We start from the raw sequence: 229961 nt of genomic DNA on the forward strand, positions 1-229961 counted from the left end.
TGACAGGGCCCAGCTGAGTTTTGAAGCAAATTCATTCCTGGGAGACATGGCCCTCTTCTGGTGGTTGCCACTGGAGACACCATCATCCCATGTTAAAGTCCCCAGGTTCAAACCAGCTTCACCTCTGGTGCCAGCATCCTGGAGCATCAGGTCATGACTTAAGCACTGTGGCCCCTCCACCCACGTGGGAGATCTGGAATGAGCTCCAGGCTCTTGAGGTCAACCTGCGCTGGTCTTGGCTTGCAGGCATTTGAAAGTGAATTAGCAGATTGCGTGTTCTCTTTCTCTCCCTCTCTGTCTCTCTCTCTCTCTTTGTATTTTCTGTCTTTGTCTTCCCCACTCTCTCCTCTTTCTCTCTCTCCCTTTCTCCCATTATACCTTTTCCTCTCTTTTTGTGCCTCTCTCTGTCTCTCTCTGCCCTCCTTTCTCTCTCTCTCTCCCTTTCTCCCATTGTCCCTATCCCTCTCTGTCACTCTACCTTCTAAAAAAGGAAAAACAAATGAAAAAACAAATAAATTCTGTTAGAGAAAGGAAAAAAAGTAAGCTTGTAGCAAACATTCCACAGAGCTCAAAAATGATTCTTTTTATTGTTGCCTCATTTGGGATTTAGAAATAGAAGGGGGTCATCTTCAAAAAGGCAAAAAACAAAACAAAACAAGCCAAAAAACCCTACCAAAAACCAAACAACAACAACAAAAAAAATCCAAAACAAAAAGTAAAACTTCTCCAAAGTGACCTCTTCTTCCAATTCTATATGCCTGCTCCCCAACATACCCTCAGTGCTGCTGATGCTGCTTAACAGATCCCACCCCTTCACCACTAAGCCCCCCAACCCGCCCATGGGAACAGTGTCAGTAGCGGAACAGTGTCGTAAGCAGAATTAACATGCTGTGCCCACTGGACTTGCAGCATTTCACTCCAGCCCTGATCTCGGCTCCCCCATGGGCCTGTTTGCTGCTATGTGCGAAGACAAGTCTTTTCCCATCTATGGGTTTTTTGTTCTGTCTGTGTAGCCTGCCTTTCCTACCCAATCGCTGCATCCCTCAGCCCTTCATTTCCTTCTGGTCTCAACTCAGTTGTCACTCCCTTAAAGGAGCCTCTCCCACCCCTTTATCTGGAACTGCTTTCTCACCCTGCTGACCCCTTCCCTCCCTTATTGCTCCATTTCAAATATTTTAAATTGAGAAATATGATGGTAATTCAAGAAAGTTCACAGAAAATGGAATGAAAGGTGTTTATTTTAGTGCCTAAGATTTTGGAATCTGGGCGTACACAAGATCTTCAAAAAGATCACAAAAAGTACATATTATGAAAAAATGTGTGGGCTTCAAAATCTTGTATAACAAAAGAAACTTTTCATTCCATTTTCAAAGAGCTTTTGGAGGCATCCTTGTATCTCCCACACAGATTTTTAAAAAATATTTATTTTTAATTTGTATTGGAAAGTCAGATATACAGAGAGGAGAGACAGAGAGGAACATCTTCCACCTGCTGATTCACTCCCCAAGTGGTTGCAATGACCGGAGCTAGGCTGATCCGAAGCCCGGAACCAGGAACTTCCTCTGGATCTCCCACACGGGTGCAGGGTCCCAAGATTTTGGGTCACTCTCAACTGCCTTCCCAGGCCACAAGCGGGGAGCTGGATAGAAAGCAGAGCTGCTGGGATTAGAATCAGTGCCCCTATGAGATCCTCGCATGTGCAAGGTAAGGAACTTGGCTAGGCTACTGAGCTGGGCCTTCCACATAGATTTTTTTTTTTAATAAGTAAACATTACAATTTAAAAGCAGGGGCTGGGTCTGGCACCATAGCTTAGTGGCTGTAGTCCTTACCTTGCATGTGCCAGGATTCCATTTGGGTGCCTGTTCATATCCTGGCCCTTCCACTTTCCATCCAGCTCCCTGCTTGTGGCCTGGGAAAGCCGTGAAGGATGGCCCAAAACTTTGGGACCCTGCACCCACTTAGGAGACCTGAAGGAAGCTCCTGGATCCTGGCTTCGGATTGGCTCAACTCAGGCTGTTGTGGCCACTTGGGTAGTGAATCAGTGGACAGAACATGTTCCTCACCGTCTGTATCTCTAACTATATATTGGTTTGGTTTAAAAACAAAAAAAAATGAAAAACCAAGGGTCTGGCGTGATAGCCTAGTGGCTGAAGTTCTTGCCTTGCATGCGCCGGGATCTCATATGGGCTCCACTTTGTATCTTGGCTGCTCCGCTTCTTTTCCAGCTCCCTGCTGGTGGTCTGGGAAACCAGCTGAGGACGGCCCAAAGCCTTTCACCAGTGTGGGAGACCCAGAAGAGGCTCCTGGCTCCTGGCTTCGGATTGGCTCAGCTCTGACATTGGGACCACTTGGGGAGTGAACCAGCAGACAGATGATCCTTCTGTATCTTCTCTATATATCTGCCTTTCCAGTGAAAATAAATAAATCTTAAAAAAAAAAAAAAGCACAAATGTCACTGTATTAAAAAGGACAATTTTGTCACCGTCAGATTCCCAGGAGGAGGGTGGGACCAGCAGCTCTGGAGCTTGCTGCAGGGTACCCTCGGGGCCATGGCATGGACCAGGCACGACAGCCAGTAGGAAGATGAGCATAGGGATTGGACTGCCCACATCCTAGGTCCATGGGGCTTACTGGCTCCTCCCAGGTGTGTCTCAGGTAGAGTCCTACCATGTTTTGGAATGGACGTCAGCTCCAGGAAGCAGGCCTGGGAGAGTACAGAAGGCTGGCAGTTCCCAAAGCTCTATCTGTAGCTTGAGTGAGCTCCTTCCACCCCAACTCATCCATCCGATTGCCTAATGAAACCTCCACCGGGATGTGTTACACAGGTCCCAAGCCAAGTTTCAAATCCCTCTCACACTCTCCTCCTCTCCCATGGCCTCTGCCTCCAGATCTGCTCCTCTCTGAGCTGCCTCTTTCTCCAAAACAACTCCTTTCTTCCTGTTTCTCTTGGAATCATACTTAGCTCATCATTAACCTCTCTCTTATGCATTTGGCGTCTAATCTACCAGTGAATCCCCTTGGCGCTGACATTACGCCAGAATCTGACTTCCTTTCACCATTTTTGTCTCTCTACTCAGCCTAGCCCGTCAATAACATCTTCTTGGATTATTTCAGTAGGATTTTACATGTGCTTTCTCTGACAGCGTGAGATTGTGCCAATGTTGTTTACTACCTCACTCCCAAAGCCTGACACCCCGCTTGGCACATAGCAGGCACTTGCTACAGATTGACTGAGCCAATGAAGCCATTGCACTAGGCACTTTTCGAAATACATTGCAAATCACTTATTTACTTTTGACATAACTATTTTTCCCCTCCTAGTACATTCACTTTTACTATGAAAAAAATCCACAACACAGCTCCCATTCTGAGACATGGGAGGGAAGAATCTGTCAACATCTAAATGTCCTTTTCTGCTCTGGGGCCAGATCAGAAGCCACAGAGTAGTGATGGGTGGGAGCTATGGCTTTACTCTTGTCAGTCTTTCAGAATGGCCAGTGTTAATCACATTTCATTTGTTTTATAACTGGGTGATAGTCCATTGTCCACAATTGCCACATTTTTCTTTGTCCACTTATCTGATGATGGACACCTTGGTTGATTTCATATCTTGGCTATTCGTGATGAGTGTTGCTGTCAACACGGTGGGGCAGATAGCCCTTTGATGAAATGAGTTCATGTCTTTTGGGTATATGCCCAGTAGTGGGATTGTTGCATCATATGAAAAGTCTATTTCTAGTTTTTTTTTTTTTTTATTGCACAAGGTACTTTGTGAACATTTGCATTCATGTCCATCCAGTTCAGAAAAATTTCTCCAATTATTTTCTTTTTTATCTCTGTTATTTTTTTAGGATACCTGTTACTCAGGAACAAATTGAAATTGTCTTCTATTTTTTATTGTATTATTGACAGGCAGAGAAACAGATAGATCTTCCATCAGCTGGTCACTCCCCAAATGCCCAGACCAGCTGGGTCTGGGCCAGGTTAAAGCCAAGAGCTAGGAAATAAATTGGCTACTAGAGTAGTAGGGATGCAAGAACTTCAGCTAACCCCAACTGACTCTCAGGTTGTACATTAGCAGAAGGGATTGCAAGTGGAGCCAGGACTCAGTCTCAGCTACTCCGGAAAGGGGGGCAGGCTTTCCACAACTTCACCAAGCACCCACCCCTTTACTCGACTTCGTTTGTCCATCATTGTCTTTTCCATCTACTTTTGAAGGATTTCCTCAATTCAATCTTACAATCATTCTTTAAGTTTTTCATTTTCTACTATTGAGTTTTTAAAATTATAAATCAATAATTTATAACTGTATGGAGTACCAAGTGATGTTATAATTTATCAAAGCAACATGGAACAATTTGCTATTATAATACTTCATTTTTTTTTTAAGATTTATTCATTTTATTACAGTCAGAAATACACAGAGGAGGAGAGACAGAGAGGAAGATCTTCCGTCCAATGATTCACTCCCCAAGTGAGCCGCAACGGGCCAGTGCGCGTCGACCCAAAGCCGGTAACCTGGAACCTCTTCCGGGTCTCCCACGCGGGTGCAGTGTCCCAAAGCATTGGGCCATCCTCGACTGCTTTCCCAGGCCACAAGCAGGGAGCTGGATGGGAAACGGAGCTGCCGGGATTAGAACCGGCGCCCATATGGGATCCTGAGGCGTTCAAGGTGAGGACTTTAGCCGCTAGGCCACGCCGCCGGGCCCAATACTTCATATTTTTTATGGAAAGGACACTTGAAATTTGCTTTTAGCAGCTGTGACATGTCTGGTTTTCTGTTACTAATACATTCACCACATTGAAACAGAATGAGAAGACAGTTTCCTGCTGTGAGACTTTGAGCTCTTCGACTCTCACCTCCCTGTTCCCCTCAACCTCCGTAACCACCATCCCACGCTCCACCTCCAGGAGTTCTGTTTTAGAGTCTACATATAAGCAGGCATCTGTGGTCTTTGTCTTTCTGGGCCTGATTTTCTTTGCTTAGCATAACTGTCTCCAGCTCCATTCGTGTTGTCACAAATGAGAGCATTTCCCTACTTTGGGAAGTCTGGGTAGTTCTGCATTGCTGTGGTTGGCGTCACTCCATTGATTCCACGTGTCCGGCTGTTACTCAGGTTGGGCCATGGCTTGTCTAATGTGAAAGGTGCTGCAATGAGGAGGCAGTGCAGGTAGACGCACTGATTCCCAATCTTTTGGATACAAACCCAGAGGCGGGGTGGCTGAGCTGTGTGAATCTCCATATTGCTCTCCATGATGGCTGCATGAATTTACATGGCCACCTACGGTGTACAAGGGTTCCCCCTTTGTTCTTGCCACCATTCTTCGTCTTGGGCCCTTTTAATTTTAAAAACCATTCTGATAGGTGCGAGGTGATATCACCTGGTGTTTTAAATTTGCATTTTCCTGCGTTTCTAGCTTCCAGAAACTTTTCTGTGTTCACTTGTGTGTGTGCGTGTTTCCTTAACAACTGTGCTTGCTTAATTAGGTCTTTGCTTTTCCGAGATATTAAAGGAAATTGTTTTGCTTTAAAGGAGTCTTCTCAATTCTTAGTCTGTTTTAACGTGATCCTGGTCACTTCTGCTGCCTGTCTGGGCCCTTGGATGTCTCTCAGTTCTTGACGTCTGCTAAGCACTTGGCATGGGTTTGATAAAGCTGATGGAAGCTCTCTCTGTAGGAGTGGACTACTTGACTTTGACTTTCACTTTACATGTCTAGATGGGTCTCTGTTGTTCAGAAGCCTCCAAGGTCAGTACGTTTGGTTTTTCCTCTTGGGCTGAAAGATTTCTCAAGCTCCTTTCTGGGTGGTAAGGATCTGGCTCTTGATATTCCAGGAGCTGGATGGGAAAAATGCTAGCGTTGGGGGGAAGGGGGAGTTGGAGATAGTGTGTGGAGCAGGGATAACGGCAGCAAGAAGTGTGTCCCAAGCTCTTGCTCGCACAGTCCTCCTGTCCTCAGCACAGACCTGCCTAGAGTCCTCTGCGCAGAGGTCCTTTCAGAGAAGATGGCGGAGGACAGGTGCCTCGTGTAGCAAGAAGGGTATGTGTAGCACAGCCTGCTTCTCACATGGTTTCCACTGTCCTTAACTCTAGTTCCTCCCCTTCACCCACAGTCTTCCAGAGCTAACAAGTGCCTCAACCTGTGTCTCAAGGATCCAGATTCATCTTACTGGATATCTCTCTGATTCACATTTTCTAGATTTTACTTTTGTTCCCCTGATCTTACAGGATTTTGTCTTAGAAAAATCCTGTTACTGTGACTTTAGTGTTATGTCCACAGGGTTCAAGTTGCACAGATGTGTCTCATCTATCCTACTATCCTAGGCCTTCCTACTTCATCTTTTTGACACAACTGTCAGAATTTGACACTATTTTATGTATTTGGTTATTTACTTTTTGTTTTAAAAGATTTATTTTATTTTTATTACAAAGTCAGATATACTGAGAGGAGGAGAGACAGAGAGGAAGTGGAGCTGCTGGAATTAGAACCAGGGATCAAGGCAAGGACCTTAGCCACTAGGCCATGCTGCCGAGCCCAGGTTATTTACTTTTAAGTTTTCCCCATTAAGATGACAACTCTTTGAGGACAAGGATTTAATCTGTTATGTAGATTACTTCATTGTTGATATATTGTAGGTGCACAAAAACTATGGTTGAATAGTGAAAGTCCAAGCAAGAAGTTTATGGAAAATGTATATTATGAAAACCTTCTGCATGGATTTCATCTTTAATTTTTCATGAATTTTTTTTATAATCTTACATAGCTGATTAGGGTACAAAGGGTCAAGGGCTACAGGAAAGTGGGTAAGACTATTGTTTCCATATTATTATTATTATTTTCTGTATCTGGGGTAAGGGGAGAGATAAAGGGAGAAGCCCCACTCGGCCTCCCACCCATCCCAGGTCCTTTTTGTGGGGCATGCACTGAGGGTCTAGTTTTGATAGTTCAACAGTTCTGAATTGCTGCCAATCTCGCCGTTCCAAGCACAATGAAATCTCTTTGGAATACACTGGCTGACATAGTCTCTTCATGGTTGGGGTTCTGAGATCAGCAGTTCAGTTGGAAGGAAGGATCTCCAAAGAAACTTCATCTGAGGTGATCCCAGACCTGATTCTTGTGTGTGCTTGCCAGTACAGGGTCCAGCACCATCCGTCGCCCCAATCAGCTTATGCACGTGCTGGTCATTGCGATTGCTGGGTCAGTTCTGTTTCCAACCCTGTCTTCCAAGTGAACTGATGGGTGATGTAGTCCAGCCGGATCTTGCCCACTTCATACTCGGCCCTCATGCAAACCAGTGGGATCTGCAGCCTAGTGGGGTGACTCCCCATAACCCCCACCAGGCCTGCCCCCTATCCTGATTCCCATGCTGCCACTATGTACCACAGGCTTGTTCAGTCTGTCCCACATCCCATTTAGCTCTCATACTTGTCAATGGGCATTGAAGCCTAGTTCAATTCAACCAGCCCTACTATTCAGCCCACACACTGGTGGGTGCCTTTCTGCCTAGCCACCCCTGCCCCTGTCCTGGTTTTCATGCTGTCCAGTGGGAGTGGTAACCCAAGAGGGAGGTACCCACTATTCCCCTATGAGGCCACTCCCACTCCCGGATTATGTACTCTCCAGGTGGTTCTGGAGTTTAACTTGACAGATTTAACTCCCAGTGTCAGCCTCTGCCAGCTGATGCTATGGCAAAGCCCAACCAACCCTCACCCACTCTAATTTTTGCTTGCACCAGTCAGAACAGTCAGCCCAGCCTGGCTTTTCTCTGATCTAGCTCACATGAGGCACATAGGTATTGTAGCCCTGCCTAGTCTGGTCTGCCCCCATCCTATCTCAGGCTCTCCAGTGGGAGTGGTTGTCCAGCAGGTAAGCCCACATTCCCCCTGCAGGCTTTGCTCCCTCCCTCCCTGGTTCTCACGTGTGCTGTTTGGGCACTGCGGCCACATCTGGCTCACCTCACCTTGGCATTCCGTAATGTGTACTGGTATGTGTCGCGACCATACCTGGCCCGACCCACACTCTATTCTGGTGCTCGGATTTGCCAGCGGGTCATGTGAACTGATTCAGCCTGTTCTGCCCCCGACCTATGCCAAATGTGTGCCAGTGGGTATCTTTCTCTGGCCTGGTCTGGGTTACTCCCTATCGTGGTTCTTGTGCTCACCTGCAGCGACTATGTCCAGACAGAGGAGTTGCCCAAGCTCCTCCATCAGAACATCTCCCTATGCCAGATCTTGTGCATACTGGTGGGTCCATGGGCCAGCCCTCCTTCTGACTTTCAATCCATTCCAGTTCTTACTGTTGAATGTTTCAGCCCAGCCAATCATGAACTTTTTGAAGTGTCTTCATGTATATGTGTATAAATAGTACATAACAGAATGAAAAATTATGCAATTATTTCAGATGTTGTTTCTAGTGAAATCTTTTTATTGGGGAGGCAAATTTACACACAGAAGGAGAGACAGAGAAATATTTTCCATTCACTGGTTCATTCCCAAGTGGCCACAACAGCTGGTGCTGAGCCAGTCTGAAGCCAGGAGTCAGGAGCTTCTTCTAGATCTCCCACGTGGGTGCAGGTCCTAAGGACTTGGGCCATTCTTGACTGCTTTCATGGACCTCAAACTGAGAGCTAGATTGAAAGTGGAGTAGCCCGCACCCATATGATATGCTGGTGCTTGCCGATGGAGGATTAGCTAATTGAGCCATATACTGGATTTTTAATAATGTGGGCAAGCATAATGATACAATGTTGAAGTCAGGATCCAGGAGTTTTTTCTGGGTCTCCCATACGGGTGCAGTGGCCCAAGAACTTGAGCATGCTCAGTTACTTTCCCAGGCCATAAGCAGGGAACTGATTTGAAGTAGATCAACCAGGACATGTACCAGCCCCCATATGGGATGCTGACACCACAGGCAGAGAATTAGGCTGCAATACAGCTATACTCCACTGTGTCCTTCCCCAAAACCATACTTTATAAACCCAAGATATAGAGTCCAATTTTCTTAGATGGATAGATACAAAACATGGTTCAATATAGTGAACTTTAATAGTGATCCCCTTAGTCACATGAAGCTATAGCTAATATTTTTCCTTTAAAATATTTTTCTTTTGTAAAAAGGTTTATTTTAGTTGCAATATTTTTCTATATTGAAACTAATTCCAACTGAAATATTTGTGTAGCTTTCTGATCAAATAACAGAAATAATATTTACAAAGAATTTGGGGCTAGCAGAGTGGTACAACATACAAACTCAGCAACTCTGTTGGGCACCAGTTCAGGCCCCAGTTACTCCACTTTCAAACCAGTCACCTGCTTAATGACCTGGGAGAGCAGTGGAGGATGGCTCAAGTCCTTGGGCCCCTGCCCTCAAGTGGGAAGCTCAGTAGAAGCTCTTGGCTCCCAGCTTCAGATTGGCCCAGCTCTGGGCATTTTGGCTATTTGGGGAGTAAACGAGCAAATGTTTTCTGCCATGAGCAGACTCCTTGTGAGCAAATATTCAAGTATACTCAAGCAGCCTACCATGAGTAGTGTGAACGCTGCGAAGAATTAGGTATTAATTCACCTCCTTACTTGTTTATTCACTTATTTATTTGAAACTCAGAGACATAAAAAGAAAGACAGATGCAGAGATCTTCCATCCACTGGTTCACTTACCAAACACAAAAGCCAGGTCTGGACCAGGCTGAAGGGAACAGCTGGGACCTCCGTTCGGGTGGCAGGGTCATGAGTGCTTGAGCCATCACCTGCTATTCCCAGGTTATATACGCATGTTCAGGAAGCTGGGGCGAAGAACAGAGCTGGGAATCAAACCCACGTACTCTGATATGGGAAATAAGTAATACAGGGAGCATCCTCACCTCTGCGCCAAAAAGACTTTAATCACTGATAAAATTCCAATTACCTGAAGATGATTTCTCAGAAATGAGGGATAAAGATGAGACAAATCCTTCTGTAATACAGCTAGATTAAATTAAAAATTCTTCATGTTTTGCTTCCCAAATATGAGTGTTTAAGTCAGCTCCAAAAATAAAACAAATGGCAACAACTAGAAACAAATATTGCCAGGACTGCCATAACAAAGCCAAAGAAAGGGGGAAATGGCTTACCTGGCAAACATTTATTTTCCTGCAGTTCTGGAGGCCAGAAGTTCAAGAGCAAGAGCATCAAACATCAGCGAAGGTGGTGCCTCACAGGCTGCTCTTCTTGAGTAATTTGGCCATTTTCGTCCTCTGTCCTCACACGGTTTATGCCCTACACATGTGTGGCCAGGTTCTCTCCCCTTATCTGGATACCTGTCTTATTGGATCAAGGCTCACCCAACCAATCTACAGATATTCCTCCTCATCCATGGTTTCATTTCCCCAAGTTTGGTTGCCTATGGGCAACCAAAGTCTGAAAATATCTGATGGAAAGTTACTCAAATATAAATTCGTATGGCTTTCTAAATTGCACACCATTCTGCCTTGTGTGATAAAATCTCACACCAACCAGTTTTGTCCCTCCTGACATGTAAATTATCATTTTATGCAGTGTGTACATGTTATCTACAGTACCCTCCACCCAGTAAATCATTTAGTAGCCATCTCACTTAACAGATCAATGGTTGCATTATTTTTTCACAAGATTTTAAAAATTGTTTTATTTTTATTTGAAAGGTAGAGTTACAGAGAGGAGAGACAGAGAGCTAAAGCTCTTCCACCTGCTGATTCACTCCCCACATGGCTACAGTGGCCAAAGCTGAGTTGATCTGAACTCAGGAGCTTCTTCTGGGTCTCACATGTGGGTGAAAGGGTCCAGCCTTGCCTGTTGCAGACATTTGGGTAGTGAAGCAGCAGATAAAGTGCTCTCTCTCCCTCTGGGTCCCCAGGGCTCCGTAGATAGGGCCGCAGGACACAGAATGGTGGCTGTCTATATTCACTTTCCATGGCTATAAGAATGAAGGAAACCACAGGGGGCTGGGCTGGCTCTTGTGTAACAAAGCTTTCAGGAGAACAAATCAAGAACCCACAACAAACTGATCCATTCCTTCTGGGTACAATGCCCCCAGTGGCCTCATTTTAGGTTCTACCTCTTTTTATAAAAAAAGATTTATTATTGGGCCCGGCGGCGTGGCCTAGTGACTAAAGTCCTCTCCTTGAATGCCCCGGGATCCCATATGGGCGCCGGTTCTAATCCCAGCAGCTCCGCTTCCCATCCAGCTCCCTGCTTGTGGCCTGGGAAAGCAGTCGAGGACGGACCAAAGCTTTGGGATCCTGCCCCAGCATGGAGACCCGGAAGAGGTTCCAGGTTCCCAGCTTCGGATCGGCGCACACCGGCCCGTTGCGGCTCACTTGGGGAGTGAATCATCGGACGGAAGATCTTCCTCTCTGTCTCTCCTCCTCTCTGTATATCTGGCTTTCTAATAATAATAAATCTTAAAAAAAAAGATTCATTTATTTTTTATTGTAAAGGCAGAGTTATAGAAAGGAGCAGAGACAGAAAGGTCTTCCATTCACTGGTTCACTCCCCAAGTGGCTGCATCAGCCAGAACTGAACCAATCCAAAGCCAAGAGCCAGGAGCTTCTTTCAGGTCTTCCACATAGGTGCAGGGTCTTAAGGCCCTGCGCAATCCTCTATGACATTCTTAGGCTACAAGCAGGGAACTGGATGGGAAGTGGAATAGCCGGGATCCAAAACAGTGCCCATATGGGATCCTGACAAATGCAAGGTGAAAATTTAGCCACTAAACCATGACTTTGGGCCCTAGGTTCTGGCTCTTGAAAGTCTCACTTCTTTGCTATGGCTGCACTAGGGATCAAGTTTTCAACACAAGAATAATCAGAGGACAAACTGGCTCTGCACCATAGCAATGGCCCCAGTCATAGCCCTCCTGCCTCATCTTAGCACCCTTGTCCAAGGCATGCAACATATCTTGGCAGAGTAACGAGAAGGGGTTCCATTGCTATGAGGGTGAGGACAGAAATAAGAGTGCATCTTCATTGTTTTAAAGATGTATTTGCAGGGCCTGGTGCGATAACTCAATTGGCAAATCCTTACCTTGCAAGCTCCAGGATCCCATATGGACACAATTTGTATCCTGGTTGCTCTACTTCCCATCTACCTCCCTGCTTGTTCCTTGGGTAAGCCATAGAGGATGGCCCAGGGTCTTGGGACCCTTCACCTGTGAGAGAGACCCAGAAGAATCTCCTGGCTTTGGATTGGCTCAGCTGGCTGTTTGTGGCCAGCGATGGAAGATCTTTCCATCTCTCCTTCTCTATGTAAATCTGTTTTCCAACAAAAACAAATTAATATTTAAAAAAATAAGTATTTATACATTTGAAATACAAAGGAAAGAGAGCTGACACGAGATCTCCCATTTGTTGGTTCACTCTAAATGTCTCCATTAGCCAAGGCTCGGCCAAGCTGAAAGCAGGAGCTCTGAACTCCATCCAGGTCTCCCATAGTCATTTTCTGTTGTCTTCCCAAGCACTTCAGCAGGAAGCTGGTTTGGAAGTGGAATAGTCAAGACTTGAACCTGTGCTCTGTTAGAGGATGCCAGTGCCGCAAGCATTGGTTGAACTCACTGTGCCACAAAACTAGCCCCAAGAGTGTACTTTCTTGTTTTACCTTTTTGCCTTTGTTGTTTTTCAAAGCATGCATTTTTCTATTTTAAAAGATGGACACAGTTTTATTTAATTTTAAAATGCAACCTCCAGAAAGGCTCTTCCGTCCTACAGCCATAGTCCCGATCCAGCACTTTCTTGCAGTTCAGGTAGGGTGTTCCTGCAAATGTCCCATACAAACGCACAGGTTCCTAGATGTTGGTGATCCCAGGGTCCGTACAGCACATTGCCCTCAGTATGAACTCTGTGTGAGTTTTCTCAGTGACTTTGAGGACTCTTATGTCTGGGAGCTTTGAGGTTTCTGCCCTTGTGTTCAGCCCCCGGCTTTCTGAAGCTTTCTCAATTTGACAGGTAACCTCAAGTGCGTTCCCAGGGTTGTCCTCTGAAAAGTGCTTCGTGTTGGCTTCTGACTCTTCCACTGTTCCTCCCTGGCCCGTGTTTGTGCTGCTAGGTTCGTCCTTCTCAGCAGTTGGAGCCGTGGTATGCAGGGAGTGGCATCAGCAGTTTGATGGGTACCACTTGTCTATTCTGAAGCAGGATGATTTTGAGAAAGAAACAGAGCGAGCGAGAGAGAACACAGGCCAAGGTTGTCTGATGGCTGCAAGGTTATTTTCTGACTTTTTCCTGACCTCTTTTTCCTCTTCCTTCATTCCCACCCACACCCATACAATCATGTGTATTCAGGATGGGAAACTGGGACCATTTTTGTCTGAAAGTCACAGGAAAAGGCTGCTGCTCCTTAAGCTGTCTGATAGAAAACTTGAACTCACTGCATACCCAAAAAAGGATCTTGAACAACAACAGCAGCAACAGGCAGCTCACAGCAGCAGCAGACAGTTTAATCTCTGGGTGTTCTGCGGAAGACCAGTTATCCTCGGGGCCAGAGGACCTCCTTAGTTTCAGCTTTGCATGGCTGCTGGCTACACAGCGGACCAAACACCAGGGCAGGGGGCGGACCTTGTGGGGGTTATTGTGGGTCGCTCCGATTAGGCTGCAGCCCATGTTGGTTTGTATGAGGACTTTGTATGTGCTGGGCAGAACCAGGCTGGACTGTGGCACCCATTGTTTCCAGTGGAAGACAGGGTTGGTAACAGAACCAACCCAGCAATTGCAACCAACAGCTGATCTGGGCAATGGACTGTGCCGGGCCCTGTGCTTGCTAGTACATACAAGAATCTGGTCTGGGAACACCTCAGACAAAGTTTCTTTGGGGATCCCACCAATCGAGCTTCCGGACTCAGAACCCTAACCATGAAAAGACAAAGGACAGAACAAGTCGATCAAGCACCTCAGCCATATGCCGGCAGTGAAGAACTGGGCAAACGGAGACTCTAAGATGGACTATGTCAATCAGTGGATTCTTCAACGATCTCATCATGCTTAGAGTGATGAGAGTGGCACCAATTCATAACTGGTGAACTATTAAAACCACTTGAGCAAGACCCTCGGAGCATGCCCCCATCTGGGACCTGGGGTGGGTGGGAGACCGGATGGGGCTTCTCCCTTAAAATCCTCTTTTACATCAGATACATTAAGGAAACAATACGGAGCTAATTGTCTTGCCCATCTTCCTGTAGCGCTTGAACTTTTTTACCCTAATTATGTCAAGATTGTCAAAAAATAAATTAAAAAAGAATTTATTTGTTTGTATTGGAAAGGCAGATATACAGAGAGGAAGAGAGACAGAGAGGAAGGTCTTCCATCCAATGATTCACTCCCCAAGTGAGCTCAACGGCCGGTGCTGTGCCAATCCGAAGCCAGGAGCCTCTTCCAGGTCTCCCAAGCAGGTGCAGGGTCCCAAGGCTTTGGACCATCCTCGACTGTTTTCCCAGGCCACAAGCAGGGAGCTGGATGGGAGGTGGAGCTGCCGGGATTAGAACCAGCACCCATATGGGAACCCGGTGCATTCAAGGCGAGGACTTTAGCCGCTAGGTCACCACGCTGGGCCCCCAACCACTTCTTTGGAAAGAAAACATAATTCCAGATGACAGCTTTCCTTCTACCTTAGTGTTTGTTTAATTCTTGCAGAGAATAAAACCCAAATCCTAACTATCCTCTAAAAAGATGTTGCAACAGAAATGTTTGCTTAGCTGCAAGTCAAGTTCTGAATTTCTCTGTCTCTCTTTTTTCTTCCCTTCTTGGGCTAGTTCAGGGACACGCAAAGTGCCTAGGGAAGATTTCAGTCTGGGAACATTAACTTCTCGTTCCATTTGACTTTTGGTCTTTAAAATACAGGTCAAACCAATGAATTTAATGAAGGCCGGTGGACACAATGGCTTGGCCTTGCATTTTGACCCACATAATGGGGAGGCAGTGCAGGTCACAAGGCTTTAGCAGCACTTTAAGTGGTTAGTACACAAATGTGACAGAACTCTTAGAAGTCCCAAGACTTTGGGAGACCTATTGACAAGCAGTTAAAAGTATTTGAAATAGCTGCATGAATGATCTTTGATAAGGGTAGCACCATTGTCTGCCATTGTCTCTTTTTCTTCATAGGAAAACTCCCCCAAAAGAACAAGAGTCAATGAATGTGAAATGTAGTGTCAGTTTTACTGGACTCCGACGCCTTTTGGCACGGCGACTTTTTGTGGTGAGTTCATGCTACTTAAAAGTATTCTTTCCCCCCGGAGATTCAACCCTGGCAAATGGTGACTTTTCAAGCCTGCTACCCACCCGTCCCTTCCAACTGCTTTCACACCATGAATAGCTCTTTAAGTTAAAAGAAGTGAAGATTAATTTCAGTATTTTTGCCTCTTCTCGACACTTGGGCATTTTGAGAGCAATGCCTGAGGGCTCAACCCTAGGCCTGGGGCCGGGGTTGTGTGTGTGTGTGTGTGTGTGTGTGTGTGTGTGTGAGAGAGAGGGGGCTGTGTGTTGGAAGTGAGGGCAAGCAGAAGCTGATGGAGCTGTGTCCTTCTGTGGTTTAAAGATGGTCCAGGCAGCTCCATGCCAAAGCCTGCTGAGTCACCTTTGGGAAGATTCAAATGAAATCTAAGGGTCAAGTTTGAAAATTGACTGCAAGTACTCGAACGTTATTGCAAGCCCATCCTTCCCTGTGATGGAAAGTCTTGTCTCCAAGGGCCAGCAGGTCCTGTCTTTCTCGATTGTGTGCTTATTTGTTAGCAATGCCCATTTTGCCAAGCTGTGTGTGAAACATCCACTTCCAGGAATGCAGCCATGGTTTGCGAACACTGCTGTTCATGGGTAAGTCGCACAGACACCAGAGTGGCACCATGGGTCTGTGAAGGCCCCATCCATGAGAGCCGTATGTTGGCTTCACAGGGTCTCAGTGTTCTGAGATTGGCTAACTATGCTTTGGGGCAGGGGGCTGGTTTCTCAGTAAATCTCTGTTGGTATTTTTTCCTTTTTTTTTTTTTTTTTTTATTTTCCCCTTTTGTCTGGTTTTCTTTGCGTATGTGTGTTTGCAATTTCTCCCTATTCCCCAGCCAGTAACTTTCTGTCTCCCATCCCTGACGTCCCTCCTTACATCTGCATTTAAGCTGTCCTTTGCTTCTGCGGCTGCGTCCTCTGGGGAACTGACAGCCTCAGCCTGCATGCGCTTTCATCCCTTTGTGTTTGCACGATGACATAACCTGTGCAAAGTGGCCCGGCTCCCCAATTCTTGTATGTAAAATTTGCAACATTTTTTGAGACGGGTCAGTGCCCATTTTGGGGATCCTTTTCTTTATCTGAGTACCGTGCTAAAACTTTTTGCAGATGTGGGCTATTCAGAGGCAGGCTGCGGCTGCATGCAGAGATGGGGAAAAGAAGAAAAGGCCTTCCTATTTTGCGATTGCCATAGTAACTCAACCATTGCCAGTGTGTTCGGCGGTCCGCACGGCCACAGCCTGGGAGTTGACTTCCTGTGCGACCCAGCCCTCTACTGGAGATGGTGACTCAGGGTGACATGGGGCTACACAGAGGACAGTGTGCTTGTTAGGCCTGAAATTAAGCATTTCACTTTAAAATAATACCCATTTGTATCCATTTTGTTTGACATAACAACAGCTGCTGTCCCCAGAATGACAGACTTGCCTTTTTAACCAAAGCTTCATATGACATTTATGAATGAGGCTGGCTCCATTCATTTGCAGTTTGAATTCACAGTAGTTATTTTTACTGGGTTTCCCCCCCCAACACCCCTTCCCCAGCATATGGGTGAAATTCAACATTATTCAAGTAATTATATACACAGTTCATGAGGAGGAACAAGCCTGCTTTGTTTGGATCATCTCTTTTAAACTAGTTAGTGGTCTACGGTTTCTTTCTTTTTTTTCTTAGAGGCAAAAATATAGACGATGAATTGATGGCAACTTTAAAGATGCCGATTGCCTCCAAAGTAGGGAAGAGTAAAGAAAGAAGAGGCACTGTTGTTATGAGATTTTGTTGGTTCAGTTTCAGATAAACAGCCAGAAACATCAATCCAAGTTGCTTGGTGGGAAAGGCACATGGAAACCCTGGGCAGAAGCCTCCTGCCAAAGTCGCTACGGCAACCCTGTCTTCCTCCTTTTCCCATCAAGTGCAAGGAACTGTGGGGAATTACCAGGTGAAGATGCCTGGCCTGGCACACAAGACCAAATGGAATCATTTCAGAATATTCTTCAGTTTCACAACATTTCAGGGACCACACCAGCCCCAAACACCCTGCAAGAATGATGCACAAAATTGAGGACCAATGAACAGGCTTCTCCTTCCTCCTGCTACGCTTCCTTCTCTCCTCCCTTTCTTCCTCTTTTTTCCTGATCATCATCATCATTAGAGCTTCTAAACACTGGCAGAGATATCACTTCCTCTTTTTAAAAGATTTATATTTATTTTATTTATTTATTTATAGAGATTTATTTTTATTGGAAAGGCAGATATACAGAGAGGAGCAGAGACAGAGAGGAAGATCTTCCATCCCATGGTTCATGTCCCAAGCGACCACAACGGCTGGAGCTGAGTCAATCCGAAGCCAGGAGCCAGGAAAGTCTTCCAGGTCTCCCATGTTGGTGCAGGGCCTAAAGCTTTGGGCCATCCTCCACTGCTTTCCCAGGACACAAGCAGGGAGCCGGATGGAAAATGGGGCTGCTGGGATTAGAACTGGCACCCATATGGGATCCTGGTGTTCAAGGTGAGGACATTAATCGGTATGCTATCGTGCTGGGCCCAAGATTTATTTATTTATTTTGTTGGCAACGCCCACATCACCATGTACCCCGAGCTGAGTGGAGGGACTAGGGTTAAAAAGAAGACAACACGCACGGGTCATTCTTGTAAAGAGAATGCCATTTATTTGAACTTCAGCCTGTGTTTTTATACTCTGCCTAGTTCCTCCCACTATTTTTCCAATGCTCAAGCAACTCCTAAGATCCCCCAGGGGCATCTTGATAAACAGGAAGCAGGGAAGCAGGAACTTGCAGTCAAGCCAGGGGCTAAATGTATCAGGCCAAGATTGAGCATCCTATTACCCCTTAAGAAACAAGCTAAGTTGTGAAGTTAACCCTTGGGAGACCGGGCCCTGCATTATTTATAGTGGAAAGGCAGATTTACAGGAAGAAAAAGAGACTTCCATTCACTGATTCATTCCTCTGCCATGGTCACAATGGCTAGAACTGATCCGAAGCCAGGAGCCAGGAGCTTATTGCAGATCACCCATGCAAGTACAGGGTCCCAAGGCTTTGGGGCCATCCTTTACTGCTTTCCCAGCTCATAGACAGGGAGTTGTTTGGGAAGTGGAACAGCCAGACATGAAACAGTGCCCATATGGGATGCCAGTGCTTGCAGGTAGAGGATTGCCCTGTTGAATCAGTGCCAGCCACAGAAGATACCACTTCTATACTCATCCCATCATTAACCCAAAGCTTCCATCCCAGTTTAAGTACTGAGAAGTTAATAAGCAACAAACCTACTTGTGCTTAATACTTCATTCATAAATACACTTCAGCTAAAAATAACTTGATCCCTGGAATTCCATATCACTTTAACACACTCCCCTAATCTGACAGTAAAAGGAGATCAAAAGGATGATTTTCCTAATGTGGACATTCCATTTCTTCCTTACTTATTCCCTGGCTCCCTCCCTCCCTTCCTTCTTCTCTCTCTCTCTCTTTTTTAAGATTTATTATTTTTATTGGAAAGGCGGATATATATAGAGGAGGAGAGACAGAGAGGAAGATCTTCCATCTGATGATTCACTCCCCAAGTGACTGCAACAGCCGGTGCTGTGCCGATCCGAAGCCAGGAATCTGGAACCTCCTCCAGGTCTCCCACAAGGGTGCAGGAACCCAAGGCTTTGGGCCGTCCTCAACTGCTTTCCTAGGCCACAAGTAGGGAGCTGGATGGGAAGTGGAGCTGCCGGGATTAGAACCGGCGCCCATATGGGATCCCGGGGCGTTCAGGGCGAGGACTTTAGCTGCTAGGCCTCCGGGCCCCTCTCTCTCTCTTTTTTTAAGGATCTGTTTATTTTTATTGGAAAGGCAGATTTACAGAGAGAAGGAGATATAAGAGAGAAAGATCTTCTGTCTGCTAGTTCACTCCCCAAGTAGCCACAACGGCGAGAGCCGAGCTGATCCAAAGCCAGGAGCCAGGAGCCTCTTCTGGGTCTCCCACACTGGTGAAAGGCTTTGGGCCATCCTCAACTGATTTCCCAGACCACTAGCAGGGAGCTGGAAAGGAAGTGGAGCAGTCAGGATCCTGGTGCATGCAAGGCAAGGACTTCAGCCACTAGGCTATCGCGTTGAGCCCCTGGAAATTTCATTTCTCACAACATGTAGAAGCACATTGTAGCAGATTACACTTATCTTGAACCACAAAGTGTGGACCAGTTATTCTACCTTCTTTCTGGAGCCCCAATTGGTAGAAAGGGAGATTGCTGCACTATCAGCAGGTTTTGTCTGCCCATCCTCCACCAAACACACATACACATCCTTCATTTTTCTTTTCTTTTTTTTATTGAAAGATTTATTTATTTTTATTTGAAGAGCAGAGCTACAGAGAAAGGACACACACACACAGAAAGAGAAAGATCTTTCATCGCTGAGTTACTTCTCAAATAGCAGCAATGGTCAGAGCTGGTCTTGTCTAAAACCAGGAGCCAGGAACTTCCTTCAGGTCTCCCAGGTGGGTTTAGGACCCCAAGGACTTAGGCATCCTCTGCCGCTTTCCCGGGCGCATTAGCAGGGGACTAGATTGGAAGTGGAGCAACAAGGACTCAAACTTTCTCCTATGTGGAATGCTGGCACTGCAGGCAGAGGCCTGACTTGCTACACCATGGTGCAGGCCCCAGCACCTCTCATTTTCCTACTCATGGCCCCACCCAAGGGTTCTCGTGTTCATGAATTCAGCAAAAGCAAAATTATTCCCAACTTACGAGGGTGCTGTTTTGTGACTGCTTTTGTTAGCTCAAGTTCACTAACAAAGTTCCGGTTCAGCTGTCTGAGGCCCACTTTGCAAGCCTCTGGCAGAGATGGTCCCTTTGGCACACTCTTCACGCCACATCATCCAAAGCCTTCTCTCGCAGCTCACAAGAAGAAATCAACTGCTCTGAGTCTACCCTTCAGTTGATATACCCATTCCAGCTGACAACAAGAATGGGATGTTATGAATTTGATGTCACTCCATGAGTGCCCTTCTCTGTGGCTCAGAATGAGTCGGGGCTGTGGGATGTAGGGCTGGATAGGAACTAAGGAACATGTGACATCCTTGCACAACACCGTTTGTCACACTGTAGATGCTGTAATTCAATCCGTGGCTTAGGTCATTGCGTGTGCAACCTCTGTGTCCGGTCTAGGATGCAGCTCTCTGTGGGAGGGTTGCCCGTCCTCCTCTCTGCTGTGTCTCCCGGGTTGAACAAAATGCCAACAAGAAAATCGTCACTGGATTCAGTTGTTGGATGAAGGAGTGGATGCATGAGCACCAAGCAGTTTTAAACCCTCTGCGATCCTTGCAGCTGGCATCCGGCCACTTCCTATCCCTGCCGAGGCTCTGCTCACAACAGATGCTCACCTACATATTTTTTATGCTAATCAAACTGCCTGCTAAAACAGACAGGCGGAATCAAGCATCTCTCCAGTTTCTGGGCATGGGCAGTGCCATCACTAAGGGCAGGGATTTCCAGGATGGGTCTGGCACAAAGGGGCAGCTTTGCCCTCAGCTTTGCATGGTCTTGGGCATCAAGATCAGCATTAGAGTTCAACTGTGCAAAGACTTTCTCCACGAAGCCTGAGTTGATAATTCTGTGGTGCTCATGCCACTTAACCAGAGCAAAATCAAGACACCGGTCTCTTATTGTAGCTCCCGTCTTCCCATATTTTTTTTCCTTACAAGAGATTAAGGCCTAAAGTATTGTCAATAACATTCCAGTGATCACTACTATAGATGCAGTTCATTTTATGCTCTGCCTTCTTTATACAAAAATACTGGGCAGGTATTTGGCATAGTCATGTGGAGGATGGTTAAGATGTCTGCACCCCCACTGGAGTGTCTGGGTTGCACCTCCACCTCTGGCTCCTGACTCCAGTCCTCTTCAGATGCAGATTCTGAGAGGCAGCCGGTGCTGTCACCCGTGTGGGAAACCTGCGTTGGATTCCCAGCTCATGATTTTGTCCCAGGCCAGCTCTAGCCACGGTAGGCATTTAAGGAATAGGCCACCATATGGGAGATCTCTCCCTCTCTGTCTTTCTGTGTCTCTGATTGTCTCAAAAGAGCATATTTTAAAAAGTTGTGGCAACAAGGGTCATGTAGTAGCGGCAATTTCTACAAGAAAGTTTTTGGTTTTCTCTTCCACTACTTTAACAATGCATGGTAATTCTGTAGCATGTGGTTTAACTTCATGTTGATGAAAAGTTTCTGTGTTTTCTCCCTGTTGTAGATTGTGTTTTCTGGCTCTGTATTTAGGGGAATGTGTAATAGAAGTGCAATGGAGCCTGACATGTCCAGATGTGGAGACATAGTACAGTATGTCTCTGCATCCAGACCAAAGATGGACTCCCAGTGAAACTGTTGAAAGGATCCTGAGAGTAGGGTGCTGGACTCTGCGACGCTGTCCATGCCTACAGCGTCGGGAAACACTTCTACAGCGGCATGATGAACTTAATTCTGTTCATGACGGACTACCCATTGTAATACTAGATGGGAAATCAGCAGTGAGGGAGAAGGGACTTGGAGAGCAGGATGAGAAACCCCAGAGCTCATGGAACCGTATCAGAAAACAATAATAAAAAATCAATTAATTATCGAGCCTGGTGAAGTAGCCTAGCGGCTAAAGTCCTCGTCTTGTACACACTGGGATTCCATATGGGCACCATTTCTAATCCCGGCAGCTCCACTTCCCATCCAGCTCCCTGCTTGTGGCCTGGGAAAGCAGTCAAGGACAGCTCAAAGCCTTGGAACCCTGTACCTATGTGGGAAATCTGGAAGAGGATCTGGGCTCCTGGCTGTAGATTGGTGCAGCTCTGGCTGTTGCGGCCACTTGGAGAGTGAGTCATTGGATGGAAAATTTTCCTCTCTGTCTCTCCTCCTCTCTGTATATCTGACTTCCCAATAAAAGGAAATTAAATCTTTAAAAAATAATTTTGAAAATTAATCATCAAAAAAAGTTGTGGCAAAATACACATAAAGCAAAATGTATCATCGTAACCATTTTATGAGTAGGTCTCGGCGCTCTAAGGCGCACTCATCATGCTGTGCCGCATTGCCACTGTCCATTTCCAAAACACGGCTTGTTGTGTGAAATTGCAACTCTATGCAAATGAGACCATTCCTGCTTAATTCTCCCTCAGCCGCTGACACGACACCGTTGCACTTCCCGTTTCTGTGGACGTGAGTACTTCAGGTACTGCAGATAAGAGCTGTCACCAGGGCTCGCTTATTTCATGGAGCATAGTACCCTCAAGGTCTATTCCTGCTGCAGCGTGCATCATAAATTCATTTCCATTTAAGGCTCAATAATATCTCATTGTATGCAGAGACCAAACGTTGTGGATTTACTCACCCATTGATGGACACTTGCGCCTACTGCAGATGAGTTTCCTATGAGCATGACTATATACCTACTTGCTTTTCTTCTTCTTTTTTTTCTTTTGATTTGAGACACACACACACACACACACACACATACACACACACACACAGCTCTCCACCACTAGTGTACTCCTCAGATGTCCACAGGTGTCTAGGACTGGGCCAAGTAGAAGCCAGGAACTCCTTTCAGGTCTTCCGCATGGATGTCAGATACCCTTAAACCATCACCACTGCTTCCTAGGGCCTGACATATCTGCAAAGAAGGAGCTTGGATTTAACCCAAATACTCCAATGCAAAACGCAATCATCCCAACCAGCGTCGTACCCACGAGGACAGATGCCTGTCCTCAAAGGACATGGCTATGGCTGTCGGTAGTCCCTACCTAACGCCCCCACGGGCTCTGTCTCAGTTCCCTTGACTTGGGTTGCACCGGGCCTTTCCGGTTGTCAGGGTTCATAGCACTGTCACCTGCAGTAGAAGGAGGAGCTGAAGGGGTCCGTGCAGTGCCCTGAGAACTCACCTCTAGCTCTCTAGCTAGGCTTGGTGTTGGCTCCTCTCCTGTCCTGGCCATGGTGTCGCGGTGATGCCTTGTGCTCCCTCTCCACCAGCAGGGGGTTTTCCGGGCAGGAGGTGTGCACATGCAAAACCAGCGAGCTCTGAAACAGCAAAACAAAACAAAAATAAAACAAAAAACCATGAAGACTAAAACTAAGGCTTTAGGTTTTTATCTTTACCATCGCGTGAGGCAATGGAACTGAGTCAGTGCCCAACTGCAACTCTTCACTCCTCCCTCCTGCCTTTTTTTTTTTTTTTTTTTTTTTTTGCTTCTGCAAAAGCCACAAAAGGGTTAAACACTTTGCCACGAGGTGGGATAAACTTCTCCGATCTGTGGCCTGCTTAATCATCCTGACACCCGCACTGTGTGGGACACCCCGGCAGCTTTGTCGCCTATAATGGTGCATCTTCATTATTGTTCTAAGATTCCTTAAAAAAAAAAAAAACACCCTAATCTTTCTCTGGTGCCAGTGAGGGCTACAATGGGGAGATGTTTTATTTCTCTCCCCTCTGTCCTTGCTGTAACCCTTTATTGTTGCCGGAGCCACGCCGGGGCGATGGCGCTGGGGCAGGGCAGCCTCTGTACTGTACCGCCCCGAGCTGCTTGTCGAAATCTGTATTATTCCACTGTTCTGAAGATTTACATTTTTAATGGCTCATTTATGTAATCCCATAAATAAAGTAGCGAAAAAAGCATCCCACACAAATGAGTGAATCTGAGTTTGAAAAAGGCCCCTGGAGCAGGTCACCCAGGGTCCCAGCTGCCTGGCCTTGATTGGGGTGGCCAGTGTAAGCCAGGGTGGCAGTAGGCTTAAGACCACCCAGTCAGCGCCCAAATGGGGCATTGCCACGGAATAGCAGGATGGTTGCTGGAGTTCAATCTGCCCTATTTATCAGAGAACACAGTTCTCCTGCAAAACTCATTTGAGTCGGAGACTCATTTACCTTCTGGGTTTGACAGCTGCACCACCTCTCTCGGCAGAGAAGTTTCTCCGATTAGCTTTTTCCCTTCTAGCAGCTGAGGTTGTGTGTTTCTCGCCCCCTCCCCACCCTTCCTTTCTTCTTCTTCTTCTTCCTACTAACCAATATATTCCAGGGGCTGCTAAAGTCTCTGTAAAGCGCCTGTGAATTCGAGCACCTGCCTCAAGAATGTATTTGACACACTGAACAGGGGTGTGGTTTGAACAATTCGCTGGGAGGCTCCCCTCCACTGCTTTGACTCTTCCTCTTCCCTACCCACCCCCATCCCCTGGGGATGAAAAGCTTTAGTGAACCTCAGCTCCTTTGGAGAAGTTTGGCTAATTAAGTACAGATAAAAAAAAAAATGGCCAAAACACAACAGAGGCCGCAGGGGTCCAACACACTCTTCCTGGTCTCTGTCCAGCTCAGATACAAAACCAGTGATTGCTGCTCTTCCCCAACCCCCCCTTTTTTTTTTCAAGATTTATTTTTATTTGAAAGGCAGGGTTACAGAAAGGAGAGAGAAAGAGAGAGAGAGAGAAAGAGAGAGAGAGAGAGAGAGAGAGAGAGAGAGAGAAGGAGAGTCTTTTATCCACTGGTTTACTTCCCATATGGCCACAAAGGCCAGAGCCAGACCTGTCTGAAGCCAGAAGCCTAGAGCTTTTTCTGGGTCTCTCATGTGGGTATAAGGGCCCAGCACTTAGCACCTTCTCTGCTGCCTTCCCAGGCCATCATCAGCAAGGAGTTGGATGGAAAGTAGAGCAGCTGCGACTCAAATAGGCACCCATATGGAATGTCGGCACTGCAGGCAGAAGCTTAGTCTGCTATGCCATGGCACTGGCCCCTCGCCGCCACTTTTTGGCAGACTACTTGGTTCTGGGATGCTTGTTTAACGGGCATTGTTTCATGCAGGTATTTGGGATTGTTTTTGCTCTAGCTTCTTACGGAAAAGTGTTGGGCAGGATGAGGACCCTCTGTATCTGTCTCTCACTTCTCTGCATCTTTCCAGGGGCCTCCATGAGGACTTGTCAATTCAAAATGTACAGTTGATACTCTGCTAGCAGCCTGGGGCCAAAGCCATGGAAAAGTGGAGGAATTGCTATGTTCTCTAAATGCACAGAAATATTGTAATAGATCCAAGTATAGCCAAATTAAGTTCATTGAAGTGGTGGTCCCAAAGCAAGAAAGCATTCAGCTATCAGAAGATGGGTTGTCGGGCCTGGTGCTATGGCTCAATGGCTGAATCCTCTCCTTGCAAGCACAGGGATCCCATATGGGCACTGATTCATTTCTCAGCTGCTCCCTTTCCCATCCAGTTCCCTGCTTGGGGTCTCAGAAAGCAATGGAAGATGATCCAAGGCCTTGGTCCCTGCGCTCACATGGGAGACATGGACACTGGGGAGTGAATCAGTGGATGGAAAATCTGTCTTCCCTTCTCTGTGAAAATCTGCCTTTCCAATAAAAATAAATAAATCTTTAAATAATGATAATAATAATAATATGGGTTGTCTACTTTCCCCAAGATGAATGGAGGCGGAGTAGTAGGTGTGTTCATATGGGAGTAACAGTGTATGGAAAATGACCTTGCTGGGATGCCTACATAAGCCCCACTCTCCAGAATGAGGATCTGATAAAATCAATGGAAAATTTCACCTGCTCGCCTCCACTGCCCACCACCCTCAATGCTGCCTCCCATAGGACAGGTGACAAAAGACGGTCATATTGACCAACTGAGCAAGGAGTGAGCCTATTTGAGCCTCATCGTGGTCCTCTGTGAGGTCTGGGAGTGTGGTTGTAAATATGACCGTGGCATGTGAGCACACCTCTCCTTGAGGGAGGAGTGACACGATGTAAGTTAGCACCCAACGGCGAGGAACTCCGTGTTACACTAAGCTGCCCGAGGTGGCAGCGCCTCTGAAGTAACAGCGTGCATTTAGTCATTACAGATCCCTGCCAGAAAAAGGACCAAACCCTGAGACCTGAGCCCTTCCAGGACCAACAGCTCTTAACACAGTGCGTCTCCAAACAGCGCATTCATAGGGTTTTATACGGGTAGTTTATAAAAGCTTGTTGTGGCTGGGCAGCCTGTGTCTGACTCTTCTCCGGTCTAATAGTCAAGATAACCAGATTCAGGCTTTGAAGCCACCTGTGAGATAACCAGACTCAGACCTTGGTTCCTGGGAACTAACAACTCTCTGTGCTGAAGGTCACATAAAGACCTCGGCCTGCAAGCTCACACAGTCTCACACAGCTTCATAGCCAAGCAAGCAAAGCAGACATTACAAAAGCGGAACGTATTGCAATTAGCAATGAGCCATATTGACTCCATTTTGATTTCAACTCTACAGGTTTCCTGCCTTCTCACACAGTCTGAGTATACCAAGCAGTTCTTTGGCACACACAGAATGGGCTTCCTGGATTTAGTTCAGTCCTGACCCTCTCCATGGGGAGACATCAGTAGATCCAATGCAGCCTCAGGTTCCCTAAGCCACGAAAGAGGCCCCCTTCACCTTGCACAGAGCACAAAATCAGGAGGACTTAGCTGTGGCCAAATGTCACTAGCATTGCATTTAGCTGCCAAGGCTGTCACATGGCGTTTTGGGCCGAAATGACAGGGTGAGCCCCTGGCCAGACCACCAGAATTGGGGCTTTGGCACTCAGTGTATCATACAAAATCAATAGCAATAATCCCACCTTACCTCAGTTCTCCACTTGTTTCCAAGCCAACATCACCATGAGTGTAACATCCTCAAAGGGTTTGATAATCACTTAACACTGTGACTTTCAAACTTTTGCACTCCACCTCTACTAACAAATGCATTACGTCTACATCCAGGATACACACACAAACCAACCAAACAGTGCCATAAAGCAATAATTAGCCCAAGTTTTTTTAAAAGACTTATTAATTCTACTTGAAAATCAAAGTTACAGAGGGGGGATGGGAAACAGAAAGAGAGAGAGCTCAGTTTTCCAGTCCACTGGTTCACTCCTCAAATGGCCACGATAATCAGAGCTGAGCTGAGTTGGAGTCAGGAGCCAGGAGCTGCTCCTGGGCGTTCCACATGAGTGCAGAGACACAAGGGTATGGGACATTTTCCACTGCTTTCCCACTTTATAAGCAGGGAGCTGAATGGGAAGCAGAGCAGTCCTATGGGATGCCAGCACCTGAGATGGAAATTAGCTGGCTAGGCCACCATGCTTCCCCTCATGCCCAACTTTATTTTCCATTCAATTACACATATTCTCTTTCAACTTTTCTCAGCTTCACTTCTGTTGCACTAAATGGATTCCTGACTCACTAGGTTAAGTCTCTTGCTGTAACAGGCCTGGCTGTCTCTGAAGACCCTGTGCACAGTTTCTGCTGTGTGGGCACATTTTTTTTCCCATTCCCCACATATCACATGCTCCTTACCAACCCGCTGGACTTCTCTCTCTGTCTTCCTTTAGCTCCTGATCTCCTTCGACCTGCTCGTCGGCAGTCTTTGTCCTCTGCCTCTGCTCTTTGTCAATGTCATTTCCAAGTCTCTTCTCATCTGTTGGAGGTGATGACCCCTGGATGCTTGCCTTCCTTCAACAAGCAGTCCTGTGTCATGCTGGGTGACTCCCCACACGCACAGAGCTGCTCCACCCAACACGCTCCTCTCTCAGTTCCCTGGTGTCTCCATCGCATGCTCAGTCGTGAGAACTGCTTCTTCCACCTGCTTCCTCTCTAGCAAACCACCTGCTCCAATTTTTTTCCATTCCAGCAGGATCTCCAATGCACTGACTCTAACACTCACAGGTAGACTCCATGGTATAGAGTTTTGTGTCCCAACCCTTCTATTAGCATCACTCTGTGCACAGAAGCAAATTGTGTTTGGATCTGGAGTTTGGCCTCTGGACTTAGGGTACCCGAATGGGGACTTCAAGAAGGCAGTTCTCAGTTTACCTTCACTCCCACAAATGGCACTGTCTGGCCTTCTCACTTTTTGTGTTAATTGAACGAGCTTTCTACTCTCCTGGGTGACTATACCATGTGTTCTCTTCTTCAGTCTCGGCTCTCCAGTCTGGCACGCACACCAGCCCTGATACTGATCGAGCTGTCTATGTCCAAGCAGGTGATGGAAGTTGCACCTTCTCACACCTAAATCTTTCAGCTCACTGTCACCTGCAGTGTGCTGCCTTTCTCTACTCCTGAAGGAGACTCCTTGGCCTGCAATCCCACTCTTTTGTCTCCGAATCCATCTCTTTCCCACCTTTTTTGGAGACTTGGCACTGAAACTCTTCTTTTTCCTCACACACTGCCAAGTTCCTGTCCTTTGCTGGGACTGCTGTCTTTTAATCTGTATCTATGCTGTACTAGCTCCTAAGTTTAAAACTGCAAAGGGAGTTCCAGGCTCCATCCTGCCTCAGCTATCACTCAGTGTTGTGGCTTTCTCTGACAGCCAAGCTCAAGCTTCCTGTGCTCGTGGTCCTTACACCTTTCGCTCCTGTTTGCCCTTGAAGCAGCTCCAGTGCCACTTTCATCTGACTCCTGTCTCTGCTGACCTTGCCCCCATTGGGATTTCCCATAACCTCCACTGTGGCCACAACAACAGCCTACACTCTGCCTTTTGCGGGACCAGTGTGATACTTATTAGGTACCCAGCGAACCCTGGCTTAAGAAATGAATGCATCATAGGTTGTGGTTAAGAACTTGTTTTTTTTTTTTTTTTTTTTTTTTTTTTAACATACTGGTTACGCAAAACCATGTCAATTCCATAATGTTACAAATTGCTGTTAATGTTATATTGGGACTCTTAATTGACTGGGATGATATTCTACCAGCTCTAACTTTGGACCAGAAATGGTCTCCCCAAGAAACTGTTCAACCCATCTGGACAATAAGTAGCTGGACTCTATGCTTGGTATATGTTTGCAAGGAAAGAATCTTGATTGAATTTGAACTGTAATACTGCATCAAGGTGGAGGAATCCACCAGGGGGGAAGGGCGTGGGGAGGGGTGGGGGGATTCCCAGAGCCTATGAAACTGTCACATAATGCATAATAATTAATAAAAAATAAATTAAAAAAAGAAAGAAATGAATGCATGAGTGAATGCAAACCCATCTTGTTCATATTCTGAATTCACTAAGGCATTTGTGGTTGCATTACAAAACTAGATGAAGGCTGATGCTTATACCAGTCTGGTGAATTTTCCTGTAGCAATTCACTCATGAGTTTGTTTAAAGACAAAATCACAACAGATTTAGTTGAAAGCTCTTAATTGTCTTCCTTTGCAGTTTGAGACTGTGCAATGCTCCTTTCCACAAATATGAGTAGTGCAAGTATTCCAATCAGCAGAGGTGGTTAGCTCTACAGACAGAAAAGAGCTAAAGAAAGCAGAAACAGAAAACAAAAAAGGGAGGACTTATTTCAAATGGCAAGAGCCCATTACTCCAACCAACTGCTGCCTTCCACAGTGCACATTAGCAAGAAGGTGGAATCAGAAACTAGACAGATACTGAACCAAGATACTCTGAAGTAGTGAGGTGGATCGGAAGTTGAACAGACAGGACACAAATCGGTTCCTGTACATGATATTGATGCCACAGGTGGAGGATTAGCATAGCATACCACTGTGCTGGGCCCAAAGATGCATTATTGAGGACAGCATTGTGGCAGAGTGGGTTAAGCCATCAGCTATGTCATCAGCATCCCATACCAAAGTTCTGCCTGCTCCGCTTGCTGTTTACATCTGGGAAAGCAGTGGAGGACAGCCCAAGTAATTGGGTCCCTGGAATCCACATGATAGACCCAGATGGAGTAGAGACTCCTGGCTTCCACTGGAGCCAAACTGCTGTCGGGGCCTGCTGGACAGAAGACCCCCAAGAGACCTCAGTCTGACCAGCCTTGTCATTGTGGTTATTTGGGGAATGAACCAGTAGATGGAAGAACTGTCTTTTTGTATCTTTCTTCTCTCTCTGTCACTCTGTCTTTCAAATAAATAAATATATCTTTATTAAATCATTGTTCTCTGTGTTTGGCCTGCTTTATGAATTAATTGCCCAGCCCGTAGATTTTGATAATGTAGCAATCACTTGTGAATTCGCTATCTAGCAATGAAATGATCATGTGCTACTTTGCAGATGGTTCCAGCTGTGGTTTATGAAAGGAGAGAAAAAAGGAAGAAACTGATATTATATTTGGACTTATTTGTACTTTCTTACAGATTGTTTATTTGAAAGGCAGGATGACGAGGGGTGGTTCCTCCATTCACAGGTTCCTTCCACAGTTGGCCGCAGCAGCCAGGCTAAGCTGGCAGGAGTCCTGAACTCTAGCCAGGTGTCCCAGACAGGTGGCAGGTGGAGTAGCTGTGTCTCATATGGGATGCCAGCGTTGCAGGTGGAAGCTTTACCTACTTCACCACAGTGCCAGCCAGTTTCTTGAGGCTTTTGAAGAAAACAGGCCAACTATTTTGTAGAATGTTCTTCACTGTGCATTTTCTTTTTTTTTAATTACAACTTTTTTTTTTGAGATTTATTTATTTTTATTGGAAAGGCAGATATACATAGAGGAGGAGAGACAGAGAGGAAGCTCTTCCGTCTAATGGTTCACTCCCTAAGTGACCACAACAGCTGGAGCTAAGCCAATCTGAAGCCAGGAGCCAGGAGCCTCTTTCGCGTCTCCCATGCGGGTGTAGGGTCCCAAGGCTTTGGGCTGTCCTCGACTGCTTTCCCAGGCCACAAGCAGGGAGCTGAATGGGAAGTGGGGTTGCTGGGATTAGAACCGGTGCCCATATGGGATCCTGGCGTGTGCAAGCTGAGGACTTTAACCACTACCGTATCGCGCCTGGCCCATGACTTTTCTCTGTAATTAGATTCTGGTATTAAGTTTGTGGTAAAATTTCACACAAGGTTATGTTGTCAACATGTACCCTCAGGAGGCGTGTGCCATTCTTCACATCCAGGATTAGTAATGTTAAGTTTCACCCTTGTTAAGACCTCAGGGCCAGATTTCTCTGTTGTCATTAGTTAAATAGCAGTTCATAGTACTTCATGCTGTTGGTTAAGTAGCAAAATTAGCTATTTCCCCCATTGTAATCAATAAATATCCTATGAGGAGATAGTTTGAAACCATGCAAATATCTTTTTCATCATGTTATTTCTGCCCGTGAGTTTTAACGTCTTTGATGTCTCTTAACTGAAACAATTATTTCTGCTAACTAGTGATTTTTGCTGCTTCCTTGACATCCTGATATTTCCAAAATGATATAAAAATTTTACACATTTTAAAGACCAAATACATTCAGTTATATTTAGTTATCTTGAATCTTTCTTTCAAGAGAAAAAAAAAAAAAAAAAACAGAAAGAGTGCTCTCCAACCTGCTGACTCATGGCAGGTTAAAGCTGGGGACTGGCTGCAATGCAGCTATTAAGCCCTTAGCACTGCCTCCCAAAGTCTGCCTTAACAGGAAGCTGGAGTCAGTCCTGGCATTTCAGTGTGGGATCTGGAATGGCCAATCAGCCTGTTAACCACCAACCAATCCAGCAATAAAATTCTGGCACTCACTTTCTGAACTTGCCTCATCCCCAACCCCAGTGAGCAAGCTGATTCTCACCCAATATCCCAGTTGCTTGAGGTTATTGAACTGGGTAGGGTCCCACAGGAATAATCAATGCAGAGGGGCAAAGCTGACTGGAGAGTGACCCAAGCTTCTCTATAGTTTAAATACTAAGTTCAGCCAGAGAATGAACTTGATAGAGCCAAGGAGTTTGTGAAGGGGATATAATTCAGAGTATAGAGTTTCTCTCAACTAAATAACTTACTTCCTTTGTAAATTGCGAAGTCACTGATTTAAAGTTTATTAGTCAGTTATTAGATAGATCTCATCAATATTTTAAGAGATGTTTTCATTTTAATTTTGCCCTGTTCTTTTCTTCTTTCTTTCCCAGAACCAAGCATTTATTGACATCATTGGGAAATTATAAACAAGGGATAGAGTTGACATTTTCTGACACCACAGTGTTTTAGAAATGCAGTTGTACTTGGGACACATTTTTGTTCACCTTGCAATTTCTCACTTGTTAAACAAATACCTTTTGAAAAGTTTTTACTCAGAAGTGACTGGTCTCTCCTATTTTAGCCTCCTAAAAGCATTATTTCGCTTGACCATGTAGTGAAGTTATTTGACTGATCACTGTAAAACAGGATTTAAGAGGAAAATAAATGAAACGGTGAGAGTAATTTTGGGATCATTTCAAAGCTCCAAACACACCAGGGTTGGGGGCCATGACACAATTCTTCTTTGTTGCCTTTTAAACACAGGAAGAGTGGATGGATTTCCTTTGAAAACAAAAAGGAGTTCCTTCTAAATCAGTATCTGTGGTCAAAGTAAACATCGGCTGAAGATTATGGTCCAGAAACTACTTTACAATGACTTTGAAGGCATTCACCAAACAAGGGGCTTGGATGCAAATGCCATGAAGGACACAGAGGCGGTTATGGAAAATATCCTGGACATTATGCCCTCCATGGCCAGAATCCAAACTCTTTGGCAATGATATCCCACCCCTTATTACCTCATTGGTGGTTCCCTTGCAAAATAATTATTATGAGTTACCTAGATGGAATGAAATAAGTAATGCAATGGGCAACTAGCCTGCAAACAAACACATAGAGAAAGACAGTGTTTGTAGGGAGAAATGCAGCCCCCTCCTGCTACATTATTCCATTGATGGCAAAGCGTTTACATCTCTTTTGTTAGCCAGTTTTCTGTAGAAATTTTATAAGCATTGGGCAACTCTATTACATTGCTCTCTGAGAAGTGGCTCTAAGCCACTAGAACCATGTTTTTATTCCACAGCCAAAAAGGGGGGAAAAAAAAGAAACAAAACTTTTTTTTTGAAACTTTAGTCTATCATACATCAAACCTGTCAAGCTTTTTCATTAAAGTTCATGGTTTTTAAGTTCATTGTAAATAACTCAAATTGATTTTACAAAAGAGGAAAAAGAGAGTCCTGCCCCAATGTTGGGCATTACAGACTGTAATAATATCCCTTGTCAACCGGGGTTTCTCAAGTGGCTTTCTAAAGGGGGTGAGGGAGAGGATTTGGCCAAGTGAAAATATTTTGAGATTATATTCAGTGTTATCCTTTGATCCTGGGTTGACTTCTTTTACTTTATTGCAAGCCTAGAGCTTTTTTTTTTTCCACAGTCTTAGAAAAAAAAAATCCAGTAGCTGTATTTGTTGAGAGATGTGTGCTGAATTTCATGGTCTAAAGGTCGTTAAGAATTTCTTGGTTGGAAAACAAAATGGCTTTCACCTTTTTCACCAAAGGAGAATTTACATATTTGCTAAAAGTTCTGTAAGTATGTACTTTTTCCTTATTTTAAAAAAAGACTTATTTATTTTATTTGGAAAGTCAGAGTTAGAGAGAAAGAGACAGGGAGAGACACAGAGAGAGATCTTCCATCTGCTGGTTCACTTCCCAAATGGCCACAAGCTTTGGATCAGTCCAAAGCTTAGAGTGCCCGCCACATCACCCACGTGGGTACAGAGACTCAAGGACTTTGGTCCATCCTCTGCTATTTACCCAGGCTATAAGCAGGGAGCAGGATGGGAGGTGGAACAGCCAGGACATGAACCAGCACCCATCTGGGATGCCTGGTTGAAGGAAAAGGATTAGCCTGTCACACCACTGTGCCAACTCCAAGCATGTATTTTCTTTCTTTTTTTTTTTTTTTTTTTAAAGATTTTATTATTATTGGAAAGCTGGATATACAGAGAGGAGGAGAGACAGAGAGGAAGATCTTCCATCCGATGTTTCACTCCCCAAGTGAGCCGCAAGGGGCCGGTGCACGCTGATCCGATGCCGGCAACCAGGAACCTCTTCCGGGTCTCCCACGCGGGTGCAGGGTCCCAAAGCTTTGGGCCGTCCTCAACTGCTTTCCCAGGCCTCAAGCAGGGAGCTGGATGGGAAGTGGAGCTGCCGGGATTAGAACCGGCGCCCATATGGGATCCCGGGGCTTTCAAGGCGAGGACTTTAGCCGCTAGGCCCACGCCGCCGGGCCCCAAGCATGTATTTTCAAAGCAAATAATCCCTGCATTGTCTTTTTCCACAATAAATAAAAAAGAATTTCCCTTCCTTCAATTAGATGGGCCATGGCAGCAGGGCATCAATTAAGGTCCAATCAGGGAAGGGGAACCATAGGTGATGTGGAAGAAGACACTCTTGTAGGAATTAGTCCTTTCCCAGGTGTAGGAGTTGGTGGAAGCCTGAGAAATACCTTGCCTCTGTGTCTTGGGCTGGAGGTCATCCAGGCATACAGTGAAGGAAAACACTGGACATGAATCGTGAGAAGCAAGACACATCAGAACCTGCAGGCAGAGACAGCAACTCAAAGAACCAGCTGGTATCTGTGGGTACCCATAGCTTTTCACCTTGACCACATGGGTGACCTACAGAAACTTGCCTTCTCCTTGCTCAGCTGCACCTGTGCCAGCTTGGAGGTGCTGAAGGAAGAGGTAGGGGTGGCTGGAATCTGGCAGACCCCAGTGGTCATCCCACATGACAAGGGGGCCAGCAAATCACCTACAACAGTGGGAGCCACATGGTTCCTCTAGTTTGCATCGGTCTTCAGGACTTAATGATGTTATATCCTTAGAAAAATATATCTAGCTGGGTTGGTGTTGTGATGCAACAACTTAAGCTGTCTACGATGCCGGCATCCCATGTGAGAGCTGGTTGGAGTCTTGGCTGATCCTCATCCAATTTAACTCTGTTAATGCACCTAGAAAGAAGATATCCCAAGTGTTGGACCTTTGCACCTAAGGTGGGAGACATAGATACAGTCTCACCTGTTGGTTTTGTTTCGGCCCAGCCCTAGTAATTGTGGTCATTTGGAAGTGAAATAGCAGATGGAAAATCTTTTTCTGTTACTCTGCTATTTCAAATAACTAAACCTATAGAAAGAAAAAAAATTGATCTAGTTGTTTATTTTACTTGAAAGACAGTGAGATTAAGAGAGAGCATGTGACATCGTCCCAGTACTGGTTCATGTTCCAAACGCTTAAAACAAATGATGTTGGACCAAGTTGAAGCCAGGTCCTAGAGCCCAATCTAGGCAGGGACCTAAATACTTTCTGCTGCCTTCCAGAGTGTGCACTAGCAGGAAGCTGGATCAGAAGTAGAGCTGGGACCCAAACCCATGGTTTTGGATACGGGATGTGAGTATTCTATAGAGCAATTTAACCACTGTACCAAATGCCTACCTTCTGCTTTATTTTTGCCTATCAGGTCATGTGCAGGTTTCCCCAGGAGCCAAGCTGAAGCTGGAATCATACAAAATGGAATTCAAGAAAGTCCAGATCCAGCTGAGCTCATTAATCCTTTACAAAGCCTCTCACCACTTTCCTCCAGTCTTACCAATCCCTATTGGCTTCCTTCTCCTTTGTTCCTGAGAAGTTCTTGATGTGACTATATTTTTTTTCTTCAGATTTATTTCTTTATTTCAAAAGCTGAGAGAGAGAGAGAGAGAGAGAGAGCGAGAGAGAGAGAGAGAGAGAGAGCGAGAGCGAGAGAGAGAGAGAGAGCACTCCATCCACTGGTTCACTCCCCAAGACCTCAATAGTCAAGGCTGGGGCTAGAACATAAAATTGGAGCTGGGAGCTTCATTTAGGTTTCGCATGTGGGTGTGGGGGTCCAACAGTAGGCCCATTCTCTGTTGCTTTCCTAGGCACCTTAGGGAACTGGAAGAAAGTAGAACAGCTGGGACTCAAATTGGTGGCCCTGCTGTAATGTCTCTTGGGCCACCTCGCAACAGTGTGCTGTGAGTACAGCTGTTCATAGTTCCTGGGTTCACAGCTCCACTCTCAAGCCCAGCTTCCTATGAGTGCACACCCTGAATGGCTCAAGTAACTTTGTTCCTGCCATTCATGTGGGAGACCTAACTTGAGTTCCTGGCTTCTCATTGTCTGGAGAGGGAGTCACAGGATTAGGAGGTCTGCCTATTTCTCAAATGAAATGAAATACATATTTTAAACTGGACAACTTTAAGTTGGTACAAGTGAGAAAATCACCTTGACATTGTCCTTCTGGTAACGTTATCAGGATGGGCTCTGTTTTAGATACTTATAAGCTTGGAAGGAAATATGGCCAGTCTTATGTTCTTGCTTCCCTTACGAATATTTGAAAACCTGCCATCCAAACCCCAAATCACCTGGCACTTTCTTTCCTGGGATTTTTCTTGCTGCTCAGTTAGCCATGGCCCGTTCTTCTTCTGCACTTGGAAACGTCTTTCCTAGAGCTCAGTTGGTACTGCTTTGTGAGCATCAAGCCTTGACTCATCTCAGAAGCAGGGCTTGGAGGACAAGCACGTTGTCTTCCACATCTTGGTTTGCTATTTCCCTTTTCTGGGCTCACCTACCTCCACACTTGCTATCATGCCTAGCATAAATGAGCGGTTAGCACAAGGAATATTTAGTGTGCTTATCTTTCCTATTTTATACTTTAATGCTGGAAGTTACTGCCTTCTGGGTGTATATTAGTAGGAAATAGGGCCAGAGGCAGAGCCAGGATTCAAACACAGGGACTTGGCTATGCGATGTGGGGAAGATCACTTGCAGCTTGAGTGTGTGGCTTACTTCCTTCATAGGGCAATTTATGCTGAGGGTTCCTATCTATAGTTATACTGTGATTTTTTTCCCTCTTTTCTTTTTCAGAGAATGAAACCTTATTATTACTTTGGAGCCCATTCATGATGCACACATTATTGCTAATGAATCATAAGTTTTTTAATTGTAAGTTTTTTAAAAAAGCAAGATTCACAATTCTTTTTTTAAAGATTTATTTATTTTTATTGAAAAGACAGATATACAGGGAGGAGGAGAGACAGAGAGGAAGATCTTCCGTCGGATGCATCACTCCCCAAGCGGCCACAATGGCTGGAGCTGAGCCAATCTGAAGCCAGGAGCCAGGAGCTTCTTCCAGGTTTCCCAAACAGGTGCAAGGTCCCAAATTTTGGGCCATCCTCGACTGCTTTCCCAGGCCACAAGCAGGGAGATGGATGGGAAGTGGGGTTGCCAGGATTAGAACCGGTGCCCATATGGGATCCTGGCACGTTCAAGACAAGAACTTCAACTGCTATGCTATTGCGCTGGGCCCAAGATCCACAATTCTATAAACAATAGCATTGCATTCAGAGTTTGATAAGGTGAACCATGGAGGCTGATGCTATGGCATAGCAAATTAAGCTTTCACCTACTGTGCCAACATCTCATATGGACATATGTTTAAGCCTCAGCTGCTCCACTTCCTATCCAGCTCTATGCTAATGCATCGTGGAAAGCCTCAGAGCTTGGGACTCACATAGGAGACCTAGATGAAGCTCCTAGCTCCTGACTTTAGCCTGGTCTAGCTCTGATAGTTGTAGCCATTTGGGAAGTGAACTGTCAGATGAAGGACCTCTCTCTGTCTCTCCTTGTAATTATGCATTTCAAATAAATAAAGATTTTAAAAATCTTTTTTAAATAATAAATTTGTTTCATCTTTTTAAGATTTATTTTTATTGGAAAGTCGAATATACAGAGAGTAGAAAAGGCAGAGAGGAAGATTTTCTGTTCAATGATTCACTCTCCAAGCGGCCACAATGGTCAAAGTTGCATTGATCTAAAGCCAGGAGCCTGGAACCTCTTTTGGGTCTCCTACATGGGTGCAGGGTCCTGCCCTAGTCCTGCTTTTCATGCTGACTGGTGTGAGCTTCAGCCTATCAGAGTGGTGCCCACAATGTTCCTACTTGGCCCACTTCCAGCCCCAGATCTTGCACTTTCCAGGTTGCTCTATGGTCAAGACTGACAAGGCTTGCTCCTTAGTCCCAACACCTGCTAGCCAATGCTGTGGCAAAGCCCAACCAGCCTGCACTTACTCTGGCCCATTCATGCTCCGGTAGATATGGTTGCATAGCCCATCCTGGCTCTCCCCTTAACCCAGATCATATGCAGGCCAATGGGTTTTGTAGTCCTATCCAGACTGGTCTGCCCCCAGTCTTATCTCTCATGCTCCCTAGTGGGAGTGGTGGCCCAGCAGGGGAGCCCTTGCTGCCCCCCTATCTGGCTGACCACTCCCTCAGGTGTTACATGTGGTGGTGGATGCTGTCGCTAAGCCTAGCATGCCTTGTTTCACTTCAGCATTCAACAGCAAGTACTGCAGCCTGGCTTGGCCCACGATGCCCCCAGTCATGGCTCATGCTAGAAGGTGCTTGAGCCTAGTCCAGTCCAGCCTGCCCCTAGTCCCAGCTCTAATGTGAACTGACTGGTATTGTGGCCCAACTCAGCCTGTCTTGTGTCCTGTCCTGGTTCTCATATCTGCCAGTGGGTGTCAGGAATGGGTCCACCTTGGACCACTCCTAGACCTGACCCAGATGTATATTCAGGCAGGTATAGTGGCCTTACCCAACCAATCCACACCCATTCTGGCTATTACTGTTGGGTGCTATAGCCCAGGCCTGCCTGTTCTACCACCAGATCCAGCTCTTGCATGGTTCAGCAGGTGCCAAGTCCTAGCCCAGCCTGTCCTACAACTATCCTAACTCTCATGAGCACCAGTGGGTACTGGAGCCTAGCCCAGTCTAGCACATCCCAGGTCCAGTCCACACCCATATTGAGAGATGCTATAGCCATACCCATCCCAGATTGCCATCCTCATTCCAGTTCTTACTCTCACTCTCTTACTCTGACCACAACTCAGCCAGGGCATCCCGTTAGTTCCCCAACCTGGCATGTTCCCAGCCATAGATCTTGCACCTGCCAGTGGTTGCTCTGACCTAGCTCGGCATAGCCCATACCCTATCTTGGCCTTTGACATTGATGCTGCAGCCTGACCTGGCCTGGCCTACCCCTAGTCCCAACTTTCATTGGTGGGTGCTTCAGCCTAGCTTTGCCCAGCCTGACATCATCCCATGCTTTCATGCAAGCTAGTATGTATAACAGCCTAACCTAGCCCAGCATGGTCTGTACCTGGTTCCTGTGCATGCCAGTGTGCTAAGGTTTGGCCTGGCCCTGCCTGGTCTGTGCCCACAGAGTCAATCCACACACTCACTGATTAGTGAAGTAGCTCTGCCCACACTGACGAACACACAGTTGACTCACATACTCACCAGTGGGAGCTACAGTCCACCAAGAGAGTGCCCCAAGTTCCCCCACCAGGCACATTCCCAGACTCAGATTCTATGCATGCCAGCGGGTGTTAGGACTTTACCTATCACAGTCTGCCCCTCCCAGTCTTGGCCTTTGTGTGTCTGGTGGATTCAATTCTTGCCATACTTGGTAATATTTTCCTGTGGGACCAGTGCATAGACTGAGCTCAGTGAGTTCTTGCCGAGCTCAGCACATGTGCAGCTCACTGTTATCCCCTCAGTCTTAAAGCCCTTGCCACACTGTACAAAATGTAGCCTGGTGTGCCACTAATAGAGTTCTTGATCTGCTGGCCATCAGGTCTGAGGACTACCCAGACCTATCTTGGGTGGAACCTGTATAATGCCACATTGTTGCAATTCACTGAGCCAGAAATGAGTTCACTCCCAGCTCAGTACATGCACAGCACTGTCTGTAGACCTTGCCTCCTTGAACCAAACGGTGCCTGATTCAGCTCTAGGAGGCCGACTGAGTTGTGAAATCCACCCTGTTCCTGCACTGCCCATCTGGGATCTGCTGCTCTGTCTCTGCTCCTGGTCAAATCAAACAGACCAGCAGGAAAAACAGCTCTTTCTCTGGGTTCACCTCCCAAGCTCCCAGTGAAAGTCCCTTCCCACCTTTGTTGCTGGTGGAGTTCCGGCTGCTGGTGGAGTTCAGCTTACCATTTGCTGAATGCCACTGGGGTATCAGTCACTGCAACACCACACTGTTGTGTCTGCCGCTTTCCTGTGTCTGTCAGTCTCCGGGTTCCACTCTGCTGCTGTTCTGTCCTCTCCTATTTCCTGGAATGTGCCCTCTCTGGTTCACACTGGCTAATAATTCTCTGTTTAAACGTGTCTTTACCCTGTTCTGCCATCTTGATTCTCCACAATGGATATTACTGAAGATAAATTAAAAGAATATGCCTCTTCCAAAGATGCCCTACAAGTGATATTTAATGATGTTCTCTTGACAAAGAAAAGGAATAGCACCCACCAAATCAAAGACAAATGTGAAGAAAGTTCCAATAAAATAACAACAGAAGACTAAGTCAATGAACAACCCATTGCTAAATGACAGGACCAAAATACCACCTATTTGTATTAACCCTGAAACTAAATGGTTTAAACTCCTCATTCAAATGACATAGATTAGTATACTGGATTAAAAACACAAAACCCATCTATTTGTTGCCTACAGGAGATATATCTCACCAACAAACATCAGTGGAAACTATTTCATGGATTTTGGTGTTTTTAGCTTCATTTCTTCAAAACGTGTTTTTTTTCTCATTAAATGCTTTAATAACTCAGATCATATAGTAGCATCGTTTTCTTCAAGAAGATTCTTGATTTCCTTTTTCATTTCTTCACTGACACATTAGTTATTCAGTAGCATGTTTTTAAACTTCATTGCATTCCCACCAGGGAAGGCTTTGACAGTGGAAATATCACTGGTGCAACATTCTCATGGTCGACTAAGTAATAACTAATCCAGCTCCAAAATCCTATCTGATTCCTACTCTTGATTCCACTCTCAGCTGGACTGTCTGCCAACACATAGTGCAATAGAGTTGGGGTGCAGCAAGCTTACTGGGGACTGACGTCTATGAAAGTTAACAGCCAAAAGCAAGATTGGAGTTGAAGAAGAGGAAGAGGTTGAACTACCAGCAGGCGAGACAGCCTCTTCCAGTGCAGCACTCAGGAAGTACTCTTACTCAAGCAGCACGTGCAGTCGACACCTGGAATTGGCATCTCTTGCTCTGTTCCCTAGGCTAACCCTGAGGAGCTGGGAAACATTTTTTTCATGTTTTTTTAAGATTTATTTTTTTATTTGAAGGCAGAGTTGAGAGGAAGGGAGGGAGAAAGGGAAAGATGAGAGAGAGAGAGAGAAAGAGAGAGAGAGAGAGAGAGAGAGAGAGAGAATCTTCCATCTGACTGGAGCTGAGGTGGTCCAAAAAAAGGAGCTACAAGTTTATTCCAGGTTTCCCATGTGAATGGCAGTGGTCCAAGCACTTGGGCCATTTTCCATTGCTTTTCCAGGCACATTAGTAGGAAGCTTTATCAGAAGTTGAGCAGACAGGGCTTGACTGATGTCTATATGGGATCCTGGCATTTCAGGCAGTGGCATTACACCCTGTCTTCCAATGCCAGCCCATGCCCTGAGAGCTTTCTGGTTGCAATCTCTGCAGTGGGGACAGAAACAAGTCCTCCAGGGGCCATCTGAATGGCATCTCTGTCATGTTCACCACATGGTCTGTGTGTCCTGTTCTCCTACTGATGGGCTGCTGGGACTTTTACGATAGTAGAGAAATTATGAATTATGAATATTCAGGGACATTTTTCTGTACAACACAGATTTTGTGATCTAATGCTTTCATTCCCCTTGGAAGAATATTTAGGAAAGGCAATGCTGGACAGTGTGGGTATATGGTTAGTTTTACAAGAAACTGTTAAAGGGGTTGTATAGTTTTTACTTGCACCAACAGTGTGTGGTAATTCTGTGTCCTTGTTCCTCACTAAGGCTTGGAGTGGTCAATCTCTCAAGTCAACCCTTCTCACAGGTGTGTTACTTTTCATTCCTGGATGATTAGTGATGTTGAACATTTCATCAAATAGTTATTGATCATTTGTTTTACTTAGTTTGCAAAATGTCTCTTCATTGTTTGGCCCATTTTTCTTCTAGCTTTGTTAATGTTATAAGGCTTCTGTTTTCTATTGCCATTCTTTTGCTATGACATCCATTTTTTTCTGGTTTTCTAAAATTATCATTTGTTTTCCTATCCGTCTCCCCTCTTCTCTTCCCCAGTGTCTATAGCAAACTTCGCCAATGTCTCCACTCTGTTCATTAGGTCCCACTCTTTCATATGCCCTTCATTCCTTGTACACTGGATTTTCCAGGACGTTTTTGTCACCTGAAGCCTTTATGAACAGGTGTGAGGGGAAAAGAACCGGGCAGTGTGAGGAGAAGCCACTGACTGGGTTTGATTCCTACAAGTTTCTTTTTTCTTTTATACTCTTTCTTGCTACAACATTTATAGCTGAAGATTGATTTAAAAGGTAGAGTAACAGAGAGAGAGAGAGACAGACAAGGAGGAAGGCAGGGAGAGTGAGGAGAAAAAAAAGAGAGAAAAAGAGAAACAGAGGCAACCTTGTCCATTGCTTCACTCCCCAAATGGCCACAATGGCCACAATGACCTGGGTCAGGTTAAAGTCAGGAGCTACAGAAGCTTCCAAAGATGAGCTACCTGGGAAACACTTGTTTCAGCACATGGTTTGGAAAGTTCTCAACAGAGAAAAATGGAATACCCTCAGACAAGGCCGAAAAATCAATCACGGAGAAGAAAACTCTGCACCTTTGAATATGAAAGACACCAATACACTTTACAAGATTTTGAGGGCAAGAGTTAAAGTTGAAGTCTGGACGCAGTCATGTGCCCTGGGCCTTCTGCAATGTTCACCGAAGGAGTGAATGAATAAATGAATGATTCGTATTTCACACAGCACATAGGCTAAAAAAAGGAGTCTTAACTTTATCTTGGTAAATAGGTATTCAACTTTGAAAAATTACCCAGCAGGCTAATGGGTCCATGACTTTCACGGCTTGTGGTTGGGACAGTGTACACAGTGCATTTCCACGTCTTGATGTTTAAACCCCAAAGTCCTACGCGGATGAGGCTGCACCAGTGGGTCTTTAACCCAGTTACTATGTCTGAAAGTAGGGCTCTGGGAGAGTGCTGGCTAGGGTGGAGACCTGTGATGAAATCACCCTGGCTCTCTAAGGGGTCACTTAGTGGATGTTCTCTGTCTCTGCTTCCTGGGGAACCATGTGATCCTCCCTCATCAGATGCCAGACCCCCCCGGGGCTGCTTAATCTTGTACTGAAAACTTCCCAAACCATGAATTAACTCTTACAGAAATAGATTGTCTTGATCAATTGTTACAGAAATGGAAATCAAATGAACAGATTTTGAGAGAACTAGCAATGGGGAATTAATGAGAAATACTAATTTAGGAAGCACAGGTGGTCAGGGTTGAGGGCAGTCTATACATTTATCGGAGGGGTTATATAGAATGGGGTCTATGTTTCATACGCTTGGTTTTTTTTTTATTTCAGCTACATAGACAGGAGAAATAATTCATTGATCAAGTACCAATTGTGCCTCCAAACGTACATTTAATATCACTCTTCCTGAAAACGTCCCTGGTGTTCTGAGATTTATAACACAGTAACCCACATAAAAATTACTCATGGGGCTCGGCGGTGTGGCCTAGTGGCTGAGGTCCTCGCCTTGATCCCATGTGGCCACTGGTTCTGGTCCCGGCAGCTCCACTTCCTCTCTATCTCTCCTCCTCTCAGTATATCTGACTTTGTAATAAAAATAAATCTTTAAAAAAAAATTATTCATAAAATGTCACTGAGTTTTGCTTATAATGTTGTCCTTGTTCACTTAATTTGCCTCTTTATTTGGGTGTTGGGTATGCATAAGACTAGGCTTCTTGGAAGAACTTTTTTCTTGAATGGAGAGCAAGATTTATATTTGGCAAACTTGCCTTCCCAGGATATGGCCTCAGAGGAGCCTTGGGCCAGGCCTGGGGCTCTGACCTGCTCATGCATCTTTCCAGTTGGCTTCTGACATGGTTTGTCCAATGTCAGAATGTTATCCAAGGCCTTGTCTCTGAGACTTAATCTAACTATTGTTCTTGTGGACACCAAAAAGCAACAGGAAGTAACTGAAAACATTAGCTCCCCCAAGATTAGTTTCCCACGGAAACACTCCTTTTGTGGCCATTAAACCAGAGTTGTGTGAACTTTTTCTCTGGGATCCAACCAGCTCCCAGGGAGGCACTTCCTCAATGCAACATTCCCTGATGAGGCTTTTACATCCGGTTCTGCGGAGTCCACATGAACCAGGGAAAGGTTTTGATTATCAAGGTTCTTTTGGTTCATAAATTGCAAATCCACAGAGCATGCAGGCATTGAGATGGCCCAGTCCCAGGTTTTGAGAGGGCAGGGCTAGCTCAAGTTCAGCACAAGGTAGAGGAAAGAACATGGGTTTTAACTCAGAGAGTAGAGTGCTGGTTTCCCATAGCATTTCAGCCTCTTCCTAGCTCTACAATTTTGGACAAAGTTTTAACCTAGTGGATAATGACACCTTCTTCATAGACCTGTGGGATGATCACAGGACACAGTGGAAGGCCCCATAGCATTTGGCCCAAAGGTGCTAGCAAATGGACCATCCACACAGTACAATGCAGCTCAGCAGAAGCCCACACATTGGATCCCAGAGCACTCCTTAGGGCAGAATTGACATTTCACTTTTCTCAGGAATGAAGCACTATTTAGGGGAAGGCATTGTTCCGTTAACAAATTTTGCTACCACTTGGGACACCTTCATTCCCTGAGTGCTCAAGGAATCACTCCTTTGTTTCTGATATCTTCTCAGATGATGACTGGCACTCAGGTGGGAAATTCAGATGCAGTTCTCCCAGCATCACTCTGGCTGGAACAGGCATTTGGGAAATACACCAATGTGAAGACCTTTCTCCTTGTCTCTGACACTCTTTCAAATATACAGAAAAAGCAGACACCTAAATTCTAAAAAGTACTACTTATCTACTGGAGATTTTTTGTTTTGAAGATGACAGCATGACTTCCTAGAGGGACATACATGTATATAATTAAATACCATGTCAAGACACAAAGTCTCATTTAAGTCACTTCAGTATTGGAAGAGGGTAATTCCTATCTGGTAGATCTGAAGCACATACAGAAGGAATAAAAAAAATCACAGGGAAACTCACAATTCCACAGCCACTTCAGCACTCAGCACGCTCCATCCCACCTCCCTTCCCACTCATGCCTGGATAGCTCACAGGTAACCCACCAGCAGGGAGCTGGGAATGGCAGAGTCCTAGCTTTTCATTTACGTGTCTAAGAGACCATTTTATCTTTATTTTTAGATTTATCTATTTTTATTGGACAGTCAGATTTATAGAGGAGAGACAGAAAGATCTTTAATCTGCTGGTTCACTCCCCAAGTGGCTACAGTGGCTGGAACTGAACCTGAGGCCAGGAGCTTCTTCCAGGTCTCCCACACAGGTGCAGGGTCCCAAGGCTTTGGGCCATCCTCAACTGCTTTCTCAGGCCACAAGCAGGGAACTGGATGGGAAGTGGGGCAGCCAGGATTACATCCCAGTGCTTTCAAGGCAAAGACTTTAGCCACTAGGACCCAGAGACTATTTTCTTACATGGAGTCAAACAATGAAATCTGTTAAGTTGCATTTGTATTTGAACCTTGCTATTGCCAATTAGCAGCATGAAGCACACTTCTTCACACTCAACATCTCTTCCTCTGCTTATTCAGTAGTCCTCTAGTTTGTGGATGAGGAACAGCCAGCCACAAGCAGAGGCAGGGTCCCAAAGCTTTGGGCCGTCGTCGAATGCTTTCCCAAGCCACAGGCAGGGAGCTGGATGGGAAGCAGGGCTGCCAGGATTAGAACTGGCCCCCATATTGGATCCCGGCACGTGTAAGGCAAGGACTTTGGCCGCTAGGCCTCTGCGCTGGGTCCTCATTCCCTTTTAATGGACAGAGAATTTGATCAGTTACAAATACAGAGTGCATAGGCAAATGACACAATTTAGCTTTATTTTTACTTAAAAAGAAAATTTCTTAAAAAACCTACAACTGTGCTATTTTTCTAGTAAATATTTAAATAGAAAACACTTCAAATTGAACACAAATAATGTAGGCTAATGCTAACTAAATTTGAATAAAATCAAGGCTGGGGCTGGGGAAGGGGCAGAATTGGCCGACAGCACTCCCGGGCTGGCACTCGGAGCCAACTGAGGGTGTGGCAGAACAGCTTGGGGGTAGCTACTCACATTTCTCCCCAACATCCCAAGGCTCGGTTTTTTGGATGTGCCCCTCCCTTTTTTTAGCGAGTAGGCAGGGCCATTCTTGCCTGTGTCCAGGCAAGGAGAAGGCCTGTGGCACAGGGTTACCTGGGGGCAACCAAGGAAAGTGTTGGAAAGCTGGGGAAGGAGGCTGAGGAGACAGGTGGTTCTTGCTCTCATGCACTGGGGAGTGCCAAGTTTCCTGTGAGGGAGGAACGCAGGCTTGAAATAACTGCATATTAAAACAACATCTGAAAACTGATACTGGTGGGAAAAGTTATTGTGTTTCTTTATTTAAAATGAAGCTTTCTGGGACAACTATTCTAATAGTAGTGTCATTAAGTCTTCAGCTAAATAAGGCCCAGCTCTAAAACAACTCTGTTAATTTTAAGTGTTGAGTGCTTTGCAAAGCACCGCTTAAAAACTGTATATATTTAAAAAACCAACTAAATGTAGAAAAACTCTTCTATATAACGAATAACTGAGAATGCCCAAGAAACCACAGAGTTAGTTTTGCAACCTGTGGTCATTCAGAGCACTCCGATACAACCACTTAGGAAATTTACTGCATTGCTCATTCAAAGGAAAGCAAATGAAGACAAGGTGCTTAATAGATTTCCTGTCCTTGAGGTAAATTTCCAGTCCTTGAGGTTACAGGGTTTCATAAAAATGGTCACTGGCCAGGTGATTTCTAAAGTTTAAATTGGACACCCCAAAAGTAAAATATAAGACTTACAAGTATTTTATTTCTTGAGAAATTCTGAAAAATGACCAAAAGTGCAGTACATGAAAAAACTGGGTTTTAACAATCTCTGAAAACTTTAAATTTTAGATTTGCTTCTTCTGAAACGACTTTCAAACAATAGAATAAAAACAGTACTTGTGTACGCTACACTGTCAATGTAATAAAACTTGCCACTACAGCCTCCCAGAAAATTTCTTTGTACTTGTTTCTGTGACAGGGTCATTTTTGCTGGCCACCCACAGCCTCTCTAAGAACAAGGGATTTGCAGTAGAAAATCAGGTGCTGGTCCTGCCTCCCACGGGACCCTGCCGCGGGTGGCTTCAGGCGGCCTCACCGCCGGCTGGCCCGGGCCTCATGCTTGTCCTGGGTGCGGCGCTTGTGTGGGGGCGAATGCCTGCTGGAGCTGCGGGAATGCCAGCTGCGCTTATGGGCGTGGCTTCTGTGCTGCTTGGAGTTAGCTTCTTTCTGGTCCTGGTCTTTCGCAGGTTCCTTATTGCCCTCTTTTTGTTCGTGGTCTTGCTCTTTATGGGAGGGCAAGGTATTCTTAATTGTGTTTATTAGAAATCTTTTATTGGTACCAGCAAGAGGACACTTCATCCTGGAGGGGTGGGAGAGAAAAAGAAAAATCATCACTTGAAACAGCTGCCTCTCCAAGCTGAAGCCACCATCATGGGTACCACTTTTCTTCTCGCAAAGAATCGAGTTTCTGAGTTTGCTCGGCTTTCCTTGTATGCCACCTAGTGTAAACTCTGAGTATACAGGGGACAGTAAGATGATTCCGGAGACACTCCCAGTACCTTGCCCAGAGCCTGTAATCTTTCCTCCTTATTGGGACCAAATTTCCCAATATGTGAATGGGAAATATATATATATATCTATCTGTTTGAATATGCAGGTACTGCCTACAGTGCAAACTGACAGACCTAATATTCTAATATTCTCTCCAAAACGCCTGACATGATTACAATCTGTTCCAAATTAAATTTACCGAGGCTTCATCTAAGTGCAAGGAAGTCTCTTCCCAAGAGCAGAAAAGCATACCCTACTGTCCTTTTGGCTTATTTATTCCTGTTGGATTACCTGTTCCTGATTCTTGTTTAAACTTTCGTTTATTTGAGAGTCAGAGACAGAGCTCTCCCATACACTGGTTCAATCCTCAGATGCCCATAATAGCTAGAGCAGACTATGAGTCTGGGGGCAGGAACTCCACCTAGGTGTCTCATGTGGGTGACAGTGATTCGAGCACTTGATTATCACCTGCTTTCTTCCTGAGTGTGCATTAGCAGGAAGCTGGAATCACAGCAGAGCCAGAACTCGAAGCACTCTCACACGGGATGGGTGTGACCCACGCAGAATCAAAGGCCTGCCTCTACAGGAGTTAAATGACTTACTCTAGAAATAGAATATTGTGCAAATGGTCTACAATATGCAGTGATCTCTTTCTCCTCCAGAAAGCAAAAACACCTCATGTGTCTCATCGGACTCTGGTGTCTGCTGGGGAGCAACTCCCCCATACTCACCCCTGGAGTGAATTTGTGTGTGTTGTTTATTTCAGGAGCTTTCTGGTTCAAACTCTCCCAGAAAATCGCCTGTAACTACTGAATTGCCAATCTGCATGCTTATATACATATATACACACCATACATACATACATACATATATATGCATTATACTATTCTTTTTTCAGTAATAGTAAATCCTTTTGGATATAAATAAGGACATGCATTCCTCTTGGTTATAAGCAGTCTGCCACATGATGGGCTATTTTAAAGCTATGCTGATTTCTCCAAGTCATACTTCTCAGAGAGGTATTTAATAAATACAGATACATCCTACACGATACTTCAGAATCCATCCAACAGCACTAACCTGCAGGAACCACATGACCCAACACTGCAGCCTCACTCACACAGAAGCATCAGACTAGCTCAGGTAATTAGAAAGGCAATGACCTGGGTAGTGAAAGGCAGGGGTGGGCGCAGGGTGGGGGTAGGGACCAGAAGGAAAGAAAATACTTTGTGCTGCGATTAAGAAGCTCTTGGACCTACATTTTCTTATCTGAGAAGAACCAATGGCTCTTCTCAGTGTGTTGTGCCTCCTATACGCCCAGATCAGGAAAATAAACTCTAGTTCACGAGGAAAAGCAGCTCAATGAGAAAAGGACAGTGGGTGAAGGGCAGCAGAAGCAATGGCAATGTTCTGAGGTGTTGACAGCCCTGGAATTTAGAAGTCACAGTAAACGAGATTAGGGACAAAGAAAGGTGATGATAGTTGAAAGAATAAATATTCCTGCAGTTCTGGGGGGACGGGGGGGTTTCAAAACCATGGAGCTGCCTGTGCCCCTACAGAGCTCTGCTGAGCTTGCAGAAGATGTTTGCCAACCTCACGCTACTGTGGTAGTCCCAAGGTAGAGCCATTCACAGCTGGAGAGATAACGCACAGCGAGCAGTGGCCAAGTTCTTTCCGTAGTAGTCCAGCAGGGGTCCACTGAAATTGGGCACTCAAGTTACTGCATCAGCTTGTGGTAAAACTGGGAACCCTCTAGGAAGTGGGCAGACCATGGCTGCTGCGATATTTGCATCATCTATCACTGCTGTCCCAAATGGCATGTGTTGGGCGAGGGGCCTAGGAGGCTATAAGGCAGGGCAAGGGCCTTCCTGTTTGTACCTCATTGTGCCTAGTTGACTCTCTCAGTTATATATTTTATTGTTACTATATACTAGAAATCTATACTAGCTTAGGGGGAAAGTCATATTTTAAGGTTCCAACAGCATGAATGGATATAAAACTTTAAATATGAGTCTAGTTAAAGCTGCTTTAGGAAGTACCCATGACACACTGTCAATTTCAGACTGATATTCTATCCATATTAGACTTAAAAAGGGAAACTGGGGCAGGTACTTAAAGACATTGCTTGGGTTGGAGTCTTGATCCATGCCCTGTTCCAGCTTCTTAGGAAGCAGCAGGTAATGAATGGCCTAAGTACCTGGGCTCCTGCCATCCATGTGGGGTGCTTGGATTGGGCTTGATGTCTAGGTTACAGGTTTTGGGCTGGCCCAGCTCTGGCTGTTGCAGGAATTCCAGGAGTAAACCAACAGATGGAAGCTGGATGGACCCTCTGAAATAATACACTTCTCAGCCTCCTTGGCAGTTATGTTTGATGACTAAATTCTGGTCAAAGCATGAAAAATGGACAATTTGGAGTTATACTGTGTGAAGTGCACTGCTTAGGACCTAGTTTCCTCCATGTGTTCCTGTCTCCACTTTTAGCTTGCTATAAAATTGGGCACTGACACCAGCAGCTGCCATGGTCGATCATGGCGTCAAAGTCCCAACTTAAGGACTGAAGTACAACTTGGTGCCCTGATGATCATATTCTAGCAGCCCTTGACTAGCTACATTTATGTGAAGGACGAATGAACTCCTATCTCTTTTAAACCCCTTTATTTAAAGCTATCTATCACTTGCACTCAAATATAACTGTAGTTCATATGCTGGTTTTCTGACTTTCAAATGAATTGATTAGGCAAAAAGGGAAGCAGTTCTGCTCACATTCCAGTCTGTCAACCCAGAAGCTGTGCTGGGCTTCAGGGACCACAGGCAGGATTTCAGAGACTCTCTGATTAAAGAGACCAAGACAGATTTCGGATAGCAATGTAACTTCAATCTTTTCTGCCTGTGAGTAGGCAATGTTGTATAAGATAATTTATGAAAATAAGCCATTTGCTCCCTGCAGTTGTTGGAATCAACTTGGGAAAACAGGAAATTATAAAACAAACCTGCTGAGCAGTCAGGAGAAGGTAAGTGCAATGGGGTTTTCTGAGTTTTCATTTCTGTCTCCTGTTGAAGCAGGGAGCCTGTTGTATCTAGACTTTTACAGATGTAGGTCTGCCATTTCTGGCTTCAAAAATATTTTTGTGAATACGAACCATCAAGTACTGATTCTATGAACACTCACTACTAGGGCTTGATGGTAGAGCAACATTAACAGCAATGCCATATTTATGAAACAATTAGCCAGTGCCATGACATCACCGATGTTAGCGCACTGCACTTCTACAATCCTTATCCATCTAACAAAGGAACTGACATACCATTTCAAGCTGGTCAGATGTGGAGCTAGACTGGAACCTGGAGTCTGCCCCTGCTGTACTAGCAGGGCTGGGGCAGAGGGAACAGAACAGGGACAAACAACCACCCACCTGGGGTCCAACCAGCTAATCAGTGAACAGAGAAGTCAGGGAATAAAGTGCAGGTGGAAAGCTGGTAGGTGTGCCTGGAGCCACGAGTTCTCTACCAGAATAGGCACAAGGCAGTACCACCTACAATGTCAGGTCTGCTAGAGGTGTCTAACCACTCAAGAGCCCAACAGGAAGGGCCAAAGAGAACCCCTCACATACGCTTTGACATGTATGAGCTACTCAGGCATTGGGAAATTGCGACACATGAAAATTACTTTCAAGCTTGGGTGCCACAAGGTCATGTGATACATTTCAATTCATTCCTTTATTCTAAGGCCAAACACATTTCAAAACCAGCAAATAGCAATTTCTCTTTCACTGTATAGGTTTCCTTGCCTTATCATGTTTGTAAGCCTAAAATAATGCCCTATAAAGTGTGAGGCAGAAGTGTGATTCTGTGAAACAAGGGTGCTGTTTTTTTATCTTGATGATGTGATTATAACTCATTTTGTTGTTTAATGTCATCACAGCTACCATAACCACCCATTGTGCGGCAGTTAATAATTTGGCAATCAAATGCCTTCCATGTGTGGCGACTTGAGAAGTGCTTATATAGTGTTATAATCCCCATTACTAACAGCCCTTTAATTACTCAGCATAAAACAGTCCTGAGGCTCATGGTGGATATTCAATGGCTTAAAAATAGTTGAGACAGACGTACATGTGTATGAATACATAAAACCAGAGAATCATGTACACAGCAACGTGCTAGGGATCCTATACGAAAATGAATCCCAGGTTAGCTCTCTCTGGTCTTCTGCTCTTAGAAACAGCAGGCGGGCAGATGTGCCTCTGAAGCCAATGTGGAATACACAAGGCTATCACCCTCGGCCTGCTGTTCCCTCAGCCAGGCACATCATTTACACGTATATGCCTCTGACAGCAACAGGTGCAGGGCTCCCTTCATAACTGGGTATGAAAAGAATGTGGAAAGCAGTTCCAGCAGGTTATCAGGCAATAATTTCACACAACAGAGCTGACAGGGATAAGGAACATTAAGCTACATACAAATTTTTTCTTCTTTTTTTTTTTTTTAAAGATTTGTTTTATCTTTATTGGAAAGTCAGATATACAGAGAAGAGAGACAGAGACAAAGATATTTCGTCTTCTGATTCACTCCCCAAGCAGCTGCAATGGCCAGAGCCGTGCCAATCTGAAGCTAGGAGCCCAGAGCCCTTCTGGGTCTCCCACACGGGTGCAGGGTCCCAAGGCTTTGGGCCACCCTCGACTGCTGTCCCAGGCCACAAGCAGGGAGCTGGATGGGAAGTGGAACTGCCAGGATTAGAACCGGCGCTCATATGGGATCCCAGTGTTTTCAAGGCGAGGTCCCCAGTTGCTAAGCTACCACGCTGGGCCCATGCAACATATAATTCTATCCCCATCAGCAAGCAGCTAGCAGAGAACAGTCTTAGCAAACCTCTCTGTGCTCCATGTACTTGGAGTATGAAATGAAGGCTTTGAATCCCGAAACATTAGGGATTTCAGCAAATCTGTGGAAACTATGAAACAATTATGCATGAATGTAAAAAAACTTATTTTTAGATTTATGTTTATTTGAAAGTCACATTTAAAGAGAGGAAAGAGAAAAATCTTCCATCAGCTGGTTCACCCCCCAAATGGATGCAGTAACTAGAGCTGAGCAAATCTGAAACCAGGAGTCAGGAGTTTCTTTCAGGGTCTTCCACATGAGTGTAAGGGCCCAAGGACTTGAGCCATCCTCTGCTATGTTCCCAGTCTATAGGCAAGGTGCTGGATCAGAAGTGGAGCAGCCAGGACACAAACCAATGCCCATATGGGATGCCAGCACTTGAAGGTGGAGGATTAATATGTTGAGCCATGGCACCAGCCTCAAATTTCAATAAATTTTTGCACCAAAAGTAAACATCTGTTTTAGTTCCATTTTCCCACAGACTTTCTGAAGTATCTTCTTTGTAATATCCTTGAATCACCTGAGGTGAGAGCCCCTGCTTGTCCCCCCAGTGGTTTCAACACAGTTATGTGGTATCTCTATCATGATCAATTGCTCACTGGTGTATATTCACCAGTAGATTAAAAATCCTACCAACAGCAAAATGAATCTTCTTTACTGCTGCCCATGTCCTTTTAGTATGCCTACTGCTGCTGTGGTGTAATGGCTAAAGCTACCCTCTGCAGTGCCAGTATCCCTTAGGGACACCAGCTAATATCCTGGCTGCTCCACTTCCAATCCAACTTCCTGCTAATGGCCTGAAAAAGTAGTGCAGGATGGCTCAAGCCCTTGGGACACTGTGCCCGTACGGGAGACAGGGAAGAAGCTCTTGGTTCCTAGCTTCACAGTGGTCTAGCTCTGGCTGTTGTGGCCATGTGGGGAAACAGCAGATGGAAGATTTCTCCTATAACTCTGCTTTTCAAACAAACAAACAAAAAATACTTTAAAAATACACCTACTGGTACTTAGTGAATATTTAAAGAAAAAAACACATGGAGAAAGACAGAAGTTAATTACTTTTGAATAGTCAAAAGATTATTGACATACAATGGAAAAATGAAATAGTTTTTTTTTCCCCCTTACAAACTGATCTCAAACCAAAACAGAAAAATATTCAAAAACATCATTCCTTAAAAACAACTACGTGGAGAAAATGAAGAACAATTTTTCTCAGCTCAACTTTTGGGATTTTTGGTACCAAAAGATAAGGCTTTCCAAGTATAAGGACAAAGTTCTACAGGCTCAAAACTGTACTGGGCTACAGAGAAACTGAAATGAACGTGGCCAGAATAAAAACGGTTTGGTAAACAACAAAGCTGGGCAAATTCCTGTCATATGGGCTAATATTTCAGATTCCTCAAGGCCTGTGCCAATAGCTTCTAAAGAGATTCTTTTGCTGAAATATACACTAGAAATATAGAGCATTCAATGGTCTTTCTTTATGAAATAAAAAGTTCAGCAATCTCTTTGTGGCACCCTTTCAAATATCTCAGTAGGTTATTTCTTATGGAATGGCCCCAGTGAAAAAATGTCACTCACACTGTTGCACTGTAAATTTTCAAGAAAATACACAGTTTAGCTGCTTAGAAAAACAGACAATAGTCTACTCATAAGTCTTACTGTCTACTCCTTGAAGAACTTCAAAGTGGAGCTGGGACAAAGGGTCTGAGGACGCCTGGCCATCTGGCGAGGTTACTTTGATACTGTCGGAGTCATCTGGCCAGGCCAAGGTACAGGGCTGCTCTAGGGTCTGCAGAACAGATCAGTGCCATTCTTCTCAATTAGCAGGAATTAGTAAAATGCTTTTAAAACTGTGGGCACTTTAAGATGCAAGCACCTCGATATCTTTCTAAAACTCCCAAGCCCAGGCCACATCCTATAATCATTGATGGTAGGACACAGGCATTGGTTTTATACCTATCTATCTATCTACCTACCTACCTAAAGTTTTCCAGTTGATTCCAAATTTATTTATTATTTGAAGTTCTCCATTTGATTCTAAATAGCAGATAAATTGGAAGCTAGTGGGTAAAAGTTTCTATTTACACTATTTTTTTTAAAGATTTGTTTATTTTATTACAAAGTCAGATATACAGAGAGGAGGAGAGACAGAGAGGAAGATCTTCCGTCTGATGATTCACTCCCCAAGTGAGCCGCAACCGGCCGGTGCTGCGCCGATCCGAAGCCCGGAACCAGGAACCTCCTACGGGTCTCCCACGCGGGTACAGGGTCCCAAAGCATTGGGCCATCCTCAACTGCTTTCCCAGGCCACAAGCAGGGAGCTGGATGGGAAGTGGAGCTGCCGGGATTAGAACTGGCGCCCATATGGGATCCCGGGGCGTTCAAGGCAAGGACTTTTAGCCGCTAGGCCAGGCCGCCGGGCCCATTTACACTATTTCTTTAAATAAATGGAAATTATGTGTTGTCTTAGGAGAAGTAGGTTATCAGACAAGCCAGCAGTTTTTACAGAACTCTTTTCAAGGCCTGTATATCTTTTTTTTTTTAAAGATTTATTTATTTTATTACAAAGTCAGATATACAGAGAGGAGACACAGAGAAGAAGATCTTCCATCCGATGATTCACTCCCCAAGTGAGCCGCAACGGCTGGTGCACGCCGATCCAAAGCTGGGAACCAGGAACCTCTTCCAGGTCTTCGACACGGGTGCAGGGTCCCAGTGCATTGGGCCGTCTTCGACTGCTTTCCCAGGCCACAGGCAGGGAGCTGGATGGGAAGTGGAGCTGCCGGGATTAGAACCGGCGCCCATATGGGATCCCGGGGCGTTCAAGGCGAGGACCTTAGCTGCTAGGCCACGCCGCCGGGCCCAAGGCCTGTATATCTTAAGAGGGAAGTGCTGGTACAAGAGCTGGGAAGGAAAAAGTCAGGTACCCCTGAGTCACCAAGCACCCAGAGATTTCTGCTTCCAGGACAAGACACACACAAAGGACAAGGGAGCTGGCATTGTGGTTTATCCTGGTAAAACACTGCCTGCATCCCAAAGCAGAGTGCCAGTTTGAGTCCTGGTTACTGTCTGTGATTTGGTTTCCTGTGACTGTGCCTAGGAAGACAGCGGAAGAGAGATCAAGGGCTTAAGCACTTGGATCCTTGCCACCCATGTTGGAGAGCCAGATGGGATTCAGCATTCCTGGCACTGTCCTGGCCCAGATCTGGTCGTTGGAGCCATTTGGGGAGTGAACCAATGGATGGAAGACATCCCTGTCATTCTGTCTTCAAATAAATAAACCTTCAAAAAAGGACAAGTCAAAATGTAAAAATAAAGAGGAAAATATAGATGAACTTTTTATTTTTCATTCAATAGTTTTCCCATATGGTTGATTTCCTTTCAAAAGTCACTAATTTTCAAAAATCTTGTTTCATCTCTTTAATAATTATGTGCAAAAATGCAAAGTACACACAAAGCACTTTTGCTACCTGCGAAGTATGATGGCTGCCAAGGGAAAGTACTCACATGACTGAGTGGCAAGGTGAACTAGCTGCCTGTTCAGACATGGGTGAACCTGTTGCTTTGAGGAAAGTAACTCACAGTACTCATTGTCAATATAAAGCAGGCATTTTCAAATGAAAGAAAAGAAAATTGGGAAACTGAACCTGACAGATACTCAACATTTAAAGACTTGTCTGCTGTGATCAACAGTGACATTTACACGGGGATTTAGAAAACACTATACAATGACACATGTCAACATTTGGCAGTTCTTCCTAACACAGTGAACAATCTTTTCCACATGACCGATGTTGATGTTATAAACCCAAGTAGGAGTTAGTTCAAAGATCCAGTCAAAATACAATGTAGACTAAGGGATTTTGTTTTTAAAATTATGAAAATTCTGCATCACTAAAAAGAATTGTAATAAATTACTTGTAAAGTTTTGATGAAATATCAAAGCAAAGTATCTACAGTTTTCTGAACAGTTTATTGAAACACTTATTTTCTATTTTAAAAAAATTTACTTGAAAGGCAGAGTTTCTGTGTGTGTGTGTGTGTGTGTGAGAGAGAGAGAGAGAGAGAGACAGGGAGAGAGAGAAAGAGAGACAAACAGAGGGAGAGGGAAAGAGAATCTTTCAGCTGCTGGTTTAGCCTCCCAACGGCTGTAACAGCTGGGATTGGGCCAAGCTCAGGACAGGAGCCAAGAACTCAATCCAGGTAACCCTTCCTACCTGGATGGCAGGGGCCCGAGTACTTGGACTATCTTCTGCTGCTTTTGCGGATGACTATCTTCTGCTGCTTTTGCGGTTGTATCACTAGTGACAACTCAGCTTGCTACAGCACAACGCTAGCTCCTATTTCCTTTTCCAACTATGTATTTATTTGTCTGTGTGGGATGGGATTTCCTTCATATATATGAACCAAGATAACATACTGCAATAGAATGAATGCTGAAGAAGATAGGGGAAATCCCATGTCTTCTATACTATCACAAAAAGGTTTCAAAATTATTAAACCATGCCACTTTACTCAATACACTGAAAACAATTTGAGGCTGGTGTTGTGGCAGAGTGGATAAAGCTAGTTACCTGCAGCACCAGCATCCCATATGGGCATGAGTTCAAGTCCTGGCTACTGTACTTCTGATCCAGCGTCTTGCTAATGTGCCAAGGAAGACTGTATAAGATAGTTCAATTGCTTTGCCCCTGCATCCACATAGGATACTGAGATGAAGCTCCTGGCTTCTGGTTTTCCCCTGACCCAGTCCTGGCTATTGCGACCATTTGGGGACCAAACCAGCACACAGAAGATCTTTCTAGCTCTTCTTCTGTTAACTCTGCCTTTTGAATAAATAACTTTAAAAAAAGTTATTGTAAAAGTTTGTAAAGAGAAGAAGTGTGTCTTCCTTTTCTTTGTCCTCTGTGATAGCTGAAGTGTTAACATAATATGTTTATCACTTAAAAAAAGGATGTATCTATTTTTACTGAAAAGGCAGATTTTACAGAGAGGAGAGACTTAGAGAAACATCTTCCATCCCTGGTTCACTCTCCAAATGGCTGCAATGGTTCGATTGAGCCAGAGCTGAACTGCTCTGAAGCCAGGATCCAGGAACCTCCCCTGGGTTTCTCATTTGGGTACAGGGTCTCAAGACCTCCAGCCATCCTCCACTGCCTTCTCAGGCCGCAAGCAGGGAGCTGGATGGGAAGTGGAGCAGAGAGAACATGAATCAGTGCCCATATAGGATGTTGCACTTGCAAGGGGGAGGATTAGCCAATTGAGCCATTGTGCCAGGTCCTATCACTTAATTTTAATGAATTACTAAATACTTGCTCAGTTCTAATACTTACACTGATGGCTATGACTCACACAAACAAAATGTCTTTGGGGTTTTCAATAATTTTTTAGAATGTAAAGGACTGCAAGACCAAAATGCGTATTAACCAGTTACAGTAGAAAAATAACCACCATGCCAAGAGAAAGCCTCATTTCATAAGCTAGGGTGATTGTAAACTTCACATCCTGCTTCCCCACAGGATCCCTTTCTTATCATAAATCTGAAGCATGTGACATTGCCTGCTCTAGTTTACTCCCTTGACAATTGGGAAAGAGGCTGTTAGTGTTCCCCCTTCTATAGCTACAGTGTTCTGGCCTAGCAGGTAGATACAGACAGGAGACTAAATTCTGGCCAACCCAATATACATGGAAATGGTACAGACAGCTCTGGCAAATATTCATAAAGGGAAGAAGTATGTCTTCTTTTTGTCTTTTGTGCTAGCTGAAATGTATACTACTATATTAAGCCATGCAGAAATAGTTAGGCCCTATGGTTGGGAGATCTGGAAAAATGGAAGGGGACTGGATCCACAGTAACTTTGCTTAACTACCAACCTAACTGGGATGACACCCAAAAAACAACTTCCCCACCCTGACTCCTCCCTCCTTGTCCCATTCCACAAGACTTCCCGGGGGCGTTGCAGAACTGGCATGAATACATTCATTCTTTTACCACCATGAAGTTGCACTAAGCTAATAAGTGCTACTAAGGCTGTCGGTACAAAGGATTTCTATCTGGACAGCTGCCTAGAAACAAATGGTCCCCTGGCATGCTCCTCACATAGCAAAGGCCATGATGGTTACTGTCTTACTCACTGTCAGAACATCTTAAGTCATGGTTTGGCTCCATTCTGATTCTTTCATATGAAGTACCATTAGATCATATTAATGAGTATTGCTAATCTTGCCTTATACCCAAAACTTTAGCACCAAATCTCTAATAAAGTTCATTCAAATCTGATTTACATTGGTAGAGACACTTCTATTCTGTAAAGGGATGAATTAACTATTATTTTCTAATTGAATGCTAGGAACCAGGACACATGTTTTCCATACATAGTATCTCACTGAATTTTCACAACCATCCGTCCAGGAGGTAGGTATTTTACTGAATCTAAGATGATTCTGTATGTTACTTCAGACTCACTCAGTTACACTGGATTATTTAGTCTTATTAAATACTTTCATTTATAAATGCATTAGAAGAATTTCTAAAAGCTAGCATTAATACCATATCACATCTAAAAACATATTTCATGTCTTCTTATGTTAGTTTGGATGCAGATCCAAACAAGGTACACATTTTGCTTGATGTAACTCAAATTTATTAATTCATATGATATATTTTCTTTTCTTCCTGTAACTCACCTGCTGAAGAACTGCATTATGTTCTTATTCTGTAGAATTTCTTAACACTTTTTGGGCCCGGCGACATGGCCTAGCGGCTAAAGTCCTCGCCTTGAATGCGCCTGGATCCCATATGGGTGCCGGTTCTAATCCCGGCGGCTCCACTTCCCATCCAGCTCCCTGCTTGTGGCCTGGGAAAGCAGTCGAGGACGGCCCAATGCATTGGGACCCTGCACCCGCATGGGAGACCTGGAAGAGGTTCCTGGTTCCCGGCTTTGGATCGGCGCGCACCGGCCCGTTGCGGCTCACTTGGGGAGTGAATCATCGGACGGAAGATCTTCCTCTCTGTCTCTCCTCCTCTCTGTATATCTGACTTTGTAATAAAAATAAATCTTTAAAAAAAAAAGAATTTCTTACACTTATTATCTTTGTAACTTTGGCCCTGTAATGTCATTTGCTACACTGTTCTGCTCTTTATTTCTTGCAATTAATAATTCTAATTGGGAACTTGATTAGATTCAGGCTTTTTTCTCACAAGGATGTTTCATGGATCTTAGTGCATCTTACTGTGGTACAAAGATCGGTGTATTCAGTCAGCTGGCACATTTATACAACATTTCCTATCAACCTGTCACCTTATGGATGGAGCAGCCATTGATGTTCTTTGCCTAGATTCAATCTACCATTAGGGGTAGTAAAATGATGTTATTCCCAAATCAGTTTTGTTGAGGCATAATTTATACAGAATAAAATACATCCTTTAAGTGAGTACATTCGTGGGTTTTGACAAATTCATGAAGTCAGGTGGCTACCACAGCAGTCAAGATGCAGCACATTCTGCAGTCAACACGTATCTCTCACCCCAGATCTTGGCAAGCCAGTGACCTGCTTTCTGTCCCTACAGTCTTAGATGTGTGGATCATACAGTGTGCACTGTTTGGGACTGGCTTCCTTCGACTGCTGTTTCAGCACCGCACTTACCGGTATAACTACTATTTGTTTATCCATTCATCAATTGATAGGCACTTGGGTTATTCCCAGTTTAGTGCTATTCTGGAAATATCTGCTATGAACATTACTGCCCAGATTTTTCTTTTGGTTGTGGATTTAAGTTTTGAATTCTATCTAATTTGTAAAAAGGAGCATTATGAATGATGAGTCTATGTTTAAAAGAAATTGTCACTTTTCAAAGAGGCTGTAGGATTTAGCATTTTTCCATCAACAACATATGGATTCTAATTGTTCCACATCCTCATTTTAATTTTTTCAGTACTGTCCATTTAAAATAGTTTTCATCATTCTAATGTGTGTATAGCAGTAAAGTAATCCTGATTCATTATTTAATTATAAGGTACACGTACACACACACACACACAAAATCTAAAATCATTACAGAAGGGTACTACAAGAAGTCTGTGGAAAATGGAATTAAAAGATAAGTTTATTCCTATGCATAAAAATGTGAAGAGCACCATAAAGTTATACTGCACTTTCCATGAACTGTTTGAAGACCCTCCGTATTTGTGGAATGTAAATATAATTACTAGAGTACTGGAAAAAATGGTAAAATTAGTTTTTTAAGGTTAAGTTCTTCTTTCATATTGTTATTTTTTAAAAACTAAGGTGGAGGGCCCGGCACGACAGCATAGTAGTTACGGTCCTTGCCTTGCATGCGCCGGGATCCCATATGGGTGCTGGTTCTAATCCTGGCAGCCCCACTTCCCATCCAGCTTCCTGCTTGTGGCCTGGGAAATCAGTCAAGGACGGCCCAAAGCCTTGGGACCCTGCATCTGCATGGGAGACCTGGAAGAGGCTCTAGGTTCCTGGCTTTGGATCGTCTCAGCTCCAGCCATTGTGGCTGCTTGGGGAGTGAACCATCGGACAGAAGATCTTCCTCTCTGTCTCTTCTCCTCTCTGTATATCTGGCTTTCCAATAAAAATAAAGAAATCTTTAAAAAAAAAAAACAAAAAACTAAGGTGGAGTTAAAGAGAGAGTGTCTTTGATCCATTGGTTCACCTTCTCAAATGGCCACAATGGCTGGAGCTGGGGCATGCAGAAGCAGTATCCAGGAGCTTCTTCCGGGTCTCCTGTGTAGATGCAGGGAACCAAGCAGCTGGGCCTCCATCCTTCCCAGGCACATTAGCAGGGGACAGGACTGAAAGTGGAGCATCCAGGACTTGAAAGAGAATCCATAAGAAATGCCAGCACTGCAGATTGTGGCTTAACCCATTATAACAAAGCATTAGCCCCTCTATTATTTACTAAATATTAGCAAGCTCTACTTTCTGTGTAACATGAAAAAGTAAACTTCAGTTGTACATGCTGAACTATGTGGTCAAATTATATAATCAAATTTCTAAAATAAAACTTAATCTCTAAGGACTACAAAAACCAGAAACTCCTAAATACAGATAAACTACTGCTCTTACACAGAAGTCTTTAGGTCTGATGGTGTCGCACTTTTCTTGGAAATTGTGAACCAGAGGGATGCTAAACCCAATATTCTCTGTACTCAGCCCGCCGTCCACCTCTCCACGCTGCCTGAGCCCCTCAGCCACGTCCTTACTGCACACTGACCTGTGTGTGGCTGGTCTCCTTTGCGGCTGACATTTTACACCCTTCCAGCTGCTTAGGACTTGCGTATTTTCTGCTCCAGCAAGGTTTCCACTTAATGTTCAAGTTTAAACAACTTACCAACCCATGGGTCCCATTGTTTCTGCTCTAGTTTTTCCACGTTTTGCCTCCTTAAGAAGTTCTTCTATTGCTTTCCTGATGAGAGAAAGGAAGAAATTTGAAAGGCTTCACCACATTAAAATTTCTGAAAATCACCTCAATCTAGATACAAGGTCTTGGGAAAGGGAGTGAATTTCAAAACATCATTATGGGCAAATTTTTTAAATGCTTCAAAATGTAATAATAAACTTTATATGAAGAGAATAACCAATGAAAAGGAAATGAAACAAAAAATAAGGACAATATAGAAAAAATGTGCAATTTGAGACCATTAAATCATATATCCTTAATATTCATATAAGAATTCTATTTCACTATTAAGTGGAAAAACAATGGAAGACAGGGATGGCCAAATGCATTATGTACTGAGTAAGACTGAACTCATGCAACTGCTTAAACTTCCATTTCTTTTGTAAATTAATAAAGGGTAGAGATTTGATTTAGTCTCGGAGAGGTGGGCCTGGCTGCAGGTCTTTAGGTCACTGGGGACTTGTCCTCAGAAGAGCTGTTCAGATGATTGATTCTTTAAGCCATGTTCACCTAACTTCTTTCTCTGCTTCCTAGCTTGCCTTGTGGTTGGTACTGCCAGGCCCTACCACATATCAAACAGGAATGCTCCATCCAAAATTGTGAACCTTCGAAGTGCAATTCAAAACATTTCCTCCCCAAGATGCTCCTTTAGGACATCTTAAAAAGTTAACATACTATATTTAAAATGTCCAATTCCACTATTTTTCAAAGAAATATCAACTAAAAATAACGTTTGTTGACCCCCCCATTATACTTTATCTTAACAAAATATTCGAGTACTCAAAATTATATGTACAAGGATGCTCATTAAACAACCTGCTAACAATTAGATTACAGAACTTTTAAGTGATTACTAATAGAAGACTGGTTAGCTAAATCACTGCCTATCCACAAAAGTGGAAGATTGCAAAACAGTCAAAATGAAGGTGAACGCTTAGACAGAAAGACATTCATAATATATTTAGAATTTGGAGCTTGTTACGAAACAGCACATACAGAGAAATCTTACTTTAAATTGATTTAATGTGTACATTGTATGAAAAACATCTGGAGGGATTTTATCAAAATGGTTAAGATGAGTTTAGCTGAATTTTTTTTCCCGTTTGTTTCGTCAGCCTGAGGACAAGAGCTGAGGAGTCTATTCCAGGTCTCCCACACAGCTAGCAGGGACTCAACTACCAAATGCTGCCTCCCAGTGTCGCCTTACCAGGCAGCTGGAATGGGGGAGCAGAGCCAGGACTCAGACCTAGGCTAGCAGCCCAACCGGCATCTTAATCTGTATAGTTTTTTAAAAAGTTGTACAAGACATGCAGAAAGCTTATTATCAGTAATATTCTACAACATCACTATGTGTGAGTTACTGCATGAGGTGATCATTCCTGATCTGAATATCACTGTGAACTACATAAGGGTATTTTAGTGCCCTGATATTTTCCAACTATTCCACTACTTCCTTGACCTTCAACAAATATATCTGCTTGCTTTTTTTATAACACACATAGATCTATACGCTCTTATTGAGCTCTTAAAAATTGTCTTTACAAGTTGGACAGCTTCAGGCACCTCCTGGGAGAGCCCGTTGACTGGCTTGATGAAGCAGTAAGGCGCTTGTCTGTCCACCACAGTGTGCTCCTTCTTAGCCCTGGGCTCACTCCATCAGATCACGTTTCACAGCCCAGCCTTAGGATACCACAGACACATGGATCTGATTACTGCTGGCATCCTTCTTTCAGTTCTTCAAAATAACGATGTGCTCTGCTGACAGGATCTGGAGACTTGGCCTCACACAGTAAATCTTGAAGACGTTTTTCCTATCTAGTACTATAAAACAGATTCTATTTTACAAATTTTTTCAGATTTATTTTTACTGAAAAGGCAGATATACAGAGAGGAGGAGAGACAGAGAGGAAGATCTTCCTTCTGTTGATTCACTCCCCGTGTGGCTGCAATGGCTGGAACAAAGCCGATCCAAAGCCGGGAGCCAAGAACTTCTGGGTCTCCCACACATGTGCAGGGTCCCAAGGCTTTGGGCTGTCTTTGACTGCTTTCCCAGGCCACAAGCAGCGAGCTGGATGGGAAGCAGGGCCACTGGGATTAGAACTGGTGTGCATATGGTATTCCAGCGTGTGCAAGGTGAGGACTTTAGCTGCTAGTCTACAGTGCTCGGGCCTGTTTTATAGATATTTTAAGTAAAAAAAGTTAAAGGGCACAGACAGTCTAAATATTCCTTTCCCTCCCACAAAATAATATGGTAGTTTCTAAGTAAAAACAGACTAATCACACTTAAAGCCATCATGTGCTTGCCTCAAACGGAATGATTAAAAATCACCAACAAAATTGTTTGGTCAGTTTGTCCTATGAACAAAATATGTATCTAGGAGAAATAAACTAGAATGCATTTTTACATGAAGCAGTGTTGAAGTGTCTACCTCTCTGGGCCAGACTACAAGAACCTATTTGGATCAGAAGAGAGTTGTAATGTTGTGCATCTGCAGAAACGTTCCTCACTGCAGAAGCTCCCAAAGGCCCTGAAGGCACTGGATGCTGATCCTTAGTTTCGATTTCACTTGAAACTATCTCCAGCACTGTTATTAACTTTACCTGACACAAGGAAGGAAGCCTTCTGATTTAGAAGCACAAACAACAAGAAAAGAAGGTACTTGTATGAGAAAGACTGCCCAAGGTGAAACAGATTTACCCAGAGATCAAAGATCCTACCAGGAGAGGCAGAGTGGGTGGGGACAGACACAGCCAGCGCGTCCCCTGTTGCAGAACGCGGCATAGCTGTAATCGAACATAGAACCAGAATAGACTGTCCACTTTCTGTGCTTGGGACACAGCCAGATTAATTGAATAGCTGTAAGTGGTTTATCAACAGCAAATGATGGTACAGAGACTTAAGCTCAGAAAATATCCTTTCTGAAATAATTCCATGGTTATTAGCAGTTGTTCAAGATGAGAGCAGTGACTAACTCATCTAAAGTAACACCACAAATCAGGGAGCAGAAAGGGGAAGAACAAAGGAAAAACACAAAGATGAATTATTTGAGAGCCACAGTCAGGCAGAAGTCTCCCTTTTGCTGGTTCACTCCCTGGGGCTGGGACCCAAGCCAGGAGCTGGGAACTCCATTCAGCTCTCCCATAACGTGGAAGGAATGCAAGCACTTGAGCCATCACTGCTGCCTTGTAGGTTTTGAATAAGTAGGAAGCTGGTCACAAGTCACAGTTGGGAAGAACTCAAGTCTGCTGGGCCAGACGCCTGCAACATCAACCCAGGTTTTAAAGGCTATGTACCCTCTGGTCTTTATCACACTGTTTCTTCCACAAGCATCCACAGTTTTTTCCTAGAAAAACTGTTGTAACACTAAGAGGCAAAAAATTAAAATGAATAAGGGGGAAAGAAACCTAACAGAACTGCCACTGCTTTTGCATTCATTCAAAGAAAACCAGTGAAAAATGTCACAGTATGTAGGTCAAAGACATGAAGGAGGACTGCTGCTTCCTGTTTTGGTTTGAGAATGCTGAGCATTCCCTACTACCCACCTGTAATTCTCCAGCACAGCTTCTTTGCAGGGTTTAATTTACCGAGAGAAAAACTGTTTCTAGCAGTCATATATTCTAACCCAGAAACTATATCCCCACCTTCAAAGCAAAGGGGCAAAGGCTGGATAACTCCCCCACGATCGTGTTCTCTGGAGCTCTCGCTAGAGAACTTCTGGATAAGGAAATAGTTATCAAAGGCACTAAATATTTAAGTCATAAACGGTTATGTACAGAATGTTAATGTGCATGAAACATAATATAAATTGCAATTAAACTATTGGAAATGGAAATAAAGAATATAAATACACACAGGACTTAAACATTCAAAAATTGAGACATAAATTTACTTCTCAGTACACTGTGACTTGGCTCCTTTAAACACTTTAAAGGTTTCTTTGTAAAAAAAAAATGTATATTAGAAGCTCAAGTTCAAGGAATGAACACCAAGAAAGCTAGATCATTAAAGCAGACAGTTTTTATGGGCACAGGCACAAACTACAATCAATTTCCAATGTGTATTATCTGCAGCCAATTTCCCATCTTAGTTTGGCTTCCTCAGCCTTCCTACTCATTCCATTAACCAGCTGGCACATGCTTAAGGAATGTCAACTGATCATAATAGCAGTTTAAATAAAACCCAAGTGGGGATGCAAAGCTGGTGCAAAACCATCTTAAATCTAAAGCCAAACAAATTAGTTTTATTCACTTACATGAGTTAAACAGCTATGCTGGAATACAGAAAAAGCAGCAAGAAATCCAGTCAATGACCATGAAGCACTAGAACTGAAGGGCACACACAACAACGAAGAGCACAGGAGAATGAGAGATTTAAAGGAATACAGCACGAGAGAACTGTTCAGTAACTGCACAAACAGGACAGACTCGGACCACACACACCTACTTGCTAAACGGTAAAGGACATGCAGGACACAGGGCTGGGTGTTAGGGGCGTTCCTTGCTTTGTGCCTCCTTCCGTCTTTAAAAGGTCACATTTGTTCACTTACTCTGAACTACTGCACGTTATCACATGACAGATGGGAAAACAGGTTTAAAGAGGAGAATAAATTGTTTAAGATGACTCTCTTCTTAACGTGTTCCAACAAGCAAAGCTGGTGGCAAGAACAGACTTACTTCTTCGAGAACTGCAGCACCATTGTGGCTGCTGACTGGGAAGTCTTCAGAGAAGCCCTGCCTGTTTTCAGTGCAGAAAGTAGCCACCTGACAACTTTGCTGTCCACACAGACAACGTGGACATGAAGGCGCTGGGCAGAATGTGAGAGAAGTGTTCATATAGCCATCTGAGCACCTTCCCATAATGGAACAGGAAGATATGGAGAGAAAAATGGAACAATTTACTTGCTATTCTGTCAGGATTTGATGTCAGACCAAAGAACATTCTGATTTCAAAAAGGGAACAGATGATGGGATCACTGCTGGAAGTGTACCAACAGCTGCCCACACCCAGGCAGCAGTAACTAGCGGGTCAGTGACTCCGAGCACCTGCAGAAACCTCAGGCAAGTCAGGCTCTGCAGGCCTCAGCAGTTTGACTTAAGACACAGATGAAGCAATTCAGCATGTCTTTGTTTCATTTCTATAAAACTTTAAACTTTCTGGAATCACCTGTCAATTACAAAGAAAGGTCAGAAAATTTAAACTGCACAAAACGTTTGTGACATTGTAAAACTCAACAGGGACACTGGAGTCACTTGAGAAATGGAAACAATTATTCAGAGATCTAAGATGGGGGCACCAGAACATACATTCAAGAGATTACTGTACATTTAGCCAGCCTCTAAAGAACCTGATTTACATGGTAAGCAGGTGCTCCCGTGAAACGGCTTACCACTATGGACCGTATACCAAACAATACACACTAAAAATATATACTAGATTGTCTGTAAGAATGTACAGAATTCACTGCATAGTTTTTAAATTTTAAAGAATTGGGAAACAAGTTCCAGGAGGGACACAGAACTCCCAACAGGCTTGATCAAAAGCGATCTTCACCAAGACATATGATAATCAAGCTCTCTTCAATCAAACATAAGGAAAAGATCCTTAAATGTGCACATGAAAAAAATCAATTGACATATAAAGGAATGCCAATTAAGCTCACAGGAGACCTCTCACAGGAAACTCTACAGGCAAGAAGAAAATGGAGTGACATATTCCAGATTCTAAAAGAAAAAAATTGTCGGCCTAGGATAACATACCCAGCAAAGCTTTCTTTTGTCTTTGAAAATGAAATACAATTCTTCCACAGTAAAGAAAAGCTAAAAGAATTTCCCTCTTCCAAACCTGCCCTACAAATGATACTTCAAGAAGTTCTCTTGACAGAAAAGAGGAATAGCACCTACCAAAACCAAAGGCAAATGGGAAGAACATCCCAGTAAAATGACAACAGAAGACTAAACCAATGAACAACCCGTTCCTAAAATGACAGGACCAAAGTACCACCAATGTATAAAAATGTATTTGAAAGGCAGAGTGAGCAAGAGGAAGGGATAGCAGGGGGAAGGATGAAGGGCAGGACAGGGGCCTGTCAAGGGGGAGAGAGAGAAGGAAAGGGAATGTCCCATCCTCCGGTTCACTCTTCCAATGCTTACAACAGCCAAGGATGGTTCACGCTGAAGCCAGGAGCCAAGAACTCCATTCAGGTCTACATATGGGTGGCAGAAATTCAGGGGCTTGTGCCATTGTCTGTTGCTGCCCAGCATATTAGCAGAGAGCTGGACTGGAAAGAGTACCTGGCACTACAACTGGCACTCCCACAGCCAACATCACAAGTGGTGATTTAACACACAGTACCATACCTTATAATTTATAAAATATATAGAGAAATTAAAAAGCCTTTTAACATTCAAAAATGCTTCTCCCAGTAATAGACTAAGGGATGATGGAAGAAAGTGAATTTTTTTTAAAAGATTTATTCATTTTTTATTACAGCCAGATATACACAGAGGAGGAGAGACAGAGAGGAAGATCTTCCGTCCGATGTTTCACTCCCCAAGTGAGCCACAACGGGACAGTGCGCGCTGATCCGATGCCGGGAACCACGAACCTCCTCCGGGTCTCCCATGCGGGTGCAGCGTCCCAATGCACTGGGCCGTCCTCAACTGCTTCCCCAGGCCACAGTCAGGGAGCTGAATGGGAAGTGGAGCTGCCGGGATTAGAACCGGCGCCCATATGGGATCCTGGGGCATTCAAGGGGAGGACTTTAGCCACTAGGCCACGCCGCCGGGCCCAAGAATGTGAATTTTAATGAGACCTTTTCATTTCAGGCTCACATGGACTAAAGAGAAAAGAAGAAACCTGGTATTTTCAACAGTGGTGATAAATCAGAAGGATACTGCAGATTGTTTTCTGCAACGATGATAATTATCTTAGCAACCTCACAGGGTTATTATGATACAGTAAGTTTTATTTGGACCCAAGAGTTTTGAACTTTGTAAGAAGCACTAGAAATATTATAGCTAATTTTTTTACGTGATTAAATAGGCTAGTCATCTTTCAAGTTAGTATTACCTATGGTCTAACACATAGTAGGTACTAAGTTAAGATCTGGGAAAGGAAGAGGTTACAGAAGTGAGTGGGACATGCTAAAATGCAAGGACTTAAAAGTGGAACTCAGGGCCCGGTGGTGTGGCCTAGCGGGTAAAGTCCTTGCCTTGAATGTGACAGGATCCCATATGGGCGCTGGTTCTAATCCCGGCAGCTCCACTTCCCATCCATCTCCCTGCTTGTGGCCTGAGAAAGCAGGCGAGGACGGCCCAAAGCCTTGGGATCCTGCACCCGTGTGGGAGACCTAGAGGAAGTTCCTGGCTACTGGCTCCGGACTGGCACAGCACCGGCCGTTGCACTCACTTGGGGAGTGAATCATCAGATGGAAGGTCTTTCTCTCTGTCTCTCCTCCTCTCTGTATATCTGACTTTGCAATAAAAATAAATAAATCTTTAAAAAAAAAGTGGAACTCAAATGATTCAAAACCAAGTATACAATCCAATTTAAAAATGGGTAAATACCCCAAACAGACATTTTTCAAAAGCAGATGTACCAATGGCCAAGATGCCTGAAGGATGGACTGTTGCTGAAGGGCTGTATGTACTATTGTCATATTGGGAAATCACAGGCAAGACTGAAAACACAGAATAGGCTGAACTGCACTTGAACTTGCCAGGATTGAAGACTTAGGTTCTTCAGGATGCTTGAAAAATCTCAGTAACATATGTTATCTAGAAAACACTTCCCCCTTAGTGAGTCACCAGTCAAGGGTGAATGTCCTTTGCTCAGCTTTGAACACTATTCCTTCATTATTCACATATGCCGACATTCTTCTAAATCCCACTTCTCAGTGAGGATGCTGAGGGTGCCTGGAAGCAGAGTAGATTAGTGCTGGAGTTAGAGGGTGCTAAGATAGGATGAGATGTCGTCATGGGGACCTGTCTCTGCAAGGGCCTGTCACTCTCAGTGCTCATGGGATCAGCACATTTTATGGTCCTGACTTTGGCAGTCCAGAGCTTAATTCAGCTCACACAGCCTGACTGCAGTACATCTGCTGTCAGGTGCACGGCAGTTTTGCTTAGGGTATGAACTCTGTCACAGTGGCTTTTACTCTGGCCACAACCTCATTGCTGAACGCCCCCAAAGTGTTACTTCCTCCTCCAAGCCTGTCCTCACAGCCCTCTGCTTCACACCTAAAGATGTAACTGCTCCTTTCTTGCAGACCCATTGGAAGGACATTAATTTTAAAGTTATAAAGTTTAAAATATAAAATGTACCCCCTTTCTCTGAATCTTTACATAAAAAAAAAAACACAAGAAAATGTAAGGTGAGTATCTGGCCTGCACTCCATATGGGTCCTGAGTTCGAGTCCTGGCCCTGCTCCTGATCCCAGCTCCCTATTCCCATGGCCCCTGAGAAGCAGCAGTGGTTGTCAGTCCTTGGGTTCCTGCCGCTCAGGTAGGAGATCTGGTTTGAACTCCTGAGTCCTGACTGAGGCTCAGGCCTAGCACTGGCTGTGCAGGCATTTGGGAAGTGAATCAGAATATTTCAAGTTCCCTGTAAAATAACAACATGGATTATTATCAAATGTCTTGCATCTTCCTACACATGTACAGATATGAGCAAAGTAATTTAACAGTACAAATGGTATTCAGTCTCTGAATGCAACTAACACAAGTACTATGCTGAATCACAAGTACCTCCAGAACCACCTGTGACAAAATCATTGCCAAGCAAATAGATGGAAGCTTAGCACAATACACTGGCAAACAATTCTTTCTTAGGGTAGCATGTATTGCATTCATGCCAGGAGGAATGATCTGACAAGTCAGTCTGTCTCTTGTCTTCTACAGCTAAAATCCCATCCATATGCTAAATAAAGCATTGCCACTCAGTAGTCAACAGTGCTACAATCCTCAGGCATTCTCTTCCTTTCATTCAAGCGTGTAGGTCAGAACACAAGGAGCCTATTTCCTGTGTTATGAATTCCCATGAGCACCGGCCCCTCAGTGTACAGAGGCCTCTGGTGTATACAGCATGGTATGTAGGCTGCCCTTCTTTGATTACTGATAGTAAATATTTAATATGCACAATTGGGATATGATGAACAATATTAATAGCAACAGTTCCTATTATGATGTACCTCATACCTAATCCTCACCAAGTCTTCTGGATAATTACCACCTATAATTCAGGAGAAAATGAGGAAAAGGGCGGAAGCTTACCTAAGGCCACAGGAGCCACTAATGTTCCCAGCTGCCTGTGAGTCCGGGCAGTTGCTGTGGCCCAGGGTCTGAATCCTTATACTACAGCTCTGTCGTAAGCTACAGTATCTACCAAGCAGCTTGGTCTAGTGCCAACGTCCGTCAAATAAAAGGAGGACAGCATATTTACCTGCACTTATCAAGATAACTTTTTTTTAGCAAAGAAAGATCTCTAGTCCCTTCAACTTAGATCTCGATCTTCTCAAATCTCTATAGCTTTGCACTTTATAGGTGACTTCAGAGGGTGGGTTATTACTACAGGGCGATGACTTCTTCAGTTACAGGTTAAAGTGGACTCTTAATAGTTTAGCTTTTAGAGAAAATTCTTACGTTTCAGTTCATAAGCCATCTATATCATTGCAGTATGCTGACTCACTTTTTAAAAAAAGATTTATTTATTTTTATTGGAAAGTCAGATATACATAGAGGAGGAGAGACAGAGAGGAAGATATTCCCTCCACTGATTCACTCCCCAAGTGACTGCAATGGCTGGAGCTGTGATATCCAAAGCCAGGAACCAGAAGCCAGAAGCCTCTTCTGGGTCTCCCAAGTGGGTGCAGGGTCCCCAGGCTTTGGGCCGTCCTCGACTGCTTTCCCAGGCCACAAGCAGGATGGGAATTGGGGCTTCTGGGGTTAGAAACCGTACCCATGAGATTCCAGCTCATACAAAGGCGAGGACCTTAGCCACTAGGATACTGTGCCCGGCCCGACTCACTTTTTTTTTTAAAGATTCATTTTGATTTTAAGGGAGGGAGGAAGAGAGACAATGAATGAATCAATCTTCCATCCACTGGTTCACTTTCCAAATGACTGCAATAACTGGAACTGAGGTGATCTGAAGTCAGGAGTTTTTCCCAGGTCTCCCAAGCACTTGGGGTTCAAACATCTAGGCCATCCTCTGCTGCTTTCCTAGGTCATTAGCAGGGAGCTAGATAAGGAAGTGGAGCAGCTAGGACTCAAACTGATGTCCATATGGGATGCCGGCACTGTAGGAGGTGGCATAACCTATTATGCTGCCACAGCACAGGCCCCCTGTTGATTTGAAGTCTTTTAACAAACTTTATTCTTGAGGAGTTGGCACTGTCACAATGGCTTTAAGCCACCACTTGTGATGCCAGCACCCTGTTTCAGAGTGCTGCTTCAAGATCCAGTTGCTCTGCTTTTGTTCAAACTCTCTTCAGGTACGTTGGACCCTGGCATCCACGCAGGGGCTCAGATGTTGCTCTAGGGTCCTGGTTTTGGTCTGGCCCATCTCTAGCTGTTGCAGTCATTTGGGAAGTAGACAATAAAAGATTTCTCTCTCTTCCTCTTCTCTGTCACTCTGCCTTTCAAATAAATAATCTCAAACATATGCGTCCCTGAAAATCAGTCATGCATTCCTCAGAAAAAAATGTATTCCTAATTCTGATACAGGAAATAGAGACTCATTTTTCCAGTCACACTGTGAAAGACCTGGGTTAAGTTTGTCATGGGGGCAAATAACGTGGCACGGCACATTAGGCTGCTGCTTGGGGCAGGGGGAAGGGAGGAGGTGTAGCCACATCCCAAACTGGAGTGCCAGTCAAAGCCATGGCTTCTATGCTCCTCATCCACCCTCCTGCTAATACACCTGGAGGAAAGAGCAGATGACAGTCCAAGTATTGGGGACCCCACCATCAACTTGGAATAACCAGAAGGCATTTTTGGCTCCTGACTCTGGACTGGATGAGCTCTTGGTTTTGGGGGCATCTGGGGTAGCAAAGATAGTAATCTCTGTCTTTTCATCTCCCCTGACTTTAAAATAAAAACTAAATAAATATTTAATAAAAATGATAAAAAATAACTTCATGGGAGCGTGGTGGCAGGATTACCTGGGAAATAGCAAACTCTAAATACAGAAGTCCATGACTATATAATACCAAGAAAAGGGAATCTGACAAGGCAACTGTTCAAATTGAAGATATAAACAAGTATATGTTCCACCGCAATTCTCCTTGGCAGAAATAAATTCAGAAAGAATGTAAGGGCTCAAAATAATTATTAAGCTCTTATATTCAATGAAAAGTATTTTGCTATCTCTTAAGAGAAAAGATGTTTGTAAATTACACAGCTAATGAAAATTACAAGAGAAAAAGAGGTTGAGAAGTCTAGAAACATGGGTGTGCAAGGGAGCCAGCACTGAAGATAAAGCAAAGATGGCAGCAGCTTGGACACCATAAGGCACAGGAGTACACTGCAGAAGGTTCAGCCGCAGATGACAACATTTAAATTCTCTCCAAACATTTGTTCAAAACCAGGCAAAAAAAAAAAAAATCCAGAATTTTTACAAAAGAAAATATTTGGGGTCAGTACTGTGACACAGTGGGTTAAGTTGTCACCTGGGATGCCAGCATCCCATATGATCACTGGTTTGAGCTCTGGATGCCTTACTTCCAATCCAGTTCCCTGCTAGCAGTCTGGGAAAGCTGCTAAAGATGGCCCAAGTATTTGGGCCCCTGTCACCCGAGTCCTAGAAGTTGTTCCTGGCTCCTGACTTTGGCCCGGCACTACCCAGGCATTGCAGCAATCTGGGGAGTGAACCCACAAACGGAAGATTTGTCTCTTTCGCTTTCTGTAACTTTCAAATGACCAAATGAATATTTAAAAAAGACAGCAAATGACCAAACAGAGCCTCAACCTCAGAGCTTCCTAATGAGAGTGGAAGTTTGGCATACTGTTCTTTGATAAACATACCACATACCAGGCAGCACATCTCATCTAAAGCGTGGTCTATAAATCACTCCCTTAGTCCTAAAAGCTTTATTTTATCCAAATGATCTGGAATTCTCTGCTGACTGTCCTAAACAATACCTCAAAGTTCTTTGCCCTCAGCCCCGCGCTGGCCTATTGAGCCACGGCTGGCCAGCCTGCTCAAGCTGTTTCCCTCAGTTGTCAGGGCTGCAGGGACCTGCCAAGAAACAAGCTGTCTACTCTCCAGTGTCTGATTCACCAAATGGTTATAAATTATGCTAAGAGCTAAGAGGAAAAAAATAAAGATAAAAGAAAAGTTCCAGTGCCCGGTTAAGTAGCCTAGCAGCTAATCTCACCTTGCACACGGCAGGATCCCATATATGCACTGGTTCTAATCCCGTAGTCCCGCTTCCAATCCAGCTCCCTGCTTGTGGCCTGGGAAAGCAGTCGAGGACGGCCCAAAGCCTGGGGACCCTGCACCCACTTGGGAGACCCAGAAGAGGCTTCTGGCTTCTGGTTCCTGGCTTTGGATATCACAGCTCCAGCCATTGCAGTCACTTGGGGAGTGAATCAGTGGAGAGAATATCTTCCTCTCTGTCTCTCCTCCTCTATGTATATCTGGCTTTCCAATAAAAATAAATAAATCTTAAACAAGAAAGAAAAGTTTCAGAATACACAGATTTCTGCATTATTTCATGCTCCTTCTCGGGCACAATGGACTGTCCTGGGAAATCTCAGGGTGAGGCAGAGACTGGCCTTCAGAAGCAAGCGGCACAAAAGAGCCAGCAGGAACCAGGGACTGGAGCCCACTCTAGGCCAGGGTGCTTTTGGCCCTTCACTCTCTAAGTTCCAAAAACTGCTGAGAGACTCAGCTGTTTCCTCTAGAAAATATGCATGGTGGGGATTTTGAAAAAATACACATACACACAGACAATATTTTCTACCGTCAGTAAACACACAAATCGCTGTACAGATAAGTTTATTAAAATTGAACAGTAAATTTTGACTCTGTGAACCCTGCAGTATTAAGTTCCAAGTTGTCTGACAGGTGTTAATTTATACAGTGATGACATTCGAGGATGAGGCAATTTGAAATTCCATCTTCCAAAAAAAAAGCCCAAGTGCTTTGGGAAAAAGCTCTACACTTTTTATAATACAATAGATAACAGCACTAACTAGTTAAACACATACAAATCTATCTTTGAGAGAGCAGTGTTGCCCTTAGGAAAATGTTTATTAAAGTTCAAAGTTGGGAATTTAGATGTTCCACTGAACAAGCCTGCCAAAATGGCACAAGTGTTTCACATTTACTTTCCAAGCCCCTCCAGGACACCTCCTCCCCGCCAGCAGCCACTGTAGATTTCTGGAGCAATGCAAACACTGTCTGTCTCACCTGTCTTCTGCCTCCCAGGAGGGGCCCTAGAAAGGCTGCATGGGTAACTAGAGAGGAAACCCAACTAAGCTCTAGAGAACAGCCCAAGGCACACAGAGATGCATTACTGATTATCTTCATGTTAAAATACTACATAACACACAAGCTGCCAACCATGTCAGCTGCCACGACAGGAAACCATAGAGAATAATACATTGTGGCTCTGGCATCAGAGACCAGCTGTATGATTAACAAAAAGTAGTAAACTCTAGCACAGAATTTTGTTATTCAGCTACTTACTAATTACTTACATGTAGTGCTATATACCCCAGTAACAGAAATATGAAAGCATATTCTACAGCCAAGGCTTGTGTCCTGTTTTACCAAGCATCAAAAAACTCAAACACAACCTTCTCCTCTTCCTTTAATGATTCTCTAAGTAGCTGCACATATTAGAAGCATCCCATCTACCATTGAAGCAAAGCACCCTTAGGGATGAAAGAACAGCTGCAGTTTGATTGGAGTGATGCTAACAAAGAGTTTGGAGCTAAAAATAGAATAGGTACGCAATGGAGACTGCAGGGGAAGATTCTGAGACAGCTCATGCGGAGTATCCAAACAACATAATATGTCTTCCTCCCAAAGTCTAAAGCACTCTTATGCTTAGGAAAAAAGGATGTTGATGCTGGCTGGAGCCACGGCTCAGCATGCCAATCCTCCACCTGCAAGCACTGGCATCCCATGTGGGTACTGGTTTGTGTCCCCGCTACTCCACTTTCCATCCAGCTCCCTGCTTGAGGACAGCCCCAAACCCTGGGATCCTACACCTGCATGGGAGACCTGGAAAAAGCTCCTGGCTTCAGATCAGCTCAGCTCCAGCTCTGTTCTGGCCATTGTGGTCATTTGGGGAGTGAATCAGCAGATGGAAGATCTTTCTGTCTTTCCTTTTCTCTGTAACTCTGCCTTTCCTAGAGAAATAAGTGAATCTTTCAAAAAGAAAGAAAAGGGGAGGGGGTGCGAAAGGAAGGAAGATTTCTCTTGTCCTGACTTGCTCTGTATCACATTGCTCTCAGAAGAGGGGGCAAAGTACCAGAAAACAGCAAGGGAACCTCTGTTCACTTGCTGCTAGACTGAGGTGGAGACAGCCACACACCTGCAGGTTGACAGCTCTAAAGACAAATGCTTTCAGCATAACAATTTCTAACCAAAAGTCCCCAGAACCCCGATGTTCCCCATCCATTTAAGGACAAAATGCAATCTCCGCCACACCAATAAACAAGCAGAAAGCAAGCATAAAACTGTAACACCAAGTCTGCAGGACTTAATTACAAGGTCAAATGCAGAACACAAATCCAACTCATTTACTTTGACAAAGAACATGATGACAGTACTCTGTGTTCCTCATTTTCAGGGAATGAAATAAGCCCACATCTCAAATTCTGTATTAAACACGTTTGAAGAGAAACCCAAAACATTATTAAGCCTTTGAAGCACCAGGCTTTATGCTTAAGTACACACACACCAGATTAAGTAAGCAAACCAGGATGTGAAATAAATTTAGATGAGGAACTTCAATGATCTACGAGTCTTAACTAATCCGAGTTCAAGTTAAGATTTACCGAAGTTCCATAAAACTTACTAGGAAAGGTGGTGAGAAAACAACAACTGTGGACTATATGTATGTCCATGTGGATCCAAAGGAAAACTCTATGGGTCCGTTCATCTTATTACGGATCAAATGCTAAACAAACAGCACAACAGACATCAAACTAGAAAATGCTCCCTTTAATTCCTTGCTTTGTCCTTCATCTGCTTCAGGCCATATGAAGACTAGAACTTTGCGCAAATTTCCACCAAAGTGCAAGAAAGCACTTTTCCTAAAACAAGACAAAATAAAGCTAATATAACTGTATAAGTTCATTCTATTATAGTTTACTCTTTGAAACACTTACTGCTTTGTGAATTCCCCAGGTCTGAGACCACTCAGTTGATATAAATATAGCAGATGCTCACAGAACCAGCATGTCTGACTTGGAAGTCAGATCTCAGTAATGTGAAACGTACTCTATGCAGCCAAATTTGGTCTTCCAAATTCTGACCCACCTTGTTTGTGCAACATCTCTGGTCATTTCTCTACACTCATAATCTGGCAGTATCCGTAATCTTCTGGAATCTGTCTGCTTGCTCTGGTCATGACTACCTTTCGCCTGAATGAACTTACAGGTCCAACTCCTCTTGGACAGGCCCAGGCTCCTGTTTTCCACATGTAACAGATGACAGAGCTGAAGATATACTTGCAAATCACACATTTGTGTTTTTCAACTCATCAATTACAAACCAGTTATTTCAGTTTTTCAAACTGAAGTTCACTTCTTAGGATATTCGATTAAAAATCAGAGTCCATCTTTTATTTATTCATGCATTAAATATCTTCTGGGCATCTACTAGGGGTCAGACATTATTCCAGGGCTGTGGATACATATCACTGAGCATTCAGATAACTATCTCTGCCCTTTGGAACTTCTGCTAGTGCAAACGTGTGTGTGCAAAACATACAGAAAGCAAACAGAAGGCAATAGTACTACAGAACAAAGACTTCAGGGAAAGAGTTCAGGGCTGGGAGCAGCAGTAATTTCAAACAATGAAGAAGAGATGGAAGAAATGACATGTATCCTTCAGGAATTTAATATATATCTCTGTGGTGCAACCACTTTGCTAGTCCAGTGAAGGAATTCAATTTTGCATCCCCAGTGTCTGAAACACAGGACTTTAGCTACTTGGAAAAAACATGGGAGTGGGCATTTAACACAGTAGTTAAGACACTGGCTGTGATGTTCCATTTCATTTTAGCATTCCTGGGTTTGAGCTCAGCCTCCTCTGTCAACACAGGCTCCTATTAACATGTACAGGGGGAGGCAGCAGATGTTAGCTCCAGTCCCTGGGCCTTTTACATCCCCCACAGGAGACCTTTGCTTTGCCTGGTACGAGTCCTGTCTGTTGCAAGCATTTGTTGGGGAGGAAAGGGAGTAGGGAGGATGAATCAGAGGACAGATCTCTCTACTGTTCAAATAAAAACAAACCAGTATTTTTAAATGCATGGATTCCATATTTTTATAGCTATTCTGTTTGTAATAAGCGGCACAGATTCATGAGATACCTGGTTAGGGAACAGAGAGAGCACTGGACAAGACAGCATATATGCAACTTCACCTGCTGCAGCTCAGCTCACAGCACCCAAAATAATAATTCTACAACTTCTGCTTCACTAGAATTCTCTGGGGGAGTTAGATCCTGGAAAAATTCACCATGACTCCTGCTCATAGCTGTTGTAAGTCAAAATACTATCAACTTAAGTGGGAGACAACTCACCTATTTTAGACAAAAAGAAGAGATAATAGGGTACAGGATAAAGGTGGTAAGGATGGCAACACCAAAGACTCTAGGAACCAGCTTTATTAATCACTTTTTTTTTAAAGATTTATTCATTTTATTACAGCCAGATATACACAGAGGAGGAGAGACAGAGAGGAAGATCTTCCGTCTGATGATTCACTCCCCAAGTGAGCCGCAATGGCCGGTGCGCGCCGATCCGATGCCGGGAACCTGGAACCTCTTCCAGGTCTCCCACGTGGGTGAAGTGTCCCAATGCATTGGGCCGTCCTCGACTGCTTTCCCAGGCCACAAGCAGGGAGCTGGATGGGAAGTGGAGGTGCCGGGGTTAGAACCGGCGCTCATATGGGATCCCGGGGCGTTCAAGGCAAGGACTTTAGCCGCTAGGCCACGCCGCCGGGCCCTATTAATCACTTTTTTAAAAGATTTATTTATTTTTATTGGAAAGGCGAATATACAGAGGAAGATCTTCCATCTAATGATTCACTCCCCAAGTGGCTGCAACGGCCAGTGTTGCGCCGATCCGAAGCCAGGAACCACGAACTTCCTCCAGGTCTCCCACACAGGTGCAGCGTCCCAAGGCTTTGGGCCGTCTCCAACTGTATTCTCAGGGAGCTGGATTGGAAGCGGGGCCTCTGGGATTAGAACCAGTGCCCATATGGGATCCGGCAGATTCAAGGTGAGGACTTTAGCTGCTAGGTTACTGCACCAGGCCCAGAAACCACCTTTATTTACTGAGGTTATAAGATGCTGTCAACCCAGCTCTCCCTCACACTGCAGCCACAGAACAGGATAGGTTCCTTCCTCACTCCAACAGTCCATATACTCTGGTGGCTCTTTGCGTATGCAAGTACCAGTGGATGATTGTACAAAATATGTCTTACAACACTATTAGTCCTTCTTGGTAGTTTTTCCTCTCTGTTGTGATAATCATGCCGTGATGCTGATATTCATATTCAATCAATATATTTCTTCACTGAATGTTAATGAAAGCCTGCTGCATCTGGCATGGGCTTTTATGTGTTGGGGATTCAAACAAGGGCAGTGCCCCTGCCCCCAGGGAGCTTTTAAGTGACTTAGACAACAGACAGATATACTATACAGTGCCACCGAACAGCAAGTGCTATGAAGAAATACAAGTCAGGGGAATGGAAGGTGCTGGAGACTTTTGTGTGGACATACATGCCATTTCAGAGGTGGCCTCTTCAGTTGCTGCCCAGGACTCTACCTTCTGGTATTCACGTGTTGTGTAACCTCCTCCCTAAGTGTAGACTGCACTTACTGACTCATGTCTGAGAGAGTACAGCAGAGGCGACGGGATTCCACTTGTGAGATTAGGGCATAAAAAGGCTTGCTTCTAGCCCGGGTTCCAACTCTGTGTTGGATCTCTTGCTCTGGGGCAAGGCAGCTGCCAAGGCACGAAACAGTTTCACAAGAGTGGAACTGAATCCTCCCCATCCATCTGTGCTTCACTAGGACAGCCAGCCCTGTGGCATTTGCATAGCAGCCTTGTGGGAGATCCTGCAGCAGGATCATTAGCCAAGGCCTCCCAGATTCCTGACCCACAGAACTGCAGGAAATATGTGCTATTGCTGCCACTAAGTTTTATGAAAACCTGTTACGCAGTAATTGATAACTAATACAGGGGTGAGTATGGTGTCCATGCAAAAGACCTTAGAAGGGCAATGTGAAGATTTAGGGGAAGAAAGTTTCAGTGAAGAATAGGACAAGTGCCAAGACCCTAAGCAGGGAACAGTCTAACATATATGAAACAAGTGAGGCAGCTTTTTAGCCAGTTACAGGTGACGGCGTGGAAAGACAAACAAGCCAACTCACACAAGCTAGCCTCAGGGGCTCCCGTGGCCAATGATACACCAACACCATGGAGACCATTATTCTAACTACCACTCATTCTTCACAAAAGCCCTATAAAGTAGGTGTTATTATCGGCCCAATTTTACAGATAAGAAAATCAAAGCTCAGAAAAGTAGACTAGCTTATGTTTATAAGCCAAGGAAGTGATGCAGCCACCAGCCCTCCAAATTCAAATCCGTCCTTTGCTTCTTCATGATACTGCCTTCGAAGAGAGGTCTCTGGAGTCCCACCCCCTCGTGGCAGGGGGCTAGAGTTAAGCCAACTGGTCCAGTGTGCCTGCCTGCTTAGATGCTTCAGGCAGTTTTTCTCTTGGAGTACCTTTATTAGCATTGGTTGAGACATTTTGTACACGGTTTTATGTGGGTTTTTGTTTGTTTTGTTCTTTTTTTTTTTTTTTTAAGATTTTACTCAAGTCAGGAAGGAAAAACTCAGAAAAGCACCCAAGAGGGAATTCTTTTCAACATACGCTAAAATATAGAATATTCACTGAGCAATCACATTATTAGATAAAACATCAATAAAGTATGTTACACAGTTGTATGCTCACTGACCTAGATTGATCCCTGGCTTTCTACCAATATTCCAGATACCTGGCACCGAGCCAGGTACCCATCTGCCTTTCCTTTTTCTTTCTCTAGAAACTCTGGGAAGATTAAGGAATGTTCTATCAGAATCTCTATTTTTGGAAAGAGGAGAAACAATCCATTTATCTTTGCTTTTCATCTCCAGTCTATTAATAGAGATGCTATTTTAAAATATTTACTCAAAACCTCTAACAGACTGGTAACCTCAAATCTGTATTAAAGTGCTCTTTGGCTAAAGCAAACAAAACCACAGAGGATATTGTTTTTGTCTCAAAATTTACACCAAGAAATATAAACCAAATCAGCTTAAAAGAATTCATAACATTAATGGTTCATTATGCTATAGGGGTTAGATATTACCCTAAGCACTTTGAATATATTATCTGAATTAATAATTGTAACATTCCTCTGGGGGCAGGGTGACATTCCTCTGGGTAAAGGTGACACATTTAATATTAGCATCTCATGTTGGAGTTTTGGTTTGAGTCCGGTCTTTGTGGCTTCCCGTCTAGGCTAATGTGCTTCGGAAAGCAAGAGATGATGACCCAGGTAGGGCCTGTCACCTATGTGGGAAACCCAGACAGACTGAGGCTCTTGACCCTGGCTTCACTCAGCTGCAGCTGTAGTGGCTATTCGAGGCGTGAACCAGTGAACCAATGGATAGGAGGCTTTTTTTTAAAATCTCTTGCCCTTTTTGCCTTTCAAATAATCTTTTCAAATATATATATATATATATATACACACAGATTAAAAAAAGATATATAAACAATACACACATGCAGATTTAGGCACTAACAAAAATCACACATATGTACACAAAATTTCCTTTAAAAAGTCTCATAATCTTGCTTGCTATTACTGAATTAATTTTTTTTTAAAGACTTATTCATTTTATTACAGCCAGATATACAGAGAGGAGGAGAGACAGAGAGGAAGATCTTCTGTCCGATGATTCACTCCCCAAGTGAGCCGCAACGGGCCGGTGCGCGCCAATCTGAAGCCGGGAACCTGGAACCTCTTCCAGGTCTCCCACGTGGGTGCAGCGTCCCAATGCATTGGGCCGTCCTCAACTGCTTTCCCAGGCCACAAGCAGGGAGCCAGATGGGAAATGGAGGTGCCGGGATTAGAACCGGTGCCCATATGGGATCCCGGGGCTTTCAAGGCAAGGACTTTAGCCGCTAGACCACGCCGCCGGGCCCATATTACTGAATTAATTTTTTAAAAAATTCTGAGGTTGCTTTCATTTGCTCTTGGTTTCCTGTCTCTGCTCAAATGTCACCTTAGCTGTTTAATTTCTTACTGCCATCATTCTCTCACTTTCTTTTTGTATCATCTAAAATTGGATTATGTATGTTACTTTATTTTTTATTTTGGCTATTAGGAAATAAATCAAATGTGGGCCAACTTTTTCTCTGCTGTATCCCTAGTCCCTAAACTGTCGGCATACAGTAATTGTTCAACAGCACAGAAGGGTGGGTGAACATCTGGTTTAGGGGTTAAGAAGCCCAAAGCCTATGTGGGAGTGCCTGAGTTTTATAGCTGGCTTTAGCTGCCAATTTCACTGATTCTCATTAGTAAAAACAGGCTGGTGGACAGGAGACAGAAAATCCTGATTTGAGGGAATAGCAGAAGGCAGAAGGGAAAATGAACATGGATATCGGGCGCCCAGGAATTCCGGGGTCATTTTCATTCCTTTTCTCCCCTTTAAACCAATGCAGAATCTTCTGGTTTATTTCAGCCATGCTTTGCTTCCATGCTTAAGATAGCTTCCGCACATTACATCTGGACTACTCCAAGTGGCCCCTCACTGCTTTCCTGGGTTTCCTCTGCTCATCCTTTCCACATAGACAGGGGTCAGAAAACAAAAGCTTTACGGCACTTCTTAGTCCAAGTACCACTAACAGCTCCTTAACACTGGGAAAGAGGAAACCATTTATGCCAACTTCCAAATTCCATTAAGTTAGGAAAAGGCAGACTATGCCTGCCTTGGTTTGCAATTGTCTCAGTAACTGGCACAGTGGGAACTCAAAACAATCATTACTTCAATCACCTCTCATCTACTACAATATGCAGCTAATCATAATCCTCTAGCAGTACATTAGGCCATTTCATTCTAAATACAACTATTTTCTCTTTCCTGTGTACAACTCTAGACTTATGAAAAAACTACAGACCCACACAGTAACTGCATCAGGACAAATTTTTAAATCTAAAAGCAAGAGAATCAAGAAGGCAGAATAGGGTCAGGACACATTTAAACAGATGGAGAAATACTAGCCAGTGTGAAGCAAAAAGGGCACATTCCAGGAAATAGGAGAGGACAGAACAAGAGCAGAGGGGCACCTGGAGACTGATGGACACAGGAAAGCAGTGGACACAACCGTGTGGTGTAGCACTGACTGATACCCCAGTGGCATTCAGCAAACGGCGATCTGAACTCCATCGGCTGCCAGAACTCCCAACAGGCTTGATCAAAAGCGATCTTTACCAAGACACATGATAATCAAGCTCTCTTCAACCGAACCTAAGGAAAAGATCCTTAAATGTGCACATGAAAAAAATCAACTGACACACAAAGGGATGCCAATTAAACTCTGGAGACCTCTCACAGGAAACTCTACAGGCCAGAAGAGAATGGAGCAACATATTCCAGATTCTAAAAGAAAAAAAAATTATCGGCTCAGTATAATGGACCCAGCAAAGCTTTCTTTTGTCTTTGAAAATGAAATAAAATTCTTTCACAGTAAAGCTAAGTTAAAAGAATATGCCTCTTCCAAACCTGTCCTACAAAGTATACTTAAAGATGTTCTGTTGACAGAGAAATGGAAATAGCACCCACCAAACCAAAGGCAAATGCGAAGAACATCCCAGTAAAATAACAATAGAAGACTAATTCAATGAACAGCCCATTGCTAAAATGACAGAACCAAATTACTACCTATTTCTATTAACCCCGAATATAAACAGCTTAAACTCATCAATCAAACATCACAGCTTAGTGGGCTGGATTAATAAAATAAAACCCATCTATTTGTTGCCTACAGGAGACACATTTCACCAACAAAGATCAGCGGAAACCATATCGCATGGATTTTGATTTTCTTTTCTTTTTTTTTTTTTTTGGTTAGTTTCATCTCTCCAAAACACTTTCCTCTGATTAAATTCTTCTGACTCATAGATCATACAGAAGCATCATTTTCTTCAAGAAAGTTCTTCATTTTCTTTTTCATTTCTTCAGCGACACATTAGTCATTCAGTAGCATGTTATTTAACTTCATGGTGTTAATTTCTTTTTTTTCCTTCCTGTTGCTGATTATGTTTTGTGGCTTTTGATTTAAGGAGATGTACAGTGACTGTGTAGTGGAAACTATCATATCTAGATGCAAGAATATAATGCAGTACCCATCTCTACTTCCAGACAAAGATGGACTCCCAATGAAACTGTTTACTATATCTTGACAATAGGATGCTGGGCTCTCTGACATTGTCCATGCCTGCAAGGATGGACATATGACTGTGTATGAAGAACAATATTATAGTAATGATACAGGGGAACTCAGTGAAGGCGGAGGAATTGGGGAGGGGATAAGGGAAATCCCAGGCCCTATGGAACTGCATCATAAAATAATAAAAAAAATAATAAACGGACAAAAAAAAATCTAAACGCAACAAAAGGAAAATCAGCACTGAAAATTCTTAACAGAAAAGGACTGGATCGGGCCCGGCGCTACAGCCTAGAGGCTAAAGTCCTCACCTTGACCATGCTGGGATCTCATAAGGATGTCGGTTCTAATCCTGGAGGCCCCGCCTCCCATCCAGCTCCCTGCTCGTGACCTGGGAAAGTCGTAGAGGATGGCCCAAAGCCTTGGGACCTTGCACTCTCAGGGGAGATGCGGAAGAAGCTCCTGGCTCCTGGCTATGGATTGGCTCAGTTCTGACTGTTACGGCTGTTTGGGAGTGAATCACTGGACGAAAGATCTTCGTCTTTGTCTCTCTTCCTCTATGTATATCTGACTTTGCAACAAAAATAACTAAATAAATCTTTTTCTGTGTGATTTATTCATTTAAGATGTATTTGTTTTTTAATTATTATTTTATTTTGATAATCTTACACAGTTGATTAGTTCACATAGGGTCAAGGGTTAAGAGGAATGTGTGTAAGACCGCTGTTTCCACACTCTCTTTTTTAACCCCTGTATCTGGGGAAGGGGAGAGATAAAGGGAGAAACCCCACCTAGCCTCCCATCCATCCCAGAGTCCCAGGCCTTTGGCATGCTCAGAGAGTCTGGCTCCAGTGGTTTTGACAGTTCAACAGTTCTGAATTGCTGCCAATCTCGTGATTCCAAGTATGATGAATTCTCTCTCCAGAATCCAAAGGCTGACGTAGTCCGCCTTAGAGTCTCTGCTTGCCCAGATTTTCACCACCAATACATGGTTGGGGTAGCGCATTGATTTGTTCTGTCCTGCATCCTCTGTTGTGGTTCCAGGTGTCCTCTGCAGGTTCCAATGAACTGCCATATCTTCCATGTTCACCTGGATATGCTGTCCACTACCCCATCTGAGCCTCCGAGGAGGCTCAGCTTTGACACTTGCACTCCATTGTCAGATCATGGAACCTGTACTTTTCTTCATGGTTGGGGTTCAGTTGGAGGGTTCCCCAAAGAAACTTCTGAGGTAACCCCAGACTTGATTTTGCGTGTGCACACCAGCACAGGGTCTGGCACAGTCCATCTCCCCAATCAGCTCAGCATATGCTGGTGGTGCAATTGCTAGGTCAGTTCTATTTCCAGCCGTGTCTTACACACGAACCAATGGGTGTTGCAATCCAGTCTAATCCTGCCCACCACACATTTGGCCCTCACGCAAACCAGTGGAATCTGCAGCCTAGTCAGAGCAATCCAAAATAACCCCCACCAGGCCTGCCCCTTTTCCTGGTTCCTGTGCTTGCCAGTATGTACGGTATATTGGTACCATCTGCCCCACATCCCACTCAGCTCTCATACTTGTCAATGGGCACTGAAGCCTAGTTCAACCTAACGAGCCCTGCTATCCAGCCCACACACATGCTGTTGGGTGCTTTTCTGTCCAGCCACACCTGCCCTAGTCCTGGTTTTCACACTCTTCAGTAGGAGTCGCAACCCAAGAGGGGGTGCCCATTATTTCCCTACCGGGCCCACTTCCACTCCTGGATCATGCACTCTCCAAGTGGTTCTTCAGTTTAACTTGACAGAATTATCCCCCAGTGCCAGCATCTGCCAGTCGATGCTAAGACAAAGCCTAACCAACCAACACCCACTCTGATTTATGCTTGCTCCAGTAGGTACAGTCAGCCCAGCCTGGCTTTTCCCTGATCTAGCTCACATGTGGCCCACAGGTATTACAGTCCTGCCTGGTCTGGTCTGCCCTTATTCCAACTCACCCGCAACTCCATCTCCTGCTGGTGGGGGTAACAGCCTAGCCCAGCAGGCACCCAGGCCCAGGTGTTATTGTGTACTGGTATGTGTTACGACTGAACCCGGCTCAATCCACACTCTATTCTGGTGCTCGGATTCGCCAGCAGGGGATAGGAACTGGTTCAGCCTGGTCTGTCCCCGACCTGTGCTAAATGTATGCTATTGAGAATCGTTCCCTGGTCCGGTCTGGGCTATTCCTTATTGTGGTTCTTGCGCTCACCTGCAGGGACTGTGTCATAACAAAGGAGTTTCCCAAGTTCCTCCATCAGAAGCTCTCCTAATGCCAGATCTCACACACACTGGTTGGTCCATGAGCCAGCCCTATCCAGTCCACCTTCTGTCCTAGTAGAAACAGTGGTCTTTCCTGACTGTCCTTCAACCCATTCCAGTTCTTACTGTTGGATGTTTCAGTCCAGCCAAGGCTGGTCCACACCCAGACACAGCTCATATATGGCTCACTAGGGGCAGAGACCTAGCCTAGCCCATTATACACCTATCCTGGTCCTCCAGAGCACCAGATGGTGCTGGAGTCTAGCTCAGTTTCGTACACCCAGCCCCAGTCCACAGTTGTGCCAAGAGACATTTTAGCCATACTCAAGCCAGAATGCAGTTTTCACTCTGGCCCACGCACTTACCAGTGGGAATCTCAACCCATTCAGGGTGTTCCCTTAGGTCCCCAACTGGGCCTATTCCCAGCCATAAATAGTGCGTGTGCCAGTGGTTGCTCTGATCCACCTTGGCATTGCCCCTCACCTGTCTTGGCCTTTGCCTTAGATGCTGTATCCTGGCATCCCTGGTTCATGCAAATCAGTAGGTGTGAGAGCCTAGCTCAGCATGACCTGTGCTCCAGCCTGATTTCTGTTCTTGCTAGCGAGGTAAGGTTTGCTCAGCCCTGCCTGGTCCACCTCCTTCCATAACCAACCCACATATCAGCCAACAGCTGGAGCTACTTTGCCCAATTTGCCTGACCCCCAGGCCTGGACCAAGTGATCATTAGTAAGTTCTAACCCACTAGGGGAGTTTCCCAAGTTCCCTCACTTGACCAACTCCCAGACCCAGATCTCATTCATGCCACTGGGTGTTAGGCAGTGCCTGGCATAGTCTGACCTTCCATCTTGTCCTTGTATGAGCTGGTGAACTTTGCGGCCTGGCTTCAGATCGGCTCAGATGCGGCCATTATGGCTACTTGGGGAGTGAATCATTGCATGGAAATCTTCCTCTCTGTCTCTCCTCCTGTGTATATGACTTTGCAATAAAAATAAATAATCTTAAAAAAAAAAAAGGAAAAGGACTGAATTTTTGAGTCTTTGCAAGTATTAAAAGCAGAGCTCAGTAAACTTTAAATAAATTTAAGTGAACTTCTACAGGCTTAGAATGAAGGTGATACAAAGATTGTCTCAAATTATAAACTATGCTAACCTAAAAGATGACTTTTTATCTAGTGATCTAGAGATTGTAATCTTAACAATAAAAAGAAACAAAAAGGAGAGTGACACAGAAGCTAACGCGTTCTCATGTGGAAATGCAAGACACACTCTGGGCCATTTAATGAAGACGTCCCTTATTCTCCGCAGGTTTTGCAGGAAACTATGTTTTGTGTATTAATTAGAGCATTTAGATGCTACAGTTACATGCAATTTGTAAACATTTAGTTTTTAAACACAGAAAATGCTAGGCAAGTACTCAGAATTACCTATTAAAAGCCTTTGGTATGTAATCATAGTATTTAACAATTGGCTCTCTAAAAGGCATCAATTTCACAGCTGAACAGAATTTCTGACATTGAATCATTTTTGTGAAATGCTATTAGAGAGCAAATCAGACACCAATCAAGTTATTTTCTACCAATACTCAAATGTAACGTACCCATTTCCCTCACCCTTTTTGGACCATGTGGAACTTCCTTGGGTCCATACAGACTTGCTGTGAGGAATCTCTGCACCTGTGTAGGACCTTTGGCTATCCTGCCTTCACTCTTCCATAGATCCCCGCCTTCTGCAGTTTTGTATGAGTCTATGTTTACAGCTACCCCAGATTTAAGACATGTATTTAAAAATATTTTTTAAAGATTTACTTATTTTTATGCGAAGTCAGATATACAGAGAGGAGGAGAGACAGAAGGGAAAATCTTTTGATAATTCATTCCCCAAGTAGCCGCAACGGCCAGTGCTGTGCCAATCTGAAGCCAGGAGCCAGGAACTTCCTCCAGGTTTTCCATGTGGGTGCAGGGTCCCAAGGTATTGGGCTGTCCTTGACTGCTTTCCCAGGCCACAAGCAGTGAGCTGGATGGGAAGTGGAACTGCTGGGATTAGAACCAGCACCCATATGGGATTTTGGCTTGTTCAAGGTGAGGACTTTAGCCGCTAGGCAACCAAGCTGAGCCTGACATGTTCAGTTTTAATAATCCCATTTAGATGTGACAAGTGCATGGGTTACTTGCGGCTATACCTCCCATGCATACTCGTGTTACTGCAGTCTACTATCATCATTCTTGTGTTCACTAACTGGATTTTGTTTCCATCTCTTCCTGACAACATTTGGCTCAAAGGAACTAAACTCCAAAGAATCCTGTTCACTATCTCTACGGGTCTACCCTGTAGAAAAATCCAGGGAGCCACAAAGTTTTTGGTCCTTTTTCAGTTAGCACTTTTGGGTACCTTACCTATCTAAATGCTAATACCCATATTTGGAAATGGAATCTCCATCATTCTAAGAAAATATTCCATATGCTTGCTTTTTTATCTTTCCTCATCCTTACCACTCAACCGTCCTTTAAATGTTTTCACTGACATTCCTCTGAACAGTGTTATTTATCCTCCTTAGGCACTGAACTAGTGCCTCCATGCTGTTTCCCACTGATGTTTTTTGTGTAAGACTCATCTAACATCAATCCTGCTCTAGCAACCCCGTGGTTTCCACTTCACTTTCTGCAGATGTTCCTACCACTTGAAGAGGAGACCCTCTTCCGCCCAAACTTCAATGCTCAAGCTTGTGCCCAGTACTTGATCCTGGGTGCAGTTCTGTCATTCTGTTGTTGTGGTTGTTTTCTTTTTCACGGACCAACATTATCCTAATGTTTATCTCTGGCTTAGATCTCTTTCTGGGCCTGCATTTCAAATAAACACTATCTTTCATGTTCAAGGCTGAAATTTCAATACCTACCACTTTTCGCACCTCCTACCCCGGTTCTTCCTCTGAGCTTTCTCATTTCAGAGAATAGGCCCCAAACTTCAGTAAGTTCTTTTTTCATTTTTCCCATCCTCTATTTCTTAAAGTCAACCAACTCAGTTCCAAATTCCACTCTTTCCCCCATCATTAACTTACGATCCTTCCAGGGTACTTCAACTCTTTCAGTTGTTTGTGATTTGATCACCCTATAATTCTTTTCCCCATGCTGTCATCAAGATGTTATTCCATCACGTCATCTAAGACTCCAACCTCCTCAACCCCAGATCTTCCTCCTGTCATCCAGAACAGGCCCGTAGCTTTGACTACTAGTCTGCACACACACAAATCTTTTAGTACCTTCGGCTACCCAAGTCAGCAGTTTGCAGCTGCAGGGCCCTTGTTCACGCTATTCCCCCAACATATTTTCCATTATCCACTCCTCCTTTCCATAACCTCGGAAAGAGCTGCCTTGACTTCTATGCCTTAAACAGAGTCCTCTCCCAGGTTTCCTATCTTCACCCTACTTTTTTTTTCTAGAATTACAATTTGTTTTTCAAAAAAAGGTGGTAGTTTCCTCATGACAACAAACTTACTGTGTCTCACACACCACCATACCTATCCCCGAAGCACACACCAGTAGTTCTATAAACACAGAACTTGTTTAAAGAAGCTGACGTGGCGTAGGAAAGGCAGGTTCTAGAGCAGGCTAGTAACAGGTCAACTGTTACTAACAAACCATACTACCTACAGGGACTCATATTTACTAAGTATCCACTAGCTACTGAGTGTTGTACCAGGTCTAAGGATCACATGAATAAACAAGCTGACATACTAGATGGACAAACGCAAGCACTAATACAGTGCAGTAAACTGGGTAAAATGAAAGCACCACACACACAAGAAGTACTGAATTTAGGCTGGGGGACGTGACAAGTACTGACTTACACTGAGAATATGGTGGGAGTAAGACTGCTTTGAGACTAAGAAATAACACCAATAAACACCCCAAAGAACAGACCACTACCGGGCAGAATGCTCAGGTTCAAGGGTTGCTCTGATGAGATTGGCACCGGACAAAGTGTTGAAGAAGCAGAATAGTATAGCTCTTAGATGTGATGTCACTAATACTTCAAGTTTTCAAAATAAGACATTTGCTCCATGTAGTATTATCCTTCTCTGCATCCTTAGTCTCCAAATGTTTCTTCTACATGAGCCTAGGCTAATTTGGACACCTATGTAATTTGGTTATTCCAGGTTTCTCCTCTTCTAATAAAATAAAAATATTGGCCTACCTAAGTCATCACTAAATATCTCATGAGTGCCCTGCAATTGAAGCAGTAATTAATTATTCCATAAATGCTACAAAGATGGAGCTGGAAATCTTACAATCCTCATGTAAACAAAATTTTCAAAATCATTTTAAATTAATCCAAACCCTTACCCAATCCATTAAAAGGATGTTATGCTTTTTAGTAAAAATGCTAGGAAGAAGCCAGGTCCTCACCCAACTTCCTTGATGAAACCAATCAGTCTAAGTAGTGACCCATTCCACCTTTCCCTCACCACCACACTCACACTCAAGAATCTAAGCTCCTTCTGCTGCCCAGGAGCAAAGGGTTTGGTCTGAGCCCTGATTCTCTGCTTCCTCACTTTCCATGCTAACTCAATCACAAGAGATGAGGATGACTGGGTTGTAAGGAACAGAAACCACTCAAAATAGTTTCAATAAAGGAGGGAGTTTATTAGAAGAATGCAGAGGTTCTTGCAGGATTTCCAACAGCTGTGATGAATGAGTTCATAGCTAGCACACTTTTTGGAAGGGCAGGACATGCTACAATCACAAACTGCTAATTCTGGGTTCTGTACAACAGCAAAGGGAGTTATCCCAGATGCTCCTCCTTGTAGCCTGTGGAACGGACTAGAACGTGGATTCACTTTTGCTGGCCTTTTGCTCCTTATAGTGCTGGATGCTGGCCTCAAACTTGTCAAGCACATGCTGGCAGACATTCATGAGCTCATTCAGCCCTCTCTGAAACGTCTCCACAGCCGGGAGGGCACCTCGAGTCTGAATGCGTAAATTAATTTTGTTCTCTGAAGGATGGGTCGTGGTGTAACCACAAAATTCCACTTCTGGGTTCTTCATGATCATGTACCGCAGAGAGTTTCCCAAGGTATGGTCCTCCTCATGCAAAACAAACGTCACACAGCATCTATCTGTCCCAGCCGCCTGGACCATTTCCAGGGCTGTCTTCCTCTCGCCTTCGGCCACTGAGGTCTTCAATCCAGATATTTTTCTACACACACATTTTTTTGCATAAAAATGAGATCATACTGAACATTGTGTAACTTTTTTTTCATTTACTACATCACAAGTGCAACCCACTTACTCTCATCCACTCCAATTACATACACAACCACCCACCTTTCCGTTTTCAACCGCCACAACTTCTACCAATAAATAATATTATTAACTCCAGTTCCTGCCTAGCTCATTGGCTCTTCACGCTGGCCACATGGAGCGTCTTCTCAGAAAAACAAAAAAAATCAGAAAATTAAGTGTTTGCCAAAACATTCTAGGCAGAGTCAAGAAAAGGCTAGGAAAGGGTGGGCCCTGCTGAAAGAGGAAAAGGGAATTGAAGGCGGAGAAAAAAAACTTGCTCTAGTGTAAAAATAGACCAAGGCGACAGATTTATCCACGTGCACCCCCACTTTGCCTTTCCACTTGCAAGAGGTTAAGCAAGCTGGGAAACGGAAGACTTGAGAAGGGGCTCGGCAGCAGGTAGGGAAAAATAAAAATAAAACCTCGGCGCCTACAGGGAAGGGCTCCGAGGCTTTGGGGAGTCCGCGTGCAGGAGCCAGGAGCGCCTAGGCCCCAACACTGAGGGAAGCCGACCGGACCCCGTGCCCTAGTCCCGGGGCTGAGCGCTGCGGACACACTTCACCCTGCTCTTCCCTCCTCCACAGCCTGCCTCCCGGAACACAGCCACGGCTCCTCCCTTCTCTTCCCTCTCCCTCCTCCACCCCACCGGGGTCGGGCCCTCCCAGCCGGCCGGCGACCGGGCCGCGGAGGTTAGGCCCCAGCCCCGGGCCGCGTGCCGGTCCGCACCCGCTTCCCCTCGGCCGGCCGCGGCCTACACAGCCCGCCCGCCCGCCCGCCGCCTGCTGCTCCTCCTCGGCCGTTACCTCTCCAGCTCTTGGTCCTCCTCCATGGCGGGGGCGGGCTCCGGGATCCTCAGGTATTGCCGGCGGATCGGAGGCTCTGACCCATAACGCGAACCGTGCGGCCAGAGGCAGGAAGGAAGGAAGGAAGGAAGGAGGGACGGAAGGAGGGAGGAGGAGCCGCAGCGGCGCCGCAGGGCCCCGACGCTGGGCGGAGCCTTCTGCTGGGCGGGGCGTGAGGCCCCGCCCCCATCCCCGCCCCCGGCGCGAGGGGGCGGAACCGCCAGCCCGGAGCCGCTCACCTGGCGCCGCCCCAAGCCTGAGGAGGGTGGCGGGGGTCTCGCGTGCGTCGCCCCCGGGGGACAGCCAAGCCCGGGTGCGCCCCAGCTCCGCCTTTGGCCCCTTCCTTCAGGTGGTGGCGAGAGGGGACAGGACCTTATCTTCCCCTCATCCCCCAGGCGCTTTCCCTGTTAGGGCCCGAGTACGGCCTCTCCAGGGGGGACCTCGTTGCTTCTGCTCTCCCGAACCCCCACCTCTCCTGGGACCACTGGCTGGGACTCTATACCGTCTGCAAGAAGGGGACTGCTGTGTGCAAGATACGAGGAGTTTTTCCTAAGAGAATACAGTGCTTTGGGGGGGGGGGAACAGTCCTCAATAGGGTGCTTGCAGCTTCGCATCTCAGCCAGGATTCTAGAACACGCGTCTATTTCATTTAGGGGCAAGAAGTTGGGGTGCAAAGTCTCGCCCACCTCAGCCTTCCTCTCCCAGCAGCCTTTCGACCTGCGAAGCACGCCTGCTGCCCCGCGACGGACCTTTTCTTTTCTCCTGCCCCCTGGGCTCCTTAAGCCCGCACCCCTGCCCTCCCACGAACCTCCCCCTCGCTCACCTTTTGTTCCCAGGTGTCCCCGCCCTCGCGCTGGCAGCCTGCCTCCCCTTCCTCCCACCCTCTCCGCTGGCTCAGCACCCCGCTTCTCCCTCTCCCTGCACCCCACCCCCGGCCCCCGGACCTGCCCCTCGTCCCCTGCCCTCTACCCCCAGCTGTCCTCGGGCTCTGCACACCTGCAGCTCTGCTCTCCTGCGCCACCTGTTCCCCCTCGGGCCCCGGCCTCCCCACTTGTGCGTCCCCCTGCTCAGCTGTCGGGCTCTCCCCGCCGCTGCCCGGGGCTCGGGCGGACACTTGCAGGGAGTCTCGGCCATCAGGCGAGCGGCGGGGACAGCCCCGAGCGGGTGGGGAAGGGGGGAGGAGGTGCACGCTCACCGCCCCTCGGGCCCGCCCCTCGCGCTCTGCTATTGGCCAGCTCCGCCTCGGGCCCTCTCCGTCCCGCCCTCCGCCGCCTCCCATTGGCCCCGCTGCGTGTCGGGTTGGGCCGCCTCAGCCCGGCGCTCGCCCCCGGGAAGGCAAGCAGGAGCGGTTGAGAAGTGAAGTCTTGGCCAGAGTTTGCTTCTTGCCAGGAAATCCGCGGCGGCGGCGGCGGCGGCGGCGATTCCCGGTGGTAGAGCGGCGCCCGGCCGACTCCCCGCTCCCGTACAGCGGGCCGCGGGAGCTGCGGCGCCACGAGCCCCGTGCACGCCCCGGGCAGCCGCGCTCTCCCAGTGAGTAACTTTGCCTGGCCCTGGCCGCCGCGTCCCCCTCTGCACCGGCTTCCCGGCAGCCGCCTCAGGTGCGGGCGGCGGCGGGGTGTGGGGCAGCGCCGCGCCCCGGGAGGCGGCCGGAGCGGCGCCGCGGTCCTCCCGGGCTCCCCGGGCTCTCCCGGGCAGCGGGGCCAGCGCGGAGTGCGGGCAGGAAGGGACGGGCGCCCCGTGCCCGCTGCCCCGGCTGAGCGCGTGGAAGGTGGGCGCCCGGCTGTGGGCATTGGGTGGTGCCGGCCAACGCGGTGCGGATCTTTGCGCCGTTTGTTTCTTTCGGGGAGAGGAGAGGTGGGGATGCGTGCTTTTTCATTTCACCCTGTGTGTGCAGTGGAGGGGGTGGGGGATGAGTGTGGCTCCCCAGCTGCTTTCCGGTTGAGTGATGCCCCCTTGGAAAGGGATGGAGAGAGATCGGCCCCAGCCTGTTGCCCGTGAATCGTCACCTCTGCCTTTAGGCTGGAGAGCGACTTGACATATTCCTGGGGAGTCCTTTCCAAACACCGATCTTGACTGGGAAGCATTGCACACACAGCAACGTTTAAACATTCGGGAAATACAGCCGTCGCTTTGCAAATCTGTGCCATGTTTTCGACAACTACTATGGGTATCTTGTATTTCAGGTTATAGGTCTGGATTTCGGGTCCTGCCTAGAGTTAAAGCATATCCATGCCTGGACATCACGGTATAGATGTTTCTTTTTTCGGTTTCAAGAGTCAGTAGCGAAGTTGAAAGAAGGGCGGAAGAAGTTGTGAGGTCCAGTTTACTGGAACTGGCCTCACTTTAAGAATTTCAATTCTTGTGGCAATAGTACTTGCAAGCTGGCCTTCTTCCCAGGAAGGGTTTTGCTCTTTCTCTTGCACACACCGTGACACAGCAGTGATGTAGTTGGGTGGCAGTAGATCAGTTTCATGTGCTTTGGTGGGTTTAGGTCCTACCCCCCACTCCTCTTTCCAAAAAGAAAAAAGGGGGAGGGGGCGGGGATGGCTCTAATATCCTGTTGGGTCTGTCAAGAGCTTTGCTGAGCCAAGAATAACAAAATTTTGCCTTTTGAGCTTACCCGATTCTCACATGTGAGTTATCCCATAGGGGTAAAATGTAGGCCTAGGGAGAGCTGCGGTAGGATAGGCCACTTTTCAGTGGGCCCACTTGGGTGTCCACGTTCTTTGAGCCCCTGATGAAGTGCCTGCTGCTGCCAGGAGTTGCTGGGGGTTGCTTGCTTCCGAAGTTGCTGCTGGCCTCATTTGGAAGCTGTTCTGGCCCACTACCTCTCTCAGTCATTTGAAGCACGTGCTGTGGGAACGGAGAAGATAGAGTATGTCTGTCTGAAGTTTGTTAGGGGAGGCCTTCCAGGGGCACTGTGCGCATTGGTGTCCAATTTTAACATACGCTCTAGGCCAAGGAACCGACATCCGTGCCACTTGCAAGTAACTGCACGCATGTTCAGGAGGCTGCGTTCTGAGATCTCCCAGCAGCTAGGCTGGCAGAAGGACCTAGTGTCTGGGGTTGAAGTAGGGCTGTGGAGTGGTGTGCTGCTTGCCACAGAACACTTGGCTTTGTGCCTTGCTTCCAGCAGGCACTCAAGTGCTTACTGAGTTGACTGCAACAGAAATAAAGAGGATTTTGTCTACGAAATTAAGAAATGAGGACTTCTTTCAGTCAGTTATACAGTGCTGTTGATTTTAAGCAAGGGACTATCACGATAACATTTGCATTCCAGAAAGCTGTCTTGAGGTGGGAGGGAGACAGTGTTAGAGGCTGTTATAACCTAGGGGTTGAGTACTCAGCCTTTTGATTCAGATCACCTGGGTTTGCACTGGGTTTTCTCATTGGCTGTGTAGCCTCCTTGTTCCTGAGATTCATTGGGCTATGGGTGCTAAAATGTGAGAAAAAAAAATGTGTGTTGGACTAGTGCTTGGTGTGCAGAAAGGATTTAGTATATCCCAATTGTTGCTGTGTGTGGAGGCAGTGGTGGGAGGTGATGTGGCGTTTAGGAGGTGTGACGAGGAGGTTGGGCTAGGTCAGGAACTGGGTGAGATGAGAGAACGGTGATGCCTCAGCCTTCTGACTTGAGGCGGCAGCCTGTACAGGTTAAGCTGGCATTGGAGTCGGAACAGGGGTTGCACTCTCATTCTGTCACGGTCCTGAGTTTTGATTTCCTAACATGTCAGAGGTGATCATAGTACCTGTTTGTGAAGTGTTTGCAGATCATGCAAAATTACGCATGTAATGCCCTGGGTAGTCAAGCGTTTAATAAATAAATGTTAGTTGTTCTTTTAGTGCTGGCGACATCAGTGAGGGAGAGGAGTGGTGGGACCAGGAGCAGGGAGCAGTTCAGACAGTTGATGGAGGAAAGAAGGTTGAGGAATTCGGCTTCTGCCCAAGCCATGAGGTGCTGAGCTGGATGGGTGGAAAGCAGCTGTTGGATTCCGTGTGTCCAGCAAGAACTGGGAAAGAATGGAAGAGGAAAAGAGAGTTCACCAAAGCCTCTGTGGATGCAGTGAGCTTTTTGGAAGATCTGGGGGAAGAGGAAGGAAGGGGGCTCTACTCTGTAGCAATGTCAGGAGTGTAAACGTTTAAGATCTGGCATCTTAATGTATTTTAGCTACCAGCAAAGGAGCACTCCAAGCTCTTATACCCTGGTTGGCATTCTTCCCTTCTATACCTCCTCATCTCATTTCTAATTGCCCTCCAAAAAATCTGGATGCTTTTAAATATAATAAGTGGAAACATTTAACCTTTCTTCTCCTTATTGTGCCACAATATTCCATCCAAACTGTTGGGGTGGGTGGTGGCATATCAAACTAATCCTCCACCTCCAGCATCAACATCCCATATAGCTACCAGTTTCTGCTCTGATTGCTTTGCCTCGGATCTAGCTTTCTGTTTATGGCCTGGGGAAGCAGCAAAGGATGGCCTAAGTCCATGGACCCCTGCACCCAATTGGGAGATTCAGAAGAACCTCCTGGCTCCCACTTTCTGACTGGCCCAGCAGATGGAAGATCTTCCGTCTGTCCTCTCTCTCTGTAATTATGGCTTTCAAATAAAATAAATAAATCTTTAAAAAAGAAAAGAAAGAACCTGTTAGGTTTCTCCAAGAATTGGCAACCTCATCTCATAAATTCCACGCTATTTAGGAAGCTGTATTGGTTCCAAAAAAAAAAAAAAAATGTACATATCTAGCCTGGAGAATTGTGACTGTAGAAGACAGGCCTAGGTTGACCCCATGACAAGGCCTGGAGGATTCTACCAGTCAAACTCCCTGGAGCATTCTTCTCTTGTTTGTTTCCCTCAGAAAGTCCTAAGCAATAAGCAATAGAAAGATCTGTGGTTAGGCAAGTTCCTTTGCTTGATGATTGGATTCTGGGGAAAAATGGGCAACTTTTATGTTAGTCTAATGAGCTGCAATTAGAGGACTTAAAAACAGACAAAAGTAGCCTTGTATTTATTTGAAAGTTAGAGTTCCAGAGATTGAAAGTGAGCGAGCGTATGAGAGAAGGATGGAGTATTCCATCTGCTGCTTCACTCCCCATCCGGCCCCAGTGGCTAGCGCTGAGCCTGGCTGAAGCCAGGAGCTTTCTCAGGGTCTCCCACATGGATGGCAAGGGTCCGAGAACTTGGCTACTTTCCCTAGATCACCCATAGGCAGCTGGGGTGGAAGTAAAGCAGCCAGGACGCAAATTGGCACCTATGTGGGATCCTGGCACTGCAGGCAGCAGCTTTTGCTTGCTGTAACACAACAGCGGCCCCTACTCAGTGCTTCTAAAGCCTCCATTTTTCTCATCTGTGTAATGCTTTTGAAATATGTTGAATTAATGTTATTTATTTGAAAGAGAGAAATCCCACCTGCTGCTTCACTCCTGAAATGCTCACATCAGCTGGGGCTGTTCCAGGCTGGAGCGCCATCAGGGTCTCCCACGTAGCTGGTGGGGGCCCAGATGCTTGGGCCATGTCCTGCTGCCTTCCAGGTACAGTAGAAGGAGCTGATTTGGCAGTGGGGCAGCTAGGACTAGAACCAGGATTCCTGCGGGATGCCTGTGTTACAGGCAGTAGCTTAACCTCTTGCACCCCAGTGCTGACCCCTGAGGATTTTAGTTTTAAAAAGCAAATACTTACGGTGTATATCACTATAATAAATAGTCATCTAGTTATTTAGGATGCTTTAAAAGAAGCAGATGTTTAGGTTCTATTCTTTCGCAAGTATGCTTCCTACAGCAGGGATTCAATTTCACTCACTACAACATTGCCAAGGACATAGAACAGTATATATATATATATATATATATATATATATATATATATATATATATATACACACACACACTAGTGAATAAACTAGTGAATAAATTGGATCCATTTGATCTATACTGACTCACAGACATCTCCAATCTCAGGTAGGAGGGAAAAGAGAACTGATTCAGCCAGGAAAGTTGGAGTGCTTCATGTATTTATTGGCGGACACAGGAGCTGTAACAGAATTGATGGCTATTATGATTCAACTGTTTTAGTGCCAAATGCTGTAATTACTTGCATAATTCCCTCCTTTTTATTGCTTGCGGAGTGTGGTAAGGAGGAAGAGCCTTATATAGGGAAATGGCTTTGTTCTCAGGTAAACTGACAACAGCTATGTCGTAAGTTTGACTTCTCTAGGGTATTAGCAAAAGGCCAGGTCAGAGGCTTGTTCAAGGATAGCTGGAAAGATAGGAATGGCGGTGCTGTGTACAGTGGTTTACCATGCATCTTCCCAGCCTGGAGGTTTGGAAGTACTCTGACTGTATCTCAGTAACTATGTAGCAGGAAAAGGCTTTTTTTCTTTTAAGATTTATTTTATTTTTAATATTGGAAAGGTAGAGAGAAGGAGAGACAGGGAGAGACATCTTCCATCCACTAATTCACACTCCAGTTGGCCTCAATGGCCAGAGCTGAACTGATCTGAAGCCAGGAGTTTATTCCTGGTCTCCCACACAGGTGCAGGGTCCCAAGGCTTTGGGCCACCCTCTACTGCTTTCCCAGGCCACAAGCAGGGAGCTGGATGGGAAGTGGAGTAGCCAGGACAGGAACTGGCACCCATATGGGATCTTGACACATGCAAGGTGATGACTCACTAGGCTACCCTTTGTAGTTCTTTTAAATAACCAAACACCCTAATGTGTGTAATAGAAATCAATATAAAAAAAATTTTTTTGAGGCCCTCCCTCTTACGTAAAATAGGATGTATATAGGTATACTAATGACCCAGAAGACACTAATTGGCTATTAGCTTATTTTCTACATAAAAGTGAGGCAAGTATTGGAATTACTTAACCACCCTTCCTTTCAGATTGGGATTTTTGGCTGCTGATCTTAAATCCTTATCAGAACTCTCCTTGAGTTAAATCACATAAATAACTATTGGACAGATGAATTGGGGCCTTTCACTTAAATTTTGCTTCAGTATTGTGACTGTTGCCACTTTTTCCTCCTGCAGGATATTGATGTTTGAAATTTGACTATAAAATGAAGTATATTTAACCAATTCCTAGCATATATCTTGTGATCAACACTGGGCTGTGTGGAATGCAAAAGATTGTGTGCTTGGAGAGCGTAGATGTCTTCAGACGTTCGGTCACAGCTAACCCACTCAGAGCAGAGTGACTAATACCTCTGGCTCCTCGGCTTCGATGACCTTCCCTTCTACCCTGTCGTTAACATTCATTTGTTACCTTGTCATTTCCCCAGCTTTTCCACATTAGGATCCTTAAACCTGCGCATCCTGTACTCTGCAGTCTCCCGGAGAGGCAGCAGTGTCACTCCCACACTGCATTATAATGTTCTTCCTCCAAGCCACGGTCTGCAAAGGGGCGACCCTTCCTTCAACCTGCAGCTCCTTCCCCGTTGCCGTGCTGTTGTGTTGACCTTGTAGCCCTCCCTGTATGGTTTGGAACCTTTGGTTGAGCCCTAGGCTGTGCTTTTCCTGGCTCTGTTGCCTCTCTCTGAACTTGGCTGGGCTTGTACCTGTCAGGTAAAGCCCCTGCTAGCATCCTTGGATTGCTTTGGCAATATGATGTGGTCGACTTTGCATCTAGGAATTGTGTCTCAAACAATCGTGCCCTTTTCCCCCAGTCAACTTTGTACATCTTTTAAAAGTTATTTATTTGCAAGGCAGAGAGATGGTGGTCTTCCATCCTCAGGTTCAGCCCCCTGGGTGCCTGTGGTAGACAGAGCTGGGATCGTGCTGAAGCCAGGAACTCAATTTGGGTCTCATGCCTTGGTGGCAGGGCCCCAAGCACTTGGAGCTGTCACCTGTTGTCTCCTCAGGAGAGCATTAACAGGGAGCTGGAATGGAGAGTAGTGCTGGGACTCAAACCCATGTACTCTGACGTGGATTGGTAGCATGACTGCCATGCCAGATACCCACCCCAATTGTGTAAATGCCTATCTGGCACCAAGCAAGCACTCAGACACTGAGCTAAGAATGACATCCCCATGGAATTTATAATTTAGAGGATTAGACATTCTTGAAGTAATAAAGACCTTAAACAGGCACAACTGTATAAGTTCTTGGAAGCAACGGTGCAGGGCTGTACTAGCTGACATGTTAGTCACGTGCCCCGTGGAGTGATTGGCCTGTCTGCTGTAAATGTAGAATACACACGAAATTTTGAAGAGTTGGCATCCAAGGCGCCTGAATATCTTATTAATGGTTTGTATATTGATTACATCTTGAAATAATGTTTTGGGTGTATTTGACTAAATATTGAAAATCACTCACTTTTTTTTTAAATGTGGGTTCTAGAAAACTTAAAATTGCCCATGTAGCCCGTGTGCTGTTTCTGTAGGCCGGTGCAGTGGTGAAGGGCTGTCTGGATGAGAGGAGAGAGCTCACCTGCTCTCTGGGGGCATCAGGGGAGCCTTCCCAGAGGAGGTTGTGCTGCGTCAGATCGCCTGGGTGGGTAGTGTGGCCCGGGTAAACCTTCCTCAGGGCAGCTGTGGGGGGTGAGGGGCAGTCCTCTGGGGCACTGGCCTGTGGTGCCCCTGGCGGAGGCTGAGCAGGTGGGCCCTGTGACCCCGAGTGAGGATTGTGCTGTTTCTCATACACAGAGACCTTCCTCCATCAGAAACCCTGTTATCCAAGGCCCTGTTCTCTGTAGTGTGCATACAAACTCCTCACTTCATGGAGAAAAAAAAAAGCTGGCTTCTGCCCCTCTCCTTCCCGACTGGCCTCCTGAAGCAGCAATCTGTTGAAGATTGGCTTCTGCACAGGAGCCGGCAGCGCCCTCCGTGAGTGTTTCCAAAGCAGCTGCCTTTTCCTTGCTCCCTTTTTCACACTGGCCTATAAATATGCCGACATCTTTGACCTTATATAAAAACACACCTTCGTTGACCACACCTGCTCATCTAATTATTGTTCTTATAGTAACTTTAAACAAACTCTAACATTTTACTGAAAGTGGTATGTTCAAAATGTATTAACAGGGACGAGCCTTGTGGCTTAGTGAGCTAAGCTGCCTCCTGCAACGCTGCATCCCATATGAGTGCAGGTTCGAGTCCTGCCTGCTCCACTTTTGATCTAGCTCCCTGCTAAGGTGACTAGGAGAGCAATGGAGGATGGTCCAAATGCTCTGGCCCTTGCACCCATGTGGGAAACACAACGAAACTTTGTGGCTCTTGGCTTCAGCTTGTTGCAGCTAACCATTCTACTTTCTGTTTCTGTGGATTTGTTGTTATACCTCAGAGAAAGGGAATGTTGTATTTATCTTTTGTGTGACTGATGGATCCATCTGTGCAGTTTCCTTCCCTTTTCAGGCAGCTGTACTCCATTGTAATATAACATATAGTGCTATCCATTCTGCCAGTGGATTATGTGGCTGCTTCCACCTCTTGGTTGGTGCGGATGATTTGCCACAGGACTTAGTCTGGGTCTCCATATTGGTGGCTACTGAAGGCATCACCTATTGCTTTGCAGGAACTGGGTGTGGAGCCAGTGATTGAACTCGGGTGTTTCCCTTAACCACTGTGCCAAGTGCCTGTCTCTTTAAACCTGCCTGAGTCAAAAAAATTTTTTTGTAATAGTTATTTATTTTTATTGCAAAGTCAGATATATACAGGGAGGAGGAGAGACAGAGAAATGTCTTCTGTCCGATGATTCACTCCCCAAGTGACCACAATGGCCGATGCTGCGCCAATCTGAAGCCAGGAGCCCAGATCCTCCCCTGGGTCTCCCACACAGGTGCAGGGCCCCAAGGCTTTGGGCCGTCCTCGACTGCTGTCCCAGGCCACAAGCAGGGAGCTGGAGGGGAAGTGGGGCAGCCGGGATTAGAACTGGTGCCCATATGGGATCCTGGCGCGTTCAAGGCAAGGACTTTAGCCACTAGGCCATGGCGCCAGGCCCTTGAGTCAAAATTTTTATATAGTTAAGCTAAGAGCCAAAAAATTTGAAACCTGTTTCTAAGACCTTATGATAATAAGAGATAAAAGTCTCAATTAAATAGCATTAGTGGAAACAGAGGATCTGTTATCAGTAATCAGGTTGGGATGTAGAGCTCAAATAATGCTTCATTGGATATGGTAGTATGAATTTCTCTGTCCTTTTTGTTTCTTGTAGCCATGAGATATTAGTATGGAAACAGTCATCTTAAAAAAAAAAAAAAGGCAATTAGCCGCAGCTAAGTTGTGAACTTGGGGAAAGCTGCTCTCCAGAGTGTGTGGCGCTGCATCTTGTGCCTTTCTGCGAGTTGCCTTTGCCCAGAGTCGCTGTTGATGCCTTTAAGACCAGCCTGTGAGTGCCACTTAATAGATCTCGAGAAGATCCATAGCAATTAGTTCCCATATGAAATATTTATTAATGCCATTGATTTCACTAATTTTAGGCTTTTGTGCTTTCATTATAGATGAGATACATTAATTGACATTTCAATAGACTAATTTCAGGTTCTGTTAAAAATAGACATAATTGGGGGCGCTGACCTGTTCTTTTTCTTTTTCAAGGTATATGGACTACATTTGTCAGTATTTTCGCATGACTTTTCTGCCTTTGAAGAAATTAAAGAACATTGAGAAAGTTTCAGGATTTATTCTGTGGAACTGGATTTTTTAAAATGATGCAATAATTATAGAAAGGATTTTTATAAGATTTATTTATTTGAAATTCAGAGTTCCACACAGAGAGGGAGAGGCATGAGAGAGATGTCCTTCCATCCTCTGGTTCACTTCCTGCATGTTCCAGTGGCTGGGGCTAAGCCAGGCCAAACTGAGGAGCTTCTTCCTGGTCTCCCACATGGGCAGTAGGGGCCCAGGCACTTGAACGATTCCCTGCTGCTTTGCTGGGTGCCTTAGCAGGACACTGGGTTGGAAGTAAGGCAGCCAGGACATGAACCAGCACCCATATGGGATACCCATGTCAAAGGGCATGGCTTTACCCACTGTGCCATGACACCTGCCCCCTACAGAAAGGACTTCGTTTTTCCCTAATGAATCTATTTTGCAGAGTACAGAAGTGTGATGAGGTGGTGTGCATAGGGTTTGAATGTACCACTCACCCTGTCCTCAGGGTTCTTGCCTTGAGGGGTTCTAGTGCGGCTGTGCTGTGAGATATGGTGGACACTTCAAGAAGTGGGGTCAGACGGGGTGTGCTTCGGTCAGCCTAAGGAGGGAATGCTGGTCTCCTGGATAAGTGATTGGGAAAATGGCCTGAGCTTGATTCTGAGATAGCCTCTCTGGTTTTCTGTTTGAAGTTAGGATCTCTTCTTACCCATGCTCCTACCTTCCATTATGAGCCAAGTCAGTGTTGGTGCCACATGGGTGAAGCTTCAGATCTGTGCCTGAAAGAAGCCTTTCTTCGTAAAGTCCTCTGTCTGTGGCATTTTGGTACAGTAATAACAGAAATAGACGAATACCTGTGGCGAAATCTTGAGTGCTCTCCAGCATCAAAGTCAATTTTCAAGTCATGTGTCTTGTATAGTGTGACCTTAGAACATGCCTACCTGTTCTAAAGATGTTTGGTGTGACTGCAGTATTTTTTTCTCCTATAGTTTTGGTTTATCTGAGGCAGTACACCAGTTAATGCTGGAGAAATGCAGCAGCCATTAAGTTGTTCTTCAGCAGTTTATTCATAACACATCGGTGAAGAGTACCCACCAGGGCACACAGAGTTCACAGTTGTGCAAGCTGCTAAGACAGCTAAGTCTGCCATTGTGTCTCTTTTCCCCTACCGGATACCTACTGAATGCCTGTTACATGCCAGGCTCTGGGGAGAACATAGCAATGAGCAAGATAAGTGGGAACTCTATCCTGATAGAATTTGTATGCTGAAGACACAGATTGGTTAATAAACCATAACGCGGTACGGAAATTAAAGGAAAGGATAATGACATGCTAGGAAAAAAAACCAGCTGAGGTGTTTTACTCTTCAGGGTCTGCACTGGCGACAGAAAGCTGCAGCCAGTTCTGTTTGCCAGTGTCCTCTCAGCTGTCAGTCTGTCATCTTTATTTATTTTATTTTTTTAAAAAGATTTATTTTTATTACAAAGTCAGATATACAGAGAGAGGAGGAGAGACAGAGAGGAAGATCTTCCGTCTGATGATTCACTCCCCAAGTGAGCCTCAACAGCCGGTGCGCGCCGATCCGATGCCGGGAACCAGGAACCTCCTCCGGGTCTCCCACGCGGGTGCAGGGTCCCAATGCATTGGGCTGTCCTCGACTGCTTTCCCAGGCCACAAGCAGGGAGCTGGATGGGAAGTGGAGCTGCCGGGATTAGAACCGGCGCCCATATGGGATCCCGAGGCGTTCAAGGCGAGGACTTTTAGCCGCTAGGCCACGCCGCTGGGCCCCAGTCTGTCATCTTTATCAGGAAAGCTTTTTCACAGACACTAGCAAGAAGAAAGTGTGTGTCGTCTTCCCAGGCCCCCTATTCTAGAGGGCTCCTGCTCAGGGCCTCCATGGCAGATGTAGGAAAGGGTGAAGAAGGGAAGAAGGTGCCTAGAAAATAATTTCTCAACTAATTTTTCTGTTTTTTTTTTTTTTTCTCATAAAACAGAGAGCTTGTTGAATTTGTGTCAGTTTCTCAATAGTTCTGAATGAAGAAAAACATAACCCTGCCAGTTATCGGGGAGGCGGGCAGGGAAATAATCGAGCCGTGTGGAATTTGCACTTTTTAAGGTTTCTCACATCTTAAAAAACTATCACCTGTGGTCACCTCATCAGGAAGTTTTGCCTTGTAACTTCACTCGCTCGTCAGCCTTTACAGTGGTGGTGTAAGACTCTGGTGCCCTGTTTTCTTTTGTACATGAGGCTGGAGTGTGACCCTGACTCATCTGTTGACGCTGTGATGCATTTTTAGAAACCAAGAATGTAAAATAAAGAAAACAAGAAAGAAACCAAGAATGTGAAGGTAGATTTCTCTTAAGCAGCAGTAGTAAAAGAAAATACAAGGAAACACAGATCTGTCTAGGTCTGTGTATTGTATGATTACAGCTGTATGTGGATCTCATCCTAAGAAATGTGCTGCAAAACTGGGCATTTGAATACATCGGTATAAACTGTGTCTTACCAAAAAAACTCTTGTTTATGGCAATAATGACCTTTCTTCTATTTCTATGAATGTGAAATGAGTTTGCAGATAAAATACTTAATATTTGGACTTAACTTTCTTATTTTGAACACATGAGAAAAACATAATCTTGAACATGCGGCTACATTTTTAGCATTCCATTGGTTGTTTATATATTTGAGATTGTTTGCTTTCTTTTAAAAAATTGTATGTAAAAACCACGTTTGACTGCTTTTGCCTTCCTGCTTGTATTAATTTCCTCTTGTACTTGTCCCCCTGCTCCTGCCATAGTATACTTCACTCACAGGAAGTCAATTTACCCAAATACAACAAAGCAAGCCTCCTGCACGCCCCTTTACCTAAGATACCCCAGTTGGATACTGTTAGGAGTTTTGGGTAGGCCTTGTAGGCATATTTTGTACATTAAGTTCATGTATGTGCCAATATGTGTTGGTATTTTAAAACATACTATTCTGGGCCCAGAGCAGTAGCCTAGCAGCTGAAGTCCTCGCCTTGCATGCGCCAAGATCCCATATGGGTGCTGATTCATGTCCCAGCAGTCCCACTTCCCAGCCAGCTGCTTACCTGTGGCCTGGGAAAGCAGTGGAGGACGGCCCAAAGGCTGGAAACCCTGCACCTGCATGGGAGGCCCAGAAGAGACCCCTGGCTTCAAATTGGCGCAGCACCGGCCATTGTGGCCACTTGGGGAGTGAATCATTGCACAGAAGAAGATCTTCCTCTCTGGCTTTCTTCCTCTCTGTGTATCTGACTTTGCAATAAAAATAAACAAATCTTTTTTTTAAAAATCTTATTCTGTACTGTGATTTAATTTGGCTCAAAATTCATTTTATTTTGCTAATCTTCTTTGAAACTATTTGGTTACTTTGCAATTTCCAGATGTTACCTGAATGATCATTAAGTTTCTCTTTTGGAGGAGATTGTTGGTCTACTTTTTGTTATTTTTAACCAAAGTATTCAAGAAGAATTTCTTGGAAAAGGAAAGGTTTATTTCAGCTTAGAGTTTGGAGGTTAAGTTGAGGAACAGTGGCCCCGTAGCCTGGGGTCTGGTGGGTATAGGGGACTGATCACATGGTGAACCAGGAAGCAGAGGGCGAGATCAGCTAGGCAGAGCCAACCTTCAGGTGGAAAACCGCCCTCTGTGGGCACACCCTTAGTGGCCTGAAGACCTTCCAGCAGCCCCACCCTCTAGCTGCCACATTAGATCTTCTCCACCCTTAATCCATCAGCCATTAAGACTCCGGAGTTGAAAAGTCAGCCTGAGTTTTGGGGCAAGCTGTAGGTGTGAACATTAGCATATGAGGCTTCTCTTTGCTAGATAAGAATATTGTCTATGGTGTCGGTAGGCAGAGCATGAAGCATCCCCCAAACTGAGCGGGTCTCCTGAAACCCAGGAAAGAAGCAAGAAGCTCTGTATGGGAATGTATGTATTGCTTGCTTAACATGTCTGCTTGCTAATTAGAATTGTGCCTCATTAGTTCTGGAGTAGTACCTGTATTAGTGTTTATAATGGGCAGTCTAGACTATTTTTTTAGCTTTCTTAGCTCCACACTTTTTGTAGCTGTTGTGGCTGCAAACCGTTACCACAAACATGAAATGAGAGACGGAAGTGGAGATAACAGTTCCCTTTGCCCAGCACATAACCTTAGGATTTTCCAGCAGCCTGTTCATTCTCCAGTCAGTGTGCTGCTGACTGCCCCAGTGAGCTGTCCTCGCTCCTTCCACAGGAGCCTTGTACGCTGGAAGTACGTGGGACTTCTAGACATGTTTATGTAAAAGCTATATATAAGATGCTTTATAATAGCATTGCCCTGTCCTTTGTGTACCTCTCAGTTATTCTTGTGCCATTTAGTCTTATTTATTTGAAAGAGTAACAAAGAGAGGAAGAGATGGATATTTTTCATCCTCTGGTTTGATTCCCCAGATGGCTACAGCAGCTGGAGCTGGGCTAGGCTGAAGCCAGGAGCCAAGAGCTTCATCCAGGTCTCCCATGTTTGTGATAGAGGCCAAGACACTGGGCCGTCTTCCAGTACTTCTTTCAGGTTGTTAGGGAACGGCTTTGGAAATGGAACAGCCCAGGCTTACCAGTGCTTATGGAATACCAGCACCAAAGATGGTAGCTTGACCCACTTCACCACAACATTGACTCCCATATAATCTTTCAAGTCGATTCATTTCAGAATTAAAATGTTCATTGATAACATCCAACACAGTGGCCAAGAGACTGACAATGTCAAACAAATACTGGCACAAGAACAAGCAGAACCCATCCATTCTCAATGGAAACTTAAAATGGTACAGCCACTTTGGGAAAGGTCTGGCAGTTATTTATAAACGTCTAGGCCTATCCTGTGACTCAACCTTTCCACTCTTAGGCATTTGCCCAATGAAAACATGTGTTTATAATTGCCAGAGCCCGGAAACATCCCAATTGTCTGCCAGTAAGGAACAGGATAAAATGGGATGCTAGTGAGCAATGGAAAGAAACTGACTGCTAGTATGTGTCACAGCATGGATGGATTCTGGAGTCCATCCATACTCAATTAGATGATATTCTAGAAAAGGCAGAGTCTGCGAGAGAAAAAAGTACCACACCAGGGTTTACCTTTAGAGGTGATAATGTAGGGATGGGCTGTGGGGGCATGAGGGAACCTTCTGGGCCGAAAATTGTGTATCTTAGCATTGATTTATGTCATGTAGGTGTGTACAATCAAAAACTCATTGCATGTCTGCTTAAGATTTATGCAGAATTCTGTATTTAAATTTCACTACCAAAGAAAAATGTAAGGAAATGTGGAAGTTCAGTTGATGGTATGCTTTGCTGTGTACTGACCTCAGCAGTTTACTTTGAAGTGCATGAAACGATCAAACCAGGAAGATGGGTTGATAAGTGACACACCTTAATGGTAGACTTGTGAGATACGGGTCTGTACTGTAAAAATGTTGACACCTTATAAACTTTTTTTTTCTTGGCTTCACTGATATTTATCCTATTGTCGCATATGAACTGTGGCTGCTGCCCAAGAATTTTTGAGTTTATCTGTCCTGTTAATCATTCTAAATTATACCCTTAGTTGAGAAGTCACACTGGGGAGAGGCATTCTAGCTTATCAGCATGGTTGTGTTCCCCGGGACTGCTGTGGCAGTTCCCCCTGGGCACTGTCTGCAGATTAAGTCTCCCCAGTCTTTTGGCTTCCCTGGAATCATGTGCTCCATTGAGGCCTTTTTTTGATGTTTTCTCTAACGAGGGTGAAGAGGGAGAAAACAATAAAAATTTCCCAATTTCACGTAACACTGAACATGAACTTTGGAATTAGAGCAGGGTTTGAATCCCGTATCAGTCACTTAAGAAATTCATAGGAAATGTGTATCATTATAATATTGTGTGGATTTCAAAAAGTTTTGGCACCAAAATAAGCATATCTTGTGGTTTCATTTTTGTGCACATGTTAGAGGTATGCCTAGTTGTTTTAAACCTCTGACATCTCATTCTCCTCCTCTGTAAAATGGTGATGGTAATTGCTTCATGGTATTTCTTGGGAAGATAAAAATGTAATAATGGTTGCAAATGAGTAAATACAGTGTATAATTGTTCTAATGATGAAGGAATATGGTTACAATGCATATGGTTACAATGTAGTTGGAAATGAACTTTAAGACCCATGCAGATTGTTGGAATAGGAAGTAAAACAGTAAGGCAATGCAAACAAATGTGAGCCAAATATGTTCCTGGCTCCAAATGGACACTAGGAATCCAAAATGAGATCTGGCAGCTCTGTAGATTCTTTTCTGAAGACGGGTCCAAGAAGCTGCTGCAGAAATAATCCGAGCCGTGATGCTTAATGCTTGAAAAAATACACTTGGAACAAGGAGAAGTGAAAGTCATAGACATTTGTTGCTTTGATGTTTAGCTACCACTCGCTTCCTTCCAGGCACAACCTCTGATTTCCTTTTGGGGGATCCCTCTTTTGTCTTGCTTATTCTGTTTGCTTCAGGGTAAGTTGACTCAGTGTCTTATTTCAGAAGTAACATAGATGCCATTAAAACGTCAGGTGTCCATAGCTAGAGTAATGGCTCAGGAGGGTTGCATGACCCAAGCTAAGCTATCAGAAATGTGAAAATGGAGTTTTGGAACCTTACACAATGCACGCTATACAAGGCCCGTGACTACATGCCCCAAACTGCTGGCTCCATGGAGGCTAAGAATGAACCCCATGCAGAGGAGGCAGAGGTGAGAGAATCCTCCGACAGCCACACTTGTCTTGCTGCTCGCTGAGGTCAATCAGGGTTCTAGCCTATGCCGTCAGAAGCTCCCCATACATCTTTGCTCCCTCTGCGAGTTACCTTCTGATGCTGGTGTTAGGGCTTTCTATACTCACCGGTTCTGTGCTTTATTTATTTTATTTTTTAAAGATTTATTTCATTTGAAAGGCAGTTACAGAGTGGAGGACCCAGTGGGGAGAGAGAATGAGACTGTCTTCCATCCTTCTCCCACTTCTCTCCTGTGTGAGTAACAGGGAGCCAAATTCTTGGGCCTTCTTCAGTTGCTTTTCCAGGTACATTACCAGGGAGCTAGCCAGGTCAGGAAGTGATGCCTACAGGGAATGCTGACATCATGGGCAGTGACTTAACTTACTGCAGCTCAATACCAGCCTCTTGGTTATGCTTATCTGTTTCAGTATCATATATTCTTTGCTTGCCCACTGATTACTTGGGTTAGATTTTAAATTATTCAAGGGAAGGGACCAAACTATTTCCATGCTTTCCTCCTCCTTTGCATGCTATGGCAGAATGTGGTATCTGTTCCTTTCCTGTCTGAAACAGTTTCTGTAGGCTTTATGTGGTTGTGGCTCATTTGAAATGTGACTAGTCCTAATTGAGATATGATGTAAGATACGCATTGAATTTCAAAGACCTTGTAGTACAAGAAAGGAATGTAAGAGGGGCCAGTGTTGTGGTACAGCCTGTGATGCCCACACCCCATATGGGTGCTGGTTCAAGGCCAGCCTGCTCTTACTTGTGATTCATCTGGGAAGAGCAGTAAAAGATCGCCCAAGTGCTTGAGCCCTTGCACTGTGTGGGAGACCTGGAAGAAGCTCCTGGTTCCTGGCTTCAGTCTGGCCAAGCCCTAGTCATTGCAAACGTTTGGGGAGTAAATCAACAGGTGCAAGATCCCTGTCTTTCTGTAACTTTGCCTTTCAAACAAATCTTTGAAAACAAAGAATGCAAGATATATCAATAGCTTTTGCCATGTTGATTACATAGTAAATGATGCTAGTGTTCCCTATATTGAGTTGTATAAAATATATTCAACATTAATGTCATCTGTTTCATTTTTTAACGTTGATCCTGAAAAATTTAAGTTCCGGGTAAGCCTTGTGAGGGTAGGGTGTGTCTGTTTAGCTCTCCGTAGTAGCTCTGTCCCATAGCACAGTACCTGGCATGCACTGTGTAATCAACAAATATTTGTTGAATGAGTCATGAGTTTTCTGCTGCTTAATTTGTATACCTGTTAGTTACATGTCATTCTAGTTAAGTAATAGGGGGAAACAGATAAAATGTGTTTTTCAAACATTCATTATGTTTAATTTCTAGATTGACTTTATAGAGGCTGTTGCTATGGAAACAGAAACCAGAAGATTGTCACGGTTGCTCCAGGAGTGTTTGGGTGACATTTACTGCCATTGTTAACCAAAACCCACACATTTAAATATTTACATAGGTGCTTCATGGGTTTGGGATTCTACGTGTATAACTAATTGGAGAGAAGGTTGTTACACTCATGTTTTAGGGCAGGCGTTTGGCACAGTTTGCCACTTTGGCTCCCTGCATTCTATTTGGAGTGCCTGATTCTCTGCCTCTGATTCCGCTTACTGCACATGCGCATCTTAGGCAGCCTGCGGATGATGGTCCGAATGCGTTGGTCCCTGGGTCCTAATGGAAACCCAGGTTGACTTCTGGACTTGTGGCCTTGGCCTAGTCCAGTCCCAGCTGTTGAATGCATGCATTTGAGGAGTGAACCAGGAAATGAAAGATCTCATCTCTCTACCTTCAAATTAAGTAAAAACAAATTGCAATAGCATTTTTTGGTACTCCTTAGAAGTTCTTTCTTCCATTAAAATAACTTGCTGAAAAGCCCAGATTTTACTGAAAAATGCCTGTTGTTTTATTCCTACTGCATACCTTTGCTGCTGTTTTAGTTTGTATTGTCTGTTCGTGCGTAATGAATAATTTATAGACTACTAAGTGACCTGCCCATTGTTTTTTTTTTTTTAAAGATTTATTTTTATTACAAAGTCAGATATACAGAGAGGAGGAGAGACAGAGAGGAAGATCTTCCATCCGATGATTCACTCCCCAAGTGAGCCGCAATGGGCCGGTGCGCGCCGATCCGAAGCCGGGAACCAGGAACCTCCTCCAGGTCTCCCACTCGGGTGCAGGGTCCCAATGCATTGGGCCATCCTTGACTGCTTTCCCAGGCCACAAGCAGGGAGCTGGATGGGAAGTGGAGCTGCTGGGATTAGAACCGGCGCCCATATGGGATCCCGGGGCTTTCAAGGCGAGGACTTTTAGCTGCTAGGCCACGCCGCCGGGCCCACCTGCCCATTGTTACAAGATAATTATATTATCTGCAATTGAAGTGAACTTGTCTTACTAGAATCATTAAGGTTGGCAATAGGTTGGCCTAGGTGCAGTTAACCCAGAGCCACTGGCAAAGAAAGCAAAAAAAAAAAAAAAAATGATCTCTATGTATTATTCATTTGGATGGTAATAGGTGGTAGTCTTTGATGACAATGTTGTTTCAGTGAAGAAACAAAGACCAAGTAGGAAAGCTTTAAGCCTGGCTAAAACATTTTTTTATAGATGAAAGCTACATTCAGAGCTTTGTGAAAATTTTGTTCCCAGGGGCCAGTGTCACGGTGTGGCCAGAAGAACCACCACCACCTGAGAAACCAGCGTCCCCCTGTGTGCACTGGTTTGTGTCTGTCTGCATTAATTCCCACTCATCTCCCTGCTAGTGGCCTAGGAAAAGCAATAGAGGATGGGCCAAGTGTCTGAGCTGCTGCCACCCACATGGGAGGGCTGGATGAACTCCCTTGCTTTGGTCTGGCCCAGCCACAGTCATTGAAGCTGGGGAGAGAACCTATAGGTGGAAGATCCCTCTCTGTCTAGCTCCGACTTTCAAATAAATAAATGTTTAAAATAAATTTTAAACAAATAAATTTTGTGCCCCATGGTAAATGAAAGTGAATATTTTCCAAGAAGCTCTCAGAGATCAAATCTCAAAATTTGGAATGCTATTTAGTTTTACAGCGTATTCAAATTAACTATGATATCTGAACACAGAAGCACTAAATTGTTGGGATTTTGAAGATGTGTAAAGGATGTTAGGCTTGATGGCTCCATTTTCATTTTAGCACAGTAAAAATCAAAAAGGAAATTCAAAAATTGGAGGAAATTCCTGTGAGAGACATATGGCCTGTTGAGTGTTTTGGCTCTTCTGTTAATAGCAATGTGTTTTCTTTGGGAAGTCAGCTTCTCAGATGCTAACAACAGAAGGTAGATCGTTTATATGCCTTTATAAGGGTATTTCAGAAACTTCATGGAAAACAGAATTGAAAGGTAAGCATTTAGCACAACAGGTGCTGCTTAAGATGCCCACACGTCATATCTGAGTTCCTGGTTCAAGTTCCTGCTACTATCTTTCCGCATCTTAGGAGGCCTTAAATGATGGATTGTGTGTTTGGGTTGCTGTTACCTAAGTGTGAAACTCAGTTGAGTTCTGGGCGTCTGACTTTGGCCTGGACCAATCCTGGCTGTTTCAGGTGTTTAAGGAGAGATCAGGAAAGATCTGTGTCTGTCTCTAAGAAAAAGAACTAACTAGAAGTTTTTACAAGATAATTTGTTTCAAAATCCATGCAGTTTTTTTCATTCTCTGCGTGGATTTCAGTCATTTTTTTTGAGCCAAAATAAATGTTTTCATTCCATTTTTTCTAACTTTTTGGAGTACCCTTATCTATGGGTATGTGTATGTATTATGTTCATGTACTTAAAAAATTACAGTTCTGAAATCAGCCTGTGTGGTTTAAATCACATTCCCATCAGTTATTGGCCTTCAGGTTTTAGGCATCTTAACTTCCTTTTAATTTCTTCATCTGAAAAATGGGAAGGAGGTAAGAATATTCCCCAACTTGTGATTGTCATGATGATTAAATCTGTTAGTTGCCTGTGTCAGTTGATACAGTTCTTCACACGTAATATGCAAACAGTCAGTGTTTGCTAGTTTTCTATCTCCAAATAAGCTTCTTTTACATGTGAAATTTACCTCATGTGTCAATTCCTGGTTTTTAGACTTTATGACATCAGTCCTATCCCCTTTAGTTTAGCCCTAAAAAAACTAGTATTCTGTGCTTCCCTCATGTTCTCTTTTGTGATATTCCTTTCAGCATTTTTTTTTTACGATACACAGGTTTCTTTAGGTAGTTGGGTGTTTATATTTCATTTAAGTGTAGGCCATAGGCGTTGACCACAAAAGATGTTTGTTCTTTTTGTTCCACTAAGCAGGAATGAAAAGGCTGGGGTTGTGGCACAGAGGGTTGAACCACTGTATGGAACAGCTGCATTCCATACTGCTGGGCCAGTTTGAGTCCCAGCTCTTTGCTTCCGATACAGCTTCTTGCTGGTGCATCTGAGGCGCAGCAGTTGATGGCCCAAGTACTTGAGTTCCTGTCATGTGGGAGGCCCCAGCTTCTGGCTTTGGCCTGAGCCAACCCTGACTGTTGAAACTATTTAGGGGAGTGAACCAGGGGATTGATGATCTTTCTCTTTCTGTCTCTTCATCTGTCACTATGCCTTTTGAATAAAAAAGTAGGGAGACTCGCCCTGTTTTAGAACTCCCCTAAATTGTTCAAAAGAAGTACTGAGTCTGCTTGTGTGAAGTCGTAGAGGAAAGTAGTTTATTTGCAGTGTGCCAAGCAAGGGATCTGACAGCTCTTCCTCTGTTCCTAGGTACCCAAGGGATTAAAGAGACGAAATCATAGGTCAGAGCTGAGGTGCATGCTGAGCTCCTGTGTGCATCTCTAGTTGGTCCTCGGTGCTTGGGACCCTCTGTTGATCAATTAGTAACCCGAGGTCAAAGTACGCTTCCGAAGCTGTTGTAGCAGAACGGGCTCTGATCCCCTGAGATCTAAGGATATATTGGTTATGTCTTTGATCAGGGCTTGAAGTTCCTGGAAAAACATCTGAAGTTAAAGTCTAGCATCAGGATGTTAGCTTTGGAGGTGATCATCCCGAGTCCCGCATGGCCCACCTGACCCTTGCACCACTCCCTTAATTTAGCTAGTTCATGTTCAGTAAGGAGTTGACTTGCACTCCTCATAGTGGAGACAGGGGAACTTTAGGCTGAGGGAGAGTTGATGGGGCTTGAGGAAGTCTGCGTGAGAGCTGGTGGGAACAGGGCTGCATGGCAGCCCCGCTGCACTAGTGATATGTGGAGGTTTTTAACTCAGAAGGCACCTCACAGGCTGCCAGGGCCAGTGTGTGTCCCCATTTTATGCAAAGCAGAAGGCAAGGGCCTGAGGCTATTATTCTTCCTGATGATCGCCATTTGGCATCAATCTTGAAAGACATTGTTAATTTCTCACAAAAAGTAACCAGCAGTGAAATATTAAGTGGATTATTGTGGGTTTTTGGTGATACCAGGAAATCCTTACATTTATGGCTGAAAAACAGTTCCTACAATTATAGGAGATAGAAGTATATTTTGATGGGCAAGAGAAGGAAGGTTCACTTAGAGTTCTTTTTCCATGTTGATGTGCCGATTTGGGTGTGCTGTCTCCTCTTGCTCTCCTCCTTCCTTTGTAATGTTTTAAAAAATTGTTCACATCCCAAAATGTTGCTTACGCTCCTTCCTTTTCCTACAGTTCCTAGATATAGTCTGAGTTCAAGCTGTCTTTGCCATTCACCTTGATCGTTGCTATTACTTGCTGTTCTGCCTTCTGTCATTGTTGCCCTCCCTGCTTCTCCATACCCAAACTTCTGCCAGAGTGACCTTCCCTTACACCAAAGGTACCCACATCGTTTCCTCCTTCAGAGCTGCTCTGGCGTTAGCCAGGCCTGCTAGCCCTCTCGTACCATGGTCCATCCCTGAGGCCCTCTGTGAACATTGACCACCTCACGTGTGCACAGTGCTGGCTACTCTGAAAACACTTTGTTTTTAAACTTTGGTCCCTGCCCCTTTGGACTGCCAGTTAAGATCATCCATGCAGTTTCAGAACCATTCTCTAAATACATTTCATGCATTTCAGAGCATGTCTCCAAGAAACTTCCCCAAATTATACGAGTAGAAATGACTCACCTCCCACTTACAAACCCGGGACACCCTTGTTTCCTTTTGTGCCAGTTTGATCAAGACAGCCTGGTACTGGATGTTTGCTTCCCCTATGTATTATAATAGTTTCTTCCAGTTGCAGTCTTAAAGTACTGACCTGATAGGGTGCCTTGTTTTAAACAAAATTAGGAAATCATGGTTCCTGTGAAGTTGGCTATGTATGACAGAAAGGAATGTATGATTTCTGATAACCGCAGACCTCAGAGACCCCAACCCCGCCCACCTACACTGGCAGTAATCTCGTATTAATGACACATGTGTCTTAATCTTTATTCCAAGCTCTTGCCCCTACAGGATACAAATTCAAAGCACAGGCATAAAAACAGTGCACAAGTGACAGCAGGATTTATTTAAAAGAGAGTGAATGTACATTCACATGTAGGCCACTCTATGTAAGAGATCCCCAGTGTGAGTGGGCCAGAGAAGGCTTCATAAAGCATGTTAGAAGCCCTCCAAAGTGAGAAGTTCTCTCATGTCTCTTACATTAGGGGATGGTACCCCATGAAAATATGAACGAGGTAGAGTTTGACAGAAGTCTTTCTGGGAACTTCACAACACCTCCATGTGGAGCTTAGTTAATTTACACCAGGCCATCCTGTGTCCCCTACTTCCTAGTTCTGGATGAGACATCGGTGGGTCATGGGAAGGTGGGTGTACTGGATGGACAATTAGGGTGTAGAGTTACAGAACAAAGGATGCAAGGAATTTGCGAGAAAATATTCCAGCTCAGCTATCCCTAGCCAATCTTACGCCTAGTTGTTTCATATAAAAGGAGGGTTTAACAGAAACATTGTTTCTTTTGCAGGTTTGATATTTGTTGAATATTTGTTGCTCTTACCCTGGCATTTTTGAATTCCAAGGAATGTCAATAATGATAAGTGTCATTTTGTATGCTAATGAGTTGACCAACAATCCTTATGTAACTGCAGGGTGAGGGGTTGGTCACCAGAAGGACAAAGCCTGATAACAAGACTGTGACTTTTAGTCCCACCCTGCCAAGTCCTGGGCGAGGAGAGGGACAAAGGTTAGACTGACCATCAGTGGCCAGTGGTTTAACCAGTCATGCCTGTATACTGAAATCAGAGGTGCTGGCTGGCTGTTTTATGCAGGTGCCTGTTGGGTGGCAGGCCTGCGGAGTTCTGGATGTCCCAAGTTCTTTTGCTTGTATCTTGCCCTGTGTGTTTTCTGTCTGGCTGGTCTTCTGTATCCCTTGTGATGAGACTTGGTAATGAACAAGCTGCTGTAAGTCAAGTGCTGGCCTGAGCTTTGTGAGCATCCCCGGCACATTCCCACAGGCTGAGGAAAGGGCTGGGGATGGCCACTGGATCCATCAGAAGTGCAAGTCCAACAGCCCAAGGCTGGCAGTTGACATCTGAGGTGCAAGCAGTCTTGTGGGACAGATCCCTCAACCTGTGGGATCCATAACACCAGCTGCAGGTTGATTAGATTGGAGGACAGCCCGATGGCTTGCTTGGTGTATGAGCCACCCCCACCACCAGCCACCTAGTTTGGCTTTAGAAGTCTTGTTTGTTGATCCTTGGTCGTGGGGTTTGTTCTTCCCTGCATCGACTGTTGTGAATGAAGAGAACCTGTGTTAGTTCTCTATCCACAGAGGAGGAACGCCTGCAGGGAGCCAAGCCTCTGGAGCATCTCCAGCTAAGGAGGTCTTCATGTGGACATGTTTAACTTCACCAAGAGACATCTGTTGGCTATGCACATTAAAAAAAAAGTTTGTGTATTCATTTGAAAGTCAGTGTTAACACAAAGAGAGGGAGAGATTTGCCATGCTTGCCTTACTCCCCAGGTGGTTGCAATCAGTGGCTGAGATTGGGCCAGGCCAGGGTCAGGAACCCCTTCTTGGCCTCCCACAGGGGTTGAGGGACCCAATCACTTGGGCCATTGTCTGCTGCATTCCTGGACAAGTCTTTGTCTTTCGGGTGATGATTGCGCTCTCCTGGTTGTGTTTTATGTAGTGGTTGGAGAAGTACAAACACAAACATGATAGGTGTTGTGTTACATATAGATATATGTAGAAAAATGAAGTATAAAGGATATAAAATACTTTTGGATTAGTACAATGATATTAAAGATATGTATACTACTTTTAGAGTAGTGAAATGTTATTGACTACTCAAATATAAACGGGAAACATTAGTGTGCCTAAACAAATGTGTGCCTAAGAATCAAAGAAGGCAGGGGCTGGTGCCATAACTGAACCAACTAACCCTCCTCCTGCAGTGCCAACATCCCATATGGTCGCCGGTCCTAGTCCCAGCTGCTCCACTTGAGGTCCGGCTCTCTGCCTGTGGCCTGGAAGACAGCAGAGAATGCTTCAAGTTCTTGGGTCCCTACACCGCACATGGGAGCCTTGTAAGAAGCTCCTGGCTCCTGGTTTCAGATTTTCTAGCTCCGGCCATCGTGGCCATTTGGGGAGGAAGCCAGTGGATGGAAGATCTCTTTCCTGTTTCTCTTCTTTCTCTCTCGCTCTTCTTCTTCCTCTCTCTATAAATCTGCCTCTCAAAATAAAAATAAATCTATCTTTTAAAAGAATAAAAATGGGCAGATGAATCAGTCAGTGCCATATAATTCACAGTTGCCTGAGACTATTGACTCAAATTTCTTTTTTTTTTTTTTAAGATTTATTTATTTTTATTACAAACTCAGATATACACAGAGGAGGAGAGACAGAGAGGAAGATCTTCCGTCCGATGATTCACTCCCCAAGTGACCGCAATGGCCGGTGCTGCACCAATCCGAAGCCGGGAACCAGGAACCTCTTCCGGGTCTCCCACACAGGTGCAGGGTCCCAAAGCTTTGGGCCGTCCTCGACTGCTTTCCCAGGCCCAAGCAGGGAGCTGGATGGGAAGTGGAGCTGCCGGGATTAGAACCAGCGCTCATATGGGATCCCGGGGCACGTTCAGGGCGAGGACTTTAGCAGCTAGGCCACGCCGCCGGGCCCTATTGACTCAAATTTCAAAGAACAAATTTAAAAAGCATATAAGCAATGTTACTGAGCATGTGAACTTTCAATACAGAAGAAATTAATATAATAAGTAAATTATTGATTTAAAAAAATTTGCCTCAAATCATTGTCTAGATAATTGCCTTTTTTGAGGAGGTGCAGGTTGCACATTCCATTTTATGCTGTTCTCTACCCTTACTTTCATTTTGGTTTTCAAATGAAATCACTTCAAGAAAATAAGTTTCAATTGAGTAAATATGCATGTAACTAATAAATTAACACATCAGCTTGTTGTAAGGACCTTTTAAGGACTTAACAGGAAACAAAGTTAAATGTTCAAGGAGTGACTGACACAGGAGGGAGGTGGCTGGCAAGGAGAGAGCTGAGATCACCAGCCTCTCCCTAGACCCCTGCCAACTCCACCCAAACTCCACCTTTGTGCCGCAGCCCAGGTAACCTAATGTAACTGCTTTTGCAAAGCCACCACCCAGAACCTATGTGAAATAAAAGCATCCAGCATGGCTGTTGACTGCATGTAAGCAAAGACCTATAGTTCGTTGTTAATAAATGCTGTTTGGGCCCGGCGGCGTGGCCTAGCGGCTAAAGTCCTCGCCTTGAAAGCCCCGGGATCCCATATGGGCGCCGGTTCTAATCCCGGCAGCTCCACTTCCCATCCAGCTCCCTGCTTGTGGCCTGGGAAAGCAGTTGAGGACGGCCCAATGCATTGGGACACTGCACCCGCGTGGGAGACCCGGAAGAGGTTCCAGGTTCCCGGCTTCGGATCGGCGCGCATCGGCCCGTTGCGGCTCACTTGGGGAGTGAATCATCGGACGGAAGATCTTCCTCTCTGTCTCTCCTCTGTATATATCTGGCTGTAATAAAATGAATAAATCTTTAAAAAAAAAATAAATAAATAAATGCTGTTAGAATAAATTATCATGGCTAATATTCCTACTCTCATCATGTACCTGATACCATAACACTTTTTTTTTTTTAAAGATTTTATTCTTACGGAAAGGCAGATTTACAGAGAGAAGGCGACAGAGAAAGAGATCTTCCATCCAGTGGTTCACTTCCCTAGTGGCTGCAACAGCTGGAGCTAAGCTGATCCAAAGCCAGGGACTTCTTCTGGGTCTCCCACAAAGTGCAGGGTCCCAAGACTTTGGGCCTTCCTTCACCTCTTTCCCAGGCCACAAGCAGGGAGCTGGATGGGAAGTGGAACAGCCAGGACACAAACTGGAGCCCATATGGGATTCTGGCAGGTGCAAGGCAAGGATTTAGCCACTAGGCTATTGCTCTAGGCCCTAACACGTCTAGAAATTCCAAAGAAAGGCAAATGGTGGTACTCAAACCCTGCTGGCAGTAGCACCCTGTGAATATTGATTTCTTCCACTGTCTTCAGTTCATTTAAAAGGAATAACCCCCAAACGCTGTTGGTTGCAGCTTACCCAACAGTGCCCACTCTCCCCTTCCAGTTTGTTTTTTCACTTTATTAACACTAAATCTTACTTCTTTGCCAATCTTTATTGATGTCATCTTGGATTCTTTTTTGCATTAGGGACAAGAACCCAGGCTCCTGGCTTCAGGCTATTGAGGTCATGTGGGAAGTGGACCAAAGAATCGAAAATCAGTGTCTTTCTCCTTTTGTGTGTGTATGTGTGCCCATTTCTGTGAAGTCTTCGTTTCAAATAAACTGGTCCACAAGATGTCCAACAACAGATCCTTAATTAATACCACACATTGTCAAGAACAACACCTAAAGGGAGGCAACTTACCCAGGAGACTTTCTAAAATGTAACTTTATATTTGAAAGGCAAATTTAAAGAGAGAAAGAAAAGCAGAGATCATCCGTCTGCTGGGTCACTGCCCAGATGACCACAACAGCTGAAGCCGAGCCAGTCTGAAGCCAGGAGCCAGGAGCGTCTTCTAGTTCCCAACATTGAGTGCAGGGACCCAAGCACTTGAGCTCTGCCGCCTTCCCAGGCCATAAACAGAGAGCTGATGAGAAGTAGAGCAGCTGATGCCCCTATGGGATTCTGGTATAACCTGCTTGGTCATCATTACCAGCCCAGAGATAACATTTTAAGTTTGCATTACAGTGAAAAGGCTTAAGACTTCACCAAACAAAAGTTTAAGAAATAAAAAGCCAGAAGACACTGGTCTAGTGAGAATATAGACGAAAGCTTCAATGGACTACTAAATGGAAATGACCGTTTCACCCATATGCAGTACATTTTACAGGAGTCACAGATCATTAAAACTGTAGTAGTAGAACAATTCCTAACCATTGGTTTGATAAGGATATAAAGACTATATTTGTAACCGTACTGACACATACAGGCTTTTTTTTTCTTTCATATTTCTATTTCCACATATAAAGGAGAACATGTGGTATTTTTCTTTTTAAAGCAGATTTATTTATTTGAGAGGCAGACTTAGAGAGAGACAGATCTTCCATCCACCGTTTGATTCCCCAAATGGCCTTGGTGGCTGGAGCTGGGCCAATCTGAAATCAAAAACCAGAAGCCTTTCCCAGTGGGTGCAGGGTCCCAAGCACTTGGCCCTTCCACCACTGCTTTCACAAGCTCATTAGCAGGGAGCTGCACTGGACATGAAGCAGCTGGTACTGGAGCCAGTTGCCCCTAGAGAATGCCAGCACCACAGGCAGAGACCTAGCCTTGTGTGCCACAGCTGTAGCCCCTCCACTCTGCTTTACACAGTGGCCACACCAAGTTACATTCCTGGGAGCAGTGTAGAAGGGCTTCCTTCCTCCACGTCCTCGTGAGCGTTTGTTACTGTCTGTGTTTTGATTTGAGCCGTTCAGATGTGGGAGAGGTGATAGCTTGTTTTGTTTTTCATTTCTGTTTCTCTGAAGGCTACTGATGTTGAGCTTTTTTTTTTTCATGTATTTGTCGGCCATTTAATTTTTCCTTTTGAGCATTGTCTATTGAGGTCCTTTGCCTCTTTGTTCAGCTGAGTTGGTTGGTTATCCATGTTGAGTTTTTTAAATTGCTGATATCTTAGGGCTATTAGTTCTTTCTTAGAGAAATGGTTTTCAAATGTTTTTTTCCCATTCTGTTGGAGATCTTTTAACTGATCATTTCCTTTGCTGTGCAAAAGCTTCTGAGTTTAATGTCACATTTGTTTAGTTTTGCTTTTGTGGCCTGTGTTTTGTGGGTCTCGTCTGAGAAATCACCCACTATGCCAGTGTCTTAGAGGGTTTCTTTTATGCCCTCTTCCAGCAGCTTTGTAGTCTCAGGTCTTAAATTTAGGTCTCTGATCTAACTTGTGTTGCTTTTTGTGTATAGTAAGAGGTATGGATCTAATTGTGTGTGTGTGTGTATATATATACACACATATATATATATATTTGTGTGTATAGTTGTTGAAGAGATTATACTTAGTCCACTTCATGCTCTGAGCACTTTGTCAAGAATCAGTTTGGTGCATGTACATGGATTAATTTCTGTGCTGTCTGTCCTAGTCCATTGGCCTATGTATCTGTTTTTATCCAGTGCAATGCTATTTTAATTACTATAGCTTTGTAGTGAATTTGGAAATCAGATATTGTGATGCCTCCCGCTTGATTTTTCTTACTGAGGATCACTTTGGCTGTACATGCTCTTTAGCGAGTCTGTATGATTACAGGATTGTTTTTCCTAATTCTATAAAAACTGTCACTGCTACTTTGATAGAGATTGTATTGAATTTGTAGATTGCTTTAGATAATATAGACATTCTAATGATACTGAATGTTCCATTCCATGAGCTAGATAGATGTTTATGTATATTTAGATCTAGAAAATGGTGGTGCTCTTCCTGCTTTCTGAACTCAGTCACCAACTGGTGAAACTTGTAGAAATTAAGGAGCATTTCTTTGGTGTTACTCATCAAGAAAAGCAATAGCCATTCTAATTGTTGTAGAAAAGTGTTTTTCAGTTTAATTGCATAAGTGACTTGCATCGACCACCTACTTCATGTTTATGACAATTGATAGTTTTTGCTAAAAATGTTAGCTTGTAGATTAAGTTAGGTCAGATGTTTAACTTGTGGAAATATTTTTCCTTTAGGACAAGTTCTCACATTGTCCTGCTAAAGAAAAAGAGAACTTGAAGCCAAAGAATCCTGACCAGGTTTCTTAGTAAATGGGGAAATTTGAAGAAAGAGGCAGCCACATCAAATATTAGAGGAGTGTGAAACTGTGGAGCTAAAGTTAAGAGCTAAGTAGTACTCAAGTGTGCAGAGTGATAGATGAATCAAGAGAACAGCATGTAAAGCAGTAGGTAAATAGTACTAGAATGATAGTAATAAGAAATAGTATTAGGGAGTAGTGTTAAGAAATGGTTCAATAATAAATGAATGTCTAGCAATAAAGAAAATAAAACTAAGTTTGGCTTCTGTAATGAGAGCTTTGCTTGCTACAAGGGGACCCAAGATAAAGCCATGACAGGCCTCGGGCAGGCCTGAGTCAGGCTAGACCCAAATTCAGTCCCTAAAATTGAGGCACTCACTTTCCTGAAGGGGGCCGCCACACACCCTAGACAGAGCCTACCAGTCAGAGGAGACTTGATAGGTCCCTAGTCATCAGGTGGTCATGGTGATAGAGGCTGACCACTAGGGTGGACACAGATAAGAGATACCAACCACCAGAGTGGTCATGGGCAGTAGAAACTGATCAATTACAATCTTGCCAATGACTGAAGAATCAATGGCCCATTCCTAGAATTGCAGCCAAGACCCTATATGAACTATGAAATGTATGGTCGGGGTCCTTGTCAGGACTCCACTGCGCTGGATGAGACTTGGACCATAGTGCGCTAGCAATTAAGTTCCTTTGCTTTTGCATTATCTTGTGTGAAACTCCTCTATTCGAGGCGGTGGGATAAATTCCATCCCCAACAGGAGTAGATAATATCTACTAGTTGTTAGGTTTTGTTTCTTAAGATGCTCCGGACTTTTATTCCTTTGTTTATATTTATGTGAAGGAGGGAGCAAGAGAGAATCTTTCATCCGTTGGTTTACTTCCCAGATTCCTGCAACAGCCGGGGCTGAGCCAGGCCAGAGGCCAGGAGTGAGGTTACAGGGACCGACACACTTGAACTATCATGTGTTCCTTCCCAGGGTGTGGATTAACAAGATGCTGGATCAAAGGCACGGGCGGGATGTGGGTTGAGGGGCCCAAAGCTCGGTATTCTGATGTGAGGTGCAGAATCCTAAGCAAATGCTTAGCTAACTTGTGCCACAACACCCAAAAATACTGTAATCCTTAATTTTAAGAATTTTTTAAAAAGAAGACTACTGGGTTTTTGTGGGGGATATTTAGGACTGGGATACAAGCCCCATTAGAAATTGTGAAATCTCATGCCTTTGTTTTTGTCCTAACGTTTCTTTAAGAACAAAACCATTGAAATCTCTGTGATTATTATCACTTTCTAAATGCTTCTCTTAAAAACCTCTCTCTAGGTAAAGACTCCTTAACAGGGCAGCAAGACTCGGTGTTTAAGGACAGGAGTTGGCAGTCTTTGAGAACCCCAGCAATGCTGTGCAGCTCCTGGTTAAGAATAGTTCTGCGGGAAAGTGCTTCAGAAGTCTCGTTCCACACTGTGATTTATACTGTCATCCTCCCCCAGTCATTTTTTTCTGTACAGTGTAACTGAAATTGGGTGACCTAAACTTCATGGGTGAACACCAACCTGCACCTTGGTGCAGTGTGAGATGAAAGTTGAGGAGATGAATGTTGATGATATACCAGTAAATGCCATGGCGGGGTACCCGGTGTCTGTGACACAGAGTCTGGCACTTAGATTTCTCATGATAAGTTGCCGTTTTGAGCCCATGAACAACCCACTTTTGCATTTGAGTGGAGTGATTTATTTCACTGGAACCTACCATTATTGAATAAACAGACCTAAATGTGTTTTTAAAAGCACAGCTGGGGCTTACCTATGGTCACTGAACCGTGCTATGGCTCCTGGGGTCCAGCAAGAGGCCCCTATCAATCTAGCATTCCGCGTCCCACCCACACATACCTACCCTTAGTCTCGAAATCTTCTACAAACTCTGAAAAACACTGCTGCCCACCCTAAGCAGTTGTGCCGTCACCTGTACGCTAACTCCATGCCTTCTTCCTCTCCTGGGCCTCCTTTTTGGCATGCGATCCGTGTAGGTTTGGATTTCTGAATGCCCAGCTGGCAGCAAATTAGCAGGCCCCTGAGATGCTGTAATGTGATGCTGGGGAGTATGAAGGGAATGCGTAACAGGTGGCAGAGAAGCAGGTACTTTATGTAGAAAACATCATGGAGAGTCATAATAACACGTTATTATGAGAAAAAATATGTGTGTTTAGTCTGTTCTAATGTAAAAGAATCGAGAAATGCATCATGGGAAAAAAAGCCTTGAGAAAGTGATGGGAGGAGAAATTATGGAAATGGAGGTGGGACGTGTAGGAGCAGAGTAGGAAGGAAAAGTAGAAAGAAAGGGAGAGAAAATAAGGTGAGAGCCAAAGAGATGATCCAGGTAAGGAGACAAAATAGCGATCTTTGGCGTGGAGATCTGAATGATCTGACGTGCCATCTGGCCACAGCACAGTGTTTGGAAACTTGGGTGTGGTATAGGACGTACCAACAGGGAAAGGTTCATCTGTGAAGGCACCTGTTCTGTGATGTAGGGATCCTGCCCAGTTCCATGGCTGTATCTTCTGATGACACACTGAGTTCCCTCATTGGTGAAGAGGGGAAACGTGATAAGGCTGAGGAGTCAGGATGGAAAGGACTTACCTGAAGAGCTGCTGGAGAGACTGAGTGATGAACAAGAACTTGAACAACGACGAAACATTAAGGAGAAGTCAAACCACTTATTCTGTAGTTGATGATACTGAAGCAGCAACATGTGACAGCTTAGCTGTCTCAGTATTACATGATGTACATAGTTGATTTTGGAGGCCCCATTTTTAAAGTTGACTTTTTGACTCTAGAACTTTGTATTAATGAAGTTATTCCAGAAAATGTCAGGTAGATATTGACTTTGTATTTAGGTCTTTGTATGTTTCAAACATGAATATTAAAATTTCATAAATTTGCTTGGAAAAAACACCTACCTGACCTCTTGCCTATCAATATGTTAGGGGGATTGAAAATGATGGAATTAAGAGACCTTTTGGTGATGCAGGAATGAAACTAAAGGCAATTAGGATATAATCACAAAGTGATAGAAACCTGATTTAGGACAGAAGTAATGAGCATAAAATTTCTAGAGCCAGCAGGTCAGTAGGATTTGATAAGGTGTGACTAAAGCTAAAGACTCCTTTGTTCCTTCATTCTGTCCTTCCTTGTCCCTGTCTGTCCTTGGTCACCTGCTGTGAGATCATGGCCTATAAAGATGAGGAATACTGGTTCCCAAGCAGGATCTGCACAAGCCAAGCAATGTGTAGGCCATTGTGCTCTGGTTATTCTAAGTAATGAGGAGATGATTTCAACTGTATGTGTGGGAGACTGGAGCTCTTCAGGAGCTCCTGGAATTCATCCTGCAAGGCTGCCAACAGATGGCTGGAACGACCATTTTTAAACACAGGTGTGAGTCCCGTAAACGTCAACCACTGGGGAGACATCAAGTTAGCTCTGTCCTCGTACTGCATACCGAATCAGAACAGAGTGGTAATCAGGATGTTAGAAGCTATACAGATGAAGAAAAAAGAGGCAAATCTTTAACTCATTTTAAAGGAGATTAACATTAGTGAAAAATGCACTCAAAGAAAAAAAAAGGAATGGATTAATTCACACAAAATTGACAGCTTCCTTATTCTAGTCACCAAACTAAAATGCGAAGAGGAAGCTTGGAAAAATAATTATGGTAATGTGGATAAGGTTTAACCTAAATACTGAGTCCATCACAATTGATGAGAGAAATGCTATAATAAGAAAAGATATGGATTGCTTCTCGGCCTTTTGGCTAAGATCAAGTGTAGAAAAGCATATGGAGGGCCCGGCGCGATAGCGTAGTCATTAAAGTTCTCGACTTGAACGCGCCAGGATCCCATACTCCCGGCGGCCCTGCTTCCCATCCAGCTCCCTGCTTGTGGCCTGGGAAGGTAGTTGAGGATGGCCCAGAGCCTTGGGACCTTGCCCCTGCGTGGGAGACCTAGAAGAGGCTTTGGGCTCCTGGCTTCGGATTGGCGCAGCTCCAGGCGATGTGGCTATTTGGGGAGTGAACCATTGGGTGGAGGATCTTCTTCTCTGTCTCTCTGCTCTCTGTATATCTGCCTTTCCAGTAAAAATAAATAAATCTTTAAAAAAAAGAAAAGAAAAGCGTATGGAGCCAAGGATATTAAAAATGCACTTTAAAAGTGAAATGGATAATACACATGAGTCATTTTGCTAGAATTAAAAAGATGGAAATTAAAAGAAAAATGTAATACTTAAATTCATCCTGCAAGGATGCCAGGGGATGACTGGAACAATATTAAAATGAATAAATTTAGTCTGGATAAAATAATTTATGTGGAACTTGCATACTTATAAGGATTCTTCCCAGAGCTTGTAGAGGAACGGTGCTTGGCTTAGTGGTTAAGCCAACTTTGGGGTGCCTGTGTCCCATCATAGTGGAGTACCTGAGTTTGAGTCCTGGCTATACTCTCTGTGCTGCTAATGGCACAGCCTGGGAGGCAGCAGGCGATGGCCCAAGTGGTCGGGTCCCTGCCACCCAGGTGGAAGATCTGGATTAAACTCCTGGCTCCTGTCTTCAGCTTGGCCAGCTCCCGTGGTTGAGGGCATCTGGGGAGTGAGCCAATGGGTGAGAACGTCCTCTCTCTCTGTGGCTCTCTCTCTCTCTCTCCTCCCTTTGTCCCCCTTCCCTCCCCACCCTCTGCCTCTCAACTAAATAAAAATAAATGACTAAGGAAAAAAATCCATATCTTTACTAGTTACTGCTAGGAATTTCCTGGGCGATTGATTCCAGGACCCCTTTGCAGATATTACAGTCCATGGATGTTCACAATTTTGTTCCCCATTTTGGAGGGTAGTTTTATGATATAAACTGTAGACTACCGTTTCACTTTGGCCAGCCAATTCAACTTTTCTGAAGTTTATCTAAAGGTAATTGCACAGCTGTCATAAAACAGTGGATGGTAGGCCGAAACCCAGAACAGAGTGGTATGGTCTGTGCCTGCTGAGGTTTCATGGAGAGGAATGAGTGACGTGGCAGAGGACAGGTAGCATTTGGGACAGAGAAGGGGCCGTGTGGCAGTTAGACAGGCACACCACAATAGAAGCAGTCCCAGTGGCCTCTGGAGGACTGGAGCCTGGGAGTGCAGTGGCAGTGAGACGAAGGTGGGGGAAGGGAGAAGTGTGGTAGAGAAGAGTGCTTCGTTTTCTCTTGTACAGTTGCTGAGACTGAGCGCCTTGCCAGAGGAATTAGGTATTGAACCTGTGTGAGAGAGAGGTTAGCCTTGCGACCAAGAGCTCTGATGAAAGAGGAAGTGGATATAAGAGCGTCTGTAGATGCAAGTAAAAAATCTGTATGTAAAAGGTGTTGATGGAGGTACGGTTCTGTCACCTCTGGTCATCTCAGTCTTTCCCGGAATGTAGGATTTCCCCATTGCTAACGGACATTGCCGTTATTGACTGTTATTCCCTTACGGTTCTCACTTGAGCTCATTCTAGGAGGTTTCTGGTTTTATCATGCCATGAAAACTCTGTATAGAGGTCACTGCTGAATTCCAAGGTGCTAAGTCAGTCCCAGTGCTAGCTTACTTGTCTGCAGGATTTGACACATCTGATTATTCTCTTCTTTTTTTTTTTTTTTTTTTTTTCTAATAGTAATTTCCAGGTTTTCCTCCACTATTTTAAGTAAGTTGATTTATTTATTTTTTTTTTTAAAGATTTTATTATTATTGGAAAGCCGGATATACAGAGAGGAGGAGAGACAGAGAGGAAGATCTTCCATCCGATGTTTCACTCCCCAAGTGAGCCGCAACGGGCCGGTACGCGCCGATCCGATGCCGGGACCAGGAACTTCTTCCTGGTCTCCCACGCGGGTGCAGGGTCCCAAAGCTTTGGGCCATCCTCCACTGCTTTCCCAGGCCACAAGCAGGGAGCTGGATGGGAAGTGGAGCTGCCGGGATTAGAACCGGCTCCCATATGGGATCCCGGGGCTTTCAAGGCGAGGACTTTTTAGCCGCTAGGCCACGCCGCCGGGCCCTGATTATTCTCTTCTTGAAACAGTCTCTACCTGTTTTTGCAAAACTACACTCTTCTCATTTTTTTTGCCAATTGCAACGGCCACTCTCAGCCTGGTTCCTATCATCTCCCAGACCTTGCTGTGTTGAAACCTGAAACCCCCTTCTGTTTTATGGCCTGGCTTATCATTCACTGTGCTTTGGTGATTTTTTCCAACATGCTGACTTTCCATACAATTTATACATTAATGTTTCTGAATATTCATGGTCATCCTTTTGTCTGGATTCTCTTCGACTGGGCATGTATGTGTAAATGCCCACTTGCTGAATCTTTACTGAAGAGTAGGCATTTCAACTTTCACAAGTTCAACCTTGAACATGCCCATTGAACCTGCTCTCTTACAGGCTTCTGCCCCTCAGGTACAGTAATGATCACTTTCTAGATACTCTGACCAAGAATATTGGAAACATCCTTTACCTGTCATCAGCACTTTGTGTTCACCAGGAAGCCTTATTGGTCCTGCCTCCAAAATGAGTCTAGAATTGACTCATTTCTCACCATATCAGTTGTGTTCATTGTAGTTAAGATTAACATCATCTCTTGGAATAATTCCATAGGTTTCTAATTATTCTGCCCCTGACTCTTTCAGGCTGTTCTCCACATAGCAGCCAGAGTGTTCTGTTAAAATTCTTACTCAATGTAAAAACCAGAATTTTTAAGGACCTGCAAGGTTTTTTAAAAATTAATTAATTTTCTGATTGGAAATTCAGATTTTACAGAGAGAAGGAGAGACAGAGCTAGTTCATCCTCTGATTCACTCCCCAAGTGGTCACAACAGCCAGAGCTGAGCTGATCCAAAGCCGGAAGCCAGGAGCTTTTTTCGGGTCTCCCGTGTAGGTGCAGGGTCCCAAAGCATTGGCCCAATTCTTTACTGCTTTCCCAAGCCACAAGAAGAGAACTGGTTGAGAAGTGGAGCATCTGGGACATGGATCAGCACTTATATGGGATTCTGGTTGCTTTAAGATGAGGATTTAGCCATTGAGATATCCCCTGGGACCCAGCATCTCCAGTGAATTCTTTCTTTATCACCCTGTTTGAAATAGTGATCCTTTTCCCAGTACTGTGTCCTCCCTATTTTGTTGTGTTTTATTCTGTAAAACATTACAGCCTCTGAAATAAAAGTATGTATTTATTTTTGCATGTATTGTCTCTCCTTCCTTCCCAAAATATACCTTGACAGGTAGCGGGAATTTTGGTGTGTGCACATTGGAGATTCTTGGTAAATTTTACATAAGTGTGAGGGTGATTGGAAAGTCGGGTCTGAAGTTAGCGAAAATAATTAGCTTTGCCCTATTTTGTGTGTATGTGAAATTCTCTAGTGGAGATGTTAAGATGCGTAGTGATGTGCAAAACCTGGGATTTTGTTTTAATCAGTTTTAAAACATGGGAAAATAGTTAAACTTTGGAGTGCTTTATTGATCATCTTAATCAAATCAGTATACCACATAACCTCTTTAGGTTTCTGGCTTAACACTGCAGATACTGCATTTCCAGTCATGTAATGCTAGGCCTTTGTATTATGGAGGGATGTCTCATTTGTGACACATTTGAATCTGGGTCTTGAATTACAATACAGACAGAATTTCCTTCAATTTTTTTAAGTATTGGAACTGTAGTTCACATTTAATAAACTCATTTAATAAATTAGAAGGGCCTCTGGTAGCTCAAGGGAATCATCTCGGATGAGTACCAAGGCTAATAAGATTTTGGTCCGTGTAGATCATCCATGGGAAAGCACAGACATCTGGTATCCTTGGAGATGGTCCACTGAGAATTGGCCCAAAGTCATTCTGTATCTGGAAATCTTTATGTAACGTACATGCGCGCACAGCACACACATGCACATCAACTGAAATAAATTATTCAACAGTGGTGTCTGTCTTAAGTTTTGAAAGCTGTGGCATTTTATTTGATTTGTTATTTTTATGATACAATTCTGGGATTTCCCTTACGCCTTCCCTAAACTCCCTCCCTTCACAGATTTCCCCCATATTTTTTACAATAGTATAGTCCTTTATAAGCAATCATAAGTCCATCATTTTGCTAAGTGTATCCTGACACTGAGGGTGTAGGCAATGGCAGACAATCTAGCATCCTATTGTCAGGATATATTTAACAGTTTCATTGGGTGTCCATCTTTGCTTTACAACAGCATGCAGGTAAATAACATGCTACATAATGACCAATGTGGCAATGAAGAAATGAAAAAGAAAACAAAAAACCTTCCTGGAGAAAATAATGCTATTGTATAACCTATGAGTCACTGAAGAATTTAATAAAAGAAACTATTTTGAAGAAGTGAAAATAAAAATATCAAAAACCATGAATTGTAACAAAAACAGTAATGAAAGGGGTATTGATTCTGTATTTTGCGTGAAGATTACCTTATATCAGAAAGAATATATGACATTTGTCCTTTTAGGATTGGCTTATTTCACTGAGCATAATCGTCTCTAGTTGGGGCCATTTGGTTGCAAAAGGTAAAATTTCATTCTTTTTAATGGATGAATAGTATTCCATAGAGTAGATGTAGATGTTTCTTTATCTGCTCCTCTTTGGATGGGCATCTGGGCTGTTTCTATAGTTTTGTTACTGTAAATTGTGCTGCTGTGAATATAGAATTATAGTTCCTTTTTCAATATGCAGATCTCATTTTCTTTGGATACATTCCCAGTAGTGGGAAAGCTGAGTCATACGACAGGTTTATTTACAGTTCTCTTAGCCCTCTCCATACTGACTTCCACAGTGGTTGTACTAGCTCATACTCCCACCAACAATAAAGAAGGGTACCTTTCTCCCCACATCACACCAGCAGGTGTTGTTAGTAGAATTCTGAATGCAGGCCAGTCTCACTGGAGTTAGGTGGAACCTCAATGTGGTTTTCATTTGTTTCACACTGATGACTAGGCAGCCTGAGCAGTTTTTCATGTCTGTTAGCCATTTGAATTTGTCTTTTGAAAAATGTCTCTTCTTTCACCCATTTCTTCAAAGAATTGTTTGTTTTGCTTTCACTGAGTTTCTGAAGCCTTTTATAAATCCTGGATATTAGCTCCCTGTCACTTGTGTAATGTGCAGTGATTTTCTCCCATTCTGTTGGTTGCTTCACTTTGCTGATCATTTCCTTTTGCTGTACAGAAGCTTCTCAGCTTGATGTAGTCCCATTAGTTGTTTTTCACCACCTGTTTCTTTTTTAGGAAGTCTTTCCCCATTGCTATATCTTGGAGAGTGCTTTGTATGTTTTCTTCTGATAGTTCAGTTATTCTGGATGTAGATTTAGGTCCTTGATCCATTTAGAGCTGATTTTTGTGTAAAGTGACAGGATGTCTTGTTTCTTATTTGTGCAAGCTGCTATCCCGTAGTCCCAACAGCGTTTGTTGAAGAGACCAGGCTTTTTTCCTGGATTGTTTTCAGTTTTCTTGTCAAAGATTAGTAGACTATTCATGTGTAGACTCCCTTCTGGTGTTTCTGTTTGTCCCAATACCAAACTATTTTGATGACCACTGCTCTGTGTATGCCTTGAGGTCTGGAATTGTGATTCCTATAGCTTGATTTTTATTCTTCAGGATAACTTTGGCTATTCATGATCTCTTGTGTTTCCAGATGATCTTTTGTATCTTTTCTATTTCTGGGAACAGTGTTGGGATTTTGATTGGGATTGCAATGAACCAGTGTATTACTTTAGGTAATGTGGACATTTTGATTATGTTGATCCTGCAGACCTAGGAACATGGTAGGTTTCTCCATCTTTTAACGTCTTCTATTTCTTTTTTTAATGTTTTATAGTTTTCATCATAGAGGTCTTCCACATATTTGGTTAGACTAATTCCTAGATATTTAAGATTCCTCTCTACTCTTTTCAAGGGGACTGTACCTAACAATTTCTTTCTCAGCCACGGAGTTATCTATGTATACTAGTGGCATTGATTTGTGTTCATTAATTTTGTATCTTGCTACCCTGGCAAGTCTTTTATGAGTTCCAATAGTCTCTTTTTTTTTTTTATTCATTAATTACATTGTATTATGTGACACAGTTACATAGGTACTGGGATTCTCCCCACCCCTCCCCACACCCTCCCCCCATGGTGGATTACTCCACCTTGTTGCATAACCACAGTTCAAGTTCAGTTGAGATTCCCTCTTTGCAAGCATATACTAAACATAGAATCCAGCATCTTATAGACCAGTCAAGTTCCTCAGCTTCTTAGGGAGACCCTGTCTGGTCTGAGGGCAGAACCAGCAGAGTACCATCCTGGTCACTTAAAAAACTCTAACATACCGTCAGCTGAGTCTTTTGGTTTTCCATTCAGAGTTCATGTGAATAGGTGGTAATTTGGTCCTGTCATTTTAGCAATGGGTTGTTCATTGATTTAGTCTTCTGTTGTTATTTTACTGGGATGTTCTTCGCATTTGCCTTTGGTTTGGTGGGCGCTATTCCATTTCTCTGTCAAGAGAACATCTTTAAGTATCCTTTGTAGGACAGGTTTGGAAGAGGTATGTTCTTTCAACTTTTCTTTACTGTGGAAGAATTTTATTTCATTTTCAAAGACAAAGGAATGTTTTGCTGGATACATTATCCTGGGCCAACATTTTTTTTTCTTTTAGAATCTGGAATATGCTGCTCCATTCTCTTCTGGCCTGTAGAGTTTCCTGTGAGAGGTCTCCAGAGTTTAATTGGCATTGGCATCCCTTTGTGTGTCAGTTGATTTTTTTCATGTGCACATTTAAGGATCTTTTCCTTATGTTCGATTGAAGAGAACTTGATTATCATGTATTGGTGAAGATCGCTTTTGGTCAAACCTGTTGGGAGTTCTGTGCCCCTCCTGGGTGTTGTTTTCCAATTCTTTCTCTAGATTAGGGTAATTTTCCCTTATTATTTCATTAAATACATTTTTAAACCCAGCTTCTCTTTCTGCACCTTCTGGGACTCCCATAACTCCTCTATTTGCCTTTTAATAGTGTCTTTCAATTCTTGAGTACTTTTTTTAGCCTGATCCAGCTCTGCTTCCTGGTTTTTGTTTTTTCCCCCCTGGTGACAGAAATATCTTCCAATTCTGAGATTCTTTCTTATGCCTCCTTCATTCTATTTTGGAGATGCTCCACTGTACTTTTAATTTGCTTCACTGTATTCTTCATTTCTGATATATCAGCTTTCATTTGATTCACTTCCAGTGTGACATATTCCTTAAATTCCTTGAATGCCTGCTTTATGTGCTTCTCGTTGTTGATAAGAAGTTTTATAACAAGTATCTTGAATTCTGTATCCCCCATTGTCTCAATATCTTCCTCAGTTAACTCTGAGGTTGCAAAGGGTTTTGCTCCTTTGCAGGGGAGTCTTCAGTAATATTCATTGTGCCTCTGTCTCTTCATTTGCTCTTGGTCATTGTACTTCGGGTTATCAGATTCTTCTCCTTGGAGCAGGTTTCTAAGTGTGTCACCAAAGATCGACAGTTTGATTTTACATATTGCACTTGTACATGGCCTTTTGTTTGCAATCACTTGTGACACTCCCTGTAGCGAGTTCCACATCTGGATTCTTATGTTAGACTTCCACCATGGTCTCTGTAGCCCCAGCTCCTGGCTCACCACTCTCTACCTTCTGTGATACTGTGCTGAAGCTGCATCATTGTCTGTACAACCTTTCTGCTACTTTCGGTTGGAGCAGGTTCAAGGATTAGTGAGACACCAGGCATCCTATATAGCTAGGTTTTTAAGGGTGCTGATCTTGCCGGAATCTGTTGATGTTAGGTCTGAGGGTCACATGGACCTACTTTGACCCGTACGATGCCACAGTCGGTATTATTTTCCTGTGGAACCAGTGCATAGACTGAGCTCAGTGAGTTCTTGCCGAGCTCAGCACATATGCAGCTCACTGTTGTCCCCGTGCCTTAATGCCTATGCCACACTGTAGAGAATGGTGCCTCATATGCCACTACTAGAGTTCTTGATCTGTTGGCTGTCGGGTCTAAGGGCCACCCGGAACTATCTTGGGTGAAACCTGTGGTATGCCACGTTGTTGTAGTCCACTCAGCCCAAAATGAATTCACTCCCAGCTCTGTGCATGTGCCGTACTGTCCAAAGGCCTTGCCTTCTTAAACAAATTGGCGCCTGATTCAGCTCTAGGAGGCCGACTGGGCTGTGAAATCCACCCTGTTCCTGCTTTGCTCGTCTGGGATCTGCTGCTCTGTCTCTGCTCTTGGTCAAATCAAACAGACCAGCAGGATGAACAGTTCTTTGTCTGGGTTCACCTCTGTAGCTCCCAGTAGACATCTCTTCCCACCTGGTTGCTGGTGGAGTTCAGATCGCCGTTTGCTGACTACCACTGGGGTATCAGTCACTGCTACACCACACTGCTGTGCCCGCTGCTTTCCTGTGTCTGTCAGTCTCCGGGTACCCCTCTGCTGTTGTTCTGTCCTCTCCTATTTCTTGGAATGTGCCCCCTCTGGTTCACACTGGCTAATAATTCTCTGTCTGTTTAAACGTGTCCTTACTCTATTCTGCCATCTTGATTCTCAAAATTACATAACTTTTGGCGCTAGCCTTGTGGCACAGCAGATTAAACAAGGGCTCAAACCAGGCGCTAAGTTATGGAACATGGGCTTTCCAAGCAATGTGTTTTTTTACTTCTGAGCCAAAAGTACATTCCCACCTCTCAATTTAGTTTTTACCTTTAGCCTTTTGTACTGAACAGAAGTTTTTATCACCACAGTTTACTGGTTGGAAATTAGAAGATGAAAAACAGAAGATTTGTGAATTTTCCGTTAGCCCCCATTTGATTACCATTTTATAGACTGATTAAGAGACCAGAGTATTGGGACTAAAAGTTAAATATGACATATCAGTAAGTATTTTATTATACAGAAAAACATATAGACACTAAAGCACTTCAGAGCTAGTTGTAAATCCTGTGGGAACAGGGATCAGGCTGCTACTGTATAAGCAAAGCTGATAGCTTATAGACAGAAAGCCAAGGCCCCAGAATATCACGATAGGTGCTGAGTAAACATACAGTACATGAAAGAGTGCATTATGTAGTGACCTAGTTACCCAGCTGGCGTAAAGTTCAGGACCTAACTTTCGTAGCGTCTGGCAGTTTTTACTTTCCTAAGTAATTTTCTCGTTTAGTAAATAGAAATACAGCTAATACAAATAGCATAAGAATGCTTAAGTTTAATATGATTTTTCAAATATTGCTTCAAGGAGAAAAGAAAACAGCTAAGTGCACTGAATTAGCATTCTTGCTTCTGTGCGGTAGGAAGTGTTTAGTATTGTGAGGATAGAGTTGCTGTAAAGCTTTCTTATGATGATATATATTGGCAAACATCCAGATAGTCTGCCTGTGGTAAGGAAAGGAGCTTTATTCAGTAAAGACAGACTCCTGCAGCAGGAGTCATCCCAGCCTTTTGCTGTCATTGGGGTTTTTTTTTGGATTTTAGTGGGTTTTTTTTTTTTCTCTCTCTTCAGATGAATTCCCGTGATACTGACTGGTGCTTGTTTCCGAAGAAGGCTGTTAAAGCTTTTGTCCACCCTATTCTCACTCATTGGGTCCACAAAATCAAAATTATTTTCAGAATGCCTTTCTCTCATGTGGACATGTGATCTCATGACACATAGGAAATCTGAACAGATGTGAGACTCCAGATTTACAAAAATATGAAATAACATGTCTGTCGTGTTATTTTTTAATTTTGAAAGATGTTAATTTTTCTAAAAATATTAACCTAATGGGCTTACTGCTTTATTAACAGATGAGTATCTATGCATTTTAATCAGCAATTCAGAAATGGACAAATTCAAGTAAGAGCTGTTTAGAATCTTTGATTACAACTCGTTAAGATAATTGTAGATTCACACCCAGATATAAGAAATAGTACAGTGTTAGCTCAAATACTCTTACTCTTTTTCCTCTAGTGATAGCATCTTGAGTAGAATAGTACAGTGTGAAAACCAGGATATCAACATGAATACAGTCAAAATATAGAACGTTTTCATCATTGTGAAGATGCTTATAATTGTCCTTTTATGTACCCCAATTTTTCTTCCTTCCTGCCTGCATGCCTTCCTTCCTTCCACTAAGATTTATTTATTTGAAAGGCAGAGTTAAAGAGAAGTAGAGACAGAGATCTCTTCCATCCACTGTTTCACTCTCCAGATGACCACAACATGTGAAGACCAGAAATCAAAAGTTTCCTGTAGGTCTCCCTTGTGAGTGCAGGGGCCCAAGCACTTGAGCCGTTTTACTCTGCCTCACCAGGCACAGTAGCAGGGAGCTGGATGAGAGGTGGCAGGTTTGAATCAATGCCCATCTGGGATGTCAGCATCACTGGGAGTAGCTTTGGCCCAATACCCCAACTGTTATTATGTTTCAGTAACTCTTGTGTTGAGTGGAATTCCATAGCATGGATGCAAACAGTTTGTTCAACCTTTTGCCTGTTGAAGAACATTTGGGTTGTCTCCAGGTTTGAGCTTCTGTGGAGTTCCTGTACATTTTTACTTCTCTGGGATAAATGTCCAGAAATGCAGTTGCTGGACCATACTATATTTACATGTTAGTTTTAAATAAGTTGCCACACCTGTTGAAAGTGGATAAAAGGATCCTGAGGGCACAATGTTTGATAGCCACTGCCTTACCCAAGAGTGACTGTCAAAACTGATACGTGATATTGTAATAGGAACATATCAAGTAAAGAAAGTTATTTTCTCATCTCTTGAAGGCTCGAGGAAGTAATACTGTATTCTTTAATAAACTACAAGGCAGAATCCAGTGTGTCAATTGCTTTGTCGTGCCCAAAATGAAAGCACAAAGCATGAAGGTTTCTTCTGTATATGTGTGCATGTAGTTTAGTAAGACTGATTCATTTTAGGCTCACATATGTTTCTGAGAGCCTTTTTTTTTTTTTCCATAGGATCTGTCAAGAAGTGGGAGCATGAAAAAAGAGATGCTATCTTTACCCTCAAAGCAGAAAGGGTTCAGATAAGTAAGTTTGCAATCTAGTAATTGCTGAAATGAAGGGGTGTGACTGGAGTAGCAGGGCTGGAGGGCAGGGAAGGGCCCCATGAGCAGGAAGAATCAGCTGAAGGCAGCACAGTTGGGAGCAGAGCTGAAGGGAAAGGAGTTTGCCAGGAATCCTCCTGGCACTGGTGAGTCGGAGCAGCCCCAGAGGTTTCCTGTACAGCCCTCCTTAGTTGGTGACTCTAGGCTTGTCCTCTTCCCCCAGAGCTGGGTTAAGACCAGTCAAAAGCAACATGAAGATAAATGGTCTGAATACGGTAGTGTGGGGATATGGAGATTATCATTGAAACCCCCTAGTTCTTCTTAGGTCTTTATGCCATACCAGGATGTTCTTATCCCAAAGCAGGAAGAGTCAAGTAAAAACATGTCTTAGGACTTCTTTTCCATTGCCCGGCTACTTTTCAAGATGCTGTCACATATATGTTATAATAACCCCAGCTACTTTAGTAGCTTCCTTCCGTTTATCATTTTTAGATATTGCTGAATAGATAATATTGTTTGTAAACCTATGCATTATTTTCCTTTATATTTTGGAAAATGTTTTAGACTGTTTATTCTGTTTCTCTTTTAATATCCCAGACTGGTTTAGGAGCTATTATAGATAACATCTGAAATCAAAATTAACCTAGGCCTATTCTATGGACATGGATGTAGTTATGATCACCTGAACACTGAGAGGAAGCCTATTGTCATGCAGATGATTGTTCAGCATTTGTTAACGTCCCCAGTGTGGGAGTCCCTGCTCTTAGAGTTTTTGGTCCATTTTCTGTTGGTTTAGCAACATATCCATGGTTGGGTAGTTTAAAAAATGTTTATGAAATATATTTAGCTTGTAGCTTTGGAGGCTGAATATTCAAGATTGGCAACCCATGTGTTTGGCCTCTGGGAGGGCCACCTGGCTGCGTCACAGCGTCACAGCACAGAGAAGCAGAAGGGGAAGGGGAGCCTCTGTGGGAGAAAGGGAAACCAGAGGGATTTGGGGGCCAAGCTGACTATTCTCTACCAAGCCACTCCAACCGGGACTGGCTGGGATACTATGAGAAGTATGTGAGTCTATCCTGTGAGTGCTCCCCTGCAGCCTGGTGAGTGTCAGTCAGCCACTCTGAAGTTGGACCACATCAATACTGAAGAGCAGACGTTCAGCAGGTGAAACTCTGAGGGACACAGTCCCCTCTACCAAACCACGGCAAACTCCTGTTTCAGAGAGGGACCCTAAAGCGAGAAGAAGTATAAGGTGGAGAAATGGACTTGCACACAAAGTAGAGACAAAGTGTGATTCACGTGGCCTGGGTGTAGATTGGTGGGATTGGAGTTTGGAGAGACAGGCTGCCTACGGAGCTCACACCGTAAAACTGTCACAAAATGCCTTTCCTCTTTCCCATAATCATTTACTTTACTGATGGGTTATTTTGAAGCAAGAAGAGTTTATCTTCCTTCTCTCTTTGTAATTGAAAATTGTATGCCTTCGGGCAAATTAAATCATCTGCTTAAATATTTATTGCTTCATCTCTAATAATAACTAACAGTTACATTGCACCTATGATTTATCAGAGACTGTTTTAAACCACAGGTGTGTGTGCCCACTGAAAAAACAGAGTTAAAAGATAAGTTTATTTTCAGGGCTGGCATGGTGTAGCATGTAAAACTACTGCTTGCAGTGTTGGCATCCCACATGGGCGCTAGTTCAAGTCCTGGCTGCTGCACTTCTAATGTAGCTCCCTGCTAATGGCCTGGGAAAGCAGCTGAAGCTGGCCTAATGGTTGAGCCCCTGCCACCCAGATACAAGACCTGGATGGAGCACCTGGCTGCAGCCAACTGGGAGAGTGAACCAGCAAATGGGAGATCTCTGTCTGGAACTGACTTTCAAATAATTTTTTAAAAGTTTATTTTGATGCAAAAACATTTTGAAATTCGTGCAGCATTTTTCCATAGTATGCATTTTCATGAGTTTTTAATATTTTATTTTTCATTTTATTTAAAAGAGAGAGAGAATCTACCCACAGCTTACCCTTCCAAGTGCTCCCAACCGACAGGCCCAGGCCAGGCCAGGGGCAGGAGTCAAGAACTCCATCTAGGTCTCCTGCATGGGTGGCAAAGGATCAAGTGCCTGAGCTGTCTGCTGCCTCTCAGGGTGTGCATCAGTAGGAAACAGACCCTGCAGCACAGCAGCTGGGACTTCATCCAGACCCTCTAATATGAAATGCAGTTGTCCACTGTCCACCCCCACAACCTTCTGGAAGAGTTCATAGGCTCATAGATTTCAAAATATTTTGCACCAAAATAAACTTACCTTTAATTGTATTTGCCATGACCTTTTTGAAACCCCCACGTGCATGCGTACATTCATGCATACTTGTGTGAATTTTCTTCATGTTAACCATTGGAGATAGGCACTGTTAGTATCCCTGGTTTGCATCGGAGAAGGAAGCAGGAATTTATTAAAGTAGCAAGATTAACAAGTGACTAAGGCAGGCTCCTGGGTCTATGCTCTTAACTGCTTATGTCGTATAGCATTGCAATTCCATATTCAGTATTTTTAGCATATCTCAGTGATGTGCCTGTGACGATTTTTGTTTCATGCTTGCATGGGGTGTTTTAGGGGTAGAGACAAGGCAGTTGTTATTTTGCATTTTAAATGGGAACATGCCCATTGTCCTTATGAAAAGATTTTGTGATAAAGTTAAAATAATCAGATCTAAATTTATTTTGAGATTTAGAAAGTAGTTTAGATATAATTGTCTTAAGATAAATGCTTTCTTAGTCATTATGTGGGAGGTTAAAATTGCTGTATATTTTCCTGAGGACAAGAAGAATTAGAATAAATGCTATCATAAACAAAGAAGAGCAAAGGGAATGTGAATTTCTTGCTGAGTCGGAAATAATAATGTGAAGAAATCCTTGCAAAAATACCAGCAGATGGGATTCAACCCCATGTGTCTTGCACTGATGTCTAAACACTGTGGTGTAACAAGCATGAAGAACAGGCAGCGTGAGTTAGTAGATATAAGAAGTATTACAAATTTTCATTAGTTGTGATAGGGATTTAGAACACAGGCTGTTATTTTATTGGTCGTTTTGTAAAAATTTATTTTGTTTTGTTTGAAAGTCAGAATTAGAGAGAGAGAGAGAGAGAGAGAGAGAGATGAAGGTCTTCCAGCCAGTGAACACAATGGCCAGAGCTGAGCTGATCTGAAACGGGGGGACAAGAGCTTCTGCCAGGTGTCCCATGTGGGTGCAGAGGCCTCAGGCCACAGGGCCATCCTCTTCTGCTTTTCCAGGCTTCAAGCAGAGAGCACAATCAGGAGTGGAGCATCCAGGACTAGGGTTTTTTTTTAAGATTTATTTTATTTTTATTGGAAAGTCAGATATACAGAAAGAAAGAGAAATGGAGAGGAAAATCTTCCATCCATTGATTCACTCCCCAAGCAGCTGCACCGGCTGGAACTGAGCCAATCTGAAGCCAGGAGCCTCCTCTGGATCTCCCTTGCGGGTGCAAGGTCCCAAGGCTTTAGGCCGTCCTCACTGCTTTCCCAGGCCATAAGCAGAGAGCTGGTTGAGACGTGGGCTGCCAGGATTAGAACCTGTGCCCATGTGGGATCCCGACCGACGCGTTCTAGGCGAGAACTTTAGCTGCTAGGCTACCAGGCTGGACCCTATTGGTAGTTTTTAAAAACACAAGGTTTATCTGAGGTACCTCATCCACCTGAGTCCTTTCCTATCTCCTCCTGATCCATTACCATTCTTACTAAGTCTATTAAGCTTGTAATCTGTTTTTCTTAATAATAACAACAATAATACTTCAAATAAATAAAAAACACTTAATGTATGATCACAGGGGATTTTATTTATTGATATACAAGCACTAGCATATTTAACTTGGTGTCCTGCCTTTTCTGTTCTTGTCACAAAGATGCAGAATTTTAGGATTCCCTGTGCTGATGGTGTTATCTTTGACCTGAATATTTGACCTTTTGCAGGTTCCTCCGAGATCTGTGAAAAAGCAGTTCTTGCTGCTTAGCTGTTGCTTCTGTCTGGCCCATATGATCCCTGTTTCATTTTGGTCTCTTTTTAATGCTTCCTGTCACAACTCAGCAGTTCCGTTTTTACCTCTTTTGAAAGTACCTCTGGCTACACAGTCAGACACAATACATGCCAGCTCTCTGTCTTTCCCATACTCACATAGCATCCTATGTGTGAGGGTTCGTCTTAGCCTACTTCTTATATGGAATTTTAATACTGGGTTTCTTGACCTCCCTCTCCATACCATACCTCAGTGTTTGGCGCATATCTGGGCTCGGTAAGAGCTGCAGCCTCTGGAGATGAGTTTCTAACCCACCAGGCTCAGCAGCAGGGTGTTGCCATAGTCCCTGCCAGGCTTGCTCAGAGCTGGATTACACAGTTGCAGGCATCTTGGGGTGGAGAGGGCAGCTGTCCCGAGTCTGCCAGCCCAAGTGGAAGGGTGGAATAGTGTGAGATAGAATCTTACAGCGTGTCTCATCTGTGTAACTGAAGTACAGCAGATTTTTCTCTTTGGGATAAATTACTATTGCACTTTTTAGAAAGTTTCCACAGATGTGATATGTGTTTGTATCATACAGAAAATATTCAAATCATACATAGTTTGGGACCCCACCCCCTTTATTTTTTTGCATAGTACAAAGCAAAGGTTTTTTTATAGCAAATTCTGAATTATCTATGAGATTCTATTTCAAAGACACCATCTTTGGTATAGAACCATAAATACATAAACTCAGAAGCATACGGCATGGCTGGAATGACAAAACAAATGCATTACATAATACACCACAAGTTGTATTTTTAGCACCTTATTAGTTGATTTTGAAGATTTTCTTTTTTTAAAATATTGAGCCATGAGGGGCTGGTGTTGTGACATAGCAAGTTAAGCTGCTGCTTGTGCTGGTGGCATCCCATACGGATGCCTGTTCAAGTTCTGGCTGCTCCACCTGTGCCCCAGCTCCCTGTTAATAACCTGGGAAAGCAACAGAGAATGGTCCAAGGACTTGGCCACTGCACCTGGGTGGGAGACTCTAAAGCAGCTCCTGGTGTCAGCCCTACCGCACCCCAGCTGTCACAACCATTTAGGGAGTGAATGAAATGATGGAATATCTCTCTGTCTCTCCCTCTCTTTCTTTCTTTGACTGATTTTCAAAAATGAATAATTTTTATAAAGCAATCATTTTTTAAAAAATTAGTAAGTATTGAACTGTGGGATATTTGGAGGTTTCAGTCAGTACAACAGATTGATTGTTTCATGTATCATGTAGTAAATGGCATCTTTACTTTTGGCTACAAGTTCTTTTCTTGCAGTCTTGGCACTGCATAGCATTCTTAGCCAACTTGTAAATTTGTTAATTTCATCACAGTCATCCCTCAGTGTCTTTGGGAAATCTGTTCCAAAACCTCCACAGATACCAAAATCAACAGATGTCTAAATCCCTTGTGTAAAATGGCATAGTGTTTGCCTGGAGCCCTCACACAGTGTAAATGGTCTGTAGCTGACTTAGAGCCTAGAATAATGTGAACATCCCATTCAGCAGTTACATCTGCATGCACTCAGTGCAATTTTTTGTTTTTCCGGTATTTTTTAGCCTGCAGTTAGTTGAACCCATGGGTGCAGAACCCTCAACTACATGAGGTCAGCAGTATTTAATTTTTTTGTGGCAATTTCTTGCCTAATCTAAACTTTTTTAAACTGAAATGTTAACTGGTAGTATTATGTTGATAGTTTCAGCCTATCCTGGTTAACGTTTGTTTGTTTCTGCAGTACAATGAATCTTTGCTGCTTAGATCCATGACTTCCATTAAAGGACGCCAAACCTGAAGCCCAAGTCTGACATCTGAGGAGACAGCAGGCACATTAGTCACTGCAGAATGGGGACGGCCAGTGGCGAGATGGTGTCTGTGGAGCAGACCTCCTCTTCCTCCCTAAACCCACTGTGTTTTGAATGTGGCCAACAACACTGGACAAAAGAAAACCACTTGTACAATTACCAGAATGAAGTGGATGATGACCTCGTCTGCCACATTTGCCTTCAGCCCCTGCTGCTGCCGCTGGATACACCCTGTGGACACACCTTCTGCTACAAGTGCCTCCGAAACTTCTTACAGGAGAAAGATTTCTGTCCGTTGGATCGAAAAAGACTGCACTTTAAGTTGTGTAAGAAGTCTAGTATTCTGGTTCATAAACTGCTAGACAAACTCTTGGTTTCATGTCCATTTTCTTCAGTGTGCCAGGATGTAATGCAGCGCTGTGATCTGGAGGCACATCTTAAGAACAGGTAAGCCAAAAGTATGACGGAAAGAGAAGTCACTCGAGGTGTTGTGGAAAGGTTGTTGAAACACATTGAAGCGTCATTAAAAAATAGGAAGGTACCACTGAGTAAATGTAACAGTCAAATACAGAAGACTGTCAGTAAACTGCAAGAAACAGTATTGAATATTGTTTATTGAAAATATGAATACAAAAATTATAGTTTAAAAAGTACCTCATTGTAGCTATTAATATTTTACTGCTATAATAAAAAACTTAATCAGAATAATAAAATATATGATCTAGGCCCATTACAATGGCTCAATTGGCGAATCCTCCCCCTTGCAAGTGCCAGGGTCCCATATGGACATTGGTTTATATCCCGACTGCCCCACTTCCTATCCAACTTCCTGCTTATAGCCTGGGAAAGTACTGTGGCCCAAAGCCTTGAGACCCTGCACCTCTCTGGGAGACTCAGAAGAAGCTCCTGGCTTGTGGCTTTGGATCAGCTCAGCTCTGTCCTTTGTAAGTATTTGGGGAGTGAACTAGCATTTGTAAGATCGTTGTGTTTCCTTTTCTCTGAAACCTGCCTTGCCAATAAAAATAAATAAACCTTTAATAACAAAATTTTTAATAAAAAATATGATCTATTCTGTTTACAACCTTATGTGATAATTTGCCTATACTATCAATATGAGAATCTTGTTATTGGTGTTATTATCCTAAGGAAATAATCCAAAAAAAGAGAAAATTATGTATAAAGATGTTCATTATGATGTTATGCATAGTTTGATATATTAGATTTAATCTGATTGCTTCAAAGTAGGGAAAGGTTAAAAATGTGTACATGAATACATGAGCTCCTGAGATAATATTTAGCCAATAAAAACGATGGGTTGTTTTTTTTTTTGAACGATAATGAAATGTGCACAATTTTATTTGCTAAGATCTTATAAAAATTCTCTTTCGTAATCTAGACTACCTGAGAACTCAGGGTTGGAAAAATTTCACACAGTTAGTGAGAAGTTTTATTCTAGCAAAAGCATTTTAAAAGGCTGAGCAACCTGATGAAATGATTGGTGAGGTTTGTGATAAGTCTTAGTTTTGAAATTACTTATGTCCTTTGGAAGGGCTAAAGCATGTCTCAGACATGAAAGTCACATAAAATGACAGAAATGAATGTATTGATCTCTAAACTTCAAATTAAAGTATGTGTCAGTGTAAATCTGTAATTGATTGCTGTGAAAAAGATGCGTAGATTCATGCTGGATTTAGATATAAAAATATAAGTGGTGTGGAATGACGTGTCATTTTCGAACATAAAATGAAATCACAGCATTGAAGACTAATCCTGTTGCTTAATAAATAAGGAAACAAATTCATAAAGATTTGATATAGTTTATAGCGATATGCCTGTATGTTGTCACCTTCTTTTTATTTTTATTAGAAAGTCAGATTTACAGAGAGAAGGAGAGACAGAAAAATCTTCCATCCATTGGTTCACTCCCCAAATGGCCACAACGGTTGGAGCTGAGCTGATCCAAAGCCAAGAGCCAGGACCTTCTTCCTGGTTGCCCACACAGGTGCAGGGTCACAAGGCTTTGGGCGGTACTCTACTGCTTTCCCAGGCCACAAGCAGGAAGCTAGATGGGAAGTGGGGTAACCGAGATATGAACCTATGCCCGTATGGGATCCTGGAAGTTGCAAGGCAAGGATTTAGGCACTAGGCTATCCGTCCGGACCCCCCTGTGTGTCTTCATGAGAGCTATACCACAAAGCCAGATCTTACTCTCCATTACTGAGTAATTTCATTGACTTTTTCTAAATATTGGAGAATCTTTTCTAGAAGGAATTAAGACATGAGAAAGTATTGGGGGGGGAATGTTATTAAAATGTTAGAATTACTTGGATTTGTATAGCAGTTACTTCAGTCCTGAAGTATGTTGTTTAAAACTAGGAGCTAAGGAAGAGTAGAATAGACTTTTAAAAATACATGTAATATATGTATCCTCCATTTTGTGTACCTTCTGTCATCAGCAGGCAAAGAATCTGAACACAGTGGTGCATACCTCCTGGAATCTGACACCAGACTTGTGAATATTGTAGTCTAGATCAAACCTGTCAAGCTGAATATTTTAAACTTCTTATTTCTCTCAGTGTAACAATTCTTCTTAGGCTGTAGGCATATTCTGTGACTATAGGGAGTATCAGTTACAGAATGTTAGATGAACTGAATGAAGTTACAGTTTAGTTACTATTTTGAGAGCAAATGAGATAAACATTTCATAAATTTCTAAGAATATTTAGCATGCGTATAATACTTTCATGTGCAATTGAAATATTAGTAATATTTTCTGTCAAACCATGTATGATGTTGATGATGTAAAAACAGTAAGCTATCCTCTCATACATTGATGAGGGCTAAGCAACCACATGCCATTAAAGGTTCTATTTTCCAGCTGTGTTGATTGATGTTTGAGGTGTTTATTTCTTTAGACAGACTAAGATATTTTACTTCTTTAAAGTTGTACTTGCTTACATGAGCAAGAGGACTCTCCATCCGCTAGTTCCTTCCCCAAATGCCTGCAACAACCAGGGTTAAGCCAGGCCAAAGCCAGGAACAGGAACTCCAACTGAATCTCCACATGAGTGGCAGTAACTCCGGGACTTGAACCATAATCTGTGTTTCCCAGGCCCATTAGAAGGAAGCTAGATTGGAAGCAGAGGTGTGGTACTCAGCTCCAGGCACTCATATGTAATGCAGCTATCCCAAGCAGTGGCTTAACCCACCAAACCACATACATCACCCAACTCAAGTCATTAACTCAATCATTTGACTTAGGATGTCTTAGGACTATAATATGAAAGATACAACGGAAAAGTAAACGATTAGAAAAACTGATATTGGACCCAAGTTCATGGGCACAAGTTCATGTCCTGGCTGCTCCGCTTCCCATCCAGCTCCCTGCTTTTGGCCTGGGAAAGCAGTCGAGGACGGCCCAAAGCCTTGGGACCCTGCATCCATGTTGGAGACCCGGAAACAGTTCCAGGTTCCTGACTCCTGGCTTCAGATCAGCTCAGCTCTGACTGTTGTGGCCACTTGAGGAATGAACCAGTGGATGGAAGATCTTCCTCACTGTCTCTCCTCTCTGTAAATCTGACTTTCCAATAAAAATAAATAACTTTTTAAAAAAACTGGTGATTTGCCTGATAGAAACAACTAAAAATGATTATTATTGAGTATACAACTTTAAAATACTGAATTAGAGCATTTAATGTGATTTTTTTTTACATCCAGTTTGGACAGATTCATGCTGAACAGTGAGAGTTCTCTAGTGTCTTCATCGAAAATGTTGAAATTTGTGGAGAAATGTTTGTTATCCAGTACTCAACCCTAAATAAATTAACTCATTTGTTAATTTTTTCAGCAAATACTTATTACTAGTTGCTATGAGCCAGGTAGCGTTCTGGCTGACAGCCTGCAGCAGGTAGCAGAATCTGCTGCCAGGTGGTGAGAGGGCTGATCTGTATCCCACTTCAGATGCAGTGCCCTACAATGGTCCCCTCACGTGGGGGTCCAAGTTCAGGCAGCACCCAGCAGACGTCGCTCTCTGCCCTGTGGTCTCTGGTCACAGATGCCAAGAGCTGAAAACCGGGGACTCTGGCATTTGGAATAAGGGATCGTATTTCCAAGAGGGCTCTGGCTTCACACAGTTGGCACCTTGTTGACAATGTCTAGAGGGGCGGGCATGCCCTCTCCAGCATGGCAACTCATAACATCACCAGGATATCCACTGAACAGTGTCGGCCACACCTCCCTGGCTCCTGCAGTCCTTCGAGGAGTGACCCAGCAGATTGAAGATCTCTGTCACTTTGCCTTCTAATAAATAAACAAACAAACAAATGAGTGTATCCTTTTCCGTGCTGAGCTCTTTTTTGTCCATCTTCTGGATTGTAACCTGAGGAGTCCGAGAAGTCTGAATCGAGGCTGTACTTTTCTTTTTTTTTTTTTTTTAAAGATTTATTCATTTTATTACAGCCAAATATACACAGAGGAGGAGAGACAGAGAGGAAGATCTTCTGTCCGATGATTCACTCCCCAAGTGAGCCGCAACGGGCCGATGCGCGCCTATCCGAAACCGGGAACCTGGAACCTCTTCCGGGTCTCCCACGCAGGTGCAGTGTCCCAATGCATTGGGCCATCCTCGACTGCTTTCCCAGGCCACAAGCAGGGAGCTGGATGGGAAGTGTAGCTGCCGGGATTAGAACCGGCGCCCATATGGGATCCCGGGGCTTTCAAGGCGAGGACTTTAGCCGCTAGGCCACGCCGCCGGGCCTGAGGCTGTACTTTTCAATGTACATTTTAACCTAGAGGGAAGTGTATGGGACAGCCTTACTGCATTCCTTTCTTTTTATGTTTATATATAAAACATTTTTATGTCTTGACAAAGTATATATGTGTGTGTGTTCATACATCTGCCTATGATAAGGGTTTAGTATCCAAATTGCAAACCAATTTTTAAAATATGAATAATCCAACATGAGGACACTTCAAAAGTTTGTGGAAAAATGGAGTTGAAAGATAAATTTTGGGGGCCTGGTGCAGTGGCTCAGTGGCTAAATCCTCGTAGTGTAAGCGCCAGGATCCCATGTGGACACCAGTTCGTGTCCCAGCTGTTGTATTTCCTATCTAGCTTCCTGCTTGTGACCTGGGAAAGCACAAGGTTGGGCCAAAGCCCTTAGACCCTGCATCTGTGTGGGAGACTTGGAAGAAGCTCCTGGCTCCTGGCTTTGGATCAGCTCAGCTCCTGCTGTTGCAGCCATTTAGGAAGTAAACTAACAGATGGAAAATCGTTCTGTCTCTCCTCTCAGTAATCTGATTTGCCCTTCCAATAAAAGTAAATAAAAGGTTTTAAAAGATTTTTTGGAACTCATGCCTAGTTATGATAGTACACATGTTCTGTGACCTTTTTGAAAGACTGCTGTTATATGTAGCTTTCAAATCTTTTTGCACCAAAATAAATGATCTTTTAATTTCATTTTCCTCTATGTTCTATGTAAAGTATGCTCATAAGTAAATAATTTGAATAAATATTTCTCCACAGAAAATACTTAAATGGTCATTAAGCACATGGCAGATGCTCAACTTCAATAGTCATTTTTATATTCTATTTATCTTTTTGGTAAGTTGTAAGAATTTTTTTAGATTTATTTATTTTTGAAATGCAAAGATTGGTAAGGGAAGATCTTCCATCTACTGGTTCACCCCTGAAATAACTGTAAATGCCAGGGTTGACCGTTACAGGGTTTTGGGCAGTCCAAAGCTATGAGGGGCCAGGAGCTTCATCCAGCTCTCCCATATGGATGGCTATGTCCCAGACACTTGAGCCATTTGCTGTATTCCCCAGGCCATTAGCAGAGAGCTGTATCAAAAGTGGAGCAGCAGGACAAACCAGTGCCCATATGGGATGCCAGCATCTCGGCTGGCTTAACTAGCTATGCCACATTTTGTTCTTTTGTTTTAAACATATTTTATTGCATTTCATTTTTTAAAATTAATTACATGGCATTATGTGATACATTTTTTATGCTCTGGGATTCCCCCTGTCTCTCCCCACACCCTCCCCCCCCCCCACGGCAGATTGCTCCACCTTGTTGCATTTCCATAGTTCAAATTCAGTTGACATTCTTTCATTGGAGGTATTTACCAAGCATAAAGTCCAGCATCTTATTGTCCTGGTAAGTTCAATGGTTTCTTGGTGAGACCATCTCTGGTCTGAAGATAGAGCCGGCAGAGCATCATCCCAATCAATTAAAAACCCCAACATAATATTTACTGTGGAGAGCGGGACTTTGCCCCAAGATGGCGCTTGTTATTGTCTTCTCACGGCACAAAGGCAGTAAACAAGTTTTAGGAAGTTGTAGAGGATTGGTTCAAGGTCTCATGCAGTCTGCATGGTGTGCGCGTGATCAGAGTTGTGATTGGTGTGTGTGTGCGTGATCAAGGCTGTGATTGGTGTGTTTGATGCATGGCCAAGCAGCCCTGTTGCAGTTGGCTGTTGATAGGGTTTTAACCTAAGTTTGAGAGAGAACAAAGGAGAAGAAGAACAAAGAGGAGTAGTGGTAGAATAGTAGTAGTAGTAGTAGAAGAGGAAGCCTGTAAATATGCTGTAGTTACTGCCCTTCTGTATTATACTTGGATTTCTTGTTTTGTTATGTAATGTAATTAGTTTGTCCTTCAATAAATCCTCATAAGAGCAAGCACCTGTGTGGGAGCTTCACTCGCTGGACGAGGGACCCCGTTAATTTACAACCATTTACAGCATTGTAGCATTAATTGACATGGTATTGATTAACCAATATGTTAATAGGAAAATATAGGTTCTCAACCACAACCTGTGACTTCTTCATAGACATTTCAATTTTAGTTTATATTCAACTGTGTTCTACACCTTAAAATGGCTTAGATTGCTATTCAGCTGTCTCATGCCTATTTTAGTTTTAGTATTTAGCAGTTTATAGCATTGAAGCACGTTTTCGCTGAACCTGGCTGTTTTTCAGGTGGTCTAACTCTATAATTCTAACAGGATATGTGTCAACAGTTTAGGTGGACAGTTATAGGAGGGGTGTGCAGAGAAATCTTCCATACCCCAGTGAGGAGTAACTAATCTTTGTGTCCCACCCAGTGAGTTATAAGTGCATCCCCGCTGACCATTTCCTGTCTGTTTCTAAGCTTTCCTTGTTGTTCTCTGTCTATCTATTCTAGTTTTGTTTATTTGTTTGTTTTGAGGGGTTTCTGGAGCGCTCCTGATGGTTATTACGAGAGGGGGTGGGGACCCAAAGTTGGAAGCAGGCAAGGACCAGAGAAAGCTCCTCTCTCTAGTCCTGAAGGCAGTTTACTGTTCTTCTGTTTCTGCGGACCGCTCAGGGATCCTGGTTGTTGTTCCAATGACCTTGGATCCTGCAAGGCAGGATTTGGGCTTCTTCCATCCCATGTGGTCGATCCAATTGGGGGTGGCTGACCTCAGAGTTCTTGGTCTCCGAAGGCACTCCGTTTCCCCCGTGGTCTTCTTGGCTATGCCACATTTTGACCTATAAGAATTATTTGTATATTCTAGGTCCATATCAGATAAATGATTTGTAAATATTTTCTTCCATTCTTTTAGTTATATTTTAACTTTCCTGTACCCTTTAAAGAGCAAACAACTATAATTTTTATGAGGTTCAATCTTTTTTCTTTGTGTGTGTACTTTGGTGTCGTTTTTAAGAAACCGTTATATGAGCCTACATCACGAAGATTGACACCTGTGTTTTTTTCTCCTAGGACTTTTCAACTTAAGCTCTTAGATCTCAGTGATTGATCCATTCTCAATGAATTGTGATGAGAGAACATGTATTTTTAAAAAGACGTTTTAAAATGTTTGTTTATTTTTGAGAGTCAGAATTACAGAGAGAAGAAGAGACAAAGACAGATCTTTAATGTACTAGTCCATTGCCCAGATGACTAGGAGCTTTATCCTCCTAGATGGGTGGCAGGGGCCCTGGTACTTGGGCCATCTTCTGTTGCTGTGTCAGCTGCAGTAGTCTGGAGCTGGATCAGGAGTGGAGCAGAAAGAACTCAAACTGGTTCCCATATGGGATGCTGCCTCTGTAGGTGGCAGCTTCGCTTGCTGTGCCGCAGCACTCCTGCAACTAAACACTTAACACAGGTTCCCTATGAAGGAAGGGAATTTATTAGGTTCCCTATGAAGGAAGGGAATTTATTTTGGCTCACAGTCTTAGAGGTTCAAAGTCCAGGACTGAGCGGGTAGGGGGAGGGCCTGTTGGTTTGGCCGTCTGGTGAGGCCAAGGGCAGCAGTGGTCAAACACAGGTGGAGATTTGATCTGTTAGTGAGCTGGAGCACAGAGTGATTAGGCTCAACTCTAAGGGTTTGTAAACAGCCTTGCTGTAAAAACTTCCAAGGGCTTGTGCCCCTGACCCACAGACCTCTCAGCAGGCCCACCTTCTAAATCCTGTAATTGGATTAAGCTTCTACCCTTAATATCAAGTTGGTGACCTTGAAGCTAAGCATCTGCCTGGGTTCAGGCACCCTGGCCTTTTCAAATCATCATGATATATTATTCAGTTGTTTACATTTTATTGAGACTTTTTTAAATGACCTGACAGTCCTGGAAAATATTCTGTATATGTTTAAGAAGAATATGTCTGTGACTGTTCATGGTTTGACTGTAACACAAATATATGTTCGGTCTGATTGGTTTGTAGTGCTGATAAAATATTATTTTCTTGTTCTTTGTCTTATTCTGTCTGTTACTGTCAGTTGTCTGTTTTTCCCTTTGTCTTTTTTTTTTTTTACTTATGTATTTTGTGTCTTTATTGTTTGATGCCTTTGTTTTGTTTTATCTAAAAAGTTCCATTTTGTCTGAAATGCGTTTTTCACCCAGCTTCCTTGGTTGCTATTTGCATAGTATGTTTTTCTCTTACTTTTGGCCAATTTATGTCTTTGAATCTGAAATGTGTCTCTCTTATAAATAATATATAAGAAGAAAGTGAGAGCCTAAGGCTCTTAGGTCTTTTCTTGTACATGCAATACAGCCCCAGACACATCCAAAGCTCTGTGAACATGACTCCAGCGTTCCTTTTTAAACACTCAGGCAGTCCTAATACTAAATAATTGGCCCCTGGGTTCTTTGTTGTTGTTTCTTTGTTTGTTTTCTTCAACGAATGTCCTCTGTGAAAAAGTTGTTTATACTGTGTGAGCTCTGTATTGGGTCAGGGAAAGGTAGCCTTGCAAATGCAGTCTTCCAGAGAACCAGCAGACAGGTCCGTTAATGGCAATTACCTGGGAATGGGCTCTGGAGGGGCTCCAGTATGCTGTGCCCATTGTGATTTGTTTGGGCTGTTGCTTCCCTGTTTGTCAGGGAGCTGACATCCTGGGAATAGCACCAGAGCAAGTTGAGGTGCCACAGTGCTCTCCGTTCTGAGAGTCAGCCAGTCTCCGTGAGGTAATGTTTACCAGACCACCACCCTTCTTCAGCTCATGTCCAGAGTTCATTTCTTCCAGGGTTTGCATTGTTCATGTTGAAGAGACTTTTCAGATACCTTTGCTTCACCATTTTGTTGTTGCTTCAATTGATTTTCGTATATTTTATTCCATATATGATTTTTAAAATCATTTTTATTTTAACATGTTCACATTTTTTTCTGTTGCATGTAGTGCCTGGCATTCTCTGGCACTTGGCATGCCTTGTTTTATTCTGTTTGAGTGTTATTACTACCACCACTGTTAGTAGGAATACTGTAGATGTTAATGTAAATGTGCTTTGCTATACTGTTTGGTTCCTAATATGAATTAGCTTATATGCAGTTGTTAAAATGATGTTACTTACTATAGCAAAAGTCAGGTTTGTATAGTTTTTCACTATAAGCAGAGCCAGGATAATGGCAGCAAAAGAAGTTATCTTCAGCAGGAAAGGGGGCAAAAATCTCTCCATTTGGATCTTGAAGCCCTTTAGTTTTTTTTTTTTTAAAGATTTATTTATTTTTATTGCAAAGTCAGATATACAGAGAGAAGGAGAGACAGAGAGCCTGCTTCCAACTTTGGGTCCCCACCCTCTCTTGTAATGACCATCAGGATCGCTCCAGAAACCCCTCAAAACAAACAAATAAAACTAGAATAGATAGAACAACAAGGAAAGCTTAGAAACAGACAGGAAATGGTCAGCGGGGATGCACTTATAACTCACTGGGTGGGACACAAAGATTAGTTACTCCTCACTGGGGTATGGAAGATTTCTCTGCACACCCCTCCTATAACTGTCCACCTAAACTGTTGACATATGTCTTGTTATAGAGTTAGACTACCCAAAAAACAGCCAGTTTCAGAGAAACCATGCTTCAATGCTATAAACTGCTAAATACTAAAACTAAAATAGACATGAGACAGCTGAATGGTAATCTATAGCCATTTTAAGGTGTGTAGAACACGGTTGAATATAAACCAAAATTGAAATGTCTATGAAGAAGTCACAGGTTGTGGTTGAGAACCTGCATTTTCTTATTAACATATTGGTTAATCAATACCATGTCAATTAATGCCATAATGTTGTAATTGGTTGTAAATATTATGTTGGGGTTTTTAATTGATTGGGGTGATACTCTGCTGGCTCTACCTTCAGACCAGAGATGGTCTCACCAAGAAACTATCGAGACCTCAGCATGTCTGCCCTGGTCTAGTTAAATATTTCATGGATTTATTCTTCTTGGAAGAGAAAGGAGGACAGACAGCAAGGTGCTGGTTCACTCTCCAGATGCTTATAACAGCTAGGAAGAGGCCAGAGCCAGCAATGGGCAACACCACCACGATCTTCTCCAAGGGTGGCAGAAAACCCACTTGAGCCATTTCCACTGCCTTCTAGAACTTGTACTAACAGCTAGAGCGGGGAACTAGAGCCACAAATCAAACCCAGGCAGTCCAGTGGGGGTCTTAGGTTATATGTGTCCATTTCTATTCTACTGCTTTCATTCATTCTTAATATCCTCTATGCTACAATGAATTACTTGATTAAATAAGCCAAGTTAATGTCCCCCAGTACTAGCTACAGTTTGTGACATTGTTAAATACTCAATTTCCAATGATATCAGTTTTTGTTTTTGTCTTTCACTTTCGGTTTTTTAATAATCAACAAGACTCTTCCAGCTCTAACTTCCTGAATGTTCCTAGGTGTAAGTTTGTAGAAAGAAAAAATCAGTTGTTTTTTAGGGCTGAGATGAGAAAAGCAGTTCTGTGTGAGTAAATTTAGTATGAAATAGTGGAAAGAGCTTTTGAAGTGTGGTCTGAGTTTGAATTTTGACTGAAACTTAACAGCTTTGTGGTGTTGGTTGGTTAGTTAAGTCCCAAGTTTCTTGCTTTTAGAAGGAATAAATAGAGTAGTATGAATAAATAAAGCAGTATGAAATAATGTGTAGAAAGGCTATATTACATAGTGACCACACAGTAGACATGCTCCAGGTATTGGGCCATTTCCTTTCATTTTCAGTTTCAAGGGTTGACAGAAGTTAAGAAATGATGGCTCGGGCTGCCTGTGATAATGAACTGTTCTCTGTGCAAGGCAGCTGTGCTCTGCTCTGCTGGTTGCCTGACAGGGTTTGGTTTTGTTTTAAGATTCGTTTATCTATTTGAAAGGTAGAGTTAGAGAATGGCGAGAGACACAGAGAATGATCTTCCATCTAGTGACCTACTCCCTAAATGGCCGCACTGGCCAAGGTTGGGCCAGACTGAAACCCAGAGCTTAGAGCTCCATCCGGTCTTCCATGTGGGCGGGCCGTCTTCTGCTTTCTCAGGTGCATTGATAGGAAGCACCACCAGCAGCTGAGCAGCCAGGCATGAACCGGGTCCCACATGGGATGCCAGCATCTCAGAGGCAGTGCCTTTGACCTTCTACACCATAATGTCAGCTGCAATTTAAAAAAAAAAGCTTCATAGAGATGTATTTTACATATCATAAAATTCACCTCTTTATAGTGTACAACTCTGTCCTTTAATGTATTCACAGACTTGTACAACCATCCCTCATCTCCTTTTTAAAATGGTTTCAACTTGGCAGAAAGAAATCCCATACCTGTTAGCAACTGGGTCCCATTCCTGAATGCGCAGGTCTTAAATGGCTTATCCTAATCCTCTTTTTCCCTATAATTTTTAGTATTTAGTTTTTGTAGAATGCATATGTTAACAGAACAGCTTGTGCTGGAATCTGGGCTTTCCCCCCCAACATGATCTTTCTGAGTTCACTGTGGCCTTTGAGCTGGCATATCAAGCCCAACACCTGAGTCCTTGTCTGATTTGACCCTTTTGTGGTAGTCTTATTGATGGCCATGATTTCTTGATTGACAGTGCTACCTGCTTTGGTCAGGTAGGCGTCTTTCAGAGCCTGCTCAGGGTGGTTGTTCCACCAGTCTGTCTTGTTTAAATATGGGTGTTCCAAAGGATCTATCTATAACTGCTCTGATGCCGGATGAGGTCATTTCTCCCATGGTGTTTTTAATATTTTCCCTGTTCCTGTAAGCAATTTCCTGTTTCCCATAGCAGTCTACTGTCCCACTGGAAATTTAAGTATACCTGTTTCTTAAATGCCTCTCTAACCACTTTCGGTTTTTTAAGTTTATGTTTGCATGTTTAATGATGCTAAGATAAGTTTTATGATAGCTGATGGGAAGTTGGAATTGTTAGCTAGGTGGATTCTTCGGTGTCCATGTTCTAGCATTCCTGTGCCTGGCCCATTATTTTCATTAAAGACTAGCTAGATAACACACATTTCGGAAATTAAACCATTATCTTTTCCGTCATTATGTTTTTATGGTCTAGTTCCTGATCAACTTTGTGTTTCAATAAAATAACCTTTAAATTGTGATTTAGTCTACTTGACAAAAGTGATTTGTAAGAAATTTTTGCCAAGCGCTTACAAGAATATTCCTTGGGGACTACACAACAACGCAGAACAGAAAAGTCGATTCTATCCTAGCAGGCAGCAGAGAAGATGCCAGAGGAAGGTGGATAAAGAAGGGTCATAGAGATCTTTTTAAGAACTTGAAATCCACAATTTAAAGTAGTTTCTGCACTGCACAAGGGAAAATATATTACTTCAGCAGCTAAAGCATAGCATTCATTGTAAATTGACTGAATCCTATTTTGTTAGAAATTCAGGATCTTGCTGTTAGCACGTTAAGCTGCTGCTTTGGGCACCCACGCCTACTGAGTGCCAGTTTAAGTCCCAGCTGCTCAATTTCCTTGGAGGCAAAAACTGGTGATCCTGGTGTTTGAACCCCTGCCACCCACATGAGAGACCCAGGTGGAGCTCCTGGCTTCATGCTGGCCCCATTGTAATTGCTGCAGGCATTTGAGGAATACATGAGCACATAGAAGGTTCTCTCTCGCTTTCTACCATTCAAGTAGTTGAAAAAAATAAATATTTTAAAATGCATGCATTGACACTGAATGAAGGGCTGTGACTCTAGGCATAAGGCCCCACGTGTGGTCACTGTACTGCTCTATCTTACCATAGGAGACAGTGCTATCTGTAAAGGTGTGGCAGGTGCTAAGGCTCTCTCACTAATGCCTGCATTAGTCACCTTGTCCAGTCAAGGTATCTGATGGAAAGGAATTGGCACCTGTTCTCATTTCTAATTAATTTGTTGTTTAAAGCCTTTGGATGTTTTCATTGGTTATAGGTTTAAACAAGCATCTGTCTGCTGTCTCTGTTTGCTTAAATAAATAAAAACAGGTGAGTTACCGTTGTTATTTCTTGGCTGTTATGTAAGTTTCCCAAGTACTTGGGAATATATTGTTTAGGTTGCACAGGGTGTCTGTGTAAAGGCTAGGAAGAACTATATTTGTGTTTCCTTCTACATCTATCATAAATTATCTTAGGCATTTGCTGTGCCCCCTCCTGCAAGTTTTCCTCAAGCTTCTAAAGGGATTGGGCGACATGGCCAAGGCAGTCCAGGTCTTAAGTCAAAACACAACCCTGGTGATGCAAGAAGACTGCTTGCTGATTGACATGCTTCTAGTTGAGCTACTTCATCTGTGAAGAGTCCTACGACCAGAATTTCAGAATCATTCTTGCGGTGCAGAGACGATTATTGGGGCCCTTTGTGAGAACTGTGTATACCAAAATACAATGTTGCCAGCTGTGTGGACTGGTAAGATTCATTCTGAGAGGAGATGAAGATCCAGATTTTTCACAGCTCATGGGTTCTTCCTTTAGCATACAAACCGTTACCATTCTCTTGTGTCTTAAGCGCTAGAAATGTCCCTCTCCACCGTTTCTTTTGAAATCACCCAGCAACCACCTGATCTTCTCTTCTCTAGGTGTCCAGGAGCTTCTCATCGGAGAGTTTCCCTAGAAAGAAGGAAAACTAATAAAACTCAGGCCGAGAACGAGAATGAAAACGGACCCACAATCATCGATGCTCCAGGAACTTTACTGCCAGAAACGGACTGTCCCGGACCGGGTCCCTTGGCCACCGAACGGAACTCAACATCAGCCGCCCTTCCCGTGTGGACGGAGGAGCCGGGCCTGGACAACCCTGCCTTTGAGGAGAGCGCGGGGCCCGACAGTATGTGTGCCACCACCGTCGTGTGTGTTTCATCTCTGCATTGCCTGCCATCTTGCTGTTCTCCCAACCTGCATAATTTTTCCTCTTTAAAAAATGACTTCATTAAGATACAGTTTCTGTTCTACATCATTCACTGCCTTTCACTGTACAGTTGTGCCTATCAGTGTGTATTTTAAAAATAAAGCATGAACCTTACTCTCAGAGGAAGGGAAGCCTTCCCCATCCGTTTTCTGTCACAGTCCATGAACTCAATTCATTCACATGTTTGCTCAGAAACGTATTTGCTTGACGTAAGAATTCAGCAATAACAGAAGCAGTCGTTAAAATCAAGCGCTCACCCTGTCAGCACGGTACTAAGCACTTTACTATTGACTACCTAAATGCTTGTAGTTAAGTGATAAGAGTGTGGTCAGATTCATAGAGCGGCTCGGTGACTGAGCACATAACAGTGCTTCAGACCTTGCACACCCGTGGTGTCAGCCGTGAGGAAGTAGAAAACCTGCAGCCATGAATCTTGGGCATGCCTTGCAGTTGACCCTGCAGTACTTTCAAAAGCAAGTTTTCTCTTACAAACTCCAAATTCTGCTTCTAACTCATTTTTTTTCTTATCATGACTGCATCTTTTTCATCTCCTATCACTCAAGTTCAAGACCACCTCTTTTGAGGAGTTCCATGTGCCTGTTCTTTCCCTGGCCAGGATCTCAAGCCTTACTGTTTACTTTCCACTGCCTGCGCTGCTGACAACTGTTTCACAGCCCAAGCTTCCCTTCTGAGCTAGGACAAGATGACCGATTGTTAATGTATGTTCATCAGACTGTGCGTCTGCCTTTGTGATCTTACACATAGTGGCTATTGATCGTTTACTTAATGATCAACCTTGCAAAAGAAATTTTTGGATATTCTTAAACATGTAGTTTGCCATTCCATCTCTTATCGGTGATGTTGCATAGTCATTAAACATCTGTGTGCTAACATGTGATGATTTAATTTACCTGAAGATTTTCAGAATATGAAACATTGTTTTCCTCTTTGTTTTAACTTGGCAGCCATACAACAACCACTTAGTTTACCAGAAGGAGAAATTACCACTATTGAAATTCACCGGTCCAATCCATACATTCAATTAGGAATTAGCATTGTGGGTGGCAATGAGACGCCACTGATTAACATTGTCATCCAGGAAGTCTATCGGGACGGGATCATCGCCAGAGATGGGAGACTCCTGGCTGGAGACCAGATTCTTCAGGTATCAGTTTGAGTGATTCTGTAAATTTGTGCTTTTTTATTCTTGTTCTTAGCTTAAAAGTCAGAAAATTCTGATATTGTGGAACCTAAATTATATCAAGGTTGGTTTTTCTGTTTCTATGTGTAAACAGATAGGAATCTATCTCCTGTTTACCAATCTATGTGGATTTTTTTTTTCCTATATTCTTATCAACCCCACCTGTGACTTGGACCATGGCTCACTCCCTTGCCTGGCCAGAGCTGCCCGAAGGACATTTGTTCTAGAACCATCTTCACCCACAGGAGACTCTTTGACCCTCTGGTTGATTCCAAGCCCCGTTTGTCTGTCCATCTCCTCCCTTCATGGCTCATTTATCCTTCTCCATTCAGATGGTTGGGATCTGAAGAAGATAAACTGTACTGTACTGATTGAATTTATACCATAAAATTTGAATCTTTCATTGACTCCTTCATATATCCTCATTCAGTATTTTGTGTTTTCTGTGATTTCTGATATTACTCTTATTGTTTGCCCTTTCAGAAGATGATCTTTTAAGAATAAAATAAATATTTGAAAAAGAAGTAAAAGAATTAGTGTGGGACAAGCTGCTTTGCTGGAGGATGTGTTGAGACTGAGGGGCTAGGGATGACAGAATGTTGTGTGGGACTAGAGTTTATAGAAGGCTGGCCTGAAATTTCACTGATACAAGTGTGATGGTAATTGAAGTTGAAAAGTGGGTAACTTCTACAAGGAGAGAGAAGAGGTAGATACAAACAAGATAGAATGTCCTTTAGGAATCCAAGCACAAGGTTTTTCCCCTCCTTAAATTGCTTGTTCGGTATTTCCCCCAGGAACTGCTAACATTAACACCTTATTTCCACATTCCCTGCCACCTTTCTAGGGGGAGCCTTCACTGCTTTGTAATTCAGCAGAATGTTCCAGCCATATCCCTGCCAGGTCGGTCTGTCTGTAGCCATGCTTTTCTTCCAATGATTCATCCGAAGTGTCAAGTCCAGACTGATCTAAGAGTTGAGCTGCCCTGTGGTTTTTTTTTTTTTTTATACAACCTGACTTCTAATCTTAGATCTTGCTCTTATTTCTGCTACTCCAGGTTGTTCATTTCTTGAATATTGTAGGTGCTGAATTTTTTGCTGGAGATATATTCAAGAACCAAATGCCATCTGTCCTCACAGAGCAGTCTACCAGGGCACCAGATGTAGTTATTTTTAACGTATTCCCACGTTCCAGCTTGAGCTCAGTCTGTGCACCTCCAGCCAGTCTTGGCCATACCACTGCCTCCATACTTGAGCTAATGACAGCATTTGTTGCCTTTGTTGTCGTCACTTGGTGTGCTGTCAGTGTTGGCCAATTGTTTATATGCTCTACCTGTGTAGGCCTATGCCTCTGTGGTGGTTGCAGCCCACAGTGTTGGGGGTTGTGATACAGATTTCTCTCACAGTATGCTGAGTAAGTGCCCAGGAATTAGCTGAATCAATGGAATAGTGGATTTAGATGTACTCTTCTGTTTGTTTGAATAGTCATCTCCTTTATTCAAACAAACCTTGGAGCCTTTGGCATTTTTTAGGTCTTGAAAGGAAATCTCCAAAGCAGCTGGGATTGACCTTGCTAATAACTGATTCTTGGCTGTGATTTCCATTCCCACTTACATATGGCTTCTCACCATGTAGAATTCCTTACAGTAACGCTCTTGTCCAAAACTCTCCCTTCTGAAATGTGGCTGAAGCCAACCAAACATTAAGTGTTTTGGGTTTTGCTGAATACCAGGAGTAATGAGAATACAGGGAGCATCACTAATTCAGGTTATATGACGTGAGCTCTCTGACCCCATCAAAGCTACCTTACTTTGGTTCATTACTTTGCAGCTCCTAGCCTGTTCTGGGCAGAGTGTGTCTTATAGTTGGTTTCCCAGACATCTTGACACTTTGTGGTGCTCACAACCCAAAGAACTAAACACGCTCCTTTTACAGCCTGTCTAGTATCTTTTCTTTCCTATGTCTGGCCTTTGTTAACTGTAATGTGTTTGTTTGTTTGTTTGTTTGTTTTCTGAGTTGTCTTTTCTGCCAGGAATGTGCTTTGACACTGTGTATGTGTATTGCCATTTTTATATATCTCTATCTGGTGGGTTTTTGTTTCCCCTAAATGTCTTTAAGCATAACTGAGATTAAATCCTGTTTTTTTTTTTTAACTACTATTTTGGAGCATTGTTTGGTAACATAATTGGATTTTTTTATGCCTCAAATAAAATTCTGGTTATTCAAAATTAAGAAGCTTCTGGTTCCTGGCGTCAGGTCGGCTCAGCTCTGATTGTGAACCAACTGATGGAAGAGATCTTTATTTAAAAAATAAATAAATCTTTTTAAATTTTTTATTTATTTATTTGAAAGGCACAGTTGCAAAGAAAAGTGAAGAGACAGAGCTCTTCCATCTGCTGGTTCACTCCAAAAATGGCCACAATGTCCAGAGCTGGTGCAGGCCAAAGCAAGGAGCCCAGAGCTTCATCCTGTTCTCCCACATGGGGGACAGGGGCCAAAGCAATAGGACTGTCTTCTGCTTTCCCATGAGCATTAGCAAGGAGCTAGATTGGAAATGGAGCAGCCAGAGTTTGAACTGGCACCTACATGGGATACTGGCTTGCAAGTAATGACTTAACACCACACTGACCTAGGTTTTTCTTTTTGATGGCCTTCTAGTTGGCCTTTAACTTGTATGTTGGAGTCACTAAATAAAACCACTTCCTTTGTCCAAATATGGAAATGGATTTATTTACATTTGTGTGTAAAATCTTATGAAGAGTCCTGTCTGGTTTTTTTGTTTTTCTATCTTAGTCCTCCAGTACCTTGAATAACCTGGATAATACAGTGAGCCAATTAAAAAACTCCCAAGACACACTAAGCTGATTAATTTGCAGACCAGAGAGCTGGCTGGCTTATGCTTTTATTTAAGCAAACCACGTATAGCAGCAGTATGTGGTACTGATTTTCTAGCAGTAAAAACAACAAGAACAAAAAAAGGTACATAACTGAGTGCCTTTATCTAGAATGCCTCGAACATTCCAAGAGTGCTTTTTCAGACTTTGAAGTTGGATTTTTTTGTTTGTTTGTTTGTTTGTTGATTGGTTGGTTGGTTTTAGATTTTGCATGGACTTTATTGGCATCCATAATCTGCCAAAAGCCAGAACATTTTTGAGCATAATGTCTGTGCTCAGTTTCGGATTTTAAGAAATTTCACATTTTAAGATGAGGAATGTTCTTCCTGATATATGTGTGTATGTTTGTTTATACAGCATACAAGTGCACACATGTTCTGCTCCACAGCCTATTTGGGAAGGAGAATCCTATGCCCTCAGGGCCTGGCTCTGCCACTCTTCAGAGAGATTCATAGTCAGCCTTTGGAACAGTTCTAAAGAAACAAAATAATAACTGCTGTTAGAAATCACATCAGTATTACTTATTAAAAGTGATGTAACTGGGACTGTCGTTGTGATGCAGTGAGTTAAGCTTCTCCCTAGAGTGCTAGCATTCGGTAGGGGTTTCCGTTCAAGTCCTGGCTGCTCTACTGTTTACCCAGCTTGCTGCTGATGCTCTTGGGAAAGCAGTGGTAGATGCCATTCCTGCCACCCAAGTAGGAGACCCAGATGGAATTCCAGGCTCCAGGCTCCTTGATTTAGCATGGCCTAGCACCAGCCATCTGGGGAGTGAAATAGTGGGTTGAAACTTCTGTGTGTTCTATCCCCCTCCCACCTTCTTCCCTTCTGCCCTTCTCTCCCTCCTTCCCTTCCTCCCTTTTTCCTTTCTTCTCTGTAACTGCGCCTTTCAAATAAATTATCATCTTTCTAAAAGTAATATATCTCTTAGAATATTATTAAGAATAGGTCTTTTCCATTTTATCAGGATCATCAGTAATTGAGGCATTTTTAATTTGGGAGAAAGATAGTCATGTATTGATTATGTTGGTTAAATCAAACACATACTTAACCCAAAATTGTGATTGAGTTTATTGGTGCTATGCTTGCAAAGCCTAAATCATGTTCTTTTTGATCACTAACCTTTCTGAATTTTCCTAGCAGTCACCCCTTCATCCCTTCCCATTTGTAGGTTATTCTCCAGAGTACTTCACAAAGATATTGCAGGGCTGCATGCTTGTTACAGCTGGAAAATGTAACTGGTTGCTGTCCAGCCAGACTTGTTGTAAATGTGTCTGACCCTAAGATGAGAAGATACAAGGCTAGAGATAGGTAGTGCTTAGCCAGATAGCCAGAGATGATGATTTTGACTATTGAATCCATATCACCACCATGATGTAGTGGGTGACTGCCAAATGTATGGATGCTGCGAACCTGGGAGCCTGTGTGTGTGTGTGTGTGTGTGTGTGTGTGTGTCAGAGAGAGAGAGAGACAGGAGTGAGAGAGCTATGAATTTGATGACAATTTTAAAAGGTCAGGAGGCTGAACTCTCAGGAAAGGGAATACTTGCTGGACATGAATTTTAATGAAAAATGTTGCAGGATTTTAGGTGATCACAAATATCTAAGCTAGTTTCTGTCCCATGATGGATGTTCGGAGAATCCCCATTTCCTCCTAGACCGATTGCAGTAAGGAACTGTGGCAAAGGCAGAGAATTACTCATGTCTCCTGTAACTGGATGAGTAATTGAAGCTGAGTATATTGTTTGTCAGTGAAATTACATATCAATGGTCGGTCCTATTTCCAGGTTACAAAATGTAACAAAAAGTGCTGGATTATGCTTAATGTATAAATGTGTATTACATGTATATGCTCAAGAATTGCACTGAAATTTTAATCATCTGCTTTTTTTAAAAATGGCTGAGCTGAGCTAAGGCGTGTACCAAAATCATGCCGCTTTGCTTCAAGTTCTGTTTACTTTCTCTCGCCTAAGTGTGTTCCACATGGAGAGCCAGATTTGTAATCCAGTGGAACTTGAATTTTTGTGGCACTGGACCTGGTATTTCATTAACCCTGGGCCGTTTGCTGACCTTCATTGTCATCTAACTCCTAGGCAGCAGATGGGAGTACAATTTCACAGACGAGGAAAGAGTTAAGTTCAGGAATTTGCCTGAGGTTATCAGTTGGTAACCAGAATCAAGGACTCTTGATTCAAGAGTACCATTAGAATTGTGATCCTGACTACCTCTTAGTTGAGACTAGTCATCGTGGTTAAATGTATTTAAAGTGTCTTTAGAACAGTTTTGTTCGTCAGAGTGATCCTCCAGCATTTGGCAGTGTTGGCTTCCTTTGGCAATGAAACGTACGCATTTCTACAAATGAGGAAAATGAAAGATTGTCACGTTCTGGTCATCCTTCTTTTTTTAGGTCAACAACTATAACATCAGCAACGTGTCCCATAACTACGCCAGGGCCGTCCTCTCGCAGCCCTGCAGCACACTGCAGCTCACGGTGCTGCGGGAGAGGCGCTTCGGCAGCCGGGCACACAGCCATTCCGATGGCACTTCTCCCCGGGAGGAGATCTTCCAGGTGGTTCTTCACAAACGGGACTCCGGTGAACAGCTCGGCATTAAATTGGTCCGAAGGACAGATGAGCCCGGCGTTTTTATCCTTGACCTGTTGGAAGGGGGCCTGGCCGCCCAGGACGGCAGGCTCAGCAGCAATGACCGAGTGCTGGCCATCAACGGGCACGACCTGAAGCATGGCACCCCGGAGCTAGCTGCCCAGATTATTCAGGTAGACTCCAGCTACTTAACCTGAATGGCCACAGGAGTGGTATTTGTGTTTTCATTGTCAAATGCCTTCCGAACTCAGGAGACAGATAGTATTTCATTAGAAAGTCAGGCCTGGCTACCTAGATTCTTGAGAACCCACACTGCAGGTTCACTGTGGAGAACAGCCGCATCCCTGTGAGCTTCCGGGACTGGCTGTGGGTGCTGCGGCTTCACCTTCATCTCGCACCTGCTGTCTGTGCTCTGTCTAGCAAGCCGGACTTCACAGACAGTGGTGTCCACCTTGAACAAGAAGGAAAGCAAGGTTCAGAAGAGTTGTGCTGACCATGGCTATGATCTGGCTGGTCTTTTTAAACTCTCTTTCAAGGCCCATATAATAGTGGAAAATAGTTAATATTAAAAATAACTCTTGTCTCTCTAGTGAATTGTGTTTTTAGTTTTTAAGGGATTCAAAGTGTTTCAACCACATAAAATGTGTCCTCCTGGCATCCCGGTGAGGTGGGCAAGGATAGTCATTATTTAGAGAAAAGCATCGTTTTGAGGAGGAGCAGGAAAACACAGGATTGGAAAGGCACCCTGAGGAGACTTACAGGTTCTGCAGCATGCCAGGGTGTGGGGTGGGCACTTTCTGTGGTGATAAGGATGCAGCCCAGAGGTGAGGAGGGCACAACCAAGCAAGCCCCAAGAGACTTGAGCATCAGGAATTAAGGCAGGCTGTTCATCACTAAAGGTGTGTTGATAGCACCATAATGAATACTTCACAAACTACCCAGCACCACTGCTCCCCTCACCCCACCTTTTTTTTTTGTTTCTTTTTGCATTGCAAGGATATTCAAAAGATCCAGAAACTCACTACATAGATTTGAGGTTTAAGGAAAATTGCTTCAAATCAAAGGCCACACCGGGACCCATGCTTGTGGATTCTCAGCTAGATTCTTCCCTTGCTTGTAAGAATGTTGATGGGATGCGGAGGAGGAAGCATTTGTTTGAGGAAATACAAGAGTTAAATGCACTTCGATGTAAGAAGGTAGATGAAGGGCTGGCACTGTGGTGTGTCAGGCTAGTCCTCTGCCTGCAGCCCCTGTGCCAGTTCATATCCCAGCTACGCTGCTTCTGATCCAGCTCCATGCTAATAGCCTGCGAAAGCAGAGGAGAATGGCTTAAATATTTAGGCCCCTGCACCCGCAAGGGAGACCCTGAGGAATCTCCCCTGGCTCCTGGCTTCGGATCAGCTCAACTCTGGCCATTGTGGCCATTTGTGTAGTGAACAGTGGGTACAAGGTCTCTCTGTTTCTCCTGCTAATTCTACCTTTCTAATAAAAGTGAAATCTTTCAAGAAAAATGTTTTAAGTTACATCAATAAGACAAAGGTATCAGTTGACTGTAAACACACAGGGATCTACAAAAATGTCAGGAAAAATGCCTATTATGAAAAAACTATGGACTTAAGGAGTTTTTATAACAACAAAAAGTTACCTTGAAATTCCATTGTTTCGGGCTTGGCAGTGTGGCCTAGTGGCTAAGGTCCCCGCCTTGATCCCATATGGCCGCTGGTTCTAATCCCGGCAGCTCCACTTCCTCTCTATCTCTCCTCCTCTCAGTATATCTGACTTTGTAATAAAAATAAAATAAATCTTTAAAAAAAAAAAAAAAAGAAATTCCATTGTTTCACAAACTTCTATCCCTCTCTGTAGGTATCTCAAACAGTATCTAAATGCTCTAATTTGTAACTATACATAATCCTTACTAGATTTCTACCCAAAAGGTAGAAAATACTGATACATGCAAAATATCAGTATATACAAAGTATATACAGTTAAGAAATGTATTTTAAACTGTCCGTGATATGTGTATTGATTTATTACAAGTAGTTGCATCATATTTTTTCCTGATTTTCTTCAAATTCTGGAAACTGAAGTTGTTTAATTTAAATTTTTTTTCATAAAAATTTAGTCTTGTTTTTATGCTATAAAAAGAACCACATAATCCATGTCTAAAAAAGGAGAGAATTGAAGAAATATACAGAAAGAAAAGTTTATTAATACTGAATATACCAACATAGCTACATTAATGCTTTAATTATCATGTTTTAGTATATCCACAGCTGTATAATCAAAAATTGAATCTTTACTATGTTTAAAATCAAAGGGCTTAAAAGGAAAATCAGTTTAAAGTTAGAATTTAAATGCCTGCTTCCATCAGATTCGCAGTGTTGAAAGTCAAGCTTTTGCTTCTGTTCATATGAAGATTTTCCCCAAAAGTTAATGGACAAATGGAATTAAAAGGCAGGTTTATTTGGGGGAGAAGAAAAATCTTGAAATCTATGCAAATGAAGATATCTTCAACAGGATCGTGGAAAATGCATATTATGAAAATCTTTGCATGCCCCAGCTGTAGGCAACTGCCTAAGGTACCTTGTTCCTAGGCAAGTGTTACACAACTGGGAGAAAAGCAGCTGGCAGGCATTCTGGGCCTGGTTAGTGCCAAATTTGTGTTCACTATGCCAGTACCAGCTTAATAGCCTGTTCTTTTTTTGTGTTTAAGGATATGTGGGGAAGGCAGGGAATGCCAGGACATGCCACCTTGGCCCCCAATCAGGGGAGGCTGCACATTGCCCTGGAAAGGGGGTCTGGGGACATATTGGAGTAGGGGCAATGGAGGGCATGTTTGACAGGGAAGGAATGACTTCAGGGACTTCTATGGACTGGATCACTGTTCTCACAGGTAGGGAAGGGAGATGGAGTAATTTGGTGGGGGACAGGGAATCGAAGGGTTGTCTGGTCAGGCCAAGGCACCTGCCCATGTGGGAGACCTAGGCTGGGCAAAATAGCATCACCCACCATCTACTGGGATGCACAAAAGCTGGGGCTGTTGGACATAGGCCACAATATCTGCCCATGTTAAAGCAGGTTGTGGGGTGTGTCAGGCTGGGATGCAGCCCCCACCAGAACACAATGAACCAAATCTGGGGGCAGATTTTGTAGGGGACTTGTGGGCTCACCTCTGGGACTGTAGCACCTGCTGGTTTGAGGAAAGGTGGGGGTGGTAAAGAACTGAACCAGACTGGACCACCGGACTCACCTAACACTCAAGGGAGCCAGGGATGGGCCAGGTTACAGCACCCACCAGCACATGGAATTGGGACTGAGGGCAGACCATGCCAAGCCGGGCTGCTGCTGACACATATGAGATCTGGAGTTGGGAGTGGGTCTGGTGGAGAACTTGGGGAATTCCCCAGCTAGGCTGCAGCTCTTACTGGGGAAAACAAGAGCCTGGGCTGGGTTCCAGCAAGGGCAGGCAAAGCTTGCAGCATCTCCTGGCACACACAAGAGCCAGGGCTAATGTGCAACACCCACTAGCAAGAGCTGAGACTGCAGACAGGCCATCTCAGGCTGAGTTGAAGCTACCTCCAGCACACACAAGATCCAGGACTGGGAACAAGCCTGCTAGGGGAAGTTTGGGAACTTCCAAGCTAGGCTACAGCTCCCACTGGTGATTGTGAGAGCCAGGACTGTGGGCAGACCAGGATGGGCAAAGCTTCAGCACCTGCCAGCACTTTCAAGAGCCAGACTGGGTGTGGGACTAGCTGGGATAGGCTGTATCACCCACCGATTTACATGAAAGCCAAGTCTAGAGTGGGTCTGGCTGGACTAAGCTGTGGCACTCAGTTTTGAGAACCAGAATAGGTATAGGCCATTCGGTCTAAGCTGTAGTACCCATCAGTGAGTATCAGGACCAGAGGCTGGCCATGTTAGGCTGGGCTGCTGTACCTGCTGGCATTTGCAGGTACAGGCCTGGTAGTGGGCCTGGTAGGGAAACTTAGGGAACTCCCCTGCTTGACCACAACTCCCACTGGTGAGTTAAAAACAGGCCAGGCCAGGCTGGGCTGTCAACACCCATGGGCATATGTGTGGGCTACATGTAGGGCTGATCCAGACTGGGCCAGTCAACAGCACGCACTGCAAGAGTGAGAGACAGGATGTGGTGCAGGCCAGACCAGGTTGGACCACAGCACCCAGCTGTTCACCTGAGGGATGGGAGTGAGCGAAGCTGCGTTAGGCTGATGCACCCACTGGTGAGTGCTGAGACTGGGGGCAAGCCATTTCAGACTTGCTCATAGCACCTGCTGGCATGTGCAAGATCCAGGGCTTGGAGCCTTGGGGACTTCCTTGCTGGGCCACTGCTTCCTCTGGTGAGCATAAGTGTTGAGACTAGGGATGGGCCAGTCTGAGCAGGACTATAACACCCATCAGCTGGCATTTGGGCTGGGCCTGGGGGCAGTTCAGGCTCACATGGCTCATGTCAGACTGGACTGTAGTACTGCTTGGCAGGCACAAAATCTGGGGCCAGGAGCGTGCCTAGTGGGGGAACTGTAGGCACTCCCCTGCTTGTCTGCAACTGCCACTGGTGCGTGTGAGAGCCAGGACTGGGGCAGCCTAGAGAAACGACACCTGTCAGCATACGTGTAGGCCAGGTCTTGGGGCAGGTCAAGCTAAGTTAAACCGCAGCACCCGTAGTGTGCACAAGAGCCAAGTGGAATGCAGGATCGACTGGGCTGGAGGAGGAGAGCCTGATTGAGGTATTTGGAAGTCACCCTGATTAAGCTGTAGCTTCTGTTGGTGTGCATGAAGACCAGAACCTGACCAGGCAGAACTGAGCAGACAGCTGCACCCACTATTAATTGAGCGGTTCAGGTAACCAGCTGAACCTGACCCTGCATTGGCTGGCACACACAAGAATCAAATTTGAGGTCAACCCAGGCAAGGTTTCTTGAGGATTCCCAACTAGATGTTTGAACTCAAAACCTGGCCACAGGGAAAATCACAATATATGTGGTCCAACCTTGGAGTGCATGTGTCAGGAGTGTGTAGTGGACAGCATGCCCAGGTGTACACAGGGGACATGACAACCAGCTCATCTAGGCCAGCATAGGCTGTCAAGTTTCTTGTCAGGGGATAGAAAGCAGAACACATTGGATAACTGACTGGAATATTTCATGGTTATAAGGTGATAGGCAATAAAGTTATTCTGTATATTGAAATAAAAATAAAAATATTGTCCCCACTTCATCTGTAGCATTTGACATGTAAATGTGAGGACGTCTAATGTCCTGCCTGGGTCTACCCTTTAGGTGAGGTACCTAGACTCTGCTGAGGTGGTCAGTGGGGTTTGGGGTGGGAGGTTAGCACTACTCCAGGCCTTTTGGAGGACTTGTCGAAAATCATTTCACTTAGTAAAATGCTTCAGCGACATGTAGCTTTGAGGGCATTGAAAGTGTAGTGTTGTGTTTTTCACTGTAATTATAATGGAGAACGTTTTCGACGATCTTTATCAACTTTTGTCATAGGAAGAACACAATTGAGAATCGTGACTAAAAGGACCAATAAATGATATCTGTACTTAAAAAAAGTCTATACTTTAAAAATGTAATAGATAAGAATGTATTTGTTTTCTGGAAATGTGCATAACAGCCTTTAAAATCTAAAATGACACTCATGGCTCTTCTATAATGATTTAACATGTAAGAATGCATGTTTGGGTCAATGTTATCCACATACTGTTGTTGCACATGGTTTCTGTCATTACGCTTTTCAGTGTTGTCTATGCTAATGTTTTTAACTTAGAACTATAGCAGGCAGACACACCATTGCAGCTTCATTAATGGTTACTTCCATACCAGACACCTTGAATTTCATTTTGAAAGTCACAACAGCATTTAGCCAAGTTTTGAAGGCTATGCCTTTAATTTTCTTTCCTTTGTTCTCCAATCTCACAAAGAAATACCAAGGCCCACCTTGAAGGGGCAGAGAAGTATTCAGAGATCATGGGGAGATGAGAACCCAGGCAGTTTGGGGGAGGTGGGGGTCTGCACTGGTCATTTTGAAAGTGGGGTTGCAGAGGACAGGCCCAAGAGCCTTGTGTGTGTTTCAGCCGCAAGGATCAAAATGAAATGGTCACCCTTCCTCGCTTTGTACCAGATGCTTGGCAGCCACAGGCCAGGCACATGGTTGAAAAGTGCATTGAGGACTACACTACCTAGAATCTTTAAAACTAAAAACCTCATTTCTGATGGGTGGTAATGTGTGTATGTGTGTGTGTGTTTTCTCCAGGCCAGTGGAGAGAGGGTCAATTTAACAATTGCTAGACAAGGCAAAGCCCAGCCTGGTAACCCTGTCCGAGAAGCAGCAGCGCACAGCGGCAGCAGCCAGCACCACTCCCAGTCGCTCTACCCCAACAGACCAACCTCACATAAGGTGAGAACGTTTTTGGTTGTTGTTTTGTTTTATGCCTGCCTCTGCGGATTGTTGCTACAAACTTCCAAAATTAAATGAAGGCTTTTTGTTGTATTGGTCAGAATTCAGTAAAGCTGGTTTTTGTTTTGGTTTGGTTTGGTTTTTTTGTTTGGAAAAAGACTTAAATCTTGGCTTTTAGTCTGTTGGAAGAATTGAACTGAAAGCTATGTGGCCTGCCATCTTCAACAACTGGCTGATTGTCTCAGTTTCATAGCCACTAGAGGCAGTTTCTTGGTGGAAAGAGAGTCCTCTCCAGGTGTTGACAAGAAGTGTCTGATCGTCCAGAAAAATCGTCTGTTTAGTCCTACTCCAAAGTGAGGTTTATCTTGGGTTTCTCAACATCAGTTACATACATGATTGAAAAAGCCTAATGAAAGCACAATCAACAAGTCTAAACTTAGCAATTGGGCAAGTTGCCTACAGTAGCACAATTAAATATGTTAATATTAAACATGAATCATAAATTTTATAGGCATATCTTTTGTGTTGTAACATAGATTTTTTGTGTGGTAACATAGATCGCTTAAAATTTCCCAAGATTCAGCTGCTTTGTCGCTACCTCCTCAGAATCATACCTTGGTCAGTTTTATAATACAGTCCAAGGCCATTCATCTCTGAGGATTTGGGATGCCGTCTCACTTTCATTCCAGAAATCAAGAGAGAATGAATCTTTTGCATTCCTCATCCTGTAACCTTCCTTGATTTCTGTGAGTTCAACTCGGGGTAGGCCAGGAATTTTTCAGCAGTGATGTGATGCTCGCCTCATTTCGTGAAAGTGTAGTCTATAAAGGCGAGCTTCCAAAGTCGCTCTACTTAAGTAAGCCTGAATTGCCTGAACTTGAACCTGTTTAAAAAACTGTAGCAAGTTTCTTATGTGGTACTGCTGCCTATTCACGTTCGGCACAACAGCAGAGGGAATGATCACTCCTGGAACCTGTGACTGAGGTCCTGGAAAAGCATGACTGAAAGACAGCATCTTGACCAAGCAAGTTTATCTGGTCCTGAGCTAAGCTCAGACTTGTCCCTGCTCTTTGGCTCAGTTCATATATTAAAGAAATGATAACCACAGACATTGTTCCCATTTCTGAGTGGAACCCAAGACGTGTGAGAGAAACCTATAATTTGCCTTCATCACGGTGACTGTGAAAAAGGAAACAGAAGCTGTTGTTTTGAGCAGGAGTTCAAATAGGTGTTACTTCATCTAACTGTTTCTTGATTTACGAGAATGACAACATAAGGTGGATTTAAGACAGTTTAAAAACTATTAATCATGCCGGCAATTCATGCAGAGATTCTGCTTCTTTGTTTTGGACACATGTATTTTTCTGTCTTAACTTCTGTAATTCTTACTCTCCTTGATTTTAAGTGACAGTGTTTTAAATGACACTGCTGAATTTATTCTCATTCTAGATCCTTTGCATACATGGAATGGAATGTGTTAATTTAGTTATTTACTCCTAATACATTGCATGTGCTATGTCAAAACCTGATTTAGAAAAACAAAGGTCTCTTAGGGCAGATTACCTCATATAACTCTGCAACAGCCTGTCCAGATCATAATCATTGTCAAAAACTGGGTTACTCTGATGACGCTCAGTAACTGCTTGGATAAACTTTAAGACAGTGTTGAACCCTTAGGAGAAGTGTGCTGAGTAGAATCTTGACGTTGGACATGATTCCTGGAGGACAACCGCATACATTTCAGCCATGTAAGATAATAAAACATCTGCCATTAATTGGTTAAGTAAATACCTGAAGGCTGAAGCTGCGTAAGTAAATATACTCAAGGCTGAGTTTACCTGCGTTGTCTTCATGATAGTTAGGTTTGCCCAGTTTTAAAGGATACTAAGATAAATTCCATGCCTTTGGATAAAAGATTGCCTGAACATGTTTGTAAGTTTTCTACTCATAACATTTTCTTAGGAATGCTATGTAACTATTACAAATATTTGCTTTGATGAAATTTCAAGAATATGTATATTCCAGAAGCCAAGACAGGCAGATAAGCCTGGAATTCTAGACCATAATTTAGAGATGTGGTAAATAACATTAGCAAAGTAGACATCAGCCCTTTAAAACAGCATTTAAAGGAAGTATTCTGATTTCATAGATAGAATTCATGTTTTCCATTTTTAATATTGTTACCTACAACATTCTGTGAATAATGATATAAACTTGCAGTGTTACATTTAATGGGATGGAACCTTAATGGGATGTGTGAGTGCATGTGTACAATATGTGCACCTAGGAAATCACACTATATGCACGTACACAAAATCCTACTAACATGTAGTTTGCCTGCTTCAGCTCATGTGTTGCACATGGCAAGCCCTAATGTCAGATAATGCTAATTTAATGTTAATCTTGTGTATGATCATCCTGTTACTGAATTCAAATCAAAATTATTTTTTTTAAACTTTTTCTTGATTCTAGGAACACGTCAGTGTAACTAATGACAAATGTCCGTAAACATGTCTTGTCCCCAAGAGTGTTCGTCTGGTGGAAATCAACTCCCTTATCATTAACTTTTTCTAAAAGTCCATTTATTTCCTGTGTTTTTAGCTTTTCATGAAAGGTTTTTTTAAAAAAAAAATAAGATTTATTTATTTTTCCATTGGAAAGGCAGATATACAAAGAGGAGAGACAGAGAGGAAGATCTTTCGTCCGATGATTCACTCCGCAAGTGGCGGCAACGGCTGGAGCTGAGCCAATCTGAAGCCAGGAGCCTCTTCTGGGTCTCCCACGCAGGTGCAGGGTCCCAAGGCTTTGGGCCATCCTCGACTGCTTTCCCAGGCCACAGGCAGGGAGCTGGATGGGAAGTGGAGCTGCCGGGATTAGAACCAGTCCCTTTATGGGATCCCGGCACATACAAGACAAGGACCTTAACCATTACACCATCGCGCCGGGCCCTCATGAAGGTTTTAAAGGTAGATTTGTACTTGGCTTCACAACTAAGCACTTGTAATCCTGGTCAGTAAGAATCAAAGGTAGTGTTGTTTTCCAGCAGTTAACAAAGTCAGCACTTTACTCTGTAGACTTATTTCAAAGAATTAAGGAGAAACACAGAAGTAAAATTGCTGCTTTGTCTTTAGGCTCTTAGACGCATCATTTATAGAATTGGTTGTATCTTGGCGCGCAGGACAGTTGTGTGGAGGATGTGTTTGTTTTGCACTGACTCAGTTCTGTGTTTTTGCAGTGCCACAGGGCACCTACAACTGTGTTTTGCTTTCAGTTCTAACTGAGGGATTCAAAGAATAATGGCTGTATAAGTGCCCCAGGAAGGGATGACTTTGGCTTGGTGACTAGGTTGCCTGCATCCCATCTTGTAGCACAAGACTCAAGTCCTGATTCCGCCCCTGGCTTTAGCTTCCTGCTGATATGCACCCAGCAGTGGTGGCGCGAACACTTGGGAACCTGCCATGTGTGGGGGACTGGAACATGTTCCCAGCTTCAGCTCTTGGCCCAGCCTCAGAGCTTGCAGGCGTTTAAGGAGTGATCCAGTAGGTGCAAGCTGGCTCATTCATATTTCTCTCTTCTTCTCAAATAAGTTGGAAAAAAATGTTTAAAACAAATAAATGCCATGTGAGTTTAAGGTTTCTTCACCTTTCCATTATTCATTATTCAGTAATTTTTTCCTTTCATGTTTCAGGATCTTACTCAGTGTGTCACATGCCAAGAAAAACACATTACTGTTAAAAAGGAACCGCACGAGTCCCTTGGAATGACAGTGGCTGGGGGCAGAGGGAGTAAGAGTGGAGAACTGCCCATCTTTGTAACCAGCGTACCACCACACGGCTGCCTCGCGCGAGATGGCAGAATCAAGAGAGGTAAGACAGATGTCAAGCCGTTTCACCATGTCTTAAGTAAACTCAGACTTTTTAAGAGGTTCTAATTTTTTATTAGAACGAGTTTTATTTTATTAACCCCATTATGTGAAAGCATACAGTTTTTTTCTATAAGGTTACAAAAAGGCTCATGATGGGCCTGGAGCGGTGTCCTAGTGGCTAAAGTCCTAACCTTGAATGCGCCGGGATCCCATGTGGACACTGGTTTTAATCCTGGCGGTCCCGCTTCCCATCCAGCTCCCTGCTTGTGGCCTGGGAAAGCAGTTGAGGATGGCCCAAAGCCTTGGGACCCTGCACCCACATGGGAGACCTGGAAGAAAGTTCCTGACTCCTGGCTTCAGATTGGCGCAGCACCGACCAATGCGGTCACTTTGGGAGTGAATCATCGGACGAAAGATCTGTCTCTCCTCCTCTTTGTATATCTGACTTTGCAATAAAAATAAAATAAGTCTTCAAAAAAATAAAAAAGAAAAAGAAAAAGGCTCATGGCAAGAGAACATTGCCAAACCTTGGGGACAGTGGTCCAGAATTTTCTAACATTACTCAGACAACTGGGTTATTTTATCTTGGGGAAGGTCCTCTGAGGCTGACACCATGGCACAGTAGGCTAAGCCTCCGGCTTCAGCAGGAGCATTCTGAATGGCTACTGGTTTGACTCCCAGCAGCCCCACTTCCCATCCAGCTCCCTGCTTATGGCCTGGGAATGCATTGGAGTACAGTTCCACATGGGACACCTGAAAGAAGCTCCTGGTCCCTGGCTTCAGATCAGCTCCACCTGTTATGGCCATTTGGGGAGTAACAAACTGATAGAAGACTGCTCTCTGTCTGTCCTTCTCTTTGTCCTTCTCTTTCTGTAAATTCACCTTTCAGATAAAAAAAAAAAGTCATTAAAAAAAAAGTACTGTAAGAGTCTTAATGCTTCTGAGCCATCATGATCAGATATGAAGAGAAAGCTAAGTCTTAAAAGTTGCTCTTCTAGAATGAAACCATAGGGCCTAGCGCATTGGCTCAGTTGGCTAAATCCTCACCGTGCAAGCACCAGGATCCCATATAGGCACTGGTTCATGTCCCACTGCTCCACTTCGCATCCTGCTCCTGCATGGGAGACCCTGGTTTCAGATTGGCTCAGCTCCAGCCATTCCAGCCATTGCAGCCATTTGGGGAGTCAAGCAGCAGATGGAAGACCTTTGCCTCTCCTTCTCTCCATAAATCTGATTTGCCTTTCCAATAAAAACAAATAAATAAATCTTTAAATAAAAGAAAGAAAAGAATGAAGCCATATCACCCAGCAATGTTACTCCTAGGCAGATGCAAACATAGGTCTGTGTAAAAAGTTACCAGGGGAGGCAGCATTATGACATAGCAGATAAGGCCATCCCTGTGACGCTAGCCTCATGTATGAGTCCTGATCTGCTGATCTGAGTCCTGGCTGCTCCACTTCTGATGCCTATTGGTGGCCTGGGAGAAGCAGCAGAAGATGACCCAAGTGCTTAGGTATCTGCCTCCCACCTAGGCAACTCTGAAAAAACACCCTGGCTTCAGCCTAGCCCAATGCTAGCGGCTATGGCCATCTGGGGAATGAACCAAAGGATGGAAGATTCTCTCTCTTTTCCCATCTCTCCTCCTTCCTCCCTCTCGCTCTCTCTGCCTCTGCCTTTCTCTGTAACTCTAATTTTCAAATAAGTAAATAAATCTTAAGAAGCAAAAACAAAACTTGTGCACCAATAGTCATAGCAAGCAGCATTATTCACAATAGCCAAAAAAGTGGAAACAGCTCAGCTTCCTGTCAGCAGATGAGTGGGTTGACAAAACACAGTGATTCACTGTGAGACGGCCTCTACAGGTTAGCAAACTGCAGGAAGGCCTCACCTGGAGCCTGGCCAGTGCCGCTGCCGTGCTGTTGGGCTGCTAACCCTCCAGAACTCTAGTCACGTAAACTTAATGTTCTTTGAAAGTGAGCTATTCTCAGGTGTTTCACTGTAGCACCAGACAACAGACTAATAGGCTAATATACATACTTACTCAGCACAGAATTTGGATTCATTTGTTTCCTTGTTTTATCATGATTTTTCAAGCTTTTTTGAAATGAAAGTGTTTTGCTTTCACAACCCGAACACAAATAGATGGTAAGTTGATAAGGGGGATTCTCTGTGAACTACGTGGCAGCAAAATGTCTGCTTCCAGAAAACTAGTATTTCTTCCTTCTTAGCCTTCGATATAATCCTTGTTGCCCTTGTTTTATTGTATTGCTTGGCAGTTTTTGCTTCTTCAGGCAAGGGCAGATATCTAAATCACTGGTTTTATTTCTCTGTGTGAGCTCTAAACATCTTCTCTGTACATACTTGTATTCTGGCATGTTTGCACCGAGTGTACCACTAGAGAAGTATAGAATAGAATATATTAAAAATGCACGTCTTAAAGCAAAAGACCAATTCATTGTTAAATAGGAAAGAGCTTCAGAAGTCTGCACAGCTAGCTCAAATGAGAGAAATGAGCAATACGTATACCGAAGCTCGGGCGAGGGTTAGCAGTCCCCATCCTACTCTTTTCTTACACATTATGACACCATTGTAAACTTGTGAATTGACCCAGAGTGTTTTCTATGAATTGGATTTGTCCTCAGCATTATGCAATTTACAAAGAATTCTTGTTAGAATACTCCTTTGTCTCAGCTACTGGAACTGAGCTTTCTGGATGAGCGTCCCAGCTACAGGCTCACAGGGAGGCCACCGTGTGGCAGCTCAGCTCATTTCCTTGCTTTTTCATCTAAAAATAGGTGACATATTGCTGAATATCAACGGCATCGACCTGACCAACCTGACGCACAGTGAGGCTGTGGCGGTGCTCAAGGCCAGTGCTGCCTCCCCTGCCGTGGTCCTGAAGGCACTGGAGGTCCAGGTGGTGGAGGACGCGGCCCAGACCCTGGAAGAGCAGCCCAGCACCGTCAGTGAGAATGAGTATGACGCCAGCTGGTCCCCGTCCTGGGTCATGTGGCTTGGCCTCCCAAGGTACTCCCAGCCTTTTTGTTGTCTCACAGAATAATCTTAATCATGCTTCCAACATTTAACCTGTTAGAAACAGAAAGGCTTGGGTTTGCTAGAAGTAGTCACATCACGTGACAAGAGGGAAGGACTCCTTCAGGTGTTGGATTTAATGTAAATGAAGCTTCAAAGACATTCATGTATAAAAATGAATAAAGTTAAGTCTTTCCCTTCCTGGGAAGGACACTGTGGGCATAGCCATGAGGTTGAATGCTCCTGTTTTGCCTGCTCAGAAAAGTTGCTGTTTCCTGGCACTCATTTTAAAATATACTTAGACTCCATGGACATTTCTCACCAGAAAAACAAGGCCGGCATGGACCTTTCTGAAAACTCTTCCAAATTCCCCTTAAAATGCTTTCGCTGGGCACATGCTTCTTGAAGCCAAACCACTGGTGTTCGAGAGCAGCTGCTCCACCATGATGAGGTGTTCCCCACTGCACCCACGCTGTGCAGCTCCTTAACCCTGGGGTCTCGGGAAGGGTGGGGCCTCCAGCCGCCTCCCAGGGCACCCGCCCTTCCCTCGTTAGAACCATCTTGTTTGCTTGGATTGAATTTAAAACAAGCACTAGCATTTGTGTAGCCCATTATGGCTTCCCAAGTCCTGTCCCCGTGAAGAGTCACAGAGAAACGCAAGGATCTGATTGGATTTCACTTGGATTTGCTGATTTGCTCTCTCTGTTAAAAGGAGCGAGTGTTCGGCATGTGTGGTGGAGGATACCTGCGTTGCAGATCCTCGTGCTTTCTGGCCCTGTCTCCTGATTCCAGCTTCCTGCTAACGTAGACCACGGGAGGCAGCAGTGATGGCCCAAGTCTTTGGGTTCCTATGCTCACACAGGACAGCCGGGCTGAGTGTCCACCTCCCTAGAACTCTTTCCTGCCAGGCACCTGGGAAACAAGACCAGGCTAGAACCTGTGGTGGATTATATTTCACTTTGCAGAATCAGCTTTGTTAAATGCCCTTTTAATGCACTCAGAACAGGAAACCTTGCCTGAAATGCTGACCGATTTCACCTAGAATGGAAGTTTTTTTTTTTTTTCTATGTTATTTAGGTGATGGTTTTGTGTTTTGATTTTCTACTTGCTGCTTGTTCCCAAATTCATAAAATTGTGAGAACATGAGTAGATACTGGTTCTCCTTTCTCGGACGGCATTCTCTAACAGATCAGTGTCCATGATGTGAAAGGAAAGGAAGACAAAATGTATTTTGTTACTGTTTTTTGGGTTCCCTGTTTCGACTGTTAGATCTCCCCTTAGAGCAAAAGCATTGCAGGTGAGACAGGAAAGAACAATAGTTAACTCTTCATCTACATTTAGGGTGGGCCCTTGAGTGTGCCCCCCACAGGGTCAGCTCCACCCCACGTCCTTCTGGAGGCCACACCCCTGATCATTGACTCCTTCCATGTGAGTGCCAAGGCCAACAGTCCTAGATTCCTTTCCTACCGCTGTATATTAGAATGTAGTGGACAAACACAGGCACATAACCTTTGTCCGGACTTCTGAGGCATCATTTGCAACCAGGTTGACGTCAGCTCCACTGCAGGCGTGCCGGCCGGTATTTTCACTTGGGAAGCCTGAAGAGAGTTGGAGAAACGCAGGCCTACCTAGGACTACTTGTGTGTCAGAAAGGGGACTGTCAGAATGGTGCATTCAGAGAGGGAAATAATATAGACCAGCCCTTGTGTCTTCCTCCCAAAGTGATGACAAAGGTGATGCAGCTGTAAGAACCTCCATGTTCATTTCTCTGCCTTTGTGTGTGTGTGTGTGTGTAGTGCCCTTCACAGCTGCCACGACATCGTTTTACGGAGAAGCTACTTGGGAAGCTGGGGCTTCAGTATCGTTGGAGGCTATGAAGAGAACCACACCAACCAGCCTTTCTTCATTAAAACCATTGTCCTGGGGACACCTGCTTACTATGATGGAAGACTGAAGTGAGTATTGTGCAGGTTAATGACAGAGTGGGGTTGCATGTGCTGGACATGATGCTCAAACGCAGCCCTGGTGTCAGTTTTTATAGATAAAATGTTACTGTGGTACTCCTGTGTTTGTGGCTCATCAGTGCTAGCGTCTGCCTACTGGCTGTAGAGTTTGAATCCTGGTGGCAGAGTCCATGCAGTGGGCAGAGCCGGAAACATTGATCACCTGACCCTTACCTTAACAACAGAAGCCTGCCAGCCCCTGCTCTAAACTGAAGCTTTTGCCTCTTCCAGCTTGTCGCTGGTAGCCTAGTTTCGCTCATCTGGTGGGGGGGACCCGAGGCTGAGTCCTCTGGCAGGGTGCACGCTGCCATGGCAGCCAGCTTGACTCAGGCGTGGTCCTGTCGGCAGATGACTCTATGTCCCTGCAGCATGCTGCTCTTTGCCTGGCAGGGTGTTTCTGCCAGCCCTGCGAGGGAGGGCACCTGTGCCATGTATTGTTCCGTCCTCGGCAAGCTATGACCAGGCCTTGCCTTGCTCAGAGTAAGATCTCAGTAAATCCCAGATGGCCCAGTGCACAGCAGCTTCCAGAATGCCAGCACTTAGTGCTGTGTGTGCGTTATTTAATCTTCCTAACAACAGTCCCATGAGGTTAGTGTCATTACTATTCCTGCTTTACAAATGAGGGAACTGAGGCTTGCCCAGGATCAGGTAGCCCAGAGTGGCTGGCTGGCATGCAGACCAGGACGTCTGGCTCCAGCGTGTGGCCTCCAGCCTCCACTAACTGCCGTCCCTGGGGCACAAAGTGCCAGTCACGGTCGCTTTCCTATTTCAAAGCTGAGGCAGTGGGAGAAGAAAGAGACAGTGCCACGAAAATACCACCACCCGAGGAAGAGGCTGGCCGAAGGTTCTCTCTGCCTCCGTGAGGGAAGCAGCAGCTGCTAAGAGGGAGATACTGACACAGTGGACGGGGCCTGCACAAGTTCAGTATTAACTGTCCTCCCAAAGAGACCTTGTGACTCTGGCCGGTGAATGTGGAGCAGTGAGCTCCAGGTCGCTCTCCACGGATGGAGGTGAAGAGTATGCTGTCTGCGGAGAGGAGAGGGAACCTGAGCTAATCCTCCTCTTAGCTACGCCGCTCTGCCAGGCCTCGATTAGTTTGTCACTTACATCCCACCTGCTTCCAGAAGGAAATTAAAGTGGATAACATTGAAGTAGCACATTAGTTAGTGTTACAAACCAGAGAGCAGAAACCCTAAGGCTAAACACTCAGATCATTCCACTTAGAAGACTAGAACGATCCCCGGATTCATCATCCATTTGTGGTTGTTCTGCTCAAAGAGCTGAGAGTTTTAATAGAAAGAGGAAGTGCAAGCCTTTACTGTTAATTTGGTTCACATGTGTGAACTCTAAGAGCAAAAGGTAGGAACAAAACAGTAGCCAGTTTCCCTTCAAGTACATTATTAGTGGTATTCTTGTTATTTAAAAAGAGGAAAATTATTCTGCATATCCTTAAAATTCACCTGCCAGTTATGGGAGTGGGCTCCAGTCAGTTGGCAGGGGGAAGGCAGCCCAGGAGTTAGAGTCATCCCATATGTTCCTCTGAGTAGATAATACAGCCTAATCGGGGGCAGTTAATTCCGTAAGTGAAAATGCATCCTGCACAAATCTCAATCGGGATAATGTTTTTAATACCATGCAAATGGTAACTGTCTCTTTCTGTCTTTGTCCAGATGTGGAGACATGATTGTGGCCGTGAATGGCCTGTCCACCGTGGGCATGAGTCACTCTGCACTGGTGCCCATGCTGAAGGAGCAGAGGAACAAAGTCACCCTCACAGTCATTTGTTGGCCTGGCAGCCTTGTGTAAATTTTTGAAATTGATTATCAGTCATGCATCTTCCTTTTGAGATCTTTGAAAGAAAACCCCTTAATTTCATTGTTTCTCTGATTTGGAGCTATTGGGGGAACAGCTGGTATACACAGGGCCAAAACTCACCATGATGATCCATCCACCTGTTAGTATTGAAATTGTTTCTCTTAGCTTGGAAGCATTGTCTTCAACTAACCCCTGGTGAGCTTATATTTTCGAAATTCAGATGTTCGGCTGTCAAAGTGTTGCAGTAGTGAATGAAGCCCAGTCTAACTGTGACCCGGCCAGCTGACGAAAGGACTTCTGGGGGCTCTGTTTTCAGTTCTGAATCGTGCAAGTTACGGATCCCAGGACAGTTATCAGCAAAGCCAGTAACAGCAGCCAATAGCTGCTGCTGGTCCCAGCCAATGCCATGATCACATACATTTGAAATCTGATGATAAGCTTCCACCATTTTTCATGTGCCAACATTTCAAAACTTGATCCTGTTTATAAGTTTTCTAATATGTGTTATTTCTACTTTAATCTCTCAGTACTCATAGATGATGAAGACATAAATCTGATACCATTAAAGAGCCTTTTTAAAAAATAGTGAGCTATTATTAGAGTAGTAGGGAATAAAAGATAATGCTATCCAATGACAAAGGAATTTAGAGGGTAATTATAGTTTAGTGCTAGAGATGTTGAAAAGCTGTGTTTACTTGAATAGTGCAAAAGCATTAAGGATTTACTTCCAAAGGAATGTTTTGCTATGTAGGACAAGTTTGAAGCAGTTTTTGCAAAAAGTCATTTCTAGAGTTTGTATTATACTTACCAACGATCCTGGCTGGACGTGTTTTTGTGATTTATGCAGTTAAACTAGATGATGAATCTAAAACCTCACTGCTGTTAAATATATAAACATACATCGCAGCTAAGTAGAAAGGAGACATTTTAATTTAATTCAGATAACAATATGTGTTCTTGTACTTTAGAGACCTTTACATTTCCTGTTGTTTCTTATGAACCTAATCGTTTCAAGTAAGATACTCAGAAGTTCTGCTTTTTTTTATCTGCAATTACAGGTTTCAGATGTTAATATCTTTGAATCAGCTATTGGTCACTAGGTTATTTCATATTTTTTGAAATGTTTTTGAAATGCTTTTGAAATTCTGACTAGCCCATTTTGTCTGTCCTTCATTTGTTATGGTTGTCCTTCGGAAAACATGTAAAGAAGTCATAAGGGAAGAATGTTTTTACCTTACTAACAATCATGCATACTTGAAAAGTGACATTTAGACGCCCAGTTCAGAACCTGAGCTAATGTACAGGTGAGCTCTGTACTGAATGGTGTTGATCGTCGGCGAATGTATCGCGGAGTGCTACCACGTCTCATGACGCATGTACACTTTATCTTCAAACTTAGCAAGCAGAATTGCCGGGGTTAACTGATGATTCCAGTTGGTTTTATAATTTTTTTAAAATCCTATCTCTTTGGAATAAATAGTGACAATCATTGCTGCCCACTTTGGTCCCTGAGATGCGCTGTCGGGAGGGCATGTGACCAAGGTCTGGTGGCACGCCCCACGCAATGGGTTCCTGTCACTTGTTATTGGCAATTTAATAGTGAAGTGCTCTGAACTTATAATTTGCCTGGAACAAGTTTTCTTCCTGCTCTCCAAACAGAATTTTTGTAACGAATTTTGCTATCTTTTTAAATACCAGTTTTTAACAACGAATAATGGAGAGGGGTTGTCCGTCCATCAGCAAATATCATAACTGCTACTCTGAGCTGGATATAGATGTGTAAGTATCTGCTAAATACTTACATTGAGTCTGAGGGTGTAGTGTATTGAAAGAAGAAATGTTTTCCATTTTTGGTAGTTCGTGGAAATTCGAGATGAGCTGAAGTGGCTAAGATTTTGTGGCAGAAGACGGCAGCTTTTGGTCACAGTGATATTTGGTGATGGCAGCTTGCTCATGATTTGTTACTGCTACGGAAGTATTTTGGATTGTCCTCAGTTACATTCTTATAGTTAAACAGCTTCATTTGTTCTGTGCCTTCTGTTTAAATTATTGAGGATTTTTCAAATGTGTTTGAATAATGATGTGATCATCATCAAGGATGGAAATAAAAGTCATCCTTTCTGTACCAGTGGCCTGATATGTCTTCTCACAAAACAGTAGCATGAGCTCCGCTGGTGATCCTCGGGGTCACAGGCCCCCCCAGAGCAGCTGCGCCAACACACGTGACTGATCAACAGGGTACCTGTGGACCGCACTGCCCAGTGTGCATGTGGCTTCTGGGCTCCTGAGAAGCAGCCAGAGCTCACAGTTGAATCCATTGGGTTCCACAAGAGCCACCGTTGACATTTTCATGTTTGTCTGATGTCATTCTGAAGTGCTTCTTCATAATGCTCGACCATGTCTTTTGTGATTCAGAGCATCTTGTTTGTCCAGATCTGCTGATGAGGCCAACTGCAGAGGTGACCCCAGCACAACGCACAGCTGCTCTGCCCAGACTAGCACGTCATGAACGGACATGGTTCCTCTCAGGTCTCTGCTGGCTGAAGGGAGGGTTTGAGCTCCTCGGGGTTCTTATTAGATAACTCTTCTGCCATTTTGCAGTGTAAATCCATTCCATCTAGCAACTCTACCAATTACTTTCTATAACAACACAGGCTTCGGAAGGCAAGTTGTGCGTGGAAGTGCAGTCCCTAATAGCTATAAGTGCGTTAAACAAGGGGTTACAACTTTAATCACATACAGCACGGGTATATCCCGTGGTTGGCAGCAGGCATGACCTCTGCCAGGAGAAGGCAGCTCTGCCCATGTTGGGGTGACGGGAGAAGCACTGGAAGGTTTTTCTGCCTGAGTTCTTGTTCAAACATTCACCTGCAGATACCACTGGGAAAATGGGCTGTTTCACCAGTGAGCACTTGTAGCAGCACTCGCTCACCATGTCCCTTCAAAAGCTTTCCATTTGCAGCTGAGTTCAGCCAACCACAGCCCCGTTCCCAGAGTCACAAGACACTTACCAACTCGGTCAAGTTAGAAACGGCTGTTGCTTAGACTCTGGTGGAAGACAAGCAGCCATTTTCCAACATCCAGGCTAGAAGGGTGGGGTAACTTGTTAAAGAGTTTACTAGCCTTTGCATGGGTTTTATTGAAAGTTTAAATAGGTCTGTGACCTCCTCTGAAACCAGTCTGAGGCTGTGCTGGGTCATAGACTCATAACTGAACCAGTCCCACCAGCAGGCTGCCCAGGGGAATAGCACCCAGCAGCGGTTTGGTAAATTTGCCCTTTGCTGTTCCACTTCCTTCCCTGGAGCTCAGGCCCTCAGGGTTCGGTCTCAGATCCCTGGCAGGCCTGACACTTGCAGGCCTGAACCGGCATCCTCGGCCCAGCCTGGGCAGCTGTGGAGAACTGAGAGGCAGGGGATGCTCCTGACAGCAAAACTCTCTGAAAACAAAATTAATATAAGTTTAAGGAAAGTGTGTTTCCAAGACTTGGTTGTCCTTGTGTCATCAAATTCCCCACACCCAATAGAGTCACTTCTCCCCCACAGATGCAAGATATAGAGCTGTGACATTGGAAATGCCTTGACACTCATTGAGTGTAGGCATCACTGTGATACGGGCATCTCTTGCTTAAATGCTTCACATGACAGGGACCTCACTACCTCATTCCATGCTTTTTCTTCTGTTGGGCATGTGTATTGTAAGTGATTGCATATTTGGTTATTTGGTAATAATTTATCCTTGTCCCTCTTCCCAGTTTGAGAATAGAGACCAGCGAAGAGAGAAATAATCTCATATGTAGCCATTAGGGTTGCATAATACACAAGCTATCTCTGGATTCACCTTCTAAAAAAAAATATTTTCATTTGGAAGCTAGATTTATGGAAGGAGATCTTCTTCTGCTAGTTCACTCCCCAAGCAGCCACAGTGGCTGGAGCCAGACCAGTCCAAAGTCAGGAGCCTAGAACAACTTCTCCAGGTCTCCCACATGGACACAGGAGCCCAACTCCGGGGGCGCATTAGCAGGGAGCTGTCTCAGAAGCGGAGAAGCTGGGACTAGAATCATCATCGTCCATTTGGGATGTCAGCCTTGTGGGCAGACTCAAACCAGTGCTGAAATGGGATCCCGATGCTTGCAAGGGGGGAATTAGCTGATTGAACCATCACACTGGGCCCAGAATTTTGTTGTTTGTTTCGTTTTGGGGCGATTTGTTTTGTTTTTGCTTTCAAAAAGCCACACACACAGCCTGGAACATGTTAGGTTGTGACTGTGCCATGACTAAGGAAGAGTTCTTGTCCAATGTGGCTGTGAGACACACCGGGTCAGCAGTGCCTGCGTCATGGCTCCAGGGTCTCCTAGCTGACTGCCACACCTCATTGTTGTTTTGGAAAAGACACTGACGTATGTTGGTGCCCACATGATCCAAACCTGGAGGTAACTGTGACTCACTGGGGAAGCCAGACAGCCCCGGCCTCACCCCTGTGCCTGACAAACCCGCAGCACCTGGAGCAATTCAGCTCTGGTCCTCAGCCTCCTGCTGTGGAGGGTGAGAAGAACCAGACATTCTCAAGTGGCTGTCACCCTGTGCTGACAAGTCTATAGACACAAATGCTGGCTGTGACTACCCCTTCCTGGGAATGACCAAGAACCACTGCAAGGGCCTGGCATGATGAGTGACTAAATTCCGCCCTTGCAAACACCGGGATGCCATATGGGCACCGGTTCACGTCCCAGCAGCTCCACTTCCCATCCACCTCCCTGCTTGTGGCCTGGGAAAGCAGTTAGGAACGGTCCAAAGCCTTGGGACCCTGCACTCACCCACTGGCTTCAGACTGGCTCAGCTCTGGCAGTTGTGGCCACTTGGGGAACCAGCAGACACAAGATGTTTGTATCTCTCCTTCTCTGTAAATCTGCCTTTCCAATAAGAATAAATCTTTAAAAAAATAAAGAAAAACACAGCAAGTGAGTTAGAGCTACTTTTACTAGCAGCTGACAACATCCCACTTCACTGTGTCAGCTCTCCTTGTATCTCGCTCTGCCTGCTCCCACACACCCTGGGAGGCAACAGGCATGGCTCAAGGGAATGGGTTCCTGCTGCTCACGTTGGAGACCTTCGGTTGAGTTTGTGGTTACCCCCCTTCAGCTTGGCACAGTCTTGTGGGTATCTGGGAAGTGGACTAGCAGGTGGAGAGCCCTCAGCCCTTGCTGGGCCTTTTAGAGGCACCTCTGCACTCAAACTTGGGGTCAGCTTCGGGGTTTGGGGTTTCCCTGGCCATCAGGCTCAGACACCAGCATGAGCTGGCCAAGGACTGGGCTTCTGTTCATGCTGTGCCACTCTCCCAAGAATGCCTTGCTGTGCTGACTCTCTGACCACAGCCCATCAAGGCCAGCCTAAGAACCAGTTGCCCTCACAGTCCCATCCTCACCCACGTTGCCATGGTTTCCTTCACAGCACACTGACCACACCTGCACTGGACACACTTCTCGGCATCTTCAGGCCTCAAGGTCTAAGGACTCAAGTCCCCGTTCAGTTAACTGCCTACCCTGCGGCGTCCACGCAGTGCCACAGGCTGCAGAGCCCCTGAGGAGAACGTGAGAACTGTTCCCTGCATGTACATCCTCCATGATTTACGGGAAAAGACGCCGCAGTGGGATGCGGCTTGGGTGGTCCACTGGCAAAGGGGACGGGAGCGGATGCAAGGGCAGCCGGGAAGTGCGTGGGCTGCACGTGCAGGCAAGGTGGCAGAACACACAAGTGACTGTGGACAAGACTGTGATTTCTGAGACCTCCTCAAATGAGGAGAAAAAGAGGGTATAGGCAGGAGCAAGGGAGGATGTGAAATTTCCATAATGGAAATGCATTGGTGCGAACCAGCCAACCAAAAGCCTGGGAGTGAGTGAAAGAAAGGGCTGTGCCTTGGACCCCTATATGGAAACTAGCTAAATGAGTGTATGCAGAAACCACTAGGACATCTCCCCGTGCCGTTAGGCATCATTTCTGGGCGTATTTGTTCATGACGAAGTGCACACGGCAAGTAACTGACATGATGACACCAGGTGTTTGCTTCGCTATACTTCGGGCACTGCAGGTGGAGCCGTCTCAATTTCTGGAATCTTTCCCAGCTTGGTTGGCTCTTGTAGTGATTTCATGGCATGTATTTGGAGTAGATTATTCTTATTTGATAAATAAAGAACACTGAAGTTTCCGCGAAGTGACTCATACTCACGTAACTGGAAAAATACAGATGCTGGTAGCCAGAGCCCAAGCAGCCCTTCCCGACCCCCAGCCACCCATGAGCCTGTACCCACCCCTTGCACTGAATCCAGAGCCTGATCCCCCTGCCCAGCCTGCAAAGGGGAGAAAGCATTGCTGTCACCCAGGGGGACTTGGCCACATTAGGTATTCATCCATAAGCATGGCAAAGAGGAGGTCAGCCCTGCGTTTTGGGAAGGGTCGCACCGCAAGTGACGAGGTCAGAGGAAGCACCCTGGCTGGCCCCTGGAGCTGCCAAGAGTGAAAGTGAGGCTGTAAGCTGTAGCAGGTCAGTGTCTGGCATGCTTCCCAACTTTGAGAAGGATTGAGTCTCCTTGATTGACAGGTGCCTCTGAGGAGAAGGTCCTCCCACCCTGGGAATGGAGAGAGTGGAGGAGCACCCAGAAATAGCAGGGATGCCTCACTGTCTCCCGTCTGACTGATGCTGCTATGGTGGCAGCAAAGGGGCCTTTAAAATCACATGTCAGGCCATGTCCCTTTGCTAGCATGGCCTCCAGTTCCTTGTGGCCAACAGAGTCAGGTCCAGACTCCATAGCTTGATTACCATTTCCAGGAAGCCCACAGCCAGTGAGTCCCAGTCTGCCTTTACGGCTGCCCCTCGACCTCCAGCTCCGTCTGGGACTGTCGTCCCCTCTGCCTCCTGCAGCCCCAGTTAGTCCAGGTCTGTCCAAGTGGACATGAACCCTCATCACCACTCGAGCCCTGGTGGTATGGTGGTAGTGAGGACGTCAAGTACAGCCAGTGATCTGGGACCACCCAAACTCTCCTTTCTTGTTTGGGCATGGGGGATGGGAGGCTCTGTCCCTTACGGAATTGTGACCCATGGGGGACAGCCCTAATCATACACTTGAAACACCTGAGTAGTCTGGAATCAGGCAGAAAACGGAATGAGGGGTTGGCTTCTTCTGTGGACTAGCCCAACCAGTATCCGGAGACAAGAAGTGCAGTGGGTCAGCGGTGACCTGGGTGCTGCCCTCCAGGAGTGGTCTGATTAGCTGTAGCTCCTAGCGCCCCCTAGTGGCCAGGCAGAGCAGCCACCTTCACTTGCTGCTCCCCAGGATTTGCAGGATTTGGCTCCAAGGGAGGTGACAAAGAAGCTAATGAGAAATGTTTGGGCATATCCCTCTGTCCCATGATGTGAAGAGCCACATGGTCAGGATAAAAACAGAAGAAAATGCAAGGTGTGCAAACACTGTTGACCTCCTCGACGGCCATTTCTCCATCAGAGGGTGACGAAGATTGCAATTTTGCCTTGCTTCCTGCGTATGAGTTTAGTGTCCATGGTGTAGGGCTCTTTGAATGTCAATGTCATTGAGGTTTTGATAATTATGCACCTTCAAAAGATGCTCAATGTAATTCTGATCATACTCCTCTAAAAAAGCCTCAGATTAAAAGCTTTTGCTGGCTCTTTAGACCACGGGCCTGCAATTACAGAAAATGAACTACATTTTACCTTTCCATTGAAATTAATAACAACAGTTCCCCAGTTGACTCTGCGAACAGCTAATGGAACAAACAGGATCCTTCAGTACAATACAGGTTGGAAAGCTGTTTGAGTGAGATTCTGGGTTTCAAATGGGAAAATAATTCCTCCCATGCAAACCTTTCTCAGATGCACTCTGTACAGTAGGTCTTCCTCCTGCATCAAGCCGAACTATTTAATCAATGATTAGCCATGCCTCAAGTAGTATGTAACCTGGTGAAAACTCAGTTTGGGTGAAGCATCTGGGACGTGTTACTCGGCACTGCTGAAGCCCTCAAGGCGTCTTTATTGCACCAGAAGATAGCCAAGTTCAGGGGAGCCTTCTCCGTGGTCTTCTGACTCAATGTCACTGACACCAAACTCAATGAGAAAATGAAACAAAGACTTGAACAGACATCTCCCAAAGAGGAGAGAAATAGATCGCCTGTGAGCTCGCAGGAAGACACTCCACTTCAATCATCATCAGGGAAATGCAAACAAAGTCCACGGAATGCCACTTCACACCCATTAGGATGGCGGCTGCTTAAAAACCTCACAAAATTGCATGAGTCAGACTGGATGTGGAGAAACTGGAACCCTTGCACAGCTGTATATAAGCCTGTGTTGTTCCTCAGAAAACTGCAGACAGCATTAGCATGGGATCCAACAATTCCACTTCAGAGTACAAGCACACAGTACATGTGAGTCAGGACTCGGCCAAGTGTCCACCCATGTTCATGGCCACTTTATCCATAATCACCAAAACCCTAATGTCCACGGGCAGATGAAAGGATTGGCAAATGTTACCTTGCTATGTGACAGAGCAGCATTCAACCTCAAGAAGGCAGGAAAATGTGACCCAAGCTCCAGCATGGATAACTGTGAGGTCCTAATACTAAGTGAAGCTCAGCAGGTGCAAAAAAGACAAACCCTGTATGATTCCACTTGTGTGAAATAGGCAGAGAGTACAATGGGAGTTGCCAGGGTCAAGGGCTATGAGGGAGTGAGGAGTGAGTGCTTAATGGGGAGTTTTGGTTTGAGCAGATGGAGAAGTTCTGGGGCTTGGAGGGAGGTGATCTCCCAACAACGAGAATGTGCTTAATGATACTGAGCTGTGCACTGCAAAAGTGTAAAAATGGTAGTTTTATGTTAGGTGTACTTAACTGCAATGAAACATGGAAAGTTAGAGATATATTTTTTGAGGTTCGAGGATACTTAGAATATCATGAGAGAAAAGCAGTATGTTCTAATGTTTGAAAATATTTTTTTCTTTTTTTAATTCCTTTTCTTTTTTTTAATTATTTTTTAAATAATCTTATTTAGTTGATTAGGGAACAAAGGGTCCAGGGCAACAGGGTGAAAGTGGGTAATACCATTGTTTCCACACCAATATCATTTTACCTCATATCTGGGGTCAGGGGAAAAAACAAAGGGAAAAGCCCCACCCAACCTCCCACCCATCCCAGATCCCCAACGGGAGGCGCGCTCTGAGGGTCCTGCTCATACAGTTTTGATAGTTCATCAGTTCTGGATTGCTGCCAATCTCTCAGTTCCAATCGCAATGAACCCTATTCAGAATCCACTGGCTGACAGTCTCTTCATGGTTGGGGTTCTAAGATCAGCAGTTCAGTTGGAGGGATCTCCAGAGAAACTTCATCTGAGATGATCCCAGGCCTGATTCTTGCGCGAGTTTGCTAGTACAGAGTCCGGCACCGTCCGTCACACCCATCAGCTTATGCTCATGCTGGTCGCTGGGATTGCTGGGTTCGTTCTGTTTCCAGCCCTGTCTTCCTCGTGAACCAACGGGTGTTGTGGTCCAGTTCGATCCTGCCCGCTTCATACTCGGTCCTCACGCAAACCGGTTGGAGCTGCAGCCTAGTTGGGGCGACTCCCCATAACCCCCACCAGTTCTGCCCCCTACCCTGGTTCCCATGCTTGCCAGTATGCACCGCAGGCTTGTTAAGTCTGTCCCACATCCTGTTTAGCTCTCGCACATGCTGATGGGCACTGAAGCCCAGCTCAACCCAACCAACCTACTATCCAGCCCACACACCTACTGGCAGGTGCCCTTCTGTACAGCCTCCCCTGCCCCTGTCCTGGTGTTCATGCTGTCCAGTAAGAGTGGTAGCCCTGAGGGAGGTGCCCACTATTTCCCTTCTAGGCCACACTCCGAGATTATGCGCTCTCCAGGTAGTTCTGGCATTTGACTTGACAGAATTAGCTCCAAGCAGCGAATTACAGATAGAATTCGAAAATTAAATAAAACTCCCATGGGAACTATTCCAAAATCCCAATCTGGGAAAGCAAGCAGATAAAGCAGCACATTGGAGAAAGAAAATGAAAACACAGAGAACGTAGCTTTCTGAGTAATTCTAAAACAAATCATCACATGACAGCAAGACAACTATCATTTTTTATGTAAGAGTGGAAAAAAACAGCCAAGGAAGAAAGGTATAGATTCCAGAGACATGCCTGAACTTTATGAGAACGGATACCAAGAAAGCAGTGAGGAAGAACCTAACTTCTAATTCAGAGAGTGGGAAAACAGCTCACATGTAATGATTATTAGCTCTGTGCCAGGGGTTATTTTGCGTGCAATAACTGATTGAATCCCAACGACAACTGCGTGAGACATGTTCTACTAGGTCAATCTCACGGATGAAGAAGCTGTACATCCAAGAGTGTCTACATATGAACTGCCTTGAAGCATGCTACACAGGTTATTACGCACGGGGGCGAAGGGGGGGGGTCAGTCCACAGCTGCCTCTGGCAGGCCCAGCCTGGACTTCGCGCAACACCTCCTCTCCTGCTGAACCAGCTGATTCAAGAGTTACACTTTAGGGGCCAGCACCGTAGCTCAACAGGCTAATCCTGGACCTTTAAGGTCTGGCATCCCATACGGGCATGCTGGTTTACATCTTGGCTGCTCCACTTCTAATCCAGCTCCCTGCTAATGTGTTTAGGAAAGCTGAAAACAGCCCAAGCGCCCGAGACTCTGCACTCATGTAGGAGACCTGGAGAGAGCTCCTGGTTCCTGGTTTTGGTTCGGCTCAGCTCCGGCTGTTGCAGCCACTGTGGGAGTGAAGCAGCAGATGGAAGGTTTCTCCCTCTCTCTCCCACTACTTCCCTTTCAAATAAATAGTTTTTTCTTTTCTTAAATCAAGGTGTGTATTTTGCCTTTTATAATGTCCACTCTGTCAGTAATTTGGAAAAGGGACTAGAGGGTGAGATTGGAGCTCGGAGACCCAGAGGAGACCCATCATGGCGGGGGTACAGTCAGGTCATGAACCTGGGAAGGCAGGCAACAGTAGCTGATGATGTGGCACATATTAATGAGTGAAGGGAATAGATAAGAATAAGAGGGAGAGCTGGAGGTCCTGGAGCGGTAGCCTAGCGGCTAAAGTCCTTGCCTTGTACACACTGGGCTCCCATATGGGCACTGGTTTTTTGGTTTTTTTTTTTAAAGATTTATTTATTTTTATTACAAAGTCAGTTATACAGAGAGGAGGAGAGACAGAGAGGAGGATCTTCTGTCCAATGATTCACTCCCCAAGTGAGCCACAACGGCCGGTGCACGCCGATCCGATGCCGGGAACCAGGAACCTCTTCCTGGTCTTCCACGCGGGTGCAGTGTCCCAATGCATTGGGCCGTCCTCGACTGCTTTCCCAGGCCACAAGCAGGGAGCTGGATGGGAAGTGGAGCTGCCGGGATTAGAACCGGCGCCCATATGGGATCCCGGGACATTCAAGGCGAGGACTTTAGCTGCTAGGCCACACCGCCGGGCCCTGGGCACTGGCTTTAATCTCGCTTCCCATCCAGCTCCCTGCCAGAGGCCCCCAGAGGACCAAGGGGTATTTGCTGGAGCTCCCTGACAACAGCCTTCTGCTTCAGCATGTCTCCCCAGTACATGCAAAGCTCCTGTGGCATGGCCCTTGTGTTTTCATTTTTGTAATTCCCAGAGCTTAGCACAGCCTAGTACATTATAACTGCTCAATAAAAACTGTGGAGTGGAGAAATGCATTCTGGGCTATTTTTAAATGACCCAGATATTTTTATTCTCTTTTCCTAATACGTCTGCACAAAATTCCACCTATTCTTCTAACCTTGTCTGCAAAGCATGGGGCATACTTTCATTTGCAATTTGTCTCTTGCTTTTCATCCAATTCCTTTCATAGCGACTCATCTGCTTATCAATCAGATGTGATTAAGTGGCCCCTGTGTGTTGGGCTCTGGGTTAGGTATCAGGGATGTGCCGTTGGAGATCAGCTAAACACAGTTGCAGGGGTGTGCGCTTCATGCATCTGTGCATGTCACCTCCAGTAACTCAGCCTTTGCCTGGAGTGCCTCAGGGTGCTACAGGCCTGGGGCCCAAGGAACCAGGGGGACCCAACACCCATGGGATTTCCAGAAGCATTGGATTCTATCAAATCAGTTGCCCACATAGGAAAGGGCGGGGCAGGGCTCCAATCCGTCCAGGGTCACAAGTCCCAAACCACCCAGTCTCGGCCCTGGAGTCCCGTGTGGCCTCCTGGGCTAGATTCCTTCCCTCACTTCCAGTGCTGGGCATGCTTTCACTGGGCGGATCTCTCTGTATCACAACAGAGGTTTCTAATGGAAAGCCCTGCAGCCCCGTACTTAGAGGTATGCTGGTGGGCTCCACTGTAATTATTCAATTGTCTAATTCCATTTATCTCCCATGATCCATTATACGCCGTGGGCAGGCTGCATCTTGCTTAGTAGACATGTCAGCCAGTCTAATGCACTCTGGCTGAAGCCAGCTCCCCAGACCACAGGATTCCACTGGTTCCTACTTCTCTGCAACGATTATTTGATAAATGAACACGGCAGGCAGACACATTTTCTGCTTTAGGATAAATATTTCATGGATTGCCCCTGCGATACATTACATTATGAGTGCATTATCCAGGGCCTGAAGAGCCTGGGCACACACTCAGAAACACATTTGGGTGAGGTTGTTGGGCAGGCTGCTTTTAAAATCTGTTGGCATGTGTGGAAAAGAGAAATGGTTTTACTTGTGAAAAGCAAAATCTCTTTAAATGTTCGCTGGTTTAGTGTGAAAGTCATCATCCAGGGACCCTGGTTTGAGACGAGTGCTGGGGTCTCCTTAGAAACCCTGCCTGAGCTCCTCCTAGTCGGACTGGGGGATTCAGGGAGAATATACACAACCCAGAACAGACAGCCTGCCCTTCCAAACAATGCCTCCGAAGAAAGTTCATCTTTCTCTTGTGTTGTGGTAAGTTCACTGTTTCAGGACTGGCATCTGGGATGCGGGCATCTCGTATGCTAGCATCCCAGTTGCTCCACTTCCCATCCAGTGCGTCACACATATGCCTGGGAAAGCAGCAGAGGATGGCCCAAGTGCTTGGGCCCCTGCTCCAAAAAGAAGCTCCTGGCTTCAGCCTGGCTCAGCCCCAGCCATCATGGCCATTTGGGGAGTACATCAGCAGATAGACAAACATGCGTGCATTTCAGCTGTGCCCCACGCGGACATTATAACCAGGGAGGGGGCATGAGTGTGACACTTGTTCCAAGAACTCTTCTCTGTCTGCACTGGGCTTTCAACATCATTTTGCCCACTGTAAAAAAAGAAATGACTTCAGGCTGTAGTACCCAGTGCCCTTTCCAGGATAAGCATTGCACACTTGCTTTTTTGTGCTTGTAAGCCAAAATGGGTACATTATTCAAACGATAGAAACCTCCACGCAACTTCTCCTTTTTAGTAGCCTTTCCATCACAACATGAAGGGAAATAGGGGAGACAGGTTTAGAAAACTGTTATTTATTTGTTTTTATTTGAAAGGCAGAATGACAGAGAGAGAAAGAGTATTTTATTCACCGATTCACTCTCCAAGTAGCCACAATAGCCCAGCCGGGCCACCCCAAAGCCAGGAGCTAGGAACTCCATTGGGGTTTCCCACGTGAGTGGCAAAGGGCCCGAGACTTCAAGGCCATCCTTCACCGCTTTCCCAGGCACATTAGCAGGGAGCTGGATGGGAATCAGAGCAGCCAGAGCTCATGTCGGATGTGAGCATGGTAAGCAGTGACTTAACTCACTGTGCCACAGCGTCAGCCCCTAGGAAGTCTCCACAGACTGAGGGAAGTGGTTTCGTGGTCTTTCCCCATTCATTATGAAATAAAGACAAAGGCTTGGAACTGCGAGTACAAACAGCCCACACCAAGGCCTTCGCGAACGAAGCACAGTGCATCGCCCTGGGATCTTGAGGCAACACATCTCGTCTCAGAAATGAAATCTGTCACCAGATTTTTTTTTTAGGGAAGCATTAGAAGCAAAGTGGTAGAGAATGCCACGCACACTCGAGATCAGAGCAAGATGGAGAGGGTGGAAGGAATGCTAGGAACGCCTTTACAGTGTCTTAGCTTCTCCTTGGCGTGTGTTTTCCCTTTGCTACAAACGAAAACAGTTAAATTTCTTTACAATTACATTTGACTTAATTATCCCCACGCTCTGATCCTGCCGAGGCCCCCATTTTGCTTCTCCAGCCGCCAGAGCGGCCAGGCTCATCATTTCATAAAAGAGTTTGTTTAGCTACAGGATGTTCGCTATGTACAGAATGTTAATAGCCGGCTGCATATGAATAGGCTCGGTGGCTCCACCTGAAATATAGAAAAATGGCCCAGACATTAAAGAAGATAAAAGGGAAAAGGGCAGTAATGAATTTAGAGGAAAATGGACATTAATGGTACAGGCATTACTCATGTTCCACATCACAAATTATTGGAAATCTGTCAAGCACACCAAATTATCTACTCATCGGCCGCGGCGGGCCCTCTGCAGCCATCCCCAACCAGCCAAAGCAAGACAATTTGAGCTAATTTTACTATTTATAACAATAGAACAGGCCATTAAGATAAATTAATGTCATTATCAAGTTTCTATGAAAATGACAAATACCGCTATTTCGAGCAGCTTAGGGGCTGTTGACTATAATGAAATCCACCGCGCAGGTACTAAAGAGAAACACTCCAAGTAATTATTTTCTAGTAGCCTGTTTGTTTCCTGCCCATTCATTTGCTTTCACCACAATTAGTTCTGTACACAATATGGTGGTAACGAAACAGTCAACACCACGCAGCATTAGGACTAATTGGGCCATTAGGACGCGGTTGCCAGCCTTTTCCTCCCCAAAGAGGGTGGTGAGTAAACACAGCAAAGTAAACCACCATGCAGGCTGGGACCGTCTTCGGGTCAAGGAGGTCCAGGCCAGACAATACAACACACAGGTGAAAAGCCTACAGAGCCCGGCATCCCACCCCTCCCCGGCCAGTCCCCCACAAGCTGCAGGGTCACGTACTAGGCACAGTGCTGGAGTGGGACGTTGGTCCCACGCTGGGAGACCCTGCAACATCAGTAACAGCCCCTCCTGATTTGGGGGTCTGGGCCAGTGGCACTCAGAGCTTGGAGAGTCCCCAGCTGCTGCTTGGGCCAGTGTTTTACAGCATGGTAGACCTGTCTTTTCCCATAGGACTTGGGAGTTAATGAACCTCACCTTAGAACTACCTGACCCAAAGATGGTCCACAGCTTACGTCAGCTTCCTCTGACGCAGGTACTCACAGAAAGAATGACCCCTGCTAATTCAGGGAGCAAAGGATTAAGGAGAAAAGGTCTTCAGAGAACCAGCCTTCCTGGTGCCTCTCCACTGCACCGAGCACAATGCCTGTGTGTGTGTGTGCACACCCCCAGTTAGTAAGGCCTGGGCAATCATTAAGCCTCTCAGGGAGCTCTGTTCCCAGGGCCCCATGGCTCTCTGGTATGCGGAAGGGATCCCTCTCCAGAGCTGCCCATTGGCTAGTCCTGTCCATCCTGACCCACTTCCAGCTAAGGCAAAGGGTGCTGCTGCTTGGTCCTGCCCCAGGAAGCTGTGAATGCCCAGTACTGGTGAAACCCTGACCCCACGGCCAGCTCTCCAAAAACCTGGGCGCACAGAAGGCGTTCAAATAACAAGACTCCCGCTGGGGACCCCAGCCTCTCTTATCCTTTAAGTCTCCCGACCACATGCTGACCTGGGTGGGACCACCTAATTTGTGAAATTACTAACAAGGATCTTTAAAGGTGTGGTTGCTGGGGACTGGTGATGTGGTATTACAGGATAAGCTGCTGCCTGGGGTGCCAGGATTCTGGATGAGCACCAGTTCAAGTCTTGTCAATTCTGTTTGGAACTCAGCCCAGGAGCCTTGGGAAGCAGCACAAGATGGACCACCTGGGTCCCTGCCACCCACCCCGTAAACCAGGATGGAGTTCCTGGCTGTTGGCTCCCAGTCTTGGCCATTGTGACCATTTGGGAAGTGAGCCAGTAGATGAAAGATTTCTCTCTCTCCTCTCTCACCTTGCCTTTCAAAAAAAAAAAAAAAAAATCAGTAAATCCTTAAGAAACAAGAAGACATAGTTTCTGACCAAAATGCCTGGTTTGTTAATTGATCACCACAATGCACCTTAACCCTCAAGGGTGTCAAAATGATCTCAGTCTCCCCAGGGGGTCAGCTTCCTTAGGGCAGATTGGGTATGATGTCACTCTGGGTGACATCTAGGGGCTGGGTCACTCTAGGTGCATGGCCTGTTGGCCCACTGGGGCATGGACTTGTGCTGGGCAGACCAACAGCTTGCCCTACTGTGAGTCTGGGCAGTTGGAGAAGGCATGGAGGCACCTGACCAGTGTCCCCTTGGTGAGGCCTAGCCACAGTGGCTGCATGTGAACCGTCCCCATTGCCTTTGAGTGATAGAACTGAGAATCATACATGTCAAGAAGTGTGCCCGTGACCACGTGGCTAGTGCATGCAGAGGCAGGGCTTGAACTTGGGCAGCTGTGGTGCTCTGCTCAGAAGTGTGTCCTGTGCAAACCTCTGCGACCAGCCAGTTCCAGCTTGCAGAATCCTGGTTGCATCACCCCCTCACTTTGACCTTGAACTGGATTTGCAAATCCATGAAGCCTCCGCTTCCCCATCCAGGAAATGGGTTGAGTGTGGCCTCCCCCAGCCCCCTCTCCCAGTCTGCTCATGGTGACTATTAAGGTAAATTAGCTCACACTCCATTCCCAGCCTGGAGGCTCTGTGACTCTGTTTGATTTCAAAAGCTTCCAGTGCCGCCTGAGTCGATTACCAGCTGCAACAACCTCATTCTGCAAAAATCACACTGGCTTTTACAGGTGTTTACGGGAAAGAAATAGGCTAATGCACTGTTTTGCTATGTATGTCAGTAGCCCAGTCTCTCTCTAATGGGCTCAAATTGCAGTTTTAAAACCTAAACCATGAACTTAAACTCTCCCACAGACAAGCCCAGGAGAGACATCCTCACTTCTTCTATTTTCAGGGGAAATGAAGACCAAGAGAAGTCTCTGCTGCTCTTTCTTCTGAACAGATAGAGGTTGAAGAGCAGGCGTGTTGGAATGACCATGACCTTGCTGACCTTGCTCTGCCTGAAGGTGGGTGAGAGCAAGCAGGTACGCAAACCTAACTTGGAGGCTCACAAAAGCTGTGGCCGCAGACACAGCTGTCTCCCTGTGACATCCCCGGCTCTAACCGTGCTGGTGTTCTGATTTCTCCCTGCTGCAGGAAGTACAGAGAACCTCAGGCACAACCTGGGGGTTAGAGGTCCCAGATCTCTTGATGCCAGACCACAGCCCTGCATTACTTCCGGTCTGAGAGCAGCCTCACTTCCGAAAATCTCACTATAGGGAGTCAGGTCCTCCAGGTCCTCTCTGCCACCTCTGTTCCCATTGGTGTTGCTGTTAACCAAATATCTTGTGTTGAACAACCAAACCTTCTGGCCAGGAACTCTTGGTGAGCTGTTACTGCCTGTGTTGCAGGTGCTGGGCACAGTCATCAGTTTGCTGTAGGCCTGGAACATCATACCCAATCTGCCACTAAGGAAGCTGACCCAGACATGCCCAGTACCTTGCTGAAGGCCACACACGTAGTGTCAGGACAAGGCCATCACCAGGGCAGCCTGACCCCAGAAGTAGCACTCTCAATATTTCTGCTAAGCCACAACCTCCAACCTGCTTCTGGTCCTGGAGTCGACCTACCAGTTAGTGTCCAAGAGCCACACAAAGAAGGCACCTGTACACTGGCTGCACGAGACAGAGAGGGGACATGTGCCTTCCTCGGGAGCTGGGAAGCTTCTCGTCCTACTTGCTTTCAGTCCCTGGACCATGAGCTCCAAGAGGGCAGGAACTGCATTTATTTTCCACATTATTTTATTTCCAGCACAAGTGCCCCACACAGAGAAAGTGGTCACTTAAATATTTGCAGAATAAATGAAGGAGTGAGGGAGGAGGCAGGCATCCCTGGCTGAGCACACCCACAGGGTGCTGGGGCGTGGACATGGTTTGCCTGTTTCTCCTGGTATTTTGAATGCTGCTCTAAGAGTGGGCTCATGAAAAGTTTTCCTTCTCAGCGTGAGACTTTATAGAACAGATGCACCGCTTACAATGTCAGCCATCTGTGGTCCTAGCTTTCTGTTTACAATGGACAGGGGGCACACTCATTTGCAGCAGACTGTCTAGGAGGAGGGGCTGACACTCTTCCCTCTGCGTAACACGACTAAGCATTGATTCTCCTATGCACTTCTGTCTTTTGATAGTCTGACTCCAAGTAACTAACTTCCTGATCTGGGATCAAGCACATATTTCTGCTTTTATCTTGCTTGTAGCATGATATAGGTCCCTGTGCCCCTGCCTTCTCAGACTCCAAGAATTGGGAGGGTGTCCCCAGCAGACAAATGAACATGGCACCTGACCGAGCCGCTGGGTATCCTGATGGGGTGATGCTGGCTCCTTTGTGTTGCAAAGGCCACTTCTCATTTCTAAATGCAGCAGCCTGTTTATTTCAAAATAACCAGCATCCAGTCAAGCTTGGAGCAGGGACATCAGACTCTCAACGCCCAGTTTTGGGGCAAAAAAAAAAAAAAATTCAGCAGGTAAATTTGCACTCCCACTTGGGTTTCTTAGTCCAGTGCCCCCTTCTGCATGCTAGGCGCCGGTCGGGGCTTCTTTTGGCTATGTTCAAGTGGCTTGAGTAAATCCCCCGACTTGGCCTTGCTTTTCTCAAGACACTTGATAATCCTCACTTCCATCCTAGTTCTTCCCCCGCCCCGCCCCAAGACTTCAAGACCTGCAGAGACTATAGTTGCATGGATTTCTGTGCTGGGCTCAAAGTCTATTTGTCAGAAAGCAACATCTGATTTACTTAATTTTATAATCATTAGAGGTGTGTTGGGCGCAGGAGGGGGAATTCCACCTCCTGTATATCAACAAAGTGGAGAAAGGGATGTTGTGGTGCAGCATATTAAGCCACTACTTGTGTTGCCAACATCTTCATATCAAAGTGCTGGTTCAAGTCCCAGTTGCTTCACTTCTGACCCAGCTCCCTGTTGATGCACCTTGGAAAGCAGGAGAAGATAGCTGAAGTATTTGGGTTTCTGTCACTCTTCTGGGAGCCAAGGATGAAATTGCTGGTTCCAGGCTTGGTCCTGGCCCAGCCCCCACAATTTAACCATTTGAGGAACAATCCAGTGGTTGAAAGATCTCTCTCTCTCTCTCTCTCTCCCTTTCAAGTAAAATATATCTAAAAAGGAAGAAAGCTCATGGAAAATGGAATTATAAGATATGTACAGTGTGGTGCAAAATGTTTTTTGTTTTGTAACTAAGTTCAATTTTTTTAAAATGGCAGCTGTCTTTTCCTATGTGATTATAATCTACTTCATTGACTCCCATCACCAAATTTCTTTATCTATCATTGTGAGGTGCATAAAAATGCATAAACAAATTATTGGTATAAAATCTTGGGGTTTTCACTATTGTATAGGAAGACTGGGTATACAACCTACAGGATGGGAGATAACAATATCAAAGGTACCACCTTAGTCCTCATTTTTCCTCTTGCAAAAAGATTTTGAAGTCCAGGTACATGGAGGGTCTTCAAAATGTTTGTGAAGTATGCTTATCATGAAACATTAGTCATGGACCTCAAAATTCTCTTTGTACCAAACTAAGTTCATCTGCAATTCCACTTTTTCCTGCACACCTACTGAAGTCTCTTTGGTATGGGTTCTGTCACTACACTCGATTTCTGTGCTGGCTTATTTAACATTCTGCAACATCTGCTGAGCTCAGCTTCCCAATCTTCATGGTCTAAGGCAGAAGGAATTCCATGGCATGTGCATACCAGCGTCCCTAGCAGGGCGTGGCTTACCTGCCCTGAGAGCTCCTGCGTAGACAGGCCAGCTGGCTCTGTTTTGGGGTTGGGGAGCACCTGAGAGCCTCTCCGGCACATCTCAGAGTCATGAGGCAGTTTCAGGAGTTGCCACTAGTGCAGAAGATGCCCCAGCAGGCAAGAGTTGGAACCAAGTGCCAACAAGTGAGTTGTTCTTAGCGTGCTTTCAATAAGCAATGGCAATGATGCTGGGCATATTCCCATCTTGATTCTGAAGAGACCCACCGAGGCACTTCCATTAACCTGGATTTTTCCGATCATCTTAGATGAGTTCAAAGAAATTTGTTATATTAAGATAGGTTTTTCTTGCTAACGGCTGTAATGAACTTTGAGTTACTGTCATTTTTAAGCATTGCTCTAAGAGCAATTCAATTTCACCCTGATTCTGATCTCCCAATAGGTGTGCACAAGTAAATGCTTAATTAGCCCCAAGAGGAGGCTTAAATGTGTTTTTTTAAATTTTTATACATTTAATTTTTAAAGAATGATTACATGGTTTATCAGAGTGTACTCGTTGCTTCCAAATTAGCTATTTCTTCTTGTTGTTCCTGGGGGTAGGGGAGAAACTAAGGGGGAGACCACTCACGACTTTCCACACGTCCCAGTATCCAGGGATGAGGAACCGCCACCTCATATCAACCCAGAGTCTCAATGTGCACATGTTCCAAGGGTTCTGTCCAGGTGGTTTGGATAGTTCTGAAATGCTGCTGATTTCACCACTGTGAGGATGATGTCACCCTCCCAGTGTCCATTGGCTCCATTCGCCCAGATTTTTGCTGTCATTGTTTGTTTGGAGTAGTTTCAAATGGGAGCTCAGATCCACACTTGGTCTATGAAGTGGGAAGAGCAATCAGCTCCAAAGGAGAGGAATTCGGGTCTCTATGAGGTACCTGTCCTTCCTGGGGGAGTTTTAATGTCTGTAACCAAAAACCAGCAAAACATATCTTAAAGCAAGGATTGGCGCTGTGGCATAGCACATTAAGCCTCTATCTGTGGCACCCGGCATACCATATGGACACCCATTTGAGTCCCAGCTACTCCACTTCAGATCCAGCTCCTTGCTAATGTGCCTGGGAAAGCAGTGTAACTGGGCCACTGCACCCACGTGGGAGACGTGGCTCCTGGCTTCAGGCCATTGTGGCCATTTAAGGGAGTAAATCAGGGAATGGAAAGTTGGTCTCTTTCTATTTCTCTGCCTTTCAAATATAAGTACATCTTAAAAGCAAGGGTGGTTTTGAGGCATGCTGATTTCTGGGGGACAATTCCCTTTAAAGCCATGCAGCCCATCTTGCTCGAGCCACCTTCTGGCCCAAGCTGGCTGCTCAGAGGGACCCAGGATAAAAGCATGTTGGGATTTAAAACTGAGAGAAAATCCATAGGTGGCCTCCCTCCTCCCACCCGCTACCAGTCTTCCAGGAAGCGCTTTTTCTCCTTCCCAGGACAACAGGCACCAGACAGAGCTGCCAGGACTCCGTGGAGGCGGAAAAGGGACTCTCTTGCACAGAGGGACGAATCATAAAAGCAAACAGCAGCATTATTTCTCTTCTCATCAGGATCATGAAGCATTTTACCAATTAACCACTTTCCTCCGACACTTACCGCATTGAGTGGCTCTGGGTAGAGCCGCCAGGGTGGACCTCGCCATCTGCATTTAGAAAATTGCCTATACATTTATTAAAGTGAAATTCACCCATTAATTAATGCTGTTCTCCCTGAAGATTCTCATTAGCACATTGAGCTAATTACTGAAACCGTGGGCCCAGGAGGTAGGGCTTTTTTTTTTTTCCTATTAATGGTAACATTTGCTTTAGCCTTGCCTTTATAGGGTTGAACAAGCAACCGCTGGTTCCAAGCAACCCTTGGATACAAGGTCGGGCCTCTGGATGCATCTGTGAGGCCTCTGTTCCTCCTCCTTGGGAGGATGGGACAGCTACTGCCTCTACATGGGAACCCTCCCTTGTGAGAGAAGCCTCAGCGTCCAGCAACACTGGAGTCTGCTGACCGCCCAAGTGCTGCACTCGAGCAAGCTGGGAAGTCAACCTGGAATAAGGCACAAGGGGCTGGACGGGACTGGGCGTTGGGCCTGGCAGTTCCAACGGCCACATGCCATCTCGGGATGCCTAGGCTCAAAGCCACGGTTGTACTCCCAACTCCAGCTTCCTGCTAACATGCCCTCTGGGGGGCACACTGATGGCTTCAGTAGTCGGGCTCCTGGCATCCACAGGGAAGACCTGGATTGAGTTCTGGGCTCCTGGCTCTGGCAGCTGCCAGGCCCAGCTGCTGCAGGCACTTCAGGGGTGAATCCACAGATGGGAGCTGTTTCTCTGGCTGTTAAAGAGGTTAGATCCACAGGAGAAAGCCAGAGTATCATGGGAAACAGAATTAAAAGGTAGCTTTATTTTGGTGCAAGGCATTTGGAAGTTCTCATAGAACTTTTTAAAGAGCCCAGGTATGCAAGGAGTCATTCCCCGGGGGAGGGACTAGAATGCAGGAGCCAGCCCTGTGCACCTGTTCACCCTTCTGGGTCCTGTGGCTTTCAGGGGGGCTCTTTGCATCATCCTCTTTTACAGTAAAGGCTGTTACCATTTGTTCTCAGTTGCAATTCTGAATAGCTTAAAATATATATTCAATTAAGTGGGAAAAAAAGCAGAAGAGAAAACTGGCTCACTCCCATCACTGCAGTTGTATAAAATTACATGTACATCTAGCCGAGAACAGAAGGGGAAGGGGGAAAAGTATAAGTGGGCTCATTTGTCCAAGGCGCTCTGGAATGAACTTCTTGTTTTATATGTGCGCCAATAATAGTTGCAAATGGAATTCTCCTTTGTGAATTCTTTATTCTTTTTTTGCATCAAAAATGAACTTCCTGTTTGCATTCCATTTTCCTCAAACTTTGGGTAGTTTCGAGCTGTTGCTAGGGCCAATCGCTGCAGGTAGCAGCGGAGTTGAAGCAGGAGAGAAGCTTGTTAAAGGATGCAAGAGAGTTCCACAATCTGGAAATTTAAGTTCTGCAATTGCACGCGCAGGAACAGTGCCTCAACACCACAGGGATGCAGCCATGTCCGGGGACGCCTCCGCCAGCCCGGGGCAGAGAATGAGGCCTCCACGGCCCCGAGGCTGCAAGGCCAAAAGACCCGGCTTCTCTTGGGGGGGCCCCCCTGGAACTGCGGGTGTGCTTGTGTGGTCTCTCTGTGTGAATGTGTGTGTGTGTGTATGAGTGTGTGTGTGAGTATGTGAGAGTGTGAGGGAGTGTGTGTGTGTGTGTGTGTGTGTGTGTCTGTTGGCACCCCTCGGCTGTGGGAACTGTGGGAACTGAGTGGGGCCCCTCCACTGGCCTCACCAGATGGTCCTTGCTTCCCCAAGGTGGCTCTCTTTAAGTGTGGCCACACTGGAAATCACGGGATCAGTACAGGAGACACAATTTAGTTTCCAACACCTGGCTCAGTACCAGGCCCAAACCTCCAAGGAGATGCAACCGCCTGGCTGACAACGGATCATGTGCCTGGAGCTCCAAGGGATTCCAGGAAGACTTCATAGGGACAATGACCACAATGTGGGGAGGGTGTTCAAAGCGTTAGGCAGCCACAGGTGAGAGACGCCCACGCCAACTGAAGGGCAGCCCCACACAGTACTGGTGTCCTCAACTTCTCCAAGATGTTTTCACCTGGATTCGAATTAGGAAGGAGGTAGACTGATTCACTGGAGACCCGGGGTTCTTTCTATGGGTTAATAGTTCCGTTGGCTGGCTATCAGACCTGAATTCAAGTCTACAGGCAGAAAAGTGAAGAAGATCCTGAAACAAAATTATCCTAAAGTAGAGAGCTTCACGGCTAGGTCCTGAGTTCTGAACACAGACCAAACTGCAGTGGAGCTGCCTGCAGAGTAGCCTGTGGCTGGAAGGAGGTCAGGACCCTCGAGGTCTTGCTGGGGAACCCCACGGGTCCAGGACCAACGCCCCAGACTACTCTTCAACAGTGACACCATGCGGCAGGCAGGAGGAACTGCAGGGCTGGAGAGCGATTATGGGTTAGCTCTCTTGTTCCTGTGAATCAAGAGTTGGTGGGGAAAGGGGATAAGGGTCTTTTCTATCTCAGAACCCCCTCCCGCCACTAGGGCGGGAGTCTCCTTTCTTAGCTTTTCTAATAAATCTTATTTTAAAACTAAAAAAAAAGTAAAAAAAAAAAAAAAGAGTTGGTGGACAGCTTGGCTGCAAGGCAAGAGAGGCCTGTGGGGCGAAAGCTGGACTCTCAGGGCTCGATAATCCAACAAAGAATATGAAAGAGGCGTAGCTGTATTTTCAAATGTGCTTCTAGAACAGGGCATAATTTATAAACCTACCAGTAGCCTGCCTTGGGACAATGAAGCTTAAAAATCTCTCTAGTCAAATACTAATTTTAAAAAACAGAACATAAAACTGTGTAGGCTTTTAAAAGTCACCTTTACCTCTCAAAAATCGGATGCTTTGGAAAACTGGAAACAAGTGTAAACTGGAGGTGAATCCGAGCTGATCTCTCAGTGGTAGGTAGGGACAAGGTGGTTTTAAAATCCACCTGCTTCTCAGGTTCCATGGAGCGATGATGGCTGCTTTCCACCTGTACCCTCACACATAATCCGGGCCCCCTCAGTGCCCCACGTGACCTGTAGTTGTGATGGGGTGCAGCTAGGGGCTGACACCCCTCCTTTTCTCTTTTAGCTCTTACCCTGGCTTGTGAAATAGGATCTTCTGTCCACACCCCACCCACATACATCCCTCAGGGCAATATGAGAGCACGCCCCAAAGTTGGTGGGAAAATGGAACCAAAAGAGAACATTTAGTACCGTAAGTAAGTAAGTAAGTAAATCTATGCAAGGGCTTTCCAAAGAGTTCATGGAAAATGCATAGTGAGAAAAAATCATGCATGGATCTCAACATGTTCTGCTGTCTTCTCTCAACTGCACCTTCCCACGAAGCTTTGCAACGGAACTGCAGCTGTTTCCTCCCTATTCTCCCCACCCCTGGCCGCCAGGCAGAAGTGGTAAAATGGACAGACCCTGCGTGCAGACCCTAGCAGCAGGTGGCAACTGCCCAAGGCACAAAGGTAACACCAGGCTCCAGCACTCTGTCTGGCTCCATGGGTGTCTGCCCCTCCTTGCCCCTTGCCTCCCTCCTGCACCCCCTTCTGAGTGGGAAGATGCCATTCTGCAGCTCTTCCACCTGCTCCTGAGGGCGGACATTACCACTGAGACCCTGGGAAAGCGGAAGGAAGGCTCCCATCTTGCCCCAGGGTGGTCTGGGTTCCAGCCAGCATTGCTTTCTTGCGGTGGCTCCTCTGTCTGTGAGCCTGCAGCTACTCTGGGCTGGTGTGGGCTCTTGTGTGCCAGGCCCCCCCAGTGACGGGTAGCAGGAAACACATGCAGGGAGGTCCCTGAGGGGATCATAATCTTTCTTGCAATCCAGTGGGTTGTGGAATTATCAGGGGTTGCAGGGAAGAATATACCTGGAATGACTCAGGCATGTCCTGCTGCAAGGCAGGGGTTTGAGCAACACAGGGGCTGGCACCGGCAGCACCCAGACCCTTGCACCAAAGGACAGAGAGCAGTGACCATAGCCTGTTGCACGTGCGCGCACGCGGGCACACACACACACACACACACACACACACACACACACACACAGAGCTCCCCCGCAAGACCCGTCCCCACTCCTTTCTCTGCTCCATTCTATGTCCCAGCTTCAGGGTCAGCTCCTGCTGTCCTGGGAGGTGCTGGTGGGAGGTAAGAGGGCGAAAAGGAGCAGTCAGGAGCTTTCTTTCCATGCTCCATGAGAAAGGCCCACGAGCCCTCCCACTTAGGCAGGGTACCAGCAGGACCCCGCTCTGCCTCCACCGCCTGCAGCGGACTGCTGCTCATTCCTCAGGGCGTCAGAATCACCCTCTGCTCAACTCTTCCTCCACCTGTGAAACTCACTTCCCTTGCTTATTTCTCCAGGCTTTCAGCCTGGGAAGACCTTCTCATTTTCCTGGTTGCACTTTGATTGATTCTGCTGTGATCAGAGTGAGTTTTCCAGAATTCATGTACAGAAAACTCAACCGCTAGCGCAGCAGTGCAGGGAGGTGGAGCCCATTGGGAGGGTCCCTCCTCACCGGCTTGCCCGTGGACGCCCCTGTGTCGGGCTTCTGGGGATCTGTGGAGGGCACTGAGTCTGCTTCCAGCCCCTGGGCTTCTGGCCTTCCCACCCCTTGAGGACAGAACAGGGAGGCCCTCCCCAGACCCAGCACCTTGATCTTGCACGTCCCAGCTCCTTGAAGAATAAGACTCTGCTCTTGTCCTTGACCACAGCCGAGAACAGGTGAATGGCGTCAGTTCGGTGTGCTCCTTGAAGCCCGGGAGCAGAGGCCTTCCAGCTGCTGTGGCGGGACCCCAGCCAGCATGCTCAGTGTCACTCCCAGAGCTTGGGGTTACAAGGCTTCAGGAAATGAACTTGGAGCAGCCTCAGGGCAGGAGACACCCTCCTGTGCCACCATAGTCCTTCCCCTCCATCATCGCTCACTCCCTCCTAGTCTGGTTTCCCAACAGCTTGTCTCTCCAATGTCCGGCTCTGAGGCTTGCTGCCAATTAAATTCTCAGAAGAGGGCCCGATGAGGTGGCCTTGCTGCTAAAGTTCTCCTCACCTTGAACAAGCCGGGAGCCCATACGGGCACTGGTTCTAATCCTGGTGGCCCTGCTTTCCCATCCAGTTCCCTGCTTATGGCCTGGGAAAGCAGTCAAGGACGGCCCAAGGTGGTGGGATCCTGCACCCACGTGGGAGACCCACAAGAAGCACCTGGCTCCTAGCTTCAGATCAGCTTAGCTCCAGCCGATGTGGACACTTGGGGAGTGAATTATTGGACTGAAGATCTTCCTCTTTGCTTCTCTTCCTCTGTATATATCTGACTTTGCAATAGAAATTAACAAATTTTAAAAAATTCTCAGAAGTGACCTGATAAGTACTTAAGAACCAACCTATTTCAAGAGTTTTTATAGGGGAAAATATTTACTTCTGGTCTGGTTACAAAAGTAGTGTAGGCTCCTACAGACACTTTGAAAATAAAAAAATAAAAGGAAACTAACAAATGATTGGCACAGGTGTTTGACATGGTGCGTAAGATGTCTGCATTCCACTCGGAAGTGTCTGGGTTTAAGTCTTGGCTCACCCCCTACTCTGGATTCCTCCTGATGTGTCCCCTGGGAGGCAGGTGTTGGTTTCAGGGCTGGAGTCGCTGCCATTCAGGCAGGCAGCCTGGACAAAGTCCCTGGCTCCTGACTTCCGCCTGACCTGCTTGTACTCATTTCAGGAATTAACTAACAAATGGGAAATACCATATTCTCTCTCTCTCTCTCTCTCTCTCTCTCTCTCTGCCTCCCATTCCACCCTCTTTCTGCCTTTCACATAAATAACAAGTTTTTTTTATTAGGGTAAAAAGTTACAAGGCTAAAGGGAATATTCAGGAGAAGCCCCACCCAGACTCCCACCCACCCCAGGTCCTGGATGTAGGGCATGCTCCGGGATCCTTGCTCAAGTGGTCCCGGTAGATAAATAACAATTTTTAAATGATTTATTTATTTTGGGCCCAGCGTGATGGCCTAGTGTCTAAATCCTTGCCTTGAACGTGCCAGGATCCCATATGGGCGCTGGTTCTAATCCCGGCAGCTCCACTTCCCATCCAGCTCCCTGCTTGTGGCCTGGGAAAGCAGTTGAGGACAGCCCAATGCATTGGGACATTGCACCTGCACAGGAGACCTGGAAGAAGCTCCTGGCTCCTGGCTTCAGATTGGCTGAGCTCCAACTGTTACAGCCACTTGGTGAGTAAACCAGCAGATGGGAGATCTATCTCTTTGTATATCTGCCTTCCCAATAAAATTTTTTTTAAAATATTTTTTATAAGATTAAAATATTTATTTATTTTAGTGAGGACTTAGGCACTGAGCCATCACACAGATCCAATAAATAACAATTTTTTAAAAGATTTATTTTTTTATTGCACAGGCAGATATACAGAGAGAAAGAGAGGAAGATCTTCCAAACACTGGTTCCCTCCCCAGGTGGCCACAATGGCCAGAATTGAGCTGATCTGAAGCCAGAAGCCAGGAGCTTGTACCAGATCTCCCACTAGGGTGCAGGGTCCCAAGGCTTTGGGCTACCCTTTCCTGCTTTCCCAGGCCACAAGCAGGGAGCTGGATGGGAAGTGGGACAACCAGGATGCAAATCAGTGCCCATATGGAATCCTGGCACTTGCAAGGGGAAGGTTAGTCAATTGAGCTGTTGACCCATTGTGCTCAGCCCAAAAATAAATAACAATTTAAAAACCTTTCTACAAAATACAAGATCAATAGTCCTTTCAATACTGCTTTTGCTGCAGTTCATGGATTTTGATATTTTTGTTTTTATTTTCATTTCTTAAAAATGGTTTCTTATGTCTTGTTAAATTCTTCACTGACTCATGGGACATGCATTGTCTCCTCCAAGGCTTGTTTTTCTTTTTCATTTCTTCAGTGATACATTGGTCACTCAGTAGCATGTTATTTAACTTTGTGGCATTGTAAATTTTAAAATTTCCTTCCTGTTGTTGATTTTGTTTTATGGCTTTTCATCTAAGGGGATGTATAATAACTGTATAAAAGAGACTATCATATCCAGATGTGAAAATACAATGCAGTATGCATCTCTACTTTCAAATGAAGATGAACTTTCAAAGAAACTGTTAAATGTATCTTGACAAAGGATGCTGGACTCTCTGCCAATGTCCATACCCACAGTGTCAGAATACACTTAAACAGCAGAACGATGGACTTATGACTGCTTATGAAGGACTAAACTATTGTAATAATATAGGGGGAATCAATCAGTGGGGCAGGGGCGGAACTTGGGAAGAGAGTAAGGGAAATCCCAGAGCCTCTGGAATTGTATCATAAAATAAAAATAAATAAATAGAAAAAAAAAAGAACAGTAATTCTAACCAGCCAGATGACCTCTTTTAACATAACTCGTGTGAGGTCTTTTCGTGTTTATGCATGTGCAAAGCGCTGTGTAGACATATGCACATGTGCTCATTTATGTACGTGTTGAGGTTTATGTACTCTCAGCTGAAATTATCACATGCATGAGTCCAGCACTTCCTTTTATTGTTTAACAATCAAAGCCTCTTTGAAGCCAGAAAACCCCTACTTTCAGAACCCAAAGTTTGAAATGAACTCTGTTTAACTTACAGTGAGAATCTTCTCTCTTATGTCTCCCTACTCAGTGTCAGAACTGGGAGTGCAAAGAAAGAGTGGATTTGGACACAGGCGACAAGCACCCCAGAGGGGTCCTGGGTGTCCATCAAGGCCAGGGGCAAACCCTGGCCATGAGGCATTGCATAGCACCCACGTTCTGCCCATCCTCTGGCCTGTGTCTCAGAGAACAAGCATAGCCTGGTGCTCATGGGTCCCAGGCTTGTGGAGTCAGGAGTGGCTCCTTTCAGCTTCCTGTTCCTTACCAGAAAAAAAAAAAAAAAAAAAAACAAAAGCGTTTTGGAGGTGGTTCCTGCATGCCGCAGGTGGCGCAGGCAGAGCTGGAGCTTCGGTTCTCCTCATTGTGCCCTTCTGGCCCATGCAGTGCCTTGTGCAGGGTGAAGGCTCAGGAGCTGCCACATTCGCGGAGAGCAGGATAAATGCTCTGAACCACTTGCATAGAAGGAACCTGACCCTCCCAACTGCAGATATGCGAAAAGGAGGTCCTCAGGGAGGTGCCCCACTTTATGGAGCCCCTTTGTTAGCTGCATATCTGAAAGAAGTGGCAGAGCCCAGAAAAAAATGAGCCCACGTGCCTCCCCCCACACACACCTTCCCGCCCCCGCCGCCAGCAGTGCCTGCTTACAGGGCTCCAAGGAGGCCCAGGAAGGCCCAGGGCCCTGCCCTGTGAAGCCCAGTGCTGGAGTGGCTGCTGGGTGTGCAGGGCCTCCACCTCCGAGCTCAGCTTACTGCGGACAGTGCTGGAAGAAATGCAAGCTGTTCCAAGGCACCTTCTCCTGGCGAGAGAAGACCCAAAGTCGAGTTACTGATTTCTCTGGAGGATCTCACCCCTCCCCCAGCCTCTCCCACCCCAGTCCCCGTCTCTCCCTACAAACACCAAGGTTGTATGAGGTCATATGGTAGAATTGCTGATAGAGAAGATTACAGGCCTTCAGGTTTGGCAGTGGGATTTCTGGACTTTTAAAGGTTTTCAGGGTTCTAGAATCTTCCACCACTCCCTCTCTGAAAGAAATTCCCAATTTGGGGAGGTGAGGGAAGAGGGAAAGTGTTGTGATTGGTAGCTCCCTTCACACCGGGTTGGGGTTAGGAGGCAAGAGGGCAATGACACTGCTGGGAAGCACCTGCTCTCTGTGCTGGGTGCTGTGCTGGTCCTGAATTAGCCCAGCAAGTCTGCAAGGCTCACGGAGCTGGGCTCTGAGGCAGTCAAGGACATGCTCCTCAGCAAAGCCAGGATGTGTGCTCAAGGCCTTCCCAGCTCAGGTCCCCCTGGCTCTGACCCATTTTTCTAAGGTCCTGCCCTAAGCCAGCAGTTCTTTCATCACACACATATTTCTTGAACGCCTGTCGTCTGGGGGCATTTCGTTTAGGGTGCATGCTCCATACTGGGCGTGAAGTCTGGCCACTGGGAGTGGGCACAGAATCAGTTGTGGGAAGTCAGGTGTCAGCACGCCGTGAGGAGAAACAATCCACACTCCTGGCTTAGATGTGCCCAATCCCAGTGACTGGAACAGGTGGTGGATGCACCATCTCTTGGCTTACATGATTCTCCCTAAGTTTCTTCTCCCATCGCATGCATGGATTCTGAATTACTCAGTCGTCAGCCCCATGCTTCTACATTGCACACGGAGTTCATGCCTGCAGCAGGAGGTACCGCCCTCCTTGCCAGTCACCTTCGGTCGATCCCGTGTGCCACTCCCACTCCCTGATGTCTGAGCCTTGCAGGCTGTGCTCCGAGTGTGCCTGCAGACTTCTGCTCTCCCCTGCTGGCCTGGATCATCCTCTGACTACAAGTTGATTGTGTTTGCCCTCTCTGGCCTGTACTTACCAGAACTGATGGATACATTCATGGACCACAGGATGACATTTTGATCAGTGATAACTATGTATATGACAGGTGTCCCATAAGATAATCATCTAGCCTAGAAGTATCGTAGGATGTGCCATCTAGGCATGTGGAAGTACATTTTAGAATGTTTCTGCACTATGGAAGCTGCCTAACAAGGCATTTCTCAGAACACAGTACCACCACGAAGAAATACAGGCCTGTATGTTCTAAGCCATCCAAATGTGAGTACACAAAGGACCACAAACCCTAAGTCGCAAATCTCAGCAAAAGCAACACATGAAAATGGAGGCTACCGACACTGACGCAGTGAGCTAACTGTCAAAACCTGGGGTGAGGCAGGGGAATCAAGAAGGTTCTGGGTTCATAGTGCTCCTCTGCTCTGTTTAATTTCTCATCACACAGTCATTTCAGATGTGATGCGCAGGACACTGTGGAAGTCCCAGCAGCAGACTCACACGTCACAAACAAAGGTGGGCTCTACAACAAAAGGTGGGCAGATACAGACAAACATTTCCAATAAGTATTTTGGACCTGGCACAATGGCTTAATTGGCTAATTCTCCCCCCTGCAAGTGCCAGGAACCCATATGGGTGCCAGTTGGTGTCCCAGCTGCTCTACTTTCCTTCCAACTCCCTGCTTGTGGCCGAGGAAGAGAGCAGAGGATGGTCCATAGCCTTGGGACCCTGTAACTGTGTGGGAGACCCAGAAGAAGCTCCTGGCTCCTGGCTTCAGATTGGCTCAATTCTGGCCATTGCAGCCATTTGGGGAGTGAACCAGTGGAAGGAAAATCTGTGTCTCTCCTTCTCTATATGTATCTCCTTTTCAATAAAAATAAACAAACCTTTAAAAAATGAAATAAGTATTTTTTGAGAGTCATGGAAACACACGAAGGGGAAACAGAAAGCTCCCATGTTTTGGTTTACTTCTGAAATGGCCACAGTTGAGAGAGAGGGTACAGAAGCCAGATACGCACACAGCGAGTCTATCAGATGGGTGGCAGAAACCCAAGAGTTCAAGCAGTCGCTGCTCCCTCTCCAGCTCTGCGTAAGCAAGAAGACAGATCCAGGAGCTGGAGCCCGGGTTAAATGTGAAGGGGGCGTCTTCATCAGATTTTGCTCTAGGCAAAACACCCACCCAAGTCTGTTTTAATCACTGGTTTCGGTGGAGTTGTTACAGGAAGGATTTCATTGTAACATTTTAAAAGGCAGATAAAATTCCCATGTGTTGACGAATCACACTTCAGTAACCTCTAATTAATTTCTGTTCTATTCGCTTGTTTGTGGTGTTCTTTTAAAATAATGTTACCATGAGCATTTTGTGTGCCAATTTTTTTTTCTTGCTGCGTAATTTTTCTAGGGTATGAGTGGGGTACAATTTCTGTTTCAAAGCAGGGAAACATCTTGATTTGGATGTGAGATCCCCAGGTTTCTGACATGGCTTGCTGTCCGCTAGCAGACACACTGCAGAGGTGGAAGTGGGCAGGGAAGCAGACAATGCAGGCTTGGGAGAAGGGAAAGTGACCAGGACAAATGCTGTAAGGGCCACCCATCTTCTCCCCTCCTGCCTGTCTGCTCCCTGGCTGTGGGTGAAGAATGAGGGGAAAGTATCAGATCGGTGCACAAGTAGGAATCTAAAACCAAAAGCCATTTAAATTGTTTCCGGAACCTTGTTTTAGCTATCCTGGAAGAACATTCCAGACTCCCCGAGGCAGCGGGAGTACAGCTTTTGTTCTGCACTCCTTCTGGCTCCCACATCTGGGTGCCGGGTCGGTAATTACCACCTTCTGTTGTGAACACCACTTTCAGCCCAGCTGGAGTGTCACCAACCAGGAGGAGGCAATTCTGAACCCAATATCCCAGTGTATAAATAGCCCCGAGCGAAACAGCAGCAAAGGCTGGGCCGGGCCCTCCGCAGAGCTGTCTCAAGTCAGCCCTCAAGTCAGCCTGAGGCGGCTGGGGACCAAATTCCCCGGCTGAGCTCCGTCCTCCTTGCCAGCTTCCTCCCTCCCAAGCGCCGCGCCCCCAAATGCCGCCCCTAGAACACTGGGTTTTCGCCAGTTTTGCCTCACCACAACGAAATACTTTTGTCAAGAGAGGTTTCTGTGGCGCACAGTTGGGGAGATTGAAGCTCACACAGCCTCCCTCTGTTGAGGGAGGGCGACCAAGCAGGGTTGTGTACTGCAGAAGGATTCCCGAGGAGCCAGGAGGCAGAGAGGAAGGGCCTTTTTGTAGCCAGCCCACTTGGGAGAACACACTCAAGACCTCCCAGTTGACCCCACCTCCCAGTTGTGCCTGGGGACCAAGCCTTTGCCCAATGGGCCTCTGGGAGGCACCCAGACTATTATCACAACATAGCACACTGCAGGTAGCATTTCAAAATGAAGCAATCAGAGTTACAGCGCTGTCTCACCCCAGGTTTACAAGATGCTTCAGCCTTTTATTAACATTACTGCCTTCCCTTTGCAAACGAATGAGAATAGATGGTGACGCTCTGTAATCTGACCCTAACAAGGGGCACAGTCAGGGTGAAAGACCTTTGATTCACTCACAGACAGTGGACAAAAGGCTAGGCTAGAGAGCACCCAGACCTGGGAGAACTGTGGCAGAGTGTTTGCCCTTGGAGTGCCCAAGGCAAGCCCTCTTGTTGGGTTCCCCAGGGAAAGCAGCCAAGGCTATGGTTACTAGGCAGTGTACGCAAGGGTCATCACTGCCAACTGTCAACACCAGTGTTGTGGTGCTGCAAATCAGCCTACAGCCCATGGTTGTAGCTTCCTGCTAATGCAGATCCTGGGACTCAACAGGTAGACACGGATTGAGTTCCCAGCTCACAGCTGCTGTCCTGGTCCAACCTTGGCCACTGCACGCATTTGCGGAATGAACCAGAAGTCGGAGCTTACTCTTGCTCTCTCTCTCTCTCTCAAGCAAATAAATCTTTTTTTTTTTTAAACTTGTAACAGTTAAATGGCTAAGTCCACAGTGTTCTATCTGGCCATCCTCTGTCTTGGAATGCCAGTTTCCTGGGGAGAACACTAACAACTGAACCTTGGTGTACGTCATCTGGTTCTGGATCTGGGTCTATTCCTCATGCTTTACTGGCAGCCAAGAGGCTTGTCACTCCTCACTACAGACTCTATTGGGAATTCTCCACTGTTCCATGCCTTCCTGTTGGAATGCCCTCCTCTCAGCCCTAATTTTGTTCTTTCATTCACAGTCTGGCTTTGGCCTTGGAAAGCATATCTTACAGCCTTCTCCCACACACTTGTGGTGAAGTTCCCGTGTGAGCCCTCCATCACATTCCAGGAGGCAGACAATGGTCTTGTCTGAGCAGGTTTTAAGCAAGACACGGTTCCTGTGATGCCAACGATGGCCAGCATTCACTCTCCTGCTCAAGAAACCAATGTGCTAGAGGTCAATTATGCACAGAATGTCTTTAAATCTATTCTGATTTGTAAAAGCATAAAACCCAGAACATGAAATCAGTGACAACTTTTCTGACTTCAGCCATCAGCAACACAAATGCCTTTTGCCCACCAGGATGCTACAACGTGATGGGTGAGTATGAAGGAGGGGGTGGGACAAAGAATGGCTTTGGCCATAGCCTCTCAATGGAGCATTATAATGTGAGCAGGCATGCTTTATTCATTAGCCTGCATTATTTACTCGCATGTTTTCCTAGTAGTAATTTAAACTTGCAGCTATAATTTCACACAGATTCATTTTATGATGTCTGTTTTTGACTGTGAGCCTGTATTCAAGTCAGTCGTAAAATCTGCCTATAATGGACAGAAAATGAAACAAGTGGTTAGACTGGATTTCCTACTGCCTTATGAACCAGATCTGATTTTACAGACTTGGGCGTCACAAGGTCAGCCCGCTATTATGTCTCTGTGATCTTTTAATCACCTTTTGACAAGAATGATGATGATTATATTTGATGTCGGCTGCAGACTGTGGAGTCTACAATGTAGTTGTTAACCCAAAGAAATCCAAGCCCTTGTTGTTATTCTTTGGTGGGGCATAGCCGTTCTCTAGGCCTTCTTCACAAACTGTTCTCTGTGCTTCTAATTCTGCCACTGCATACTGTGACGCTCCTAGGCATGATATTCGGTGTAAGAATTTGTTTCAACAACAGACACTCCATGCAAGAGAGCTTCCCACAGGAGCTTGTAAAGTTTCCTGCTACCCCACTGTAATGAAGGGTTCCTGGTTTCTCATTGCTTACCCTCAACTCGACCCCAGAAAGGAAGCCAAGTAGAAGAGTAAAAAGCCTATATCACACGCACACACAAAGCCCTGCACAGAGTCTGTTCTTACTTATTCCATTGACAAAAGCTTAGTTGCATGTTTTACAACCCATAAATGCTCATCAAATACCCAATGTACACAAACGATAGGCAAGCTAGTAGGCTGGCTGTTATAGATCACACATGGGAAAAAGCGTGAGTTTAGGGGTATGGACTGAGTTTTGTCATCATGCACATTTCCATGAATTTCTCCATGATCCTTCATATATATGGAGTTCAAGATCTTTTCACGTTGACATAAATTTACCTATTCTTTTGATATCCGCTGAACTCACGCAATGCCTTCGTAGTGGCCTTGCCTTTGGGGGAGCAGACAAGGTCAAGGGAGGGGATGTGCCAAGTAAGCAGGTAACCATGGTAGGAGTCAGAGAAAAACAAGGCCATACAACAGACATTTGCAACAACAACAAGGTGCAAAGAGAGAAATTCATCCAGGCAGCTAAGTGGAGAAGTGAGAGTGGGACGAAGCCTGGGCAGAGGGTGGGCACAGACAGGCTCATGGGCCAGGTTAGGGAATGGCAAGTGCAGCTGGCACTGGGATGCTCAGTGGTATTGGGACAGGTCCTGAAGGTGTTCCGTGGCAGTGAACGTGATGCTGCAGTAAAACAGTCACCTAGCAATTGTCTACAGCCAGGAAGCGAACAACAGTGGACCCCATGGGAACTGGTGTTTCTCATGGGCCCCACCAACTCTTACCTTTCTGCATAGGTTTTTCTTTCTCCCACTTCTCTTTGTAACACACTCAGTTACTTGAGTATTTCCAGAGTGTGTGTGACATTATCTTGGACTGTGAAACAACTCTGTGAGACTTCTCAGGGGCTGGTATTTGTGGCACAGTAGCTGAGGCTGCCACTTGCTACACCAGCATCCCTTACATGTTGGAAGCTCAATTCGAATCCCGGCTATTGTGCTTCTGATCTAGCTCCCTGATAATAGGCAATGAAGGATGGCCCAAGTACTTGAGTCCCTGCCAGCCATGTGAGTGTGGGAGACCAAGCTAGAGCTTCTAGCTCCTGGCTTCTTACGGTTGTAGCCAATTGGAAAATAAACCAGTAGACTGAAGATTTCTCTCTCTCTCTCTCCGCCCCCTCTCTCTCCCTCCCCTTCTCTGATGCTCTGACTTTCAAATAAATAAATCTTAAAACAAAAGTTCCCAGTTCAACTGCAACATAAAAGCACATTTCACACATGCAACTCAGAAGTACTGGGCTGGCCTGGAGCATCACAGGATCAACACTTTCTATCTCACAGCTTTATGTGCACAGGTTTCTGTTCCATGGAGCCCTCATGATGTCCTTGAGACTCAACCAGTGTGTCTAGTTCCAGCCAGCAGAAAGGAGGAAGGAGCACTAAAGCACTGCCTCCTTTAAAGAGAACTTTAAGGAAGCTACGCATTCTATAGCTGCTCATTCAGGGTGACTGTATATATGCCATCTGAACTGGAACTCTTGTGAGAGGGAAGAGATACTATTAATAATTACACCATGATAGCAGGCATAAACTAGGACTGTCACAGGGTCCATGGTTATCCTGTCTAATCTATTCCACTGACCGGAACCTGATCCTGTGGTCACATCCTTCTGTCAGGAAGGCTGACCATACTGTCTTTACTTTGGGCAGCCATGTGCCTGCTAAAACTCTGGAGGAGAAGCCTGGATATGCAATTAGTACTCTACCCCAAGGACCTCATGGCACCCAACTAATTCTCAGTGCAGATTCCAAATCATCACAATCTGTGGATAGGTTCCCTGGGGCTCAGGATCTGATCAGTTCTGAACAGGAAGAGAGGTAAAGATGGAACCTCTACACCTGGCTTCTTCAAAGCCATGTCCTAGGAAAAGCAGGGACAAAGTAGGGCCTCCTAGGAGGGGCCAACCCAGGGCCATGTGACTGGCTATTCACTGCGATGGCTTTAGACCTGTTACAGGGCATGAAAAAAAGCTATGGTAAGAATCTCAGTCCAACTGAGAGGCAGGCATAAAAAGCCACCAAAAGGTTGATGTCATTGCTATACTGCAGGTTAAGACATGGCTTGTGACAAGTATCCCATATCAGAATGCTGGGTGGAGTTCCTGGAGGCTCCACTTCTGATTCAGCTGTTTGCTGATGCATTTAGGAATGCAGTGGGAGGTGGCCCAAGTGCTTGGACCCCTGTTACCCATGGGGGAGATCTGGATGGAGCTCCAGGTTTCTAGCTATGATTTGGCTCAGGCCCGACCACTGCAGCCATTTGAGACATGAACTAGCAGATGGAAGGTGTCTAATCTCTCTCTCCCTCTCTCTGACCCTGCCCTTTCATTAGGGAAGAAGAAAGAAGAAGAAAAAAAGAAGAAGGAGAAGAAGAAGAAACAATAATCTGGAGTGTCACTCAGTCTCTTCTGGCCTGTTGTCTGCTCTGAGAGGTCAGCGGTGAGTCTGATCACCATTCCTCTATATGTCAACTGATTTTTTTCACATGCGCATTTAAGGATCTTTTCCTTGTATTTAATTGAAGAGAGCTTGTTTATCACATGTTGTGGTGAAGATCGCTTTTGGCCAAACTTGATGGGAATTCTGTGCCCCTCCTATATTCAGTTTCCCAAATGTTTTTCCAGATTAGGGAATTTTTCCTTTATTACTTCATTAAATACATTTTTAAGTCCAGCTTGTCTTTCTGCACCTTCTGGATCTCCCATAACTCTTATATTTGGCCTTTTAATAGTGTCCATTAATTCTTGAATACTTTTCTTAGTTTGACTTAGTTCATTTTCCAGATTTTTGATTGTTCCCCATTGTGGCAAGAAATATCTTTCAATTCTGAGATTCTTTCTTCTGCCTCATTCATTCTATTGTTGAGACTTTCCACTGAATATTCTAGATTATCAAAGAAAAAATTGTTGGCTCAGAATAACATACCCAGCAAAGCTTTCCCTTGTCTTTGAAAATGAAATAAAATTCTTCCACAGTAAAGAAAAGCTCAAAGAATATACACCTCTTCCAGATCTCCAGACCTGCCCTACAAATACTTTAAAAAGTAACAGAATAAAAAAATAGAATCTACTAAAACCAAAGGCATATGTGAAGAACAGTCCAATAAAATAACAACAGAAGACTAAATCAAACAACGAACAATCCATTGCTAAAATGACAGGACCAAATTATCACCTATTCATATTAACCCTGAATGCAAATCGCTTAAACTAATCAATCAAGTATAGATTAGCAGACTGGATCAAAAATAAAACCCATCTATCTGTTGGCTATAGGAGACACGTTAACAAAAATCAGCAGAAACTATATCTCATGGATTTTGATGCTTTGGTTTTTATTTTCATTTATTCAAAACCCTTTTTTTCTCATTAAATTCTTCAATGACTCACAGGTTATATAGTAGCATCATTTTCTTCAAGAAGGTTCTTGATTTTCTTTTTCATTTCTTCAGTGACAATTAGTCGTTTGATAACATGTTATTTAATTTCATTGTGTTGTAAGTTTCTATTTTTCTTCCTGTTGCTGATTTTGTTTCGTGGCTTTTCATTTAAGAAGATGTATTGTAACTGTGTAATGGAGACTATCATATCCAGATGTGAGGATACAATACAGTACGCATCTCTACTTCCATATCAAAGATGGACTCCCAATGAAACTGTTAACTACATCCTGACAATAGGATGCTGGACTCTATGCCATTGTCCATGCCCACAATGATGGACATATGACCGTCTTTGAAGAACAATACTATTGTAATAATAGAGAGAAAATCAGGAGGGATTTTGGGGAGAGGGTAAGGGAAATCCCAAGGTGTATGGAGCTGTATTATAAAATAATCATAATCATAATCAAAAGAAAAAGAAAGAAAGACACAAAAACCTATTTGCTTTTTGGGAGGAAACAAATCATATGAATGAAGCTTTCCCAAGACAAGGTTCTCTCTTTTTTTTTTTTTTTTTTTTTAAAGATTTATTCATTTTATTACAGCCAGATATACACAGAGGAGGAGAGACAGAGAGGAAGATCTTCCGTCCGATGATTCACTCCCCAAGTGAGCTGCAACGGGCCGATGCGCGCCGATCCGATGCCGGGAACCTGGAACCTCTTCCGGGTCTCCCATGCGGGTGCAGTGTCCCAAAGCATTGGGCCGTCCTCAACTGCTTTCCCAGGCCACAAGCAGGGAGCTGGGTGGGAAGTGGAGCTGCCGGGATTAGAACCGGCGCCCATATGGGATCCCGGGGCTTTCAAGGCGAGGACTTTAGCCGCTAGACCACGCCGCCGGGCCCAAGGTTCTCTTGACAGTGGAGTGAGGGCTCAGTCGGAGCATGGTGAGATGGAGAGTCAGAAGACCGCCACAGACAAGGCCTCTATGAGGCTGGTGAGACTAGACTTAATTCTGAAAAGAACCTCAGAAGAGAACTATTCAAGGTCCACAGGCAATTACAGCAACAAGAAGGAGTAGCTGACAGTACAGTGGCAAGAGAGGAAGAGGAAATGTATGACTGCTTGGGCAATGTAGTATAGAGGCATTCAACACAAGTTCTGTATTATAGTCCTTCATATGAGCCTCACAATTATAACAGTCCCCCCATTCTTAAAGAATCATTGCACCATTTGTCACAAAGTGAGACAGGCCATTAATTTGTGACATTCAATACTTTTATTCAAAATGATCAGCATAAAAAAGTGTTGTACATTAAGGTTCCATCTAACTCCAGTGAGGTTGCCCTGTATTCAGAAACCTACTAACAATACCTGCTGGCATGGATGTGGGGAGAAATATACACTCTTTCACTGTTGGGGGAGTGCAGGCTAGTTCAATCACTATGGAAACCAGTGTGGAAAGTGCTTAGAGAACTCCAAATAAACCTGCTATATGACCCAGCCATCCTGCTCTTAGGGATATATTCAAAAGAAATGACAACTGCGTATGAGAAGGGGATCTGTAATCCTGTATTCACAGCAGCACAATCTACAATAGCAAAGACATGGAAACAGCCCACATGCCCGTCCAAAGAAGAGTGGTTAAAGAAACTGTGGAATACAACTCAGCCATTAAAAAGAATGAAATTATACCATTTGCAACTAGATGGCCCCAACTACAGACTATTTTGCTCAGTGAAACAAGTCAATCCCAAAAGGACAAATATGTACTCCCTGATATAAGGCAGACTTCATGCAAATTACAAGTTCAATATCCCTTTCCATACTGCTTTTGCTGCAACCCATTGGTTTTAATATTTTTGTTTTTATTTTCTCTTCTTCCAAATAGCTTTCTTTTCTCTTGTCAAATTCTCCTCCGATCTGTAGATCACAGTAGCATCATTTTACCCAAGAAGCTTTTGTGCTGCCTTTTTCATTTCTTAATCAATACATTAGTTATTCAGTAGCATGGTTAACTCCATGGTGCTGTAAATTTTTTGTTTTAACTTCATTCCTGTTGTTGACTTTGTTTTGTGGCTTCTCTCATTTAAGGGAATGTATAGTGACAGCAAAATAGAGACTGTCATATCCAGATGTGAAGATACAATGCAGTGTGCACCCCTGCTTTCAAATCAAAGATGAACTTGCAATGAAACTGTTGGACATTATCTAGACAATGGGATCTGGACTGTCTGGCATTGTCTGTACCAGCAATGTCAGGACACACTTCAGTAACAGACTGATGGTCTTATGACTGCTTATGAAGGACTGTATTATTGTAATAATATGGGGGAAATCAGTCAGCCAGTAGAAATTTGGGGAGGGGATAGGGAAATCCCAGACCCTATGGAATTGTACTATAAAATTCAAAATATTAAATAAATAAATAAATGAAAGTGTTGTGTTTATTCAAAAGGTTTGATTATCTGGAAGATGCCTTACACAACTGCCTCATTTCCCAAATAACAATTTTAAAAGTTCCATCAAACTTCAGACATGCTTTCAAGTGCATATTATTAGTCAAACTTGGAGGTGTGAAGACTTTGAACTTGCAGGTCACAGGTTGTAAGCGTGCTCTGGAAACTCCAAACTCAGCCTTCGAAAACCTCAACTATACAAATGCATGAGCTCCCTCTAGAAAAGCTAAGCCTCTTCTTTATCAGCACACCACATAGTACCCTCAGTCTGAGCAGTAGGTAACCACACACTTTGAACTGAAAAGGCTACTTTTTCCATGACTGTCTTTGAAAATCAATTTCCTGGGGGCGAGATGCTGTGGCTTACAGATAAAGCCATTGCCTGCAGTGCCGGCATCCCACATGGGTGCCCGCTGGAGTCTCTGCTGCTCCGCTTCTGAGCCGGTGCCTGCTAACACACCTGGGAAAGCCCCAGTGGAGGCACACTTGGGGCCTGGGAAGTCTCATGAGAGAGCTGGGGGAAACGCTGAGCTCCTGGCTTCCATTGTGACCATCTGGAGTGTGCACCAGCGGATGGAAGATCTCTGTCCTTCCTTCTTTGCAACTTTGCCTTTCAAATAAACAAACAAACTTTCTGAAAAAAAGAAAAGAAAATCAATTTCCACAGCAGTTCAGTCCTTAAACAGAAAAAGTGGACTCATTGAGTTATGAGACAGAGTCTAAGGGACATAAAAATCTATTGCTATCTTTTTTTTCCTTACATAAAAATGCAATCAATTTCCAATTCTGCTTAATACTACGCTCTAAACTTCAGGAAATACAGACATGGGAACTAAGATTTGGCCTTTTTTGAAAAACAGCTGATGAAGCTATACTAGCACAGCTGAGAGAAAAGCACACACAAAGAATCTTCCAGAAGCTGGATCCTCCACATCTGACTGCTGAAGCGTTCCTCCATTTCCAATGGAGACTTGTTTTTTTCCACATCCCTCACAGATTATGCTTGACTTAGCCAAGCAGGGAGCCTATTTTAAAGCTCCCAATTTGAAAATCATGGGAGCTTTATAAAGTCTTCCACCTGCACCTCTTTTTAGGAACATAGCCCTTTATTCTCAAAAGGATGAATACCTCTAGCCTATAAAAACTTTGTTAGGCTGTCACTATCAATAGGGTTTTAAAAAAGGAATAATAATGGTTGACAAAGAAGAAACAAATTGCATCTTGGAATAAGTTTTCTTCAAGCCCTTGTTAAAAGCTACAACCTCTGATGTTAACTAAGTTTAACCCGTTCCGACCTGCGTGGTGACCTTCACCTCTTCTTTCTTCTGCTTCCTGTGGCTGCTGGAGAGAACTGGCCTAGTCATTGGAAAAGCACTCTCTGTCACACACAAAGGCTGGGCCTTCCTGCCTCCCTGCCAGGAGGCCCAGAGGCGACCGAGGGGTCAGCACCTGGGCTGAGGAGCAGGTGACAGTGGCCTGCCTGCATCCTGCTTCGGCAAGCTGTAAGAGCTGTCTTCCCTTCGGCCATCGCACTGCAGTTCCAGGCATTCAAGCCGCCAGAGTTCAGGTTCCCTTTGTGAGTGCAGACTTGACACAAATTCATCTATTGCTGTTCAACTGACTGTAAAATTAGTAGATTTACTGTTGCTAAAAAAAAAAAAAAGGCAAGAAAAGAAAAAGAAGAAAAACTGAAAGCTTTCGCTTCCACTTTGGTAAGGTCACAGATGTGTCCTAGGTTGTCAACAAAGCCGCCTTTACAATCTTGGCAGCCGAGCCTTCCAGGGAAGGGCTGGGAGCGGCAAGGAGCCAACCACGGCAGTGTACAGTACAGGGCTTTGCCTCTGCAGACACCGGGACAAACCCCACAGCTGAGGACCTCCCCCACATCTGATTCCCTTTACCCCAAAGACGGTAAACACAAGACTACACATTGGTTCATCACTCTCATTGTTTTTGCTTTTAGTTCTGCCTTTCCTAAACAGCCTCCTAACCAGAAGGCCTCATGTGGGTCTTTCAGAATATCACTGAGTTGTATTTTAGATGTAAAATGGAAGTTAGTAACTCGGTCCCGATCTGTTTTGATTGATTTACACAGTAGTAGCCACTGTACATTTCCTAAGGCTTCATGGACCAGCTCTTGGTTGTTCTGCATGATAACTTATGATGATAATGGGAAATACATACATTAAGTGTTTCCACACACACACACACACACACACACACACACACACAGTTGGGGCAGGTGTATAATGGTAGCAGTAAGACACCATGTGGAAGTCCGGCATGATGGCCTAGAGGCTAAAGTCCTCACCTTGCATGCACCAGAATCCCATATGGGTGCCGATTCATGTCCCAGCTGGCTCACTTCCCATCCAGCTCCCTGCTTGTGGCCTGGGAAAGCAGTGGAGAATGGCCCAAGGTTTTCAGACCTTACATCTACATGTGAGAACCAGAAGAGGCTCCTGGCTTCAGATCGGCTCAGCTCTGGCCATTGCAGCCACTGAGGGAGTGAATTAGCAGACGGAAGATCTTTCTATCTTTCCTCTCTGTAAATCTGACTTCCCAATAAAAATAAATCTCAAAAAAAAAAAAAAAGAAATGGGCCTGGCGGCGTGACCTAGTGGCTAAAGTCCTCGCCTTGAACGCACAAGGATCCCATATGGGCACCGGTTCTAATCCTGGCAGCTCCACTTCCCATCCAGCTCCCTGCTTGTGGCCTGGGAAAGCAGTCGAGGACGGCTCAAAGTCTTGGGACCCTGCACCCGTGTGGGAGACCTGGAAGAGGTTCCAGGTTCCTGGCTTCAGATCGGCGCAGCACTGGCCGTTGCGCTCACTTGGGGAGTGAATCATCGGATGGAAGATCTTCCTCTCTGTCTAACCTCCTCTCTGTATATCTTAGTGATAAAAATAAATCTTAAAAAAAAAAAAAGACACCATGTGGAATACCTATACACTGTGGAGTACCGGGTCCGTCTCTCTGCCCTGCTCCCTGTGACTACACATCCTAGGATGCAGCAGCTAGTAACAGCACAACCACCTGAGTCCCTGCTACCCACAGGGGAGACCCGGACCGAGATGCCCTTTCTTAGCTTCAGCCTGGTCCAGCCCTGGCTACTGCAGGTGTATGCAGAATGACCCAGAAGATGGAAGACTTCTCTCTTGCTCACTCTCTCCCTCTCGTATGTTTCCTTTCAAATAAATTGAAAAAAAAAAAAAGACAGAAAGAAGACCAAAGATGACTGACTCACCACAAAATGTACTATGAAGTTGAAACATAGGACTCTGCTGTTTTCCCAAAGGAGAATTTTGAATCTATTTATGCTTCATTTAGTGGCATGGGAGGCTCTTCACAAAAATAAATGGAATGACCATAGACAAGGGTACTTTAAGGTTCATGGAAAGGGAATTAAAAGACAGGTTTAGTTTGGCAGACAAAATTTGAGAATCCATGCATACATACACAAAGTCTTTAAAAAATTCACAGAGGGCATATTATGAAAAAACTAAGCATGGGTTTCAAAATTTTTGCACCAAAACAACCTCTTAATTTGCTACAAAATTCTCAAAGGACTCTTGTCTGTATCAGCCATGAAGCTTTAAAAAAAAGCCTTTTTTAAAAAAAAATGTTGTGAGTGTTGTGATGTAATTAGTTAGGCTTTCACCTCCAATGCTGGCATCCCATATGAACTCCTGTTCAAGATCCAGGTGCTTCACTTCCAATCCAGCTCCCTGCTAACACCCAGGCCAAAGCAGCAGCAGACAGCCCAAGTGCTTGGGCTCCTGACAGTCATGAAGCTCTTGGCTTAAGCCTGCCCATCGCCACTATTTAGTGAATGGACCAGTGCATGAAAGATATCTCTCTCTCTCTCTCCCCCACTTTCTGGCTCTACCTTTCAAATAAATAAATCTTTTCTAAATATATTTATTATGACATATCACTTGCTTTAAATAAACTGACTCAGGTCATTCACAACCTCCACATTTGAAATGATTAGTCCGTCCCATCATCTTCTGGAGAGAAATGACTAAGCTGGGGGGCGAGGTGATGGGACATCATACCCACAGGAAACAACTTTATTCTGAAGCTCGCCACGGTTTGAGAGCACGTGAAAGATTCTAGGACAGCTGTGATTGCCAGATGTTCTCTGGCTCCACTGGGGATGTATCCAGGCTGGCAGAAAAAATTTAGGTCCATCCTAATGAAGAGATTCCTTATGTCTGTAAAACACTGAAATGAGGGGCTAAGTCTCCAGAACTGAATGTTGTTTTGACAGTGTATGGACAGGTATCCACTAGGAATGGCTTAATCTCAATCCTTCCTAGGGTCTAATGGTAGTGTCCATGCTGGGCTTCCCACTTTTAACAGGTGCACAGTGCTGGGCTCAGAGAAAGCTCTGGAGCTTCTGGATGAGTCATTTAGTGGCCAGTCAACACCCCTCACACAGCATATTTTCCACATCCCTTTAGACAAACCTGGACACACACACGGAGGATGGTGTGGGTCCTCCCAGCTGCTGAGCTGGTGCTGCCATAGTAAGGTGCTGTCACTCAGGATAAGTGCTCTCTGCTGGCTTAGGTGCCTACCTCGGATTTTGTACACAACAGACTTCAGTTCCCCTGCTGTCACACAACCGCCCTCACATAGGCTTATACATGTTGAGAGGCACACACAGACACAAACACAGAATACATTAGCCCTAGTCCATGAGCATGATTTTACTGTTGAATATTTGGAGCCACAGAGCTCTTGAAGCATCTGTATTATTTAGAAATAAATTCAGGATTTTGATTGGAGTAAGATTAGCTTTTGAAATGAGCTGTTAAGATCACTGCAGCATTGTAAGCTACACCTTAATGTTAGTGACTTTTCTGAAAACTCACTCACCCTGGAGCAGGCATTCAACCCAGAGCTTAAGATATCTATATCCTGGGCAGGCACAACAGCTCAACTGGTTAACCCTCCCCCTTCAAGCGCTGGGATTCCATATGGGCACTGATTCATGTCCCAGCTGCTCCACTTCCCATCCAGCTCCATGCTTACGGCCTAGGAAAGCAGTGGAGAATGACTCAAAGCCTTGGGACCCTGCACCTGCCTGGGAGACTGGGAAGAAGTTCCTGGCTCCTATCTTCAGATCGGCCTAGCTCTGGCTGTTGCAGTCACTTGGGGAATGAACCAGTAGATGAAAGATCTTTCTGTCTCTCCTGCTCTCTGTAAATCTGCCTTTCCAATAAAAATAAACAAATTTAAAAAAATCCCTACAGTGTTTGGGTTTAATTCCCAGTTCTAATTTCTGATTCATCTCCTAACAATGCAGACCTTGGGAGGCAATGGAGTTGGTTCAAGTGACAGCGTTAGTGGCAGGCTTGTGTTCCCAGCTCTTGGCTTTGGCCCTGGCCCAGCCCCAGCTACTGCAAGAACATGGGAAGTGAACCAGCTGATGGGAGCTCATCTTTCTCTCGCCACTTCTCCAAACTCACCTAGAGAACAATTCTTCCTTTGAACAGACAAATGGACACACAATACTTCACTGATTCAAGGCTAAATGCCGACCCCAGTTTAGAAGTTTCCCTCTGGGATGTGGAAAAAGCAAAGGCACTCTCAAAGCTAACAGACAAGGACAGGACAGAATATTTCCATTAACTTTACACAGGAGCAGAACAGCAGCATATCCGTTACGTGAGAAAGTTCATCCAAGCT

General features: G+C 44.7%; 3 protein-coding genes across 4 annotated transcripts; 1 reads left to right on the top strand and 2 right to left on the bottom strand.

Annotated features, from left to right (window-relative positions):
* Positions 1–46876: 46876 nt before the first annotated feature.
* LOC118758010 (protein POLR1D-like) lies at positions 46877–93172 on the bottom strand. The gene is made up of 3 exons (XM_058670933.1): positions 93039–93172; positions 61927–62001; positions 46877–47493 (listed from the first exon to the last, which is right to left on the bottom strand). The coding sequence occupies exons 1-3, from the start codon at positions 93062–93064 to the stop codon at positions 47226–47228; spliced, it is 369 nt and encodes a 122-aa protein (XP_058526916.1). The 5' UTR covers positions 93065–93172; the 3' UTR covers positions 46877–47225.
* Positions 91604–93159, bottom strand: POLR1D (RNA polymerase I and III subunit D). Its single transcript, XM_004577567.3, has 2 exons — positions 93039–93159; positions 91604–92149 (listed from the first exon to the last, which is right to left on the bottom strand). Exons 1-2 carry the CDS (start codon positions 93062–93064, stop codon positions 91774–91776), a joined length of 402 nt encoding a protein of 133 aa, XP_004577624.2. The 5' UTR covers positions 93065–93159; the 3' UTR covers positions 91604–91773.
* A 1205-nt stretch (positions 93173–94377) lies between the features above and the next one.
* LNX2 (ligand of numb-protein X 2) lies at positions 94378–185298 on the top strand. 2 transcript variants are annotated; one of them, XM_058670929.1, is made up of 10 exons: positions 94378–94675; positions 144563–145076; positions 158917–159164; positions 160211–160410; positions 165740–166108; positions 172215–172358; positions 176047–176224; positions 179019–179250; positions 181053–181211; positions 182930–185298. In XM_058670929.1, exons 2-10 carry the CDS (start codon positions 144670–144672, stop codon positions 183063–183065), a joined length of 2073 nt encoding a protein of 690 aa, XP_058526912.1. In that variant the 5' UTR covers positions 94378–94675; positions 144563–144669; the 3' UTR covers positions 183066–185298. The 2 variants fall into 2 exon arrangements, with proteins under 2 accessions (XP_058526912.1, XP_058526911.1); XM_058670928.1 differs by having other exon boundaries at positions 94378–94607.
* The last annotated feature ends 44663 nt before the right edge of the window (positions 185299–229961 follow it).

Source organism: Ochotona princeps, chromosome 12 (assembly GCF_030435755.1).
Source record: "Ochotona princeps isolate mOchPri1 chromosome 12, mOchPri1.hap1, whole genome shotgun sequence".
In the NCBI taxonomy this organism is placed as follows: Eukaryota; Metazoa; Chordata; class Mammalia; order Lagomorpha; family Ochotonidae; genus Ochotona; species Ochotona princeps.

Excerpts from the sequence above, each read along its gene's own strand:
- LOC118758010 (XM_058670933.1), bottom strand. The coding sequence starts at position 93,064 with ATGGAGGAGGACCAAGAGCTGGAGAG. Across the intron at positions 62,002-93,038 it reads GAGGACCAAGAGCTGGAGAG|GAAAGCAATAGAAGAACTTC; the intron begins GTAACGGCCGAG and ends TTCTCTCATCAG. Across the intron at positions 47,494-61,926 it reads ACAATGGGACCCATGGGTTG|GATGAAGTGTCCTCTTGCTG; the intron begins GTAAGTTGTTTA and ends CCACCCCTCCAG.
- POLR1D (XM_004577567.3), bottom strand. The coding sequence starts at position 93,064 with ATGGAGGAGGACCAAGAGCTGGAGAG. Across the intron at positions 92,150-93,038 it reads GAGGACCAAGAGCTGGAGAG|AAAAATATCTGGATTGAAGA; the intron begins GTAACGGCCGAG and ends ATGTGTGTGTAG.
- LNX2 (XM_058670929.1), top strand. The coding sequence starts at position 144,670 with ATGGGGACGGCCAGTGGCGAGATGGTGTCTGTGGAGCAGACCTCCTCT. Across the intron at positions 159,165-160,210 it reads GGAGAGCGCGGGGCCCGACA|CCATACAACAACCACTTAGT; the intron begins GTATGTGTGCCA and ends TTAACTTGGCAG. Across the intron at positions 181,212-182,929 it reads TACTATGATGGAAGACTGAA|ATGTGGAGACATGATTGTGG; the intron begins GTGAGTATTGTG and ends GTCTTTGTCCAG.